At 36.3% G+C, this 288,358-nt stretch overlaps 6 protein-coding genes, 6 long non-coding RNA genes, 1 other non-coding gene and 3 pseudogenes across 15 annotated transcripts; 11 read left to right on the top strand and 5 right to left on the bottom strand.

Annotated features, from left to right (window-relative positions):
* The first annotated feature begins 29,267 nt into the window (after positions 1-29,267).
* LOC121242633 lies at positions 29,268-37,175 on the top strand (annotated as a pseudogene).
* Positions 37,176-78,154: 40,979 nt separating this feature from the next.
* LOC121242636 (PR5-like receptor kinase) lies at positions 78,155-163,277 on the top strand. 2 transcript variants are annotated; one of them, XM_041140550.1, is made up of 3 exons: positions 78,155-78,325; positions 161,554-161,598; positions 161,984-163,277. In XM_041140550.1, the coding sequence occupies exons 2-3, from the start codon at positions 161,580-161,582 to the stop codon at positions 163,114-163,116; spliced, it is 1,152 nt and encodes a 383-aa protein (XP_040996484.1). In that variant the 5' UTR covers positions 78,155-78,325; positions 161,554-161,579; the 3' UTR covers positions 163,117-163,277. The 2 variants fall into 2 exon arrangements, with proteins under 2 accessions (XP_040996484.1, XP_040996485.1); XM_041140551.1 differs by lacking the exon at positions 161,554-161,598 and adding an exon at positions 80,162-80,215.
* Positions 89,020-90,328, top strand: LOC121242637 (annotated as a pseudogene).
* On the top strand, positions 93,604-95,828 carry LOC121242639. The gene is made up of 2 exons (XR_005935933.1): positions 93,604-93,711; positions 95,491-95,828. It is a non-coding gene; the product is annotated as an uncharacterized LOC121242639 (long non-coding RNA).
* On the bottom strand, positions 98,414-99,567 carry LOC121242640. Its single transcript, XR_005935934.1, has 5 exons — positions 99,505-99,567; positions 99,161-99,250; positions 98,994-99,083; positions 98,752-98,920; positions 98,414-98,619 (listed from the first exon to the last, which is right to left on the bottom strand). It is a non-coding gene; the product is annotated as an uncharacterized LOC121242640 (long non-coding RNA).
* LOC121242631 (LEAF RUST 10 DISEASE-RESISTANCE LOCUS RECEPTOR-LIKE PROTEIN KINASE-like 2.1) lies at positions 122,380-128,628 on the top strand. The gene is made up of 3 exons (XM_041140546.1): positions 122,380-123,367; positions 126,940-126,978; positions 127,362-128,628. The coding sequence occupies exons 1-3, from the start codon at positions 122,554-122,556 to the stop codon at positions 128,489-128,491; spliced, it is 1,983 nt and encodes a 660-aa protein (XP_040996480.1). The 5' UTR covers positions 122,380-122,553; the 3' UTR covers positions 128,492-128,628.
* On the top strand, positions 135,744-136,843 carry LOC121242638 (annotated as a pseudogene).
* LOC121242641 lies at positions 144,238-159,545 on the bottom strand. The gene is made up of 3 exons (XR_005935935.1): positions 159,475-159,545; positions 158,576-158,664; positions 144,238-144,250 (listed from the first exon to the last, which is right to left on the bottom strand). It is a non-coding gene; the product is annotated as an uncharacterized LOC121242641 (long non-coding RNA).
* Positions 163,278-170,263: 6,986 nt separating the features above from the next.
* Positions 170,264-175,900, top strand: LOC121242635. Its single transcript, XM_041140548.1, has 6 exons — positions 170,264-171,146; positions 171,416-171,630; positions 173,980-174,271; positions 174,353-174,438; positions 174,520-174,611; positions 175,075-175,900. Exons 1-6 carry the CDS (start codon positions 170,877-170,879, stop codon positions 175,311-175,313), a joined length of 1,194 nt encoding a protein of 397 aa, XP_040996482.1. The 5' UTR covers positions 170,264-170,876; the 3' UTR covers positions 175,314-175,900.
* A 2,052-nt stretch (positions 175,901-177,952) lies between these two features.
* Positions 177,953-185,574, top strand: LOC121242630 (kinesin-like protein NACK1). Of its 2 annotated transcripts, none has more exons than XM_041140544.1 (15): positions 177,953-178,230; positions 179,393-179,792; positions 179,905-179,994; positions 180,061-180,161; positions 180,801-180,917; positions 181,025-181,106; positions 181,203-181,270; positions 181,350-181,409; positions 181,501-181,625; positions 182,773-182,971; positions 183,067-183,177; positions 183,269-183,361; positions 183,485-184,441; positions 184,573-184,895; positions 185,052-185,574. In XM_041140544.1, the coding sequence occupies exons 2-15, from the start codon at positions 179,555-179,557 to the stop codon at positions 185,377-185,379; spliced, it is 2,892 nt and encodes a 963-aa protein (XP_040996478.1). In that variant the 5' UTR covers positions 177,953-178,230; positions 179,393-179,554; the 3' UTR covers positions 185,380-185,574. The 2 variants fall into 2 exon arrangements, with proteins under 2 accessions (XP_040996478.1, XP_040996479.1); XM_041140545.1 differs by having other exon boundaries at positions 177,953-178,295.
* A 9,880-nt stretch (positions 185,575-195,454) lies between these two features.
* Positions 195,455-205,678, bottom strand: LOC121242634 (L-Ala-D/L-amino acid epimerase-like). The gene is made up of 7 exons (XM_041140547.1): positions 204,310-205,678; positions 197,961-198,071; positions 197,554-197,770; positions 197,046-197,379; positions 196,641-196,702; positions 196,438-196,510; positions 195,455-195,620 (listed from the first exon to the last, which is right to left on the bottom strand). Coding segments are annotated over exons 1-7 (1,395 nt in total). The 5' UTR covers positions 204,907-205,678; the 3' UTR covers positions 195,455-195,619.
* Positions 205,679-208,100: 2,422 nt separating this feature from the next.
* LOC121242629 lies at positions 208,101-208,678 on the top strand. Its single transcript, XR_005935932.1, has 2 exons — positions 208,101-208,149; positions 208,527-208,678. It is a non-coding gene; the product is annotated as an uncharacterized LOC121242629 (long non-coding RNA).
* A 7,072-nt stretch (positions 208,679-215,750) lies between these two features.
* Positions 215,751-217,466, top strand: LOC121242628 (reticulon-like protein B9). Its single transcript, XM_041140543.1, has 5 exons — positions 215,751-215,870; positions 216,340-216,529; positions 216,712-216,859; positions 216,964-217,033; positions 217,119-217,466. Exons 1-5 carry the CDS (start codon positions 215,798-215,800, stop codon positions 217,283-217,285), a joined length of 648 nt encoding a protein of 215 aa, XP_040996477.1. The 5' UTR covers positions 215,751-215,797; the 3' UTR covers positions 217,286-217,466.
* A 4,923-nt stretch (positions 217,467-222,389) lies between these two features.
* On the top strand, positions 222,390-222,470 carry TRNAL-CAG. The gene has a single exon. It is a non-coding gene; the product is annotated as a tRNA-Leu (tRNA).
* Positions 222,471-236,638: 14,168 nt separating this feature from the next.
* On the bottom strand, positions 236,639-245,053 carry LOC121242627. Its single transcript, XR_005935931.1, has 2 exons — positions 244,839-245,053; positions 236,639-236,921 (listed from the first exon to the last, which is right to left on the bottom strand). It is a non-coding gene; the product is annotated as an uncharacterized LOC121242627 (long non-coding RNA).
* Positions 245,054-272,369: 27,316 nt separating this feature from the next.
* LOC121242626 lies at positions 272,370-274,829 on the bottom strand. Its single transcript, XR_005935930.1, has 2 exons — positions 274,756-274,829; positions 272,370-272,690 (listed from the first exon to the last, which is right to left on the bottom strand). It is a non-coding gene; the product is annotated as an uncharacterized LOC121242626 (long non-coding RNA).
* Positions 274,830-288,358: the final 13,529 nt, after the last annotated feature.

Raw genomic sequence — 288,358 nt, 5'->3', positions numbered from 1 at the left:
CGGGCTGAACGTTTCCAAGAAGGGTTGCGCCCTCAAATCCGCAGGCAGGTCGCATGCTTGGAAATCCAGAACTTTCAGAGGTTGGTCAATGTGGCCTCAATTGCTGAGCGAGAGCGAGGTGCTGTGGTAGATTCCCCTCCGGGTAAGAAGCGACTGAACGTTGATGGTGAAGGGAGCAGCTCCGGGTCGCCACAGAAGTTTGTGCAAAGGATCGGGGCCAGAGCGCAGGCAGCTTCCGGTATACGTATTGGGGGCCGAGCTCCAGTTTGTGGTAGATGTAATAGAGCCCACGAGGGCGAGTGTCGTCAGGGTTGGAACCAGTGCTTTGAGTGTGGTCAGACAGGACACTTTGCTCGTGAGTGCCCTAATTGGACCCAAGGAAATCAGGGTGGTCATCGCGGTGGTAGGACTAATCAGAGGCAACTAGTTCAGGCTCGGGTGTATGCAGTGACTCCTGGTAGTGCTGGCGACGAGATTCCAGGGACTCAGGACGCTGGAGTTACGGCAGGTATGGGTCTAATCTTACCTTTCGTAATGGATGCCATGTGTGGTTTATTCTTGGGTTTTGGAAAGTTATGCAAGTTGTATCCATGTCCGTTGGGTGTTGGAGGTTGTGTGATTTTCTTAAGAGTGTTCTGGTCGTATTTGGTATCCTGCTTTAGAGTGATGATTGGCCCTACAAATTTCGAGGACGAAATTTTATTTTAAGGGGGGAGGATGTAACGCCCCGTATTTCAGTGTATTTTTACTGAAGGATTATTTTTGATTGTTCAAAAATTTATCCTCTTATTTTAAAATTGGTTGGATTTTTAGTAAGTTTATTTCTATGATTTTATTTGGTGAAAATTAATTTTATGTGCTTTCTAAATATTTATTTATTGTTATGCATTTAAATTGCTTTTAATATTTAAATTAATTACTGTGGGATTTAATTATTTCAATTTGACTTTACCATTACGTTTAAATTATTTTATTTAACTTGTGGTTTTAAAATCGTCTCCGTTGGATCTTTTTTGTGACCCAAGTTATGAGGATTGGACCTCATTTCTTTTCCCTCCTTTTTTCTTTCCTTCCTTTTTCTTTTCTTCTTTTCTTTTTTTTCCTTATTTCCTCTCCTCTCCCGCGCGACCTCTCTCTCTCCTCTCCTTCGCCCGTTTCCTTCGTCTCCTCCCAGCGCCGCCGTCGCGCCGCCGTGCGCGACACCGCCCAGCCGACCAGCTCCCCTCCCTCCGGCGACCTCACCTCCCAAACCTCAGCCCCTACCTCGCCGCCGGTAGCCCACACGCCCCCACGAAGCCGCGGGCCACCTTCACGCCAGCGCCGCCGTGAGCCGGCGGTGGCCCTCACCGCCCAGCCCATTAGCTTCCCCAGCCGCCGGCGACCTCACCCCACCAATCTCACCTCCATCCGTGCCGCCGTTAACCACCAGTAGCTCTTCGAAGCCGCGGCACTCCTTCCGCCGTAGCGCCGCCGTCGCACCACCATTGGCCACCATCTTCCTACCACTTCATCCCCGACCTCTTGGCACCCCATTGGACCCAACCCCACCTCCGATCCGTCACCGGTGAAGCTCCACCAACTACATTTCCGATTTGGGCATTTTGGTCTTCTACCGCCCATTCCGCCGCCACCCACGGCAAACCACCACCACCATTGACTTCACCGACCTCCCTAGGCCCTACCCTATCAATCTTGGGTCTTCGTTTGTCCTCGTTGAAAAGTTGGTAAATGTGACCCACGGCCACAGTGTATTTTACACTGTGGTGTTGCTCAGAAATCACCACTTGCAACTTCGAGATCCTCCGGAAATTATTATATTGCACTGTAAGTATTTTCCTTAAAGAACTTTCGTGATTTAAATATATTTTTGCACTAACGCATATTATCTGTGAATTGGGTTGTTTTGCCGGACTGAGTCCGAGGAGTTTCGGGGGTCGGATGGATTGTGGACGGAGTTGTGTTTGTTTGCATTGTGGTTGTTGGTTGTTGGTTATGACTTGTTCACGTACATCGCATATTGCATGCATGATCATGTTTATAAAGAAAACTGGGTTTTCGCATGATTGCATACATGTTCATGTATTTATTGGATTTGGATTTTCATGTGAGTAAAAGGAAAAGAGACTGTAGGGATGGTGGTAAGCAGGGATGGTGGTTGTGTCCCGCCTGTGATTCCCGCCTACAGTGCTCTGTTAAGTATTTATTGTGTGTAAAGGAACTGTAGGGATGGTGGTAAGCAGGGATGGTGGTAGAGTCCCGCCTGTGATTCCCGCCTACGGTGCACGCGTTAGGGATGGTGGTAAGCAGGGATGGTGGTTGTGTCCCGCCTGTGATTCCCGCCTACGGTGCACGCGGTAGGGATGGTGGTAAGCAGGGACGGTGGTAGAGTCCCGCCTGCGATTCCCGCCTACAGTGTCCGATAACTGGATTGTTTGTGTGAATCATTTTATGGGAAAATGTGTTACGGATATTTTGGGCCAAAATGGGATTTTTGGCGTGTGTTGGAAATAATCATTTTTCTGGGAAAAAATGGTATTTTATGGTTAACTGTATTTTGCTATATTGTTGGTTGCATTAATGTATTTTTATCCCGAGAGTTGTTTGGTTTATACTTACCTGTGGTACCATTTTATGGTATCGCAGATTTTGATGCAGATGATGATGTCGAGCCTTAGCTTGGCTCCGTTGGAGGAGTGATCTGGGATTGCTCCTGTTTAGTGAGTTATGTGTTTTTATCAGTTTATGTATTCACCTTTTGTATTATATTTGGGATGACTGTATAATTTTTTTAAAGATAAATTGTTTTAAATATTTGTATTTAAATTCTGGTACTTAGTTGACTATCCGCTGCGTTATTATATTTGTACACTGTTGCATGTACACACACTGGCACTTCGTTGGGATGTGTGACCGTGTTGTCACCATCCTGGCGTCTCGATCCCTGTGTATTTATATAAGGGGGATTGGGGGCGCCACATTTTTTGTCATAATTTTTCTTGTACAAGCTCCATATTATCCTAACAATATTAATCGATGAAAACAAATAAAGAAATTTGTGATATCTCATATGATATAGATAAGAGTGGGTGGTGTATGGGATCCCACATTGCTTGGGAATGAAAAGTTCTTGCTCTTTATAAGGTTCTAATGTGGCTTTAATTGTATCATTGACTAGTCCTTTTGGAGTATAGGCTATGTAGTTTGGGCCTTTCATTGGGACATTACAAATGGTATCAGAGCCTATCTCAACCAGAAATGTGGGACTTGAGTCATGCCACCTACAATGGACAGGCTCGACGAGGACGTCGGGAATTTAAGGGAGGTAGATTGTGATACCCCATATGATATAGATAAGGATGGATAGTGTATGGGTTCTCACATTGCTTGGGAATGAAAAGTTCTTACTCTTTATAAGGTTCTAATGGGACTCCAATTATATTATTGACTAGTCCTTTTGAAGCATAGGCCATGTGGTTTGGGCCTTCCATTGGAGCGTTACAAAATTTGTCTTGCTTTGTTTGCTCAATCTCATTACTAATAATTAGGATGGATGGGGTAATAAGCATTAACAAAACTGTTTTGTAAAACACCCCTGTCCATGTTTCTCCCATTAATTGCATTTAATTTGTTCCATTATTAAGCTTTATTTAAGGGAAGTTAATTCTCAGAATTTATAGATGACTTTTGTTTTCATACTCTAATTGTTTATTTATTTAGTGTCTTCCTTATTTAATTCTCCTCATTCACTCAAATATCTAATTCTTGATTTTCTAATTACAACAATCTTCCTTATTTACTTCTCCACATTAACTCCATTAATATTCAAATCTAACTTTGATTTATAAGAAAAAGGTTATGGATCTTAATTAACTTTTTTATTCAAATAACTTCTTATATATATTAACTTCTTATATCTCTCTCTATATATAAAGAGCCTATGAAACGGAATTTCTTTGTTTTAACAGAATTTTCTTGTTTTAATGGAATATCTTGATTTTCATCAACTTTCCCTCTGTTTGTAATAATTACAGAACACAGGGATACAATTGTATTTTCACAATTTTCCTATACATTCCGTTTGTGGCTACTTTTGTGGTTTCTGTTGATTTGTATTCCATTATTAATATCTTTAAATCTGCTAATAAAACAAATTTATTATAATAATAAATCATGGATGCAATTTCCAATTTGAAAATACATTATAATAGGAAAATAGATTTCTATCGGTTTGTCTTTTCGTATTCATTATAATAGGAAAACATTATAATAATTTACAATTTGAAAAAACACAGCAACTGAATTTAAATAAGAATTTCCCATTATCGTCCATGTCCCATGTATTGAATTTGTCAATCCATGCATTGAAATGGCTGTAAACAGGAAAAATATTTTAGAAATTAGATAACATATTATTTGTATGTAGTATTAAATTTGTGGAGGCAGATTTTAATCACATGTAATTTATAATCACATGAGGCAGCCGAATGGCCAGGTAGTGCAGTAGTCAGGTTCAATGTTTGAACACCAAGAGACATATTTCATAGGAAGGCTAGAGGCATTGAACTGTGTTTAAGAAAATCATTCTATTACTTTCAATGCATTGGTGCTAAGGTTTGAAAAGTGACTTCATTTTTTCTTTTGCCTTCTTTTTCAAATAATCCTTCCATTACAAGCAGTGCAGTGGTGCTACGTTTTCAAGGAAGATTGGAAAGTGAGTATAACTACATCTTCTGTGTTTATAGTATAAGCTTATCTATGCATGACATATTTTTGTTCATATTTCTAAGAAATGAAGAAACTGATACCATAAAATCTAGAAATCCATAAAACTTATTAAAAAACCTATCAAAAAACTCAATTCTGAAAACTCAGTGAATATGAAAAGGTGAATTCAGAAAACTCAATCCTTATAAACTCAATTCTATCTTCTCTCAAATTAGGTGTGTGGAAGCAGTGCAGTGGTCCTAAGTTTGTAAGGAACATCGAAAAGGCCAGTGTAACTACATTTTGTGTGTTTATAGTATATATATATATATATATATATATATATATATATATATATAGCTTATCTATCTGACATTTCAAATCTTTGTTCGAAATATGGGTCCTACATTGGCCATATGATTTCAGTGGGATTAGAACGTATGATAATTAGATGCATAAAATCCTACGTGAGCAAGAAATGCTATAAATGTTGATTATTACTAAATACATTTCAACTCCTCACTAACCAATGTTGGTAGATTAGGTGATCAAAGTACGTAGGACCATTTAGGAATAAGTATAAAAACAGAGGGAAAAAAAGGTTAGAAATTACCTGGAGAAGGTGACCATTCTATAGTGATCAAAGCCTTTGCTACCATCCTACAAAATACATTCAAGGCAGAATGCTTCCAGCACAAATTCACTTATTAGTAAAGAAACAAATTAGCAGTGATTTATGAACTCTCACTTGAAAATACACCAGAACCTCCATGATACTTTTAACTTTAAACAATAGATGATACGACAAAATAGTGCATCCTAACAAACAAAAAAAGATCCAAACACAAGGCAGAATGCTTCCAGCACAAATTCAACAGCTTTTTGTCTTACTCCCAGGCTATAACATATTCAACTTCAACAACCACATATGATATTTTTATTTTTAAAGAAACAAATTAGCAATGATTTATGAACTTTCACTTAAAAATAGACCAGAACATCCATGATACTTTTATCTTTAAACAATAGATGATACGACAAAATAGTGCGTCCTAACAAACAAAAAAAGATCCAACTTATCAGAACTGTGACACCCAGACTCCCACGTATAAAAAAAAATACGAGAATCGTGACGTCATGATGATGACAACACAGGTCACGCATCCCAACGATAGTGCCAAGTGTGTGCAATATGCAAAAATGCACAGTAAAAATCGTAGCGGATAATATAAATAAATCAACTAAGTACCAGAATATTAAATACAAATATTTATAACAAATTATCCGTTAAAAGTTATACAGTCACCCCAAATATATTACAAAGGCAATGTATAAATAATTGATAAAGCGAATCTCGAGAAGCAGGAGTAATCCCAGATCACTCCGCCAACGGAGCCAAGCTTAAGGCTCGTCATCCACATCTGCATCAAAAGCTGCGATACCATAAAATGGTACCACAGGTAAGTATAAACCAAACAACTCTCGGGATAAAAACATATTAATGTAACCAACATGCATTCATATGACAAAATACACTTAACCATAAAATACCATTTTTCCCAGAAAAATGATTATTTCCAACATACGCTAAAGTCCTATTTTGACCAAAAAATATAGTCCGTCATTTTCCCAGAAAATGATTCACACAAAATAAACCATTTATCCGACACTGTAGGCGGGAATCGCAGGCAGGACTCTACCACCGTCCCTTCTTACCACCATCCTTACCGTGTGCACCGTAGGCGGGAATCACAGGCGGGACTCTACCACCATCTCTGCTTACCACCATCCCTACAGTTCATTTCTATACAATGAATATTTATCACACACAATGAATACTTATCAGAGTACTGTAGGCAGGAATCACAGGCAGGACTATACCACCATCTCTGCTTACCACCATCCCTACCGCGTGCACCGTATACAGGAATCATAGGCGGGACTCTACCACCATCCCTGCTTACCACCATCCCTACAATCTCTTTTCCTTTTTCTCAAACCAGTCAATCCAGTCATTCCAAACACACTCAGAATCATTTCACATGAAAATTCAATTTTCAAACAAACACATGAAAACCCTATTTTCAATAAATACATGAACATGAATGTATGTACACGAAAATCCAGTTTCATTTACAAACATAATCATGCGTGCAATATGCCATGTACATGAACAACGCCATAACAATAACCAACAATGCAAACCAAACACACAACAACTCCGTCCACAATCCATCTGACCCCCGAACTCCTCGGACTCAGTCCGGCGTAACCAACTAGTTCACAGATAAAATGAGTTAGTTTAAAAATACATTTAAATCATGAAAGTTCTTTAGGAAAATACTTACAGTGCTATATAATAATTTCTGAAGGATCACGGAGCTGCAGCGGCGCGATATGGGCTGGGATTGACAGGGAATGGTCGCCGGCCGGTGGGGAAGTGAACGGAAGGGGCGGTGTGGGCCACGGCGGTGCGGCGGCGGTGGGCTGGGTGAGGCGACACGGACGCACGGGGAAGAGGAGAGAAGACATCGCGCGGGAAGGAGAAAAGCAGAGGAAGAAAAGAAAGAAAGAGGAAAGAAAAAGAGAAAGAGAAAAAGAAAAGTGGGGAAAAGAAATGAGGTCCAATCCTCACATCTTAGGTCACAAAAATGATCCAACGAAAAAGATTTTAAAACAGCAAGTTAATTAAAATAATTTAAACGTAATGATAAAATGAAAATAAAATAATTAAATCCAACAATCAATTAATTTAAAATAAAGAACAATTTAAATGCATCACAATAATAAATATTAAGAAAACATAACAAATTAATTTTCACAATTAAAAGATCATAAAAATAAACCCACTAAAAATCCAACAAATTTAAAATAAGAGAATACATTTTTTAATAAATAAAATAAAATCCTTCAATTAAAAATATATTAAAATGCGGGGTGTTACAAGAACAAACATCAATATTAAATTTCATGGTACCTATAATTGAAAATACCTTTTTGACAAATAGCAACAAATTATATGCATTCTACCAATAAAAAAGATCCAACTTTTCAAATAAACTTAAGAAGAAGAAGATCCAAGTAAAAATGTTTTGTATATCTTTTGTTCAGCATTCAGTTGCACCCTTTTGAACCAGCACACCAAAAGTAAGTTACAGTTATTTTATAGTGGAAGAAAAGTAAATTACACCAAAAGTTATAATCAAAGATAAAAGTAGCATTTCTGAGGCAGCTAGGTTTTAGGTTAGTAAGATCAAATAAGTATATGAAAGTAGAAAAAAGAATGTAGAACACCCTCTACACTTGCAATCACCTTACACGTGGTGATTCAACTTCTATTCCCTGTGTAGAACACCTTCTACACACACAAGGGTTATACACACCCTTTCACTGATACAAGAACTAATAGTGGGTAGGTTATCAGAAAAGACTCCTCAATGAGTGGAATAAAAGCAATACAACGGAAACTATATATCTATCAAAATGAACAAGGGTTAAGGCTCAATGCTTAGAGAAGAGAGAGTGAAAGTTTTGAATGAATATTAAAAAATTTGCAATGATGTGCATATGCTCTTGTTGTTGTTGTAATTTGAAGATCTCAAATGAGCTTATAGGCATATGAGACTTCATTTTCAAATTTAAAAAGATTCACATGTCAAAAACAATATTATTCACTTTTCAAAATATTCAAATCAAAGTTTTGTTTTTCGTAATTTTCAAAGACAATATCATTCACTTTTTAAAATATTCAAATCAAAGTTTTACTTTTCCTAATTGTCAAAGACAACATCATTCACTTTTCAAAATATTCAAATCTTTTAATCATGTCATGCACATGTGGAAAATGCAATTTGATGCTTTATGATAAAAGATTAATTTTCAGATTTAATCCAATTTCGAATTTTATCAAGAGATATACAAAATTACTCTACTAGCTTCATTTGCGAGCTTGTTCCCTTTCTTGCTCATGCTTGGTTCATTGATGTGCTTGACTTTATTGTGTAGACAACTTGAGCTTGAGATTCCTTTATGCTTGAATTCATTTGTTATCATCAAAATCCATATGTAGATATGTAATTATATGAGGTTTCAAACCTTGAGTTCAACAATCTCCCCCTTTTTTATGATGACATATACTTAGTAGAACTCTGAAACATGTAATACTTAAGCTCCTCCTGAGAATGTGCATTAGTTTTTCAAGTAATAGATAAACATAATTCAAAGCATATATAACAAGGTTAACAAATAAATCATTGGCAAGAACATGTTAATGTTCTAGTCTAAAACTTCTCCCCCTTTTGACATCATTAAAAAGGAACTGCAGTAAGTAATGCCAATGGACTGATGAAAATGGTGCGTTTGTAGAAATTTTGGATTGGTGAATAAATGGAGCCACTCGGGTCCCGACAAGTGCAGCAAAACCTGGAGCCGCTGGGTCCTGACAAGTGCCATAAAGCACGTAGCCGCCTGGGTCCTTGACGTGCTGCAAAACCCGGAGCCATCTGGGTCTCTGACACGAGCTACAAGGCCTCGAGCCCCACCTGGGTCCCACCTGGATTAACTCTAACACCTTTTGCAGAGATTTGAATGCTCTGGGTTTCAATAAAAAGACCATTTTCACCCTTCAACTTGTAATGCCCCGATCCCGAAGGTCCGGAAAGTTAGTAATTAATATCTAATATCAGCTTAAATAACACAATTATAAAATCCAGAAACTCCATAAAATATTAATTATTACTCAACCCAAAAATATATGTTCCTTCGTAGGGACAACAAAGAAGTTCTCAATAACAAAAATTGAAAACTCTCCAAAGACGCGAAAATATTCTTAATTCATCAAATCAAAATAACCGAAAATAATTTACTTTACTAACTACGACTCTCAAATAAGCACTTGTACCCTTAGGCATTTATTCTACTACGATCATCACATCTTGCTAAAACTTTCTACTCTCGTTCTCCAGCTGAACCATCAAAATTATCTGAAAAATATATGGAGATAAGGAGTGAGTTATCAACAACTCAGTAAGTAGATGACATATACTAGTGTGTAAACATGAACATTTACAGAGTTCAGAATGCAGAATAAACTATTATTTTTGAAATGTAGCGTTAGAGCATGTTATCAAAAATATCAGAGCGAAAGTTTGAAAATATTCATAATCAAAATCTCTTTGGCATAGCATAAACTGAAACATCACATCTTATCTTATCATATCAGAACAAATACCATGTTTAACTCCCGCGGTAGGGTTGTGCAAACCTCGGTAGCTAACCAAACAGAAACAAAATGTGAATCTTCCCCTTATTCATTCTCGGAGCCCCGAGTATACACATAGGAAAGACCAAGCAGAAAACCACTATGTTTCTAAAGTAGGTGCACCAGAAACAAAAAAGTTGGTACCAACCCGAATAGAGGCCACAGTTTTACACCCGTGGTAAGGTCAAAACGGAACAGAAACAGAATGTTATGCCAGAGGTTTTCATAAATCATATCAGAGCATATCAAAGTACATAAAATCTTCAGAACAGAACAAAATCATATCACAAAACATAACTTATGCACAGAATTTTATATTCGCTCTCTTTTTCAAAGTTCATAAACAGAATGTAAAAAATAAGCTCATGTCTACTCTAGTCATGACAAAAAATACTTTCTTCTTAAACAGAATCTCATGAGAAATGCAGAACAAATAACTGATGTAGTTCAAATTTATTTTCTTAACCAAATATATATATTTTTCCAAAAATCAACTTCAGTTCATTTTATTTTAATGCAAAATCTAGCATAGGAATCTCGTTTACCTGAACTTCTTAGCTTTTTCAGGATTTTCCTCAAAAATATCGAACAATATTAATCGTCACCTATAAAATAATCATGTAATTCTCGTAAATTTCCAATTAATCTTATATTTAAATATTTAATCCTAAACTTTTAAAATAACCTATTTAATTCCTCAAAACCTCAAATTTCATAACCTTAAATTATGAATCTTCAATATTGATTTAATAACTTTGACTAAAACACTTAAAAGTTCGACCTATTTATTATTGAAAACAAACTATAAAGTTTAATACTAGATAATATAATTGTCCCAAAATATTTTAAAATAAACTATAACTATTTTTAAATAGACTAAAAAATATCTAAAGTGTAAAAACAACATTACACTAATATTGTTTACTGTTAAAATAAATCTTTAATTAATAACATGTTAAAATACTTAAGTGATTGTCTGTAATCATAATTATATAAGAGTGTACTAATACATAATAAAAGTTTAAAAGCACATTAATATAATATGTAGTAAAGGGTATTAATGTAATTTTGTTCAATTCTTTGAAAACCAACAAAACCTACGTAAAACAAATAACTTGCATGGCAGGGCTTACTCAAGAATAAATCATGCGGCAGCGTGCGATGTAGCGAGGGGCTAGGCAAACAGTGGTGATCTCAGCGGAGCATTGAGAGAGCGAGAGCAACATGGTGAGGGAGACAGATAGAGAGGTAGAGATGGAAAAGAGAGAACAGAAACTTACCTTTAATGGAGGAGCTGTGTATGGTGCGGAGAAGAAGGTGGTTGTCCCGACAGCGTCGTACGTGCGGGAAGGAGTTGTGCAAAGAGCTGGGAGATGGACAGTGGCAACGTTGGCGGCTGGGCGGTAAAGCCGCAACTCACGGTGGCCGAAACGAAGTGCTCTATTTTGATGAGCGAAAACAAGGGTCTTCGGTTCTCTATACAGGTGACTACCGATCTTGCGTGGGGTAGGCACAGAGGTGAAGGGCAGAGGTTTAAACGACTGATGGTTGAGTGGGTCACAGTGGCTTATAGAGGTGTAGACTAGGTTCGTCAGGAAGGCAGCTGCGATGGCCTCACGCATCATGCAACGCGGTGCACGTTACGCTGAGTAGGAAAGCAGAAGCTTCCTGTTTAGGGGTTGTTTCTTTGGTGGAAATGAGTGTGAAGTAGGAGAGATAGGCCGCGACTTGTTGGGGAAAGAAAAGTGTAAGCGGCAACCCTAGTTTATCAAATTGATGAACTGCTAAACGTGAGTATATATATGTATATCTATTACACAACTGTTGCCGTGAATGTTGCGGCGTTCGTGCCATGGAGAAACAGACGAGTAAAACGCACTAGATAAAGCTGAGCACGACGAGAAAACTAAGGGGCCTTGCGATGAACTGTGAAGTTGCCATGTGGATAAATAGATGTTTGAAACAAAACAAAAACAAAATGAGGAGAATATAGAGGCGTAGGTGCATGAGATGATAAGTGCATAAATATATATCAAAGGGCGTTATGAAAAGCCTAGAGAAATGAGGGAGATATGCGTGCGGTTGGAAATAGAGTCGTGCGTGTGCATGGAGTGGATAAAAATACACTAGAGACATGTAAAGGTGGGGAGAGTTTTCTTTTCTTTTCTTTTCTTTTTTTTTTTAAAAAAAAGAAAACTAAATTTCGATTGGGTCTCTTGTTTAATAAAAAAACGGGCGCTGGCCATACGATGATAGGGTAGAGTTCGTTTAAAAAAAATAATAATTATAGAGACAAGTTCATTGGAAAAAAATTTGATAACTGATAAAACTAAAATGGGCCGATAAAATAGTATTTGAAGAACAAAAAATTCAACTGGGCTTTTCATATAATTAACTCAAAAATATAAAAAACAAGCTTGGCGCTAGGCCTGAGTGTTACACGACTACTCACATAACAAATTCTCACATTGCCTATTGACCTAGTTTTAGTTTATTCAGAACAATAACATGGTCGAGCAACATTCTTCCAATAATGTTCCAGATTTGAATAAGGAACCATTTAAGCCTCAACCACTAATTTTCTCTCCTGAGGCCGTCAACGCCATGATAGTAGTAGAGATGCATTTTTCAAGCAGGACCGATACTGAGGTTGTTGCAAGATAAAGAATGCCCAGTGCTCAATATGCTGCCACTATTACGACCATGTCTCGGAAGTTACTAGCAAGGGTGAGTGAGGTTAATCGGCTTAATAATCAAATATCTGAGTTGCATCAAAGGTTTGCTAATAAAAGTAGAAAGAATATAAGATTAAAACAAGAAAACAATGAGTTGAAGAAATTAGTGGACCGGTATGCTCATTACTTGCAACCACGAATAGAGGAGCTGGAACGAGAGAGAGTACAAATATAAAGTCAACATCAGCAATTAACAGTAGAGGTTCAACGTTTACGAGAAAAATAGGGACAGTCTGCAGTTAGTCTTGTTGGCTTAGCTAAATAAAATATGCATCCAGCATATCTTGTAATCTTGACTAAGTTTTAAAGAACTGATAGTTTGTCTTGTTCTCATTTTCATCTCTATAAAATCAATTTTGAGTTTCATCTAATACGCATCAAGTCTTCTTTACTCTCTGTATAAAATCAATTTTGAGTTTCATCTATTTCCCTCTTTTTTAATGGCTCAGCAATCTTCTTTCAACAATCCCCATGTTTACTACATAGTGTATACTGCACCCCAGCCACTAGTTATTTCTGCATCTACCATAGGTGTCATGATGCAGCATAAGAGTGATCTAACTAACAAGTAAGATGAAGAAGCCATTTATGAACTTATGAGTCGACGTACTCGATACTCATCGTCCATTGTCGTATTTTCTCAATGGTTGCAGTCCAGAACTCATGAGGTTGAAAAGCTTAAAAGAAGATTTGTGTACTTTAACGACTTGTTCACGAGTCTAACAAAAAAATAGGAGACTTGAGGTAGGAGAATTAGGATTTAAAATCTTTGCTTACCTTTTCATTTCGACTGCCTAATCCTTTAGATAAGGATGGTATCTTGATATATGAAGAGTAAGAGTGCTTGAAAAATGAGACTAAAAGTCTCATGTTTTTGTAAGTCATTTGAGATAATAAAAAATATATAATAAATATTCATGGCATGCATCATTCCTATTTCTCTTCTAATCATGCATAATCTATCTTCTAGCAGAGATTTTATGAAAATGCCTACCAACTACTCGTGTGTGCTTGTGAATTCTAGTACAATATTGCCCTTCTGCACATGGTATCGAAGAAAATGATATCCAATCTCAATATGCTTAGTTCTAATATATTGTATTGGGTTCTTTGAAAGATTTATAGCACTTGTATTATCACATTTTATTGGAATGTGATTGCACGAGTTTAAAATCCTCAAGTTATTGCTTCATGTAAAGAACTTGACCACAACAACTACCTGCAACAACATATTTTGCCTCAGCAGTAGATAATGCAACAGAATTTCACGTTTTACTAAACCATGAAATAAGTGCATGATCTATGAAATGACATGTTCCACTAGTGTTTTCGTGAGGTCTCTAAATTTTTATGTGTTTTAATTATTTATTATTTATTTAGTTGTGTTATTTTATAAATGTTATCTTAATTTATGTTTTCAAATTGGGCCTTTGTTTTTGTAGTGTTTTATTTTTGGGCTGTGTGTGTGTGTGTTTTAAATGACCCAGCCCGTGTGTTTTAAAAAGGGCCCAGCCCTTGCGTTTTAAAATGAACCCAGCCTCTTAAGTGGTAAACGACGCCGTTTTGGAGTGAACCCTTAGGGTTCCATCGCATTCCTCTTGACGCCGCACAGTTCCTTCTTCCTCATTCTTCTTCTTTTCCTCTTTTTTCTTCTACCTTCTTCTTCTTCCTTTGAATTTCTTCTTGTTCCAACTATTGTCGTGAGTCACCACCTCCTTCCTCCCACCTTCTTCCGTGAGCAACTCTGTGTCAACCGGCAGTGGGCTCTAAATTGCACTATCAGCCGTTGTGCCACACGTCCGTGCCACATCCCTTCTCTCCTCCACGGCTTGCACTACCGATTTTCTCTTCTTCTACCTATAAGACACAGCCACCTACTACCACCATGCTCAGCCTATAAATAGGCTGAGTTTCTCCAGTTAATTTTCATCTCAAAATCTGTTGTTTTCTCTCTCTTAAACTCAAAATCTTAGTTCCCAAATTTTGGTAGTTGTTGTCCCGAAAGTTTTTGCCTTTCTGCCGTGTGCGTCGTCGTAAACCACCGCACACAGTGTTTTTCCCCTTGGCTGTTTGACCATCCCCGAGAGCCACTCAGTTATCACAACCCATGAAATAGCCCAACTCATGAGTTAGGACCACTTTTTGGTACTGCTCCGCCGTGAGCTCCGCTGTGTGCCGCCACTTTGGCAACACCCCTGCTCGCTTGATCTTCTAGAAATTTTTCCATCTTTGAGTACGTAATTTTCCAACGCAACCCGTGAGTTTTAAAATAGCATTATTATAATTGAAATTTATTTACAGACTGTTGATTTGAGTTGGGCCTTGGGCCGTTGGAGTGTTGGGATTAAATTGCAGTTGATGTTGGTGTTGGGCCTTGAGCCGTTGAAGTGTTGGGATTAAATTACAGTTGATGTTGGTGTTGGGCATTAGGCTAGATTGGAGGATGTGATTACGCGTATAGTTGATTGTGAAACTGTATATTTGTAATTATTGAGATTTTATGTAAATGAGTTATTTACTATGTCATCTAATATTTGTTGTCATGCATATTTACCGTCTTTAATAAATTATGCTATGAAGTCACGTTGTCTGTTTGGAACTGAGACTGTTGGTATTAATTATGTTGATGCATGTGTATCACAACCCCAAGCCGAGATAGGGCATTATTTCGGTGGACCTCCTCTGGTCACTCAGAATTGTAACAGACTAAACTGACGTCCCCTGAGTTGTTGCAGGGCGACGATGGGAATGGACGAGATGGTAACGCTCTTGTACCGATTCTGTGGCCTTTTGCTAGCGGGGTTAGAGGATGCTTGGCCATGTACGCGCCGAACGCGAAACTGGGCATCGCTCGTTACAAAGTCTCATGCACGGACATTACCCGTGGCGTGATGATGAGAGTCAGGGTGTGCGGGCGGTCTATAGGGGAGACCGTGGTGCATGCATAATAAAATAATGGTTATGACTGGGCCAAATGAGATTTTTGGCGTGAATGATTGAAAGTTTATTTTTGGGAAAAAGGAATGTGGTTTTGTTTCCTTCATATTTGACCATATGTGGAGCTGTGATTGTATTAATGTGTTTTAAATTTCTTGGATGTTTTGTTTTGGTTAATTACTTGCTGAGATGTCATAATCTCATTGTAGTGTATTACCCTATGGTTCTGTCTTATGGTACTATAGATTCTGACGCAGAGCCCGAGTATGAATCTGAGGGACTCGCTCCACCAGAGGCTTGACTTGCTGATATTTTGTTCAGTGTTATGGGATTTGTTTCCCTTACGTTATTTGTTTTCTTTAAATTATCTGTCGGATGACTGTATAATTCTTGTGAAGATATTTTACTGCTTTTGAACATTCTGGTTTTTAATAAAGAATGACATTTTCATTTCTCTGCTGCGAGCATTATATTGTACACTTATTGTATGTTGTACACACTCTTAGCACTGGTCGTTGGGGTGTGTGATCCATGTGGTCATCATCCCGGTATCACGAACTCCACTATAATAACACGTGGGGGTCGAGGGTGCCACAATTTTTTCGATCAACTTTACAACCAGCATAATCTGCATCTGAGTAACTAATTAGATTAGAAGAAGTACACTTAGGATATCATAACCCTAGGTCAATTGTACCAACAAAATATCTAAGAATGCGCTTAAATGCAGTCAAGTGAGATTCTTTTGCAGATGATTGAAAACTTGCACATAAGCATAATACCTAGTCCACTGGCTATCAACTATAATAGACTATCAATAATACGTCGATATACCTTTGAGTCAACTAGCTTACTAGTTTCATCCTTGTCAAGTTTGGTAGATGGGTTCATTGATGTTCCAATTTCCTTCGTAACTTCCACCCCAAACTTTTTGAGTAATTATTTGATATATTTTGATTGATTGATGAATGTTTCACTTTTTGCTTACTGATTTGCAATACGAGAAAGAAGTTAAGTTCTCACATCATGCTCATTTCGAATTCTTCCTGCATACTCTTAGCAAAATCACGACACATATTTTCATTAGTAGCACCAAATAATATATCAGCCACATAAATCTGAATCAAATGAATATCAACTTTTTCATGTTTGATGAAAAGAGTTGTATCGATTTTTCTTCTTAAAAAATCTTTTTCAATCAAGAAACCACTAAATCTCTCATACCCAGCTCTATGGGCTTGTTTGAGTCCATATAGTGCTTTTGTGAGCTTGAAAACATGATTTGAAGAAATATGATTTTCAAAACCTGGAGGTTGCTCAACATATACTTCTTCATTTATAAAACCCTTGAAAACAACACTTTTAACATCCATTTGAAAAAGTTTGAAATGTTTATAACAAGCATAAGCAAGTAGCATTCGAATAGCTCCTAATCTTGCGACCGGTGCATATGTCTCATCATAATCGATTCCTTCTTCTTGATTCAAACCTTGGGCTACAAGTCTAGCCTTGTTTCCAATGATGACTCTAGACTCATCTTTATTGTTTCTAAAAATCCATTTTGTTCCAATAACAATATGATTTTTGGATCTAGGGACAAGTGTCCAAACATCATTTCTTTCAAATTGATTTAGCTCTTCATGCAAAGCTAGAATCCAAGATTCATCAAGAAATACTTCATCAATATTTTTGGATTCAATTTGAGATAGAAAAGCAGTATGATTGCAAATATTTATAAGAGATGATCGAGTAGTTACACCTCGTGAAGGTTCTCATAGAATTTGTTCCATTGGATGATCTTTCATAAGTTTTCACTGTTTAGTTGCATCTTGCATCAAGTTTTGATGATCTTTCCTGATGTCTCCATGTTGGACTTCCTCTATTGTGTTCTCTTTGTTGAGATTGAGACTATCTATTTTATTTATACCTTCTCTTTCGTCATCAACAGATTTCTTGAAGAGTAGAAAATTAGATTCATCAAACACTACATGCATAGATTCTTATACAATCAAAGTCTTTTTATTCAAAACTCTATAAGCTTTACTATTAGTAGAATACCAGAGAAAGATGCATTCATCAGATTTTGCATCAAATTTGGCTAAATTATTCCTGTCATTCAAAATGAAGCATTTGCATCTAAATACATGAAAGTAACCAATGTTGGGCTTTTTCTCATTCCAAAGCTCATAGAGGGTTTTATCTAACTTAGACCTTAATATAACTCTATTTATGACATAACAAGCAGCACTTACCGCTTTGATCCAAAAATAACTAGGCAAGTTGTTCTCATTAAGCATTGTTCTTGCCATCTCTTGAAGAGATATGTTCTTCCTCTCTACTAACCCATTTTGTTGAGGAGTTCGAGGAGTGGATAAATTATGCATAAAATCATTTTCATCACAAAAGCTTCAATATCTTTATTAATAAACTCTTTCCACCTATCACTTCGGGTACTTGAAATAGTATAGCCATTTTCATTTTGAATTCTCTTGCATATCTTGGTAAAGGCATTATGTGCCTCATCTTTATGAGCAAGAAAGATGACCCAAGTATGCCTAGAGAAATCATCAACAATAATAAATGCATAATAATTTCCTCCTGGACTTGCAACTCTATTTGGTCCAAAAAGATCCATGTGTATCAGTTGCAATGGTTTAGTACTGGAAATATGTTTATTGGTTTTAAAAGAAGTTTTTATTTATTTACCAAACTGGTATGCATCACAAATTTTGTCTTTAAGAAAATTTTTCTTTGGTAAACCTCTCACAATATCATTTTTTGAAAGTTTGGAAATAAGTTCCACATTGGTATGACCTAGTCTTCTTGGTCATGGCCAATTAGTTTCATTTTGAGCTGAAAGACAAATAGCTCTTGTGAGGCAATTTCTTCAAATTTAATAGTATATACATTATTGCTTCTAAGAGCAATAAAACATACATTGCAATCATGATCATTCAAAATAATGCATTTCTCCCTTTTGAAAGTAATTGTAAATCCTTTATCACATAATTGACTTATGCTCAAAAAATTATGCTTTAGACCTTCAACAAGTAGAATATTTTCAATTATGAGGGATGACTCATTATCAATTTTACCTATCCCAGGATCTTTCCTTTTGAGTTATCTCCAAATGTCACGTGTCCTTCTTCTTTAGATATAAGATCAATGAACTTAGACTTGTCTCCAGTCATGTGTCTTGAACATCTACTATCTAAAAATTATTATTTTTTGCTTATGGAGGACTTCATGCATACCTACCAAAATAATTAAAATGATTTTTCTTGGTACCCAAGTTCTTTGGGTCCTTCATTTATTAGTATTACAAGAAACAAGATTTTTAGGTATCCATATGGCCCTAATATTCATTGTATGTTTTCTTCTAATGGGACAAGCATGATAATTATGACTATTTCGATTACAAAAATTGCAAATAGCATGTGACATATACAACTAACTTGAGTGATTGTAATAATATATTTCTTTGAAAACTTTTCTTTTATGAAAAGAATTTTGAATATTGGATTTTGATTTAGAATGATTACTAAAGAAGTTTTTACAATGTTTGTATTTTGTTTTGGCATATATCCCAAGCTTGCCTTGTCAAAAACACATATTTGACTACCAAGAAGTTTTTCAAAATTTATTTTTCCGTTCGTAAAGTTTTCAACAATCTTTTCTAAATCAGTCACTTTTTTCTTCAACTCATGATTTTTATCTTTCAAAATGATGTTTTCTTTTCTTAAAACATCAATTTCGTTTGTTAAAGAAAAAATTTTCTTTTTCAAAGTAGTATAATTTCTCAAGTTCCTCATATACCTTTTCCAAGACATTTTGCAATTCTTCGTATGAAATATTTTCTATATTGTCAAGATTTGTCATCTTAAGGTCATCTTTAGTCATAAGACAAAGATTTGCAGATTCTTCATTATTTGCTTTGTTGTTTGAGCTGCTTGAATCATCATCTCATGTAACTTTCATTGCTTTCTTCCCTTTGTTTTGATCATTCTTTAGCAGAGGACAATCCGCCTTGATATGTCCTAACTTATTGCATTTGTAACATGTTAAAGAATCATATTTACCTGTATCTTTCTTTGAAAACTTTTTGAAGGATTTCCTTGAATGAGCTTTATTTCTCTTTAAGATTCTTTTAAATCTTCGTGTTATCATCGCAATTTTTCATCTTGATCATCACTTTCACTTTCATGAGGAATAGCTTTAAGTGCCAAGCTCTTCTTTGGCTTCCCTTTTTCTCCTCCTCTTTTCAATGTGCACTCATGGGTAGTAACTGACCCGATGAGATCATTTCCTTTTAAGTTTTTTTAGGTCTCTAGTTTCAAGAATCGCCATCACATTTGATTCCCAGCGTTTTGACAGAGAGTTGAGAACTTTTCTTATTATCTCCACTTTGGAATAGACTTTGCCGAGATCTGTTAAGCTGTTTATGATGTTAGTGAAACGAGTGTACATACTAGAAATAGATTCATCATCACTCATTTTAAACATTTCATAATCATAAGTAAGAATATAAATTTTCAATTCCTTGACTTGCGAAATTCCTTCATACGTAACTTTCAAGTTATCACAAATTTCCTTTGTCGTTTTGCAAGTCACTATTGTATTAAACTCATTCTCATTGAGAGAATTGTACAGGAGATTCATAGCCATTGAATTCAATGTTGTAATTCTATGGTCTTCACGATTGAACTCTTCTTCTTCCTTTTTGACCTTTACTCCATCAACAACTATTGTTGGGATATAAGGTCCATTTATAACGTATCTCCAAATTCTTTACCTTGAGATTGAAGGAAAATTTTCGTTCTAACTTTTCAGAACGTGTAATCTTCTCCACAAGATAGTGGAGGCCGACTGCTAGTTGGTCTTCACCAAATGTAGCTGCAATGTTAGCCATAAGATCTTAACACAAAAGATAGTTAATCTTGTAAAAGCAACCCTTGCTCTGATACCACTTATTGCCCATATGACTAACACAAGGGGGTGAATTGGGTTGTATCTAAAAAATTCACAATTATAAATCAAATACACAATATAAAATATGAACAAAATACAAAGTAGTAATAAATATAAAGAGTATGTTTAAGAGAAAACAAACTCAGTATTTTAACGAGATTCAACTCCACTGTCTACGTCCTCACCTTGATCTACCCTTTGAGAATTCCCAAATTCACTATTCAACCTCCTTCAGGTGAAAATAGAAACCTATTACACCTTTGAGCAGTACTGCTACAAATAATTCATGTAGAACACCCTTTACACTTGTAAACACCTACACATGGTGATTCAACATGTATTTTCTGTGTAGAACACCTTCTACACGCACAAGGGTTATACACACCCTTTTACTGATACAAGAACTGATAATGGGTAGGTTAACAGAAAACACTCCTCAATGAGTGGAATAAAAACAATACAATGCAAACTATATCTCTAAAAATGAACAAAGGTTAAGGCTCAATGCATAGTGAAGAGAGAGTGAAAGCTCTGAATAAATGTTGAAAAACTTGCAATGATGTGCATATGCTCTTGTTGTTGTTGTAACTTAAAGATCTCAAATGAGCTATTTATAGGCATATGAGACTTCATTTTCAAATTTAAAAAGATTCACATGTCAAAAACAACATCATTCACTTTTCAAAATATTCATATCAAAGTTTTGTTTTTCATAATTGTCAATAACATCATTCACTTTTCAAAATATTCAAATCTTTTTATCAGGTCATACACATGTGAAAGATGACAAATCAATCATCTTTCAAAAATTCAAATTTCAAACTTTTAATTTTTAAATATGCCATGCACATGTAGAAAATGCAATTTGATGCTTTATAATAAAAGATTAATTTTGAGCCTTAATCCAATTTTGAATATTATCAAGAGATGTACAAAATTACTATAAGAGTTTCATTTGTGAGCTTGTTCCCTTTCTTGCTCATGCTTGGTTCATTGATGTGCTTGGCTTCATTATGTAGACAACTTGATTCAGATTTCTTTATACTTGAATTCATTTCTTATCATTAAAATCTATATGTAGATATGTAATTATATGAGGCTTTAAACCTTGGGTTCAACAATTTGATTCATGCATTGGATTATGCATCTCCAAATATTTGCATATCTATAAGGGCGGGTGGGCATTTTTTTACCTAGTGATTAAAAAAGTGTTCCGAAAGACATTTTTTTTTACTTAGTGATTAAAAAAGTGTTTTTAAATGATATTGTGAATTTTTTTATTTTTTTAAAAATATTTATGATGATTAAAAAAATATATGAAAAAAAGAAAAGAAAAAGAAAAAAATAAAATAGACTATTTGGTAACCTAATTTGGGCCACGTTTTTTGTGGCTCTAGCAAAACTCTTTTCTTATTTATCCTCTTCTCTCTTTCTCGATCAACCAAATTTTCTGTTTTCTTTTTGTGGTCCAAAATTGGCTACATTATTTAGCTTAAGTTCTACCTAAAAGACTGGGTATCAAACTAGTGGGTGTATAATAGTCTAACATAAATAAATAAATAAATAAGAAATAAATTTATATCATATTTAGTTTCTTTACAAGTTATATATATATATATATATATTCCTTTCTTTTTTTTTCTCCCCCTCACTCTTCTTGTTTTAACAAATAATAATGAAAAATATAGGAAGAAAACTAGAATCAAAAGTCACAAAAAAAAAAAAGAGAGAGAGAGAGAGAGAGAGAAAAAGAAGAAATGAGACCTATCATACATAATAAAAAATTTTTTTCTCATCAGTCACTATTCAATACCTCACATACTATGAAAAACACCCCATACCCTATAATAAAAAAAGTTGTATGTGTGGAGCGAATAGTGGCTGATGCATAACATTTCTCTACATAATAAAGCCAAAAAAAAAAAAAACAAATATTTTTGAAAAGCAAAATGATTTTTTTAGAGTATATGGAACATTTTATATTGGAGGGAGTTGAGATGAATTTTCTTAACATATTAAAACCACTTCTAAATAAATAAAATTTAGTTTTATGTATGTGGGAACTCAAGTAGTTTCAATAATTAAAATTTAAGAAAGGATTTTTAGAAATGATACCACATTTTTAGCAGTGTAAATATACACAAGGCTTTCATAATTAATTCGATTTCTATGCATGAGTGCAATAATAGTAACAAAGATCACACATTTATAAATTTTTACTATAAACCAGCAATATTACCACTGATTGAAATAAAGAGCTATCTATAAAAAATTTTACTCTTTTGACAGTATGCTTGCAAGTATGTGCCAAGAGGAGTCATCTATTAAATAAGGGTTTTGCTATATATCAACCACTATTCACCCACACAACTGACATGTTTTTTTTCTTTTTTTCATGGAGTGTGAGGTGTGGGGTAGTGAATAGAGACTGATGAGAAGAATTATTTATTAAATAAAATAAAGAGAAGGGGAAAGAAAACCACATATGCAACCAACCAACATAATTAATTGCATCAGCAATATTGATGGGCTTGAATGCAACTAATCATGTTGACTATGTTATATCAAGTTGAAGATGCATTAAAATATGTAAAACCATATACAAACAATACCAAGAGGACCATAATTCAAGCTTATGTACGTTTTGACATCTCCATTCAAGGTTAAGTTTTTGCGATTGAAAAAAGGTTAGGAAAATTATAATATGCACCCTCAAATTTCTAGTTTTGCACTTCTCATCTTAAACTCAACACGTTACACCTAAATTTTTTAAAAAAATCACAATATTAATTCTGGATCGTCTCATTCAAGATGGATAAAAAATGGATGACATGATACAACCTTAACAATTGTATATTAGTAGAAGATTGTATTGTCAGTTTTTTATAGTTTGAAGATGCAACGTGTCAATTTTAATAGTTTAGGGTACAAAGTGCAAAAACTCTAATAATTGAGCGTTGCAAAATAATTTTCCAAAAGAAGTTTCAAAATAATTCAACTTTCACAAATTGTAAAATAATAATAATATTAAAAAAGAATATTATAATAATATTTTTTTCAACTTTTATTTAAAATATCTCATTTCATCTCACTATCCAAACCTCACCAAAGAATAATTCATTTTTTATGTTTATGAGATTATGTAGTAATTATTTTTAGTTGATAATAAGATTAGAAAATTAATTTAATTTGTAAGTTTAGCATTCCAATTTTCCATTCTTTATTTTTTGAGAAGTCCAATTTTCCATTGTGGTATCCTATAATCAAATGACTCAAAAGTACAATATCCCAAGAGAAAGGGAAAATACTTTAGTATACGTATGCCTTTCTTTAGGACACTGGTCTGCTCTTCGGTTGAAACCTTCTTTGTTTCTCTGTCTCTCCCTATAGTTTGTGCTTTCCTTCACGCCTTGAGCCTTATTTCTTTGCTCACCCAAAACCCATTTCGGTCTCATTCAATCGACAGTGGTTCTTATCTTCGTTTTGAATCTTTCTCATCTAACTTTTGCTACTTTATCTTGAATACAAGTTTCTGATATTTCTGGGTTTCTTTGATCTGATCAATTGAAACGCCTATCTGATCCAGTCCGGGATTTCTCAAGCTGTTATTGGGTTTTCTCTTCGATGTTTAGATACTTTCAAATCGAAAGTAAACCCCTGGAAAATTAAGCGATTTAGACTAATATTAAATTTCCAGACAGATCATGATACTTTGACAAAGCTAAAGCCTCTAGACAACTTAGCCCTGTGATAGTATATTTGTGATCAGTTGGGTTTTTCATTCTTTTTTTGATAAAAAAAAAAAAAAAAAGGCGTGCAGAAAGCAGAAGATCTTAGAATCTTATTCTTTTTACATTTTTATCATATTTCCTCACCTCTTCTCAGCAACCAAACAGTGGAAATGATGGGAACTGGGATGCATTTTGGGCTTTTGTGTAGTGAGAACTGGTTCTCCGTCGCATCGAAAGGCATAAAAAATCAGAATCAGCAAAAACAATCGGAGAGGAAAAATGGGTGATGAGACCGAGAGGATGGATTCATCTCCGATGAGCAAAGACCGTCCAAATTCATTGACGAAGCCTTCGAAGCTTCCTCTAAAGCCTGCTAGTAACCTTGATAGGTTCTTGGAGTCCACCACGCCTTTGGTCGGTCCCGGCCTAGTATTTCTCCAAGGTTGATCTCTTATCTTGTCTTTCTTCTTGATTCATTGCAATTATGTTTGGTTTCTGAGTGACTGTAGGAGAAAGTATCGGGCATCATAAATTTGAATATTTCGCTTAGTAGTATTCAGTATTTATAAAGAGTGTACTGTATAAGAGGTGATTTTTTCAATTAATTTTCCTCCTATGTTTTCTCAACTTTGCATAGACTTTTACATAGCTATGATGCTCATTTTGTGGGCTTTGATAAAAAAAAAAAAAAAAAAATGTTCTGATTTTTGTTTTCTTGTTGATGACAATGAGGGGTTTGAGGACTTGTGATGTTGAGTTTCAACCATACTTCATGTTGAATGATCTTTGAGAAACATTTAAGGAATGGAGTGCATACGGGGTGGGAGTGCCTTTTGTACTTAATGAGGGTGATTCTGTTGTTCAATATTATGTTCCATATTTATCTGGTATACAATTGTATGGCGAGCCTGCTACAAGGTCAAATGCTAAGCCAAGTTAGTGCTATTTCCTAGTTGGATTTGTATTTATGTTGTTTATTTGAATTTTTCTGTCAACATTTTCAACTTGAGAATCTGAAGTGTGGGTATATATATATATATACACTAGCAGTTGGGCAATGTGCGAGGCACATTTGCCCGGTTGAATAGAAAACAAGTTGTTTTGTAAAATATAAACATGTTTTATGTTATAAAAAAGAAAAAAAAATAATCATAAGCAAAATAAGTGGTATATGGAGAATCTTTTATGAACTCAGTTTCTGTACCTATGTGGTATATGGAGAATCATAAGCAAAACAAGTAAAAAGAGATGCGGAAAATCTATGTGATGATGACAATACTTTACTGCATAAATCGAAGCAATCCAACCGAAGAAAATAAATACAAGAAGTGGTAAAATGAAATTTAAAATTAGTGAAACCAAAGCATGGTGTTGGTCAGAGAATAGAAAATTCTAAATTAATTTTATTGGAGTGCAAAAGAATATGTTTCAATAGAGAAAAACACATTATAGCTAGGAAACGAAAAAGAACCCAATCGTAAAATTCTGAATCAATTCCTCCAAAGTAGCAGTTTATATGTAAAGCCACAAAAACTCTTACGGAAATTGTAAAAATAAATGTTACAGTAATATGAGTAATATGAAAATTAAAAGATTTTAGATATTCTAGTAATAGTTTTCTTAGCAAAATATATGATTTGTATAATTCAACCATACTACTCAATGACTTAGGGAGTACTAAAAAAATACATAGTCTTTTATTTCTTTATGGTTCTCACATTTTTTCATCATTAAAGTAAGTCTCTTCTATTTTGAAAACTCCAAAAATATTATAATGGTAGAAAATCATTTTATTTAAATGATTTTAATTAATTTAGAGTATTATAAAATTTAAATTATATTAAAAATTCTAATTATTTATATGATTTTAATTTTGTTTGACACTTTTTGAGCCGCTTATGCCCCTGTATGACTTGCTATAATTACAGTTGTGCTCTCTTGTGTTCTGCTTTCCAGTTTTTTTCACAGCATTTCCCCGCACTTTATCAAATCTTTTTTCACAGCATTTTCATAACAATTGAGGAGGGGTCACTATTGGACAGGCGACCCTAACTCTTCTTTAAAAAAAAAAAAAAATCTTCCTGTGTGTTAATAATAAGGTCGATGGTGACCTTATTATTAGTTTAAATAATATTTTACCTTAATTTTTTTCAGTATTTTTAATTAAGTTAATGTTTACGCATTTTTAAATTAATATTTTAATTTTCTTCCGTTAGTTCGTTTTGAAGACTCGAAGGGACTAGGTTAAATACCTAGACCCTCATCCTTCTCCCTCACTTTTCCCTTCCCTTTTTCTCTCCTCCCTCAGCTCATGCGTACACAGTACGCTACCCCTCTCCAAGCCGATTCTTCCTCTGTCCAGCCTGACGCCTCCGTGGCCGGTGAGCCTCACCGCCCTTTCCACCGGCACCACCTCACTCCGGCGAGTCCCCCCACACCGGTCTCCCTCTCTCATGCTTCTCTTCCTCTCTCTGGGCTGTGCACAGCCCGAATGGGCTTGATGTTGTTGTGCCGCCGTGCGCCATCCTTCGGCGACACCACCTCCACGGTAGCCTCCCCTCCCACTGGCCATCCCCTCCAGCAAGCTCAGCCTCCATCTCCCTGCCGTTTGCCCCCACGAAGTCCACCTCCTTCACGCAAGGGTTCTCCCACTTCCACCTCCGTGCGTCGCCACCCACGATGTCCAACCACTGTCATGAGCCTCCTTTGGCCACCATCAACCTACCCCAACCACCCATGGTCCCGATCTACCCCTCATGCATGCCCATTCTCTCTCACGGACTCTCCCTCCTTTCCAAGCTCCAGCCGAAGACCCTGATTTGTGATTTGTGTGAAACCTGTGTGTTGATATAGTGATTTGTGTGGTGATTTTTTGATTTTGTGGTATTTTTGTGGTGATTTTATTGTGATTTTGTCGTGGTTTTGCTCTGAGGAGGGACGCGGATGCATAGAGGGACGTGTATAAGGGGATATGTTACTGTTCATGTTACTGTTCACGTTTATAGCGGCTTTTAAGTATAAGGAGATATTATCGTAGCTTGATTAAGGGAACATTTGGATAATCAACTCATCTTAACTTACCATTACAATTTTTTCAAATTTCAATACAAAATATAATAAACAATTCAATTTTTTCAAATCTCAAAATAATAATAATATTAAAAAATAATATTTTTATATCAACTCAACTTAATTCAACTCAGTTCAACGTCCAAAATGCAGATAGTGATATTTTGTTCGGAGCTCAGGTAGTGATGATTCTTTGAAAGAGAGAGTTTTTATGGTTGACGTGCACAATGGGTTAGAAAGTTGACCTCATGTGTGTCTATATATATATATATATATATTTGTAGCTTGATTAAGATAGTGATATTTTATTCCAAGCTCAGGGTAGTGATTCTTTGAAAAAGAGAGGTTTTAAGCTTGACGTGCACAATGGGTTAGAAAGTTAACATGCATGACTCATTTTGAACAAGTCATGGCTATGAAGAGAAATTTCCAAGGAATTTAATTATATTGAAGTTGACATTGGGGAAACAAATGAATGAAACAATTCATGAGAGAAGTCTATTTAATATACAAATCAGAGTAATGTAAAGTTTGAGAAAAGCGGACTAACTCACTAACCAATTACTAACTAATTTATATAATGCTAACTTAGATTCAAAATTTATAGCTTTACACTTGAACATATACCTGTAATTAATAGTCCTCCTCAAGATGAATATAGATATTATGAACATTCATGATGGACAACAAAGACTGAAAAATAGTAGAAACATGTCGAATCTGAAGAGCACCAATTTGTATCTTTACCATGTGCTTATAACTTCTTTATCTTCTTTACATATGAGGTAAAAATAGTGAACAATTGAGATTAAATGCATGAATTGCATATTTATTGAAATTATTTAGATTCATAATATAATTTTATTAAAATTAGTCAATGAATTTTTATTCATATAGTTTTAATGGAAAAGTTCAGGATAAAAACTGCTTTAACTGCTCTAGAAGTTATAATAATCCGGGTAAAAGTAAGATTAGGGACAAATTAAAGCCCCTTCACAATTTTTATCGCTAATGTTTGTCCCATCACAAATTAAGAATAAAGTTATTTGAAATTAGTATTGATACAATTATAAAGAAATAAATTTTTAAAAATTAATATAATAATTTCATATAATATATTAGAAATATTTTAATTGATAATAATAATAATATTTTAATTTAATATATCACATTAAATAATAAATTTAATTTTTATAAAATCTTTTATATTTCTAAAATATTTTTATTGATTTGTCGCATTAGGAATATAAGTACGTTTGATGAGACGTTTGACTTATTTTGTCAGCACGCGTTTTGCTTACAGCGTTTTCCATTCATCGATCAATGACATGTTGCATCCACACTTACATGATTAACGTACCCTCATCATCATCATCTCACCTCTCACCCCACTCGCTTTCCTTACAAACATGGAGGTCCCATATTTCTCTACATCTCTACTTTCCATCCTCTTCATGATCTCCTCCTTCATCATCTTAACAGTACTAATTACACCATCTTACTGCATCGACGATGATCCCTCCTTCGTGGAGTGCGGTCGTCCCTACGACGATGGTACATTCCGTTCCCTTACTGGGGAGGTGGTCGGCCGGACTATTGCGGGAATAGGGATAAGGGGTATGAGTTGGAGTGCTTCAATAATGAATACCCTGTTTTGCAATTTGAAGAGCTAGAGTTCCAGGTACTGAATTTCAACCAGTCCACAAACAGAATGACCATTGCAAGAAATGACCTCTTGCGAAATCTTTGTCCTGAATAAAAGCCGACTACTGGTTTGAATTACACCTTGTATGATTATACTTCAACCATTCAGAGCCTAACTTTATTCTATGGCTGCCCTCAAGTCGTACTGACCACCACACTGGTCGGCAAAAGATTTCAATGCAGCCCAGAAGTTTGGAATAATGGTTATTTCGTAGGCGACTCTTTGCCGCCCGGTATGAATCTATCTGAACTTAACAAATCATGTGATGCTACTATGAAAGTTCTCATTTTCAAAACGACTGCTTTCAATGATGACCTTGCGGATGAGGCAGAACTGTCACTGGTGGAAGCTCTGAAGGAAGGGTTTGAGGTGGAATACGATAAATCGTTGCTGGTTGCCTGTGATGGATGCCAGAGCTCAGGTGGGAGATGCGGCTCTAATAGCACCTCCCAGTTTGTCTGCTATTTCCGTGACGGAGTGCAATTTCTTAATTGTGATCCAAACAACTCAGACGGTATGCACATTTTTTTTCTCTGCTCTTTCTCCCCTCTCAATTGGATATGAGTTTCGCTGTGGAAATTACAATTTTTAAAAAGTTAAAACAACAATATTTTTAAATATAACTAATGTAAATTAAGATTTCTACATCGACCTGTGTGCTAATGAGTGTAATCAAAATTGTTTAGACTTGTGAATAGATTTTTTTCGTTGGATAAGCTGAAGCCTCCATTCTTCTTGTTTTTCCCTAGCTAGATTAATCAATTCATGTGGTATTGTTCTTCTTCTTTAATTACGTATATGACACATAATGGCATAGTTAAACAAAATAAAAATACTCTAACCATAAAATAATTACACAAAATAATCTCACAAATTGATATGGTTTGATATGGCTCGTCAAATTATAAAATTACTTTTATTGTAAAGTAAATCTAACGAATCAGATGAAATCGCATCAGTGCATATACCATACGTTAAGTGTCTTTCCTTTTCCATGTTTAATTGGAATAGACTTATATAAGAATAGAACAGTAGTGAGAACATTGACAGCAACAATTTGAATCACCCATTGGAGCTGAATCAGAGAACTGCAGATATCTATACTTCTGATCTGTTTAATTATTAGCTTCAATCCTTTCAACCAGATTCGGGTTGTGATGAATTAGTGTTCTAGGTAGAACTTCATGTAGCAACTAGCTAGTGATATTGCAGTAACACTCAAAACTCAACAGTAGAACTTCATGTGTAATTCTTAAAAATTAGTTGCCATAGAAAAACAAAAAGGCTCTTCGAGATTTTGCAAGAATTATTCAACAAGCTGTTACAGCTTGCACGCTGCATTATTCAACAAAAACGCTCTCAAATCCATAGTGATTGTAATTAATTTGTCTCTCTCTTTACAAGTGAATACTAGTGATTCTATCTTGTAGGGTCATGCTTAAGTAATATTATAGGAAAAAAAAAAGATATATTTTGTGATTTATGATTAAGATTATCTACAAGACCATGAAAATATTTTTCCCAATGGACAGTGCATGGGTTATGATCATGATAAAAAAATTTGATGCTCTGAAGGCCGGCACCCGGCCTGTTAAAACATGAAGAGAAACTCGAAATGCATAGGCAGTGTAGAGAAAAAACTCATTCTCATTGATTTGGTTTTAATTACACATAATCTACTGATTCATTACAAAATCTGGAAGAAAAAAATCTAAAAACTAACTTTAAATCTTCTATACAATCACAAGAAATAATCTGTAACTTTTATGGGCAGCATGGTTTAGACAGTGCTTTATATCAAGTTCTTGACACTTCATGTGTGTAGTCATGCTTTTCACAAATCTTTTCAGACTCAAAGCTTTCTTCCTTTTTGCTGCTGCCTTCTGCTTCTTGTGTGCTGCCGTATGTTTTATTTGCTTTTGCTGCTGCATGTATTTCTTGAGTGTTGCAGTGTACTTCATGTTTGCTTTTGCTACTGCATGTGTTGCTTTGTGTGTTGTAGCTTTGATGCTTAGTGTCCTCATTTCCTTCTTGCTTGCAATCCTTCTCATTACATTTTATTTTGTGAGACGGCCCACAGATCATGCTTAATTTAATATATATATATATATATATATATATCTCACAGCTAGCTGCTAGCCTTATGATCTGGTCAACATTCAAAGGGAGGAAATGGCTAGGAATATTAATCAGCCGTTCACACCCTTGTTTAAGAATTTATATAATATCCCAGCTTTGAGTCAATATACGAATACTTTTTATAATGTTTTTTTGTCATCTTACCAATTATTAGCCCTCGTGATGTCATTCCAAGACGTTTGGTCTAGAGTATACTTTGGAGATCGCCTTATGTCTGTGTGTGTATAAAATACAAGAAAACTGCTTATTTGTCAAAAATGATTATTTCCTACCAAAATGAGTCTGTTTTTGTCGCAAATAATCCGTCACAAATGATTGTTTTTCTTGTAGTATATGATGTTTCATGCCGGTAAAGACAATATTTCTAAGATGATTGTATTTAGCCTAAAATCATTCTTGAAGAAGCTTTGAGAGTGGGTGTAACATCATGTGTGTGTGTATGTGGGCAACCAATAATAAATTATAGTTATACCTGGAAAATTATTATAAGGTGCACGGATGATGTAGTATTCTCATCTTATTACAGCATGCCGTATAATTAATATATAGCGTCCTCTTTTTTCATGCAATCAATACTGAAGACAAAAGACTAGATATCTGTCTGGATTTTCTCAAAGTAGTCTTCATTTGATGATGATCACGCATATTTATTGCTGCTCACATAAGTATTTTGGGAGAAATTGTGGCGCCCCCAATCCCCCTTATATAAATACACAGGGATCAAGACGCCAGGATGGTGACAACACGGTCACACATCCCAACGAAGTGCCAGTGTGTGTACATGCAACAGTGTACAAATAAAATAACGCAGCGAATAGTCAACTAAGTACCAGAACTTATTTACAATCAAACATCAATAAAAATTTAAATAGCAGTTATACAGTCATCCATAAAATAATTTTACAATAGTTTTGAAATAAACAAACGAGTGATCCCAGATCACTCCTCAGGCGGAGCCGTCTCCTCAGGCTCGCCCTCCTCCTCCTCATCTGCATCAAAATCTGCGTTACTACAAAATGGTATCGCAGGTAAGTATGACCTCAAATAACAACGTAATATAAAATGTATTAAATGCAACTAACATGCATGCACATGATGAAATATGCATTTTTCCACAAAACATCATTTTCCCCGAAAATGATAATTTTCCAACACACGCCAAAATCCCATTTGGCCCAAAATATCTGTAAAACATTTTCCCAGAAAATGATTTACCCAAAATCCAACTCGCACTATTTTCCCAGAAAATAGTGCATTAATTCCAAATGCACCATGCATTATTTCCATATGCACCATAGCCTCCCCTATGGACCATCCGCACGTCCTGGCTTCGTAGCGGTGCTCAGTTCCGCGCCCAGCGCATACATGGCCAAGCACCCACACTACGCAACGAGCGATGCCCAGTTCCGCGCCCAGCGCGTACGTGGCCAGACATCCTCTAGTCCCCGCCAGCAGAAGGACCACGGAGTTGGCACGAGACCATCTCGTCCGATCCCATTGTCGCCCGGCGACAATCCAGGGGACGTTACTCAGTATATTCCGCTCTCGAGTAACCAGAGGAGCTCCACCGAGTTAATACCCCATCTCGGCTTGGGGTCGTGATACACACGCACCAAAAATATTATCACATAAAATCATAGCTTTTCAAATCACATGAACATGAATGCAATACACGAAAACCCAGTTTTCTTTTACAAACATGATCATGCATGAAATAATGAAATGCACATGTACCAACACAATGTCCAAACCAACAATTACCAATCCAATCAAATCCAACCAAACAACTCCAATCACAAATCCATCCGACCCCCGAACTCCTCGGACTCAGTCCGGCATGCCAAAAATACAGTGAAATGGGTTAGTGCAAAAATACATTTAAATTACGAAAGTTCTTTGGAGAAATACTTACAGTGCAATATAATAATTTCCGGAGGATCACGAAGCTGCAAGTGGTGATGTCTGAGCAACACCACAGTGTAAAATACACTGTGGCCGTGGGTCACAGATACCCACTTTTCAACGAGGACAAACGAAGACCCAAAAATGGTAGGGTAGGGCCTAGGGAGGTCGGTGAAGCTAGTGGTGGTGGTGGTTTGCCGTGGGTGGCGGTGCAAGGGGTGGTTTTAGGCCAAAATGCACAAATCGGAAATGGGCTTGGTGGGGCTTCACCGGTGACAGATCGGAGGTGGGGTTGGGTCCAATGGGTTGCTAAGAGGTCGAGAATGAAGTGGTAGGAAGATGGTGGCCAATGGCGGTGCGACGGCGGCGCAACGGCGGAAAGAGTGCCGCGGCTTCGAAGGGCTACTGGTGGTTAACGGCGACACGGATGGAGGTGAGGTTGGTGGGGTGAGGTCGCCGGCGGCTGGGGAAGCTAGCGGGCTGGGCGGTGAAGGCCACCGCCGGCTCACGGCGGCGCTGGCGTGAAGGTGGCCCGCGGCTTCGTGAAGTGCGTGTGGGCTACCGGCGGCAAGGTAGGGGCTGAGATTTGGGGAGTGAGGTCGCCGGAGGGAGGGGAAGCTGGTCGGCCGGGCGGTGTCGCGCACGGCGGCGGGCTGGGCGGTGAGGAAGAACGGACGGAGAGAGAGAGAGAGGGAGAGGGAGAGTCGCGCACCGGGGAGGAAGCCAGGGAGAAGAAAAAGAAAAAGAAAAAAAAGAAAAGAAGAAAAGAAAAAGAAAAGGAAAAGAAAAATAGAGTGAAAAGAAATGAGGTCCAATCCTCATAACTTGGGTCACAAAAATGATCCAACGGAAACGATTTCAAAACCTCAAGTTAAAAAAAAATTTAAACGTAATGGTAAAGTCAAATTGAAATAATTAAATCCCACAGTAATTAATTTAAATATTAAAAGCAATTTAGATGCATAACAATAAATAAATATTTGGAAAGCACATAAAAATAATTTTCACCAAATTAAAATCATAGAAATAAACTTACTAAAAATCCAACCAATTTAAAATAAAATAAGAGAATAAATTTTAATTACATAAAAATAATTCCTTCAGTAAAAATACACTAAAATACGGGGTGTTACAGAAATTTGGTGGCTTTGAGTCATATGCCATATAAGTCCCACGCATATTTATTGCTGCTCACATAAGTATTTTGGGTATATATGGTAGGGCTTACTACTTGATCTCAAACTTTATTTATTTCCCCTTCAAGCATATACACAGATGACCGGCCACTATAAGGAAAACGAGCATTTGTGACAATAATGAGTATTTGTGACAAAAACAAACTCATTTTAATAGAAAATAGTCATTTTTGCGAGAAATAAACAATTTTCTTGTAGTGCGGATACTTAAGTTCCCCATGCATAGCTAGCTATGGGCAAGAATCTACGGTAAAGTTCATGCATGTTAGACGAAAATTTGGCTTCTTAATTGGTGTGATCTAGTTCGTCTATAAATGAGTCTAACTATTCATGGAAATGAAAATGGAAATTCATAACATTGTAATTAATGGAAATAGTCCTCGATCAACTCCGACTCTATATACAAAAGCTAGACCACCACGCTTAATTATCAATGATCGTCTTAGGACGTACAAAACTGTAAAAACCTAGCTTATAGTTTGGTTTGAACATCAACATTGATGATAATTTAATTGGTTTCTAACCAAAAAAAAAAAGAGATGGCAGGGTTGCCTATTCATTAATTATTAGGAGGTGATACTTCCTATTAGCTTTCACTAAAATAGGCAAGAAGAAATAATTACTAATTGTTTGTTGTATCACTATATGCGCGTTGAGTTCTATCAAGAATTAATGCATGTTACTGCTTATTAATTGCATGTTATTGTTGTTGAAATTACAGAGCTCATCAATGTGAGATATACATGAGATAATCTATTGATTTCTTTGTATTCCATGTAATATCATGTATTGCACACTTAATAAACTGCATGCTTCTACATATTTCTATGATCCATGCATGCAACAATCCACGTACAAATAAAAAATTATTGCTATGACTACTATCTTGGAAATTTGTGTCAAGTATATTGTTTGATTTCAAAGAATGCCAATTTGGATTTGTTATGTTTTCTCAGCTTAAATGGTTTAAACTTTCGAATAAAATGGCATATTCTCTTTTGCAGCTTTTTATGCAGGTCGGAAGGACAGCAGATCGAAAGTGATGATAATAGCATTTGGTAAGATACCTCTTCACCCTAGTTTCTTTTCGAGATCAATAAACAATAGAAACTCAAACTAGTCCATTTGGAATATTTGGTGTCTTCATCATGTCTCTTCAGTGCATATATATAAGCTATTTATAAGTACTGATCTCCTTTCTTAACCCTTCCCCATGCATGGTACTGTGGCTAATGAACATGACCTCTTTAAAGTATTATTTCAATAGATATCTAATTATAAGGTTCCTCTATTGGAAAATTTCTAAAACTAGCAATGACCCCCGTTCAAACTAATTCTGTGTTGCATCATTTCTTTTTTCCTACCTATTTCATGTTCCAAGGAGGCTTTATGTTCGCCCGCTAGTCAAAATTAAAGTTAACTCTCAATTCAGCTTAAATAATAGCTAATACCAACACATCAGTATTATAATCTCCTCCAAGTTTAGTTTGGTGTCACCACAGAAAAAAAAAATGCAATTTTGATTAACTCTTGTTTATGCACTACATAACTTCTTAATCTTTATTCGTTCTTTACAGCTAGTAGTTTATCTGTGATAATTGGAGCTCTGATAATTGGCCTCTGCTTCAAGAGAAAATTGAGATCCATTAAGATTATTCAGTTTTTTAAAAAGGAGAGTCTAACGCATCAGAGTGTCGAAACATTTCTAAGGAACAATGGACCTTTTTCAGTAAGAAGATACAGTTACTCAGATATCAAGAAAATGACAAACTTCTTCAAAGATAAATTAGGCCAAGGAGGATATGGTTGCGTCTATAAGGGAAAGTTACAAGATAGTTCTTATGTAGTAGTGAAAGTTTTGAAAGAATCAAAAGGCGATGCAGAGGAATTCATTAATGAGGTTACAAGCATTAGTAGGACCTCCCATGTCAACATTGTTACTCTTAGAGGCTTTTGCTTCGAGACCTCTAAAAGAGCTCTCATCTACGAGTTTATGCCTAATGGATCTCTTGAGAAGTTCATATACAAAAAAGCTCCACAAAAAATTGATCATCAATTGGGATGTGAAACATTATATATGATTGTAGTTGGCATAGCTCGAGGATTAGAATACTTACATAGAGGTTGTAACACAAGAATCTTGCATTTTGACATTAAGCCTCAACATTCTTCTGGATGCGAACTTCTGTCCACAGATTTCTGATTTTGGCCTTTCAAAAATATGCCCATGAGAAAATAGTATCATATCAATGTTGGGTGCAAGAGGGACTGTGGGATATATAGCTCCGGAAGTATTTTGTAGAATTTTTGGAGGGGTCTCTCATAAATCTGATGTTTATAGCTACGAAGTGATGGTTTTAGAAATGGTTGGGGGTACAAATAATATATATGTTGAGACTAATCATACCAGTGAAACATACTTTCCACATTGGATATATAGGCACCTTGAGCTAGATAAAGAACTATGGATGCAAAGCCTCATAAATGAAGAGGATGAACAAAATGTAAAGAGGATGATAATAGTGGGTTTGTGGTGCATACAGACCAACCCATCAAATCGGCCAACAATGAGTAGAGTTGTGGATATGCTGGAAGGAAGCCTCAGCTCTTTACAAATCCCACCGAAGCCTTTTTTGTCTTCCCCATCATGATCTCTAGGTGATTCTTTAACTGAAGTGGTTCTCCACTCTGATTCTATGATACCCTAAAAACCATCTTTTCCTTAGAAAAGGAAATCTTAATCTTTGGTAGTAACCGAGTATTTGTGTGATTTATATCATGTTTTAGCTTGTGATCAAAAGACCTTAATTACCATGGAAGACAACTATATTTGATTTGCATCAAATATGCAGTAATATCTAGTGAATGGCTCCCATCACAAATTTATAAATTATAATTCTTTGAGTCTCTTAGTAAACTGTAATCATATCCTTATGTTTAAGAAATTCCCTACATAATCTTATAGGCTATTCAAATAACCATAAAAGCACCATGAATTGATGGGAAGACTACATGTTAGTTTTGAAGAAAAGATGATAATAGTTTACTATAGTATTTCAAGAATGTATAGGCACAGTGTAAGGGTACCATTTGTTGTGTAAGTGAAAAAATATACTACGAAAACAGAAGCTTTTGTGAAGAATAATACTAAGGATCGAGATTACACACAATTTCTAATAGGAATAATTCTTCTCATGAGCCACTATTCACTACTCTATACCCCACATCCTATGAAAAAAAAACTGTCAGGTGTGGGGGTGAATAGTGACAGATGTATAACAAAATCCTTTCTAATGGTGTTTATGGTTGCAGCTGACTTAGACTATACAATCAATTTCCTAGTCAATTAAAAGTGCACTGTTCTAATTCTCAATACTCAGCTGATAGTTTTGTCAAATTCCATTAGCATTACCATCTCACTACTATTCACAATACATCTCATCTCAACTCAACTCACTATCCAAATCAGACCTTAAAATTAAAAATAATAATTCTTTTGCAAAAAAATTGTAAGGCCTAAGTATTTTATGAATTTTACTTCAATTCCATTACAATATTCATCTTTTGCCTCCAAACAAAAGAATAGAAATGCGGAATGTTGATTCTGCAAACTAAACAAAAAAGACTTTACAAAATAGATAGGTATGCAATGTTGAGAAACTTTACACATAAACTATATTAAAAAATGATGGGTACTTTAGCTTTTTTCAAGTTATAATGGATCTCACTATAAATGGTGTGTTAACACACCGGTTCACGTGTAGCAAAACTCTTATCTTAATGATCTTTCATAAGTTTGGACAAGGTTTTCTTTTAAAACTTTCATTTGAATTATTGGATTTAAAACAAGTGAGAGATTGCATTTATGGAACATTAAAATATACTTAGCGGTATGTTTATATCTCTCATTCTAACATTTAAAATTTGAATATAAATTTAGGGATGGTGATTTGTAAAGGGTAAAGGTTTAATAATACCACATTGGTATCCAAATAAGGAAAGAGAATTATCATTTACAATCTCAAGTGAAAGTATGGAGTGCTACATCCTATGCAGGCGGGTACCCAACCATCCCGCCCCCTATCTTTGCCTAGACAGGGTGGCTAAATCCCCCCTCACACCCTATCCCTACCCACATTCTTGACAATTTGCATCCATTTGCTGGGTAGAAGGATTGACGCTACCCTCGTCCAGCCACCCCGCCCACCGACAAATTATTATAAAAGAATGATCGCACAAAATCACAACAAAAACAAATATATAAAAAAAATTACACAAAACAAACAACTATAGCTCAAAATCAACAAAATAACCAAGAAATCTCATATATACTCAAATTTATAAGTTTGTATGGCAACGATGTAATCACATAAAAAAATGGTACTAAGAAATCTTAAATCCATGGCAGCGTGCCAACCGACCAAGATGTGGTCATACAATTTGTATCGTCGTAGGCTGTGGCTTGGCTGTGGGCATGGAGATTATATAGAGGAAGAGGAGGACTGAAAGAATCAAAGAAGAAGAAGAGGAGAAAGATGCCAGTGAGCCGAAGGAAAATTAGAGAACAACATAAGAGAAGAGTCAGGTGTAAATCGGTCAGTTCGGTTCGGTTATTTTGTTTTATCTTTTTTTTTTTATAAATAAATAAACAAATTATTTAAATTACTAAAATTAAAATTATTCGAATTATTAATGTGAATTATGTAACTAACTCATTAAAACAAATATTTAACTATAATTATATTTATGATATTGTTAGTTACTACTAACTTAGACTTTACTCTTTAATTTGCATAATTATTAATAATATCATACATTTTATATATGGTTAATAAATATCAAATAATTTTATTGTACATAGATTATTCATGCTTCTTTTTTTTTCTTTTTTTTTTTTTTTTAAGAAGAGTCAAAACCACATGTCCATGAGTGGCCTTGTCTCAATTTTACTAATAAAACCCTCACTTATGGCGGAAGAATACCTTAGAAACAACCTTACAACTTAAAAAACAACAACATCACCCTACAATACAAATCCCCTCACCTAAGAGAAAGAACACTCAAAATTGAAAAACTAGGTCCGAACACTTCTTATATATGAACATCCTAACTTCTCCAGTCTAATAATATCTTTAATCTCCACCGGTAGATTTGAAACTGAAAACCATACTCCATTACAACCTATGGCACCACATCGAGCTAACCCATCTACCGCAGCATTAATCTCTCTATATACATGATTTATAAAAAAACTAAGTCCACCAAGTAAATGCAAAATTTCATCCCAATAATCCTCTAGGTACCACAACCCACATTTCTTATCCTGTAACCATTTTATTACTAGCATAGAATCCATTTCAATTTCCACATCCCGCAAACCCAACTCCTGCACCTGACGTAAGCCATATAATAAACCCAACACTTCTGCCGCATTATTAGTATTCTGATTTGTAAATTTTGCAAAACCACAAACAAACTCCCCTTTATCATTCCGAACTATACCACCCACACCAGAAGGACCCGGATTCCCAAACGAACTTCCATCTACATTTAGTTTAAACCACCCAGTTCTTGGCCTTAACCACCTAACTTGTTTCATAGCCAACGGAGAAAACTGTGTACACGGCAGCTGCAGGTTTTTCATAATTTCTTCATCACGCCTTGATATTCCTTTTGATGCCTTCAACCTGATTACAATCCAAGACAGCCAATGCAATATTGAACACCACACTGAATTTACAGACTCCAACTTTCCTTCCATCCGTGCCTTGCAACGCCTCCACCATAGCCTCCACGTAATCATCGAAGGAATAATATCCAACAGCTGACCCTTTTGTGTAGACCCACTAGCAATTCGGTGCCAACTATCTACCTGTGCTCTCCAATTGATCCCAACCATATTTCTCATGCCAAGACGAATAGCACACAAGCTCCAAATCTTCTCTGCAAATTCCCCTGTTGCAAGAACATGACTCATATCCTCATACGCCCCGTGTACACAACAATCACATCTTGAAACAATTTGAATGCCCACTTTACGGATCCTATCATCCACAGCCAAACATGCATGCATAGCTTTCCACATAGTGACTGATATCTTCTTAGGAATAGTCGAATGCCACACCCATTTAGCCCATGGAATTTCCAAAGATCTTACCCGAATACACTGCCAAGCACTACCAGTAGAAAACTCCCCACTTGGATTTTGAAGCCATATCAACTTATCTCTACCCTGCTTTAGACATCCCAGTTGTTCAATTAATTCTTCAGCTTTTTCTATCCCCACTAATTGTGAAAATCACTCCCCATTCTATCCATTCTCTGTTTTACAATCTTCAATAATAACTCCGGCCTCCCACTGATCTCTTGTTGTGTAGAAATTGGACCATTTTCAGACCAATTATCCCTCCAAAATGATACGTTTCCTTCCCTCACCTTCCATCTTGAATATTCCAGCACCTTAGTCAAAGCCTATATAATACTTTTCCAGAACTTCGATCCTTTATTCATAGACACCAGAGTTATATGCTTTGTACCAACGTATTTGTGTCTAAAAAATGATGCCCATAACGATGTTCCTTGAATCAAATTCTAGGCCAACTTCATTTGTAAAGAGCTCTGTACTTTCTGCAGATTATGTATACACAGTCCTCCCTCCAACACTGGACTACAAATACTACTCCATGCCTTCCATTTCTTTTTTTCCTTCCCATCCTTTAAACCCCAAAAAAAGGTGCTCATAAGGTTCTGGATTTTATTCACCACAGATTTGGGAACTTTTATCACCGCAAGACAATGAATAGGAAGACTCTGTATGACATGTTTTAATAATAAAAGACGAGCACCATTCGACAATAAACGACTTTTCCATCCATCTAACTGATTTCTGATCTTATTTATAATAACTTCAAAATGAGCACTAAGTAACCTACCAGAAACGATTGGAACTCCTAAATAGTTGAACGGAAAAACCCCCTTCGAAAACCCCATCATCCTTAATAGCATCCGACGCCTTCCTTCCGAAAATTGTTTGGAAAAGAAAATCAAAGATTCCCTATTATTAACAACTTGACCCGCCCATTCCTCATAGACTTTCAGAATATTCATAATCGCACGTATTGACGCTTTTCCCCCATTAGAAAATAAAACAATATCATCCGCATATAAAAGATGTGAAATAATAGGCGTACCTCGAGGCTGAGAGAACGGCTTGATCTTTCCCAAATCCACTTCTTTCTTTATCAATAGAGTAAAAATCTCTTCAACTATTGTAAACAAATATGGCGACAACGGATCCCCTTGCCTCAACCCTCTTCCACTTTTAAAAAACCCCTTAGGAATCCCATTCATCACCACCGAGAACCAAGGGGTAGAAATACATTGTCGAAGCAGAGCACAAACTATCTCTGAAAATCCAAAAGCCCGTAAAATATGCATAAAAAATTCCTAGTTAATACTATCATAAGCCTTGGCCATATCGATTTTTAACATAACATTTCCACCATGACAAGGTTTATTTATACTATGGACCATTTTTTGCGTTAAACTAATATTCTCAAAAATGCTCCGACCTGGAATAAAAACCCCTTATTCAGGAGAGACAATTTTTTTTAACAAAGGGGAAAGCCGATTTACCAATATCTTTGAACAAACCTTGTAAAATAACGAACATAGACTGATCGGCCGAAATTTATAAAAACTTTAAGGATTTTCCACTTTCGGAATTAATACCAAAAAAGTGGCCGTATAAAAACGAGGAAGATCCACACCATTAAAAAATTCAACTACTGCCTCAACCACCTCTCTACCAATAATATGCCAACAAGTGCGATAAAATCCCGACCCAAAACCATCCAGTCCCGGACTACTATCACTCGGAATAGACAGGAAAGCATCATACACTTCATTCAAACTTGGTACGCGACGTAACTCTTCATTATCTTTCGGTAAAATAACTTCTTGAGCCAGCCCCTCCAAAGAAGGCAACGAACGACTCGTCCTTGCTGCTAGAAAATTCTGGAAATGAGAAATAGCACCATCATGAATATCCGCTGGCGATGAAAGAAGAGATCCATTCTGCATTTTCATTTCATGAACAAACAGAGTTTTTCAACTTCGCATAGCATGGAAAAATCCTGACGAAGCTTCCCCCGATTTAACCCAAGTTAACTTCGATTGAGAAGCAATCCTCTGTTCTTCATGATCCATCCACGTGGAAAGCTTAACCTGTGAAGCAACCAAATCTAATTCAACATGTTCCGAATACCCTGCCTGTAGATCCCGTTCTAGCCCCTCAATACGATTTTGAAGATTTTCAATATGTATTTCCGTTAGGCCAAAAACATTTTTATTCCATTCCCTCAATGCTACCTTAACACGCTTCAACATAATCATAAGTTTTAGTAGTGCAGATCCTGCAAACACCTCCCCACCCCACGGTTTATCCACACAATCCAAAAGTAAAGGATGGGTAGTCCACATCTGCTGAAATTTAGAAGAAGGGAATCCATACTTCACAACCGGCCTCTCCATCGAAATCAACAAAGGAGAATGATCAGATGAAGTCTTATTTAAATATTTTACTTGAACATTCTGAAATACATCCATAGCAGAAACATTCATCAGACCTCTATCTAATTTCACCCAAGATCTGCTAAGCCCTGAATGACCATTATACCAAGAGTATTGGACCAAATGATTGAATCTCCACCAATCCACAACCCTCAATACAATTATTAAAATCATCCATCGCAATCACCGATCTTGGCCTACCCCCACGTCTCTCATTATCATTCCGAATGATATTAAAATCACCAATCACCATCCATGAACCCTGCTGAGTGCTGAAAGATAATAAACTTTCCCATAATTTCCTTCGCTCTTGATAGTAACATCTCGCATACACAAATGTTAAATAAAGCTCTTTCATGCTTTCCTTTACCACTATCGAAATGTACTGATCTCCCATGCTCACCAAGGTTAATTCAGTATCCTCGGACCAAAACATCCATAGCTTACCCCTAACCCCAATATTCGAACAACATTCTACAAACTTCAGTTTATCCTTCCAGATTGCCATCCGAGCATGATCCACCATTGGCTCTGCAATGACAAAAATTTTGGGATGAAATTTAGAAACTAACTGTTTTAAATGCCGCCTAGACGTACCAACACCACAGACATTCCAAAAAAGATAAGAAGTATTCATAATTAACTCTAGAGGGCTTATTTTTAACCCTTGTTGAGCAACGTACTTTGACTTCTTTAATACTACTATCCGTCTCCTTCCTCATATCAGAATCCAAAAACACCAATTTCTCCTTAGCCAAATGTTCTAATTTGTCTCCTGCCTCTGTATCTGACCCAACGTTTCTGGCCAAATCATCATTTATTTCTGTATTCCTGTCCATCTTAGAAACCCCCTCCTTTCCCTACACCTCCTCAATCGGATCACCACCATTTAGTGTATTTTGCATATCCCTAGGACCCCCCTCAACGTCACTTAGAAGCCCATCTGCAGCACAAGCATCATTCATTATGACTGATCAATCACCAAAGAAGAAACCGCCAATAAATTACTTGAATCATTTTCATCCATTTCTTCTACTGCTCTACCAACCTCCACAATCCTACTAGGACTTAGACACAAATCCCCATTTCCGACTGGTAAATCAATTTCCAAACCACCACCACTCCGCTCAACCGTTCCCTCCTTTTCTACCGCATTTCCAAGAAGAAGAAGAGGTACCACCTCTGTATCCTGTGACACTATTTCTTCCACCAACACCTCATTATCAACCATTTTACCTTTTCCTTTAGACGAAGCCTCCGTCTCTAGCAACACAAACCCATCATCCTCTCCCTCCTTAAACATTTGATCGGACTGATCAACCTTTGCATCCTCTCCATTCTGTAAATACAAAACAGTACCAACCTCTACATTCTTTTCAGACTTATCTACCTTTTCATTACCTCCATCCTCCTTCTCCTTTGCGACCCATACTCTACTCGATTTAATGTGCTTCCAATTCTTGAGCTCTTTTCCCTCCTTTAACTTAGATTTACAAGTCTTTAAATTATGACCTCACACTTTACAGCAAGAATAATAAGTCGATAATGTATCATACTCCACCTCCTGTAAAATACTTGTTGGGTGTCTCGGCGTCCCAATCCAAATGGAAGAAATTGGATCTTGATCAATCTTCATAAGCACACAGACCCTCGCACCATCAGTTCTGGTCGCACACCATGTTGCATTATCTCTTCGAACAAAGACGCCAATAGGCGCCACTATGTTACGTAAATATGCTTCTTGATATAAATTTGGGGGGAGACCAGGTAGCATAATCCAAACTGGCACCATGGCTGGTTCCTCCTCTTCTTTAAAGTCCGTTGACCATTGAAAGGTCCTGTAAGCAGCCCCTTCAATATCACAACTCTCCCTTGAAAGAGCCTTCAGGAAATCATCTTCATTCGAGAATCTCACAAACACATTTCGTGGCTTTCGCATCACAGAAACCACTGGTTGTGCAGCAAGACCACATCTGTTATGAATAAATACTCTAATACGATCCAGAGAAGGCCTTTGCCACAGAAACTTCAGCACCAAAGAAAATCTAAACGGTATCGCAGAACGATCCAATTCTTCCTTCGTAAATTGTACAAAAATATCTCCATCCACATACTTAGGCTGCCAAAACGGAATACTCACCTCAAGAATGGCCTGAGGGTTATGTCTCAGCAAGTCTACATACAAACGTTGCCTGATTTGTGACGCTGGCTGGGGTTGGGTACCCCCTGCAGAAGCCATACACGTTACGTCAAGCCCCTCCCTAGGCAGGGAGATTACTTTCCGTAAAGTTTATTTCTTGGAGCATTCTTTAGATTATTCATGCTTGCTTGCAACTTAGGTATTTAAAAAGAATTACCTAATTACTTTAATTAAGTGTAAATAGTAGAGTATGTATTAATGTACGATGTATTAACTATTTACATATAATGACATAAATCATCATATGATTTATGATTTATTATTAATTGATAGCAAATATTATTTAATATTTTATATGGTCAATGATAATAAATTAGATAAAAATTACATCATTAACTTATATAATTACCCGAGACAGAATCGTATTTATTCGATTCACAATTTTTGGGATTGAGATCAACTGGTATAGTATTCAGTTCAGTCCAACATTTTTTATCCGGACCGAATTCTATACACCCCTAAAAAGGAGAGGTGGGCGTCTAGAAAGTGAGAGTAGAGATTAAAAAAAAAAGAAGATTTTTACTTTATATAATTTTTATCTTAAAAAAATAAAACATATATATATTAATATAAGGGCGAGTGGGCACCCCCACCCTCTGTGAACTTATTTGTTAGTCACCCTCCCGCACCTGCACATGCGGCTGGTGGGCGGGCAAGCTGGGTTGCAGGGGCCCACTACCCAACCCTAATTTATAACTAATTGATCAATGAGTGTATACAACATAAACCATAAACATATTTTTCTCCATGATAGACTTTGTCTTCTTCGAACACATTTGCTTTGAATGGATGGCATATAAAGCTACTTAAAAACATTATATTAATGAAACTTAGGACAAGAAGTGGCAGTGCTCTATATTAATCATCATTGGGTTTTGGTTTTTAGTAAAACTCAGCCCAGTCCAACTCAATCAAAATATTGGCAACTCTTCTTTGAGTAAAGCTATTGATTCAAGAGAGGAAATGAAAGAAAGGGAAAAGAACAAATACCTATATATGGCCCTCACCCTTTTGTCTCTTGCAAAAGAGAGCCCAAGTTAAGGAGGAACCCTATATACTCTAACAACCTAATAGATATAGTTAAGTTTTGAGTCATGTCATGCATGGAGTAATATTCCTTAAAATGCCTTTGGAATATGTTGCTTGGGATGGTGCTCTCTCTCTCTCTCTCTCTCTATGTATATATATATTGTCCTTTAGAAGTAGTGATGATGTAACCTAGCAAGTCCATCCAACCAAACCCCATGTTTTGGTCTTTATTCCAACTTCACTCTTCAAACATACACTATCAAATTAACGTCCTCTCCCCCTTTATTTTATTCTTTATCTTCTTCGCTCTTTCTCGATCAACTAAATATTCTATTTTCTTTTTGCGGTCCAAAATTGGCTACATTATTTAGCTTATGTTCTACCTAAAGACTGGGTATCAAACTCGTGGGTGTATAATAGTCTAACATAAATAAATAAATAAGAAATAAATTTATATCATATATAGTTTTTTTACAAGTTATATATATATATATATATATTCCTTTCTTCTTCTTTTTTCTCCCTCTTCTCCCCCTCACTCATCTTGTTTTAACAAATAGTAATGAAAAATATAGGAAATATACAAAGATCACACATTTATAAATTTTTACTATAAACCAGCATTACCACTAAGTGAAATAAAGAGCCATCTATAAAAGATTTTACTCTTCTGGCATTATGCTTGCAAGTATGTGCCAAAATGAGTCATCTATTAAATATGGGTTTTGCTATGCATTAGCTACTATTTACCCTCACACCCAACACCTGATAACTTTTTTTTTCCATAGGATACAGGATAATGAATAGTGGTTGATGAGAAAAATTATTCATTAAATAAAATAAAGAGAAGAGAAAAGAAAACCACATGTGCAACCAACCAACATATATAATTAATTGCATCAGCAATATTCATGGGCTTGAATGCAACTAATCATGTTGACTATGTTTTTTGATAAAACGGTTCATAACCCTTCATTAAGAGAGGACTTATAAAGTTGACTTGAAAAACAAGTCAATTACAATCGTTAGTAGCTTCCTAGTACACTTTGCTTGACATGGTGTAGTCCAGACAGTAAATATCTAAATACCTAGGTCTTAGTGAAATACCACATCTATCCAAAACAGAGGTTACAAAGCCCCATACTCCGACTAAGCAGGGTAGGGTTCACCAACCCCTGTCTACACGGAGGGGGGACCACTACTCCATTTGGACCAAAGTCCGAAGGCACTATTTTTTTTTTTTTTTGGATTTTTATTTTCCTAGAAACAACATTACACAAAAGAAATTACAAAGATCAAACACTGCATAAAACTGGCAAAGCAGTGCACAGAGGCTGCTGTGGCGCATGCAGTACATGCGCCACTCTTGAAAGAGAACCGACAGTAATCCCGGACTCATAGACTCTAGAAACGCCGCACGTGGTGTTGGCAGAGGGCTCCCCGGTAGTGCATGAAAGTCACGTGCTGAACGATGCTGGAACATCGACCCGCTCGTGCGGGCTACTCGCCGCTCTGTTCGGTGCCGCATTCGGTGGTCATGAAGATCGGCAGCTGGGCAACACCATGGCGGGGCGCGTGCTAGCCTGTGGGCGGCGGGAAGACCGAGATCTGCACTTCTCCCTTATTTTGCCTGAAAACATACAAAACAAAACACAACACAAAATAGAAGGGAGGGAGGAAGGAGGAGGGAGGGAGGGGAAGGGAGCCGAAGCTCCCACCCCTTCTAGCCGTATCTATGGAGAAGGTTTTAGAGAGAAGGGAGAGAGTTTGAGAGGGAGAGGCGTCGTTTGAGAGGGAGAGTCGGGAGAAATTTATTAGGTCTTCTATTTACTAAGTTGTTTCATGTTGACTATGTTATATCAAGTTGAAGATGCATTAAAATATGTGAAACCATATACAAACAATACCAATAGGACCATGATTCAAGCTTATATTTTGACATGATCTCCGTTCAAGGTTAATTTTTTTCCATTGAAAAAAGGTAAGGAAAATTATAATATGCACCCTCAAATTTTGAGTTTTGCACTTCGCATCTTAAACTCGACACGTTACACTTAAATTATTAAAAAAAAATGGCACTATTAATTCTCGATTGTCTCCTTCAAGATGGATGAAAAATGAATGACATGATACAACCTTAACAATTGTATATTAATAGAAGTTTGTATTGTCATTTTTTGTTAGTTTTAGGTGCAACGTGTCAATTTAATAGTTTAGGGTACAAAGTACAAAAACTCTAATAATTGAGCGATGCAACATAATTTTCCAAAAGAAGTTTTAAAGTGATGATCAAAACACTTTGATTCGGTCTTATTTGATCAATATCATTTTCTTAACTATGCAATACAAAATGTTACAGTCTGATTATGGCATTGAAAAATGAATAATCTGATAAATCAAATTGCTCAAAGGCTTAAAAAGAGACCTTTCCCAGCGTTTTTACATTTGTTGAAAAAAATAACGTTGCAATAAGTTCTTTTTTCCATTAGATTCGAAGTCGTCGTTGAATAATAGCGCGGAGACATGAACATAGCGTGAGTGAACAGTTATCTGTTGTAGTTGCGATGACATCTATATTTATTACGGTGAAATATTTAGGCGCAATGGTCTGAGATCTATACCATCGACCATTTTCTTCGCATTTAAGGATTTATTACAGAAATTTTTTAAAAAAAACGCTGCAATAAATCTTTAACATGATTTTATTTTTCCCTCGCGGTTTCCCGTACTGCTCATTCTCCCTTTGCTTCCCACCATCCTCCTCCTCCCTATGTTTTTTTCGTTTCGATGTTCCCTTCCCAAATCGAAGACGACTCCTACCAAGCAGAACCCTGATGGTTTGCACCCCGAATCATAAGGTAGGCATAAGAAAATCTCGACCCGTATGTCCTTCCTTCCACCTTTAATATGTAAAAACTTCTTAGGGTTTATGGGTTTATTTCTCAAACTTGCTGCTTTTATCTTAATTACACTCTATTTGGAACAACTATCCTTCAAATATTGTGAGAATCCATACTTGGAGGAAGGAACCCACCATTTGCAAACAACTCGATTTGGAAGAGGAGCTATAAAGTCGTATAGGACAGTTAATTAGATCTTGCATTAAGGTAATTTTTCCTCGAAATTCAACATTGAATATTGATGCCCTGTATATTGCCGATACTCACTGTGCATCCACGAATTGTTTCCTGCATGGAGTTAATTATCAAACTATAACGTCATTAGAGTTCACCCTTTGTGAAATTCTTGTGATGTAATGATTCAAGCCTGGGTTTGTAGAGTTGGGTTGCTGTAGAGTTGGGTTTGTCTTCTGCAGATCACAAATAGCAGGTCTAACAAAGCGACCTAGTCTTAATTAGAGGGAAAACAAATAATTGAGATATTCACACGACCCTGGCCCTCCACTTTCACAAATTATTAACACTATTAAGAAAAACTAATATAAATGATTTATCATAAAATGTATTTCTATGTGCATATATAACCAATTTTCTTCACAGAATATATATAAAAGTTTTATAGTCAATGGAGATTGTGAAGCTATATGTAACACCCCGTATTTTTTTAGTATATTTTTTTTCTAATTGAATGATTATTTGTTATTAATTTAAAAATTTATTCTCTTTTTTTAAAATTGTTGGTTTTTTTTGTGGGTTTATTTTTATGATTTTAATTTTGTGAAATTTATTTTTGAAGTGCTTTCTTTAAAATAATTATTGTTATGTGTTTAAATTTCTTCTCGAATTAAATTAACTTCTTGTTGGGTTTAATTATTTATTTTCATTTTAATTACTGCGTTTGAATTATTTTATTTCACTTGCTGTTTTAAAACCGTTTCTGTTGAATCATTTTTTTTTGTGACCCAAGTTGTAAATTTTGGACCTCATTTCTTTTCCCTCTAGTTTTTTTTTTTCTTTTCCTTTTCTTTTTCTTTTCTTCTTTTTTTTTTCTTTTTTTTTTTCTTTCTCCCCTGGGTTCCCTTCCCGCGCAGACGTCTCTCTCTCTCTCTCTCTCTCTCTCTCTCTCGCCGTGCAACCGTCCCTCACCCAGCCCACCGCCGTCGCGCCGCCGTGCGCGACACCGCCCACCCCATCGTGCTCCCCACCGGCCGGCGACCTCACCCCTTCAATTTCAGCCCTCCTCGCGCCGCCGTTAGCCCCCACGCACCACACCAAGCCGCAGCACTCCTTGCGCCGCTGCGCCGCCGTCGCGCCACCTCTGGCCACCATCTTCTCACCACATCATCATCGACCTCTTGCCAACCCATTGGACCCAACCCCACCTCCGATCCGTCACCGGTGAAGCACATTCATCAACATTTCCGATTTGGGTATTTTGGCCTTCTACCGCCTTTTGCGCCGCCACCCACGACCAACCACCACCACCATTAGCTTCACCGACATCCCTAAGCCCTACCCTATCAATCTCGGGTCTTCGTTTGCACCCGTTCAAAAGTGGGTTTTTGAGACCCACGGCCACAGTGCATTTGGCACTGTTTTGTTGCTGCGTTGCCGCTTCTAGCACCTCCGTGATCTTTCAAAAATTATATTATAGCATTGTAAGTATTTTTCTCGAAGAACTTTTGAGATTTAAATGTATTTTTGCGCTAATTTATATTTACTGTGAATTTGTTGTTTGTGCCGGACTGAGTCCGAGGAGTAAAGGGGTCGGTTGGATTGGATGATGGAGTTGTTTGTGTGATTGGTTTATGCTATGAAATTTGTTCGCTGTTTCGGATTTAAATATTGGTGTTTTGAATTTGACGTTGGTCATGGTGGATATTGGTGATTTTTTTAGGAAGTGGTGATATATTTTGGGATTATGAGGGTTTTAAGTTTTGAGAAATTAAGATAGATTATTTTAGAAGCTTAGGCTTAAATATGGAAATCCGTGATTGATTGAAAACTTACGGAAATTGTGTGATTATTTTTATAGGTGACGATTTATAGTCGACTCGACATTTTTGAGGAAATTTCTGAAAAGCTAAGTTGCCCAGGTAAGCGGGGTTCATATACTAGTTTTGCATAAAATAAAAAAAAGGAGGTTGACTTTGAGAATAAATGTGTTTATTTTCTTTTGAAAGAGATGACCTGAAAACAACCTCAGATGTTTATTCTGCATATGCATAAATTCTATATAAGAGAAAGTGTTTTTCTGTCATGACTGGTGTAGACATGAGCTAGTTTTGTGCACTTTATTTCTGAACTATGTAAAAGAACGAATAAGGAATTCTAAAAGTTTTGTTATAAACAAATGAGAATGTTTTGTTTATGTTTATCTCGAACATGTGAAATGATCTGAAGCTTTTCAGTGTTTTGTTTTGATGTGATGTGTCATCTGAAAACATTGGCATGAAGTTCTGATTCTGTATATGATTGTAATCGGATTTTCGATGAAATCCGTTCTGTTTCTGTTAAGGCCCAGCCACGGGTATAATGGTGGTTTATAACCCTACCACGGGGGTGAAACATGGTATACGGCCCAGCCACGGGTATAATGGTGGTTTATAACCCTACCACGGGGGTGAAACATGGAAAATGGCCCAGCCACGGGTATAATAGTGGTTTATAACCCTACCACGGGGGTTAAACATGGTATTGTCCCGATGTGATATTAAACGATGATAAGATTATAATGTTTCAGTTTAGAAATGCCAACGGATTCTCTTTTTGGAATAAGTATATTTTTTTCTGAAAAATTTCGCTCTAATGTTTTTGTACAAGTTTTGTTTCCGCATTCTGAAAGTAAATGTTTTGTTCGGCTTATCGAATGTTATAAATGCTCATGTTTACATGCTAGTATATGCTCTCTGCTTGCTGAGTTGTCGATAACTCACCCCGTTAATCTTCATAATATTTCAGATGACATCGATGGCTCAGCTGAAGATCAGTATTAGAATCTATGGAGAAGATTAGCATTGATTTTGTTGTTGGGTATCTCATAATATTAGTGTTGGTGTTGGAGGTTAATTATCTTTCTTAAGTTTGCTTCAATGGATTTAGACGGTCTATGGAAACTATGTTAATGTTTTTATTATTTCTAGTTGTTATTTGAGACATAAAGAAGAGTTGATTTTATTTGGGTTATTGGATTGAATATTGGATAAATGAGTTTATTTGATTTATTTAATTGAAGTATTTACGTTCGATTTGAGGTTTGAAAAATAGATATATTCTTGAATTTGGAAGTACTCTAGCCTTGTTAGAGCTGATTATCAGGTTTTATGAGTTAACTCTCCGGACCCTCGGGGTCGGGGCGTTACACTATATGTTCAGGGAAGTACTAGGGATCAAACAAGAAACTTACTAGCTTAAATCAATTTATATTTTGGCAAACTGTGTGAAGGGTATAGATGATCTAATCATACTTTTCTAACTACCTACTAGCATTTTAATATTAAATTTATCGTTAGATGTCAATCCATCTAGAATAACAAGACATCACTCAAGTTTAGTTTACGATAGTCTATGTAGGCTTAATATCGCTGTAAATATTCTTAAAAAAGAAAAGAAAATTTAGCCATAACAAGATTATACAAAAGTGCAACTCATAAATGGAGGTGCCTTAATGTGGTAATATCTATTAACTAACATATCTAGGTTATCCAAGTCATGTCCCCTTGTTGTTTCCTATATATATATAACGATCGGTTATAATTATCCGCTTAACTTTCATGTATTATTGTTTATTCGAATTAATATAGTCATGTACGTACACATGATGTAGGGTAGGGACAAGAGCACAAGTGGATATAATCAAAGACTTTTTTGTCTAATTGCCAAAGTTTTACATGGAAAACAGTGTAAAAGAAGTGCTTGACAATTTCTTTTGGTGTATTAATATACCGAATGAACAATTTGTTATTCTCAACCACGCAAACGACAGTGATCGTGCATGTGTCTGTATCTAAGAAAATAGCAGTCCAAGTTTCGAAGAAGACTGATATTTGACCAATTAATGACACAAGATTGTGGCAAGGTGACACATCATTTTACTAAACTGATTGACTTTATACTTGCTTTAATTTCATAGGTTTTGGGTGCTTTTTTATTTGATTCAGCTCTTGAAAATTAATATACCTCCAGTGAATCATTCATGTCATCTCGAAGTTGTACATCAAAGGTATTGATGTCTCTACAACCGAACATAAATTTTAAGGCAATATGATAAAACAACCCAGAACAATTCACATGAATCAACACTACTCAAAAATTAAAATATAATATGCCACTCATCACCTCTGTACTTTTTTCTGTTTTAAGCACAAAATCCCCATCCGATTAAAATATGGTCCCCCTGCCATTATGTCTATTTTTGAGCTCAATAGTTACTTATTGAGTGGGGCAACCACAGAACTGCCTCAATCGGATAGTCCTACATTGGACTATTCGATTGAGTATGTTTTCCTAAATAGGTCAGCGATGGCATCTTCCCTTCAATTTCCTATCCATCTTCTACCAGTTTCAATAATTAGACGCACCGTTTGAGTATGTTTTCCTAAAACTAACAGAGCAAAAAGTTCCCAAAACTAAACTTGTTACGTCCTCCCCCTTATTGCCAAACTTGCCATTCCCGATTCGAAAGAAATCTAGTTGGGTTTTCCTATCCTAATCTGGACGCCAATTTCCAAGCATTCAATCCAGAACAGATCCTCAATCGACCTCACGTTGACTCAATTTGTGGTGATCTAATTTGTGGGTATTTTCTCTCCAGCACACACACACACCATAGCTTCAAATCGGACCTCTGGATGAGTAATGAACACTGTGTAAATGTTCCAACTTATGAAAACTGATATATCTCCACAAAATTCTGTTTTTCTCATAGTGGCATCAACGTAGCATTGCTGATTTAAAGTTTTTTGGCTTTGTAAATTTTGCGGCGAATCGAATGAGATAAAGTCCATATCATGGCTGCTATAGTCTTTTAATCAGCCAAATAAACTTCTAAAAGGCCATACTTGTTTAAAAATGTTAAACAAAAGCATTTTGCTACCATGGTTAATGTGTTCTTTAGATAAGTATGTTCCTAATAATACCCATTGCAGCCAATTGGACAGTATCATGGCAATAAATTATACTATCTCAGCATTAGTACAAAATACAACACACGCATTGGACATTGAGTTGTATAAGCATAATATAGATTACCCTTCAGTTGACTCATAGTTTACTAGTCCATCATATATAATCCAAATTGGTCTCTACTTGGCCCTATGAACTTGAACCATCTGTTGTCCCGTGGACTAGCTATCGTCAACCACAAGTGTATATGTACTCCATGTCTTTGTTGTTTGCTTTGGAAAAAACTCTAAATACTTATGCCATATTGTGAAGAAAGACACATCCACTCATTGCACGCACAACAGTATTGAAAATATTTACCCCCCTCAAACTGGTGTATATTGTCAATCTAGGTACGATAGGAGGAACCCCATTAAGATCCTTTATTCGTGCAGTTGCATTGTCATTCTTTCTTTTAAATGGTATAATAAATTTGTTTTCTTTCTCCCTAATTATTCTATGTACAATAGAATAATCTTTCTGACCTTGTTATCCAATTGCCTTCCTCCTTAGAAAAAGTTTAAAGGGGTTTGCATACTATCACTTTCAATTGTAGGCGACATGATGCTCTTACTCAAAATATGCTCTTGTGCACTCCAATCTTTCTGTATTCGATTTCAGTTCAACTGCAACATATGAACTGAAATTTTGACTATTTTTAGTAAATTGATCTAGTATTTTGCTGCATCAATTTACTATTGGCTAGTTGATTCTACTAGGGTTCATCTTATATTTCCAATTGTTAGGGCGATCACAGTATTAAAATCAGTGCTTCATTGCCTTGTCTGAACTATAGTCTTGATTGACATTTTGTCAATTGCGTAACACCCCGCATTTTATTGTATTTTTACTAAAGGATTATTTTTATTTATTTAAAAATTTATTCTCGTATTTTAAAATTGGTTGGATTTTTAATGAGTTTATTTCTATGATTTTAATTTGGTGAAAATTGTTTTTATGTGCTTTCTTAATATTTATTTATTGTTATGCATTTAAATTGCTTTTAATATTTATTTAATTACTGTGGGATTTAATTATTTCAATTTGACTTTACCATTACGTTTAAATTATTTTATTTAACTTATGGTTTTAAAATCATTTCCGTTGGATCATTTTTGTTACCCAAGTTATGAGGATTGGACCTCATTTCTTTTCCCTCTATTTTTTTCTTTCCTCTCCTTTTCTTTTCTCCTTCTTTTCTTTTCCTTATTTCTCCTTCGGTTTCCTTCCCGCGCGCGAGGCCCCGCCCCCCTCCCTCTCTCTTCCATCCGTTCCTCCTTCACCACCCAGCGCCGCCGTGCGTCGGCGGTGGTCGACACCGCCCAGCCTGCTAGCTTCCCCAACCACCGGCGACGCTACCCCTCCGATCTCAACTCCATTCGCACTGCCGTTAGCCACCACGAGCCCACTGAAGCCGCGGCATTCTTTCCGCCGCTGCGCCGCCGTCGCACCACCATTGGCCACTATCTTCACACCACTTCATCCTCGACCTCTTGGCAACCCATTGGACCCAACCCCACCTCCGATCCGTCACCGGTGAAGCTCCACCATCTACATTTCTGATTTGGGTATTTTGGTCTTCTACAACCCATTGCGCCGCCACCCACGGCCAACCTTTACTACCACTAGCTTCACCGACCTCCTTAGGCCCTACTCTATCATTTTTGGGTCTTCGTTTGTCCCCGTTTGAAAGTGGGTATTTGTGACCCACGGCCACAGTGTATTTTGCATTGTTACGTTGCTCAGACGTCATTTCTTGCAGCTTCGTGATCCATCGGAAATTGTTATATAGCGCTTAAGTATTTCTCCAAAGAACTTCGTGATTTAAATGTATTTTTGTACTAACACATTTCACTGTATTTGAACTGTAGATTGGTTTTGCCGGACTGAGTCCGAGGAGTACGGGGGTCGGATGGATTGGTGATTGAAGTTGTTTGGTTGGATTTGATTGGATTGGTAATTGTTGGTTTGAATATTGTGTTGGTTCATGTACATTGCATTTGGCACGCATGATCATGTTTGTAAAGGAAAACAGGGTTTTCATGTATTGCATTCATGTTCATGTGTTTATGAAAACTGGGTTTTCATGTGAGTATGGAATTTGGGTGCGTGTGTATCACGACCCCAAGCCGAGATGGGGCATTATCTCGGTGGAGCTCCTCTGGTTACTTGGGAGCGGAATATACTGAGTAACGTCCCCTGAATTGTCGCCGGGCGACAATGGGATCGGACGAGAGATTCGTGCCGACTCCGTGGTCCTTCTACTGGCGGGCACTAGAGGATGTTTGGCCACGTACGCGCTGGGCGCGGAACTGGGCATCGCTCGTTGCGTAGTGTGGGTGCTTGGCCATGTACGCGTCGGGCGCAGAACTGAGCACCGCTACGAAGCCAGGACATGCGGATGGTCCATAGGGAAGGCCATGGTGCATATGGAATTAATGCATGGTGCATATGGAATTAATGCACTATTTTCTGGGAAAATAGTGCGAGTTGGATTTTTGGGTAAATCATTTTCTGGAAAAATGTTTTACGGATATTTTGGGCCAAAATGGGATTTTGGCGTGTGTTGAAATAATTATTTTTCGGGAAAAATAATGTGTTGAGTAAAATGCATATTTTTCATGTGCATGCATGTTAGTTGCATTTAATGCATTTTATATTACGTTGTTATTTGGGGTCATACTTACCTGCGATACCATTTTGCGGTAACGCAGATTTTGATGCAGATGAGGAGGAGGAGGGCGAGCCTGAAGAGACGGCTTCGCCCGAGGAGTGATCTGGGATCACTCGTTTGTTTATTTGAAAACTATTGTAATATATTTTTATGGATGACTGTATAACTGCTATTCAAATTTTTACTGATGTTGATTGTAAATAAATTCTGGTACTTAGTTGACTATCAGCTGCATTATTTTATTTATACACTGTTGCATGTACACACACTGGCACTTCGTTGGGATGTGTGACCGTGTTGTCACTATCCTGGCGTCTCGATCCCTGTGTATTTATATAAGGGGGATTGGGGGCGCCACAAGTGGTATCAGAGCAGTTCGGCTCTGGGTAAAACCACACGTCCCTTAGGATAGTACCAGAAAATTATTTTTATTATTTTAAAATAATAAAATTTTTGTTTAAGTGGTGTAAGTTAAGTTATTTATTTTATATTATGAGTTTATTGCTATTTTATTTTATGTTAATTGATGTTATTTGATTTATTTTATTTTATTGCTTTAATTAGTGTTTACCTTTGGTTGAGTATGGTTTTATTGGCTTTATTTATTTTATTGTATAATAATTTTGTTGTTTGTTTATTTTATTGTATGTCATTTTAATTTAATTGTTTTATTTTATGGCGGATTATTTTATTGTTTTATTTATTTTATTGTGAACTACTTCATTGGTTTTATGCATTTTGTCGTATGTTATTTTGTTTATAGAATTTTATTTTATTTTGTTTTGTTCGAAATTGAAAGGTAGGTTAAGGGTTGTGCTTTGACAGGAAGAGAGTATGACTGAGAAGGCCATTGTTAGGCTTGAATACTTGGTGTAGTAGGCCTGAACTCTTGGTGATTGGTTTGTTTTAATATCGAGGCTCGAACATCATGGTCAGGGTGAACTCTTTGGATTAGGTACTCAAGTTGCTGCTATGGAGGGGAATAGTTTTTAATTGCTTAGAATAATTGAGGTTTTAGGTTTTGTAGAATTTATGTAGTGAGTCTAAGGGTAGGAGGTTGTAAGTTCAACGAATGTCAATGTTAGATTTATGAGAAGTTCTTCTAAGGTTTGTGGCCCCATAGTTTTTAGGAAATAAGTTAATGGGATTTAAGCTGGTAGGTTCAACAAGCAATTAAGGGATTACTTAGATTAGAAGTTTTTGATCTTGCCGACCTCGATAAGCAATTTGATAACATTTGGGGTTTTAGAATTTACAAGTTTTATAAGGCGAATGTTTTAGATTTAAGATCATCGATCTTGAGGATTTCAGGAAATGATTTATATCTGGGTTAAGGTTTTAGAATTGCAGAGTTGAAGGGCTGAATTAAAATAGGATTGATGAGAGTTGAGTTACTAATATGAGAATATTTTTTCAGGCGAGAATTTTCTTAAAGATGGAAGGTAATGATCTAGTTTGTTTATTTTCTGAGGATTGAAGATGTTGATCTAATTTGGTTAAATAATTATTTTTTAGCTTGGTGTTACAGTGACAGGTTAATGATTTAATCCATATCAATTTTAAGGATAATAGATGGTGCGGATATAGCAAATGATTCTTATTGATTTCGGGGATATAGGTCTAGTGATGGAAATGGTTATGATGATCACCTGCACGTTTGGAGGATTATTGGTTTTGGCTAAGGGTGTGTGAGATTGATGTATAGTAGTGGTGAGTGGTTATGGATTTCGGAAAGTATAGGTCCTAGTCTCATTTGGTTTGGAAGAAGTGGTTTTGGTTGGTGTGGAAGAGGAGTCGACACAATAGTAGTAATTCAAGAGACCTTGGCTAGGAGTTTTTGGTGAGTTGATCGAAGTGTGCAATTGAAGTGGGTTACTCAATGAATCATGGTTGGGAATAGTTATTGTGATTATCTTCAGGAATTTAAATTTTGAGGTTATACTTTCTTTGGAGATTGAGCATCCAGTTGGTTGAATTAAGGACATTGTTATTTAACTTGAAGAGAGATTGATGGGTCGTCATATTTGGTGTATGATAAGATCTTGGAAGTTGAAGTTTAGGCATTAGCGATGAATAATATGATCAAGTATGTGAGTTAATCAAGTATTAGAATCCTTGGGTGATTTGCAATGGCTTTTGGTGGATTGAAGATTTGAGCAGTATGGCTTGCATTGAGGTTTAAATAGTGAAATGCTATTGAAGGAACTAGTCGTGTTAATGCTAGCTTATAGGAGTAGAAATAGGTGGGCGAGTTACCAAGATGGTTTTGATAATGTTTTGGTGTACTCAATGGTGGTTCGTAGTGAGTTTAGTCTTCGCTAGATTAGATGTTGTTCATAATGTAGGTGATGAGCTTTTGGGTTTAGGTTGTCAGGTGGAAGTTTATAGGCGCTCTTATTGGTTGGTTGGGTTGGAATTGAGTCTTTTAAGGTATGTTCCTTATTGTAGATGAGATGAATGTATTTTGGGTTGAAGTTGCTTATTTTCAATTTGAGATGTTGAGGTTGTTTGATATTGGTTTTCTGTCAATGATCATGGGTGTATTTTTATGGAATTTGATTTTGATCAAGGCAGCTGGAGTTAATTGAGGAATTTGAGTTATAACTCGTGGTTTTGGGAGAAAGTATTTTTCTACCAAATTGTGATAAGAGTTTTGGTTAGTAGGAATGGAGCCACCTTGTACTCGATGGTGTTAGTTTCATGAGAACGTAAGTTTTATGCATGTGGCGAATATCAGAGTGCGCAGCAGAAGCGTGGTATTTTTGTTGTAGTCAGGAGTTCAAATTGTGCTGATTTGAAGAATTAATGGTGACTTGAATTTTGAGAAGATACTTGTGATTGGAGATTAATCATTTGGTTGTGCAAAAATCTGTTATTGATGGTTAACATTGGAAGTGGCTATTAGGTTTCCAATAGTAGAATTCAATGAAGGTTTAGAAGTTGGAGCATAGGAGTTGATTGCAGTTGGCACATATTATTGTAAGGGCTTTTGATCATCGGAATTATTTGGATGTGGTATTAAGGTTCTCGAGGAAATGAGATTTTGGATAGTATAGTCACCCTGGGAATACTGGTTGTGATGTGCCACTGGGAGACTAATACGAGTATATTGGATATCGTCATGTTTATTGAGAAATGTGCCACGTGCTGTCAAGTTAAGGCTGAGCATCAAAAGACCTACTGGTAGACTTCAACCTCTCCCTATTCCAGAGTGGAAGTGGGATGATATTTCTATGAATTTTGTTGTGGGTTTGCCGAGGACTCCTAGTGGGAAGAACTCAATTTGGGCGATTGTTGATTGGTTGATCAAGAGTGCTCATTTCTTGCCCATTAATAATACTGACTCTTTGGGTAAGTTGACTCGATTATATGGCAAGGAGACAATGCGTTTGCATGGAGTACCCAAGAGTATCGTGTTGGATCGGGACCCGCGGTTTACGTCCCATTTTTGGGAGAGTTTGCAGGCAGCCTTAGGCACTAAGTTAAAGTTTAGTACTACGTATCACCCACAAACAGACGGTTAATCAGAGCATACTATTCAAGCTCTTGAGGTTATGTTGCGGTCTTGTGTCATAGAAATTCATGGAAGTTGGGAGAATCATCTGCTGCTATTTGAGTTTGCTTATAATGACAATTTTCATTCCTCCATTCGGATGGCCCCATATGAAGCTGGGTATGGAAGGAAGTGTAGATCGACTTTATGTTGGGATGAAAGTTGGCGAGAGCATACTGTTTGGGCTTGAGATAATTCAAGAAATGAAGGGTCAAGTTCAGTTTATAAGGACTAAAATGGCGGAAGCGCAAAGTCGCCAGAAGAGTTATGCAGCTACAACAAGAAGAGACTTATCCTTTGAAGTAGGTGATTGGGTATATCTTAAAGTCTCTCCTATGAAAGGCGTTAAGCGCTTTGGTAAGAAAGGAAAGCTTAGTCCAAGATATGTTGGCCATTTTCAGATCGTAGAGAAGGTTGGGTTTATTGCTTATAGAGTGGCCTTGCCGGACTATTTTGGTGGTATGTTCATAGTCTGCTCTTAGTTGAATCTTATTCTTGTCTTAGTCTTAATGTTGACCTTGCCAATTTCGAGGACGAAATTTTATTTAAGGGGGGAAGGATGTAACACCCCGCATTTTAGTGTATTTTTACTAAAGGATTATTTTTATTTATTTAAAAATTTATTCTCGTATTTTAAAATTGGTTGGATTTTTAATGAGTTTATTTCTATGATTTTAATTTGGTGAAAATTATTTTTATATGCTTTCTTAATATTTATTTATTGTTATGCATTTAAATTGCTTTTAATATTTATTTAATTACTGTGGGATTTAATTATTTCAATTTGAATTTACCATTACGTTTAAATTATTTTATTTAACTTATGGTTTTAAAATCGTTTCCGTTGGATCATTTTTGTTACCCAAGTTATGAGGATTGGACCTCATTTCTTTTCCCTCTATTTTTTTCTTTCCTCTCCTTTTCTTTTCTCCTTCTTTTCTTTTCCTTATTTCTCCTTCGGTTTCCTTCCCGCGCGCGAGGCCCGGCCCCCCTCCCTCTCTCTTCCGTCCGTTCCTCCTTCACCACCCAGCGCCGCCGTGCGTCGGCGGTGGTCGACACCGCCCAGCCCGCTAGCTTCCCCAACCACCGGCGACGCTACCCCTCCGATCTCAACTCCATTCGCGCTGCCGTTAGCCACCACGAGCCCACTGAAGCCACAGCATTCTTTCCGCCGCTGCGCCGCCGTCGCACCACCATTGGCCTCCATCTTCACACCACTTCATCATCGACCTCTTGGCAACCCATTGGACCCAACCCCACCTCCGATCCGTCACCGGTGAAGCTCCACCATCTACATTTCCGATTTGGGTATTTTGGTCTTCTACCGCCCATTGCGCCGCCACCCACAGCCAACCTTCACTACCACTAGCTTCACCGACCTCCTTAGGCCCTACTCTATCATTTTTGGGTCTTCGTTTGTCCCCGTTTGAAAGTGGGTATTTGTGACCCACGGCCACAGTGTATTTTGCACTGTTACGTTGCTCAGACGTTATTTCTTGCAGCTTCGTGAACCATCGGAAATTGCTATATAGCGCTGTAAGTATTTCTCCAAAGAACTTCGTGATTTAAATGTATTTTTCCACTAACACATTTCACTGTATTTGAACTGTTGATTGGTTTTGCCGGACTGAGTCCGAAGAGTACGGGGGTCGGATGGATTGGTGATTGGAGTTGTTTGGTTGGATTTGATTGGATTGGTAATTGTTGGTTTGAATATTGTGTTGGTTCATGTACATTGCATTTGGCACGCATGATCATGTTTGTAAAGGAAAACTGGGTTTTCGTGTATTGCATTGATGTTCATGTGATTATGAAAACTGGGTTTTCATGTGAGTATGGAATTTGGGTGCGTGTGTATCACGACCCCAAGCCGTGATGGGGCATTACCTCGATGGAGCTCCTCTGGTTACTCCGAAGCGGAATATACTGAGTAACGTCCCCTGGATTGTCACCGGGCGACAATGGGATCGGACGAGAGATTCGTGCCGACTCCGTGGTCCTTCTGCTGGCGGGGACTAGAGGATGTCTGGCCACGTACGCGCTGGGCCCGGAACTTGGCATCGCTCGTTGCGTAGTGTGGGTGCTTGGCCATGTACGCGCCGGGCACGGAACTGAGCACCGCTACGAAGCCAGGACGTGCGGATGGTCCATAGGGGAGGCCATGGTGCATATGGAATTAATGCGTGGTGCATATGGAATTAATGCACTATTTTCTGAGAAAATAGTGCGAGTTGGATTTTTGGGTAAATCATTTTCTGGGAAAATGTTTTACGGATATTTTGGGCCAAAATAGGATTTTGGCGTGTGTTGAAATATTTATTTTCGGGAAAAATAATGTGTTGAGTAAAATGCATATTTTTCATGTGCATGCATGTTAGTTGCATTTAATGCATTTTATATTACGTTGTTATTTGGGGTCATACTTACCTGCGATACCATTTTGCGATAACGCAGATTTTGATGCAGATGAGGAGGAGGAGGGCGAGCCTGAGGAGAAGGCTCCGCCCGAGGAGTGATCTGGGATCACTCGTTTGTTTATTTGAAAACTATTGTAATATATTTTTATGGACGACTGTATAACTGCTATTCAAATTTTTATTGATGTTGATTGTAAAAAAATTATGGTACTTAGTTGACTATCCGCTGCGTTATTTTATTTATACACTGTTGCATGTACACACACTGGCACTTCTTTGGGATGTGTGACCGTGTTGTCACCATCTTGGCGTCTCGATCCCTGTGTATTTATATAAGGGGGATTGGGGGCGCTACAAATTGTCCACGGACACCAACAACATGCCAACACCGGTCCGGCAATGCTTTCCACTCACTCATTATACATCCTTCTGCAACTAACTTCGACCATTATGTTCTGTCTATTGCATGGCCTCCGTTCTCATCTTTGCACATTCCCCTCTATTTAAGTGCAAATTTTCCAAGTAACTAATTATGTTGTGTAACCCTTTTTTAGAGGGACAAAAGTTGGATGAACTTGCCTCATAGATTTCAAGACCCTGTATATGCCCAAGGGGTTAACCAATTCCTCACACTAGCACGAAGCCATGCTATGGGAAGAGTTCGAATCCGGTGTCCTTGTCGATTATGCTGTAATAATCTATGGTTGCCTTTCAAAGAGGTGGAGACTTACTTGTTCATAAAAGGCTTCAATCCTACTTACACCCAATGGATATTTCATGGGGAGGAGGAAACTCACCCAGTGAATGACATCGATTCTAATCTAGATCTTAGTTATGAAGACGAATACATCAATGACATGGACCATATGTTAGATGACATATGGGCAGGAACATTCCATAATGTCCCTCAACATAGCCAAGATGACACTATTCCGATGCCTTCAACCCCCTCGATACCTGAAACTTCATGTTTACCTTCTTTTGAACAGCTACTAGAGGATGCTCAACGTCCACTGTTTACCAGGTGTACAAAATTCAGCAAACTCTCCTTTGTTGTCAAGCTACTACACATGAAATCCCTTGGTGGTTGGTTAATTAAGTCATTTGATATGTTGCTTAACTTGTTGCGGGCTGCCTTTCCTAATGCGGCTTTGCCACCGTCATATAAAGAGGCATGGTAATTGGAGCGAGGGTTAGGGTTCAAGTACCACAAAATTCATGCATGCCCAAACGACTGTATATTATTCTGGAAGGAAAATGCTGATAAGACTAACTGCCCTGACTGTAATGCTTCAAGATGGATGTCAAATACAAATGGGAGACGAGTTATACCTCAAAAGGTGTTGCGTCATTTCCCGTTGGTGCCAAGACTTCAACGGTTATATATGCCTGCAAAGATATCCGCTAATATGCGATGGCACAAAGACCAACAACCCACAACTGATACTATTATGAGGCATCCTGCGGACTCTGAGTGTTGGAAGACTTTTGATCAAGACCATAGTTGGTTTGCTAGTGATGGTCGCAATGTTAGGCTTGGCCTGGCAAGTGACAGTTTCAATCCCTTCAACAATTTGGCAAAACCTTATAGCATTTGGCCAGTGATCCTCCTGCCGTATAACTTGCCTCCATGGTTATACATGAAAGACCAATTCTTCATGACATCCCTAATTATTCTTGGTCCTAAATCACCAGGGAATGACATTGATGTTTACTTGCAGCCGTTGGTTGATGAATTGCTGGAACTTTGGGAGCATGGGGTGCCTACATATGATGCCTCCACTAAGAAAACATTCAGGTTGCATGTTGTCTTGATCTGGACAATCAATGATTTTCCTGCCTATGGTAATCTCTCTGGCCAGTCAACTAAAGGAAAATTGGCGTGTCCAACTTGTAATGCCGGTACAGAGTCATGCTGGTTGAAGTTTGGCCGTAAACAGTGTTATATGGGACACCGGCAATGGTTACTGCCAAACCACATTTGGCGAACCAGAAAAGCCTTGTTCAATGGTAAAGTCGATCACCGCATTTCACCAAGGGTGTTATCTGGATCAGATATTGTAAGTCAACTACAGATGCTTGGGGATGTACAATTTGGTAAATCTTGTAGGAAGATAAAACGCACTGCGGAGGAGTTGAACTGGACGAAAAATAGCATATTCTTCAAGTTACCTTATTGGCCAACCCTTTTGATAAGGCATAATTTAGATGTTATGCATATTGAAAAGAACATTTTTGATAACATCTTCGGTACTTTAATGAACATTCCTAGCAAAACCAAAGATGACATCAATGCACGGCGTGACCTAGAGATTTTGGGTATGCGTAAGGAATTACATTTGAGGTGTGAAGGTGAACAGTTAGGATGCCACATGCAATGTACACATTACACGGAGAAGAACGGAATAAATTTTGTGAATGGCTGACCGAGGTTAAGTTCCCCTATGGGTTTGCTTCCAATATTGCCCGTTGTGTTTCCGTACGTGATTGCAAAATAACAAGGTTAAAAAGTCATGATTGCCATGTTTTTATGCAACGATTACTACCTATCACAGTTGGGGGGTTCTTACGTACTGACCTTGCCTTGGCTTTGACAGAACTCAGTAGTTTTTTCAAAGAGTTGTGTGCACGAACACTTGATATAAATTGTCTAGCCCAGCTTCAAAGTGATATCGTCATCTTTCTATGTAAGTTGGAGATGATATTCCCTCCATCATTTTTTGATGTCATGATCCATTTAGCTGTTCATTTACATTGTGAGGCGATACTTGGGGGTCGATGGATGTACCCATTTGAGAGATATCTTGGCAAATTCAAGCGGTATGTCAAGAATAAAGCACGCCCAGAAGGTTCAATAGCAGAAGCATATATTCACATTGAATGCTTGACGTTTTGGTCAATGTACCTTGAAGATGTTGAGACAAAGTTCAATCAAGTGGATCGCAACAATGATGGCGGAGAAGATGACACCATAGATGTATTCTTGGTTTTCAATCAACATGTTCGTCCCTTGGGTATAGCATCCAATGTCAAATTAGATGACAAACTCTTTATCTTAGAACAATGGTACGTGCTTAACAACTGTGCAGAGATTGAACCCTACATAGAGTATGCTATGCATCTCTGATATATCAGTTACATTTACTTATAAACTCCCATTCGGGTTGTCCCTATCATGTGTTATGTTCTTGTTGTTTTTACATACATGGCTTCGGCTTTTGTGTTTTGTGTGCAGCAAGCACTACGAGAAATGTAAGTTGCATACACCAAATTCATTTGATCGCACGCACAAAAATGAGTTTCCAACTTAGTTCAAGAAACGTTAAGTGCATAATCTCAATCTACTTAGAAAGTTCCCCCTACTAATGGCGAGCACCCTAACACCCTAAGGCCCTAACCATATTCTTACGCTATTTCAAGACCAATGTACAATCAACCCACTTGATGTGTCAGCAGATTTATATGCATTAGCCTGCGGTCCTAACCATTGGGTTGGAGCATATTCTGCTTGCATTATAAATGGGAAAAGGTTCCATATGACGCAGCGTGAACCGTGGCGACGAACACAAAATTCAAGTGTGGTTGTAACGAGTGAAAATTTGACTAATAATCTAGACTTCTATGGTGTTTTGAATGAAATCCTTGAGTTACGATATATGGGAAGGCATCACATGTACTTGTTCAGTTGTGATTGGTTTGACATCAGTGATCAAAGAGGAGTTCGAGTGGATGTCCATATGACTAGTGTCAACATGGCAAGGACTTGGTATAAGGATGAGCCATTTGTGTTGGCATGCCAAGCTTCCCAATGTTTTTATGTAAAAGATTTACGGTTGAAAGGTAATTGGTATGTTGTTCAAATGTTCACAAATAGGAATGTGTACGATATCCCACCAAGGCCGAGGGCATTAGATGACATTGAGGGCAAATCAAGTGACGATGATGCCTATCAAGAAGATGGGCCATCATATGAGTATGCTCAATTACATTGTGATGATGATCCAGTCACAACTCCATTAAGTAGGACTTATATAGAACCTATAAGTATTGATGCACCAGAAGGTGTACATACGGGCCGTCACGGTGAGAATACCACAGATTTCATCAACGATGAGGTGGTTCCTTCAGGTTTAGAAGATGGTTATGGCGATGCAAAATATTCAGATGAGGAAGATTTCTCCACAGATGAAGATTTAGTGTTGGAATAGACCACCTACTGTGAATGGATAAAAGGTAAACACAAGCATCCATTTCCTGTAGTCTACTATGGCCATTACTGTCAAATTATATAGATTTACCAATTAAGCTCTAAATGCTTTATTTAGTTGTGATAGGCTCTAAATATCTTCATTTTTATCTCGACCCACATCAATTTTTTCTTGGCTGGGGTGTAATGCTGATATTCTTGTGCGGGGCACTTTAAGTGGTGCTTGGGGTCTCAAGAGTAGTAAGTTGTCTTAGTTGGACTTCATTTATATGCATTAGATTATTTTCCTGGATATTTTGAGTTGCTTCTAGCCCCAAAAATCCTAATGCATTATTCTCTAACCATGTGATGGATGTGTGCTATTACTGCAAGCTCAAAAAAGGTTTGCATTGTAGACAAGACAGCATGCTGTTGTAGCTAAAAGGCAGCTGGTCGAAGTTGACAATAAGTAGAGAAATAGTGCATGTGTTGTACAATAGTATACTAATCATCTACAATTTCTGAGCTGCATCTGAAGACTAACCATATAGCTTAACGAGAATGTTTATTTTGTTTAGGCATGCATGACTAACTGCTGATTGTTAGTCATATATGAATTGTGTAGAGACCTTTAGTAATGTGGACAAGGTAGCACGTTGGACAAGATGGTTGTCAACAGCCATCCTGATCATGGTTGTTTGGTGCATCAAAGTTGGAAAAAAAGGCTACCCAGAGGGAGAAAAGATGCATTCCAATCGAATTAGTGCATGCAAGCTCAAGCTTTAACTTCCAAGATCCTATCATACACCTTACATGACGATCCATTAATCTCTCTTTAAGTTAAATAATAATGTTCTTAATTCAACCAACTGGACGCTCAATCTCTGAAGGGAAGTACAACCTCAAAATTTAAATTCCTAGGTAACCTCAAGTCACAATTAATTCCTGAAGATAATCACAATAACTATTGTCAACCATGATTCCATTGAATAACCTGCTTCGACTGCACACTCCAATCGACTCACTAAAAAAAATCCAAATCAAAATCTCTTGAATTTAATACTATTGTATTTATTCATCTTCAACACCTACCCAAGACACTTCTTCCAAGCCAAAAATGAGACAAGGACCCATGTACTCTCCAAAATGCATACACACTCGCCACTACTACGCATCGATCTCATGCACCCTTAGCCAGAACCAATAATCCTCCAAACGTGCAAGTGATCCGTCACTACCATTTCCATCATCTGGACCTATATCCTCGAAATCAACAAGAATCATTTCCTATGTCCGCACCATCTATTATCCTTAAAATTGATATGGATTAAATCCTCAACCTGTCACTAACCTCGAGCTAAAAATAATCATTTTCTGAACTAGATCAACATCTTCAATCCCCAGAACATACACAAACTAGATCATTACCTTCCATCTCCAAAGAAGTTCTCTCCTGAAAAATTCTCATATCAGTAACTCAACTCTCATCAATCTCATTTTAATGGTTACCAACTAATCAATTGCTAGAATAGACCAAGCTAGCGTACCAAGTCTACAAAACTAAGAACTCAAATCCTATTATAATTCAACCCTTCAACTCTGCAATTCTAAAATCATAAACCAGATAAGAATCATTCCCTGAAATCCTCAAGATCGATGACCTTAAATCTAAACATTCACCTTATAAAGCTTGAAAATCCTCTAGTCCCAAATGTTAACAAGCTACTTATCAAAGTCGGCAAAATCGAAAACTTCTAATCTAAGTAATCCTTCAAATGCTTGTTGAACCTATCACCTTAAATCCAATAAACTTATTTCCTAAAAACTATAGAGCCACAAACCTTAGATAAACTTCTCATAAATCTAACATTGAAGCTTGTTGAACTTACAACCTCCGATTCTAAAGCCCCCTGTTATATCTCCATAAAATCTAAAACCTCAATTATCCTATTCCCCAAAGAGATCACCCAGACCATGCCGTTCCCTTCAAGTCTCAATATTAAAAACAAATCAATCGCCAAGAGTTCAGGCCTACTACACTAAATGTAGAAGCCTAACAATAACATTCTCGATCGCATCATCTTCCTGACATAGCGTAACCTTAACCTCACTTTCAACTCAAGCAAATTAAAATACAACTATAGCAAAATAAATTAAAATACGACAATACAACAAAAATAAAATAGAATAAAACCAACAATAAAATATCATAAGACAAAATGAAGAAAACAATGAAGTAGTACACAATAAAATAATAGAGACAAATAAACTAGCCTACCATAAAATAACATAGTTAAACAAAATAGAGATAAAATAAAATAAATAAAGAAACAAAGTAACACAATAAAATAAAATAAATAAAGCAATTAAAATAATATACTTTAAATTAAATAATTTAACTTACAACTTTAAAATAAAATTTCTGGTACATTACCTAAGTGACATGTGGGTTTACCCAGAGCCAAACTGCTCTGATACCACTTGTGACGCCCCGATTCCCACGTACAAAAAAAACACGGGAATCGTGACGTCAGGATGATGACAACACGGTCACGCATCCCAATGATAGTGCCAAGTGTGTGTACATGCAAAAGTGTACAATAAACAACGCAACAGATAATATAAATAAGTCTACTAAGTACCAGAATTTTTAAACACAAATATTCAAAACAAATCATACTTAAAAAGTTATACAGTCATCCCAAAATATATTAAAAGACAAATACATAAATAACTGATAAAAATAAATATCGATAAACAGGAGCAATCCCAGATCACTCCGCCAACGGAGCCAAGCTTAAGGCTCGTCATCCTCATCTGCATCAAAATCTGCGATACCATAAAATGGTACCACAGGTAAGTATAAACCAAACAACTCTCGGGATAAAAACATATTAATGCAACCAACATGTATTCATATGACAAAATACACTTAGCCATAAAATACTATTTTTTACTGAAAAATGATTATTTCGAACATACGCCAAAATCTCATTTTGGCCTAAAAATATAGTCTTTCATTTTCCCAAAAAATGATTCACACAAAACAAATCATTTATCAGACACTGTAGGCAGGAATCGCAGGCGGGACTCTACCACCATCCCTGCTTACCACTATCCCTACAGTTCCTTTCCACACAATGAATACTTATCAGAGCACTGTAAGCGGGAATCACAGGCGGGACAATACCACCATCCCTGCTTATCACCATCCCAACCGCGTGCACCGTAGGCGAGAATCACAGGCGGGACACAACCACCATCCTTATCGCGTGCACCGTAATCGGGAATCGCAGGCAGGATTCTACCACCATCCCTACAGTCTCTTTTCCTTTTTCTCAAACCAGTCAATCCAGTCGTTTCAAACACACTCAGAATCATTTCACATGAAAATCTAATTTTCCAACAAACACATGAAAATCCAGTTTTCAATAAACACATGAACATGAATGTATGTACACGAAAATCCAGTTTCATTTACAAACATGATCATGCGTGCAATATGCCATGTACATGAACAACGCCATAACAATAACCAACAATGCAAACCAAACACACAACAACTCTGTCCACAATCCATCCGACCCCCGAACTCCTCGGACTCAGTCCGGCATAACCAACCAGTTCACAGATAAAATGAGCTAGTGCAAAAATACATTTAAATCACGAAAGTTCTTTGGAAAAATACTTACAGTGCTATATTATAATTTCCGAAGGATTATAGAGCTGCAAGAAGTGGCAACACAGCCGCAGAACAGTACAAAATGCACTGTGGCCGGGGGTCTCAAATACCCATTTTTCAACGGAGACAATCCAAGACTCGAAATTAATAGGGTAGGGCTTAGAGAGGTCGGTGAAACCAGTGGTGGTGGTGGTTTGCCATGGGTGGCGGCGCAAATGGTGGTTTTAGGCCAAAGGTGTCCAAATCAGAAATGGAGATAGATAGGCTTCACCGATGACGGATCGGAGCTGGGGTTGGGTCCATTAGGTTGCTATGAGATCAAGGATGAAGTGGTGAAGAGATGGTGGCTGGAGGTGGCGCGACGGCGGCGATGGAGCTCAAGATGCGCCGCGGCCTGGAGGGGCTCGTGGGGGCAAACGACGGCGAGATAGGGGCAGAGATTTACGGGGAAGGGTCCCCGGCCGATGGGGGAGAGGTTGGGCTAGGCGGTGTCGCGCATGGCGGCGCGATGGCGGTGGGTTGGGTGAGGAAGACGCGGACGCACGGCGAAGGGAGAAGGAAAGGAACGTCGCGAGCGGGAGAGAGCTGGGGGAAAAAGAAAAGGAAAAAAAAAAAGAAAGAGGAAAGAGGAAAGAAAAAGAAAAGACGAAAAAGAAAAGTGGGGAAAAGAAATGAGGTACAATCCTCACATCTTGGGTCACAGAAAATGATCCTACGAAAATGATTTCAAAACAACAAGTTAAATAAAATAATTTAAACGTAATGATAAAATGAAAATCAAATAATTAAATCCAACAATCAGTTAATTTAAAAAGAAGAACAATTTAATGCATAACAATAAATAATATTAGGAAAACATATCAAATTTAATTTTCACAATTTAAAGATCATAAAATAAACCATTTAAAATATCTGATAAATTTTAAAACAAGAGAATAAATTTTTGAATTAATAAAAATAATCATTCAGTAAAAATACACTAAAATACAGGATGTTACATTCTCCCCCCTTAAAAAAAATTTCGTCCTCGAAATTTATAAGGCCATAAATCACGCTAAAACAGGATACGGGATACAACCAGAACACGCTTGAGACAACATACCATCACCAACGCCCAAAAGCGTAAGTAATGCTCTCTCAAGTCTACTCCCATAGGCAACATACCCCCAGTGGCACATCACGCCCAATATTCCTATGGTGGCTATGTTATTCAAAATCTCCTTTCCCCAAGAACCTTAATACAACATCTAATAAATTCCAATGATTAATAGCTCCATACAATAATCCATGCTAACCTCGATCAACTCATATGCTACAACTTCTAAACCTCCATTGAATTCTACATTTGGTAACCTAATGGCCACTTCCAAGGTCAACCATCAATAACAAATTTTGCACAACCAAATGATTAATCTCCACTACAAGTATCATCTAAAAAAAATTCAAGTCACCACTACTTCATCAAGATCAGCACAAAATCCGAACTCCTAACTACAACCACAAATATCACGCTTCTGGTACGCACTCTGATAATTCGCCACATGCACAAAATTTATGTCCTCATAAAACTAACATCATTGAGTATAAGGTGGCTCTATACCTACTAACCAGAAAACTCTTACCACATTTTGGTAGAAAATATTCTCTTTCCCCAAACCAGGAGTTATCACTCATAGTCCTCAATTAACTCCCGCTATCTTGATCAAAATCAATATTCCGCAAAATACATCCACTATCACAGATAGAAAACCAATATCAATCAACTTCAACATCCCAAATTGCAAACAAGTAACATCACCCCAAAGTACATCTGTCTCATCTACGATAAGGAACATATCTGAAAAGGCTCGATTCCAACCCGACCAACCAAAAAGAGCACCTATAAACTTCTACCCAATAATCTAGAGCCAAAAGCTCATCACCGACATTTAGAATAACATCTAATCTAGCGGTGACTAAACTCATTACGAACCATCATTGACTTCACCAAAATATTATCAAAACCTCCTTGATAACTCGCCCACCTAATTCTACTCCTATAAGCTAGTTAACACAACTAGTTCCTTCAATAGCACATCATTATTAAGTCACATCAATTAATGAATTTATTTTTATAAAATCTCTTTATAATCAAAACATTTCTCAAATATTTTTATTGATTTGTTGTGTTTGGAAGATAATCAAAGCATTCCTCATTCCTTACCTTAAATGCATGGCCAGTATTTCATGCACATCCAAAATTCTCTTCCACCTCCACAGTTCCACAATTGTTTCTTTGTAAGTTACGTTAATGAGATATATATATATATATATATATATATATATATATATATATTTGTAATAAAAAGAAGATAGATTTAAAATATTCATTTCCTTCACTATTAAATTAAAGATTATCTGAAATAATCTCGATCGATCACCTATTAATTCTCCCTCCAAACAAAGTTATGGTCAACTTTGTTAATTCATGTTTCTTTCGTTTTCCGGTCATTGATCGAGAATATGCTGTAATTCAGGCCAGCTCAATGGTAAGGCCATTTAGGCCATTGCCTAAGCCCCCACTCTATGTAAAACTCCCAAAAATAAAAATAAAAATTAACCATTAAATTAAATAAAATCTTAAATAATTTTTATAGTTTTCAATGTGTGCAAGGCCTCATAATACTAAATTTAATATTTAATACAATGAATTTTATTTTTAGATAAGTAATGCAATAAATTATTTGTATTTTAAATAATTTTTTTAAGATTTTGCTAAATTAAGGCACAAAATCTACCCTCATTTTAAGTTGTAAATATAAATTTACAAAAACTATATTTAATGATTTTAAATAAAATCTCATTTTATTGGAAAGTTTAAATATATTCCATATAATAATTTATATTTTATTATATTATAATTATAAATTACTTATTTAAATCTCGCCTTTGCCTCAATTTGTTTTGAACCACACTCGCTGTATGCATCTACAGTAACATTATTAACGTACCGGCCTCATCATCATCGTCTATATCTCGATAAACAGGAGCAATTCCAGATCACTCCGCCAACGGAGCCATGCTTAAGGCTCGTCATCCTCATCTGCATCAAAATCTGCGATACCATAAAATGGTACCACAGGTAAGTATAAACCAAACAACTCTCGGAATAAAAACATATTAATGCAACCAACATATATTCATATGACAAAATACACTTAGCCATAAAATACCATTTTTTCCTGAAAAATGATAATTTCCAACACATGCCAAAATCCCATTTGGCCTAAAAATATAGTCCGTCATTTTTCCAGAAAATGATTCACACAAAACAAACCATTTATCGGACACTGTAGGCGGGAATTGCAGGTGGGACTCTACCACTATCCCTGCTTACCACCATCCCTACAGTTCCTTTCCACACAATGAATACTTATCACATACAATGAATACTTATAAGAGCACTGTAGGCGAGAATCACAGGCGGGACTATACCACCATCTCTGCTTACCACCATCCCTACCGTGTGCATCGTAGGCGGGAATCACAGGAGGGACACAACCACCAGCCCTGCTTACCACCATCCCTATTGCGTGCACTGTAGGCGGGAATCGCAGGCGGGACTCTACCACCATCCCTGCTTACCACCATCCCTACAGTCTCTTTTCCTTTTTCTCAAACCAGTCAACCCAGTCATTTCAAACACACTCAGAATCATTTCACATTAAAAGCTAATTTTCAAACAAACACATGAAAATCCAGTTTTCAATAAACACATGAACGTGAATGTATGTACACGAAAACCCAGTTTCATTTACAAACATGATCATGCGTGCAATATGCCATGTACATGAACAACGCCATGACAATAACCAACAATGCAAACCAAACACACAACAACTCTGTCCACAATCCATCCGACCCTCGAACTCCTCGGACACAGTCCGGCATAATCAACCAGTTCACAGATAAAATGAGTTAGTGCAAAAATACATTTAAATCACGAAAGTTCTTTTGAAAAATACTTACAGTGCTATATTATAATTTTCAAATGATCAAAGAGCTGCAAGAAGTGGCAACACAGCCGCAGAACAGTACAAAATGCACTGTGGCTGTGGGTCTCAAATACCCATTTTTCAACGAAGACAATCCAAGACTCGAAATTGATAGGGTAGGGCTTAGAGAGGTCGGTAAAGCCAGGGGTGGTGGTGGTTTGCCGTGGGTGGCGGCGCAAATGGTGGTTTTAGGTCAAATGTGTCCAAATCGGAAATGGAGATAGATAGGCTTCACCGGTGACGGATCGGAGCTGGGGTTGGGTCCATTAGGTTGCTATGAGGTCGAGGATGAAGTGGTGAAGAGATGGTGGCTGGAGGTGGCGCGACGGCGGCGCGACGGCGGCGCTGGAGCTCAAGATGCGCCGCGGCTAGAGGGGCTCGTGGGGGCAAACGACGGCAAGATAGGGGCAGAGATTTACGGGGAAGGGTTGTCGGCCGGTGGGGGAGAGGTTGGGCTAGGCGGTGTCGCGCACGGCGGCGCGATGGCAGTGGGTTGGGTGAGGAAGACGCGGACGCACGGGGAAGGGAGAAGGAAAGGAACGTCGCGCGCGGGAGAGAGCTGGGAGAAAAAGAAAAAGAAGAAAAAAAGAAAGAGGAAAGAGGAAAGAAAAAGAAAAGAGGAAAAAGAAAAGTAGGGAAAAGAAATGAGGTCCAATCCTCACATCTTAGGTTACAGAAAATGATCCAACGAAAAAGATTTCAAAACAACAAATTAAATAAAATAATTTAAACGTAATGATAAAATGAAAATAAAATAATTAAATCCAACAATCAATTAATTTAAAAAGAAGAACAATTTAATGCATAACAATAAATAATATTAAGAAAACATATCAAATTTAATTTCCACAACTTAAAGATCATAAAATAAACTATTTAAAATATCCGATGAATTTTAAAATAAGAGAATAAATTTTTGAATTAATCAAAATAATCATTCAATAAAAATACACTAAAATACGGGGTGTTACATTCTCCCCCCCTTAAAAAAAATTTCGTCCTCGAAATTTGTAAGGCCATACATCACGCTAAAACAGGATACGGGATACAACCAGAACACGCTTGAGACAACATACCATCACCAACGCCCAAAAGCGTAAGTAATGCTCTCTCAAGTCTACTCCCATAGGCAATTCCATCATACTCACATTAGTCCCCCAGTGGCACAACACGCCCAATATTCCTATGGTGGCTATGTTATCCAAAATCTCCTTTCCCCAAGAACCTTAATACAACATCCAATAAATTCCAATGATTAATAGCTCCATACAATAATCCATGCTAACCTCGATCAACTCATATGTTAAAACTTCTAAACCTCCATTGAATTCTACATTTGGTAACCTAATGGCCACTTCCAAGGTCAACCATCAATAACAAATTTTGCACAACCAAATGATTAATCTCCACTACAAGCATCATCTAAAAAAAATTCAAGTCGCCACTAATTCAACAAGATCAGCACAAAATCCGAACTCCTAACTACAACTACAAATATCACGCTTCTGCTACTCTGATAATTCGCCACATGCACAAAATTTATGTCCTCATAAAACTAACATCATCGAGTACAAGATGGCTCCATACCTACTAACCAGAAAACTCTTACCACCTTTTGGTAGAAAATATTCTCTTTCCCCAAACCAGGAGTTATCACTCATATTCCTCAATTAACTCCTGCTGTCTTGATCAAAATCAATATTCTGTAAAATACATCCACTATCACAGATAGAAAACCAATATCAATCAACCTCAACATCCCAAATTGCAAACAAGTAACATCACCCCAAAATACATCTGTCTCATCTACGATAAGGAACATATCTTAAAAGGCTCGATTCCAACCCGACCAGCCAAAAAGAGCACTTATAAACTTCTACCAAATAATCTAAGCCCAAAAGCTCATCACCGACATTCAGAATAACATCTAATCTAGCGGTGACTAAACTCATTACGAACCATCATTGACTTCACCGAAACATTATCAAAACCTCCTTGATAACTTGCCCACCTATTTCTACTCCCATAAGCTAGTATTAACACAACTAGTTCCTTCAATAGCACATCACTTTTAAGTCACATCAGTTAATGAATTTATTTTTATAAAATCTCTTTATAATCAAAACATTTCTCAAATATTTTTATTGATTTGTTGTATTTGGAAGATAATCAAAGCATTCCTCATTCCTTATCTTAAATGCATGGCCACTATTTCATGCACATCCAAAATTCTCTTCCATCTCCACAGTTCCACAATTGTTTCTTTGTAAGTTACGTTAATGAGATATATATATATATATATATATATATTTGTAATAAAAAGAAGATAGATTTAAAATATTCATTTCCTTCACTATTAAATTAAAGATTATCTGAAATAATCTCGATCGATCACCTATTAATTCTCCCTCCAAACAAAATTATGGTCAACTTGTGTTAATTCATGTTTCTTTCGTTTTCCGGTCATTGATCGAGAATATGCTGTAATTATTTGTATTTTAAATAATTTTATTTTTAGATAAGTAATGCAATAAATTATTTGTATTTTAAATAATTTTTTGTAAGATTTTGCTAAATTAAGGCACAAAATCTACCCTCATTTTAAGTTGTAAATATAAATTTACAAAAACTATATTTAATGATTTTAAATAAAATCTCATTTTATTGGAAAGTTTAAATATATTCCATATAATAATTTATATTTTATTATATTATAATTATAAATTACTTATTTAAATCTCGCCTTTGCGTCAATTTGTTTTGAACCACACTCGCTGTATGCATCTACAGTAACATTATTAACGTACCGGCCTCATCATCATCGTCTGTATCTCTCACCTCACCCGCTTTCCTTACAAACATGGACGCCCCTGCATATTTCTCTACATCTCTACTTTCCATCCTCCTCATCTCCTTCTTCATCATCTTAACAGTACTAACTACACCATCTTACTGCATCGACGATGATTCCTCCTTCGTGGAGTGCGGGTACTGAATTTGAAGAGCTAAAGTTCCGGGTACTGAATTTCAACCAGAGTACAAACAATATGACCATTGCAAGAATGGACCTCTTGGAAAATCTTTGTCCTGAGAAAAAGCTGACTTCCGCTTTGAATTACACCTTGTATGATTATACTTCAACCATTCAGAACCTAACTTTATTCTATGGCTGCCCTCCAGCCATACTGTCCATTTCGGCCGGCAAAATATTTGAATGCAGCCCAGGAGTTTTGAATAATGGTTATTTCGTAGGCTACTCTTCGTCCAGTATCAATCTATCTATATTTAATGAATTATGTGATGCTACTATGAAAGTTCCCATTTTCAAAACGACTGCTTTCAATGAAGTCCCTCATGTGGGTGGAGCAGCAGTACCGTTACTGATGAAAGTTCTGAAGGAACGGTTTGAGGTGGAATACGATCGATCGTTGCTGGTTGACTGTGGTGGGTGTGAGCACTCAGGTGGGAGATGCGGCTCTAATAGCCGCCCCTCCCAGTTTGTCTGCTATTGCCGTGACAGAGTTCAATTTCTTAATTGTGGTCCAAACCGAAACGACTCAAAATCAGTCGGTAAGCACATTTGTTTCTCTGCTCTCTCTCCTCCCCTTTCAATTGGATATGAGTTTTGCTGTGGAAATTAGGTATAGGGCACACGATATACGTAAATAATGGCATATATATTTAAAGTGTATATACCATTCATTAAGAATAGAATGGTATATGAGAACGCTGCAGCAACCAATTGAATCAACCATCAAAGAAGCATCAGAGAACTGCAAAATTCTAATTAGTCAGCCCTTCTATATGCAGATCAAAGGAAATTATATATATCATGATTTGTGCAAAGCTAGAACTTCATGTGGCAACTAGTGATATTGTAGTACCACTCAAAACTCAATTAATCATCGCTATATAGAAAACATTAAAAACGATGAAATTAAATAAGGTAAAGAGTAGATCAGTTAGGATTCAAACTTAGGACCTGATCATCTGCTCTGATCATAACATGTGAATATATCACCATTTGTTCTAAAAGTTTAAGCTGATAGTAAGTGGTAAATTTTTTTATTTAATTTATATTTTGATAATGAAATTTGAAGCTCTAATGGGCACACCACATGCAAATCATGCTTTAATATCTCACAGCCAGCTTTATCTGGTCAACATTCAAAGGAAGGAAATGGCTAGGAGTATTCAGCCCACACCCTCGTTTACGTCGAACACATTCCAGCTTTGAGTCAATATAAGACTACTACTTTGAATGTTTTTTTGTGATCTTACCAATTAGTCCTCATGATCGATCGATATCATGCGATGAAAAGCAACCCATGGTTCGTAAGTATGAGATCAGTCATGATAAATGATTAACAAGTAGTAAAATTTCTTTCCATTAAAGATCAGAGAAGATTTCGTAGCAAATTATTAGAAAATCGAAGGTGAAGGCCGTTTATTTATTTATTAATGAGAAGGATGAAGAAATCAGGTTCTATTGGCAGATCATGACCATTTTGAAAATAGATTTGGTACTCAATTTTTAAAAGAGGATTGCTACATCTACAAAGAAATTATATAAAAACAATCTTAAAAACTGACGTGGCTTCATCTGATCCATTAAATCTACTTTATAATAAAAATAATTTTATAATCTAACGAGTCAAATCAAGTCATATCAGTTTGTGGGATTGTTTTTGTATAATCACATTGTGGCTAGAGTATTTCCCTTTTTAAAATGCAGATTTAATTTTCAAATTGGCATATTGGTATCAAGTTATGCTAGCTGCTAATTAATTAACTGATCAAACACAGAAAATTTTAACAAGTTCTTGGAAGACAGTTCTCTTTTTTCCTCAACCAAAGTCATCCAGTCTTTATCATTTCAGCATCACTCATATCTGTCTGGGACGGAATTGCAAATAACATTGTGAGAGGGGCAATTATATAAATATAAATATATATATATATATAACATATGCATGTTTGCAGCTTATGCCTCATGCATTTGTTTGATAAGTAAGGATCTTAATTAGGAAATTCATAATGTGCCGTATTAATGAGTAGCATACTTTAAGGACTATTCTCAACATTCGATCGCATGCCATGTTATATAATAGATCAGTAATGTTATACATCACACTTTCATATCACCTCATGATGAGCAATGTCACCTTATGATTTCACCCTTAATTAGTAATGATCTGAATTTGAAGAGCTTTAGCTCATGCTGTTTTTTTTTTTCCTTTTTTTATTAAAAAATAAAAACTTATTGCTATGAAATCTATATATATTTGAAATTTGTGTTCTTGTTCAATATTGTTCGATTTCAAAGAATGTCAATTTGGATTTGTTAGGTTTTCTCAGCTTAAATGGTTTAAACTTTCGAATAAAATGGCATATTCTCCTTTGCAGCTTTTTATGCAGGTCGAAAGGACAGAAGATCCAAAGTGATGACAATAGCATTTGGTAAGATACCTCTTCACCCTAGTTTCTTTTCGAGATCAATATGCAATACTTGTTTGGACTGCTTACAAAACTCAAACAAGTCCATTAGGAGTTGGTGTTTTGTTTCTTTAGTGCATATATAAGCTTTATAAATTCCTTTCTTCACCATTCCCAAGGTCTGGCTAATGAACACCCCTTAAAATTTATTTCAATATTACAGATATAAGGCTCCTCTATTGGAAAATTCTTGAAACTAGCGCAATGACAGTTCATACTTTTGCTTTCCATCGTTTTTGTTTTTAACCTATTTCATGTTCCAAGGAGGCTTTCTGTTTGTGTGGCGCCCCCAATCCCCCTTACATAAATACACAGGGATCGAGACGCCAGGATGGTGACAACACGGTCACACATCCCAACGAAGTGCCAGTGTGTGTACATGCAACAGTGTACAAATAAAATAACGCAGCGGATAGTCAACTAAGTACCAGAATTTATTTACAATCAAACATCAGTAAAAATTTAAATAGCAGTTATACAGTCATCCATAAAAATATATTACAATAGTTTTCAAATAAACAAACGAGTGATCCCAGATCACTCCTCGGGCGGAGCCGTCTCCTCAGGCTCGCCCTCCTCCTCCTCATCTGCATCAAAATCTGCGTTACCACAAAATATTATCGCAGGTAAGTATGACCCCAAATAACAACGTAATATAAAATACATTAAATGCAACTAACATGCATGCACATGATGAAATATGCATTTTTCCACAAGACATCATTTTCTCCGAAAATGATAATTTTTCAACACATGCCAAAATCCCATTTTGGCCCAAAATATCTGTAAAATATTTTCCCAAAAAATAATTTACCAAGAAATCCAACTCGCACTATTTTCCCAGAAAATAGTGCATTAATTCCAAATGCACCATGGCCTCCCCTATGGACCATCCGCACGTCCTGGCTTCGTAGCGGTGCTCAGGTCCTCGCCCAGCGCGTACATGGCCAAGCACCCACACTACGCAACGAGCGATGCCCAGTTCCGCGCCCAGCGCGTACCTTGCCAGACATCCTCTAGTCCTCGCCAGCAGAAGGACCACGGAGTCAGCACGAGACCATCTCGTCCGATCCCATTGTCGCCCGGCGACAATCCAGGGGACGTTACTCAGTATATTCCGCTCCCGAGTAACCAGAGGAGCTCCACCGAGTTAATACCCCATCTCGGCTTGGGGTCGTGATACACACGCATCCAAAATCCATTCTCACATGAAAACCCAGTTTTCAAAAACACATGAACATGAATGCAATACACGAAAACCTAGTTTTCTTTACAAACATGATCATGCATGAAATAATGATATGAACATGCACCAACACTGATCCAACATCCATCCAGAACCAATCCCAACAAATCTAATCAAAACAACTCATCAACAACCAAACCAAATAAACCAAACCAACCAAACAACTCCAATCACAAATCCATCCGACCCCTGAACTCCTTGGACTCAGTCCGGCATGCCAAAAATACAGTGAAATGGGTTAGTACAAAAATACATTTAAATTACGAAAGTTCTTTGGAGAAATAGTTACAATGCTATAAAGCAATTTCCGAAGGATCACGAAGCTGCAAGAAGTGGAAAAATAGCTACAGAACAGTGTAAAATACACTGTGGCCGTGGGTCACAGATACCCACTTTTCAACGAAGACAAACGAAGAACCAAAAATGACAGGGTAGGGCCTAGGGAGGTCGGTGAAGCTAGTGATGGTAGAGGTTGGCCGTGGGTGGCGGCGCAATGGGCGGTAGAAGACCAAAATACCCAAATCGAAAATGTAGATGGTGGAGCTTCACCGGTGGCGGATCGGAGCTGGGGTTGGGTCCAATGGGTAGCCAAGAGGTCGAGGATGAAGTGGTGTGAAGATGGTGGCCGGAGGTGGCGCGACGGCGGCGCAGTGGTGCATGGAACGCCTCGGCTTCAATGGGTTCGTGGTGGTTAACGGCGGCGATGGAGGTGCTGGAAATGGAGGGGGGTGATCGCCGGCGGCAGGGGGAGCGGAGGAGCCGGGCGGTGTCGACCACCGCCGGTGCATGGCGGCGAGCTGGGGGAGAGATGAATGCACGGCGAGAGAGAGAGAGAGAGAGAGAGAGAGAGTGTGTGTCGAGCGCAGGAAGGCCAAGAGTGGAAGAAAAAAAAGAAAAAGAAAAGAAAGAAAAAAGGAAAAAATAAAAAGGAGTAAAGAAAAAGGAGTAAAGAAAAAAGAGGAAAGGAAAAAAAAATGTAGGGAAGAAATGAGGTCCAATCCTCATAACTTAGGTCACAAAAATGATCCAATGGAAACGATTTCAAAATCACAAGTTAAATAAAATAATTTAAACGTAATGGTAAAGTGAAATTAAAATAATTAAATCTCACAGTAATTAATTAAATATGAAAAGAAATTTAAATGCATAACAATAAATAAAAATTAAGAAAGCACATAAAAATAATTTTCAACAAATTAAAATCATAAAAATAAACTCACTAAAAATCCAACCAATTTTAAAATAAGAGAATAAATTTTGAATCCATAAAAATAATTCCTTCAGTAAAAATACACTAAAATACGGGGTGTTAAATTCTCCCCCCCTTAAATAAAATTTCGTCGTCGAAATTGGCAAGGTCAACATTAAGACTAAGACAGGAATAAGATTCAACTAAGAGCAGACTAAGAACATACCACCAAAATAGTCCGGCAAGGCCACTCTATAAGCAACAAACCCAACCTTCTCTACGATCTGAAAAAAGGCCAACATATCTTGGGCTAAGTTTTCCTTTCTTATTAAAGCGTTTAACGCCTTTCATAGGAGAGACTTTAAGATAAACCCAATCACCTACTTCAAAGGATAAGTCTCTTCTTCTTGTATCTGCGTAACTTTTCTGGCGACTTTGGGCTTCAGCCATCTTCTTCCTGATAACTGAACTTGTTCCTTCATTTCTTGAATTATCTCAGGCCCAAGCAATTTGTTCTCACCAACTTCATCCCAACATAAAGGCGATCTGCACTTCCGTCCATATAAAGCTTCATACGGGGCCATCTGAATGGAGGAATGAAAACTGTTATTATAAGAGAACTCAATAAGCGGTAAGTGATTCTCCCAACTTCCTTGAAATTCCATGACACAAGACCGCAACATATCCTCCAGAGTCTGAATAGTACGCTCTGATTGGCCGTCCGTTTGAGGGTGATATGCAGTACTAAACTTCAACTTAGTGCCTAAAGCTGCCTGCAAGCTCTTCCAAAATGGGAGGTGAACCGCGGGTCTCGATCTGACACAATACTCTTGGGTACTCCATGCAAACGTATTGTCTCCTTGCCATATAATCGAGTCAACTTACCCAAAGAGTCAGTATTATTAATGGGCAAGAAATGAGCACTCTTTATCAACCAATCAACAATCGCCCAAATTGAGTTCTTCCCACTAGGAGTCCTCGGCAACCCTACCACAAAATCCATAGAAATATCATCCCACTTCTACTCTGGAATAGGGAGAGGTTGAAGTCTACCTTGATGCTCAACCTTAACTAGACGGCACGTGGTACATTTCTCAATGAACATGGCATTATCCAACATACTCATTTTAGTCCCCCAATGACACATCACGACCAGTATTCCTAGAGTGATTGCTATCCAAAAATCTCATTTCCTCGAGAACCTTAATACAACATCCAATAAATTTCAATGATCAATAGATCCATACAATAATATGTGCCAACCTCAATCAACTCCTATGCTCCAACTTCTAAACCTTCATTGAATTCTACTTTTGGTAACCTAATAGTCACTTCCAAAGTTAACCATCAATAACAAATTGCACAACCAAATGATTAATCCCCAATTACAAGTATCTTGTCAAAATTCAAGTCACCATTAATTCTTCAAATCAGCACAATCTGAACTCCTGACTACAACAAAAATACCACGCTTTTGCTGTGCACTCTGATATTCACCACATGCATAAAACTTATGTCCCATGAAACTAACACCATCGAGTACAAGGTGGCTCCATTCCTACTAACCAAAACTCTTATCACAATTTGGTAGAAAAAATACTCTCTCCCAAAACCACGAGTTATAACTCAAATTCCTCGATTAACTCCAGCTGCCTTAATCAAAATCAAATTCCATAAAATACACCCATGATCATTGACAGAAAATCAATATCAAACAACCTCAACATCTCAAATTGAAAATAAGCAACTTCAACCCAAAATACATTCATTTCCTCTAAGATAAGAAACATACTTTAAAAGACTCAATTCCAACCTAGCGAATCAAAAGAGTGCCTAGAGACTTCTACCTAACAACCTAAACCCGAAAGCTCACCATCTACATTCTAAACAACATCTAATCTAACGGTGACTAAACTCACAACGAACCACCATTGACTTCACCAAAACATTAACAAAACCTCCTTGGTAACTCGCCCAGCTACTTCTACTCCTATAAGCTAGTATTAGCACGACTAGCTCATTCAATAACACATCACTATTAAACCTCAAGGCAAGCCCTACTGCTCAAATCATCAATCCACCAAAAGCTAATGCAAATCACCCAAGGATTCTAATACTTGATTAACTCACATACTTGATCATATTATTCATCACTAATGTCTAAACTTCAACTTCCAAGATATTATCATACACCAAATATGACGACCCATCAATCTCTCTTCAAGTTAAATAACAATGTCCTTAATTCAACCAACTGGATGCTCAATCTCCAAAGAAAGTATAACCTCAAAATTTAAATTTCTAGGTAATCTCAAGTCACAATTAATTCCTGAAGATAATCACAATAACTATTCCCAACCATGATTCATTGAGTAACCCACTTCAATTGCACACTTCGATCAACTCACCAAAAACTCCAAGCCAAGGTCTCTTGAATTACTACTATTGTGTCGACTCCTCTTCCACACCAACCAAAACCACTTCTTCCAAACCAAATGAGACTAGGACCTATACTCTCCGAAATCCATAACCATTCACCACTACTACACATCAATCTTACGCTCCCTTAGCCAAAACCAATAATCCTCCAAACGTGCAGGTGATCATCATAACCATATCCATCATTAGACCTACATCCTCGAAATCAATAAGAATCATTTCCTATATCCGTACCATCTATTATCCTTAAAATTGATATAAATTAAATCCTCAACTTGACACTGTAACCTCAAGCTAAAAACAATCATTAACCGAACTAGATCAACATCTTCCATCTCCAAAGAAATTCTCCCCTAAAAAATTCTCATATCAGTAACTCAACTCTCATCAGTCCTATTTTAATTCAGCCCTTCAACTCTGCAATTCTGAAACCTTAACCCAGATATAAATCATTTCCTGAAATCCTCAAGATCGATGATCTTAACTCTAAAACATTCGCCTTATAAAACTTGTAAATTCTAAAACCCCAAATGTTATCAAATTGTTTATCGAGGTCGACAAGATCAAAAACTTTTAATCTAAGTAATCCCTTAATTGCTTGTTGAACCTACTACCTTGAAGCCCATAAACTTATTTCCTAAAAACTATGGGGCCACAAACCTTAGATGAACTTCTCATAAATCTAACATTGACATTCGTTGAACTTACAACCTCCTACCCATAGACTCACTACATAAATTCTACAAAACCTAAAACCTCAATTATCCTAAGCAATTAAAAACTATTCCCCTCCTTAGCAGCAACTTGAGTACCTAATCCAAAGAGTTTACCCAGACCCTGATATTCGAGCCTTGATATTAAAACAACCAATCACCAAGAGTTCAGGCCTACTATACCAATGTTTAAGCCTAACAATGGCCTTCTCAGTCGTACCATCTTCCTGTCATAACATAACCCTTAACCCGCCTTTCAATTTCGAACAAAACACAATAAAATAAAATTCCATAAATAAAATAACATACGACAAAATGCATAAAACCAATCAAGTAGTTCACAATAAAATAAATAAAACAATAAAATAATCCGCCATAAAATAAAACAATTAAATTAAAATGACATACACTAAAATAAATAAACAACAAAATTATTATACAATAAAATAAATAAACAACAAAATTATTATACAATAAAATAAATAAAGCCAATAAAACCATACTCAACCAAAGGTAAACACTAACTAAAGCAATAAAATAAAATAAATCAAACAACATCAATTAAAATAAAATAAAATAGCAATAAACTCATAATATAAAATAAATAACTTAACTTACACCACTTAAACAAAAATTTTATTATTTTAAAATAATAATAAAAATAATTTTCTGGTAAATCCTAAGGGACATGTGGTTTTACCCAGAGCGAACTACTCTGATACCACCTGTGGCGCCCCCAATCCCCCTTACATAAATACACAGAGATTGAGACGCCAGGATGGTGACAACACGGTCACACATCCCAACGAAGTGCCAGTGTGTGTACATGCAACAGTGTACAAATAAAATAACGCAGCGGATAGTCAACTAAGTACCAGAATTTATTTACAATCAAACATCAGTAAAAATTTAAATAGCAGTTATACAGTCATCCATAAAAATATATTACAATAGTTTTCAAATAAACAAACGAGTGATCCCAGATCACTCCTCCGGCAGAGCCGTCTCCTCAGGCTCGCCCTCCTCCTCCTCATCTGCATCAAAATCTGCGTTACCACAAAATGGTATCGCAGGTAAGTATGACCCCAAATAACAACGTAATATAAAATGCATTAAATGCAACTAACATGCATGCACATGATGAAATATGCATTTTTCCACAAGACATCATTTTCCCCGAAAATGAAAATTTTCCAACATACGCCAAAATCCCATTTTGGCCCAAAATATCCGTAAAACATTTTTCCAGAAAATGATTTACCGAGAAATCCAACTCGCACAATTTTCCCCGAAAATAGTGCATTAATTCCAAATGCACCATGCATTAATTCCATATGCACCATGGCCTCCCCTATGGACCATCCGCACGTCCTGGCTTTGTAGAGGTGCTCAGTTTCACGCCCAGCGCGTACATGGCCAAGCACCCACACTACACAACGAGCGATGCCCAGTTCCGCGCCCAGTGCGTACGTGGCCAGACATCCTCTAGTCCCCGCCAGCAGAAGGACCACGGAGTCGGCACGAGACCATCTATTCCGATCCCATTGTCGCCCGGCGACAATCCAGGGGACGTTACTCAGTATATTCCGCTCCCGAGTAACCAGAGGAGCTCCACCGAGTTAATACCCCATCTCGGCTTGGGGTCGTGATACACACGCATCCAAAATCCATTCTCACATGAAAACCCAGTTTTCAAAAACACATGAACATGAATGCAATACACGAAAACCTAATTTTCTTTACAAACATGATCATGCATGAAATAATGATATGAACATGCACCAACACTGATCCAACATCCATCCAGAACCAATCCCAACAAATCCAATCAAAACAACTCATCAACAACCAAACCAAATAAACCAAACCAACCAAACAACTCCAATCATAAATCCATCCGACCCCCGAACTCCTCGGACTCAGTCCGGCATGCCAAAAATACAGTGAAATGGGTTAGTGCAAAAATACATTTAAATTACGAAAGTTCTTTGGAGAAATACTTACAATGCTATAAAGCAATTTCCGAAGGATCACGAAGCTGCAAGAAGTGGAAAAACAGCTACAGAACAGTGTAAAATACACTGTGGCCGTGGGTCACAGATACCCACTTTTCAACGGAGACAAACGAAGACCCAAAAATGACAGGGTAGGGTCTAGGGAGGTCGGTGAAGCTAGTGATGGTGGAGGTTGGCCGTAGGTGGCGGCGTAATGGGCGGTAGAAGACCAAAATACCCAAATCAGAAATGTAGATGGTGGAGCTTCACCGGTGGCGGATCGGAGCTGGGGTTGGGTCCAATGGGTTGCCAAGAAGTCGAGGATGAAGTAGTGTGAAGATGGTGGCCGGAGGTGGCGCGGTGGCAGCGCAGTGGTGCATGGAATGCCGTGGCTTCAATGGGTTCGTGGTGGTTAACGGCGGCGATGGAGGAGCTGGAAATGGAGGGGGGTGATCGCCGGCGGCAGGGGGAGCGGAGGAGCCGGGCGGTGTCGACCACCGCCGGCGCATGGCGGCGGGCTGGGGGAGAGATGAATGCACGACGAGAGAGAGAGAGAGAGAGTGTGTCGAGCGCGGGAAGGCTAGGAGTGGAAGAAAAAAAAGAAAAAGAAAAGAAAGAAAAAAGGAAAAAAGAAAAAGGAGAAAAGAAAAAAGAGAAAAGGAAAAAAAATGTAGGGAAGAAATGAGGTCCAATTCTCATAACTTGGGTCACAAAAATGATCTAATGGAAACGATTTCAAAATCACAAGTTAAATAAAATAATTTAAACGTAATGGTAAAGTGAAATTAAAATAATTAAATCTCACAGTAATTAACTAAATATGAAAAGAAATTTAAATGCATAACAATAAATAAATATTAAGAAAGCACATAAAAATAATTTTCACCAAATTAAAATCATAAAAATAAACTCACTAAAAAGCCAACCAATTTTAAAATAGGAGAATAAATTTTGAATCCATAAAAATAATTCTTTCAGTAAAAATACACTAAAATTCGGGGTGTTACAGTTTGCCTGTTATTAACAAGTTAACTCCTAATTCTGGTTAAGATAGCCATTGCCAAGACATCAGTATAATTTGCTCCTTCAGTGTTAGTTTGGTGTCACCACAAAAATAATTTGCAATTTTGATTAACTTTTCTTTATGCACTACACAACTTCATAATCTTTATTCTTTGTTTACAACCAGTTTATCTACTGTAATTGGAGTTCTGATAATTGGCCTTTGCTTCAAGAGAAAATTGAGATCCATAAAGACTATTCAGTTTTTTAATAAGGAAAGTCTAACGCATCAGAGTGTCGAGACCTTTCTAAGGAACGATGGACCTTTTTCAATAAGAAGATAAAGTTACTCAGATATCAAGAAAATGACCAACTTCTTCAAAGATAATTTAGGCCAAGGATGCTATGGTTGTGTCTATAAGGGAAAGTTACAAGATGGTTCTTTTGTAGCAGTGAAAGTTTTGAAAGAATCAAAAGGCGATGGAGAGGAATTCATTAACGAGGTTACAAGCATTAGTAGGACCTCCCATGTCAACATTGTTACTCTTAGAGCATTTTGCTTCGAGAGTTCTAAAAGAGCTCCCATCTACAAGTTTATGCCTAATGGATCTCTCGAGAAGTTCATATACAAAAAAGCTCCACAAAAAAACTGATCATCAATTGGGATGGGAAACATTATATATGATTGCAGTTAGCATAGCTCGAGGATTAGAGTACTTGCATAGAGGTTGTAGCACAAGAATCTTGCATTTTGACATTAAGCCTCACAACATTCTTCTAGATGCAAACTTCTGTCCAAAGATTTCTGATTTTGGCCTTTCAAAAATATGCCCAAGAGAAAATAGTATTATATCAATGTTGGGTACTGCAAGAGAGACTGTGGGATATATAGCTCTAGAAGTATTTTGTAGAAGTTTTGGATGGGTCTCTCATAAATCTGATGTTTATAGCTACGGAATGATGGTTTTAGAAATGGTTGGGGGTACAAATAATATAGATGCTGAGTCTGATCATACCAGTGAAACATACTTTCCACATTGGATATACTGGCACCTTGAGCTAGATAAAGAACTATGGATGCATGGTATCATAAATGAAGAGGATGAACAAAATGTAAAGAAGATGATAATGGTGGGTTTGTGGTGCATACAAACCGACCCACCAAATCGGCCAACAATGAGTAGAGTTGTGGATATATTGGAAGGAAGCCCCAACTCTTTGCAAATCCCACCAAAGCCTTTTTTGTCTTCTCCGTCAATATCTCCAGGTGATTCTTTGACTGAAGTGGTTCTCCACTCTGATTCTATGATACCCTAAAAACCATCTTTTCCTTAGAAAATAAAATCTTAATCCTTGGTAGTAACTGAGTATTTGTGTGACTTATATAATGTTTTAGCTTGTCAAAAGATCTTACCATGGAAGACATGAACTATATTTGATTGCCTCAAATATGTAGTAATATCTAGTGAATGGCTCATCACAAATTTATAATTCTTTGAGTCTCTTAGTAAGTTGTAATCATGTCCTTATGTAAAAAGAAATTCCCTACATAATCTAATTATAGGCAGTTCAAATAACCATAAAAGCACCATAAATTGATGGGAAGACTACATGTTAGTTTCGAAGAGTAGATGATAATAGTTTACTATAGTGTTTCAAGAATGTATAGGCACAATGTAAGGGCACTATCTATTGTGTTAAGTGAAAAAAGAATAATACCAAGGTTCGAGATTACACACAATTTCTAATGGGAATAATTATTCTCATAAGTGACTATTCACTACTCCACACCCAACACCCTATGAAAAAAAAAAGCATGTCAGGTGTGGTGTCTGAGGATGAATAGTGTTTGATACATAGCAAAACCCAATTCTCAATACTGACCTGATAGGCATATTGTCAAATGGATAGTTTTGTTAAGTTCCATTGGCATTACCATCTCACTACTTTTCACAATGTATCTTATCTCAACTCACTATCCAAACCAAGCCTTAAAATTAAAAGTAATAATTCTTTTGCAAATAAATTGTAGGGCCTAAATATTTTATGAATTTTACTTCAATTCCATTGCAATATTCATCTTTTGCCTCCAAAATAGATAGATAGGTATGCAATGTTGAGAAAAGTAGTTGATATTGCCATATGGCCCATATCCTATCTCAATGCAGGTTCACTAATGGGCTCGGGCAAAATCCTAAAAACGTTGCTTGTTGTAGATGGTCCTCACCTCTCCAAATTATGGAAGTACAATATTGTCTTAATGAAAATCTATTCATAAGCTTTGTTTCTTGCACACTCAGTATATTGCTGATATAGAAACTTTACACATAAACTATATTAAAAAATGATTGGTGTTTTGGATTTTTTTAAATTATAATAGATCTCACTATAAATTGTGTGTTAACACACCGACTTACGTTTTAAAACTCTTATCTTATTGATCTTTCGTAAGTTTGGACAAGATTTTCTTTAAATCTTTCATTTGAATTCTAGGGTTTAAAACAAATGAGAGATTGCATTTATGGAACATTAAATGTTGCTCAGCGGTATATTTATATCTCTCATTCTAAAATTCAAAACTTGAATATAAATTTAGGGATGGTGATTTGTGAATGGTAAAGGTTTAATAATACCACATTGGTATCCAAATAAGAAAAGAGAAGTATCATTTTGCAATCCCAAGCGAAAGTATGGAGTGCCACATCCTATAAAGGCGAGTAGCCAACCATCCCCCCTATCCTTGCCTGGACAGGGTGGATAAATCGACCCTACCCTATCCCTGCCCACATTCTTAATAGTTTGCATCCATTTGCTAATCGGAAGGATTGACCCTACCCCCATCCAACCACCCCGCCCACCAACAAATTATTATAAAATAAGATCGCACAAAATCACAAATATATATTTATATATATAATTGCACAAAACAAACAACTATAGCTCAAAATCAACAAAATAACCAAGAAATCTCATATATACTCAAATTTATAAATTTGTGTGGCAATGATGTAACCAAATAAAAAAAAAATGTACCAAGAAATCTTACCATTGCGGCATGCCAATTATTGTGGTCTAGGTCATAGAGACTCACGACCAAGCTATGGTCGTATGATTCGTATTGTCATAGATCATGACTTGGCCGTGGGCATGGAGATTATATAGAGCAAGAGGAGGACTGAAAGAAGAAGAGGAAGAGAAGAAGAAGAGGAGAGAGATGCTAGTGAGGGGAAGGAAAATAAGAGAATAAGCCTCATTTGTTTTTGAATATGAGATGAGATGAGATGAGATGAGTTGAGATAAAAGTTGAAGGTTGAATAAAATATTATTAGAATATATTTTTTTAATATTATTTTTATTTTAGGATTTGAAAAAGTTGAATTATTTATTTTATTTTATATGGAAATTTGAGAAAGTTGTAATGATCAAATTAGATGAGATGAGATGAGTTGAGAAGTTTCGTGAAACCAAACGAGGTCGATAAGAGAAGAGTAGGGGTGTAAATCGATCAGGTTTGGTCTATCCGTTCGGTTCGGTCTAGTTATTTTGTTTCATTTTTTTTATAAATAAATTAATAAAGAAATTATTTAAATTACTAAAATTAAAATTAAGTGAATTATTAATGTGGCTTATGTAACTAAGTCATTAAAAAAAATATTTAACTATAATTATATTTATGATGTAGATAGTTACTACTTACTAACTTAGACTTTACTCTTTAGTATTTATAATTATTAATAATACTATACATTTTATATATGGTTAATGAATATCGAATAATGTCATTGTACATAAATTATTCATGCTTGCTTGCAACTTAGATATTTAAAACAAAATTATCTTATTACTTTAACTAAATGTAAATAGTAGAGTGTTTATGAATATATAATGTATTAACTATTTAAATATAATAACATAAATTATTACATGATTTATGATTTATTATTAATTAATAGCATATATTATTTAATATTTTATGTAGTCAATGATAATAAATTAGATAAAATTAATTACATCATTAACTTATATAATTACCTGGCACTGGACCGAATGTCTTCAGTCCAAAATTTTTGGGACAAAGACCGACTGGTACAGTATTCAGTTTGGTCTAGTCCAGACAAAAATTTTCGATCTAGTTTGTTTTGCCGATCCGGACCATATTTTGTACACCCCTAGAGAAGAGAGGTTGACATCTAGAAAGTGAGAGTAGAGATTAAAAAAAAAGGGGGAGGGGGGGGGGGGGTTCTTGCTTTATATAGTTTTGATCTTAAAAAAATAAAACATGTATAAGGGAGGGTGGGCACCCCATCCATCCGAAAAAGTCTATGCGTAGGCCGGTTTGCTTTACCTACACCACACACATGACGTGGCGAACCCGGTCTGGTCGCCACGTCACGGTTTTTCACTTTCCTCTCAGACGGGGTTCGCACGCACATCCTCCCCGTCTCCATCAGTTCCCTCTGTCGTAACCCACCTTCAGATCACTTCATCGCCTTCTCCGTCTCACTCACACAAATCATTTTCTTCCTCACGCAAATCAGATCCCTAACAAAAATTCCCCTCTGTCTGTCGCCCTCACTCTCATCTCTCACCCTCCAGGCCGCACTTCCTCTCCGCCCTTTCCTCACTTCCGTAGCCCTCTTACCCTCACTTCTCTCCCCCTGCCAAATCCCTCTCCCCTGTCGATACAATCCCCCAAGAAAAATCCTAATAGATATCAGAAATTTCCCTCGAAATCCACTTCACAATAAAGCCCTAACACTGGTCACCTAACGCTGCTGTGTGGAAACGCTGATTCCGTATCACACTGCCACTGCTTCCGCATTGCTCAACTCCATGCTCTCTGCCTCTCTTCGCAGCACCAAGTTGGAGTCCTGAAGGTAATTTCAGTTTTTCTTCTTTTTTTTATTTTTTTTATTTTTTACATTCCAATGAATTGGACTTGATAATTCAATATAAATTTGCACTTTGCTTTGATAATTTGTTCCGAAGAAGTTCCAAGATATGCCTGGAGTTTGCTTCCTACCCCCTCCCCCCTCCCCCCCCCCCCCCCCCCCAAAAAAAAAAAAAAAACATGTACCTTACCCTTTGTTGACATTATCATAGATAAGAACAGTTAACTTGGAACCTAATTCTGTTAACTCGTCACATATGTGTTTGCTGATTGGCATGGAATACGTCTACTGTGCCATTTTAGATGTTTGTGTTTGTAAACGTGTGGGAGTGAGAGATTGGCACAATGTACTGATGCATGAAGCTGATTAGGGGAAGGAATTGTATGCAGCCAAAGATCTTTTACTAGTTATAAATGTTGGGTTTGAACTTTGAAATCAATGTCTTTCTATAGCGCGTGCTTGTGTGTGTGTGAGAGAGAGAGAGAGGGAGAGAGAGAGAGAGAGAGGATGTTGAGACCTCAAAGTTTTGTCAGAGATAATTCCAGTTCATCGTAGATGTCCTTTTTGGCTCTAGTTATAAGATGTATATAATGCTTGCCTTGGAAACTTATTGAATTAATGATGTTTACAATATATTTTGATTATTTGCCTGCATGCAAAATAATCATGACCGATAGAACAGTCTTGTAAGAGAGAATCGAGCTTTTTGATTAAAAAAAAATGCATACCCATCTCATAAATTTGGGCTTAAAGTTAATCAAAAGTGACTTACTTTTGGTGGACACATGTCGTTGCCTCAACGGCCCAACATGCCAATATTTCAATAGGATAGGTGTCTACAAATGATAATTTCTCTGATATGAATCTATTTAATGACGTGTGTATTGCATGCACCACAAAGAAGGCATGGAGTCATTGTTGTGGGTGTTTCCACTAGGGCCCCTTCTTAAGATTTCTGCTCACCTTCTTCAAAGAAGAGAGTTGTCATGTGGTCAAGGGCTTCACATACCTAATAACTTTGGTTTGACTCAGAGGCCAAATTCTTGAGCAGAAACAGTTTTAGACTGTCCTGAAATTGTTAGTTTTATTTTCGAAAAGCAAAATTAACTGAGCTCCACATGGATCTGTTCGACCCAATCTATAAATCTCCATCTACATCCTCTGCAAACCAGAAAGAAAATACTTAGCAGAAACAGTAGGGAAATACAAAGCCTTTGTCTAATGGTTTGAATGTTAAAATCGACTAACGCATGCACACGCACCTTTTTTTTTATCAGTTAATGAGATTTTTATTAATCAGAAGAATAGGTAAAGAGCTCAGGTACACGGGACATATACAAGAGCATCGCCTATGTGTGATGTTCTAGTGACACATGCACACACTTGGTTTTGAGAGAATTTCCAGCTTCACAGGGTATGTGTGCCTCGATTATGTACAATTATAGATGAGTATGGATCAATTTTCAAGTTGTTCTTGTGTTGAGATAGTGTATTGATTTCATTAATGTGGATTGCTGTGCGACTCGTATGGCATATTTCATAAAATCCTTTTATTAATAAATGTTGATAAATATGAGCACCGCCACACTCCATTCAGAAACAAGGAAGAAACGACACTATAGAACATACTTTTTTTCTAATTATCTTGAGATCTCCATTATTTAGAACGGTAAGCCAACTTATTATTATTATTCTTTAAATAATTGGCAGTTGTCATTAACAGTTGTCACATTTTAATATTTGAAATTCTTGCATTGTATGCAGGGAGAATCAAGTTGTCAATTCTTCATATGGGCCGATATACTTTAGCTGATAGAGGAGAAATTTATAACAAGAGAGAATGCACTCCGAAATAGAGAGGATGATTTATTGTTGCGTGAGTATGATGTGTCAAGAAAAGAAGATAAACTAATACAAAGAGAGAACGATTTGAACATCCAAGAGGAGGAAGTTCGAAGGCAGGTCGTAGAGAATAGATGTGGTCGTATATTATTGTGTCTGTATTGGGTTTGTTATATTGTAATAGTTTTTGGTTTGTTCGGATGATAGATGTATCGACTGTTATTGTAATTGCAGAATTCTCTATGAATATTTTGTAATTATGGAACGACTTGCGTATGGTAATGGACGTCAAGTTTTTTGTACTTGTGAGAATGGTACTGTACATTTAAGTGGCTACCAAAATCTGTCCAGTGGAAAAAATCTGTCTAGTTTTAATGGAAAAAAAAATATTTGTCCAGTTTCATAACCTAAGCAAGGGAAAAAAAAGACCCTTCCAGTGTTAATAGGCATCACAAATCTGTCCAGATTCTCATAAAGTAGAACAAATATGTCCGAAAAACATTCTTTACAAAACCCATAGACATTCTTTACAAAATCCATAGATATTCTTTACAAAATGTACTTTATAAATCCATTGACCATATTTACAAATCACCACAAAACCCAACATATTTCATCACAACACCCAAAATAAACATAACTACAACGTCACAACCACATTCTCATCACAATATTTCATCACAACAAGTTCTGATTCAACAAATTATTAAGGCACAGCCGTGACCTCCTCATATCCCAATGGTGTTGGTTGTGTGACAGTATTATATTGTGTTTCAACAAGAATATCATCAACATTAGAACCAAGTTGATCCACTTTAGCACTAGGTTGAGCTTCCGATACTTCACCATGTTGTGATTCATCATCAAATATTTTTCTACAAATCTAAATTTCAAACAGAAAAAAGTACACATCTATTAGAATGGATAATGCATGCAGTCCAATAAATATATAATTAATAGTTTGAAAAATTTACTACCTGTTTCTTTCTTCTTTTGGTCGCAACCTTCTCCACAGGTGGAACCTTTCTTTTCGATGGAGGTCTCCATTTCCCTTGGACAACGTGTGGGCTTAATATTTTCTTATTGTTGTCCGCGACCATGTTTTCTCTGACCTTGGTCGAACCAGATTCAAGTGGTAATTTTTTAAAGTTATTCTCAAATTCATCCAAATGGCACATGAATGCAATGACATGGTTATCACGCTTGGATACACGAGTTGCTAATTTTAGACATCGTTTCACGACAAGCTCATACCTTCGCTCATCTGCATTTTCTGCATATCATCGTAGCTACTTTTGACCAGTGTGTATCTCCTCTTCAAGTCCTTCTGCCATCGATCTAAGACGTACTTCTCTGGTACACTGTGAATCTTCTTCATTTGACAAACTTTCAATGCATGCTTACAAAGGATCCCCCTCATCTCAAATAATGCACACGTGCATTTCAGTTCACATTCCTCCTCGTTATAATAAACTGAGTACATGACGATTTTGACATGGTCATCCTCAATAGTAATTTCATCCAAAACATCGAATGTGGAAATGCAACCTTCTTTGTTGAGAAATAGACAATTACAACACATCATCCCCAACAACTCTTTCTGGACCTCTTTATATTTTGCGTTTGTATACAACGCTTGAAACTGCTTCTCAATGTGGAACGGAGATACACATGTGAGGGTTTGGTTGCAGGACATGAAATCAGCTGTAGTCTCAACCTCCACCTTCTTCCTCAAAGCATTGTCAAATTGATCTACGAAATTTTTCAGTGTCGTACCAGAATGTACAAATCCATCGAAGAAAGCATTCATCCTTTCAGACCATTGTGTAGTGCTCATGCCCGCCCAAAATACATCCTTCAAGTAAGCTGGTACCCAGAACGACCTCTCATTATACAACCCTTGCAGCCATGCATTATCACCAAGGTTATACTTCTGAATTAGTTGCCCCATTTTCTCCTCAAATTATGCACATGTCTGTGAATCATATAGGGAACTAAGAATAGAAGTCTTCAACCCGTTATTGAATTGAGAGTGGGATCCCAATTTCTCAGGAAGTTTCCGTAGTATATGCCATAAACAATATCTATAGTGAGTGTCTGGGAATACCAATGCAATAGCAGACTTCATTGCTCGGTCTTGGTTTATTATTATCACTTTTGGAGCTCGACCATCCATGCACTGCAACCATGTGCGAAACAACCATACAAAAGTAGCTGTGTCCTCACTTGAAATAAAGCCAGCTCCTAACAATATAGACTGCCCATGATGGTTGACCCCAAAAAATGGAGCAAAAGGCATACCATATCTATTTGTTAGGTATGTCGTATCGAATGTGATAACATTTTCGAAATACTCATACGCTGCTTGACTTCGTGCGTTAGCCTAGAACACATTTCTGATTCTCAAGTCTTCATCCACATCCACAACAAAAACAAAGCCATCATTGACCAACCTCATCCTCTTAAAGTAGTCAGTAAGTGCATCACCACCTCCTTTACCCAACCTTAACTGTCTGGCTTTCTCAATAAAATTTTGACAGTCTTTTTCTTGGAAATCAAGATTTTCAAAACCCCCTGCATCAACAACAAGTGCTCCGAAATTTTTATTTATTCGAATACCTGCTCTGTCATTTAAATCTAGCATCCTTTGACTGTATTCATCCAAACATTTATGCAATCTAAAAAACCTAGACTTCTATGGGCTGACGGTGCTATGATTATGGGCAATTTCAACAGTGGTCACCACCTATACATCCTTCACCAAATGAGCATCAGTTTTAGTTGTTGGTCTTGGCCTGGAAATATTACTGTGGCTAGGATGATATTTGCTGCCCCGCGTACACCCAATTGTCAGATACTTGGCACTCCCATTTGCCTCTCTCTTTGTCCTTTGTGTTATAACACAAAAACCTTGTTGCTTGGCATATCGCTTGTAATAGGCCATAACCTTTTTATCAGTGGCAAACTCCATACCAGGTTTTGGCTCCTCAACTCCTTCATCATTCGATATTTCATTAGTCCCCTCGGCCCCAATCCCCTTGGCCTCTCCCTCTTTACACACGTTTGATGAATTTTCTGAAAATGAAAATGTATGATTTGGATTAGCATTTATATTATATATATATATATATATATATATATATATATACTGAATGTTTACTCAAACTTGTTAAAATGTAATACCGTTACTCATATGACAGCTTTGATCAGTCATGTGTGATGTACTTTCCAAAATTTTTTCACTTTCAGATGTAAATGGCACAATTGATCATTCACTTGCTAGTTGGGTGGTCATTCCAGATCTTCTCAACACCTTCGGACTACTCGACGAAGGGTATGACATTGATGGAGGCTGTAATTACAGTGTTAGAACGGCTCAAATACACGTAATAAAAAAATATGACAGTTGTAAGAAAGGAATTTACCAGGATAATATTTTCAACCCGACCCGACTCCTCCGCATTACTCGACGAAGGGTTGAGCATCGTTGGTCCAAAATGTGGAATTGATGGGGGCTGTAATTTGATACGGTGCTAGAATGGGCCAAATGCATGAAAAAAAAAAGGTATTTTGAAAGTTCGAAAGAATTTACGAGGATAATATTTTGAACTCGTCCCAACTCCTCCACATTACTCGACGGAGGATAGAGCATCGTTGGTCCAAAATGTGGCATTGATGGGGGCTATAATTTGATACGATGTTAGAAAGGGTCAAATGCATGAAAGAAAAAAAAATAGGTATTTTGAAAGTTCGAAAAGAATTTATGAGAATAATATTTTGAACTCGTCCCAACTCCTCTGCATTACTCAACGGAGGATAGAGCATCGTTGGTCCAAAATGTGGCATTGATGAGTACTGTAATTTGATACGGTGTTAGAACGGGCCAAATGCATGAAAGAAAAAAATATATATGACAGCCGTTAGAAAGGAATTTACCGGGATAATATTTTGAACTCGGCTTGACTCCTCCGCATTACTCGACGAAAGGTTGAGCATTGTCAGTCCAAACGGTGGCATTGATGGGGGCTATAATTCGATACGGTGTTAGAACGGGCCAAATGCATGAAAGAAGAAAAAAAGTATTTTAAAAGTTTGAAAGGAATTTACGAGGATAATATTTTGAACTCATCCCGACTCCTCCACATTACTCGACGAAGGATAGAGTATCGGTTGTCCAAAATGTGGCATTGATGGGGCTGTAATTAGGTATGAGGTTAGAACGACTCAAATGCACATCCTCAATTTTTTTTTAAAAAGCTTATAAGGAAATCTACCTGGCTACCTCATGCGTATGTATATATAAATGGCGAGTAGTACGAATTTCCTGGACCACAATATTTCTATAATACACAAATAAAAATATATTAACTAATTAGAAATATCAAACACATGGACATTTCTAAATGACCAATGTGTATCATACATGTGCCTCTGGGATCGATGTAGAAGGCCTAGGTGGCCTTTCATCTCTCTCTTTATCCATCACGCTATTTCTACTGAGTCATAATGAAGTTTTAGAAACACAGATAACAGAAAATATTAAAACTGATTATCTCACCTCTAAATATCGTTAGACTAGAATAAATCTATCAAAGTTCAGGTAGAATAACATAAGCTCAGATTAGGGTTCTTCAAATTAAACAAAAATAAATAAAAAATCAATTAAAAAACATGCAGGGGACATAAAAAAAGTTCAAACTTGGACCAAAACCATCTCAATAATCAGTTCAGAGCTACCAAAATCCCCACCCAATCCTTCTATAGCTACCAAAATTCACAGCCAAACTGCTCTCTACATTTAGGAAAAGAAAGGGAAGCTATCATTTACAATCACAACCATTATTGCTACAGCAAGAGGATACCATCCATCCATTCATTAATCTGGAACCAGCCACAACCCACAAAACACAAACATGGTGGGCTCCTTTCAAAGTTCAAATCCAAGGTTGATTGTTAGGAGGGAAAAAAGAAAGTCCATCCATCATGTAATTAGACCCCAAGATCTAAATTATTTTCACTCCATCTCGACGGATAGTGGGAGCCACTCAACAAGCACCACCAGGTGGATCTTGATGGTTTGTTTTTTGTTGCACTTACTTTACCTGAAAAATCAAAATAGAATCAAAATAGAGTATTTTACACTTTTGGGTAACCTTAAAATCATCTAAAAAGTGTTCAGATTTCACATATTAGCTATACAAGTGTTCAAATTTTCACATATAATCATTGCTAATTTAATGGCAAGGAGGAAAGTAAGTAAGATGCCGGTTTTTTGAGCGGCAAATAAAGCTACCAAAATCCCCACCCAATCCTTCTATAGCTACCAAAAAATTTACATTACTTTGGACAGGAAAATCCAAACAAAGAGGATAGACAAATACAATAACAACTCAGTCATTACTTCTATGCAAACAAACACAAACACTTGGAAGAAATGTCTTGTAAAATAACTCCAAAAATAACTAAACAACATGTATAGTGAGAGAGAGAAATATCGCCTCCGATCGAGATGGTGGCAGACAATTGGAGTTTGTTTCGCCGGTCGGTGTGGGTGGCGGCACAACACTGTGACGGGACGAACGAGACGAGTTGGCCGAAGGAGGGCAGAGTAGCAAGCAATGCGGGAGAGGGCGACGCGGAGAGAGGAAGAATTCGAATTGGCTTGCAGAGGAAGACAACAAACAGTAAAACGTTTGTTTTACTTGAACAAGGAAAAAAAAAGGCCACGTCACCCCATGTGTGGTGTTGGAGAAGTGAAGGCAGATGTATAGCTTTACTCTAATTTATAACTCATTGATCAATGAGGGTATACAACATAAACCATAAATATTGGCAACTCTTCTTTGAGTAAAGCTATTGATTCAAGACAGGAGATGAAAGAAAGGGAAAAGAACAAATACCTATAGCGCTCACTCTGTTGTGTCTTGCAAAAGAGAGCCTTAAGTTAAGACAGTTAAGTAATTTTGAGTGTGATCATGGAGTTATATTCCTTAAAATGCCTTTGGAATATTCTGCTTGTGGATGGTGCTTATGATGGATCCACCTCTCTCTCTCTCTCTCTCTCTCTCTCTGTGTGTGTATGTATATATATATATATATATATATATATATATATATATTGTTTTAGAAGTAGTGATGATGTAACCAAGTCCACATCCAACCAAACCCCATGTTTTGGTCTTTATTCCAACTTCACTCTTCAAGTTAACGTCCTCTCTTTCTTTTCTTCTTTATCTTCTTCTCTCTTTCTCGATCAACCAAATATTCTGTTTTCTTTTTGTGGTCCAAAATTGGCTACATTATTTAGCATAAGTTCTACCTAGAGACTGAGTATCAAATTCGTGGGTGTATAATAGTCTAACAAAAATAAATAAATAAATAAGAAATAAATTTATATCATATATAGTTTCTTTACAAGTTATATATATATATATATAAATATATATATATATATTCCTTTCTTTTTTTTTTTTCTCCCCCTTCTCCCCCTCACTCTTCTTGTTTAAACAAATAATATAATGAAAAATATAGGAAGATCAAAACTAGAACCAAAAGTCACACAAAAAGAGAAAAAGAAAAAATAAAGGAAGAGAGAAATAAAGAAGAAATGAGACCTATCATACCTAATAAAGCCAAAAACAAAAAAAAACAAAATTTTAGAAAAATGATTTTGTTGGAGTATATGGAAACATTTTATATGGGGGGGAGTTGAGATGAATTTTCTTAACATATTAAAATCTCTTCTAAATAAATAAAATTTAGTTTTATGTATGTGGGAACTCAAATTGTTTCAATAATTAAAATTTAAGAAAGGATTTTTATAAAGAGTGATGCTAGGCTGCCACCTAGCAATGACCGTTGGCAGCCGCCTAAGCAAAACTCTTCAGTTTTGTTTCACATTTTTTAACATTTTTAAAAAATAAAAAAATATCAATACACTAATAATCACTTTCTTACTCAGTAAGTAAGAAAGAAATTGAATACATGAGCGATCAAAATAAAGAAATAAAATGAGAGGATAGACTAGCATTATTCTTTTATAAATGATTCCACATTTTTAGCAGTGTAAATATACAAAAGGCTCTCATAATTAATTCCATTTCTATTCATGGGTGCAGTAACAAAGATCACACATTTATAATTTTTTACTATAAACCAGCATTACCCCTGAGTGAAATAAAGAGCCATCTAGAAAAAAAATTTTACTCTTTTGGCATTATGCTTGAAAGTATGTGCCAAAATGAGTCATCTATTAAATAAAATAAAGAGAAGAGAAAAGAAAAGAAAACACATGCGCAATCAACCAACATAATGAATTGCATCAGCAATATTGATGGGCTTGAATGCAACTAATCATGTTGACTATGTTATATCAAGTTGAAGATGCATTATCATTGAAGAAGACTCTAAGGTAACCATTCATGCCATCACCCATTCCTCTCCAATCCAAGACTGGACCATTAGCCCCATCACTAGTGATATCAAATATCACTTGACTTCATTTAAAGATTGGACTGTAAGGAAAATTATAGATCTCAAAATCGATGCGGGTATAATCTGGCGCATTGGGCAGCGACAACGCATGTCTTTGGAAATATCCCCTTATTAATATTTCCCAGCCTTTTTGCAATTTCATAGTGGAAAAGATCCACCCCCATTGTCTGTATAATTATTTTTTATAAAAGAAAAAGAAGTTGAAGATACATTAAAATATGTAAAACCATATACAAACAATACCAAGAGGACGACCATAATTCAAGCTCATGTTTTGACATCTCCATTCAAGGTTAGGAAAATTATAATATGCACCCTCAAATTCTGACTTTTGCACTTCATCTTAAACTCGACATGTTACTACTAAATTATTAAACAAATTTGCACTATTAATTCTCATTCGTTTCATTCAAGATGGACGATGAAAAATGGATGACATGATATGACGTTAACAATTGTATATTAATAGAAGATTGTATTGTCAATTTTAATAGTTTAGGATACAAAGTGCAAAAACTCTAATAATTGAGCGTTGTAAAATTATTTTCCAAAATAAGTTTTAAAGTTATTTGATCAATATCATTTTTCTAACTATGCAATACAAAATGTTGCCGTCGGATTATGGCATTGAAAAATGAATAATATAAATTAGGGTTAATTTAATTCAATTGTTTTAGTACAATAATTATCATGAGGATTGTTGACCTAAATCACACAATTATTGAAATCATTAGTTCCTTAACATAATGGTTCATATCAAAGAGTTATTATAAGAAAAACGCTTATTCGTAATTAGATATTTACGATGAAGTGACTATTTATTGTGAAAATGAGTCATTTTCATTGTAAATACCTATCTATGGATAAACATGTTTCTTATTAAAAAAATACTTTTTTTTTCATTTTAATTTAATAACATTGTATCACAATCAACAATAATAAAAGTATGGCAAAAATTATTTCCTTAATAATCGTAAATGTGATAAAATCATATAAAAGTTGCAACTCCATATTTTTTTCATATCAAATGGTCAAGTTGATGTGAGTATAAGAGCAACACAACTAACTCAATCACAATGCCAGGCTCATCTCATTGGAAAAAGCTGTTTTGCTGCCTCAAGGTTACTGTTCTAGGTGATCGCTTGAGAATTTTATTTTTAATTTTAATTTTATTTTTATTTAGTGATTAAAAAAATAATTTTAAGTGTATTGATGTATTTTTTTATTTTTTTTTAAAATATGTAAACATATTAAAAAAATATAAATAAATAAAAAATTTGCAAAACACACCATCGGTAACAATGAGCGGTGCTCCATCGCCTTTTCTCAGTACATCTCTCCTTCTCTAATTTTACTGTCCTTTCACATGCTACATTCTTTGTCCATCGCCATTTGTCATTACCATGCACATGAATTAACAACCAACCAATCACCAGCTTCCTTTCTGTCCTCTCTGTCATTTCCAATTATTTTATTTATGTGAAGAACTGTTGTCTATACAAAATAACATTTAAAAATTTTAAAGAGACTTTGTGAAAATGTGTATTGAATTAATATTTGTGAAATTGAAGTGCATTATTGATCGGGATAATGTTATATATATAAACCATTTCTCCTCCTAGTTAAAATATTTATCTTATATCTCACCAAAGTAAATTCAGAAACTGGCATGATTTCATATGATATGTTATATCTACTTTATAATAAACGTAACTTTACAATCTAATGTATCACATCAAATTACGTCAGTTTGTAGGTTTACTTTTATGTAATCCCTTTATGACTAAGTCATTTATCTTATATAAATATTAAAAATATAGAAAATTAAGAACCAAGTTTATATTTTACAAATTTATTGATTCTCTTCCCTTAAAAAAAAAAAAAAAGCTTTATTATTTTAAGAGAAAATATAAACTAAAATGGAGAATATCCTACATCTATTATAAACAACTGGCATGAGTGAGCTCTCTCAAATGTAATTAGGTGTGATCATAACATCACTTCTACTACATGTGATCACATCAAAACTCCCCAATTAATTAAGTTTGCTTAAACAAGAATGCTATCTGAATTGATGAGCCCTATGAAGTCCTCTGTGTTGCATTTATTGTTACAAAAAGAAAATAAAAAAATCTTAAAGATTTGTCAATAGTTTGGGTTATTATTAATTATTTTTGAAGTATGGTTGAGTTTGTATTTTTATCTTATTAAAAGACTTCATATCCGTACAATCTTTTATACAATTATTATTTTTTAATTATGTAATAATATCTTATCATAGTTTAATAGTAAGGTTGCGTTTGGTTCCTTGAAGTTCAGTTCAGAATTAGATCTCTTCTAACATCCAAACACCCAACTTTTAAACCACTAAACCCATCTCAACTCAAAACCTCTTTACACGTGAGACACAACATTTTTCAACCAAACACTTTTTTACACATGAAACCCACAACATTTTTCAATTTTTCATAAATACATCTAAACTCATCTTAACATCCAAACATATCTAAACTCATCTTAGGTGGAGTTCCAGAACTCACTCCATCAATTCAACTTAACTCAGGTCAACATCCAAACGCAACCTAATTCGTTTTTTATGTTTATGAGATTATATAGTAATTATTTTTAGTTGATAATAAGATTACAAGATTAATTTAATTTGTAAGTTTAGCATTCCCATTTTCCATTCTGATATCCTACAATCAAATTAATCAATGGTATTAAACAAAATAATGAAGTACAATATCCCAAAAGAAAGGGAAAATACTTTAGTATACGTATGCCTTTATTTATGACATTGGTATGCTCTCCGGTTGAAACCCTCTTTGTTTCTCTGTTTGACTCTGTAGTCTGTGCTTTCCTTCACGCCTTGAGCCTTATTTCTTCCCTCACCCAAAACCCATTTGGGTCTCATTCAATCCACAGTGGTTCCTATCTTCGCTTTGAATCGTTCTCATCCAAATTTCGCTACTTTATCTTGAATACAAGTTTATGAGATTTCTGGGTTTCTCTGACCTGATAAATTGAAACACCTATATGATCCACTCTGGGATTTCTCAAGCTGTTATTGAGTTTTCTCTTCGGTGTTCTGGAAAATTAAGCGATTTAGACTAATATTAAATTGAAATAATCTTCACAGCAGCCATTATTTGGCTGCATCCATTGCACGCATGACGTGTAGACTGGACCGGAACACACTGAACTGGTTTGCTCCGTTCTCTCAGCCTTCATTCCCTCATTCAACCATTTTTCCCCAAAGCCCCCCCAACCCCAAAAGCCCCCTCGACCCTAAGCCCTACGCTCGAACCTCAGAGCCATTGAAGCCAACACAGCCACCGACCTCAGCCCTCCCTACCATGACCCCACCACGACACCATTTCTCCCCAAAGCCCCCTTAGCCACCGACCCCAAGCGAATCTTAGAGCCCCCTCGATCCCAAGCCCTCAAAGCCTAATCCCGAACCTCAGAGCCAACGAGCTGTCGGGAGCATCTCAATCCACCCCACCAAGAGCCCACCACAACCTCATCCTCGGTTCCCTAGCCCTTGGTGCCATTTTAGTCCGTCGGGAGCATCTTAGTCCACCAATGAGCACTCGGTCCCATCTCTGTCCACCAACGAAGCCCTCCCACCATGACCAAGCCCTACCCACCACGACCTCAGCCCTCCCGAGGAGATCAATCCCCAAGCCCTTGGTCCCATCTCAATCCACCGAAGCCGCCCTAAGTCCACCAACGAAGGTTTAGCATACATTTTTTTTCCCTCTGTTTACTCCATACCAGTATCATCACTTAGTCGATTTTCATCACTTAGTAGATTTAGCATACAGGTTTTCAAGTATAAATTTAATATGCAGTTAAAAATTGGAACAACTTTGAGCTTAGTATAAATTTTCTAAGTAAATAGAATGTCTTTATCATCACTTAGTAGATTTTCAAGTATAAATTTAATCTGCACTTAAAAATTGGTTGAATATTTAGCCTATATTTCTTCTAGGACAGTTGCCTTTAGGATTTCAGACTCAACGATTTAGTAGAACCATTATTTATATGCATTTTGTGATGATGTGGAACCTCACCAAGGAGCAGGACCTGTAGAAGCATTATTTAAGTGCATTAAAGGTAACTAGAAAAGAATTAGAAAAATCTATATATGAATCAAAACCAACACCGTTCATTTAAGTGCATTATTTAAGTGCATTGAAGGTAGCTTTGAACCTATTGAAAATCACATCTATCTACTTTCTAGAAATCAGAACTCATTACTTATTAAAGAAAAATAAGAATTCATTGACAACAAATAAATTATGCTAGAGATCATGATTCTTATTTGTTTTCTTCTCAGCTAATCTATACTATTTGTTCTTTCTATACATTATTTTTTTATTAAATTCCTAGTGGTTTCTATATATCGTTGTAGGGTCCAATAATTTAGTAGTGTGGGCTTAGATCTTATATATACATACAATGATATGTTGTGATGATAGCATACGGGCAATCACCAAAAAAAAAAACTAATTGACATGAAAACTAGATATATCTAACTTTCCATGCTTTTTTTTATTGGCACTGAGAGCTTCAGACTAATTTTAACCTTCATCCCTTGAAATCCAGACACCAAAAGCATAACTACTTTTTCATGTGATTGTATTTATTAAAAATGTGTTCCATTAAAAATTTGTCTCTGAGTTTATCTTCGGTTCTTTAGAATCACGCATGGTATCATCTCAATCATTATCTTTAGTTAATGATTTTGTCGGTGAGTCACCAACTTGTTGGTGTGGTTTGAAAACACCACTAAAGACGTCCCACACTAAGAAAAATCCTGGAAATAGATTTTTTGCCTGCCCAAACTATAATATGGTAAAGCAACTTTGATATTTGTCATATTTGCATATCAATTTGTTGATCAGAGGGGTGTATTTTATCATGTTAATTGGGGGAGTGCGCACTGTGTGCAGGGAGATGTGAGGTGTGAATTCTTCGTATAGGTGGATATACTTCATCTGCTAGAGAAGAATTTTCCTGTAAGAGAGAATAAGGCTTCGAAGACGTGGGATGATGTACTACAGTGCGAGTATGTTGTTCAGAAAAGAGAAGATAAAATGAGAGAGATGGCGAAGAATCTGAAAAAGGAAAAGCGAAAATTGTTGTGTTTGTATTGGGTTCTCACATTTGTAATAGTGTTTGCTTGGTTGGGATGAATTCTATGTAAAAAGCACGTTGTATGGATTAGATGGGTAGCTCATGAATGGAAACAGCTTGTTAACATCATGTTTTGATGAAAATCATGTAATGGAGGAAGCTAAATCAACCTATGTAAGGTCTCCTTGTAAAAATATGTACGAAGTAATTTGTATGGGTAGCTTCTGCGCAGTTTCATAAATGGAAACAACTATCTTTCCGTTGTTGGAATATTGTCTCTTAGATTAAAAATATGCTTATAGTAAAGTGGGTAGTTACCAAACATTAAAACATTTGATTAATTAAGTGTGTTTGGATCGCAGGATTTATGGTTGGCCACTGTGGTTGGTGATATTGTGTTTTATTTCCAGGATGTCATGGCATTTGAATGACTCTAATAGATATGGTGATATGGTGTTAGGGCCACGATTCAGCATATGTTACATGATTTTAAAAAGGAAAAATCATAAAGATGTACCCTGGGAAAGAAAACCTCCATTAGAATTGGATGATTGATGCAAACTGCTCAATGTGCTCATGGTTGGTGTGGACAAGCGAAAACAGAGCATTATGAGCATTTATCTATATTACAAAAACTCAATAAGAACTTCTCCACTGTGAACAACGAAAGCTGGTGATTCAAATAGGGAGTACATGCTATACCACAAATTCAAAAACCTTTTCTTTCTTTCCTAAGTTTGTCTCATTCCTCCACCCTAATATACAATTAAGTTATAACCACAACTGATTTAAAAAAAAAAAAAGAGCTACAACCATTAATAGAACATGTCTCTCTTCTACTTGGAAAAGAGAGAGCAATCCCACCCTCCAAAATTTTAGAGAAACAAAAAGAGTTTCAGGAAGCTCAAGCAATTGATGCACTTGTGTGAAACGCAACAAGGGAGGCATAAGACTCATCCCGGATATTAATCAAAGTCTCATGCTTTCCTTTCTCCACAATAACTCCATTCTTAACCACTGCAATTAAATCTGCATTCTTGATTGTGGACAAGCGATGTGCTACCACAACTGTAGTCCGGTTAACCATGACTTTGTCTAATGCATCTTGGACCACTCTTTCAGACTCAGCATCTAGTGCACTGGTAGCCTCATCTAGCAGTAATATCTTTGGACTTTTGATTGTAACACGTGCAATGGCTACGCATTGCTTCTGCCTACTAGACAATTTCAGTCCTCGTTCTCCTACTATAGTATCATAACCCTACATTTTGCATCATGAAGATCAAATGTTTTAAGTGCTGAGTATTTGCAAATGCACCTTTGAGAAAAGAGTGATGCAAGTTCACAGAATAATTGGTTAGTTGGTTTCTCTATCTTTGTGGCTAATAAATCTCTTACTGCAATGCAATCTAGGCGATTGAGATCGCAAGAGTCTTGTCTTCTTAGGGCTCACAGTTATGTGGTTATGCACATTTTCAACAGTGGTGAAAATCCACTTATCATTCTTGCTCAACGTCGCATTTACTCTCGCTTTACAATTTGTTCTAGTTGTTGGTCGTGGCTTCAAGATATTATTGTTCTTTGGTTGGTACTTTCCACCACGGGCACAACCAATAGTCACGTACACAAGCCTCCCCTCATCATCTCTCGTAGTCCTTTGTGTCCGTACACCAAAACCCTCTTGCTTCGCATACTGCTTATAGTAGGCTATAAGATCTTTCACACTGTCAAATTCCATGCCAGATCTTGGTGCTTCAACTCATATCTCATCATCCTGGACAACAGTGGTACCCTTTAAATCTTCATTTATGTTGAAGACCATTTCTAAAAATTGAAACATATGGATGGATTAGCATCAAAACAATATTACAATCATTATAATCAAGGCAAACAAAACTGTAATACCATCAGCGTCTTGAAAACTTTCATCAGTCATCTGTGATGTACTTCTAAGATTTTGTTTAAATTCTGCAGCAGTTGGCACAGTTGATGCCGAGAGCGCTTTTTGCCTCAAGTCATCTGGATTACTCGGCGGAGGGTAAGACATATAAGGTGGCATCTACTCAAACAGGCACGTTGTTAGGAAAAATTAAATGACTCTAAAGAAATTAACATGTTAATTTCTAGAATTTAAAAATTCAAATAAATATACCTCAAATGAATCAGAAAATGGGCTAAAGTCTACCGGAGTACTCGACAAACTGTAGGGCATATTTACATCAAAAGGATGCATTCCATCTTCCTCTTCCCCCATCACACTAAGGCTAAGAATGTCTTCTGATAATTTATATCCAGTCTTCCATGATGGCAAAAGAAGAAAAATGAAGATTAAACTCTCATACATAATGCAAAATCTGAAAATATAAGCACTTTCTACAGAAATGAAATACAGACGTACAATTATTGTTTGAATAGAAAAAATAAAAATAAATAACTCTCAGTGAGAAGAAACAGATCTCTCCAAATCACGGAATCCATCAAATCATGTAGCAAGTATTTACTCAGTCTATTTTCATGTCTTTTTACTTATCAAGAACAAAAAAATTGAGTTAAGATATATTCTAATCTCAGTGGTCGGAATAGTGTTTTCATGAAACTATTGCAACACATTTATTGGACACATTTATTTTTTAATTTTTTTTATGAATATTGAAAACACAATTACTTTGACAGCATCCTATCTATGCTATAGCCATATTTTGAGACTTATTATTTAAGAAGTTAGAAGTTTGTTTTGTTCTCATAGTCTTTTCACTATTGAATTCATCTACCAATTAAAACTTTTATTTTCCATTGCACTTCGATCTTGACAATGAGTATTAGGTTACAAACTTCAATCTATAGTAGCACTGTTTTTTTGAATCCTCATATATGGTAGTTGCTCATTCCTTGCCCCATATATAAATAATTATTTAGTATAAACCCTATAAGGCAAAGCGTATCCAAGAAGCTGTCTGGGGTAAAAACATCAAAAGTGATTTATTAAACATAAATGATAGAAGTATTTATACAAGGAAGAGAAAGACCATTTTAACCTTGCTAATGACTAATTACTAAAATGCGCTAAAGAAAGAACTATATAACATAAAATACATTGTAAAAATATAACTGTACTCGTGTAGATTAAATAATATAAAACTTATTTAATAAATTTACAACTTAATATCCCCTTAAAGATGGAGAGTAAATAGAACAAACTTCCATCTTGGAAATCAAAAACTGAAACTGCTGAGAACCCAATGGCTTGGTTAAGACATCAGCAAGCTGATGTTGAGATGCAAGATGAAAAGTTTTGATGATTCCAGGTTGGAGCTTGTCTCGAATAAAATGGCAGTCGAGCTCGATGTGCTTTGTTCTTTCATGAAAAAGGGGGTTGGCAGCGATGTGAATTGCAGCTTGACTGTCACAAAAAAGATGAGCACTGTGAGAATGGGGAATATGAAGGTCAGATAAAACAGTTAGAAGCCAAACTATTTCACAAGTGGTGGATGTCATGGCCCTATATTCAGCCTCGACAGAAGAGTGAGAAACAGGCTGTTACTTCTTAGTCTTCCAAGAAATCAGAGAGTCACCAAGGAAAACACAAAAATCAGTAGTTGATCTTCTGCTATCGGGACAAGAAGCCCAGTCTGAATCTACAAAAGCTTTAAGAGTTAGAGAAGTATGAGCTGGAAAAAAAAAGGCCAAGACTAGGAGCACTTTTTGCATATTGTAAAATCCTGTGAGCTGCAGTCAGATGAGGCAATCTAGGACGATCCATAAACTGACTAAGCCTTTGAACAGAGTAAGATAAATCTGGTCTTGTGAGAGTAAGGTAAAGAAGTCTACCAATCAGTCTGCGAAATACTGTAGGGTCAGGCAACAAGGCACCAGTATCTTTACTGAGTTTTAAATTTTGCTCCATAGAGAAAGAAACTGGTTTACAAGCTAAAAAACCAGCATCTTGTAAAATTTCAAGAGCATACTTTCGCTGACACAGTGAAATTCCACGAGATGATCTGGCCACCTCTAAGCCTAGAAAATACTTGAGGGGCCCAAGATCCTTCAGCTTGAATTTTTCATCAAGTAAATATTTCAAAGAACTCACAGATATCATATCATTACTTGCAATCAAAATGTCGTCCACATATACCAAAAGAGCAATAAAAGAGGGACCATCAGATTTGGTAAACAGTGAATAGTCAGATCTGGATTGCACAAAACCCAACTCAAAAAGAGTGGTAGAGAATTTAGAGAACCATTGCCGAGATGCCTGTTTGAGGACATAAAGGGACTTATTCAGTTTGCACACTTGGGACCCCCCTTTAGTATGGAATCTAGGGGATAATTTCATATATACTTCTTGGAAAAGATCAACATGTAAAAAGGCATTATTGACATCAAGTTGAATAAGATGCCAATTTTTTACAGCAGCAACAGCCAGCAATGTTCTAACAGTGGTCATTTTGGCAACAAGAGAGAAGGTTTCAGAATAATCTAAACCTTCTTTTTGTGTATAACCTTTAGTAACCAGCCTTTATAACGTTCCACAGAACCATCAGCTCGATATTTTATTTTATACACCCATTTACAACCAATAGGTTGTTTATTCGAGATATAGGGACAACATTCCAAGTATTATTTTGTTCGAGAGCAGCAATCTCAGCAGTCATGGCATCTCTCCAATGAGAGTGCTTGACTGCTTGATGGTAGAACTCGGGTTCAATGTCAGCAGAAATAGCAAAAGCAAAAGACTTATGAGCAGGGGACAGGTGATCATAAGAAATAAAATTAGAAATATCATATTTGATAGATGAGGGTGTGTGACCTGGTAGAGGAGCTGATTGAGAGTGGGCAGTGGAGAAATTATAGTAATAATTCTGCAAGTAACCAGGAGCACCTCGAATTCGAGTGGATCTTCTTGGGGATAAAGGTTGGGAGGGTGTAGTTAAAAAATCATTTGGGAGAGAAGCTTCAGTAGGTAAAGTATTAACAGTAGGGGAAGAAACTTCATTAGGTGAAGTATTCACAGTAGGGGAAGAGACTTCATTAGGAGTAGTTGAAAGGTCATTAAGCAGGTCAACAATGGATGATGGAGTAGAAATAGGGAGAGTAGGAGAGAAAGAGGGGGAAGGCAGGTTGTTATTAGAAGACTTGAAAGGAAAAATAGTCTCATAAAAAATGACATGGCGAGAAATAAAAGATTGATTTGTTGTTAAATCATACAATTTGTAACCCTTGGTCCCAAAAGGATAACCAAGGAAAACACAGAGCCTAGCTCTCAGGTCAAATTTTGTTCTTGCCCTTTGTAAAGTAGATGCAAAACATAAGCAACCAAAAATTCTTAAATGATCATAAGAGGGAGAGATGTGAAACAAAACTTCAATAGGAGATTTATTGTTAGTAATGGGAGAAGGTAATCTATTAATTAAATAAGTAGCTGTTAAAACAGCATCACCCTAAAATTTGAGAGGTAAATGAGATTGAAACAATAATGCCCGAGCAACATTAAGGATATGTTGATGTTTTCTTTCCACAACAAAGTTTTGTTGTGGAGTTTCTACACAACTATGGTGATGGAGAACACCTTTAGAAAGGAGATAGGGAGACATAAAAAATTCAGTACCATGATCAGTGCGAATTTTTTTTATCTTAGTACCAAACTGAGTTTTAATCATTTTGAAAAAAGTTTGTATGAGAAAAGGAACTTCAGATTTGTGCTTGAAAAGATAAACCCAAGTAGCCCTGGTACAATCATCAACAATGGTTAAGAAGAATTTATAGCCTTCAACAGTTGGGACTGAAAAAGGTCCCCAAACATCACAATGTATAAGGTCAAAAGGTAAATGAGAAAGATTATTAGAGTGTGGAAAAGGTAACTTTCTCTGTTTAGCTAATGGGCAAACAACACATGGGTCATGAGACATAGTCAAATTTGGCACCAATTTATGCAAAAAAAGACATTCTTGAAGCAGATGGATGTCTCAATCGACTATGCCAGAGGTAAAACAATGAGTGTTTAGAAGAAGTAAAACATGCATATGGTAGTAAAGTAGAAGTCTCATTACATTGATTATTTGAAAAAATTAAAGGTAATTGGGGGAGAAAGGAGTCCCTGGTTGTTGTAAAAAATAAAGGCCTCTTTGTTGCTTTCCCACTCCAATCAGCCTCGAGGTGATCAAGTCCTGAAGGAGGCAAAAGTTAGAAGAGAAAAAACAAGAAATGTGAGATTGTGTGAGTTTACTAACTGAAATTAATTGAAATTTAAAAGTTGGCACACAAAGGACATCTTTAAGGGTAAGATGTTCGGTAATATTAATAGTGCCAATATGTGTAACATTAACATTTTGTCCATTAGGTAGTGTGACCAAAGTATTTTGAACAGGAAGAAAAGATGTATACAGATTAGTAGAGGGGACCATATGGTCTGTGGCCCCTGTATCAATTATCCAATGAGAGTTATCAACAGTACAAGAAGCATTATTAGAAAAATGAAAAGCATAATGTGCAGAGGAAACAATACCAGATAAGGAGTGAGAAGAAGCTACGGTGTTGACCACATGGTTGGAATCATCAGACTTAGGTTGAGGATTGGAAGCTATCATAGACAGTAACTGCTTATATTGTGCTTCCGTTAAGGAGAATGGAGAGGCTGCGGAAGTGTTGTCATTGAGAGCAACAGTGTTGGCCGTGATTGGCTGCCGTGGCTTTTGCTTGTAGCCTGGAGGAAAACCATGCAGTTTATAGCATCTATCAATTACATGACCAGTTATGCCACAATATTTGCATACTGGCCTATCTTTTTTTGGAAAAGATTTCGTAGATCTTAAAGAATCAGAGTTAGCAACAAAAGCATGAGCATCATAAGGGAAGGAGGAACAGAGATTTCTCTTTGTTGCTGGAAAAGATTTTGTAGATCTTAAAGAATCAGAATTAGCAACAAAAGCATGAGCATCAGTAAGGGAAGGAGGAACAGAGATTTCTCTCTGTTGCTCTTCCTAAAGAACAAGTGAAAAAACTTTGTTGGGAGACGGTAAAGGCTCCATTAACAAGATCTGAGCCCTAACCGAAGAAAAAGAATCATTAAGTCCCATAAGGAACTGCAAGATGCGTTCCTGTTGAACATAAGAGTTCAAAAGAGAGACAGCACCACAAGAATACAATGGAAACGGCTTGTAATTAACTAATTCGTCCCAAAGTGCCTTCAATCGAGTAAAATACGCACTAACAGTAAGCTGTCCTTGAGATAACGATGAAATGGATTTCTGGATCTGAAAGATTCGACGTCCATTTTTTTTTAGAGAACCGTTCCTTTAGATCGTCCAAATCTCAAAGGCAGTGGTAACATACAATACACTAGCGGCGATTTCAGGGGAAACAGAGTTAAGCACCACGAAATCACCATATTATTACATCGCAACCATAAAGGACAAAGAGAGGCAGTGGTAACGGGTTTGGTAATCGTACCGTCGACGAACCCTAACTTGTTTTTGGCAGAGAGAGCCATGGTCATCGAGCGAGACCAGGTATGATAGTTGTCGCCAAGGAGGAGTTGTGTGACTAGGACGACCCTAAGGTTATCGTTGGGGTGAGGGAAAAAAGAACTCGCAGCATCAGGGGATGAAGAAGGAAGGGGCGGAGGGGGGGGGTGGATCCATCGGCATCATACAAGGAGAGAAAAAATATCAAAAGACTTCTGATACCATATCAAGAACAAAGAAACCCTAGAAGGCAAAGCGTATCCAAGAAGCCGTCTGGGGTAAAAACATCAAAAGTGATTTATTAAACATAAATGATAGAAGTATTTATACAAGGAAGAGAAAGACCATTTTAACCCTGCAAATGACTAATTAGTAAAATGCCCTAAAGAAAGAACTATATAACATAAATTACAATGTAAAAATATAACTCTACACGTGTGGATTAAATAATATACAACTTATTTAATAAATTTACAACTTAATATTTAGTTATCAGAAGATTAGGTACAGAATAGAATTAAGTATTTGGTAGTAAATAATGTTAAAGGTATAACCTCGATAATGATGTCTTTGGTTAGATCTTCCAATATATTTTTTGAGTTTGATGGTATTATAGTTATAAAGAAGGCCGGAGCTTTCTAAAGTATTCCAGCAACTGTTTATTAAAAAAACGAAAAACAAAAAGTACTGATGTAACTGTTATCTTCTTTTGGTGAGTAAATCAATAAATAATGAATCATTGAAGTCCTTTCTCCCAACATGCTTATGGTTCTACTAACATCTGGAGTTTTATTAGGTTCTGTATGTTACAAATGGCTTCCTGGAAAAGAACACATGAGACCTGCTCCACCCCGATTCCATCCAACTCCTCTCATCATGCGCTTGTCAACCATTACAGTTTTTTGCCTCCAAAGTGCTTGACCAATCCCAGAAATCAGCAAACCTTTTGGCCCAAATAGCATTGGCATCCCCAAATCAAAGTGTTTGTACAAAGTTTAAGGTAAGTATGTCTGTTGCATTTTTTTCCAAATAGGAGCCAAAGAGATGTAGCTGAAAAGTAGAGGATTTTCTGGTCCTCTTAAGATGTAGCTCAAATTTGTTTTACAAAATTCAAAGAATCTCTTGGATTATTGTAGGGTCAACTATTCAAACTAATGCACAAAATGGAGAACACCACACGTCACTTCATTCGCTGCATAAAGCCAAATAGCAAGCAGCTTCCAGGAATATATGAAAAGGTCCTTGTCTTACAACAACTCATGCGTTGTGGAGTTTTGGAAGTTGTTAGGATTTCAAAATTGGGATATCCTACTAGAATGACACATCAAGAGTTTGCAGGAAGGTAGAGGGTGTAACTTCCATTAGTAAATGGTTGTTTTATTCTTTTTAAAGATGGTTTAATTCTTCTCGTGTACCATTATATATGCAGGTATGACTTAGTAGCATTCAGTATTTATAAAGAGTGTATTGTATAAGAGGTGCTTTTTTCAATTAATTTTCCTCCTATGTTTTCTCAACTCTGCATAGACTTTTACATAGCTGTGATGCTCATTTTGTGGGGTTTGATAAAATATATATATATATATATATATATATATTCTGATTTTTGTTTTCCTGTAGACAACAATGAGGGGGTTGAGGATTTGTGCTGTTGAGTTTCAACCATACTTCATGTTGAGTGATCTTTGGGAAACATTTAAGGAACAGAGTGTATACGGGGTGGGAGTGCCTTTTGTACTTAATGGGGGTGATTCTATTGTTCAATATTATGTTCCATATTTATCTGGCATACAATTGTATGGCGAGCCTGCTACAAGGTCAAATGCTAAGCCAAGGTAGTGCTATTTCCTAGTTGGATATGTGTATTTCTGTTGTTTATTTGAATTTTTCCGTTGACATTTTTAACTTGAGAATCAATTTCATCAATCTTCTTTATGAAAGTTCAATTGTTTGGCTTATATGAAAATCGGAATGTCTTTGTTGGTTATTTTTGCTTTGTTTAATTGAAAGATGTGCTATCCATGGATGCCAATAGCTCTATCTTGTTCAAGGAAGCTGATTATGGGTGCTTCTATATAAACAAGGATGTTGATTATGGGTGCTTCTATATGATAGCATTGGAAAAACTCATTGTTTGACAAACTTGACTTTTTCTTGCTGGTTACATGGTCTGTTTTCAAGAATGTTGAATGCCCATACTGACTGAAAACATCACAGGATATTCAAAGGATGAAAAAGAATTCTCCTTACAACTTACAAACCTTCCCCAAATCAATGTGACTGTCATAAATCAGGTGAGATTTATAAATTTGAGGTTCTTTTAGATTGAATTGCTAGGTTATGTAGAATACGGATGATTTGCAAGATTTGAGTGCTTATATATACTGGTAGAAAATTTCGTGGTCCATAGTATCTGAAATGTAACCAAGCCATAATGAATAAATAAATTAGGCGAAGGGATTGTTTAATAAGGACCTCTTGTCTACAAACTCCTTTTGTTTTTGGGCTTATGTCACAAACACCAAAAGGAAAAGTTTGCTCGGAAGTTATTTCGGTTAAAAGGAAGCAAAACTAGTCAAAAGTGAAAGATGTTTATTAGGATACAATGAGATTTGAAAGTTAGGTAATATTTTTTGACCACTAGGAAACGGGGGAGGGAAGGAATTGGTCGAGACACTTCTTGGATAGGCTGTCGAACTATTATGACCAAACGCGAAGTATTTATCAACGAGTTTGATGAGCTTACGTGGGAGCAGACGAGCCTCAGAAATGTCTTGTTACTAGGGGCTGGACCAACATCTACACACTGAGGGGGAGGATATACCCCTCCCTGGTTCGAAAGTTTTACATGAAAATGTGTTCCATGCCTGAGGATGCATCCTCTCACACCATGACTGTACGCAGTATTCAGTTCGAGATTTCAACAGATGTCATCACTTGGGATTCGTCGCATATCTAAGACATCAACTACAGTAGATCCTCGGGCTGAGGACGCAGTAGTAAGCACATCAGCATCATCTACTGGCCCACTAGAGTCTATGGCCAGAGATGTAGATCGATCAGGGGGTGAGGGTGCTAATCTGCTTGAGGGTGTCGACTGCAATGAAGATTTCTAGATCCTCATTGGGAGAGATCGCACGCAATTTGATAAGAAGAACACGTTCTCTTAGACGTTGCTGCTACCATTCTTCCGCATCTTGCATCTTATAGTTGCAACAAACGTGGATCATGTGGCACATAAGGCCACATTTAGTCGAACTCGCGTACAATTCCTTATACGAGTGACACGCGAAGAGCCCATTGACTTGCCACTGCAGATTTTTGAAATGATCCGTTACAAGGTGAGCATCATCTTCACAGACAACCTCTCCTATGGAGTAATCATTACCTAGCTATTACTGGACTGGAGAGTGCCATCCCAGGCAGAGGAGTGGTTGATTGAGCAGATGAGCCCCCACGACACGACCTCACATCATCAAAGAATTGGACAAGGAAGGGAGCGTGCTCGGCGTGAGCTTTAGCCTATCCCAAATCTTGTTCCTTTGACCTAATCTAGGCCTGGTGTTGCTCCCCATAGTGAAAGTACTAGTCAGCAGCTGATGGGTACATTTGTAGGGATGCACGACTTGCTTGGGTTGATGCGATAGTCTCATATATTACTGCGCACATCGACCGATAGATTGCACATGTGCAGTATAGTGTCACCGAGGTTGGCCATCATTTAAATATCCTAAACGAAAAGATCAACACATTGACTAAGGAGTTTCATACATTTGTAAATAACACTTTCTGAGTTTTTTAAACTTTTATCATATTTTGTATTTATATTTTAATATATTCCTTTTTTTATACTTTTGTAATTGACAATATTATTTAATATATTTAGTGTTTTTGTTTTTGAATTCTCAATCTTTTTAACTTGAATTTAGATTTTTCAATTTAAAACAGTTCGCGTTCAAACATTAATGACTATCATTCGAACTTTTAAGCGAATAACTAGCACATTTGCACATAAGTGGGCTTAACGTTCGAACGTAGATCAACTATTCGGACGTGTAACATTTTATACGTTCGAATGTAATCATTCCAGTACGACATCATCTGGCTTACGTTCAAACGAAACAATATTATCTTTCGAATGTAAAATCATTTCTCGTCTACTTTAAATATATATATATATATATATTATTGTAGCTTGATTAAGATAGTGGTATTTTTTTCCAAGCTCAGGTAGTGATTCTTTGAAAGAGAGAGGCTTTAAGCTAGCTTGACGTGCACAATGGGTTAGAAAGTTAACATGCATGACTCGTATTGAACAAGTCATAGCTATGACGAGAAATTTCCAAGGAATTTAATATTGAAATTAACATTAATGGTGAAACAAATGAAAGAAAGATGAAACAATTGAGAGAAGTCTATTGAAAGTTTTGTATTCGACTTGAAGTGATTAATATACAAAGCAGAGTAATGTAAAGTTTGAGAAAAGCGGACTACCTCACTAACCAATTATAATTTTACACGTGAACATATATATGTCTCTCATCTCAACATGTTGGAGTGGAACTAAGCCTACTATGTAGTATATACTCTTGAGAATTACGTAGAATTCAAGGCTTGGAAATTTTGGAAACCCTCGATCCCCCAACTCTTTTGGTTTAGAATGTATTAATAGGTTTTACATAATTTCTACCAAGAAATCGTGTGAGTTTTATGCTTTAAAAAAATTATATAATGTAGAAGGCAGTGTACTCCACTGCAGATTTCCTATTAATTGCCCCATTATTTGTTCATGTACACCATTTGTTTTTATATTAATTGCAGATTTTCATTTTATGGATATTTCTTTTGTGGAGCGAATGTAGAAGGCATAAATCTAAATTTGCGGCGATAACCCTGTTCCAGACAGCTGCATCGATCTTTGCCCCTCAATATACAAGTCATCGCAAATCATCAACGATCGATATCTCGAAGTTGCGGATGAACACCACCCAAGCAAGCATATTTTTGATATTTGTTTAGACATGTATCACTTGGATTGTGGATGCAAGTGATATGTTTGTTCATGATTAAAGTTGTAAGAGACATTAGCTGCTCCCATTTGTAAGACATTATTGCCTTCCATTAATGCACCATATGCCAGTTTATAGTAACCTTAAAGGGTATGATGTATTGATGATGTATTGGATGAGAACTTGAATTTATATATATTAATGTACAACATTTTATGCTTACAAGTATTGGATTAAAGTACTATTTGGTAATGTTGTGAATCAGTTGGAGCAGGGAATTAGGTACCCACTACAAATTTTGCATTCTGTACGTATACTGCATATTTTAGGTTCAAAATCTCTTTTGCGGCGATTTATAATTCGCCGCAAAAAGATTTAATCTAATAAAAAAAGTTGTTTTGCGGCGAACAAGAGTGGACGTCAAAGCAATCTAACAATCAAAACGATTTTTTGCGGCGATTATTATTTCGTTGCAAAAAGAAATATTCCTCATCTGCGGCGAACTTAGTTGGACGCCAAAAACAAAGTCATATGACGAGGTTATTTGCGGCGACTAAAAGTCGATGCTAATAAGCTTTAGCAACGAAATATAGTCGCCGCAAAGAAGTTTGTTATTTGCGGTGAAAGAAGTCGATGCTAATAAGTTTTAGCAGCAAAACATAGTCGCCGCAAATAAGTTTGGGCTACTATTAGCAGCGATTTTAAAAACGCTGCAACAAAAATATGCGCTATTTACGGCGATTATTTGGGTATTCGCAACAATCTAAAGTGCTGCAAATACTTTTTCGCAGCGATAGAAGAGTGAAATTCAATCATTATTTGCGGCGAAATTAAGTATATTTGCGGGGGGAAAAATCGCTGCTAATAAAAATTTTTGGCGACGCATTTTTCATTTCGCTGACAAATTTTTAAAAAGGCGCAACAACTGCGACGGACTGCCGACGCAGCGTAAATCGCTGGAAATAAGTATTGGCAGCGATTTTATGCATATTAGCAGCGAATTTAGGCGCCGGGAAAGGCACTGTTTCTTGTAGTGCCCCCTCAAGATGAATAGCAGATATTATGAACATTCAGACAACAAAGAATGAAAAAAAGTAGATCCAAGAGGTTTTGTAAGCAAATCTGAAGAATACCAGTTTGTATCTTTACCATGTGCTTATAACTTACTTCTTTATCTTCTTTGCATACGAGGTAAAAAAAAAAGTGGACAATTGAGATTAAATACATGAATTACATGTTTATTAAAATTATTTAGATTCATAATATTATTTTATTAAAACCACAAAGAGATTTTATAATAATAAACTCATAAACAAACGTATAGTACTTTTATGTGATATATTAGAACTATTTTACAATAATAATAACTTCACAATTAAATGTATAGCATCAAGTCACATCAGTTAATAAATTTATTTTTGTAAAATCTCTTTATATTCAAAACATTTCTCAAATATTTTTATTGATTTGTTGTATTTGGAAGATAATCAAAGCATTCCTCATTCCTTATCTTAAATGCATGGCCAATATTTCTTGCACATTCCAAATTCTCTTCCATCTCCACAGTTCCACAACCGTTTCTTTGTAAGTTAATACGTTAATGATATTTTTTTCCTTTTTCTTTTTTTGTAATAAAAAGAAGATATATAGATTTAAAATATTCATTTCCTTCATTATTAAATTAAATATTATCTGAAACAATCTCGATCGATCACCTACTTCTCCCTCCAAACAAAATTATGGTCAACTTGTGTTAATTGTTTCTTAATTCGTTTTCCAGTCATTGATCGACAATACGATGCATGCATCCACACTAACATGATTAACGTACCCTCATCATCAGCGTCTCATCTCTCACCTCACCCGCTTTCCTTACAAACATGGACGCCCCATATTTCTCTGCATCTCTATTTTCCATCCACCTCATCTCCTTCTTCATCATCTTAACAGTACTAACCACACCATCTTACTGCATCGACGATGATCCCTTCGTGGAGTGCGGTCGTCCCTACGGCTGTGGAAGCTTCAGAAACATCTCGTTCCCTTACTGGGGAGGTGGTCGGCCGGACTATTGCGGGCATAGGGATAAGGGGTACAAGTTGGAGTGCGTCAATAATGAATACCTTGTTTTGCGATTTGAAGAGCTAAAGTTCCGGGTACTGAATTTCAACCAGAGTACAAACAATATGACCATTGCAAGAATGGACCTCTTGGAAAATCTTTGTCCTGAAAAAAAGCTGACTACCGCTTTGAATTACACCTTGTATGATTATACTTCAACCATTCAGAACCTAACTTTATTCTATGGCTGCCCTCCAGCCGTCCATATACCGGCTAGCAATAGTTTCAAATGCAGCCCAGGAGATTCGAATATTAATGCTTATTTCGTAGACGACCTTTTGCCGCCCGGTATCAATCTATCTGAATTTAACCAATCGTGTAAAGCTACTATGAAAGTTCCCATTTTCAAAACGACTGCTTTCAATGAAGTCCCTCATGTGGGTGGAGCAGCACCGTTACTGGAGGAAGCTCTTAATGAAGGGTTTGAGGTGGAATACCCTCAATCGTTGCTGGTTGCCTGTAGGGGGTGTGAGCACTCAGGTGGGAGATGCGGCTCTAATAGCACCTCCCAGTTTGTCTGCTATTGCCGTGACGGAATGCAATTTCTTAATTGTGGTCCAAACAACTCAGACGGTATGCACATTTTTTTCTCTGCTCTCTCTCCCCTTTCAATTGGATATGAGTTTTGCTGTGGAAATTAGGTATAGGACACATGATATACAGAAATAATATTGGCATATATATTTAAAGTGCATATACCATTCGTTAAGAATAGAATGGTATATGAGAACGTTCACAGCAACCAATTGAATCAACCATTGGAGAAGCATCAGAGAACTGCAAAAATCTAATTAGTCAGCCCTGCTTCTATATATATACTTCTGATCTTCTTTTCTATTTAATTATTAGCTCCAATCCTTTCAAGCATATTCGGATTGTACGTAATGAATTGGTTCTAGGCCGTAGCTATATATATATATATATATATATGCAGATCAAAGGAAATTACATATATCATGATTTGTGCAAAGCTAGAACTTGATCATGTAGCAACTAGTGATATTGTAGTACCACTCATAACTCAATTAATTAATCATCCCTATATAGAAAACATTAAAAACCATGAAATTAAATGCGGTAAAGAGTTGATCAGTTAGGATTCAAACTTAATTAGAACCAGATCATCTGCTCTGATCATAACATGTGAATATAGCACCACTTATTCCAAAAGTTTAAGCTAATAATAATAGATAAATTTTGTTATTTAATTAATATTTTAACGATGATAATGAAATTTGAAGCTCTAAAGGGCACACCACAAATCATGCTTTAATATCTGATCTCACAGCTAGCCTTATCTGGTCAACATTCAAAGGGAGGAAATTACTAGGAATATTCAGCCCACACCCCTCGTTTACGAACACATTCCAGCTTTGAGTCAATATAAGACTACTACGTTGAATGTTTTTTTGTGATCTTACTAATTAGTCCATATCATGTGATCTTACTAATTAGATGTAATCAGAAAATAAAAGTACTTTTGATCTGAATGATGTGTTATTGACAAAGACATTTAAAAGATAATGGTCACTACAAGAAAAACGGATTTTTGTGATCAATTTATTACAATTAAAAGATTTTTTACAACTAATTTTAGTTATAAATAGTCATTTCACTGATCGTAAATAAGTAGTTTTCTTGTAATGGATTGAGAAGAGTAACGCTGCGTTTGGATGTTGAGTTGAGTTGAGTTGAATATTTTATGAATAGTTGTGGATTGAGATGGTTGAGTGAGTTTTGTGGAGTCCACTTAAGATGAGTTTAAAAGTGTTTAAATGTTAATATAAGTTTAGATATATTTATAGAAACTTGTAAAATAAATGGATCTGATCATTAAATTTAATTGTTCATCTCACATACCAAAAATAAACAGCTGACATCAAATCCTATAAAGGGCAAAAATAATTTCTCCAAGCTGCACTTGCAGCCATCCACCTCAAGTCAAGTAAGGGCAAAATAGACAAAACATGACCTTTTTTTTTCCTAGCCTTCGGTTTGCAGGATGCCACTGCAGAATCTCTACCACAAATCAGAACCAGTTACATCAATGTACAGTATAGACCCACTGAACTTATTTACAAATCTACGATGCAGCTCAAGTTGGTGTTTAGATAGTAAAAGATTCTTAAAAATGAACTGCACTAAACTCAATTAAAAAGATTCTATATTAAATGGTAAAGTAGCATTGCTCCTTACTATTGGGTGAAAAGCAATGCTTAGGAAGTTGGTAAAGGAATAAATCTTTTTACTGTTGCTTGAACCTTTATTTTTTCTTTAACCAAAACAAAACAAAATTGTAAGGCTATTTCCTTCTTCCTCTGTTTTCCTTTACTCCTTGCTTCCTTCCACCCCAAATGACCTCCAAAACCTCTTCATGTCCTCAAAACCTTTTCATATATGCATATTTTTCATCATCTTCTTCACTTTAGCCAAACACACACTTCCCCTAGACAACAAATTTCAAGCCTGCATGCCTCGAACTTGTGGCAATGGTCTAAATATAAGCTACCCGTTTTGGATACCTCATGAGCTAAAATCTTTCTATGGCCTCCCCAGCTTGGAGGTCATCTGTAGAGAAAGAAACTCGTTTTTCTCAATTTCCAATGTCGAGTATATCATTAAGGATATCTTTTACGCCAACTATTCATTGCTCATCGCCTATGCTGCTGCCTATAAGGACACATGCCCTACTCCTTTGCACAATATCAGCATCCATCGAACTCATGAATTGGATCTTAGTTCGAATAATATTGATTTCTCCATCTTCTACAACTGCACATCATTGCCTGATTACCCTATAAATGAAATAGAGTGTGCTAGCAATAGTTCCCATCTGTATTCTTTCGCCGTTTTCCACAAGGAAGCACTGGAGCCAAACTATTCTTCAGGATCATGCTAGTCTTTGGTTGATGTGCTTGTAGATGTGCAGAGTGGAGTCAACTTCACAAGCTTATTGGAAATGAGTCAAACTGAGATTATGAAGATGGGTTTTTTGTTGAATTGGAGTGGACATAATTGCAGCAGTTGTCAGATAAGTGGTGGACGGTGTGGATTCGAAAATGATGAGTTTGTTTGTTTTTGCCAAGGCGGGCCTCATCTCAAAACATGCAATGATGGTAATTCTGTAGGATGATTCATCATCATTGTTGAGTAGTTTCTTCAAAATCTTCTTTCCTTCTCTTCAATTATCTCTTTTAGCTTTTTGATAGTAAAAGGTTCATCAGCTAGCATAGTGGGTGAGAAGATCTTGGAGCTTTCAAATTTCAATTTTAACTTTTCCTCAGTAAATTAGACATGGATGGTTTCTTGGAGTATTTTCTTTGGGAGTAGAAAATGACATAATCTGAACTCTTGAATGACTGATCGGTCTGGCTTTACATTCATTGCAAAGTCTGTTTCTTTATTTTCTTGAAGTCCTTAGTTTTCAGTCTAATCTACATTCAGTCACATAAAGCTAGGGACTAAAAGTTCAAATATTGCAAATTTATTAGGTTCTGATAGAATTTTCATATTCAAGGGATGCTCTTCCTCCTTTGTATTAAAAATGTTCTGTCCTCTGCTCCAAGACATGGATGAAATCCTAGAAATTTCCAAGCATCTGGCAGACATAATCTTTGATTTCCAGATTGTTGGTGAGCAAGAATCATGATGTTGCACACTGGTACTAAATTACTCTAAGAAAACAGAGCCCACTTAAGGGGATGGTTGCAGATTGGCTATGTCTAAGGTTAAAATAAAATCAATTAAAAACGTCAGTTTAGGTCTCTGATACCATGAGATCCTGTTTCATTTCCTCCTTTACACTATAAGTTTATATAATCTTCCTGTTTCTTGAAGGTCCACTGTAATAAATCTTTGCTACCTTTCTTATACTTGATGCCACTGTACTAAATCCTTTATCCTTACAATTCATTTTCCTTATTGCATTATGCTTCTTTTCTTCCCTGTTGGTTTGATTGCAGCACATCTTACATTTATAAAAACTTCCATATTATGCAGTCAATTAGGATTAAAAAAAGAAATTATGGGTTGGTTTTGGATATAGTAATTGAGATGAGTTTTCCATAGTATTTTTTTTTTTTTTTTTTATGGCACATGTATTCTGATACTTCATTGATTGATTCCATATTTCTTTACAGTGACAGCTAGACGGAAACCGAACTGGCGGATGAAGATTGGCATAGGTAATATATCTATTTTCATCCTTTTTCTTCTCTCTTCGGGGTTTGTCACAAACATTTCTCCAATTTGATCATCACTTTGAACCTGTTAGCACTTTATTGGAAAATTTCTAAAACTAGCAATGACCCCCATTCAAACTAATTTTGTGTTGCATCGTTTCTTTTTTTCTACCTATTTCATGTTCCAAGGAGGCTTTATGTTTGCCCACTAGTCAAAATTAAAGTTAACTCTCAATTCAGCTTAAATAGCTAATGCCAACACACCAGTATTATAATTTCCTCCAATTTTAGTTTGGTATCACCACTGAAAAAAAAATTACAATTTTGATTAACTCTTGTTTATGCACTACATAACTTCATAATCTTTATTCATTCGTACTTTACAGTTGGTTTATCTGCGGTAATTGGAGTTCTGATAATTGGCCTCTGCTTCAAGAGAAAAATGAGATCCATTAAGATTATTCAATTTTTTAATAAGGAAAGTCTAACGCATCAGAGTGTCGAGACATTTCTAAGGAACAATGGACCCTTTTCAGTAAGAAGATACAGTTACTCAGATATCAAGAAAATGACCAACTTCTTCAAGGATAAATTAGGCCAAGGAGGCTTTGGTTGCGTCTATAAGGGAAAGTTACAAGATGGTTCTTTTGTAGCAGTGAAAGTTTTGAAAGAATCAAAAGGCGATGGAGAGGAATTCATTAACGAGGTTACAAGCATTAGTAGGACCTCCCATGTCAACATTGTTACTCTTAGAGGCTTTTGCTTCGAGAGTTCTAAAAGAGCTCTCGTCTACGAGTTTATGCCTAATGGATCTCTCGAGAAGTTCATATACAAAAAAGCTCCACAAAAAATTGATCATCAATTAGGATGGGAAACATTATATATGATTGCAGTTGGCATAGCTCGAGGATTAGAGTATTTACATAGAGGTTGTAACACAAGAATCTTGCATTTTGACATTAAGCCTCACAACATTCTTCTGGATGTGAACTTCTGTCCAAAGATTTCTGATTTTGGCCTTTCAAAAATATGCCCAAGAGAAAATAGTATCATATCAATGTTGGGTGCAAGAGGGACTGTGGGATATATAGCTCCGGAAGTATTTTGTAGAAATTTTGGAGGGGTCTCTCATAAATCTGATGTTTATAGCTACGGAATGATGGTTTTAGAAATGGTTGGGGGTACAAATAATATAGATGCTGAGACTGATCATACCAGTGAAACATACTTTCCACATTGGATATACAGGAACCTTGAGCTAGATAAAGAACTATGGATGCAAGGCATCATAAATGAAGAGGATGAACAAAATGTAAAGAAGATGATACTGGTGGGTTTGTGGTGCATACAGACCAACCCATCAAATTGGCCAACAATGAGTAGAGTTGTGGATATGCTGGAAGGAAGCCTCAACTCTTTGCAAATCCCACCGAAGCCTTTTTTGTCTTCCCCATCACGATCTCTAGATAATTCTTTAACTGAAGTGGTTCTCCACTTTGATTCTATGATACCCTAAAAACCATCTTTTCCTTAGAAGAGGAAATCTTAATCCTTGGTAGTAACCGAGTATTTGTGTGATTTATATCATGTTTTAGCTTGTGATCAAAAGACCTTAATTACCATGGAAGACAACTATATTTGATTTGCCTCAAATATGCAGTAATATCTAGTGAATGGCTCCCATCACAAATTTATAAATTATAATTCTTTGAGTCTCTTAGGATAGGCATGTTGTCAAATGGATAGTTTATTGAAATTATTTAGATTTGTAATTTAATATATCGTATCAAATTATATAAATTGATAAATTTATCTTTATAAAAACCCTTGTAATCAAAACATTTCTGAAATATTTTTATTGCATTCGGAAGATAACGTTTGATGAGACGTTTGAGTTATTTTGTCAGCACGCGTTTTGCTTACCTCGTTTTCCATTCATCGATCAACGCGCGACATGTTGCGTCCACACTAACATGATTAACGTACCCTCATCATCATCATCTCATCTCTCACCCCACTCGTTTCCATACAAACATGGACGCCCCATATTTCTCTACATCTTTACTTTCCATCATCTTCATCTCCTTCTTCATCGTCTTAACAGTACTAATTACACCATCTTAATGCATCGACGATGATCCCTCCTTCGTGGAGTGCGGTCGTCCCTACGACTGTGGAAGCTTCAACATCTCGTTCCCTTACTGGGGAGGTGGTCGGCCGGACTATTGCGGGCATAGGGATAAGGGGTACAAGTTGGAGTGCGTCAATAATGAATCTCTTGTTTTGCAATTTGAAGTGCTAGAGTTCCAGGTACTGAATTTCAACCAGAGTACAAACAATATGACCATTGCAAGAACGGACCTCTTGGAAAATCTTTGCCCTGAAAAAAAAGCTGACTACCGCTCTGAATTACACCTTGTATGATTATACTTCAGCCATTCAGAACCTAACTTTATTCTATGGCTGCCCTCCAGCCGTACTCCCCATAGTACCGGCCGGCAATATATTTGAATGCATCCCAAGAGTTTGGAATAATGGTTATTTCGTAGGTGGCTTTTTGCCGCCCGGTATCAATCTATCTGAACTTGACAAATCATGTGATGCTGCTATGAAAGTTCCCATTTTCAAAACGACTGCTTTCAATGAAGTCCCTGTGGGTGAAGCAGCATTGTTACTGGAGGAAGCTCTGAATGAAGGGTTTGAGGTGGAATACCCTCAATTGTTGCTGGTTGCCTGTAGTGGGAGATGCGGCTCTAATAGCACCTCCCAGTTTGTGTGCTATTGCCGTGACGGAATGCAATTTCTTAGTTGTGGTCTAAACAACTCAGACGGTATGCACATTTTTTTCTCTGCTCTCTCTCCCCTTTCAATTGGATATGAGTTTTGCTGTGGAAATTAGGTATTGGACACATGATATACAGAAATAATATTGGCATATATATTTAAAGTGCATATACCATTCGTTAAGAATAGAATGGTATATGAGAAAGTTCACAGCAACCAACTGAATCAACCATTGGAGAAGCATCAGAGAACTGCAAAAATCTAATTAGTCAGCCCTGCTTCTATATATATACTTCTGATCTTCTTTTCTATTTAATTATTAGCTCCGATCCTTTCAAGCATATTCGGATTGAAGGTAATGAATTGGTTCTAGGCCGTAGCTATATATATATATATATATATATATGCAGATCAAAGGAAATTACACATATCATGATTTGTGCAAAGCTAGAACTTGATCATGTAGCAACTAGTGATATTGTAGTACCACTCGAAACTCAATTAATTAATCATCCCTATATAGAAAACATTAAAAACCATGAAATTAAATGGGGTAAAGAGTAGATCAGTTAGGATTCAAACTTATGACCTAATAATCTGCTCTGATCATAATATGTGAATATATCATCACTTGTTTCAAAAGTTTAAGCTAATAATAATAGATAAATTTTGTTATTTAATTTATATTTTAATGATGATAATGAAACTTGAAGCTCTAAAGGCCGGCACACCAATAATCATGCTTTAATATCTGATCTCACAGCTAGCCTTATCTGGTCAACATTCAAAGGGAGGAAATGACTAGGAATATTCAGCCCACACCCCTCGTTTACGAACACATTCCAGCTTTGAGTCAATATAAGACTACTACTTTGAATGTTTTTTTGTGATCTTACTAATTAGTCCATGGTAGTGGTATGCTTACTATTCTATTACAACATATCTACAATTTAAGTATATTTAAAGTTTTTTTTATTTTTTTATCATTTTATTTTTAGTATTTTTTAATATCTTTAATCACTAAGAAAAAATTAAAAAAATATAAAACTTTACTAATAATCACTTCATTAATCATTAAGTAAAATTAAAAATTAAAAAAAAATAAATATAAAAAGAGTAACAGGTGAGCAGTAGTAGAGTAGTAACCTATCATTATTCTTAGTCCATATCATGCGATGAAAAGCACCCCATGGTTCGTAAGCATGAGTCATCCAAGAGCGCCGTCTAGCGTTGATAGTTGGGCGTGCCCGCTAGCACAAATCTCTTATTTATTTATTTATTTATTTTTTATATTTTTTAACATATTTAATTATTTTTAAAAAATAAAAAATATACTAATACATTAAAAATTACTTTCTTAATTATTAAGTTAAAAAAATTAAAAAATAAAGTGAGAAGACAAATTCAAACCACATACTAACATTTCTCAAACGTATATCAGAGTCATTTCCATCATACGCAGACCGACCATTCCCCTGCACGTTTCCAACATCTAGATCGTCATTTTCTTTGGCTCGTTTACTTTGAGGGCACGCGGAAGGAAGCAAGAGATAAGAGTTCTCTTTTCAGGCCTCCACTTTTTGTTTAACCAACCAGAGCTTTTAACCATAGTCATCCACTCTGGGGTTGTCACGGCCCATGTATTCACATATTTTCTTTATCACCCTCCAATGCTTGTTTGACATGTATGCACCTTTTGTCTCATTCATTTGTTTGGTAGGTAGAGGTCGTTTACTGTAGGAAATTTTCAATACGTCTCAACCATGCATTTGTGGCCTACTTTCAGGACCATTTTTCACATTAGTGTGTTAGATTATTCTTCATCTTTTCCATACGTCATGGATACAAATTTGTGGAATCATGATGGTGTCACCGTTACTTTTGATGACAGTGTCTTTCTTACATTTGTAATCAGAAATAAAAATACTTTTGGTCTGAATGATGTGTTATTGACCAAGACATTTAAAAGATAATGGTTGAGAAGAGTAATGATGTGCTTGAATGTTGAGTTGAATTTTTTATGAATAGTCGTAAGTTGAGATGGTTGAGTGGGTTTTGTAAAGTTTACTTAAGATGAGTTTAAAATTATTTAAATGTTAAAATAAGTTTAGATATATTTATAAAAAGTTGTAAAATAAATAAGTCCCATCATTAAATTTAACTGTTCACCTCACATATAAAAAATAAACTGCTGACGTCAAATCCTATAAAGAGAAAAACAATTTCTCCAAGCTGCACTTGCAGCCATCCACCTCAAGTTAAGTAAGGGCAAAATGGACAAAACATGACCTTTTTTTCTCCCAACCTTCGGTTTGCAGGGTGCCACTGCATAATCTCTACCACAAATTAGAACCAGTTACATCAATGTACAGTATAGACCCACTAAGTAGGGGTGGGCAACGGGGGCCCGCCCCCCAGCCCCGCATGGGCGGGCAGGCTATCCCGCACCGCCCATGCGAGGGCGAGGGGCAGATTGACCCCAGCGGGGCCCCGCCTTAGCCCCCCCCCCCTCCGCACTCCTTCCCTTTTTAATGTAAAAATTCTTAATTTTTAATATTTATATAAGTAATTTATATAAATATATTATATATAGATATATACAATTTGTTAAAAACTTAAATTTAATTTCAAGTTAATGGATTGTCTTGGCCTCCTAGGCCAACCATTATATAGGAGGCCAAGGCAATCCAAAATATAACTCTAATGAGTTTATATGTTTTTTAATGTATAAATTTCAATTTATACTTTAAATTATACTATAATTTGGGTCTAAAGAAATATTTTTAGACTAAAAAAAATTTTTAGACAATGAGTTGGGCGGGGGGTGGGGCGGGGTGCGGTTTCAACCCCCCCCCCCGATAGCGGGGCTGGGGGCGGGGTATGAAACCCCTCCACCCGCATGGTGAGGAGCGGGGGGCGGGGAGGGGGTGCCCCCGCCCCGCACCATGCGGGTAGCACCCGTACCACTAAGCTCAAGTTGGTATTGGATAGTAAAATATTCTTAAAAATCAACTGCACTAAACTCAATTAAAAAGATTCTATATTAAATAATAAAGTAGCATTGCACCTTATTATTTAATATAGAGCATTGGGTGAAAAGCAATACTTAGGAAGTTGGTAAAGGAATAAATCTTTTTACTGTTGCTTGAACCTTTATTTTTTCTTTCCCCACCATTTCAAACTCCAATCATAAACCAAAACAAAACAAAATTGTAAGGCTATTTCCTTCTTCCTTTGTTTTCCTTTACTCCTTGCTTCCTTCCACCCCAAATGGACCTCCAAAACCTCTTCATGTCCTCAAAACCTTTTCATATATGCATATTTTTCATCTTCTTCACTTTAGCCAAACACACACTTTCCCTACACAACAAATTTCAAGCCTGCATGCCTCGAACTTGTGGCAATGGTCTAAATATAAGCTACCCGTTTTGGATACCTCATGAGCAAGAATCTTTCTGTGGACTCCCCAGCTTTGAGGTCATCTGTAGAGAAAGAAACTCGTTTTTCTCAATTTCCAATGTCGAGTATATCATTAAGGATATCTTTTACTCAAAACTATTCATTGCTCGTCGCCAATGCTGCTGCCTAGAAAGAAACTCGTTTTCTCAACTCCACAAGCTTATTGGAAATGAATCATACTGAGATTACGAAAATGGGTTTTTTGTTGAATTGGAGTGGACATAATTTCAGCAGTTGTCAGATAAGTGGTGGACGGTGTGGATTCGATAATGATAAGTTTGTTTGTTTTTGCCAAGGCGGGCCTCGTCTCAAAACATGCAATGATGGTAATTCTGTAGGAAGATTCATCATCATTATTGAGCAGTGTCTTCAAAATTTTATTTCCTTCTCTTCTAGGCATAGAGGGTGAGTTTAATTCTCTCTTTTAGCTTTTTGATAGTAAAAGGTTCATCAGCTAGCATAGAGGGTGAGAAGATCTTGCAGCTTTCAAATTTCAATTTTAACTTTAGCTCAGTAAATTAGACATGGATGGTTTCTTGGAGTATTTTCTTTGGGAGTAGAAAATGACATAATCTGAACTCTTGAATGACTGATTGGTCTTGCTTTACATTCATTCTGCAAAGTCTGTTTCTTTATTTTCTTGATGTCCTTAGTTTTCAGTCTAATCTACATTCGGTCGTATAAAGCTAGGGACTAAAAGTTCAAATATTGCAAATTTATTAGGTTCTGATAGAATTTTCATATTCAAGTGATGCTCTTCATCCTTTGTATTAAAAATATTCTGTCCTCTGCTCCAAGACATGGACAAAATCTTAGAAATTCCCAAGCATCTGGCAGACATAATCTTTGATTTCCAGATTGCTGGTGAGCAAGAATCATGATGTTGAACACTAGGCACTAAATTACTCTTAAGAAAACAGAGCCCACTAAAGGGGATGTATGGTTGCGGATTGGCTATTTCTCACAGCTAGCTAGCCTTATCTGGTCAGCATTCAAAGGGAGGAAATGGCTAGGAATATTAATCAGCCCACACCCTCGTTTAAGAATGTATATCCCAGCCTTGAGACAATATACGACTACTATTTATTAATTCCCAGCATGAATAGCGTCCTCTTTTTTCACGCAATCAATAATAGAGACAAAAGACTAGATATTTGTCTGGATTTTCTGAAAGTAGTCTTCATTTGATGATCTACTGCTTGGGAGAAATTTGGTGGCTTTGAGTCATGTTTCGCATAGAATCATGTAGGAATGGGATCCTTATATATATAGCGTTTCAAGCTTGGTTAAGCTAGTGGGAACATTGGTCCAGAAGATTTTAAATAAAAAGTGTTTGGGATATGGGTTATGATTGCCACTCGTCTGGGAATGTGGCAAGGATTTCAGGAAAATGGTTCTCCATTCATGGTTGGATACACCTCGATTCATCATCTCTTTGATGCAGTTTGGATTGCCAGTTTCATTAATGGCGTCCTTCGTACGTATAGTGATCTTCCCAAATTCCAAATCTATGAGGCTTATAATCATGATCATTACGTTGGTGACCATCTCCAAAGTGCTAGTTGATGAGTTCTATCATGAATTGCATGTGACTGCTTATTACTTGCTTGTTATTGTTGTTGAAATTACAGAGCTCATCAATGTGAGATATACATGAGATAATATATTGATTGCTTTGTATTCCATGTAATATGTATTGCACACTTAATAAACTGCATGCTTCTATATATTTCTATTCCATGCAACAATCTTGGAAATTTGTGTGAAGTATATTGTTCGATTTCAAAGACTGTCAATTTGGATTTGTTAGGTTTTCTCTTAAATGGTTTAAACTTTCGAATAAAAATGGCATTTTCTTTTTTGTTGTTTTTTATGCAGGTCAGAAGGACAGCTGATTGAAAGTGATGATAATAGCATTTGGTAAGATACCTCTTCAGCCTAGTTTCTTTTCGAGATCAATAAACAATAGACACTCATGAAACTAGTTCATTTGGAATATTTGGTGTCTTCATCATGTGTCTTCAGTGCATATATATATTTGCTATATATAAGTACTGATCTCCTTTCTTAACCCTTCCCCATGCATGGTATTGTGGCTAATGAACATGACCTCTTTAAAGTATTATCTCAATAGATATCTAATTATAAGGTTCCTCTTTTGGAAAATTTCTAAAACTAGCAATGACCCCCGTTCAAACTAATTCTGTGTTGCATCGTTTCTTTTTTCCTACCTATTTCATGTTCCAAGGAGGCTTTATGTTTGGCCACTAGTCAAAATTAAAGTTAACTCTCAATTCAGCTTAATTAATAGCTAATGCCAACACATCAGTATTATAATTTCCTCCAATTTTAGTTTGGTGTCACCATAGAAAAAAAAATGCAATTATGATAATTGGCCTCTGCTTCGAGAGAAAACTGACATCCATTAAGATATTCAGTTTTTTAATAAGGAGAGTCTAACGCATCAGAGTGTCGAGACATTTCTAAGGAACGATGAACCTTTTTCAGTAAGAAGATACAGTTACTCAGATATCAAGAAAATGACCAAATTTTTCAAAGATAAATTAGGCCAAGGAAGCTATGGTTGCGTCTATAAGGGAAAGTTACAAGATGGTTCTTTTGTAGCAGTGAAAATTTTGAAAGAATCAAAAGGCGATGGAGAGGAATTCATTAACGAGGTTACAAGCATTAGTAGGACCTCCCATGTCAACATTGTTACTCTTAGAGGCTTTTGCTTCGAGAGCTCTAAAAGAGCCCTCATCTATGAGCTTATGCCTAATGGATCCCTCGAGAAGTTCATATACAAAAAAGCTCCACAAAAAATTGATCATCAATTAGAATGGGAAACATTATATACAATTGCAGTTGGCATAGCTCGAGGATTAGAGTAATTACATAGAGGTTGTAACATAAGAATCTTGCATTTTGACATTAAGCCTCACAACATTCTTCTGAATGCGAACTTCTATCCAAAGATTTCTGATTTTGGCCTTTCAAAAATATGCCCAAGAGAAAATAGTATCATATCAATGTTGGGTGCAAGAGGGACTGTGGGATATATAGCTCCGGAAGTATTTCGTAGAAATTTTGGAGGGGTCTCTCATAAATCTGATGTTTATAGCTACGGAATGATGGTTTTAGAAATGGTTGGGGGTACAAATAATATAGATGCTGAGACTGATCATACCAGTGAAACATACTTTCCACATTGGATATACAGGCACCTTGAGCTAGATAAAGAACTATGGATGCAAGGCATCATAAATGAAGAGGATGAACAAAATGTAAAGAAAATGATACTGGTGGGTTTGTGGTGCATACAGACCAACCCATCAAATCGGCCAACAATGAGTAGAGTTGTGGATATGCTGGAAGGAAGCCTCAACTCTTTGCAAATCCCACCGAAGCCTTTTTTGTCTTCCCCATCACTATCTCTAGATGATTCTTTAACTGAAGTGGTTCTCCACTCTGATTCTATGATACCCTAAAAACCATCTTTTCCTTAGAAAAGGAAATCTTAATCCTTGGTAGTAACCGAGTATTTATGTGATTTATATCATGTTTTAGCTTGTGATTAAAAGACCTTAATTACCATGGAAGACAACTATATTTGATTTGCCTCAAATATGCAGTAATATCTAGTGAATGGCTCCCATCACAAATTTATAAATTATAATTCTTTGAGTCTCTTAGGATAGGCATGTTGTCAAATGGATAGTTTTGTCAAATTCCATTGGCATTACCATCTCACTACTATTTACAATTCATCTCATCTCAACTCACTATCCAAATTAGGTCTTAAAATTAAAAATAATAATTTTTTTGCAAATAAATTGTAGGGCCTAAATAGTTTATGAATTTTACTTCAATTCCATTACAATATTCATCTTTTGCCTCCAAACAAAAGAATAGAAATGCGGAATGCTGATTTTGCAAACTAAACAAAAAAGACTACAAAATAGATAGGTATGCAATATTGAGAATAGTCGTTGATATTGCCATATGGCCCATATCCTACCTCAATGCAGGTTCACCAAATAAGTTGCTTGTTGTAGATCGATGGTCCTCACCTCTCCAAATCATAGAAGTACAATTTTTTCTTAATTATCTTATGAGAAAATCTATTCATAAGCTTTGTTTCTTGCACACTCAATATGTTGCTGATGTAGAAACTTTGCACATAAACTATATTAAAAAATGATTGGTGCTTTAGTTTTTTTAAAGTTATAATTGATCTCACTATAAATTGTGTGTTAACACACAAGCTTACGTGTAGCAAAACTCTTGTCTTATTGATCCTTCGTAAGTTTGAACAAGGTTTTCTTTTAAAACTTTCATTTGAATTATAGGGTTTAAAACAAGTGAGAGATTGCATTTATGGAACATTAAAAGATGCTCAGCGGTATGTTTATATCTCTCATTCTAAAATTTAAAATTTGAATATATATTTAGGGACGGTGATTTGTAAAGGGTAAAGGTTTAATAATACCACATTGGTATCCAAATAAGGAACGAGAAGTATCATTTACAATCCCAAGCAAAAGTATGAAGTGCTACATCCTATACAGGCGGGTAGCCAACCATCCTGCCCCCTATCCTTACCTGGACAGGGTGGCTAAATACCCACTCACACCCTATCCCTACCCACGTTATAGTTTGCATCCATTTGCTGGGCAAAAGGATTGACCCTACCCCCATCCAGCCACCCTTCCCACCAATAGATTATTATAATAATAATAAAAAAAGATCACACATTTATAAATTTTTACTATAAACCAGCATTACCATTGAGTGAAATAAAGAGCCATCTATAGAAAAATTTTACTCTTTTGGCATTATGCTTGAATGTATGTGCCAAAATGAGTCATCTATTAAATAAAATAAAGAGAAGAGAAAAGATAACCATGTGCAACAAAACAACCTAAGGCCTGGCTTAGTTACACAAATGAAACCATTTAATTTATATCATTTTATATAATTATTACAACTTTATCAAATTTGTACATAAAATATAATAAACAATTCAATTTTTTTAAATCTTAAAATATAAATAATATTAAAAATAATATTCTAACAATATTTTATTCAACTTTCAATTCTCATCTCATGTTTTCATAATCTCATCTTATCTGATCTAATCATTACAACTTTTTCAAATTCATACACAAAATAAAATAAACAATTCAACTTTTTTAAATTTCAAAACAATAATAATATTAAAAAAATTTATTCTAATAATATTTTATTTAATTTTAAACTTTTATCTCTATTCGTATCATCTCATCTATGAAAACAAACGAGGCTATTAGGTTTGGATAATAAAACCATCTCAACCCATCTAATCTCATCATTACAATTTTCACAAATTTTCACGTAAAATAAAATAAACAATTTAACTTTTTTAAATCCTAAAATAATAATAATATTAAAAAGAATATTCTAACAATATTTTATTCAACTTTAAACTTTTATCTAAAAAATCTCATCTCATCTGATTATCCAAACCTTACCTTAAGTAATTCGTTTTTTATGTTTATGAGATTATGTAGTAATTATTTTTAGTTGATAATAAGATTAGAAAATTAATTTAATTTGTAAGTTTAGCATTCCAATTTTCCATTTTTTTTTTTTAGAAGTCCAACTTTCCATTGCGATGTCCTATAATCAAATTAATCAATGGCGTTAAATAAAATAATGAAGTACAATATCCCAAAAGAAAGGGAAAACTTTAGTATACGTATGCCTTTCTTTACGACACTAGTCTGCTCTCCGGTTGAAACCTTCTTTGTTTCTATCTCTCTCTGTAGTCTGTGCTTTCCTTCATGCCTTGAGCCTTTATTTCTTCTTTCACCCAAAACCCATTTGGTTGTCATTCAATCCACAGTGGTTCTTATCTTCGCTTTGAATCGTTCTCATCTAAATTTCACTACTTTATCTTGTATACAAGTTTATGAGATTTCTGGGTTTCTCTGAGTTGATTACTTGAAACGCCTATCTGATCTTGTCTAGGATTTCTCTAGCTGTTATTGGGTTTTCTCTTCGGTGTTTAGATACTTTAAAACCGAAAGGAAACCCCTGGAAAATTAAGCAATTTAAACTAATATTAAATTTCCTGACAGATGATACTTTGACCAAGCAAACGCCTCCAAACAACCAAGCCCTGTGATAGTATATTTGTGATCAGTTGGGTTTTTCATTCTCTTTCTGACAAAAAAAAAAGGGCGTGCAGAAAGCAGAAGATCTTAGAATCTTATTCATTTTACATTTTTATTGTATTTCCTCACTCTTCTCAGCAACCAAACGATAGAAATGATGGGAACTGGGTTGCGCTTTGGGCCTTTGCGCAATGAGAACCGGTTCTACATCCCATCAAAAGGCAGAAAACATCAGAATCTGCCAAAAAAAAAAAAAAAAAAGAACTCGGGGAGGAGAAAAGGGTGATGAGACTGAGAGGCTGGATTCATCTCAAACGAGAGCAAAGACCCTTCAAATTCATTGACAAAGCCTTTGGAGCTTCCTCTAAAACCTGCTAGTAACCTTGATAGGTTTTTGGAGTCCACCACGCCTTTGGTCCCGACCCAGTATTTCTCCAAGGTTGATCTCTTATCTTGTCTTTCTTCTTGATTCGTTGCAATTATGTTTGGTTTCTGAGTGACTGTAGGAGAAAGTATCGGGCATCATAATGAGGGTGATTCTGTTGTACAATATTATGTTCCATATTTATCTGGCATACAATTGTATGGCAAGCCTGCTACAAGGTCAAATGCTAAGCCAAGGTAGTGCTATTTCATAGTTGGATGTGTATTTCTGTTGTTTATTTGAAATTTTTCATCCGCATTTTCAAGTTGAGAATTAGTTTCATCAATCTTCTTTATGAAAGTTCAATTGTTTGGCTTATATGAAAATTGGAGCGTCTTTGTTGGTTATTTTTGCTTTGTTTAATTGAAAGATATGCTATCCATGGTTGCCAATAGCTCTATCTTGTTCAAGGAAGCTGATTATGGGTGCTTCTATGAGAACAAGGAAGCTGGTTATGAGTGCTTCTATACGAACAAGGAAGCTCTACCTCAGAAACGTCTTTGTTACTAGGGGCTGGACCAACATCTGCACACTGAGGGGGAGGATATACATCTTCATGGTTTGAGAGTTTTACATGAAAATGTGCTACATGCCTATGTATACATCCTCTCACACCATGACTGTAGGCAGTGTTCCGTTCGAGATTTCGGTAGATGTCATCACTGAGCTACTTGGGATTCATTGCATATTTGACACACCAACTACAATAGATGCTCAGGCTGAGGACGCAGCAGTAGGCACATCAGCATCCTCTACTGTCCCACTCGAGTCTATAGCTAGAGATGTAGATCAATCAAAGGGTGAGGGTGGTGATCAGCTTGAGGGTGACGACTGTGATGAGATTTTCTACATCCTCACTGGGAGAGACCGCACACAGTTCGATAAGAAGAACACGTTCTCCCAGATTTTGCTGCTACCATTCTTCTGCATCTTGCATCTTATAGTTGCAACAAACGTGGATCATGTGGCACATAGGGCCACCTTTAGTCAGACTCGCGTGCAATTCCTTATACGAGTCACACGTGGAGAGCCCATTGACTTGCCATTGTGATTTTTTTGATGATCTGTTACGAGACGAGCATCATCTCCACAGACAACCTCCCATATGGAGTCATCATTACTCAGATATTACTGGACTAGAGAGTGTCACCCCAGGCGGAAGAGTGGTTGACTGAGCAGATGAGCTCTCTCAACATGACCTCACACCATCGGAGAATTGGACAAGGAAGGGGTCGTGCTCGATGTGAGCTTCAGCCTATCCCAAATCTTGTTCCTCTGACCTAGTCTAGGTCCGGTGTTGCTCCTCATAGTGGGCGTACTAGTTAGGAGCTGATGGGTACATGTGCAGGGGATGCGCACCCTACTTGGCTCAATGCACAACCTGCTTGAGTTGATGCGATGGTCTCAGATATTACTGCGTACATCGACTGACAAATCACGCATGTACAGCGGAGTGTCACCGAGGTTGGCCATCATTTAGATATCCTAAATGAAAAAGTCAACACATTGACTAAGGAGTTTCATACATTTGTAAATAACATTTTCTGTGTTTTAAACTTTTATCATATTTTGTATTTATATTTTAAAATATTTCTTTTCGTATACTTTATGTAATTAACAATATTATTTAATATATCTAACGTTTTTGTATTTGAATTTTCAATCTTTTTTAATTTGGAATTCGATTTTTCATTTTAAAAGAGTTCACATTCAAATGTTAATGACTATCGTCCGAACGTTTAAGCGAATAACTAGCAAATATAATCATTCCAACACGACATCGTCTGGCTTACGTTTGAACTAAACAATATTATCGTTCGAATGTAAGACCATTTCTCGTCTACCTTTAGTGACTTAGAGTGCTGGAAAGTTTGTGGCGGCAGTTTCTATGGGGTCTCGAGGTGGTGGGGCTCTCGGTGTGGTGGTTGTAGTGGTTGGCAAAAGGAGAGGTAGATGCTCTATTTCGTGAAGTTAAAACAGAGGCCTCTTGGTGATGGCCAGCGATGGCTCCACGTGGGCTCACGATTGGGCTACGATCGTGAGGTTTTTCGGCGTGCTTGGCTCCCGGTGATGGTGGCCAAACTTGGTGCAACTGTTGCACGTGGTTGCAGAACTTCACGAAAGGCGGCTCAACTGAATAGCTTGTTGCTTCACTGCGATCTCGAAGGGGGTGGCTAGTGGTTTGGTGGAACAACTGGGGTTCACAATAGGGAAAATGAAGTGCTCAGTTTTGAAGAGGCAGCAGCGACAAAGTGCTATGGTAGTTTTCTACATGCTGGGATGAAGATTTGCATATTTACACATATAGTTGAATAGGAAACCCTATATAAAATGAGAGGGAGAGACATGCATGTGTGGTGAAAGTGGTGAAGGCAGCCCTAGTTTGTAAAACTGATGCACAACTACTTATCGAATATATATCCATTATATGAACAGTTGCCGTAAAAGTTGTAGAAAAAGTGACGTGTATGGACTATGGAGTGGAAATGGACGTAATGGAAACCATGCGAGTAGAGGAGTCTGGCACTAGATCTTATGAGTTTGGGCATTTTGACCCAATTCAAAAATTTGGGCTCACATCTAGTAGTGAATAAAGAATAATAAATGGACTTTTTTCCTAAGTTTTGAGCCTCGACGCAACCTCTAAAACAACCCAACTTGTCCAAAAATTTTCTCAGCCCATAAAAAGATTCTTTACGTAATTATCAAACCCAATGAAAACAAAATCATATTCCACGAAATAGAAAATCTTAGGCCCGTAGACTCTTCCAAACAAATTTACTCGAATCCCAAATGGGTTTTTTTTTCATACATACAAACCCAAGAAAAATTTTAGAAAGTGGACTTTGAATTTATATTTTATGGAGAATGTGGGGTTTTTAATTGTGTTATTGGAGATGACTTTAGGTAACAGGAGTTAACTCTCTGGACCTATGGGACCGAGACATTACAGAGATACTGTATTTTGCTTCTTAGATTTGCAGGAGGTGAGGGACTCACTAGGAAAGATGCAATATCTAGAAACTAATCTTCTCGTGTCATGACAACTATCCCAATCTGAATCGGCAAAGGCCTTGAGATCTATTGGAGATGAAGCTAAAAAGAAAAGGACCTTACCCTAGTGCCATTTTGATATACTTCAAAATTCTAAGAGTTGCTTGCATATGTGGAACTCGAAGGGAGTCAAGAAATTGACCAAGATGACATATTGAGTGTGAAACCCCGCCCGTTAGCTATCCCAAACCCTTAGGAAAAAGCCTAGCCCTAATACGCAAAATGGAGTCATTTTTTCAAAACTCTAATACCCACCCCCTTTCATTCTTTCTTCCTTCTTTTCTTCTCCTTCTCTCTCCCCTTTCTGCTCTCATAAGCTCTACACGCTACTCATGCACACCAACCGCTCACCCACCACATTTCGAAGCCTGCTCAGCCCTACGCTGCCACATTTGACGCCGCTTGTGGGGCTTAGCCCACAGTAAGGCCCAAAACCTTAGGAAAACCCCAGTCCATCCCCCAAAACGATGTTGTTTTGGCCTTGGGATGTCAAACCCTAATACCCCTTCTCCTTCTTTTCTTCTCTCTCCCTCTCTCTCTTCCTCCCCATGTTGTCCCTCTCCCTCTCATGTTTCTCCTGGTGCGCAGAACTCCCTGATAGCTCTCTCTCTCTCTCTCTGTCTCTCTGTCTCTCTCTCTCTCTCTCTAGCTCATCTCTTTCGCTTTCCTTCTTACTATGATGCCACCACTTCTCTCTATCTATCATTCTCTCATTCTATTCCTTTCCCCCTCTTTGCACTTGCAAGTTAGGATATCCAACCCCTCCACATGCTGCCACCATGCTCCACCACACCGTTGGTGTGTGCCGCTAAGGCCCAATTCCAACGCCACGTCACCACTACCATCATCACCTATATGCATGGGGTAAGTGTTAACCACCTCTGTGTCTTTGCTAAGATTTATATTTCTGTTGGATGCAACAAGCCACCGCTACCACCGCACACCATCGACGAGTAAGCTCATCTGCCTCCAGGTCCCTAATTTCTCTCGACCTTTCTCTCTTTCTTGTTTTCTCACCCTCGTACACTTTTATCTCTCCTCTTATGTCCCTTCTTTTTGTCACCATCTTGGTTGACGTCAATGTCTTTTGCTATCCAACACGCCATCCGACCAAGACCATCGATAAGCTCCACCGATCTCCTCCCTCTTGGTCTCGAAATTAAAACCTGTTTAGGGTTCGTTATCTCTAACCATAGCTGCACTCGTCTCTTTTCTGATCTGACCCGTCATCACCCCGTTGTGCCAGTTCAATGTTGACAACAGTTAGTACTCCTTCTTTGTCTCTCTATTCACTCACCCTTTGTCTCCCTCTCAAACCCACACTCGATGTGCCAACTCTAAACCCAGGTCATCGTGCCCCTCTCTATCCAGGCTACTATAATGAGCCCCCCCTCTCTTTCTCTCTCTTTCTCTATGACACCACTGACACCAACCAAGAGACTATGCGCCTCCAACTGACGGGGACTACCGCACAAACCTGACAGTGTGAAGCTCAGGACACCGACAACCCTACAGAAATTCTCCATTGTGCACAGAACTAAGTGGAGCTCATCTGGTCCCTCGGGAGAGCATAAAACTGGGTGGCATCCCTTAGGTTGTTGCTGGGCAACAATGGGCTTGGGCGATACGGTAATGCTATCAGGTTGATGATGTTGCCTCTCTGTTGGTAGAGGCTAGAGGATGCTTGGCTACGAACTGAGCATCCCTTGTTATGAAATCACACGGACGATTGTTACCTGTGTTGTGACAAAGAGAGCTAGAGTATGCAGATGGTCCATAGGGCAGACCATGGTGCATACCTTAATAAATTGTATATTTTCAAAATAAAATGTGATCTTTGGATGCGTAATGTCTTGTGTGAAAGACTTGGTGCATACTTGAGTTTGGTAAATTACTAAATATCAAATATCATAAATCAACTTGGTACAGTACTAGAGTTAGGCTTTTAATCTTTGTATGGTAGGCTTCAAATTTGTGTTGTAAGAGTTGGATCATTAGTAAAACTTTCTTGAATTTTTAGTATAATAGGCTTGGATTTTTAGTATTTTAGGCTTGAACAACTATCAATTAGGCTCGAACTTGAGATATCGAAGCTTGAAGGGAGACAAAGTGGTCTAGCCATCTTGATCACAGCACAAAGATAGAAGTTAGGAACTGAGAAAAGTAATAGCTTTGGATCACCCCACCCCACGTGGTTTAAAGTTTTGGATTTTGCAGAATTTATGAAATGTGTTTTATGAAATCTAAATTTGCAGGTTCAACAGACTTTATGGAATAATTTTATGAGTTAATTCAATCCGAAGTTTTAGATTTTGCAAACTTTAAGGAATGATTTGATAACATTTGAGGTTTTAGGGTTGCCAACTTTAAGAAATGATTTCTTACAAGAGTTGAGGCTTCAAGTTTTTGCAAACTTAGTATGCCAGTTTGATCTAATCTAAGTTATAGATTTGGAGACTTTAAGAAGTGGATTCTTCTATGAAATTTAAAGGTATCAATTATGTAGACACTAATAAAAGATTGTATCTTATATTAAGTTATAGAATGTGCGTAGTCTTAAAAATGATTATTGTTGAATTTGAGATTATACAATTGACAGATTTTAGGAAGTGATTCTTATCAAATTTAAGGTTATGGATGGTGCAAACTTTACGAAATGATTTTTGTTGATTCTAAGGATATAAGCCTTGTAGATTGATGGAAATGATATTTTTATGTAATGGTATAGAATGTGATCATGTTAGGTCGAGAGTAGGATTGGGTGGACTAGTGGTAATTGATATTGAGTTTAATTACCACTAGAGTAAATGCTAGTTGGAATTGAGGTGATGAGCTTTTAAGTATATGTTGTTGGGTGGAAATTTATAGGTGATCTTTATTGGCTGGTCGGATTGGTTTCAAACCTTTCCTGCATTGCTCATTTTAGATGGGATGGGTGGACCTTGATTAGATAGGTACATCTTGGATGAAGTCTAGGTGTGGGGATACCATCACCTTAGAGTTGATGCTTAGTATATATGTGGGCATGCGTAGGAGTTGATGAAATAATTTTGTGAATGCTTTAAGTACTGTTACCCATGGGATTCGCTCTAAGTGTTATCGACCATGAGCCTTCTCAATTACTCAGGCCTCCTTACACTTATACTTGTTACATCCTCGAAAAAAAATCCTTCAATGAATTCTTTGCACAATGGTCCTTTTGGCATGACTTAGCTTATTTTTAAGTCTTGTCCATTTCTTTTTCTTTTTTTTAATAAAGTTTCTAAGTTGTCATTGTTGAAATTATTTTAGAAATTGAAAAAAAACTACCATTTTTTAAACGAAAGCAATGCCACAAAACGATGGACGAGTGTGCTTCAAATGCTGTCCAAACTCAAAGTGACGTGTGGACCATATGTGCCGCCCATCGTTGAAGCTCAAAATACTACATACACTGCTCCATCTAATTCCTCAATTTTGCTAGGTACAAGCGATTTCTTATACCGATTATGCACGAAAGATGACATGGCAGGAATATTTTTTTATAAAAAAAAAAAAGAGAGAAAAATATGGAAGAGAAAAGAAAGAACATCGACATGCCATTTTCATTCAATATCTCCACTACAGATTAGCTAAGGAAAAGAAGAACCAATCGGTCTTTTGGAATAACTCCACGCTCCTCCCCCACTAAAAGCACATATAGCATATACCCACTATCATTGTCATTGGCTCCATTCCAAGCCACTCTCCCCAAGTCCCAACCCCTCTCTCTCTCTCTCTCTCTCTCTCTCTCTCTCTCTCTCTCTCTCTCTCTCTCTCTCTCTCTCTGTGATTGTCTCTTTGCGACTAAAACTGTGTGATTTTTTTTATGAAAGAAAAAATATCTGCTCGGGTTTTGCTAACATCACAAAATGAAACCTTATATTTGTTCGATATAGATTGCCTTCAGTAGTCTTTTGCTAACATCAATTCCTTGCAAATCCCACCGAAGCCTTTTTTGTCTTCTCCATCACAATCTCTAGGTGATTCTTTGACTGAAGTGGTTCTTCACTCTGATTCTATGACACTACAACAGAATGTGTGTTTTGTGACAGAGGAAACTGTCACAAAAAAATGGCAAACCATCACTAAACATATTTGGTGACGGTTTGAAACCGTCACCTAAAGTGCGTCACAGAAAACATTTGGGGACGGTTTACTGTTCAACCGTCACAAAAAATATTTTTAGTGACTGTTGGAAGTGTTCCGTTCGGTACAAAGTTCGAACGTTCCTTTTTTTGTGACGGTTATGAACTGTCATAGAAAATCACGTTCGGACATAAAATCAAAAGTTCGGACGTTATACCCGACCGATTGGCGTTCGAATGAGAGAAGTTGACATTCGTTGGATATCGTTCAAACGTATCATATTTACGTTCGAATGTTAATGCGTCCGAAAGTTAATTACAATAAACATTCGAATATTTGTTCGAACGTAAACGTAAATGTTCAAACGTAGAGCGTTTAATGTTCGGACGTTATTTCGACTGTAAACGAAGGAGCGTCCGAATGCAAGTTCTTTGTTTGAACGTTAGTCGCTTTACCGTTCGAACGGTTTGTTCATTTTAGCGTGAGTACGTTCGAACGTATAGTTTAACGTTCGAACGATTCAATTGTATTTACGTTCGAACGTTTGTTACAGTGTGAACCAACGTTCGAACGATTTTTATTTACATTCGAACGTACAGATCAGAAATACTAATTTCATAAAATTTAAAAACATAATACCAATTGTATCATATTACATACCCAATTAACAAGTAACAATGTCTTATAAAAGCACAAAATAAGATATCAAAACTAGTCAGAAATATTGATAAAATTTATTTCTTCTTTTTCCCTCGCCCACGGGGATTCTGTTGCAACGACATAACACGCTCCATTTGCACCATCATCTCCTGTTACACTTGCTCTTGCACTTCACTGCGTATTCTTTCCTCCTGGTCTCTCTGTTGGTCCTGCAAACGCGTCTCTAAATGAGACTGTCGTTCTAAGAGAGACTCTAACTCTTGCTGTCTTGACCTCATATACTCATTCTCACGCCGTGCAGCTTCTAAATCTACCGTAAGATTATTAATTTGTGAAGCCGATGAGGTTGAGGAGGATGAACATTTATGCTTGATAGATCGTCCCAAACCTCTTGCCATACTAGACTGTGGCCCGAGCACTTGCGTGAATATGTCTATGTCACTAGGAGAGGATTCCTCAGAAGCCAACTGCATCTCCAACATTTTGCTCTGCAATTTAAAAGGTAATAATCATAAATAATTAGTGACGTATTAAAAGAAATAGAAATAAGAAATAAACTATTAAAATGTTATATAAATAATTTATTTAACAAAATTAACACTACTTACATAATTATCTGCAGCGACAGGATCCATCCACTCACTATGCTCATTAGTGTGAGCTGCAGCATAGACATGAATGGGGGAAAAGTTTTCAGGATCATCACGTTTCTAACAAAGCGACAATATTAGCAATTTTAAAAAGATAATGTTAGTACTTATCAGAAAGAATATCAGGAAAATAAATTAATTCTATAATTTTTTAATTACCATTTTTTCATCAAGACGGTGGAATGACCTTGAACCGGCACGATGGTGGACAGTCAGAGTGGATCTATTCTGTGCATTTGTAGAACTCAAGTGCTACAAAATATATTAAAAATGTTAATTGTAATATGTATACATATAATATATAAAATGAATATGAATGTAAATAATTAAAAGATATAAATGTAAAATACCTGATAATCTGGAGATGCGAAAAGATCACAACACTTTCTCTAATCATCTAACTTCATCTGCTGAAAAGGAGACTGCGCAGCCTCTTCCAACGTCTCAAACTTCTTGAAGTGGTCATGACATCGTCCTTTGTGACGTCGGAATAGTGTAGCCATCAACTCATTCACGGTTCTCAAATCCTCGCTAAGGCCAAAGTCAAGGTCGAATTCATTCTAACAAGAGAATCAGGTCAAAAATATAATATATTAATCTAGGTGAAAAAAATGTACTGAAAAGTAAACTCACCAGCACACGACTTCGAATGTGCTCCTTAATCTCATTCGGAACATCTCGCCATGAGCGCACATAAAATGGAACATAAGCTCGAACTACTGTGCCAATATAGGAGGAAAGCGCTGCTGCACTATCATCCACTCCTCCAGTGAAATTATCAGGAATTGTGATCTTCAGTTTACCGTGCCTTCTATTTTTTTCAAGAGAGATTCCACGTGTATAGCCACGACCGCGACGTGCAGATGCATCAACTACATGATAATAAATATACTATAATTATAATTATATAGTTATTGAGAAAAAAGTATTAACTATATATATAATTATCAACGACAATATTTCCTTACTAGTAGGTGTCGACTGGCTATTGTTCTCTTCTGTGTTAGCTTGATCTTCAGAACGGATTCCTCGAGTGGGGAGTCCTCAATGGATTCAGGACTTGGACTTGGCGGAGGCACATTTCTTCGTTGTCGTTTTGGCGACATTCTTTAAAATAATTAATTATATCAAAGAAAATTAATTAGAAGAAATTATGAAAATTCAAGATATTTTATAGTCACCTATATGAATAAAATATTTAGTACTTTTATTCTTCAGATGAATTTTCCATGCTTGTTTTAGAATCTCCATCAATAACATCTTCATCATCATCATGCACCTCTTCTTCATCATCTTTATCCACCTCCTGCCCGGATTCTGATTCGTCTTCATCTTCTGACTCGTCTTCTTCTTCTTCCTCCTCACTGACTTGAATTGAATGATCATTTAATAGAATGATCATTTAAATGTACACTGATTCCCAAACGGGTCTAAGGGTGTTTATGCAATGTCACACACATCTAGCAAAAAATCATACAACAATATCTCCATGTTGTTTAAATTAACAATGTCACCTTCAAGTAGTGTTATATTGTTAAACTAAAGAGGGATGGAAGATTATGTGACCCTACGTTTCGTGTCTTGTACACAACGAGGGAGAATGATCTTGAAGAAATGTTTAAATTTTAGTCTAATTACTTAACCGTCACAAACTGTCCGACCTTGACAACTCTCAAGGCCGAAGAGAATGTGACAGTCAAGCAATTAGACTAAAATTTAGAGATTATAATTGTTATATATAATTTTAAAGGTTATTATATAATTTTAATTATTATCATTCCACAATTATAATCTTAATTGTTATACTTAATTGAGTGAGTTATTTACTTATATAGACAATAAGTATATAATTTTTATATAAGAATCTATTTGATCCTTATTTTCTTTCTCTTTAGTTTATAATAAATAAGTATATTTACATATTCAAACTCTACTTATTTAGTAGGTTCAAGACTTTTTTATTGAAGAGTATTTTAAAGTTATATTATAATTTTAATTATTATCATTCTTAAAATATAATTTTAATTGTTATACTTAAATTGTAAAAGAAGTATAATATAATTTTAAATATTATAATTCTTAAAGAGTTACTTTTATTTGTTATTACTTAATTTCAAATATTATTATAAATATTTAATTATCATACTTAAATTTCAATGGTTATACAATAATTTTAATTATTATAATTCTTAAAGAGTTACTTTTATTTGTTATTACTTAATTTGAAATATTATTATCACAATTTTTCAAATCCATATCACAACATATTCACAATAACTCACAAACTATTTACAAACTATACAAATAATAATCACAATATTTCAATTGTAAGCATAAAATAACATGCCACATGTATTAACAAAGCTTAAGGACAATATATTTGTAACAATGTAAACATATTCAAACGTCATTCACAAATAATAATTTAAATATTTAAAGTCCATATCACAATATATTCACAATAACTCACAATATATTCACAAAATAACATGCCACATGTATTAACATATTTCTAAACTTGAGTAAGCAATAAACATGTATTAACAAAGCCTAATGACAATATATTTCTAATAATAAACACAATATTTCAAATTCATATCACAACATATTTACAATAACTCACAAACTATACAAACAATAATCACAATATTTCAAGAGTAAGCATACAATCACAACAACATATTGATAAAGTTTAGAAATATACCTAGCACTCACAATATCCTCTTACAAATCAAATCTTCCAACTTTCCAAAACAAGCAATCCTTCAAAAAAATACAACACTAACTTATTAGAAATATTCTATAACAAAAACACATTCTATAAATATCATAAAATTCAAATAAAGACAAGAAATAAAAATTTTTTCTTACCAAAACTCAACTCTCTCTCTCTCTAACTCAACTCTCTCTCACTCTAACCCTCTCTCTCTCTCTCTCTCTCTCTCTCCTGCAGGACCCTCTCTCTCTGTTGCGCGCACGGGAGAAGAAGAAATGATCTGCTTCCTCCCGTGCGCGTACTGATTAAGTTCTAAAATTATTAGTTTAAACGTTTGAACGTTTAAGTTGTACGTCCAAACGTTATATTCTAAAATTATTCCCGCCCAGAACGTTCGGACGTTTACAGTACACGTTCGAACGTACCCTTCTTATGATATAACATAAAATCTAGCGGGAAAGTTCCCGCACTTTCCTCATATATGTTCGAATGTATCACAATTTTTCGTTCGAACGTTCGTAAATTTACAGATGAACGTTCAAACATTTAACTTAAACATCCGAACGTAGATTTCATCAAAGTGTTACCATATTTGAGCGGGAAATGTCCCGCACTAATTTAACTAACGTTCGAACGTTAACAGATTTGGTGTTCGGATGTACATAATTTTCTGATGATTTTCATCAAATAACGTTCGAACGTATAGTATAAACGTCTGAACGTCTGAATAATCACACAGATACCTTAATCGAGCGGGAAATTTCCCGCCTCTTAGTTTAACGTTCGAACGTTAACTTGAAACGTTAACTTGTATAGTATGATAGCATAATACTTTAAATGAGAACATAAATGTATATAATATATAAATTATACCATATATATAAATCAATAATATATATTAAATTGTTACTTATTAAATTCTTTATTATATACTAACTTATATTATAATATATATATTATATTTTATATATCTATAACTATATACTACATTGTATAGTATGATAACTTAATACTTTAAATGAGAACATAAATGTATATAATATATAAACTATACCATATATATAAATCAATAATATATATTAAATTGTTACTTATTAATTCATCAATAAACACTATAAACTCATAAACTATTCACAAAATTCACAAACAATAATCACAATTATTTCAAGAGTAAGCATAAAATCACAACAACATATATAAACATATTGCTAAACTTTAGAAATATAACAAGCACTCTCAAAAAAACCAATAATCTAATTGTCAATAATATTATATAACATCCTAATATATAACATAAACATTTATAATATAATATATTATAGATAAAATTTTGGAAATTAAATTGAAAAACGTTCGAACGTAATAATAAGTACGTTCGAACGTTCTGTGTATATAAGGCCAAAACAGAACGTCGAAATGACATTTTCAAAACGTATCCATCGTCTACTCCGTTGCACGCCGCCACGCCTCCGTCACCGCTGCCGTCAACTCCGCCACAATCGTCACTAAAAGTTAGGCATTCATCTTTTATTCAAATAACATGTATTTTATTGAGACTTGGATTGAGATTTGGATTGAGTTTTGTTTAAAACCGGATAAGTGGTTACCGGATTTTCAACTTCATTTTCCGGCCACCACGGCCAGTCATTGGCCGAATAGTCACCGTAGAAATGTTTCTTGAAGTGTATACTTCATTTCCACGGTGACATTTTGGCATTTAGAACCATGTAGAGAAATTTTTGAGATTTCAATAATGGCTGAGTCGACTCAGCCATTCTGCGTCGAAACGTTCGAACGTTTCACCAAGACATTCGAACGTATGACGTTTAAATTACAGAGCTGTTACGGCTTCCATGTTCGAACGTTAATTGTCTTACATTCGGACGTCATATTCATCAATTTTCGATCTAAACGTTTAATGTCTACGTCAGGACGTATTACTTTTTAAATATTATTAAACGACATACGTTCGAACGTGAATATTTTACTTTCGCACGTAAATCACATATGGTCGGACTTTTAATTATAACATCCGAACGTAGTGATTTTCTACATTATTCATGCTTCGACTTTCGGACGTTCATATTTATGCTCACACGTAAAACAAATACATTCAAACAAATACGTTTGAATGTATTTGTTTTAACGTCTGAACGTACATTAGCCAATATTTATTTACTGCTTATGTTCGAACGTATATTTTTACATTCGAACGTAAATTTATTTACATTATTTTACGTGCGAACGTATAAATAAACGTCCGAACGTTTTATCTTTAACGTTCGAACGTTAAAGATAAAACGTTCGAACGTTACTGCAAAGCAGCTTAAAATTAATACAAAAAAATACATTATTGTAAATAATTTTTTTTTTCCTTTTCTATTTTCAGGATATGGCTCTTCCACTGCATACTAGGAAACGAGGGAGGGAAGGATCCAAGTTGGACACTGCCCGTATCGGAGCTTGTACTGTTATGGTAAAGCGAGAGGTCTTAATTAATGAGTTCGACGAACTCTGTTGGCAGCAGACGAACCTGAGAGATGTTTTCCTCAGTAGAGGCTGGGGAAATATCTGCACATTGAGGGGGAAGGTATACCCCTCAATGGTTCAAGAATTCTATATGGGGATGTGTTACATGCCTCAGGATGCATCCTCTCACACCGTGACTGGACGCGGTGTTTCCATTGAGGTATCAGCAGATGTCATCGGCGAGTACCTCGGGATTCATCGAGGAGTTGAGACATTTGCACACTCGACACCCCGTGAGGATGTAGGCACTTTTACATCATCTACTGGCCACCCATTTGAGCCAGCATCAGCCAGAGATGCAGGCCAGTCAGAGGCTAAGGATACTGGCGTCGAGGCTCGGGATGATGACCGAGACGAGGATTTCTACATCCTCACCGGGAGGGACCCCATGCAGATCGAGCGGAAGAACGCCTTCAACCAGAACCATCTGATGCATTTCTTCCGCATGTTGCACCTTGTTGTTGCAACAAATGTCGATCCTGTGGCTCATAAAACCACATTTAGTCGACTTCGGGCACAATTTTTTATACGAGTGGCACGTGGAGATCCTATAGATTTGGCACTGCACATCTTTGAGAGGATTCGTTACGAGGCGAGCATCGTCTCCACTGATAATCTTCCATATGGTGTCCTAATCAGCCGACTATTACTTGCACGGGGAGTGCCGACCCAGCCAGAGGAGCGGGTCAAAGATTAGATAAGCCCCCTCGACATGACCACGCATCGACGTAGCATTGGACAGGCGAGGGGACGTCAGCCACCCCCTGTAGAGGATCTAGTTCCTCCGACGCAGCCTGAGCCAGGTCATGTCGGGAGTAATAGTCAGCATACGCCGAGTACATCTGCAGGAGATGTGCAGCCTGCTTGGGTTGATGCGGTCATCTCACAGCTGATTGCGCATATCGATCATAAGATCGATCGATCGCTCGAGGCTATATCGGCGTCTGTTGCCGAACTCACCCATCGTGTAACTATCCTCAACGACAAGGTTGATACCTTGACTGAGGAGGTACAAAGTTCGACTTTTGCGGATAACGTTATCATCTGACTGTTGTTTACTACATTCTATCAAATTTTGTATTTTATTTTTAATATTTGTAACGAAAAATATTATTGAATATTTCTATCGTTTTTTAATTTCAATTTTTAATCTTCTTTGATGTTATATTTTCCAACTTTAATACTAAATCACTGCATTTCAAATATATATAAATCAATAATATATATTTATATATTACAAAGTGTGTATATATAAATATATACAATTTAATTTTTTAGACTTGTTCACAAATTATGCACAATAAAAACCACATAATTTTTAAATTAAAGTCATTTAATTTAAATTTAGAATGAACGTTCGAATGTTATTACTTAACGTTTGAACATTGGTGCAAACATTTTACGTTCGAACGTAAAATTAATAACATTCGAACGATTGCGCCAAAACATTTTACGTTCAAACGTAAACAGACATAACGTTCAAACGTATATGTGACGTTCGAACACATATTTCCCATACGTTGGAACGTAAAAAAATCTCATTCTATCTTTAGTGACGGTTTTCAGAAACTGTCACAAAAAATGCCTTTTAGTGACGGTCTAGGGATTGTCACAATTTCCTAACCGTCACTAAAAAGTAATTGTATTGTAGTGTATCTTTACCATGTGCTTGTAACTTATTTCCTTATCTTCTCTGCATATGAGGTAATTAGGGACAAATTAAAGCCCCATCACAATTTTTATCACTAATTTTGGTCCCATCACAAATTATATTAATTAATACATTTATTTTTATAAAATTTTCTTCGTAATCAAAACATTTCTCAAATAATTTTATTAATTTGTAACGTTTGATGAGACGTTTGAGTCATTTTGTCAGCACGCGTTTTGCTAACTGCGTTTTCCATTCATTGGTCAACATGTTGTGTCCACACTAACATGATTAACGTACCGGCCTCATCATCATCGTCTGTATCTCTCACCTCACCCGCTTTCCTTACAAACATGGACTCCCCATATTTCTCTACATCTCTAGTTTCCATCCTCCTCATCTCTTTCTTCATCATCTTAACTGTACTAATTACACCATCTTACTGCATCGACGATGATCCCTCCTTCGTGGAGTGCGGTCGTCCCTACGACTGTGGAAGCTTCAGAAACATTCCGTTCCCTTACTGGGGAGATGATCGGCCGGACTATTGCGGGCATAAGGGGTACGAGTTGGAGTGCTTCAATAATGAATACCCTATTATGCAATTTGAAGAGCTAAAGTTCCGGGTACTGAATTTCAGCCAGTTTACAAACAGAATGACTATTGCAAGAATGGACCTCTGGTATAATCTTTGTCCAGTAAAAAAGCTGACTACCGGTTTGAATTATACCTTGTACGACTACTCCTCAACCGTTAGGAACATAACTTTGTTCTATGACTGCTCTAGTCCAGTTGCCATCCCGCCCGGTCGTAGTTTTAGATGCACGCCAGGAACTTGGACTAATGCTTATTTCGGAGACCAATCTTTGATGCCCAGTATCAGTGAAACTTCTGTCAAAGTTCCCGTTTCCAACACGAGTGCTTTCAATGAAGACTCTTTGGATGGAGAAACGTTACTGATGAAAGCAATAAAGGAAGGGTTTGAGGTGGAATACGATCAATCGTTGCTGGTTGCCTGTAATGGATGTCAGAGCTAAGGTGGGAGATGCGGCTCTAATAGCACCTCCCCGTTTGTCTGCTATTGCCGTGACGGAGTGCAATTTCTTGCATGTTCAATTGACTCAGACCGTATGCACTCTTCTCTCTCTTTGCTAGCCAGGTTAATTTGGTTCTTTCTTCTTTGCTATAGGCCAGTACATATACATATTATATAATGGCATCTATATTGAAAGTGCATATATATATCATTCGTTAAGGGTCTTTCGTTTTCCGTTTACATGTTCAATTCGAATAGACATATAAGAATAGAACAGCAGTGACAACATTGACAGCAACAAATTGAATCACCCATTGGAGAAGCATCAGATCGAGAACTGCAGAAATCTAATTAGTCAGCCCTTCTATACTTCTGATCTTTTCTGTTTAATTATTAGCTCCGATCATTTCATCCAGATTCGGGTTGTACGTAATCATGACTTAGCGTTCTAGGCAGCTATATATGCAGATCACAGGAAATTATATGATTTCTGCAAAGCTAGAACTTCATGTAGCAACTGGTGATATTGCAGTAACACTCAAAACTCAATTAATCATCCCTCTATATATAAATCAAAACTATTAAATTAATTACTCTAATTAGTTAATATTTCCCAATACAAAGGAACGCCAGCTAGCAGCTATTGTCAGGCAGACACCGAAATTCTTAAAAAGTTGCCATTGAAAAACAAAAAAGCTCTTCGAGATTTTGCAAGAATTATTCAACAAGCTGTTACAGCTTGCACGCTGCATTATTAACAAAAACGCTCTCAAATCCATAGCTCTCAAATCCATAGTGATTGTCTCTCTCTTTACATTTGAATAGTGGTTCTATGTGTTGAAGTCCATGCTCCACAGCACATGGGTTATTCGGTGCACAAGGGTTTTGGTGGAATATGCTTTCGGTGGCATGGAAAGCCATTCCATCTACTGCCGCACCTTCCCACTTTCTCTGTACAGTGCACAAACCTCTCCTATAAATAGGAGACGCCTTCTGAAGAGAAAACACATCAACAACGAAGTAGTCTTCTACGTGTGTGTGAGGAAATAGAGAGAAGAGCCATTTGAGAGATAGAGATGTTGTTTTTACTTATAAAACAAAAAAGATGTTTTGTTAAGTGTTTGTAATTTTGTACAAATATATTGAAATCAGTTATTTCCGCTTCAGTAGACGCGGTAGATAAATTACCGAACCACTTAAATATTGTCTCTATCTTGTGTGTGAGTGTGTTTTTGGATGGTTCTGACACAACATTATGTTGTTTTAAAAATAAAAAAGAAGCCATTGTCCTTGTAGGGTCATGCTTAAGTAATATTATAGAAAAAAAAAAAAAAAAAAAGGAGAGATATATATTATGTGATTTATGATTAAGATTATCTTCAACACCATAAAATATTTTTCCCAATGGACGGGGTCATGATCATTATATAATTTGATGCTCCGAAGGGCACCCCACAGATCATCATGCTGTAATATATATCTCACAGCTAGCCTTATCTGGTCAACATTCAAAGGCCGGAGAAAATGGCTAGGAATATTAATCAGCCCACACCCTCGTTTAAGAATGAATATCCCAGCTTTGAGTCAATATACGACTACTTTTTATAATGTTTTTTTGTGATCTTACCAATTAATATTAGCCCTCGTGATATCATTCCAAGACGTTTGGTGTGTATGTGTGTATATGTATATACTACAAGAAAACTACTTATTTATGATTAGTTATTTTCAGTTAAAATTATTATTTTCTGTCAAAACGAGTTTATTTTTATCGTAAATAGTCATTATTATAGTAAATAATCTATCAAAAATACTTATAATTTTTCTTGTAGTATATGAGAAATATTGTCTTTAGCCTAAAATCATTCCAAAAGAAGCTTTGAGAGTGGGTGTAACGTTTGGGGGGGGGTGTTTTGATTATTGGTAGAAAATGATAGCTATACCAGGAAAATTATTATAAGGTACTCTAGGATCACGGGACGATATAGTATTCTCATCTTATTACAAGATGCCATACAATTAAAATTGCTTATGGAAGATCTATTTTAATTGACATACAATCCTATGATAGGATCGATGAGAGCATTATAATTACTCAATTATACTGTAACGCCCTAATGGAAGGCCCAAACTATATGGCCTATACTCCAAAAGGATTAGTCAATGATACAATTAGAGCCCTATTGGAACCTTATAAAGAGCAAGAACTTCTCATTCCCAAGCAATGTGGGATCTCATACACCACCTACCCTTATCCATATTTTACAGGGTATCACAATCTACTCCCTTTAAATTCTCGACGTCCTCGTCTGGCCTATCCAGTGTAGGTGGCACAGCTCAAGTCCCACATTTCTGGTTGGGATAGTCTCTGATACCATTTGTAACGCCCCAATGGAAGACCCAAATCACATAGCTTATACTCCAAAAGGACTAGTCAATGATACAATTGGAGCCCCATTAGAACCTTATAAAGAGCAAGAACTTCTTCTTCTCAAGTAATGTGGAATCTCATACACCACATACCCTTATTCATGTCTTATTGGGTATCACAATTTGTAACGCTCCAACGGAAGGCCCAAATCACATAGCCTATACTAAAAAAGGACTAGTCAATGATATAATTAGAGCCTCATTAGAACCTTATAAAGAGCAATAACTTCTCATTCTCAAACAATGTGAGATCTCATACACCACCTACCCTTATCCATATCTTATGGGGTATTACAATCTACCCCCCTTAAATTCCCGACGTCCTCGTCGAACCTATCCATTACAGGTGACACGGCTCAAGTCCCACATTTCTGGTTGAGATAGTCTCTGATACAATTTGTAACACCCCAATAGAAAGCCCAAACCACATGACCTATACTCCAAAAGGACTAGTCAATGATACAATTAGAGTCCCATTAGAACCTTATAAAGAGCAATAACTTCTCATTCCCAAGCAATGTGGGATCTCATACACCACCTACCATTATTCATATCTTATGGGGTATCACAATTTATAAAGAGCAAGAACTTCTCATTCCCAAGCAATGTGGAATCTCATACACCACCTACTCTTATCATATCTTATGGGGTATCACAATCTACCCTCCTTAAATTCCCGACGTCCTCGTCGGACCTATCCATTGTAGGTGGCACGGCTCAAGTCCCACATTTCTGGTTGGGATAGTCTCTGATATAATTTGTAACGCCCCAATAGAAAACCCAAACCACATAGCCTATTCTCCAAGAGGACTAGTCAATGATACAATTAGAGCCCCATTGAAACCTTATAAAGAGCAAGAACTTCTCATTTCCAAGTAATGTGGGATCCCATACACTACCTACCTTTATCCATATCTTATGGGGTATCACATATACCATAGGGCCCATATACTTTGGTGGGATCCATGAATTGATAATTTAAGGTGGGGGCGAGTCATTTTTCATCAAGGATGGCATATGTGTTTGTAATGCATGCATAGTCATGATGATTTATGGAAATTAGAGACTACCGATTGAGATATACCTCTAGCTTCTTGGTGAGTTGTTATATATATATATGAATATGGTGGAAATTTATTGTTGAAGAGATTACCAATATCTTGGTTAAATGTTGGAGATTTGATAACTATTCATCGATCGCTGAGTACTTTTGGCCAATATCTTGGTTAAATGTTGGAGATTTGATAACTATTCATCGATCGCTGAGTACTTTTGGTGACTCTAATTGGTTTTTGCTTCCATAAGGTTGGTTTGGAGTTTTCCTTAGAGTTGAGATTTGTCAAGTTTATTAATTCCCAGCATGAATAGCGTCCTCTTTTTTCATGCAATCAATGGTACTATAGACAAAAGACTAGATATTTGTCTGAATTTTCTCAAAGTAGTCTTCGTTTGATCGACTGCTTGGGAGAAATTTGGTGGCTTTGAGTCATGTTTTGAGTAGTATATATATATAGCGTTTCAAGCTTGGTTAAGCCAGTGGGAACATTGGTCCAGAAGATTTTAAATAAAAAGGGCTTGGGATATATATGAGTTATGATTGCCACTCGCCTGAGAATGTGGCTACAGGGGGATATATAAATGGTATGTTGGTGGATTTCAGGAAAATGGACTGCTCTCCATTCATGGTTGGATACACCTCGATTTATCATCTCTTTGATGCAGTTTGGATTGTCGGTTTCAGTACACTACAAAAAAATTACTTATTTGTAGCTAGTTATTTCCTGCGAAAATAACTATTTCTTGTTAAAATAAGTCTATTTTTGTCATAAATAGTCATTCTTGTCACAAATAATCAATCACAAATGTTTGTTTTTCTTGTAGTGTATTAATAGCGTCCAGCTTCATGGAGGTTGAGTCTTCCCAAATTCCAAATCTACGAGGCTTATAATCATGATTAAATTGGTGACCATCTCCAAAGTGCTAGTTTAAGATGATAGGCATTTAGAGAAAAAATCATCTCAAGTTTGTGCACGAAATTGAGAGTGTCAAGTGAAAAAGAAATATACATATGAAGTTATAAGTCTCACAATATTTATTGTTACTCACATAAGTATTTTGGGTAGCAGTAAATAAGCAATATATATGGTAGGGCTTGCTACTTTATCTCAAACTTTATTTATTTCCCCTTCACTCATATATATAGATGGCCGGGTACTTAAGTTCCCCATGCATAGCTATTCATGGAAATAAAAATGGAAATTCATAACATTATAATTAATGGAAATAGTCCTTGATCAACTCCGACACTGTGCTTTGACTCTGTATACAAAAGCTAGACCGCCACACTTAATTATCAATGATCGTCCTAAGACGTACAAAACTGTATAAACCTAGCTAATAGTTTGGTTTGAACATCAACGTTGATGATAATTTAATTGGTTTCTAACCAAAAAAAAGAGATGGCAGGGTTGCCTATTAGGAGGTGATACTTCCTATTAGCTTCCACTAAAATAGGCAAGAAGAAATAATTACTAATTGTTTGTTGTATCACTATATGCGCGCTGAGTTCTATCAAGAATTAATGCATGTGACTACTTATTAATTGCATGTTATTGTTGTTGAAATTACAGAGCTCATCAATGTGAGATTTACATCAGATAGTATATTGATTTCTTTGTATTCCATGTAATATGTATTGCACACTTAATAAACAGCATGCTTCTATATATTTCTATTCCGTACAAACAAAAACTTATTGCTATGAAAACTATCTTGGAAATTTGTGTTATGGTCTTGCTGTTTGTTAAGTATATTGTTCGATATCAAATAACCATGTCAATTTGGATTTGTTAGGTTTTCTCAGCTTAAATGGTTTAAACTTTTGAATAAAATGGCATATTCTTTTTTGCTGTTTTTTATGCAGGTCGGAAGGACAGCAGATCAAAAGTCATGATGATAATAGCATTTGGTAAGATACCTCTTCACCCTAGTTTCTTTCCAAAATCAATAAACAATAGAAACTCAAACTAGTCCATTCGCAATATTTGGTGTCTTCATCATGTGTCTTCAGTGCATATATATATATATATATATATATATATATATAGCTAATTCTGTGTTACATCGTTTCTTTTTCCTACCTATTTCATGTTCCAAGGAGGCTTTTATGTTTGCCCGCTAGTCAAAATTAAAGTTAACTCTCAATTCAGCTTAAATAGCTAGTGCCAACACTTCAGTATTGTAATTTCCTCCAATTTTAGTTTGGTATCACCACAAAAAAAAAAAAAAAGCAATTTTGATTGACTCTTGTTTATGCACTACATAACTTCATAATCTTTATTCGTTCTTTGCAGCTAGTAGTTTATCTGCGATAATTGGAGTTCTGATAATTGGCCTATGCTTCAAGAAAAAATTGAGATCCATTAAGATTATTCAGTTTTTTAATAAGGAGAGTCTAATGCATCAGAGTGTCGAGACATTTCTAAGGAACAATGGACCTTTTTCAATAAGAAGATACAGTTACTCAGATATCAAGAAAATGACCAACTTCTTCAAAGATAAATTAGGCCAAGGAGGGTATGGTTGCATCTATAAGGGAAAGTTACAAGATGGTTCTTTTGTAGCAGTGAAAGTTTTGAAAGAATCAAAAGGCGACGGAGAGGAATTCATTAACAAGGTTACAAGCATTAGTAGGACCTCCCATGTCAACATTGTTACTCTTAGAGGCTTTTGCTTCGAGAGCTCTAAAAGAGCTCTCATCTACGAGTTTATGCCTAATGGATCTCTCGAGAAGTTCATATACAAAAAAGCTTCACAAAAAATTGACCATCAATTGGGATGGGAAAAATTATATATGATTGCAGTTGGCATAGCTCGAGGATTAGAGTACTTACATAGAGGTTGTAACACAAGAATCTTGCATTTTGACATTAAGCCTCACAACATTCTTCTGGATGCAAACTTATGTCCAAAGATCTCTGATTTTGGCCTTTCAAAAATATGCCCAAGAGAAAATAGTATCATATCAATGTTGGGTGCAAGAGGGACTGTGGGATATATAGCTTCGGAAGTATTTTGTAGAATTTTTGGAGGGGTCTCTCATAAATCTGATGTTTATAGCTACCGAATGATGGTTTTAGAAATGGTTGGGGGTACAAATAATATAGATGTTGAGATTGATCATACCAGTGAAACATACTTTCCACATTGGATATACAGGCACCTTGAGCTAGATAAAGAACTATGGATGCAAGGCATCATAAATGAAGAGGATGAACAAAATGTAAAGAAGATGATAATAGTGGGTTTGTGGTGCATACAGACCAACCCATCAAATCGGCCAACAATGAGTAGAGTTGTGGATATGCTGGAAGGAAGCCTCAACTCTTTGCAAATCCCACCGAAGCCTTTTTTGTTTTCCTCGTCACGATCTTTAGGTGATTCTTTAACTGAAGTGGTTCTCCACTCTGATTCTATGATACCCTAAAAACCATATTTTCCTCAGAAAAGGAAATCTTAATCCTTGATAGTAACCGAGTATTTGTGTGACTTATATCATGTTTTAGCTTGTGATCAAAAGACCTTAATTACCATGGAAGACAACTATATTTGATTTGCCTCAAATATGCAGTAATATCTACTGAATGGCTCCCATCACAAATTTATAAATTATAATTCTTTGAGTCTCTTAGTAAATTGTGATCATATCCTTACGTAAAAGAAATTCCCTACACAATCTTATAGGCTGTTCAAATAACCGTAAAAACACCATAAATTAATGGGAAGAATACATGTTAGTTTTGATGAATAGATGACAATAGTTTACTATAGTGTTTCAAGAATGTATAGGCACAGTGTAAGGGTACTATCTGTTGTGTAAGTGAAAAAATATACTATTGAAATAGAGGCTTCTGTGAAGAATAATACTAAGGATCAAGATTAAACACAATTAATTCTAGTGGTGTTTATGGCTGCCGTGGCTTAGACTATACAATCAATTAATTTCCTAGTCAATTAAAAGTGCACTGTTCTAATTCTCAATACTCACCTGATAGGCATATGGTCAAATGGATAGGTATACTGACCTCGATTTACCATCGCTTTGATGTTTGGATTGCCGGTTTCATTAATAATGCCGTCCTTCGTACAGGGGTCTTCTCAAATTCCAAATCTATGAGGCTTATAATCATGATTAAGTTGGTGACCATCTCCAAAGTGCTAGTTGAAGATGATAGGCATTTAGAGAAAAAATTATCTCAAGTGTGTGCTCGAAATTGAGAGTCTCAAGTGAAAAAGAAATAGGCATATCAAGTAAGTCTCACAATATTTGGGACCAAGACTAATTGGTACGGTATTCGATTCGATCCGGTTGGTTTTTTCAGTCTAGACCGAATTCTGTACACCGCCCCTAGAGAAGTGAGAGTAGAGATAAAAAAAAAAAAAAAAAAAAAAAAAAAAAAAAAAAAAAAAAAAATTAGGATTTTTACTTTATATAGTTTTTATCTTAAAAAAATAAAACATATATATAAATTAAATTAATATAAGAGCAGTTGGGCACCCCACCGATCCACCCCCTCCCGCTGTGAACTTATTTATTTGATCAACAAGCTGGGTAAATGAGTGTATACAACATAAACCATCTTCGAACACATCAGCCCAGTACAACTCAATCAAAACATTGGCAACTCTTCTTTGAGTAAAGCTATTGATTCAAGGGAGGAAATGAAAGAAAGGGAAAAGAACAAATACCTATATATGGCCCTCACTCTTTTGTCTCTTGCAAAAGAGAGCCCAAGTTAAGAAGACTGAACCTTATATACTCCAACAACCTAATAGATACAGTTAATTTTTGAGTCATGTCATGCATGGAGTAATATTCCTTAAAATGCCTTTGGAATATGCTGCTTGTGGATGGTGCTCTCTCTCTCTCTCTCTCTCTCTCTCTATATATATATATATATATATATTGTCCTTTAGAAGTAGTGATGATGTAACCTAGCAAGTCCATCCAACCAAACCCCATGTTTTGGTCTTTATTCCAACTTCACTCTTCAAACATACACCATCAAGTTTATTTTCTTCTTTATCTTCTTCTCTCTTTCTCGATCAACCAAATATTCTGTTTTCTTTTTGTGGTCCAAAATTGGCTACATTATTTAGCTTAACTTCTACCTAAACACTGGGCATCAAACTCGTGGGTGTATATTCTAACATAAATAAATAAATAAATAAGAAATAAATTTATATCATATATAGTTTTTTTTTACAAGTTATATATATTCCTTTCTTCTTTTTTTTTCTCCTCCTCACTCTTCTTGTTTTAACAAATAATAATTAAAAATATAGGAAGAAAACTAGAATCACAAGTCACCAAAAAAATAAAAAATAAAAATAAAAAGAGAGAGAGAGAGAAATAAAGAAGAAATGAGACCTATCATACATAGAGGAATTCTACTCATTAGCCACATGTGCAACCAACCAACATAATTATTCATTAAATAAAATAAAGAGAAGAGAAAAGAAAACCACATGTGCAACCAACCAACATATATAATTAATTGCATCAGCAATCTTGATGGGCTTGAATGCAACTAATCATGTTGACTATGTTATATCAAGTTGAAGATGCATTCAAATATGTAAAACCATATACAAACAATACCAAGAGGACCATAATTCAAGCTTATGTTTTGGCATCATCTCCTTTCAAGTTTAAGTTTTTGCCATTGAAAAAAGGTTAGGAAAATTATAATATGAACCCTCAAATTCTGACTTTTGCACTTCGCATCTTAAACTCGACACGTTACACCTAAATTGTTAAAAAAAATGGCACTATTAATTCTCAATCGTCTCATTCAAGATAGATAAAAAATGGATGACATGATACAACCTTAATAATTGTATATTAATAGAAGATTGTATTGTCATTTTTTTTTAGTTCGTAGATGCAATATGTCAATTTTAATAGTTTAGGGTACAAAGTGCAAAAACTCTAATAATTGAGCGTTGCAAAATAATTTTCCAAAAGAAGTTTTAAAGTGATGATCAAAACACTTTGATTCGGTCTTATTTGATCAATATCATTTTTTTAACTATGCAATACAAAATGTTACGGTCCGATTATGGCATTGAAAAATGAATAATCTAATAAATTTGATTGCTCAAAGGCTAAAAAGCATATATATAATGTGAATTACTATTTTGGTCCTCCAACTTTATTCATCGGATGTCAACAAGCATCTCAAATAATTATGATCATAATACCATAAGGTCAAATTAAGATTAAAAAAAATTAAATGCATCTCACAATAATTAATTGGGTTAATTGTCACAGGGATTATTGACCTAAATCATACGATTATTGAAATCATAAGTTCCTTGACATGATGGTATATCATGATATCAAAGAGTTATTATGAGAAAGACGTTTATTCGTGATCAGATATTTACGATGAAAGTAACTATTTATTGTGAGAATAAGTCATTTTCGTTATAAATATCTATCCCACGAATAAACATTTTTCTTATTAAAAGAAATTCATTTTAATTCAATAACATCGTATCACAATCAACAATAATAAAAGTATGACAAAAATTATTTCCTTAATTATAAAAAATGTGATAAAATCATTTATAAGTTGCAACTCCATATTTTTTTTCATATCAAATGGTCAAGTTGATGTGGGGATAAGAGCACACAACTAACTCATCTTGATGTGGCAGCCCCCAATCACAATGCCAAGCTTATCTCATTTGTCAGTTACCACGCACCTGATTTCATTAATGCCTCTAAGTTTTATTATCTATGGTTTTTCATTTTATTTTAGTACATAGTATTCTCCTTTATCCTAACTTAATTACTCTCAGTCACACTAGGTGAATGGCACATTTTAAGCGAATGTCATTTAAGTCGTGACTAATAAATATTATATATAAGTTCAAAGTATATCAGTTTCATGCAGTCTTTTTAAAAAAATTTAAGATCCACCACCAAAAAAATGACGAATAAGTTGCTCTTTCATAATAAAGCCCATTATTTTTAAAAAGTATTGCGGGACTTGGACGTCTTATATATGTACAGATAATTTTTCTGAAGTAATTGATATTAGAAGCTATTTGGAATGTGAATCCGACTAAAATTCTCTCCCTCCTCTCTCTAAAACTCTCTCTCTTCTTTCTAAACTCTTTAATGAACCGAATCCGGCTAGAGGGGGTGGGAGTTTCGGCTCCTCCCCCCTCCCTTCACCTCTATTGTTGCTTCCAGTGGTGTGTTTCTTTGTTTTTGTTTTATGTTTTCTCAGGCCGAATAAGATAGAATCGTCGATCTGGAACTTTTCGACGACCAACAGGCTACACGCGCCCCACCATGGTATTCACCATCTACCGATTTGCAAGACCAATATCAAACGCGGCACCAAATGAAGTGGTGCATAGCCCGCACGCGCAGGTTGAAGGTTGGCACTTGGCTCACGCACCACAGTGAGAGCTTTTTGTCGACGCCACGTGCGGCATTTTTTGGGCCTGCGACTCCAAGACTTTCCAAATCTATTGTCAGTCTACCTCCTAGAGTGGCGTGTGTCCTGCATGCGCCATTACAACCCCTTCTCCTGTGTTTTTTTAGTCCAACTTTTATTTTGTTTGCAAATCTAGTTTCTCTGATTCTTCTGTGTAATTTGCAGTTCTGTTGTTTGTTTTTTAGGTAAAAGTAATAAGGAATAAGCTATTGGACTTAATGCCCATAGCAGTAAATTCTCGTTCCTCCTTTGGGAGAAATCAGAAAGATAGTAATCCTCATCTTGGAAAGGATGAAGATAGTAGTTCTCTTATTTTGGAAGATGGGACGTTTAGTTATATTTTACATAGCGCTCATCTCTGTTAGGAGAAAGTTTTTTTAAGTTAAGACAATACCCATCACAAAGAAATTTGTGTGTAAGGGTATCCTAGAACATATGCGTTAGTTTGGCTTGTAGTCTAGATTTTTTTTTATATTGATAAGTCATAATTATAACTTCGGTTCATTAAATAAAATGAAATCTATTTTCATAAAAATTAAAAAAAAATAGAAAAAGAAAAAGCTATTTGGAATGTGACACATTACTGTATGTGATTGGTCAGAAAAAAAAAAAATTAAATCAAGAATAACTTGGCTTGTTAAAATATTGTCTTTTAGTTGGGGGAGTGGGGAAATGGAATAGTTCAAATAGAGCCATAAATCAGGATGAGTAGATTACTAATAAAATTGACACTATGCTACTTTTAGCTAAAGTCGTAGCCAATTTGACATTTTTATAGGTGGGAGAGTTAACAAAACAACCTGAGAGCTGGTTTAGTTGTACAAATCAAATTATTTCATTTTATTTTATTTTATATAATTATTATAATTTTATTAAATTTTTATATAAAATATAATAAATATTTTAATATTTTAAATTTTAAAATAAAAATAATATTAAAAATAATATTATAATAATATTTTATTTAACTGTCAATTCTCATCTTAACCTTTTTTTTTTTTAGATAAAACGTTCCAAAAAATTAGAAAAAAATATCCGATAGTTCGACAAATGAATGAAGTGGTATTCGTATCCTATCGTGAGTGTCATGTTATTATAATTATTTAATTTTTAATAACGTATCATCTTCAATAAGTTAAAAATAATTAATTAAGATCTCATTTATTTTCATAATTATTCTCATCTCAGCATTACATCTTTTTCAAAATTTCTAGATAAAATAAAATAAATAATTCAAAATTTTTAAATCTCAAGATAAAAATAATATTTAAAAAATATTTTATAATAATATTTTATTTAATTTTTAATTTTTATATTAATTCATTTTATTTTATCTAATCTCTAAAAACAAAAGAGTTGAGATTGGGGATGGATTGTAATGAAATCTGCTATAACTTCTTTTTATATAAATATATTTTATAATTCGAAAAGATATAAACATAATACTAAAATCCGAACACAATTAGCTGGCCAGATATGTTTGGACTGTTTGGAATAAGAGTGGTTTAAACTGTGCTTTATGCACGTGTCTTACCTACTCGTGCCTTGCACGTGTCAGAAAATTCCATGTTGTAAGTCTACTCCACAACAACCAACCAATCACCAGCTTCCTTTCTGTCACCTCTGTTATTCCCATTTATTTTATTTATGTGAAGGTAAGATATTACAATTGTCTATAAAAAATAAATTTTAAAAATTTTGAGAGAGACTTTGTGAAATTGTGTATTGAATTAATATTTGTGAAATTTAAGTGTATTATTGATTTAGGTAATGTTATATACAATCTTTAAATTTACAGTTCTCGCATATTCTATTTTACATAAAATATAATTATTTTTTAAATATTTTTAATATATATATATATATTTTTTTTCACATAAAGCAAGGAATTTTGTTATGCTTTCGTTCTGAAGTATTCCTTGTTCTTACTAGAGAGGCATTATATGAATATTGATTTCATATATTAACCATTTTTCTTCGTGGTTAAGATATTTATCTTATATCTTATAAGAGTAAATTCATAAATTGATATGATTTTATATAATATGTTATATCTATTTTATAATAAACATAATTTTATAACATAACGTACCACATTAAATTACGTCAGTTTCTAAGTTTATTTTTATAAAACCTCTCTATGACTAAGTTATTTATCTTATATAAATGTTTTATGTAAATCTAGAAAATTAAGAACCAAGTTTATATTTTACAAATTTATTGATTTTCTTCCCTAAAAAGAAGAAAGCTTTATTATTGAAGAAAAAATATAAATTAAAATGGAGAATATCCTACATCTATTATAAACAACTGGCATGAGTGAGAGCTCTCAAATGTGATTAGGTGTGATCATAACATCACTCCTACTACATGTGATCACATCAAAACTCCACAATTAATTAAGTTTGCTTAAACAAGAATGCTATCTGAATTGATGAGCCCTATGAAGTCCTTTGTGCTGCATTTTGGGTTATTATTAATTATTTTTTATGTATGGTTGAGGTTATATTTTTATCTTATTAAAAGATTTCATAGCCGTACAATCTCTTTCACAATTATTATAAGCCTTATTTGTTTTCACAATATATCTTATCTTATCTTATCTAATCATTACAACATTTTTTAAATTCATATACAAAATAAAATAAACAATTTAACTTTTTCAAATTTCAAAACAATAATAATTTTAAAAAAATATATATTCTAATAATATTTTATTCAATTTTCAACTTTTATTTCAATTCATTTCATCTCATTTGCAAAAACAAATGAGACTGCTAGATTTAGATAATAAAACCATCTCAACCTATCTCATCTCATCTCATCATTATAATTTTCACAAATTCTCAACAACATTTTTTTTAACTTTTATTTAAAAAATCTCATCTCATCTCATCTCATCTCATCTCATTGTCCAAACCTAGAATAATGAATAATTCATTTTTTATGTTTATGAGATTATGTAGTAATTATTTTTAGGTGATAATAAGATTAGAAAATTAATTTAATTTGTAGGTTTAGCATTCCAATTTTCCATTCGTTATTTTTTGAGAAGTCCAATTTTCCATTGTGATATCCTATAATCACATTCATCAATGGTTAAATAGAATAATGAAGTGCAATATCCCAAAAGAAAGGGAAAATACTTTAGTATACGTATGCCTTTCTTTAGGACACTGGTCTGCTCTCCGGTTGAAACCTTCTTTGTTTCTCTGTCTCTCCCTGTAGTCCGTGCTTTCCTTCACGCCTTGAGCCTTATTTCTCCGCTCACCCAAAACCCATTTCGGTCTCATTCAATCCACAGTGGTTCTTATCTTCGCTTTGAATTGTTCTCATCTAAATTTCGCTACTTTATCTTGAATACAAGTTTCTGAGATTTCTGGGTTTCTCTGATCTGATCAGTTGAAACGCCTATCTGATCCAGTCCGGGATTTCTCAAGCTGTTATTGGGTTTTCTCTTCGGTGTTTGGATACTTTCAAACCAAAAGGAAACCCCTGCAAAATTAAGCGATTTAGACTGATATTAAATTTCCTGACAGATGATACTTCGACAAAGCTAAAAACACCAGACAACTAAGCCCTGTGATAGTATATTTGTGATCAGTTGGGTTTTTCATTCTCTTTCTGATAAAAAAAAAAAAAGGGCGTGCAGAAAGCAGAAGATCTTAGAATCTTATTCTTTTTACATTTTTATCATATTTCCTCACCTCTTCTCAGCAACAAAACGGTGGAAATGATGGGAACTGGGATGCGCTTTGGGCCTCTGCGCGGTGAGAACCGGTTCTACGTCCCATCGAAAGGCAGAAAAAATCAGAATCAGCAAAAACAAGCTCGGAGAGGAAAAAAGGGTGATGAGACCGAGAGGCTGGATTCATCTCCAACGAGCAAAGACCCTCCAAATTCATTGACAAAGCCGTTGGAGCTTCCTCTAAAGCCTGCTAGTAACCTTGATAGGTTCTTGGAGTCCACCACGCCTTTGGTCCCGGCCCAGTATTTCTCCAAGGTTGATCTCTTATCTTGTCTTTCTTCTTGATTCGTTGCAATTATGTTTGGTTTCTGAGTGACTGTAGGAGAAAGTATCGGGCATCATAAATTTGAATATTTGGCTTAGTAGTATTCAGTATTTATAAAGAGTGTACTGTATAAGAGGTGATTTTTTCAACTAATTTTCCTCCTATGTTTTCTCAACTTTGCATAGACTTTTACATAGCTGTGATGCTCATTTTGTGGGGTTTGATAAAAAAAAAAATTCTGATTTTTGTTTTCTTGTAGACGACAATGAGGGGTTTGAGGACTTGTGATGTTGAGTTTCAACCATACTTCATGTTGAATGATCTTTGGGAAACATTTAAGGAACGGAGTGCATACGGGGTGGGAGTGCCTTTTGTACTTAATGAGGGTGATTCTGTTGTTCAATATTATGTTCCATATTTATCTGGCATACAATTGTATGGCGAGCCTGCTACAAGGTCAAATGCTAAGCCAAGGTAGTGCTATTTCCTAGTTGGATATGTGCATTTCTGTTGTTTATTTGAATTTTTCCGTCGACATTTTCAACTTGAGAATCAGTTTCATCAATCTTCTTTATGAAAGTTCAATTGTTTGGCTTATATGAAAATTGGAACGTCTTTGTTGGTTGTTTTTGCTTTGTTTAATTAAAGATGTGCTATCCATGGATGCCAATAGCTCTATCATGTTCAGGGAAGCTGATTATGGGTGCTTCTATACGAACAAGGATGTTGATTATGGGTGCTTCTATTTGATAGGGGCAGGGGAAAAACTCATTGTCTGACAAACTTGACTGTCTGTACCCCCAATTTGGCCTTGACCATTACCATCGTTTGTGTCAAATTTTTTACTTACTTTTATATGGTGTGCTTTTGTAATAAAAGTTAATGATGCAGTAAGTTGATATAAGATGTCATTGTCAATATAGCATTAGAAGGTCTCTAAGTGTGGCAAACGAATTTTTCTTGCTGGTTACATGGTTTGGTTTCAAGAATGTTGAATGCCCATACTAACTGAAAACATCACAGGATATTCAAAGGGTGTAAAAGAATTCTCCTTACAACTTACAAACCTTCCCCAAATCAATGTGACTGTCATGAATCAGGTGAGATTTATAAATTTGAGGTTTTTTTAGAGTGAATTGCTAGGTTATGTAGAATACGGACGATTTGCAAGATTTGAGTGCTTATATATACTGGTAGAAATTTTTGTGGTCCATAGTATCTGAAATCTAACCAAGCCATAAGGAATTAATGAATTAGGCGAAGGGATAGTTTAATAAGCACCTCTTGTCTACAAACTCCTTTTGTTTTTGGGCTTATGTCCACAAACACCAGAAGGAAAAGATTGCTCGGAAGTTGTTTCAGTTCAGAGGAAGCAAAACTAGTCAAATTGGAAAGCTGTTTATTAGGATACAATGAGATTCGAAAGAAAGGTAATCAAAAAGTGCTCGAGTGTGAAGAAATTGTAATCAAAAGATGAAGCCTTGTGTATATATCGTTTTACCTTATAAGAAAAAGATAAGTCATTATGTATGTTTTAGTGTCTTGTGAAACACCCACTTGCAGGAATATGTTAATTTAGTATACATTGATCAGAGTACATTGTCAATATCTCTTTGCCTGTAGCATTGTTCAAAACTAGAAATTAAAAATCAGAAGCCCAACAAACTTGCCAATGTTTCGTGTTGGATTTGTTACTTTGATTTGCATTATTTTCTCTTGTAATTAGCATGGTATGTTGTTCTTTTGAAGTTTATACACCGATAAATGGAGAAACTTAAGAACTGCAATTTACTTTTTTTTAATTGGTAAAAATAGTGCTGCATTATTAATACAACATATGCTCGAAGCAATTGGTTCTTTTGAATAAAATATTTGTCACAATGGAGGTGAGACTGTGAGAGGTTTTTTTTTTTTTTTTTTTTTTTTTTTTTTTTTTTTTTTTTTTCCAGTGAATCTGAATTCAACCAAGGCCAATTAGCGGAAAAAGAAATGAGAACTAGGGTTGTTATTCTTGATTTGCTTGCTTCTTTCAGATCAATTGTAGAAAAGCACTTTCTTATACTGCACTGATGGGTACTAGAACTTAGTTTATTAATGTGTATCCATAAGTCTCTCTTGACATTCTTAATGTAGAAATTGGTTATGTTGAATTCCGTACCATGCATTTTTAATCCTCTCTTGACATTATTGTTTAATTGACTCTTAGTTATCTAATGAGTTCTATACTACAAAGAAATTATTAGGACTTAGAAAATTGCTCAATTTTGTCTTTTGTTTTTTGTTTTTTTGGTCAAGGATTATTGGATATGCCAGGCCAACAGTAAACCAAAATTACTCTTTGTTCATGATTGATTGAACAGCCAATATGTATGTAGTCTTCAAATACTGAATGGTATTGTTATCGATTTCAATTTTGCTTGTGCGGATACTTCTTTTGATAATATTCTTCCATTTGCCCCTGATCCACACAATGTATTCTAATTCATTAGTAAAGTAGTTTCACTTTTACTGTTGATTCTTCAATAATTTATGAGTTTATATTTTCCTTGTGCAGAAATAAACAAATGAAAAATTTTATAGGTTTATAACTTTATACTCTATTTTCCTAAAAGTTTTTTACCTTCTTGTTGTTGTAATCCCCCGGTTACCTTTTCCTATTCCTGCTCTGTTTATGTTCAACAATCACGAGTGCTTCATTTCTAATCTCATTCCAAGTTTCTTGTAATGTCCTATCTAGTTTTTGTTTGATTCTTAGTGTAATAGATTTAATTGTAGGGTACATTTTTTGCCTTCTAACCAAATTGGACTTCATAATTTAATTAGGCAAGCTGGTGAAGAGAGTGACTATGACTACTATAGAGATTCAAGCAGTGATGGAAGCAGTGACCATGAAAGTGATAAAGGCATAAAATTTACAAGAGAGCAGTTGGTTCATAACCATCTAAGAGGTGAGGTCCCAATTAGACTGGCTAGGCTGTCTATAACAAATGATCACACTGCAAGACAACAAGGCTTTTCTAGTGATGATTTTGAAGCAGGGAATTCTCAAGGTCGGCTGCTCTTTGAGTTTCTTGAGCAGGATCTCCCTTATTGCCGTGAACCATTAGCTGACAAGGTTAGTTATTTTGTTGATTGTGATTGCTTCTGTAAGTTTATGGTCTGAGCTCTGCATCTTAGTTGTTGCATTATTGTGCAGATATTAGATCTTGCATGCCGGTATCCTGGATTGAGGACCTTAAGAAGTTGTGATTTACTGCCAGCCAGTTGGATGTCAGTGGCATGGTAAAATTTAAATGTAATCTATACTTTTATGTTGCTTTGTATCATTCCAGGATTCATTTGGTCTGATGATGGTTTTTATAGGTATCCTATATACCGAATACCCACCGGTCCTACATTGAAAGATTTGGATGCTTGCTTTTTAACATACCATACCCTTTCTGCACCCACGACAGGTAATCTTAGCCTTTAAATAACAAGCATTGTGGTACTATTGCGGTTTCTTTTCTTTTTTTTTTTTTTTTTTTTTTGGCTGTGACAACATTTTAATTGTTAGTTTTCTGCTTGAATGGGCCTTTAAACGAAGCTTAGGTTACTGACAGCATGTAATCCCTTTGAACCCCAACGTATAAGCAAAGTGTTGTCCTTATGGATACGAGCATGTGAATTGGGTATCTATATGACGATATCCTTCTTCTTCTTCTCCTGCTCCTCCTCCTCCCTCCCTCCTCTTCTCTCTCGTGCAATATATTTGCATAAAGCCAAAGTATTCCATATCAAATATGGCAATTAATGTTTAATATAATTCTGCCGGTATTTAACTAGTTCAAATGCCTGATGTTGTATGAGATGCTTTAACTTTCAGACAAAGACATCCGTTTAACTCTTTAAGGAGGGACCTCTTTCTATTTTTTCCAGGTAGTGAAAGCACCCAGGCCTCGATAATTTATCCTAGTGATATCGACGATGTCTCCAAGATTTCCATGCGTGCTTTTGGGATGGCATCCTATAAGTTAAAAGGATGCATGTGGGCACAACATGGGGCTAGTGAGTCTCAACTGGCGAATTCCCTCATGCAGGCTGCAGACAGCTGGCTAAGACTGCTTCAGGTCAATCACCCAGATTTCAAGTTCTTTGCTTCACATGGCATGCACTAGGAGGGATGAAGAAATCAAGCAATGGCATGTGCAGCTAGATTATTTGAACTTCCTGGCCACAAATCATAGGGCTTTTAAGTTCCCTGTTGAATGCGTGGTCAAGCTGGGTTAAAAGTTTACCTGATGGAGTTTATTTGATGTGGAATTCCCACTACCTGCAAAAAAGACAAAAAAAAAAAAAAAAAGTAGATCATCACAAGCAAAACCCTATTTAAAAAAAGAAGAGAAAAAGACAATACAATACAAAAGGATGAAAAAAGTGAAAAGATCAATGGCATACGTCGAAGAAGTGGGGAAAAGAGACAAACAGAGAAGATGGAGATGATTCATGGCGGCCGAGCTAAATATGTTGTTATGCTCCTAGAATCTGATAGCCTGCATAATAAGGTCCTATCAATTCGTTTGTCTGATACACCTATAATTTTATGTCTCCATGAGAGAACAAACAGGTGGTTACAAGTTTCAGTGTGATTTTGGTTGATGTATAAAATGGTTCAGTTTGGCAATCCGGATCCATTTGATAAGCTTATATGTTATTCTGATATGTAGTGAGGTGATGAAGGATGAAGCAGTTGATGTTTAAATTACTTGGCTGTTTCAATTTATTTTACGTTTCTGTTTTGAGATGGTAGTGATTAGTTTGGATGAAGCTTTTTGTGGCTACCTGAGGTGACTTGAGCTAGTATTACAAAGAAAGGAGACCTTCCATCTGGTTAGAGAAGTGGTGATGAGACCAAGTTAGACTGTAACATACAAGGCCATTGTTGATCAAGTCAGGTTGGGGGCCTTGACAGAGAGCCTACATGGTGCAGAAGCACCGAACACCACAAAGACTGGTCGTGGATGGAGCAGTTCTATGAGAAGGTTCGCTCACTTCCTTCAAAAAAAATGGAATCTATCGTTAAAAAATAATTTTTTGATGCAAATCTTAGATATATCCACTTTTTTCAAAGATTTGCACACACTAATATTACAAATATAATTTCTCTATATCACTCACTAAATTGATATGGATAGCCCGTGTCTCAAATGATATTGGCTTCGTTTGTTTTTGCAGATGAAATGAGATGAGTTGAGATAAATATTGAAAATTGAATAAAATATTGTTAAAATATTTTTTTAATATTATTTTTGTTTTGAGATTTGAAAAAGTTGAATTGTTTATTTTATTTTGGTGAAAATTTGAAAAATTTATAATGATTAGATGAGATGTGATGAGTTTAGAAATGATATTTACAATCATAGAGTATGCAAATGTCGTGTATTTCTTTTAAAAAAAAGTGAGTAAAAATATGAAATTTATATAAAAAAATAATTTTTTAATGGTAGACATTACTATTTCTCAAAATTAATACGTGACACTCGCACAATCTATAATTATATCTAACGTTACTTTGGCAAGACGTTTTAATTCTCTCAAACACATTTTGTACCCAACAGCTAGCATGCACAATTACATATCCACCTCCCCAAAAACTCAACTATCACTTCTCTATTTTAACTACCTACTATTTCAAAACAACATCCATCCCACTTTTAAAAATCTATTTTTTTTCCCCAAGACAACAATAAATAATAATAAATACATTTTCAAATGATAATTAAAAATGTAACAGTAATGAAAAAAATATAAATAACGGTAGGAAAAAATTTAAAATAGCTTAAATTTTGAAGGTTACGCTTAAAAAATGATAAATAACTTTTGATTTGAAATGGCAGCAAGAAAAAAAACGTTTTTTTTTTTTTTTTTTTTTTTTCTTGAAAAGAAAAGAAACAAGGATGATTAAACATTAGCATCTCGAATTTAAGGAGCATGATGCAATAAGCTTTTAACCACTTTTCTTGGTAGTTTGGGTAGTAAAGTATTATCAGAATATTTTGAGAATACGCCATTATTATTTATTATTTTATTATTATTTTTTATTTATTTTTTACTACTATTTAATATTTTATTATTATTATTTACAAAATATCTGAGATCATCTCGTTACAAAACGCAACCTTATCTAACATTTCTTTTGATAATATTCCATATGAGTCACAACTCACTAACAATTAGATATTAAAATATCTACTTTTCTCATGTGTTTTAAGCTGCTAATTTCGTAGTGTTTTTTTTTATTTAAAATAGAAAAATAATAATTTCCCTTATTCTGATTACTCTTAAGAATAATCATTATTATAATGATATATGCACAATCCTTTTTATAACTATTTATACAATCATATTTTAAAATGAGAATATTTATATAAAATGACATTATTTTACAAAAATATTTATTAAAAATATAATTACATAAAGAGTTATAAAAATGATTGTGTATCTATCATTTTCTATTCTTTCACTTTACACTGGCTTGCAAAATTTTTATTACGTTATATATATATATATATATATATATATTTTATATTAACAATCTACCATAAATCATTTAAATTAACAAAAAAAGAAAAAAGAAAAAGTAAAAGATAACCGTTGGAGCTTGCAAGCCGGGGACCGTTTTATAGTCGGCGATTAAGTCACGAAATCGGCGAGGGAGATATTTATTGGAACGAGAAAAATAAATAAATAAATAAATAAAACGGAGAAAGAAGAACTAGCCGTTGGGGGCCCCAAATTCAAATACATTGATTGGCCAGGGAGACAGAGTTGCTCTTTGTTCAAGCCCTAGAAAAAACTCATCATCATCATTCATCTGTCATTTCGGAGTGAAGCTCACACACTCTCTCTCTCTAACGCTCTTCTCTCTTTCCCTCTCTAGAACTTTCCCAATCTGTCTCTCTCTGTCTGTATTAAATTTCTTTCAGAAACGTAGTTCTGCTGTTCGTGTTCGTAAGTTTTGCTGATTGCTTCATTTGGTTCCTTCTGCTCGGATCTGAGTGCTCCCTCGACAAATTCTCGCGTTTTGGGACTTCCGTGAGTGTTCTCTTTTTATTTGTTTATCCTAGCATTCGATGCTGAAAACGCAGTGGATGTTTTAGGTGATTAAAGTTCCCTTTTTTTGTGCTAGTTTTGAGGTTGAGTTCGATGCCGATAATGATAAAGTGAATGAACTTTGGTTTTTGATTGAGTTTCCTTTTATGATTTAAGGAGAACTCTTTGATCTTTGTTTGTAAATGGAAACTTTCTGATATTTTTGGTTATCTAAGAGTCGTCAACTTCGAACACTTAATATTTTGGAAGTTTTTATTTGAAATTATGAAGTATTAGTCTGCAGATATGAAACAAATGTGGAGATTAAATCTCACCTGAAGTTGAAAATGAGAAGAAATTTGTTGAAAGCGGTCAATTTCTTTATTCATGTAGTTTTCCTCAAACTGAGGAATAGATGAAATAATTACAAATTTCCAATCTGATAAGTTTATTTGAATTTCTATGACTCAGAAGATCTAAAAATTTTGTGGCGTTCTGAAGATTGTATATACTTTTTATTTTTATTTTATTTTTAACTGAAGCAATTTCATTAAACATCAAGATTTACAAGAGTACAATTACATAGACATTTCAAGAATAGCGTATTGTTTTACAAATCCTGGAATTGAATGCCACCAAATCCTAGTATCCTCCAACTTCGTACAAAATCTAGCCAATGTGTGTACTACAGAATTTGCTTCTCGAGGAATATGACGGAATTCCACATCTTGAAATCCTGTACACAAGTGCCTAATAAAATGGACTGTTATATATTAGTTTCAGTAACTTTCAAGTTTTAATGAAAATTCTTACTTTATTTTGAAGTTTCAGTCCTAAATTTCAAAGTTGAAAATTTGCACCGTTTCTTTGTTTTTCTTTATTTTTTCATTTCTATGTCACTCTAATTTTTCTAATATAGTTGAAGTGTTCTGGGAAACAATTAAGAGACGTTTAAACCAGAGGGAAAATGCATATAAGCATAATCTAGCTTTCCCTTTTCATCCGTTTTTGCATTGGTTGGTTTTTTCCTTTGCACGTTTCAATACACCTTTTAGAGGTTTTGTGATGAGTTTCATTTGATAAAGAATCTTCATTAATCTGATTGTTTAAGTAATTATCTGATTACTTCTGTCGTCATAGTCTAACCCAAGGTTGATTTTGACAGAGAAGTCTTGTATCTGGCAGCTGCTGCATCCTGTTTAACGTCACGTCCCCAGAGAGTTTGATTCTACAGCCTCTTGTGTGAGAGGCCTAGTTTCACACTTCTGCTTGGTGTTCTTCGTAGTTCAACTTTTGTGCAGTAGAGCAAAGGGGTTAAAACATAATAATGACAGTCAGAACACCAGGAACACCAGCTTCAAAGATAGATAGGACACCAGCATCAACTCCAGGAGGGCCAAGAACTAGGGAAGAAAAAATTGTAGTTACAGTACGGTTAAGGCCGTTAAGCAAAAGGGAGCTCTTAGCCAAAGACCAAGTGGCATGGGAGTGCATCGATGATCATACAATTGTGCACAAAGCCCCACCTCAGGATCGATCAGCTCAACCAGCCCCATTCAGTTTTGGTATTTAATGACATCTCCATCTGCGCTCCAATATTTGTTAAGTTAAATCTTGTCATCATTTTCTTCTTCTTCTTCTTCTTTTTCCAAAAATTCTTGGCTGTTCTTATTGCAGATAAAGTTTTTGGTCATGCGAGTCTAACTGAAACAGTATATGAGGAAGGAGTAAAGAATGTTGCATTGTCTGCTTTGATGGGCATCAATGGTAGGGAAAACTTGACTGACTCTTTAGTTTTTTTTCCCGAAAATAACCATTCTATCTATATTGCAGCAACCATATTTGCATATGGACAAACTAGCAGTGGTAAGACATACACAATGAGAGGAATAACAGAGAAAGCTGTTAATGATATCTACAGGCATATAATGAATGTAAGCTTTATCGGAACCTTCTAAAATTTTTGTTTCCTAACTGTCAGCTGTTGTTTGAGTTCCATACAATGGCGGAATGTAGAACTCTTCTTTTTTTGGGGGCGGGGGAGGAGGCCTCAAACAAGAGACTTTTTTTTTTTTGGCATGAAGCCAACATAGATTATAGTGTGACACCATGATAATTGCATTGTATTTTTTAAAATAAAAGTCTTATTGAAGAATTTTAAACCGAATTCATAATAAAAAAAACTATAAAGAAAGAAAAAAAAAATTAAGTGTATCCATGAAGAATTACCAATTTCCTCATTATTTTATTCAACATTGATTTCTATAAATTCCTTCAAAATTGAGCTTTCTGGCCTAATTTTTTTTTTATTTGTATGACTACCTTCTTAATTTATTGTTTCTAAAATTTAATCAGGGCCATATACAGGTCTATATGTACATTAAGCAAAGATAGGAAGAAATATAAGCATCAATGACAAATTTATTCAGCCTTTAGGTGACCATGGCATCCTCCCCCCTCCGTAATGGCTCTCTCGTCCACTGACTCTCTTGTTCATGAAGTTACACAGCAAGTAAATATAAGCATTGAGAAGAGAGTATGGCTTTGAAATTAATTTTGTGGCATGATTGCAGACCCCCGAGAGAGATTTCACAATAAAAATTTCTGGACTTGAAATATATAATGAAAATGTAAGAGACCTGCTAAATTCAGAATCTGGTCGCAATCTGAAGCTGTTGGATGATCCAGAGGTATTGTATCTGTGAATTTTTTCTGTTGTTAGGAACCAAGTACTTTGACTTTTGAGAGATCTTCTCTCCCCTCATCAGCTGTAATTTTTTTCAATCCCTGCATACAGAAAGGTACTATGGTTGAGAAGTTGGTAGAGGAAATAGCAACTGATGATCAACACTTGAGACAATTGATCAGTATTTGTGAGGGTAAAATCATATAACCTTGAGCGCGGTTTGGTTTAGCTTCCTTGTCATTGGTTATGTCTTGGCTGGAATCAAAAGTGTTTTTCTTTGATTTTGTAGCTCAAAGGCAAGTTGGTGAAACTGCACTTAATGATAACAGCTCTCGGTCACACCAGATAATAAGGCTGGTAAGTCTTGTGTATCTTGATTTCTTCAATACTATTACGAATTTTCTTCTAACAAATTGCTCATTGGAAATCCATACAGACAATTCAAAGTAGTCTCCGTGAAAATTCTGATTGTGTGAGGTCTTTTGTTGCAAGCTTGGTAAATATGAAACATTCTTACGTTTTTTTCTCCTGAATTAAATTGTCAATGGTCGCTTCTGATATAAATCATCAATATCTGTAATCTGCAGAATTTTGTTGATCTGGCTGGGAGTGAAAGAGCTTCACAGACACAGGCAGATGGTGCTAGGCTCAGGGAAGGATGCCATATTAACCTTAGCTTGATGACACTTACCACAGTAATCAGAAAGCTCAGGTCAGAATCTAAAATAGCATATATCTCTATATGGAGAGTATATATTTCAAAGGTTTCTTTCATTTCCAAACTATGTACTATTTTCTTATTTATTTGATATTTTATGACTGCTTTCCTTCTAATGCAATTTCACATGTCGCTATTGGGTTCTATAAAAGAAACATAGATCTTCCTGCCATGTAAAATGTAGAAATGGTACTTGAAATTTTGACTCTAGCAACATGTTTCTTGATTTAGCTGAATCCATAGTTTTGATGTTTTGTTGGAAGCTTAAGAATAGTGTAGATTTCTAGAAAATAGGATCAGGTGCAGAAGATCAGCAGAACAAATATAAATCAGCAGCACAAGTTAGACCTAAGGGCATGTTTGGACACTTGGAGTATTTCCGAATTTTGGGAATAGTAGTGAAATGGTCTGAGTGAAGATGTTTTATTGGCTTTTGGGAAAGGAGAGAGAAAAAATTGAATAAAAATATTGTAAAGTTAAAAATTTGTTTGAAAATAATTTTTTAATTTTATTTTTGTTTTGAAGTTTGTAAAAGTTTTATTGATTTTTGGGTTTTGTTTTGAAGTTTGTAAAAATTGTATTAATTTTTGTGTTTGAATAATGATTAAGTAATGATTAGATGAAAAGGTTTAACAGTTGTTCAAAAATTTGTTTGAAAATAATTTTTTAATATTATTTTTGTTTTGAAGTTTGTAAAAGTTTTATTGATTTTTGGGTTTTGTTTTGAAGTTGGTAAAAATTGTATTAATTTTTTGTGTTTGAGTAATGATTAAGTAATGATTAGATAAAAAAATCGAACAATTGGAAATTTAAAATTGAAAAGTGTTTTGTGATTGAGTGATGTTTGAGAACAAAATTACGAGAACTCATAAAATTATGAGAATTTTGAGAATTCTCAGCCCTTAGTATCAAATCTGTTAAGCCCTGACTTCTCGGCCTCCCACTGCAATTGTTACTCCCTCTGTAGTTGGATAAATCAAGGGTGGGCAAAGGAGTTCGTTGTAGTATGCTAAAAGAGTTAGTTTAGAATCTTGACCTTCTAAATAAGTGTAGTTTAAATAATTGTTAAGTACCATGTAGGTTTATTAGCTTTTGATTATACTGATATTTAATAATTCTGTACACAATCTTGTAAATGCAGCGTTGGTAAAAGAACTGGTCATATACCCTATAGAGATTCAAAGCTCACTCGCATATTGCAGCACTCACTTGGTGGAAATGCACGCACTGCCATCATATGTACTTTGAGTCCAGCGCTGACTCATGTTGAACAATCTCGAAACACACTCTTCTTTGCCACACGGGCGAAGGAAGTGACAAATAATGCACAAGTAAACATGGTAATGTTGCTTAGTTCTGACTCTGTTAAGTTGCATAAACAATGGATTAATAAAACACAAACAGTGACCCTTGTTTCCTTGTAACGTTTTATCAGGTTGTTTCAGACAAGCAGCTAGTGAAACATTTACAGAAGGAAGTAGCGAGGCTGGAAGCAGAACTGCGCACTCCTGATCCATCAAAAGAAAGAGATTTCAAAATTCAGCAGGTAAATACAATACGTCTCTAAATTGACCTTTAATTGATGGAGGGGGAGTAGAATCCGCAATATTTATGTCATGTTCTTTGATTATGTCTAGATGGAGATGGAAATTGAAGATTTGAAACGCCAAAGAGATCTTGCACAATCTCAGGTGGATGAATTACGCAAGAAACTTCAGGAGGACCAGCAGGTCTCTCACTTTCTCTCCTACATGCACTCACAAACACATGAGATACCTAATTTATTTAACCTTTCTCACATAAAGAATATAAAAGGAGTTCTTTCAACTTACCCTTACATTTATCCTGTTCAGAGTTCAAATCCGTTTGAATCACCCCGTCCATCAGTGAAGAAGTGTCTCTCCTATACTGGTGCACTATCACCAAAAGTTGAAGGCAAGGACATAGGCTGTGGTGATAAAGTAAGAAGTATGATGTTAAGGCAGTCAATGAGGCAATCATCAACTGCTCCATTCACACTTATGCATGAAATACGCAAACTAGAACATCTCCAGGAGCAGCTTGGAGAAGAAGCAAATCGTGCACTGGAAGTACTACAAAAGGAAGTGGCTTGTCATAGACAGGGTAACCAGGATGCAGCAGAAACAATTGCCAAGCTGCAAGCAGAAATAAGGGAAATGTGTGCTGTGCGTTCCGCACCAAAAGAAGTTGAAGTCGGAGGCTTAGTTGCTCCTAATAAGAGTGTCAGTGCTAATCTGAAGGAAGAAATCACGAGACTTCATTCGCAGGGCAGCAGCATTGCCAACCTTGAGGAGCAGCTTGAAAGTGTTCAGAAGTCTATAGACAAATTGGTAATGTCACTTCCAAGCAAGTATCAGCAGTATAACAGTGAATCATCACCCAAGACTAAGAAGGAATCAAAAAAGAAGAAGTTACTTCCTTTGGGTTCAAGTAATGTTGCCAACCGAAAAAATTTTATAAGATATCCTTGCTCCCCTTTATCTACTCCTGAGCAAGTTTTGGATTCTGATATTGAAAATAGAGCTCCTGAGCATGATGATAATGTATCCATTGAGACTCTGACAGAGTCTGAAAAGGGGACACCGACGAAGAGTGAAGAAGGAGGAGATGCCTCATCTAAGGAAAACAACTCAGGCTATAGGCGTTCTAGTTCAGTTAACATGAAGAAAATGCAGAAGATGTTCCAAAATGCAGCAGAAGAGAATGTAAGAAGCATAAGAGCATATGTAACTGAACTGAAAGAACGTGTGGCCAAACTTCAATACCAAAAACAGCTACTTGTTTGCCAGGTATATAATATCTACTTATTGTAGTAATTTCTTCCTATTTAGTCCCATTCATTCGGAAGTTCATGTAACTCACACATTGTCACTTCAGCCTTCCCATCATTTTATATATACATTTGTTATATGGCCTCTAGGTGCTGGAGCTTGAAGCAAATGAAGCGGCTGGGTACAACGTAGAGGATGAAGAAAACATATTTGAGCCAGTGGTGCCGCAGGTTTCATGGCAAGTAACTTTTAGGGAACAAAGGCAGCAGATAATTGAGTTGTGGGATGTGTGCCATGTGTCCATTATTCATCGGACACAGTTTTATTTGCTATTCAAGGGGGACCCAGCTGATCAAATTTACATGGAAGTGGAGCTTAGGCGCTTGACATGGTTGCAGCAGCACCTAGCAGAACTCGGGAAAGCGAGCCCAGCTCACATAGGAGACGATCCTCCAATTTCTCTGTCATCATGGTCTTGTCTTCTTGTCTCTGTCTATCTCTCTCTCTCTTTCTCTCAGACAGCTTATTGAAATTAAAAAAATTAATCATCACTTTTGGTTTTTCAAGGTTGGGTTGGTCCAAGTGACTGAAAAATTGGATTCCATTCCATGTCTTGTTCTATGTGCAGTATTAAAGCATTGAAGCGTGAAAGGGAGTTCCTGGCAAAGAGGTTGACTTCGCGTTTGACATTTGATGAGAGAGATGCATTGTACATTAAATGGGATGTCCCACTGGATGGGAAGCATAGGAGGATACAATTCCTAAACAAGCTTTGGACAGATCCCCATGATGCTGAGCATGTACAGGAGAGTGCTGAAATAGTGGCAAAGCTTGTAGGCTTCTGTGAAGGTGGCAACATTTCAAAGGAGATGTTTGCGCTTAATTTTGTGCATCCATCTGATAAGAGGTCATGGCTTATGGGCTGGGATCAAATCTCAAACCTTCTTCATTTGTGAGAAATTAAATTTTGTTTGCAAGTAACTTTAGATTCTTCATCTCTCTTGTAAATGAATTTTGGAGCTTTCCTCCAAAATGTCTAGTTATTTCTCTTTATCTGACTGATTTTCCATGCTGAGCGACATATTTTTTTAAATGTTCATATACGAGTAAAAGAATAAATTCCTAAGGCTTCCATGTGTTGAACTTTTCAATATAGAGAATTTTTCTAGCTAGTACAATCCCACAACCAAAATTTAGGCACTAGTACACACTCAAAACTGTACTTTGCGGCATGTCATTTTTACGGAATATCGTTTCCAACCGGCAGACTGATGTGCGAAAAATAACACAAGATGCATGTTAGTATCTTGTTCATGGCTTGCCTTTCGTCAGCGAAGGCTTATTAATTCCATTTTTGAGGAATGCAGTTAAAACGTCTGGGATGGAATATCAAAAGCTGTAATCATTTGTATTCTGCTGTCATATATTCCCCCATAAATTCTTTTGGACTTGCAGACCGATGTATTCTGCTTTCATCGTCGTCCTTTGAGGGTCAAAATCATGATGTCTGAATATTGGAGTTAAAAACATTCTCTCTATACTTGTTTAGCTAAGAAAATTATCTTTTGCATAGCATGAAATGTCCCTCTCCTAAATGTGTTTGTTGTGAAGATATCATGGACCCTTTTCAATTTCAGATTTTTTATTTATACGTTTAACTCGAGGCTTGATTGCATATTTTCTTGCACTTTATCTATAGTGGGAAATGCTCCTGCATTGCATAATGCTGCTCTGTGTGCCTATATGTGTGTGTGTATGTGTGTGTGTGTGTGTGAGAGAGAGAGAGAGAGAGAGAGAGAGAGAGAGAGGGTGAGTAAAGGCTTAAGGACAAGTAGCTTAGATTCACCATTGATGTTGATAATGCATAAATTAGTGGCCTTGAAACAACTATATCTAAAGGATATATAAACCAAGCAAACAGGACTCACTGTGGGAACATGAGCGCATGACCCGACATTATTCCACCACAACCAGTACTGCTTCTAATAGCATATGACATATAGGACAGACCACACCAAGTACTTTAAAACATAAATTTAAACTCTCTACTAATCTCCACCCTTCACATAATGCACCAAAGAAGCATGATGCATATTAGGATGGAGTAGTGGTACTTCCTTGAGAATGTTTTTAACCAATCTAGCACTTGGGGAAGGGAGTTCCACAAGTGCTTGCAACTTTCCTTGCATTTGGGGAGTCTACAAACTTTTTGAGGTTAGGGTTCTTGACATACTGGCAAAGGCAGGGTTTCTGTTCCTTGATCTTACTGCAGCACAGAGAAGATGGCGGACTTGAAGTTGTCATTGCACTCACACAAGGGCTTAGCTGTGTTGGGTTGCATGTTGCTGCCATAGTTACTTCTGCTTCAGCCAGGAGCAGCACCACCAGCAGAGTGCACACTGCTGCAATGTTTGATGCCTTCATTTTCACTCACTTGAGGATAGCTTAAGATATGTATGTGTGTGTGTGAGAAAGAGAGAGAGAGAGAGATTGGAAAGGTGCTGGGGCTTGTGTTGCCATTGGCTGGGGTTCCATCTCAATTTATAGAGGAGAGATGGGTAAAAAGAAACTTGGAAATGAATAGCAAACGTGAAAGGATTTCACACCATGCAGTTACCTCTGATCTGAGATCTGAAATAGTTACCAACAAAATTGTACTTGCAAATTACAATAAAAAAGAAAAGAGGGAGTGCTAGTGTTGGGGCCTGCTACTTTAAAGTTGATTCATTATATAAAGAAGGAAATCATTTCACTCCAAAGATCTGGCATGCGAAACAACTGTTTGATCCAATGATTACAGCCGAGTTTAATCATTTCTTAGAGGGCAGCAGCTGTCCTCATGATTCTATTCTTGGATTTCTGACTGCCAAACTGAGTTTTTGAGGCCATTGATTCACAAAAAGCCTGTAACATTTTATTGACACAACTATATAGAATGGGAATGAGTGTAATACCTACACAGTAGCAGAAAATTTCAAACTTTATCCCTTTGGAAACTATATTTTTATTTTTTAGCCTATTAATTGAATAATTATAAGAACTATTAATTGGAAGAGAGAGGGAGGGGTATTCAAAATAGAAATACTTTAGCCATAAAAGAATTATATAAAAATAATCATATAAATTGATGTGATTTAATGTAATTTGTAAGATTGTAGAATTACTTTATTGTAAAATAGATTTAACAGATTACATGAAACCACGTTAATTTATATAATTATTTTTATATAATCTCTTTATGGATATAGCCGTTCTCATTCAAAATAACACTAAAGTGAATCAGCCAAATAACACATTAAGTCAATTAGGAAGATTTCTTTGTCAGAAGCTTTTGTAATAAAAAGAAACAAAAAAGTCAGTATATATGCTTTATCAAGTAGCATGATCTATCATCTTTCGGTGGAGCTCAAAGTATAATGCCATATCAGTTTGCTTGTTCATATGGGATATATACTCTAAAATGTCAGCTTGGAATCTTAGCATATATAGAGCAAATGATGCATATCCTACCAAGAGGCAAACTGCCATTGAGTTAGTCTATTTGCAGTCCTGAGTAAGGGACTCTGTGCAGTTCTATTGATAAATGAAAATAAAAAAAAAAAAAATTTTAAAAATGATATTATTGTAATTTTAATTTTTTTTAAATATAACTGGATGAGTTTACATGAGCAGATCCCATTTAGAGACTGTATGTAGACTAACTCGACTGCCATTATTATAAGAAAATGAAGCATATATTTCATATATATATCCAGATTCCAAGCCAGCTCTAGTAACATGCATAAATACGTCTCCCCTACTCATATTTTTTCAGTTATCTTCAAAAACCAATACCACACGTACGGCTAGCTCTGTTAGCTGCTTTCTTCATTTTATTTTTCTTTTCTTATTCTTGTGAATAACCACTTCATAAAATTAGGCAGTATCAGGTTTTAAGAGGACTAGACCTCTCCCCACTTAGCAACATGAAAGTGTGGTGTCCCCCCACCCGTTAATGCATGCATGCGACAGTGGTGTCTTTCGGTGATACTGATGTCAGTAATTGATCAAGCATTTATTAGTAGTGGTTAATCTTATTGTGGAGCCACATGCATGCATGCTCTCATCATTGTTTGACCTACACTATGAGTCTTATGTAATCATGATTGATTTAAATCACTAACAATTTAAGTTTCAACATTTCATTAGTGCAAACAATCTTTTGAAGTCACACTATCTAATAAAAAGCCAACGATTTAACAAGTTTCGTATAGAAAAACTTTCGAATTATTATGCTAATTTAGACGAGTTCCCGACATATAAAAAAAAAAAAAAAAAAAAAAAAAAAAAACTCACTAACCATCATCAGCTTAGTTCTCATGTTATGAGTAATGCCATTCTATATTGTACCAGCTCGACCTTCTGTAGTAATGGATTGAACATGTAAAAGATGGACTGCTGCTACCGGTGGAATAACAAGTACTTATGCTGCATATGTACACTGCACATGATGTACCCGGCTGAGTATTGCCTTCGCAATAAAACTTCTTTCGCCGGAAAGACAAAAAGAAAAAGAAAGGTACGTGCATGCAGATAGTACTTTGCTTTAGAAAAGTTCTCACATTTTAAACATTTCACTCCAGTCGTTCGTGGTTCAGGCTGATCAAAATTGTGCCTGGATGATTGGAATATGGAACTAAAGCGCGCAACTCGTTCTTGAAACACTAAACATACCGGTGATGATAGAGCCTATCACGTCAACTAGCATAAAAAGGCACGATAAATTCGTCGTTTTAATCATCGTCCTTCAACGATAAAAAATGTGACTATCAAATGTTTGACATGTTAACGTAACAAAGAGTATTTTAATCAATTAATATCACATCACGAAATAATTCGAGACGATACAATATGTTGGATTACTTTGTTTTTTTATAAATGTAATTCGTCTCGGCCTAATAACGAATAAGTGAGGTGTGTATAGTAGAATTATATTTATGCATAACTTCATATTATGGGTTTTCTCTAGAGACCCTTTGGCTGCATTCCTAACACTCCTTGACTCCATTTTTAACTAGAATTGACAGGACCAATGAACACTCTTACATTAAGCCTCGTTTGTTTTTATAGATGAGATGAGATGAGATGATTTAAAATTAAAGTTAAAAGTTAAATAAAAGATTGTTAAAGTATATTTTTTTAATATTATTTTTGTTTTGAGATTTGAAAAAATTAAATTATTTATTTTATTTTGTGTAAAGATTTGAACAATTGTAATAATTAAATGAGATAAGATGAGATGAGTTGAGATGAGTTGTGAAAATAAATGAAATTAACAGATCACTTGTGTATGCCACAACTAGGTTTGGAAATAGCCATAATTATATAAGTGACTCCTTCAATTTGATACGTGTCGTGTAAAATTTTTCTATGCTACTTAAGATATACATGCTTACAGATCTAGTTCTAATAAATTAGAAATGTGTTTTGGCTGAGAGCCAAAAGAACACTAACCATTTAGTAGTACTGATTTTCTTGTCAATTTGCAATGGTATGTGAGTACGTACTGATCATATTCATACATAAGTTGTGCAAGCTCGATAAAGGAAATAATCAATTGGACCCACGATCGAGACTCAAATTTCATTCTTAGTCAAAAGCTAAGAAAGTGGCAAGATGACTTTGTTAATTTAGAGTGAAACTTGTTGGGATGGACATGCGAGAGGAAGTGGTAGATAGCTAGTTTTGTAAGCATTTGCCATTTTGCCTTTGTATGTAGGCAGGCGACTGTAGTACGTTAGGTGAGCTTTCATTGTACTTGACATTTGCAACAATTATCTCTACTTTTTTCTTGGGATTACATAAAGGGATATCTCCAGGGATTTTAATACATACAAAATCAAAATCCAGTACCTCTAATAATTAATGACAAATGATCTCAATCTCATTGGATTCATCCAGTCTTAATGATGTGCACAATGTTTAATGAAGCTAGTCTAGGGAGTCTAGAATTCTAAGTATCCGCTTGGTAGGGCGGATTCGGGGAGATGAGAGACGAAGGAAAGAGACCGAGGAGAGTGAAATATTAGATTTTTAGTTAAAAATAAATTTAAGTTTGATGTTGTACGATATATTATAAATTTCTTTTACTTTTAAAGTAGATTTAGGTCTAGGTTGGATATAAATATTTTTAAAATATTTTATTATTATTTATTATTATTATTATTTATTATTTATTTATTACTTTTCTTACTACTATTCACAGAACACTTAAGAATATCTTACTTTTTCGTTATTTTTTTTATTATTTTTTTATTTTTTTATTAAATAATGTCATCAAGATAAGTCAGTATGTAAATTTATTTTTGTGAGATATCTTTATATATAAATCTAGCAGCTTTAAAAAAGAAATAAAAGAAATTTTGATAACTTAACATACAATACTTTTCATTTCATTTCCCTTCTTACATTTTTTCTTTGATCCTTCTTTTGTTTTCTCTCGTATTTAATGTTCATCTCTTTCAACAAGCTAGTGATTGCTCATGTGCATATCATTTGCAGTAGCTTTTGCAAGATGTATATACTAAAAGTATACATTTTCATTATCATAGCATTCTCAAGAGCTGAGAATCCCATTCACTTTCGTAATCTATTTTTTACTTTTACATTGTTGTTTGGTGCAAATTATTTATATTGAAATGGATAAAAAAAAAATACGAATCAGGATGAAATAACATCATTTGAGCGTGGAAATGGATAATTATTATTGGAATTTCTTGGTGCAAGTGTGGTCCACTCAGTCAAAATTAGAGTGCTTCACATCATTACGTGGGCCCTTGAAATCATGGGACTCAAAACTTTTAATCTTCATGCTTATTTGACTGGAAATCTTGTTTCTATCATTAATAACTCAGGTCAGATTTTGTCCTTGCTAGCAGTGAGTGGTAACACACTGAAAAGCTCACTGTAAAAGATCCTGCAATCACACTTTCACTGTCATAACCACCCACCATTAGCCTCTCCCGTTGAGAATGCCACCAAAAGTTCCTTCATAGTTCACCAAGAACAGTAAGATTTGTAGTAACAATAATAGTAATCTGCATGCTACCATCCAATCTGATAGATTTAGATGCTTAATTTACTGTGATTTGAAGTTCTGCAGTCTCTTCTGCAACAGACACGACATGGGCTGTGCTAGCTTGTCCTATATTCAATCAAACTGGATCCAATAAAGTGTATTCATGATCTTGAAGGGTCAAGCATGTGTAATAATAGAACTAATTATAGTGTGCTGGATAAATTTAAGGTACAGAATTATCATTTAGGCATGCCTATGCAGAAACTTTTTGCAGAGAATGGTGTCTCAGGGAGTAAAGAGAAGCCACTTAACCATTAGTTTTAAGAAGCTGTGTACTGAAAGAAATAGATTCACAGCACATTTATTAACCTTTTATTTCTAGTCCAGGAATACATGACCCTTCTAAGTAATAAATTTTAAACATTTTGGTGTGACGGTGGCTATGCTTGTGGTGTACATCCATGGTTGCACAGTAAATAGAACATATGAGACAAATACAAAAGACACAAATTTAACATGGTTCAACACTACGTCCGACGTCCACGAGTCTTGAGGAGATGAAATCAATATGAATAAGTTTTGTACAAGCTCTATTCCTTTCTAAGCTCTTTGTTATAGTTGTTTCAATGAGAGGCTATAGTGTTAATCCAGATTGTATTCTTGCTGTAAGGGGGGTAAAACACTAGGGCCCAAAGGCCAGACCTAGCCCACCTAGATTAGAAGCTAGGGGACAAGAGGGGGGACAAGAAGAGTCCGGAGTCATGGGGGTGTGGGGCTGTCAGGGGTAATGTGAGTGCAAGGCGGTCAAAAGGAAATGTGGTGCATGGGACTATCAGGGGTGCGGACAGACACGCGAAATGGGCTTGGCCTTATCTCTATAGGGGTGCACGTGGGAAAAGCAATTAAATAAATAGGAGGGTCTAGACGACTTCCAGGGGATCTTCTTCTTCTTCGATTCTTCTTCTTTCTCTTCGACTTTTCCTTCAACCTTGGAACAGGGAGCTCTAGCAAAGGTTTCTCACCAATAAATTTATATTCAGGATCACCATTGTACAGAGAGATATGAGAGGCCATGAGAGGCTGTAAACAAGAATATTATAATAGATTTCTCCTTTCCAAATGCCTGTGGACGTAGGCATTATGTCGAGTCACGTAAACCCATGTGTTCATTTTCTCTTATTTTTTTCTACACATTTCACCGTAGTGGATGTATACATCGACACCATATAGCCACACCGGATCACTGCTGGGGGGCTCCTAAGAACACCGATCAAGGCCCAAGTCGTCCTAGTGGGCCGGAAATAACACTTTCCCCCCTTTCGGCTTGTTGTGCGATTTTTAAAACATCAACACTTGCCTTGACGCTGATGCTCGTTAACTTTTTGACAAGATCCTCATCACCAATGTACACAATTTTGGTCACTTGAAAACAAAAGGAGAATCATCACCACCCAAAAGAAAAAGTCTTGCCAATTGAGGAATGTTGAAAGTTTTCTAAGAGAACTACTCTTCCGCCAAATAATATTCCATACAAAAAAGCTATTTGCACCTGGGAACGTACACGGCTAACCATGTGTAAAAATAAAACGGTGTATTTCATTTAAATTCAGTTTCCTCTCATCATCTTCTTTACATCTTCTTCACATTTTCTTCTCACGGAACACAACACTTCGGCTTTGGAAGCAAGCTTCCCCACAGAAGACCACGAAGACGAAACATGAACTCAGAAATAACTCCCAACTCTCAATCTTGTGCCACCTTGATGAGATCAATATTTCATTGAGAGGAACCACGAGAGAAGACCAAGAGATCAGCTACTGAAACATCTTTTGCACTTACAAGCACAAAAATGTTAGGAAATGTTTCTTTGAGGTTTTGTTGACTGCACTATTTGTCATGCCAAAACTTGAATTGAGAACCATTACCTACCTTAATACTTGCATGGCTTAGGAAAGGCTCTTATCATTTTCTAATGTGTTTCCACAAGCATACCCAATATGGTCTACAGATCTCATTTGAGCACCATCATCCCTAAGGCTCCCCAACTTCGAACTCCCCAAACTTTGAAACTATTATTGACTTCCAAAGGGGCCCCATTTTCAAAAGAGCTCAATTGAACTTCATCAAATCATGGATCCTCAATCCACCCCTCGATATTGGTGTGCAAACAATTGACTAGTACACCAAATGAAATTTGAACTCGTGCCCCATCCCACTCCATAAGTAATCCCATAAAATGATGTGGTTTCATGTGACCCATTAGATCTGCTTTACGATAAAAGTAACTTTACAGTCTAACATATCACATCAACCTACGTCATTATGTGAGTTTACTTTTGTAGCTAAAATATTTCTCTTTACATAAATATACTCAATTTAAAACATAGTTGTATAAATAGTAATAAAAAGCATTATACATGTATCATTCATCTCTAGTTTAAGATGGGTTCCTCATTCTCAACATATGCCACAACTTTTCTTAAAGATGATCAGTAAAATCTCTTATGGGTGCCCATATTAACACAAGCCAAGAATTTAGCTTATATTATATCAAGTTGTACGGTATTCTTAAATTATTTTAAAGACTACAGTAGGGTTGGAGCTTTAGCTCCTTCCTCCCTCCTCCCTTCCTCCCTCGTCCCTTTTCTATCTAGTTTTTCTTTTATTTTTCTAGTTTTTTTTTTTTTTAATTTTTTGTTCACAATAAGGTGAAATGCAGATTGTTGTTCTCCGGAGCCAAGCGACCACCACACTCTACCGCAAGATTCCCAAGGCGCCGATCCTTCAAATGGATGAAGAATCTCGTCGAAAAGAGTGGCGCGTGAACCACACGTGCGGCCTAAAGTGCGTGCATGACATCCACACGCAACCACAAGGAAAGCCCTATCGCTGCCATGCGCAGCTTTTCTGGGACCAAGGCCATCGGTTTTTTTCAGACCTGACGTTCTCTCGTACTTTCAGGGTGGCGTGTGTCACGGCCACCACAGTTTCGGTGTTTGCATATTTTATTTCCTCTAAGGTTGAAAATGCAGATATACAGCTTTCCAAACTGTAATTCACTATTTGCTAATGTATCTTTTACATTTTCTATTGTTTCCTTTGTTCTAGGTTAAAATTAAAAAAAAAAAAAAAAACACACATAGTTTCCTGGGTTTTTGTCTATAGAGTGTCCTCTGCTCCGTCTTAGACAGAGTGTGGGATTCTTTAATTTTGTCTTAGGATAGAGTGTGAGATTTGTTAAATCTATCTTAGGACAGAGTGCTGTCTCTTAGACTGTTTGTCTGTAAAGAGTTATAGCAATAGACTAGACCATGTCAGTCACAAAAAATTTTGTGTATTGGGGAGCCTTAAAAGCAATAGTTGGCTTGTATTCTGTATGTCTCAGGTCAAAAAATTGTAATGTCCTGTTATGAATGAATGGATTTTGTTCTACCTTACAAAAAAAACAAAAAAAGTCGCATTATCACATTATTTAGTTGTAAAAAATGTTGTATGAAAATATGAATATCGTTATTCTTTAATAAAATCATATATAGATATCGAAAGAGTGCAAAATATTATAATCATTTAACACAGAAAATATATTCTTTTGAATTAATAGAAGCAAAACCCCTTTTATTCGAAATTATATATGCTATAGATACTTATGAGTTGTCTTGGCTTAAAATTTTTGAGCTGACTAAGTAATGCTCTTGCAATTGCCCCTTGGGTTTTTTGACCGCTCATGTATTTTAATCTTTTTTTAATGGTTAAGAAAGAAACTACTAATTAATTTATGTATTGTTTTAAAAATATTTAATGATGTTTAAAATATATTTGAAATAAAAAAAAAAATGCAATTGCATTAGAGAGCGCACCCAGGAGTATATGCTGTGAGTAGCATGAGCCTTTCATATGATTGTGAATAGTAGTAACCAAACCCTGGGTATATGCTGTGAATACCCAAACCCTAGGTATTCTCAGAAAATCTATACAACTCTGTTTTACAAAATACCATCAGTTTAAAACAAAATTATAAAACAATTATATAAAAGAATTGTGCATTTATCATTACTCCATTATTATCTGTTGACCAGTCAGTGTCTTACAGATTATGCTGATCAGTTCCAGACTAAAGATGGAAGAAGCCATTTTCTGTATCTGCACATAAGTCGGTATTGTTAGCATAGACAAACTGAAAATAATAACCTTATATATATATATATATATATATATATATATATTAATGAATTACATATGAAAAAAAAAATCAATCATATCTCAGTTGTAAGTATATACTATACAGCATAGAACATCCATGATAGCAAATTTTCAGCCAATGTTTTAAAATTCTCTTTTAAATTTTGGAATCAGATCTTTCATCATTATTGAATTTGGTCCTCTCTTTTCCTTTTCCACCATCTAATACCAGCAGTTCTCTTTTAATTTCTACCCTCAGAAGTCAGATGATTCAGGAAAATTTCATCCATGGTTCAGTGTTGTGATTTTTCACAGTTATGGAGGAGTATGATTACTGCAATAGCATTGTTTTACTGTTTGTAATCTTTATACGGTAAAAGAATCTAGTTGATAAAGAAATTCATGATCTCAAAGATGGGGATATGAATTCTGACAAATAATGAATTGAGCAGATGCTTGAACCAAATGGCAATGCTAGGAATTTCAAGAGCAAAAGGTTCAAGGAATTCTTCTCCAGGAATGCTAGGATTGGCCTAGTCTAATAATAACCATTAGAGAAATACTTTAGTTATAAAAAGATTACACAAAAGTAAATCGAAAAAATTACATGACTTGATATAATATATCAGATTGTTAAGTTATTTTTATCGTAAATTAGATATAACGGATCGCATGAAACTACGTCAGTTATTGAGTTTACTTTTATGTAATTTCTTTGTATCCATAGCACTTAAAAAAAAAAAAAAAAAAACTCTTAAATGGTTTAACGATGACATACCAAGCAATATTGTCCCAATGAAGAAAACCACCGTGGCCTCTTGCATTTGTGAACCTGTATACTGCACCAGAGACTAGCCAAAAAATTGGTTGAAAGTCAATAAAATAGCCAAATTTTACAATCATATATAATTTTAAATTTCCAGGAGAAAAAATAGGAAACAAAAGGTAGACATTATAAGGTTTGAGACAGGCTGAGATCACCTTCATAACCCTCATGAACTGGATCTTCTGATAGTAAAAGTGGTGTATCTAGGTCAATGAACCTGTTACAGCAGATTTAATTACTACTGAGACCTCAATACACCAATCCAAATGGAAACTAAAGTACATGTAAATTATCATTTGTGACTATTGTTATTTTGAAAATAAAGAAATGATATTTGCAGTCTTAGGATACTCAAGTCCCGCACACTCATTTTGAAAAAAAATGAGTAAATCTAACATTCACATAAAAAATGATCCTTGAAAAAGTGAGTATATCTGGGACCCACAAAAAAAAAATCATGGGTCTCAGAATTATCTATTTTCTTCAAAGGGAGTCGCGGAACTTGCACACTGTAGGATTGTATCTAATATTACTCTTGAAAAAATATATGTGATACCTACTTGAAACATCCCATGCCAGCAGCAAGATGGCCAGCAAAGCCCATGGCAAGTCGAGTCTCAACCATACCACCAATCATCATATGTAATCCAGATGCCCTTGCCACCTCAATAATCTCAAGGGCTCCCACAACCCCAACTTTAGCAAGCTTAATGTTAATGACATCTGCAAGTTTTTCTTGGACTATTCTCTTGACATCATCTAAACTCCGACAGCTTTCATCAGCTGCAGTAGATACCCCATATTTGTCCTCTGCAATTTGAGTAACATGACCGAGACCTTCCCAATCATTTCTATGGACAGGTTGTTCGAATAGGGCAGGAGTGACCCCCATTTCTGCAGGAAAAGTAATAGTCCTAATTTTCACTCACCAATGGAGCAGAAATGTTGAATTTATATATATAAGAAAAAGAAGAAAATATGCTCTATATTTGCCTCAACCCCACATGCACATGCTAGTATACAGAACAATAACTGCATGTCTTTTGAAAGTTTCACACAAATATATACCATGTAATTGGTCAAGAACTTCAATTGCTTCCTTTGCTTTGTATCCCTCATTAGCATCCAAGATAAACAAGCATTCAGGATGTGCCCCACGAATGGCCTGAAGAACTTCTATATCTGCTTTCAGATTCTTTCCTACCTTAAGCTTCAAAGTCTTGAACCCTTGCTTGCAATACTTGGCAGCCAATTCAGCAGCTTCAGCTGGAGAAACAATTGGAATCTGCAATTACATAAATCTATTAATTACAGCAGCAGTAATGGACCCAAAAGTCCAACTGGATGGTTTCTCCCAGAAAACGAGTATGCAACAATGCAAGAGAGAATAAAACAATATCCCTTGCAGAGACAATTAAGCAAAATAGTAGATTATCTTTTTCATTAACAGAATCACCAAGAGATGGTAACGGAACTGTTATGTCAGTTGTTGTGGTATTTGAAACTCCCCCAAATAGTCTCCACAAGGGTACGCCTATGCTGGTTGCAACAGCATCTATAACTGCCATTTCCACTCCTGCCCTAACCTTCAATTGCAAGAAGAAGAGACTTGATGAGATATTAAAATACTTTGAAGTTGCAAAACTTCGCAGGGAAACCATAAGCATAGAAATCGTACAAGAAACGCACTTGAAAACACATAATTTTGTCTATTCACTATTATTAATCTTCAATGTAACCGTGCATAAAGCTTCAACATAAGTAAAGATGAATATGACTCTTCCTATCCGTTTAAGCTTTTAGGACAAGTGATGATTTCACTTAATATTAACTTGAATCTGCATCTTCCTATCAACTAAACTTTTGGAAAAAATGATGATTTTACAGTATCAATAAGAGTAATTTATGAATGTATAGTGCCTACAACTACCACCATCTGCAGCTCAATTCCCATATGATATGGGAATAAACCCAGAATGTATAATGAAATCCATGAAACTGCATATTGTATCACTTCAGCTATTTTTATAAGGGTCAAATCAGCAGCCTATAATTTAGTCTCGAGACAAGGCCGAAAATCAAGCTAAGATATAAAGCCAAGAAGAGATAGGACAAGTTGACTCAGACTCCTAAAAGGAAGTGGACACTGACTCCTAAGAGAAAAGACACACAAACTCCTAAGAGGAAAGGGATGCAGACACCTAAAAGGAAAGAGATTCAAATTTCTAACAGGAAAAAACTTCACAAGGCAAGTTGGACCTCTATATATATGAGGGGATTCCCCACAAATCACATGAACTCTCTATAGACTCTCCACAAACTCTCTACACAGAAACTCCTTATGCCCAAGCCCCACCACACATAGCGACTCCAAATAATCTTCCCTAAATTCTCTTATTGTATTGTGAGATATTTGAGCCATGAGAGATTGTAAAAGCACCTATTATAGTGGATTTCACCTACAAACAACCCGTGGACGTAAGTATTATGCCGAACCACGTAAATCTTTGTGTCTATCTTTATTTACTTTTATTCGCTTATTTATTATTTATCATATGGATGAATGCGAAGAGCACCATATCGAAGCCAGAACTACCGTCGTGGGCAGGGGATGACTCTTTCCTCTCTTTTGGTCTGTTGTGCAATTTTTGGCATTCACAGTTGGTACCGTCTGTGGGATCGACTAATCTTCTGCACCGTAATTGGGAAAAGTATGAATCGTCTGCCATTGAGCTCGTCTCCGAATTAATAGATAAGATTCCTCTCAACTTCTCATACATAATTATTTTTCATTATTATTTTGGATAACATTGTTACAATAAGAAAATTTTGAGATACATGGCGTGCACTGTGCACGTGAGGGGAAGATGCATGCACGTAAGGCACCCACTGTGCATGCCATGCACAGTAGGGGTCGCAAGGCATGTAGTCGTGCACCCAGTGACTCACGTTGGCAGGCGTGAGAGCCCACCCCCCTTTCCTCTACCTAGTACAAGTCAGAGCCGGCTACCTCGCCATATGTTTATACTGGGATGGAAATACCTTTTGCTGGCCCTTCGCCATAGCACTGCACTGTACACGTTGTGCACCATGCGAGCACGTTGCGGTGCAACCTTGAAGTCTAGCCACCAGGTTTCTCACCGGCATCTTCTGTCATCAGTGGAGTAGTTCCCAACGACAACAGTGCCACCCGCCATCGATCCTCACTGTTGTAGCGCACAGTGCATGTCGTGCGCTTTACGAACACTAGGAGCACATTGCCGAGCACCCCGAGGGAAACAACTTGACCACAAGGCAGCCTGCCCGCTTCTTCTATCGCCGGCATGGCGGTTCCCGACCACGGTGACGCCCCTCACCATCAACTCTTGCCACCATCACTGAAAGGAGCTTTCTGATGCCAACACCACAATGTGCTTGCCAGCCTAGCCAACTGTGAGCTTGTGGAGCCACCCATGACCATGCCATGCACCTCCCCACCTTTTCCGTAGCCGTCACAGAGTTCCTTGCCGTCTCCTCATCGCCCAGCGTCACAGTGTTCCTCGTCGTTCCCACATCGCCAAGCACGATTCTGTATGAGCTCCCATGGCGACCGTGAGCCGAGGAGGTCAATGTGAGTCGTCATCTAGCTCGCCGGCTTCTTTCATTGCCGGCGTGATGGTTGCCGACCAGGATGTCATTCCTCTCCACCATCGCTGTTCAATGAGCCATGCAAGTTGCAACAATTCGTGATGATGTGCAACTGCAACATCTTCTCCCTAGCACATCCACAACCACGTTTTAGAAGAAACCACCATGATCGTGCTGCCATGAAACTGCCACAACCCTCTGCCTAGCTCCATCGAAAGAACATCGTGAGAGGTCCTCAAGTGCCCATGTTGCTGTCCAGTTGAGCACCCACAGTTGCATTATATGAGTTGCCCCACCGCATTGCCCAGAACAGGTTAGTCGTCCAGTGAGTTTGCTCGCCACGGGGTTTGCCAGTGTGTTTTCTCGCCATAACGGTCTTCTTCGCCGCAATGACTTCTATATATGGTTTGCTCGCCACACTTTGTTCCATTGGATTTTGCTCGCCACCCTTCACTCTGGTTGGATTTGGTCACCCATAATAATTTACTCGCCACAGTAGGCCAGTTCCTCGCCTGTTGCTCACCACCAAGGGTGTCCCTCGCCTTTTGCTCACCACCTAGGGTGTCCCTCGCCATACACAGTATTTTCCATGCCATACCCATGAATTTTCCATCAACAATTTTTCCATGCAAAAATTATCCAGAAGTAAATGACCTTAGTCAGAGAGGAATCAAAAGCAGCAACCAAATTACTCTGGTTTGCCTCTTTCAAACTTGATTTTTTATTTTTACTAACGAATTTGATTTTTGGAAGATTTTCACCGCAAAACTCCTTGAGGTTCCACGAGAAATCTAGTGGTTGTGCACCCCAAGAATATACTTTGCTAGAAATAACCATCACGGCGCGGAACACTGCCTACAAAGCCCCTATCGGGCATTATTTTATCTTCATCAAAATAGACCGTTTGGTATCGCAGGCATCCCAGACCTTCATCAATGCTAAAATCGCCTGTGTCTCACCAGCCTTCACGACACTCTAGTGGCCCAGGTTTACAAATCTTAAATTTGTAATTTGTATCATGCTAACCTATTTGATTTTGGCGAATACCTCTCAGGGCAGTCAAACTCAACCTCCCTCCACAACTTACAGTTAGCCACCAATGTCAAGTCTAACTCGCGGTGCAAATCAACAGGCGTGGAGGTCACAAGACCTCATGACCTCTACAGTTAGCGACAAAAGGTTGAGTACACACTCGCGGTGCAATCAAAAAAGGCGCAGAGGTCAGAAGACCCCGTGACCCTCTCAACAATCAGCCACCAAAAGACGAGTACTCACTCGTGGTGCACCCAATAAGTTAGCCACCAAAGGTCGAGTACACACTCGTGGTTCAAATCAACGAGCGTGGAGGTCACAAAACCCCACGACCCCTACAATTAGCCACCAAAGGCCGAGTACACACCCACGGTGCAAACAAAAAGGGCGTGGAGGTCAGAAGACCCCGCAACCCTTTCAACAGTTAGCCACCAAAGGTCGAGCATATGCTCACGGTGCAATCCCAAAGGGCGCAGAGGTCAGGAGACCCTGCGACCCTCTTAACAGTTAGCCACCAGTGTCGAGTCTAACTCATGGTGCAAATCAACAGGCAGGAAAGGTCAGGGACTACCCGACCTCTACAGTTAGCCACCAATGTTGAGTCAATACTTGTGGTGCAACCAACAGGCAGGAAAGGTCAAGGATTGCTCGACCTCCGAGGCGGGTAACAGGTAGGCAACTCTCTGAACTGCCCTACCTCTCTGACAAGGACAACAATACAAGCACAACGTCTTCTCCAACAAACATTGAGTGTTTATGCTTGAGCTACAATGACCTTGAGCAGGTTACCTTCGAGAACGAGCTACCAAGCTTTACAACTACCTCGAGCGGGTGTCCTTTGGGAACGAGTCGACGGGCTCAGCAACCGCCTAAGATAGATCCAGGGGGTCGACAGGCTCCCTGACCAGTTAAGCACGGGTTACTACCAACAAACACCAACAACAAAACCAGAATACCAACAAAAATTTACACCGACGGGCAGAAAATCCACCACTACCAACAAAAGCAAAAACGATCACAAAAATACACACAAATCACCAGTCATGGAAATATGCACTCTTTGTCGACAATAAACGATCTCTCACGGCAAACATCTACACAAATAAATAAACTCAAAATCAAGCTCCGTGCTCATGCCTAATGCGGTTGAGTGCATCTCCCGCCAAAGTAGAGCTCCACGCTCACACCTAATACAGTCGAGTACACCTCCCGCCTATCTCTCCAAGCTGAGCTCATCACCGCATAGCACAAAACAAATAGAAAACCAGGAAACAAATAGAAAATTGGGGACCAGATAGGAAACCAAGGATCAATTTTTAATTTATTATGAAAATTATTGACTTGAAGATTCTCAAGGCCTTCTTGTCCAGCAATTCGCCCTTAAGAATATCGGACATCTGTAGGGGTAAAATCAGCAGCCTATAATTTAGTCTCGAGATAAGGCCAAAAATCAAGCTAAGAGATAAAACCAAGAAGAGATGAGATAAGTGGATTCAGACTCCTAAAAGGAAGTGCATAGAGACCCCTAAGAGGAAAAACACAGACTCCTAAGAGGAAAGACACACAGACTCCTGAAAGAAAGTGGACAAAGACTCCTAAGAGGAAAGACACGCAGAGTCCTAAGAGGAAAGATACGCAGACTCCTAAGAGGAAAGTGATGCAAACACCTAAAAGGAAATAGACTCAAACTTCTAGCAGGGAAAAGATTTCACAAGGTAAGTTGGACCTCTATATATATGAGGGGATTCCCCCACAAATCACATGAACTCTCCATAGACTCTCCACAAGCTCTCTACACAAAAGCTCCCTACGCCCAAGCTCCACCACACATAGCGATTCCAAAGAATCTTTCATAAATTCCCCTATTGTATTGTGAGATATGTGAGCCATAAGAGATTGTAAAAGCAGCAATTATAGTGAATTTTGCCCCTAAACAACCTATGGACATAGGCATTACGCCGAATCACGTAAATCCTTGTGTCTCTCTTTATTTATTTTTATTCACTTATTTATTATTTATCATATGGATGAACGCGAAGAACACCGTATCGAAGCTGGAATTACAGTCGTGGGCCGAAGATGACTCTTTCCTCCATTCCAGTCTGTCTTGCAATTTTTGACATTAACAGTTTCAATCAGCAGAATGGATGATTGGCATATAGAAGGTACGCATCAAGGAACCATTTGGTTACCAAGAATAAAATTAAAAAAAGAAGGGAAACTAGATTTCAAAGTTCTTGCTTTCATTTCTTTTGGATTCCTGAAATAAAAAAAGTCAACTAGACTAAGCAAGGTTCTTGTATTAGACCCTTGCAGGTTTCCTTCCATTTTGTTTGCTAAAAAAAAATAAAAAATAAAACAAGTGAAAGCTAAGTTTCAAAGTTCTTGTTTTCCTGAAGCCAACTTGACCAAATAAAATTGTTGTATTAGACCCAACAAATTGTGTCTGTCAAGCCTTCTTCAATAGACAATTTGCCTTTAAGGCGGCCTCTTTCAAGGTCTTGAGTACAGAAAATATGGAAGTTCTCTTTCTTCTTTATTTTCTATTTGGAAAATACTTTAACCACAAAAGATTACATAAAAACAATCTCTAGTGCATGTTTGGCAATCAAGGTGTTTCCAAAATTTTTCAACATTTCTCACCTTCTTTCGTAACTTTATTTCTAAACATTACTCAAACATAAAACTTTTCTATTTCAAATTTTCAACCTTTCATCTCTATTCAAACACATTTTTAACTTTAACTATCAACTTTCACAATCTCTAATAATACAATTATTTTAAAAAGTATTTTTGTCCAAATTTTTCTCTACCATTCCTAAAATCTAATCTCAAACAAATTTAAAAAATTCTCATATATTTCTAAAATTTTATCATCCGAACATTCCAAAATCCATAGTTTTAACTTTTAGTTAATTTTTACTTGGTCAAAAAAAAAAAAAAAAAAAACACACACACAAAATTATTATCCAAATAAAATCAATCAAGCATCAATAAATTCATCTCTACGGATCCATAAAACCCCAAAAAATATGCTCTAACAAGTACACAGTTTCATCAACAAATGCAATTACCAACTCAAACCACAAGAAAATCAAAACCTGCAGAAATGCTAAAGTTTTTTTTTTCTTTTTAGAAAGACTATAAAACTTCAATCTTACTCACAGACGCATGCTCATATCCAGAAAGAATCCCACCAATCTCCGCCAACACAGAGCCCATGGTCATCGCCGGACTCCGCTTTAGAAATTCACAAGCCTCCTTCGCCTTTGACATGGCCATGCTCTGATCCTCTGCAGTCACAAAAGGCAAAATCGGAGCCTCACCCCAGCCGGCACACCCATTTCTCAGCTCTATTCTAATTGCCACATTCTCAACCCTCTCCAGCCTGGACGACGCAATCGTGAATGGCGCAATCAAAGGAACATTCAGTAACCTATTCTCGGCTCTGTGCACATCAACTGTGAATGTATCCATCAAATTCTTGAATCCGAAGCTTGTCGTTGTCGCCGCAGGCGTTATCGCCGCCATTTTCTTGGTGGGATTAGATGATACCTGGGAAGCAGGACGAGTTTTCTGTGGGTTTTTGTTGGGATGCAGGGATGAACAGAGGATGGGAGGGAGGACCGGTAAAAACAGAGAGTGCCCAGTTGAGAGCATCGTCTCTGTCGGATTTAGGTGGAGAATCGGGGAGATGGGACTGGAGAGCTTCTTTTCGAAGTTTGTGATTGGGGGGTAGAAAGAGATGTGAAGAACAGCCATTGTTGTCGGCTTTGTAATTAAATAAGCGCAGGAACAACGTGGTTGGATGAATTTTTTAATGCAGAAGACAATAATTTAACGTACTCTCAGTCTGTTGTTTGTTGATGTGTTTCTCGTACTTCGCTTTCCACTCCCTACCGGGACCACTTCCATTTCTTGCCATGCTGATAATGGGATGCACCAACTTCATGTTCTGCTCCAAATATTTAGATAAATTCTTTAAGGATGATGCATGAGATCAAGAGAGCCTCCATTGCAAAACTTGATGATTCATGAAGCTTATACAATATCACAAATCAACTTGAGGCCAAAGAAATGAGAAAAATATTTGAGAAATTCATGAGGTTTTAAGGCCCCCACTTCCAGTAAAACCTCATGAATTTGGAAAGGGATTCTGAAATCCAAAGATATCATCAGAGTGTCCATCATATCATGATGATCCCTAATTTTTCAAGTATCAGAACCTAATATCATGACATTGGTCCGAAAATAAGGAAAACTTATATTGCAGTGCTGTTTATACAAATGGGTTACAGAGTTATATACAATTACAGCAAAGAGAAAGTCCCATAATTGGTGGGACTACAGGTGTGAAGGAGAAATTGCAGCTATTCTACTGAGGGAAATGAGTAACTGCAGTAAGAGGATTTTCCTTGGATGGTGCTCTGTCTTGGACGGCAGCTATAGTACTTCCTTTCGAAGAAAGATCAAAGAAGAAGCTTGCCTTGTACATGTCTGCATGATTAGAATCCTTCCCTGCCTTGTTTGTCTGCGTGATCATTTTCGGAAACATGGTCTGCAGCTGTACTAGTACCGTTAAAACTTAAAACGAGAGATGATTTGTAGTCCTGTCTTGCCTGCATGACACCTTATATATTTTAATTTTTTTAATTTTTTTCTTTATTTAATAATTAAAGAAATCATTATTAATATATTAATTTTTTTTTATATTTTTTAAAAATATTTTAAAATGATAAAAAAATCTGAACAAAAAAATAAAAAAATATTTTTACCCTATCGGTCATCTTGAGCGGTGCACTCTGTACGATATAATAGCACCACTCCTAAAAAAATGAAAAAATTTAGAAAAATGTTAGAGTGATTGACATTTGAGATAATTTTTTTTTAATTAATGATTAAGAAAATATTTTTTGAGTAAAGTTGTGATTTATTTTTTTTAAAAAAAAAATTAAGAATATAAAAAAAATGAATGAAAAAAAATCTTTTCGAAACCGATCTCGTGCTACATCCTGATGTACTGCTCAAAAATTTAAGATGCAAAAAAACAAAATCTACTTTTTATAGGTATGACCTGCAAACTTAATAACTAAATTTATTCTATTATCAATCTTTTACGTAGATCAAATCATTCACATCATTTAAACAGTAAGATTTAATTTATAAAATTTAAATTTTAAAATTTATCTTTTAAATTAAATCATATTACGTAAGTAGTATGTGGTGTAGAGATTTTAGAATAATATTACTCTTATATATCTAGCATTAGAGTACTAATATTCGATTAGTTATCCCAAAAGTCAAAATTTAGCTAATATTTCACTTTTTAGTTTTAGGCTAATCATTGAAAACTTGAACTCTAAATTGGATTATTCATTACACTCTCTATAATAATAAAACATTATTATTTTTCATTTTTCACTTTCATTTATTTTTTATTGAGTAATGCTACATCTACAAATCAATTATATAAAATAATCTCGCATATTGACGTTGGTTCATTTGATTTGTTAGATCTATATTTTACAATAAAAGTAACTTTATAATCTGACGAACTATATCAAGCCATATCAGTTTATGAGATTACTTTTATATAAATTCTTTGTAGTTAGAGTATTTTCCTTTTCACAATCTAATAATCTATACATGATATGACTTGTGAAAAATAATAAAAAATACATATGATTTTGATACTGTTCAAGTCATATGTGACTTGTGCAATATATTTACTGTAACTCATAGGTGGATGACTTTAGTTTGACTAATCCAATGTAGACCAAATATTGATGATATTAGTTAAATTTATTAGCCAAATGCTAGTGCTCTCCTATCAAAATGACTTCAAGGTAAAAGAGAGATTGGAGTTAAATAACGAGACCATTCCATGGACTAACAATCGTAGCCCTCAAATATGGGGGCGTAAAATCATAAAGAAGGAAAAGTGAAATCTATCATTCTTTAATTTTACATTAAATTATAAAAAATCTTTTGAAGCTAAAGGAGGAGATCTCTAGAGATTGATTGTAACACTCCGTATTTTAATGTATTTTAATGAATGAATTATTTTTATTGATTCAAAATTTATTCTCTTGTTTTAAAATTATTGGATTTTTAATTAGGCTATTTTTATGTCTTTTAGTTTATGAAAGTTATTTTTTTTAAAGTACTTTCTTTAAATTAATTATTGTTATACGTTTAAATTTCTTCTCAAATTAAATTAACTTATTGTTGGGTTTAATTATTTATTTTCAATTTAATCACTGCGTTTGAATTATTTTATTTCACTTGCAGTTTTAAAATCGTTTCTGTTGGATCATTTTTATGACCCAAGATGTGAGGATTGAACCTCATTTCTTTCCCTACATTTTCTCATTTCTTTTTCTTCCTTTTTCTTTTCTTCTTTTCTTTTCTTTCTTTTCTTCTTCCTCTCCTGGTTCCTTCCTGCGCACGCACGCCAGCCTTCTCTCTCCCTCCGTCCGATTCTTCTTCCCCTCCCAGTGCCGCCGTGAGCCGACGGTGACCGACACCGCCCGGCCCACCGTCTTCCCCAACCGCCGACGAAGCCACCCCTCCATTTCCAGCCCCAGCCGCGCCGCCGTTAGCCACCACGAGCCCATTGAAGCGGCGGCACCTCTTGTGTCGTTGCGCCGCCGTCACACCACCATTGGCCACCATTTCTTCACCACTTCATCCTCGACCTCCAAGTAATCCATTGGATCCAACCCCACCTTCGATCCATCACCGGTGAAGCACATCCAACTCGATTTCCGTTTCGAATATTTTTGGCCTTAAGCCACCCTTTGCGCCGCCACCCACGGCCAACCATCATCACCTCTAGCTTCACCGACATCCCTAGGCCCTACCCTATCAATCTCAGGTCTTCATTTGCACCCGTTGAAAAGTGGGTATCTGTGACCCACGGCCATAGTGTATTTTACACTGTTCTGCAGTTGTTTTTCCACTTCTTGCGCCTCCGTGATCTTCCAAAAATTATTATATAGCACTGTAAGTATTTTCCAAAGAATTCTCGTGAATTTAATGTATTTTTACACTAGCACATTACACTGTATTTAATTGCTGATTGGTTTTGCCGGACTGAGTCCGAGGAGTAACGGGGTTGATTGGATTGGGTGATGGAGTTGTTAGTATGATTGGTTTAGACTATGAGATTTGTTGGCTGTTCGGGTTTAAATATTGGTGTTTTGTGTATGACGTGGGTTGTGGTGGATATTGGTGATTTTAGAAAGTAATGATGTATTTTGGGATTATGAAGATTTTAAGTTTTGAGAAATTTAAAATAGGTTATTTAAGAAGCTTATGCTTAAATATCGAAATATGTGATCTATTGGAAACTTACAGAAATTACGTGATTATTTTTATAGGTGATGATTTATAGTCGACTCGACATTTTTTAAGGAAATTTTTGGAAAAGTTAAGTCGTCTAGATAAGCGGGGTTCCTATGCTAGATTTACATAAAAAGAAATGAACAGAGGTTGGTTTGTAAAAATGTGCATGTTGTTTTAAAAAGAAAAAGTGAAAAACAATCTTAGTATATGTTTTGCATTCCCTCATGAGATACGTATGAAAGAGAAAAGAAATGTTTTTGACATGAAATGTGTAGACATGAGCAATATTTGACATGTTTCTGAAATATGCAAAAGAGCGAATATGATATCATTGAAATTTTTATGCATGTGATATGAAATGATTTGGATCTGTTTTTGATCAAATAGAAATGATATGAATATGTTTTGCACGTGTTTTGATATGATATGGATATGATAAAACTTTGGCATACTTATCTATTCTGAATATAGTTCTGATATGATGATACTGTTCACGTGATATGGTTGGTACCACCATGATATGATATGAGTGCACCCACTTTGGAAACAAAGTGGTATTTTTACGTGTTCTTTCCTGTGTGCACACTCGGGGTTCCGAGATTGAAAAATGGAAAGTTCACCACATGATACTGCCTGGTTTGGCCACCGGGTATAGCACAACCCTACCACGAGGGTTAAACATGGTATATGATATGATATGATAAGATGAAAATGTTCAGTTATGTTATGCCAAAGTGTTTTTGAATATGAAATGGATTCTTAAATATGAATTGTTGATTTTGAGTATGAAAAGATTGAAATGTCGCTCTGATTTTCTGATAACATGTTTTTATGAGATCTGCATATAAAAATAAAATATTTTTGTTTCTACATACTGAACTTTCTGAAAAGGCTCATGTTTATATACTAGTATATATTCTCTGCTTACTGAGTTGTTGATAACTCACCCCTTATCTCCACTATCTTTTTCAGATGATTTGAATGTTTCAGTTGAGGATCAAGGATATGGAGCAAGGGTGAGAAGAGTTAGAATGATGGTTTAAGCATAGAAGATTTATATGGGTATTGAAAGTTTTCATTCAGTAAGCTTGTTGGGTTCTGATGTTGTGATTTGTTAGGAGATTGATGTTTATATTAAGACTTTGTATTGTCTTAGAATAGTTATTCTGGAGTAAGTGATGTAAATATATGAGTATATTGTGCAATAGAGAAAAATTAGAGTATGTACTATGTGGAAGAAAAATGATTTTTAAGTGACATGAGTTAACTCTCCGGATGTAACACCCCGTATTTTAGTGTATTTTTATTGAAGTATTATTTTTATTTTATTCAAAAATTATTCTCTTGTTTTTAAATTATTGGATTTTAATTGGATTATTTTTAGGATTTTTAATTGGTGAAAATTAATTTTTATGTGCTTTCCTAATATTTATTTATTGTTGTGTATTTAAATTGTTTTTCATATTTAATTAATTACTGTGGGATTTAATTATTTCAATTTGACTTTACAATTACGTTTAAATTATTTTATTTAACTTGAGGTTTTGAAATCATTTCCGTTGGATCATTTTTGTGACTCAAGTTATGAGGATTGGACCTCATTTCTTTTCCCTCCATTTTTCTTTCCTCTCATTTTCTTTTATTTCTTTTCTTTTTCCTCCTTATTTCCCGTTCGCTCCCGCGCGAAGCCTAGCCCGCTCTCCCTCTCTCCCGTGCGTCCGTCGCCCATACCCAACCCGCCGCCGTGACCATCACCGCCCACCCCATTTGGTTCCCCAGCCGCCGGCGACCTTACCCCACCAACCTCACTTCCATTCGCGCCGCCGTTAACCACCAGTAGCCCTTCAAAGCCGCGGCGTCACTTTCGTTCCAGCGCCACCGTCGCACCACCATTGGCCACCACCTTCACACCACTTCATCCTCGACCTCTTAGCAACCCATGGGACCCAACCCCAGCTCCGATCCGCCACCGGTGAAGCTCCACCATCTATATTTCCGATTTGCGTATTTTGGTCTTCTACCGCCCATTGCACCGCCACCCACGGCAAACCACCACCACCACTAGCTTCACCGACCTCCTTAGGCCCTACTCTATCAAATTTGAGTATTCGTTTGTCACTGCTGAAAAGTGGGTATCTGTGACCCACGGCCACAGTGTATTTTACACTGTTCGACAGCTATTTTTCCACTTCGAGCGCACCCGTGATCCTCGGAAAATTATTATATAGCATTGTAATTATTTCTCCGAAGAACTTTCGTAATTTAAATGTATTTTTGCACTAACCCATTTTACTGTATTTTTGGCATGCCGGACTGAGTCCGAGCAGTTCGGGGGTCGGATGGATTTGTGATTGGAGTTGTTTGGTTGGTTTGGTTTATTTGGTTTGGTTGTTGATGAGTTGTTTTGATTGGATTTGTGGGGATTGGTTCTGGATGGATGTTGGATCAGTGTTGGTGCATGTTCATATCATTATTTCATGCATGATCATGTTTGTAAAGAAAACTGGGTTTTCGTGCATTGCATTCATGCTCATGTGTGATTTGAAAGGCTGTGATTTTATGTGATATTATTTTTGGGTGCGTGTGTATCACGACCCCAAGCCGAGATGGGGCATTAACTCGGTGGAGCTCCTCTGATTACTCGGGAGCGGAATATACTGAGTAACATTCCCTGGATTGTCGCCGGGCGACAATGGGATCGGACGAGATGGTCTCGTGCCGACTCCGTGGTCCTTCTGCTGGCGGGGACTAGAGGATGTCTGGCCACGTACGCGTTGGGCGCGGAACTGAGCATCGCTCGTTGCGTAGTGTGGGTGCTTGGCCATGTACGCGCCGGGCGCGGAACTGAGCACCGCTACGAAGCCAGGACGTGCGGATGGTCCATAGGGGAGGCCATGGTGCATATGGAATTAATGCACTATTTTCTAGGAAAATAGTGCGAGTTGGTTTTCTGGGTAAATCATTTTCTGGGAAAATGTTTTATGGATATTTTGGCCCAAAATGAGATTTTGGCATGTGTTGAAATAATTATTTTCGGGAAAAATAATGTGTTGTGTAAAATGCATATTTTTCATGTGCACGCATGTTAGTTGCATTTAATGCATTTTATATTACGTTGTTATTTTGTGTCATACTTACCTGCGATACCATTTTGTGGTAACGCAGATTTTGATGCAGATGAGGAGGAGGAGGGCGAGCCCGAGGAGATGGCTCCGCCTGAGGAGTGATCTGGGATCACTCGTTTGTTTATTTGAAAAACTATTGTAATATATTTTTATGGATGACTGTATAACTGCTATTCAAATTTTTACTGTTGTTTGATTGTAAATAAATTCTGGTACTTAGTTGACTATCCGCTACGTTATTTTATTTGTACACTGTTGCATGTACACACACTGGCACTTCGTTGGGATGTGTGACCGTGTTGTCACCATCCTGGTGTCTCAATCCCTGTGTATTTATATAAGGGGGATTGGGGCGCCACACCGGACCCTTGGGGACGGGGCGTTACACTGATAATTAAAGGAAGTTAGTCATCGTTGTGGTAGTGTGTCCCCCTTCTCGAATGTGATCGGTAGGGTTATCACATTAGGGGTTGTACTGCATCTCCGGAGAATCCCTTCAATGGTGTGGGCGATGGTCGCGGTCTATTAGGATCGATGCCCAACCTAGTGAACGCATCTCAAAAGAGAATATCTGTTGAGCTCCCATTGTTGATCAAAATCTTCATGGTAGTGTAATTGGTGACTAATAACATTACCACCAATGCATCATCATATGGATATAAGAACTTTTGGCAATCTTCTTCCCCATAGGAGATGCTCTCCGAGCTCTTACACCTTGGTTGATTGGGTAGTTTGTCATGATACTTCCTCATATCTCACCATGCGAGTGTGCACTTTTCTGTTAGATTCAGAGGTTCCTCCTCTAGCGAACCCTTATGCTATTGTGTAGATTTCTCCCAAAGGCACCTCGTTGTGATTTGGGTTCTAGCGAGGAGCATCTCGATCATCTTCCCTTGTTGATTGCCATATTTTTGGGCCCCTGCTTTATCGGGCATTTCAATCTTGCTCCGTTCTCTACCCAGGCACTTGTTTCATGGGCTTCGAACGTCCCGTGACAGTCGTTCCAACTCGCTGCTTCCCCACAACTCTTTGACTATTCTTTTCATTGTGCAACAATCCTCCATTTAGTGACTGTCTAACTAATGGTGGGTACAAAAACAACGTCCTCTCCTCACCTGGTCACCTTTTCCTTGGTCCGATGAACCTCCTTTTAATTACATATTCAGAATGTTCTGAATGAATCTTGGATAACGTTTGAGTGGGGGCGCTCACCTTTCTCGCCTTTTGTCATACTCGCTTCACCCAGTTTACTCTGAGGTTCTTCGTTCGCTCGATCTTTGAGGGTCCTTACCTTTTTCCTTCATCTCCGCTTTCCGTGGTGCAATTAGAGCTTGTAGTGTGTATTCGACATTGACAAAGTCGTTGGCCTTGTCCATAAATTCTCTCAATGTTGACGGAGATCTCCATGCTAACTTCGCGTGAATGGGTTTTGGGACCAAACACCCCCAGAAGGGCTGCCAACATAATTTTCTCCTGTTGATCATTAGTGGTTAATCGCTCTTTGTTGAATGGGGTGAGGTATGCCTTCAGGCTCCCTTCTTCTTTCTGCTTAATGGTCAAGAGGTATGCTGTGGGTTGTCTTCACCACCTACTGGCTATGAATTGTGTCAGGAATTGCTTGGCCAATTCTTCGAAACTATCAATATATCGATCCTAGTCGTAATGCTCTGAACCAACCTCTCGCCTTGCTTTTCAATGTCAATGGGAAAGCTCGACATGCTATCTCTCTGGAGAATCCGTGAAGGTCATGTGTACTTTAAAATTCTCTAGGTGGTCTACTGGATCTCGTGACCTGTTGTACAACTCTATCTGCGGGACTTTAAATTTACGTGAGAGCGGCACGACCATTACCTCCATCTCTTCATATGCGGTTGAGCAGTTGATTGACCGATGATGACCTCCTATCTTCTTGGCCATCTCTTTATATTTATCAACAAGATTGCGCAACTCGTCATGCAGCTTTTTCTTTTCTGCCTCCTCGGTATTCATTCCACTTGCAATGTGTGCCTCTCCCTCTGGTTGTTTATTGTGGTTTGGCGTGGCGCTCTCGCTATAGTTTTGGTCCTTTGTCTCAGTAGGGGTGAGCACCGACTTAGTCGGAGTCCGATTCCCCTAAATCTAACTCTGACTCCGACTCCAACTTTGTCGAAGTTGAAATCCGAACTCTGATTCTGAATCTGACTTTTGTAGGCTTCAATCTGACTCCGACTCCCACTTGTCGGAGTCAGAGTCGAATTTGAGCTTTTAGTTTTGGGTTTTTTTTAGCTTCATATTTAGCCCATTAAAAAAAATAAAAGTTGTTGGGTTTCAAATTTCAAAATTTCCAAAACATTTAAAACTAAAACTAAATCATTCACTGCTAATTTACTTCTATACTAATATCTAACTTATTTTTATACTAGACTTATATTATAGCGTCTAATTACATATTATCATACAATAATATTACATATTATTTTTAGTGTCTAATTACATGTTATTATACATTAGTATTACAATTTATTATACTAATGTCTAACTTATTTCTAGCTTAATTATATACTAGACTTTATAGTGTCTAATTATATATTATTATACTTTAGTAAATTAGTACATGTGTTATAATTTATTATACTAGACTTATTTAAATACTAGTGTCTAATTTATTTCTATACTTGATTATGTATGGTAGTAATACTATGATGTTTACATATATTAAACTATCATTAGTCTATTTATATTATAATATTAATATATTATTTTATAATAATTAGCTCATACTAGTATATTATTGAATTTAACTATATAACTATACTAGAATATATGATAAATATATAGACAAATATATATTTTTATAACATATGTACAATATCGGAGTTGGAAAGCAAGGTAGGAGTGGATTAGATCGGAGTTGGAGTTGGTCCAGCGACACCTCCAACTCCGACTTTGACTGAAAAATTAAAAAAAAATTCCGACTCTGACTCCGATTTGTCAGAGTTGGATTCAGAGTTGGATTTTTAGATTTTTGCTCAGGTCTACGTCTCACACTCTCATTTTCTTGCTGGAGAGCCTCCATTGCCATAATCGTCTTCCTCAACTGTTCTTCCATCTCTAAAAGTCGTGCTTCCATATTTCTGGAAGAGGTTTCCTGGTCACAGGTTGTGTGGGAGCGTGTTGTAGCAATCATGTGAAATCCACATTCAGATGTCTCTTGGAATTATGCACAAATCCCACATATGAAGCCATTGTTTTGGATGTATTTCACAGCCAACTGATCTCAACTACTAACCTGTGATAAGAAAAGATGGTGGCCCAATGTGCCTGATGCACCTCCAATGCCTAAGTTAGAAATATATGCGTATTGTCTTGCAATGAGAGATCAGAAAGTTACCTTGGACTGCTAATGTTAGCGCTTTATATAGATGTTGATTATTGCTAATAAAGATAGTTTAGTTATTTCCCTAAATCTCTGGGACTCGATTATCAAATTCTCAGAATTTACTTTTAAGGAGGAAATGATTAACATATGGAGGGCAAATATCTAGCTATTTCCTTAGGAGTAGATATCTTTGGTTGACGACGGTTACCATATTAATTAATCCTATTAGGCGGTGCGATCTCATGGTAGCAAGCGCATTGTACGCCTACGGTCTTTTAAACTCATTGGGCCTCCCATATGGGCCTTACTCAGTTGGGCTCGTCTGTTGAAGGTAGAAGAGCCTCTCCATACAGTATTATCAAGTGTCACACTTGTAGTAACAAGATAAATGCTACAGACATAAATAAATCTTATAAAAGTATACTTACAAACTGACATACTTCATAAGAAACATTAAATCTAGTTAATTTACAATTTAACATACCATGCATGTGAGGCCATGTTAATTTATTAATTATTCTTATGAGATATTTTTATAGTTAAAGCATTTCTCTAATTACAATTTGGAATAGATTGCTTGTACAGGTTATGAAACGCTTGGTTAACTAATCAGTGAATTAATTTAGAACGTACGTAAAAGATGTGGCGGGCATGCAAAGTAATTCCCCGAGAGCGAAGTCCCAAGCCATTCCTTGCTTTATGGCAGCTTTACTTTAGTATCAAGCTTAGAACCCCTCCCTAGGTTCCATATATATATATATGGTAGCTTAAATGGAGAAAATATTAGCAGCGGTGCTTACACACTAACTTTATGTGAAAAACCATGGCACAGGTACGACATTCAAATCTTTTTCTAGGTGGAAGGTCTGTACATGAAGCGCTCGGAGGAGGAAAAGGTGCTGTCTCAATATATATCCATTCTAGTTCCATGAAAAAACCTCTGAAAAATTGCAGCATTTTTCTTTCACTGATCATATTAATGCATTTCTTGTGGAGAAAAACATAAAAAAACACAATCTATATGTTCATCTGCTTGACAAATGTTGATTAATGCATAATAATTAAAATAATACATGGAAGCAGTCAAAGCTCGACGACAATGGATCGATGAGATTATGAAACATATATAATAGTATCAGAATTTCATTGCTGTTCCATTTTAGTTTGTGTTTACGAGTTAAGAACATAATCTTCGATCATATTTAAGAATGTACAAAAGAATATGAAGGTGAAAAGCTTAATTTCCAGTCTATCAAAGTTGAAATATCAGCTTCCAACTCATGATTTGTGTTTGGAAATTATGAGTGCAATAATGGGCCATCGATCAAAGACCCTCATAATTAAATTAGAACATTCAATTTGCAGTGGCAGATGTGTTGTTGTGGAGCAACGAATCTTCTAGAACTGTATCAGCTGCACTTTTGATTGGGATGACAGTCTTATGGTTTCTTTTCGAAGTTGCTGAGTACAACCTGGTTACTTTCCTCTGTCACATCATCATCACCACCATGCTCGTTTTCTTCATATGGACCTCCATTCAAGATAATTTCAACTGGTACGTACGGACTTCTTAATTTCTTGCTGATTTCATACATACACTGATCTGTCATATTCAAGTCATCTTGCAAGAGAGAGAGAGAGAGAGAGAGAGAGAGAGAGAGAGATGTATGATGAATAGCCTTTCTCTATCCCATGCATCTTTCTCAAGTATATATTCAACTCATTAAATTTCTTCAGGAAGATTCCCCCCAACATCCATGATCCTATGCTGCGGTCGTACTCTGAATTCAGAGAAGTAGCTTCCACCTTGCTCACAGTGTTGAACGAGTTTTTGCCAAAGCTCCTGAACATTGCATATGAAAGAGATCTACGACGTTTCCTTTCGGTACAAAGATTAAACACAGCAGTACTTCTCCTTTAATTCACTGCTATATATCTAGTACTACACTAAAATATATTTAAGGTCGTCTCCCTTTACTGGTCTTTCAGGCAATTCTTTCTCTTTATATATTATCAGTCGTTGGGTCATATTTCAGCTTTCTGAATCTCATTTATTTTGGTAAGAACTTTGTCTCCTTTAATTCCCCTATTGTCAAGTTGGTGACCTTCTAATTCTTGGCTGCATATCGTCATTTCATTTGCAGGCTTTCTTTGCATGGAAACACTGCCATTGCTGTACGATAAATTTCGGTACCAAGTAGATAATTTTGTTGAAGAAGCTATGGAAAACATGAAAGGAAAATACAATGCGTTCGACTCGAAGTTCCTGAACAAGATTCCCAGAGGCCATGTAAAAGAAAAGGAAAAATGATTATAACATGAGCAGCTGGCAGAAGTCATCATATATATATATATATATTCTTATGGAGATGGAATATGTAAGACAGTAGTTAATTATGGACAAGGAAGATGAAACCAAAAGAAAGGAATATCCCATTACTTGTATATATATAATTCAATAAGAAAGGATGAAGATATATATATACCCTCAAGACCTTTAACACTGTTAGCTATATTCCCTTTTATGAGCTTGAAATTTTTGTGATTAGGCACGGATATGTCTCATTACAGCCAGGTTGAACGTGGAGCAGGCATGGAGATCGTGAAAAGATCTAATTTTCCTCTCAAATTAAAAGATCATGATCAGAGAGAATCATTAGCAAATCCATGGAGATTGTTCACTTTATATATGAAAGCTTCATAGAATTACAATGGGACTCGGACATGAAAAGGGCTGGTTTGGATAGTGAGATGAAATGGGATAGGTGATTTTAGATGAGTTGTTGAATAAAATATTGTTAAAATATTATTTTTTAATATTATTATTATTTTGGGATTTGAAAAGGTTGAATTGTTTATTATATTTTGTGTGAAAATTTTAAAAAATTGTAATAATGAGATGAGATGAAACCACATTTGAATCCAAACAGGGTAGGCCTCATTTGGTTACGCAGTTCAGATAAAATGAGATAATATGTTTTATTGAAAGTTGAATAAAATATTGTTAGAATATAATTTTTTAGTATTATTTTTGTTTTGAAATTTGAAAAAGTTGAATTGTTTATTATATTTTCTGTGGGAATGATGAGATAAAATAAGATGAGATGAGATATTTTGTATATCCAAACCGAGCAGTCTTGAATGAAGTGGAATCATGCATGGCATGCAATTTCAACAGTACTACACAAGATAGGGCAATCAAGTAGCACGCACCCATAAAATTAATATTCGGGCATTGAAAAATCTGCTCAAGTTCGGTGTAAAATCTTGAGCCTGTTTTGTTCAGATTTTGTGCAGGCCAGGAGACTCTTAGGCCACAGAAGCGACCATCAACGAATACACATAAAACTAGCAGCACATGATAACATACACAAATGTCGATCACCATGAGCATATGCAGCTAAAGACCATGGATGCAGCTGATCATGTGGTGCTCCAATAATAATTCAATAGCATAATAGTCCTTTCCTTGTACTTGGGAATCACAGACTTGGTCAATCATCAACTGTTCCACTAAGATTGTGTGCAGCATGCGCGCGCGGAATATCAGTTCAAAAGCACCAACAGTACTCCAACAACTAATGAAGAATTTCATTTTTTTTTTTTTTTCAACTATGCTCTTGGCGATCTTGGGTGAACTGAACCCTAGGCTATTAAAGACTTAACCATTGATTTAAAAGTTTTAAGACTGTTAGATACTAATTTGATTAAACTTACATTCTACCATACTTCTGAATTCAACATCCACGACGGCTCACTCTATCGATACTGACTTGTTGGTAGCTGTTTCCCTTTTAACGGATTCACTCATCTATTAGTAGTCAATGACTTAACACTATATATGCCCATACAAGTACTAAGACATTTTAATTCAACTTATAGATCATCCCCTCCGTGACTTGATCAACTTGTGAAGTGGTCTCTACTTTGATACCAATTTTTAAAGACCCAACCATTGATCTAAAAGTCATAGAACTTTTGGATAATAGCTTGCAAAATTAATAATGAATTGAATTTTACATATATTTAAGGTCTTATAATCATCACGGATGATGCATAAAAAGATATTGCAGTACTAGTCCTGAATGCGATCGACAAATTTTATTTTGTTTTATGTAAGAAAAGTGCATACATGCATGAAGTCTAACTTGACCAATTCCTTATTCGTTTCAACAAACTTGCAGCCGGACCTAATAATGTTACTTTATTGCTATTATTGTTCTCTTTGTCGGAAAGAAGCTGCAGGCTTCAAGAGAACTCCACTTTGCCAATATCTATATATATATATATATATATATATTAAATCCCAGCTGACATATGGAACAGTACTACTATTCTAGAGATTCTAATATCGGACCAGTTCCAGCCTCCCCCAGGCCGGATGAAGATCTAGATCGATCATGGAAAGTCTTGAATTATTGTCGTTGTAAAACACGAGGGTCATTTTGATATAATTGCTAAGTGCTGAGTCGATCAGTATATAGCTAGACTGACCTATAACGTCAAAGACCACCACCACCACCACCATATTCATGATTTCATGAACGGCTGCTGATCATCATGAATGGATTTAAAAGACAATTTCTATGTAATAATAGAGGTTTCCACCCACACATGCATATATCTATTTTATGACAAGAAAGAGTGGGATATAAAAATGGGTATATATTAATTCCCAGAGGCCATTATAGTTTATTTAGTGGCAATATTGACCTACTGTTCTTCATGTCAAAATTCGTGGTTTTGCCTGCCAATTCTGGTGCAAGAAATTCAAGAGAATCACAGAAAGTACGTACTCTTGATCAGCATAAAAGTTATAAATAGAAGGAAGATATATAGGGAGGAGTCGTCGAAAGATGGGAATTAAAGAGATTTGGAATTTAAACTTGTACGTATAAGTACTCATGATATTCATCCAATAGGTACTATATTAATGTTGTACGTACGTACACATGATAAAGATAAGCTTCAACCACTAGCTAGAAGAAGAGAATTAAAAACAACCACCCTAATCTTTAATTTCTTCATGACATATTATCAAAGCTTTTAGACTTGTATATTTTAGACTCGTAACTAGCATTACTCGATCTGTAGCATTACTAGTCATCTCGAGCTTTGTACGTAATATAAAAACCCTCTAATTCTTTTCTATGCATGACAGATACCAGAAGTACGTCATAAACCGTACCCTATATATGCTTACAACACTAGTGATCCAATACATTACATTTTTGGAACGAAATAAACTCCACCTACTAAAAGACAAAAATACAAAAATATCTACAGATTGTATATTAAAGTTTTTATATTTTTCTTTTTCTAAATAAGAATTTGGAGAGAGAGAGAGAGAGAGAGAGAGAGAGAGAGAGATCAGAGGATTCCACTTAATTGTTAATGGAGGATGGGTAATGGCTTGAGCTTGTAGCTTATATAAGAAGCCTAGCTAAGTGGTGAAGGATGCTCACTTCCTTAAAAGCAAACCCATTAACCCCAGACCAGAGATCAAGGAGGTGAAGAAGTAGATGGTGAGGGAACTAAGAGAGGTTATCAACTTCTTGGATGGAGGCCGTGTACTTGCTGATAATAGTAATAACACTTTCGGTGCTGTCCTAGTTTTCTGGGCAGCTTTGGTAATTAGTCTTTCTCTAATCTCTATCATAATCTTTAATTGTGCTGATGGTGTTTCGAAGGAAAAAGCTTCTGCATCTGATACCCAGTACTATTATGGAGGTGGTTGTGCTACCGAATGCGGTGCAGCCTGTGGTGGATGAGTTTCTTAAATATTTCTACCATTATTCTCACACAACGGCCTCCCCGAAAGATCAAAGAGAGAAAAAGCCATAGGATGCCAATTACTGATCTATTTAACTGCTATATATTATATATACATATATATAGTCTCTGTAATAGTTGTTCTGATTGCACAAAGCTTGTAATTTCACATGGACATGCATGCTGTTTCAAGCCTTCAACGTCCATGCACTCACTGTTGTTACTCTTGTTCTTCTCTATACTTCTTGTAGCCAAGAGCACAACAGCTTGCCTTCTGCATAATTTGTGATCTAGAACATATGTGCAATTACCTATTTTTCAGTTCCAAAAGGCCGAGGTTGTGAAAAAGAATGCTTTAATGTCTAAATGAAAAAATAGAGATGATTGCACTATACAAATGTAACAATAGCAATGGTAGAGATTGTAAGCTAGTAGAAGCTCCATCAAGTACACAGAAGGATGTCTTTTCCTAATGCAACACCTTTGCACTAATAGAGATGTATTAAATATGGGAAATGATAGTTACAGTTATGAGTGTGTGAACGTCGTGCAATCACTTTAAAAAAAATGAATAAATATGGACCCACATAAAAATAAAATTAGTTTTTTAATTGTAGACTATACTCTTTTTTCAAAACGACTGCACGATATTTGTAAATTCTACAACTGTATGCTGTATTTAGCATTCATTACTCATTAAATATAACTATTTTCTATCCATTCCGGCATCTCTTTTGAAGACAATTGTCAATTATTAATGGGGATTAATTAAATATAAACATGCATGTTTCATCATTTCATGCCCCAAAATGGTTTTCAGAACTTGCTAAGCACATTTTGCTGCTGTGCCTGAGAAAAAAAAAAAAAAAAGCATTAAAATCCATCCAATAGTACCATTCTGTTGTGACTGTATCTGATGCAAAATTCCTGACTTCATGGGTTCAGTTGGGGCTGACGCTTCACACCCACCAAATTCTATATATAATGGTGGGTGGGTGCCAATATTCAACTCGCACTTCAATTAACTAATCATAGTTTTTGTGGTTTAATATAAATTTCTCAAATTTTAAAATAAAAATAATATTTAAATATTTTTTTAATTGTATAATATTTTTATATAATTTTTTCTCTCTCTCATTTCTCAAAACTCAATAAAGCATCTTAACTCAAACTATATTAATACTCACTACAAGAAAAACAAATATTTGTAACGGATTATTTGTGATAAAATAGATTCATTTTGACAGAAAATAATCATTTTTATTAAAAATAACTGATCATAAATAAGTAATTATTTTATAGTGACTATTTACAGAATTCTTAAACATTCTAATTTACAACATGAATTGGACCCCAATATATATATATATATATATATATATATATATATATATATATATTAAATGAAATGCTGTAAAGGTTGGATTTTGTCCTCAAGTTAATGGTGGCCCATACCTGCTTTATACTAGCTAGTCATTTTTCAAGTCAACCCAAATCCAACCACGATGAGCTATAGATTTTAAATTCTTGGGACTATGGTACTTTTAACGGAAAAAATATCAATTTTTTTTCCTTTCTTTTTAAAAATTTCTGGGATTAAAAATTTTAGATGAATATTAAAATATGAGGCGAGAGGTACACAAGTCAAGATGGCCGAGTTGGTCTAAGGCGCCAGTTTCAGGTACTGGTCCGAAAGGGCATGGGTTCGAATCCCATTCTTGACAACCATTTTTATTCTTTCCGCTCCTCAGTTTTTTCTTGCAACGTCAATCTCGACTGTTCTGAACATTTACCAGTATTGTTTACCTTCCAATTTCAATCTTTCAAGCAGTAGAAGAGAACTTTATTTATTTTTTCCTCAGCAAATAGAAAGGATTCATTAAGAAAATAAAGGAGTCTTACAAAGTAATACAATTACGACAATTAACAAGGAATAAAGTAGGTCTTTTCCATTATGAAAATCCAGCATACATTGAGGCACTTTTTTAAGGGGATGCTTCCGAACAAGTCGTTCAAGGCTGGCCACTGCACAATAGAATGTGCGCATCGATTGAAATCGATGTATTTTGATTGCTTTCAATTTGTCGAAATTCTGAAGCATCATCCTTGTATCTCTGATTGTGGCTTCTATTGTTTAGTCTGGAGTTTGTTGAGGTTGTAGAAGAGAACTTTAAGAAGCACTAATTTAACTTACAAGAAAAAATTAAAAAATAAAATAGTAACAAATCCCAGATGATTATGAGCAGGCAGGGATCGCCCATTTTTCGATACAAAAAAACCAGCATCAATATATATACAATGAGATATCAGGCAGCATATGTAATATCAGAAAATTGAAAGAAGAAAAAAGTTGCTGGATTTAATTTCCTGGAGAACTTTGGAGGAATCATATATAATGTGGGCACATTCTTCCCTCCCAGAATCTCTATTCTAACGTCCCTTTAGCTGTCTGTGTCATGAGTCTCTCTTCTTTGGATCGATTATCCAAAGTGTTAGAGCATGCAGATGTCTGCGTATTTCTTGATTGGGTATCAGAATCAATGTCAGAAAATGAAGAATATCCTCCAAAATCCATCGTCTTTGAGCCACAACAAGCCCATTGCTTTGGAATATGCTTCACAGCATGCCATACTATTTTGCATGGGAGTTTGATGCAACCCCACAAAACGGCTAGAGGGCAGCAATAACACAGTAAGCAGGCACTGCAGATACACTCTATGGTTTTATCTCGCGATTTATAATGATCTGTAGAAGAAGAAGAAGAAGAACGTGAAGAGGACTTGGAAGCCCTCCTCCTGGTGACCATGATGTCTTGTGTTCTTATCGAAGTATAATCGTCCCTTTGCTTTATCCCTAAGGAAGAATTTGCTTTCCATTCTGCTGAGGGCACGATTGTACGTGTGGTTTATGCTATACACGAGGTCATTAATGAGTCAAGTTCCAAGAAAGCCAAAGCTTTTCACGGAAAACAAACTTCCTAAGAAAGCTCTCTCTCTCTCAAAGCTTTAACAAAACATCGCTGGACCCTCATGACAGATAACATTTTGGATAAACATAGTAATACTATGATCATCGGTTACCTTAAAGTTTTCAACCTTATATATGTGCTGATCTAACCCCTTTTTGTTAATATAAAAACAAAAACAATCAAACACATATGTTCGGGACGTGTTCCACACATCTCCAACCACACGTGTGGCCTTCAATAAAGAAGATGGCGGCACGGTGTGCCTAGAGGACCTCCGATGCCTAAGTTAGGAAAGCGATAATGAACTGTCTCTATCAATCCCCGTTATGCATTACCTTTGGGTGTTATTTATAAACACATTAATTCGGTGATGAGTATTAGGAACAAACTAATAGCCAAGCTAATCCTTGTAATTTCAAATGATCCAATAAGATAACCTTCCTAGTAACGGTGAAGGCATTATCTCCTTATCACCTTATCTCTCATGTGCCTGTTGGTTAAATATTGGGCCTTGCAGCCTTACTGGATTATTGGAATTGATTTGTTAACCCTCAGGCTTAGGCTTTCTATTACAAAGGCTTACTTCTTTTGGGGCACAAATAACCGTTTTAGTTACCTCGCTAATTTCTTTTGTGCCAACACGTGGGAAATTTATTGATTTGTTTTCTCCTTACCTTGCTGTTTGGGAGCACGTGGAGAATTCCTAGGATGATTCTCCCCAATTCTCCCTCTTACCCTGCTGGATGTTTTCAATTGGTCAAATCGATAATGATTTTCTTATCATCGGGAACCCTTCCACAATTGGCCCAAATAAGGAAGTCTCGTCTCTCAGCCTTAGAGGCTAGGAATTCCCAATCTCAACTAGAAATAAGGAAAAATTTCTTTTGCTATTGTTTGGCATTAGAATGATGACTCTCAAATTGCGCCGAACGCTGAGAATGAAGGCAAAGCTGCAGATGGTTACCTGGCAAGCGTTTAACAGAATAGAGAAAGACAAGAACTCACGAGCGGTTAAGTCAAGATACTCCAACTGAAGAGGTTCAAGAACCATACGGAACACTATGCAAGAACATAGAAGCACCCACCAAGCATGTGAATGAAGTTGTGCAGGAGCTAATCCCAACAGGTTGAGAACATCGCGCACAAGGCGACAACAAGGGAGGCATAAACTATGCGTCAGGGCACAAACGGGCAAGGCGACTCTCCCGACAAAACCCTCATTGTCAATAGCACCCTCATAAGGGAGATCAAGGACCACAAAATCCGGAATGCAATGGGAAACCCTCAGTCTCATTAAATCCCTAGCGTTGAGGGAGGAACGCCAGTTGAAGCCTTTGAAGAAAGGAATGGTTTTTCCAGCAGATGACATTAGCAGGGAGGAGGAAGAAACCCTAGGTGGGGTTTGGGAAGGAACTCGATTGGGAGTGTGACGAGAACAGCATTGAGCCATGGCAGCGAGTCTTGAAAGGGAAAAGATTAGAGATAGAGAAAGGTTACTAGAGAAAGTGAGTCTAGTGAAAATGGGGGGAAAAGGAAGAGATGGATGCAAGGAAGGAAATGGAAGGTAATGATGAGATATTTCTTGCAAAGAAGAAGGGACGTTGGGTAAAAAAGGATGGTAATGATGAATCATTTCTTGGGAATACAAAAGGGTGATAGTGCCGTCAACGCAAGACTTCAAAACACTGGAGTAAAGAATACAGGAACAGTTAAAAGTAACGTGGGCCACACGATAGGAAACTTACAAAATATGTCGATATAATCCTCAACTAGGCCCAAGATAATGAGGAGGCCCAGTGGAGTGAGGCTCTCTTGGCCTCCGTCAATATTAATTGAGCCATGGCAGCGAGTCTTGAAAGGGAAAATATTAGAGATAGAGAGAGGTCGCTGGAAAGAAAGTTGGAGAAAGTGAGTCTATTCAAATGGCCTCTTACTACGTTTTGTATAGGAGAAAGTGTAGAGCACCTCTTTGTTGGGATGAATTTGAAGAAGGTAAACTCATTGGACTAAAGCTACTTCAAAAATGAAAGATCAACTCAAAATTTTACGGGACAAAATAATGACAACTTAGAGTCGCAAAAGAGCTATGTTCATACAAGGAGAAGAGACTTAACCTTTGAACAGAGTGATTAAGTGTATATCAAGGTGTCACCTATGAAGAGCATGAAGAGGTTTGGAAATAAGAAAAAATTGAGTTTAAGATATATTTGGCCCTACCAGATAATGGAAATGATAGGCCCAATAGCATGTAGAGTTGCATTGCCAGCAGAATATGAGGAGATACATGACGTGTTTCACACCTCCTCATTAAGAAGAGTTTCGAGAACCAAAAACCACAAATAGTTAGTTCAAATGAGATTTAGATATAATCAAATCTTATGTATGAGGAAAAAAGTTGTAACATCCCTAGAATGCTGAGCATCTAAAGAAGTTTTATCCCTAATATTATAGATGTACTTAATAAAGTATGATCAATAAAAGTGGTTATTTTCTTAATTCGTGTGTATAATCTCTGTGAAAGATGTGTAGAGGTTAAAATACCCCACGACCCCCTTTAAACCATTAAAGTCGAGTCCAAAAACTCGTGGTGGAATGGGCTTAGAGGTCAAAAGATCCCACGACCCCACTTAAACCACCAAAGCCAAGACTAAAGGCTCATGGTGGAATGTGCTTGGAGGTCAAAAGGCCTTACGACCCCCCTTAAACCACCAAAGTCTAGTCCAAAGACTCGCGGTGGAATGGGCAGGAGGTCAAAAGACCCCACAATCCCCTTAAATAGCCAAAGTCGAGTCCAAAAACTCATGATGGAATGGAAGTAGAGTTCGAAAGACCCCACAATCCCTCTTAAACCACCAAAGTTGAGTCTAAAGGCTTGCAGTGGAATCGGCGTGGAGGTTAAAAGACCTCACGACCCCCCTAAACCACCAAAGTTGAGTCCAAAGACTTACGTTAGAATGGACGAGAGGTCAAAAGACCTCATGACCCCTATTAAACTACCAAAGTTGAGTCTAAAGACTCACAGCGGAATCGGCGTGGAGGACAAAAGACCCATCGATCCCTCTTAAATCACCAAAGTCGAGTCCAAATAATCGGGGTGGAATGGGTATAAAGGTCAAAAGACCTCACGACCATCAATTACTTCCCAAAAACGCGAAAATAAGGCTAAAAAAGAACCAAAGCAACAAATGGAAAAGCATAACCAAACCCCAAACAAATGATCATCTATCACAGGAAAGCTAGTTTGTCCAATACATTGTCCAAATATACCAAAATAAAATAGATAGACAAAAAAAACAAGTTTCTTATGAGGGGGAGCCGTAGGAGACCTCGATGGTGAGGGCACGAGCAAGAAGGCGTCAGACATGGTATGGCGGCCTAAAGCATCCCCGAACTAGCACGAAATCTCGTCAGGTTTGAAGGATACAAGATCCAGCCGCCTCAAGTCTGTCCGAGGGTTCACCAGCAGATGCAATTGTAAACAAGCCACACCAGCCCTATATCCATAATCAAAGGCCCGATCGCAGACGGCCCTAGTTGCCATGAACTGTGGAGACAGGCGAACCAATTCACTTCTCGAAAAAGCCGAACTTTGATTCCAAATCTAACAACCACTTCCCCTGCTCTTTCACTTTCACACCAAGTGCAACAAAGAGTTGTTTACTTTATCCTAGTTGGCATCCACCTGCTCTCTGTCCTTTTTGTAGGCAGTATGCCTGTTGTGCAACTCCTCATAGGATCCCCTCGCCTTCGAAAGCTCAAGGCCAAGTTGCCTGTGGGCTTCCTCTGACAAGAACAATGCCTAGGAGAGCTCTAAGCATCATTGCTTGGAGCTAGCCAACCCTTGTTGAGAAGACTTTAACTCTTTGCTCACACAGGACAACTGGGTGTGGGCTGAGTCCCGCTCAGACTCCACCAATTGCAATGCAAAGTTATTACGAGCATTGGTGGACTTGGCATGAATTAGCTTGCTACGGAGCTCAAATTCCTCGTCACGAAGAACCTCGAGGTCATTCTCTAGAGTAGATATACCCATATGACTGCTCAATGATGGATTCCCCCTAGCCTTTTCGGCCTCAGGCTGAGCAAATTCCTTCTTAGCCCAAAAAGCAAACATGTGCGTGGCACGCACCTCTATCTCTAGCTTAGCACGATCAACCACAATCCAAGTAGCCAGGTCGTCCACGCCCTACAAAACACAAGGACACAGTAAGGAAGAGGGTATCCACACAAAAGACAACGGAAACAAACAAGCAGCATCATATCGAGGACAAGTAGCTCCTTAATCGGTGGATCATCTCCATGAATACTTCACCCCGAGAAGGGGGTGGCGGATAAGAAGGCCCTTCATGCCCCCTCCCTACTGCCCGTGGCCTGTCAACATGGGGCCTTCCCAAGAATTGTACTAGGGGCAAAGAGAAGGCAAGTGGAACTTCCCCTTTGGGGACTGAGACGCCCTTCTATATTGGGATAATAGAAACAATGCTGGTGGAAGGGTTAGGCCCCCCATCCACTCCGTCCCCTATGGGGGAGGGTTCCACATCACCCCCAAAAGAAAAGGAAGACAGAAGGAATGGAAATGAACTTGGGACAGTCTTGATCTTTGTGGTGTGCATGACCACGGTCCACCACAGTTGGTGCCGCCATGTTACTCTGGGCGTCACCTTAAAAAAATGGGGCAATCTCAAGAGCTATAGCCCAGTGACACCCAAAGAGAAGGCATCAAATATGTCCACCCCGCCCTGGCCACTGCTTGGCAGTGAGCTCGAATAAGGGATGGTGGGAAACTTGAAAGAGGGGTTCCACCCAAATCCAATTCCTTGGAAGGAAGATCGAAATGGAACGTTGTGACTAGGTCAGCTAGTGCTTGACCCATAAGCCCATCAAGATCACTAAGTCCTAGAGATGCATGCGACGACCTGCGAGTGGGGGAAACAATGGGCGAGAAATGGCCAGCAGCCAAATCAACACCAGAATCCACAACAGGACCTGGCTCAACAACATTTTGAGGAGGAGAAGTGATGGGCGCCTTGCCCTCAGTTGGGTGGGGACTTTTCTTAGGGGTTTTAGAAGGTGGGAAGGCAGGTCGTTTCTTGAAGGAAGGTGCCACGACCTTCAATTTGCAACCCTTGATGTGAGAACAATCAAGCACGACAAGGAAACAATCAATATTGGCTAAGGTCAAGAGAGCCTTGCTCCACTGGGCCTCCTCATTATCTTGGGCCTAGTTGAGGATTATATTGACAGATTTTGAAAGTTCCCGATCATGTGGCCCACGTTACTTTTAATTGTTCCCGTGTTCTTTACTCTCATGTTTTGAAGTCGAGCATTGACAGTGCTATCACCCTTTTGTATTCCCAAGAAATGATTCATCATTACCTTCCTTTTCAACCTGAGGTCCCTTCTTCTTTGCGAGAAATCTCACATCATTACCTTCCATTTCCTTCCTTGCATCCATCTCTTCCTTTTCCCCCTATTTTCACTAGTCGCCTAATAGCCATTGTTATAGGCGAATTTTATGAGTGATATATGGTTCTCGCAAGTGCCCTTGAAGTCCAACACACAAGCCCTTAACATATCCTTCAGTGTTTGGATGGTTCACTCCAAGTCCATCCATCTGGAGGTGATAAGCACAACTGAATCTTAGCTTAGTGCCCATTGCTACTTGTAGAATTTTTCAGAAATGGGGAGTAAACCTTGGATCCCAATCCGATACTTTGGTCCTAGGAATGTCATGTAGTCTGACTATTTTCTTAACATATAATTGAGTTCATTGGTCTACTATCACCCATACTGCGTTCTTTTCGCTTGGGGTCCTTGGTAACTTGACTATAAAGTCCATGGTTATGTCATCCCATTTCCATTTTGGAATAAGTAGGGATTGTAACCTTCCAGCGGGTCTTTGGTGCTCGACTTTTACCTGCCTGCACGTGGAGCATCTTTCAATGAAGTGGATGATGTCCTGCTTTATTCATTCCCACCAGAAAGTCTTTTCAAATCCCAGTACAAAGATGAATGAGTTTCAACGAGTATCCTTTTTGAGTTTGTAGGCATCACCCTTTGACCCTTACATAGTAAAGTTGCATACTTGCCAATAACTTTGGGTCTTATCTCTGTTGTTCCTTTAATTTTTCATAGTCTGTTGCCTTTATCTCCTGCATAGAGTTGAGGACTTCTCCTTGTTGTGAGCTTTCTACTAGTAATCTACTCATTCCATTGAGGAGAGAGTCCACATCCGAAGACCCACTTGCTTCCTCCACCCGGGACTTTCAACTTAAGGCATCAGCGACCAAATTAACTTTCCCCGGATGGTACTTGATCTCACAATGATAGTCGCTTATGGTCACTAGCCATCACATTTGTCTCATATTAATCTTAGATGTTTCAAACTCTTGTGGTTCATATATACCGTGCATTCGAAGTGTCCATTCCTTGTCCTAAAGGCAGTCTTTGACATGTCACTCTCCCTAGTCTTCAACTAGTGATACCTAGACCTAAGATCAATTTTAAAAAATATTGAGGCTCCTGTAAGTGATCGAAAAAGTCATCTCTTTTAGGCAAGAGAAACATATTCTTTATGGTTACCTTGTTAAGCTCTCAGTAGTCGATACTCATTCTAAAGGTTCTGTCTTTCTTCTTCATGAAAAGTATCGGCACTCCCCAAGGTGATGAGCTAGGTCTAATAAATCTCTTTGCCAATAGTTCTTGCACTTGGAATTTTTTACTCCTTTAGCTCTGATGAGGCTATCCTATAAGGTGCTTTGTGCATTGGGGTTGTCTCTAGCTCCAGTTCGATCGAGAACTTGACTTTCCTAGAAATTTCTTGTTATAAAACTTAGATTTCAATATTGGAGTTAATGTGGAGAAGTAAATAAGGAAGATGGTTATTTGAAAATCTAGAGTTGGATCTTTGAGTTAAATAAAGTAGACAACGAATAAATAAACAATTAAGAGAGAAATTCTTAGAATTAATGTCCCACGACATTAACTTCCCTTCAATAAAGTATAATGAAGCAAATTAAATGCAATTAATGACAAAAAGATGGAGAAACATGTACAAAGGTGTTTTACATTAATGCTTATTACCCCCATCAATGCTTATTACTAATGAGATCTTGAAATATAGGAAAAACTTTCTATTTTTCGTTTTCATCCATTTCACTTACTATTATGATAATATTGACCTTTTACAAGAACAATTATGACCAAAAAAAAAAAAAAAATCCTTCTAAATAGTATTTATGCGATATATTAATGTCCATTCTTAGTAAAAACTTTACTAATTGTAGAATGTTGACATGATCTCTATATACTATATTTGAAAATAAAAAATCATTTACATGGTAAAGGCTTGTAATGATAAATCACCATATCCTTGATCTCTTTTGTTATATTGTAAAAGTCAAGAAATTCTTCCTTGAGATCTCTTTTGTTAGTCCGATGGCTGGCTATTCTTTCTTGAGCTCTCTTTTGTTAGTCTATTGTTTAGCCAACCCGTAGTCAGTTATGTTCAAAATTTCGCTAGAGTAACTTATAATTGAGTAGACAATTGCGACGAACGTGCGGTATAGTAAAAATTGTTTGGAAAAAGTATTTGCAGCGATTTTATAGGTTATTCCCGGGGATTTTTGGCGCCAAGCTGGAAAGGCTCTGTTTCTTGTAGTGGGATTCGGACTTCTTACAGTAGCCAAGCCTCTTCAAATAAAATAGGAAAAGCGTAGTAGATAAAAAAACAACTGACTTCAAAGAATTTCGAACGTATAATCCTTTGTTTTTGCATATGTTTATAAGAAATTCTATTTTACATATATACACCTTATAAATTGCATTAATGCAGCCGAAGCCCATATGCATGGTGATTCTAAAAATTATCAATAGGGATCATTCAAACGATTATGTTTAGGAAGGGGATCATTCAAACGACAACTTTGGAGGAAATTGAATCATGTGGATCCTAATCCCCCCTTCTGCCTTGGCTGTCTATACTGTTATTCTTGCCTTTGGTTCATTCAAAGTCTTCGATCGAGCATGCACGTCTACACGTTTCTTGAGAGAGTATCGGAATCAATGCCCAAAAATCAAGAACTTCATGCAAAATCCCTTGTCTCTGAGCCACAACAAGCTCAGTAGTACTTTGGAATATGCTTCACATCATGCCATACCATCTCACAATATTGGAGTTTCACGCAACCATACAAAAGGGCGTGAGCACCGTCACAGATATTATATATGCATAAAAAGTGAATATCAATTCTAATCACAAGTGAAAGAAAATCATAAAATTTACTATAAAAAAATCAATGAAGCCGCTAGATACATAGTTAAAGATTGCATTCAAGTGTTGTGCAAGTGAAGAAGAAAAACCCTATGGAGTGTGAGATAGCTGGAGCTTACCCACAAAATTAAACAAATTTTTCAAGAAACACAAGATCGAAGTAAAAGATAAATAAATGAAGGAAAATAAAGATTTAGTTGTTATCTTTGACTCGGATCATTGATCGCCTATAAATCCAATTATAAGAGTTGTTAAAACTCTCATAACTCTATATCATCTATTGACATGGAACTCTAATTGATAAAGAGAAAAACCAATCTATTTGCTACTCTATATAGATATATATTTGTGGAATACATCACTTTAATCGAATCAATGGATTACCAGAAAACTATAAAGAGAATCCATTCTCCATATAACATTTTTGATAATCCATTGTTCGACTAAAGTTTATCTCCATTCGCTTAATTCATGTTGTTTGTATGACCTTTGAGAGTTTGTGTGCCACATATATATATATATATATATATATATATATATATATATAGCCTCTATCAAGGACCCCTCATGTTAAATTATGTCATAAATGATATTTTAAGTTGTATTAATTGTATAATATCCATATTAATGAATCCTAATTAATGTGTTATTAAATGTGTGTGTATATATATATTATACCCATAAAGCGTATTGGATTTTTTAAGCATAGTTTCAAGCCTATGGAGTTTATATGTTCTTATAAGAGTTGCAATTACAATAACATTAAAAATAGGCAAGGATCCGAGTCAAATAGAGTATCTAAAATCTTTCTTTTCCTCCTTTATTTATTCATCCAATCTATTTAGCCTTGTGTTTTATTATGAGAAATTTGTTTTTTTGTTCTCCGAGTAAGCTTCATCAATCTCAAACCCTATAGGATGTATTTCTTCACCAGCAAAACATTTAAATAATGTTTTTAACTATTTGGCCGCATCCAAAATTTGGTACTGCTAGATTTGTCTCCAACTCTAACTCTGAGTCCAAGCCGACTTTGGCTTGGTTCTATACACTTGGTCATGTTGGAGTGGAGTTCGACTTAGAAATCGAAATTTGTCAAAACAAAAAAAAAAAGGGTAAACATGATTTGGTAAATCCAATCCATAAGTCATTTAACTCAAATAAAAAAATTCAATAAAAAAAGGAAATGAATAATTACAAAACGAAACTCCTGATTAATATAATCAAATGCAATTTGTGATGAGACTAAGTGGAAGATCAGATACCTTGACCATAGTTTGGATCCAAACAAAGCGTAACGATGAAAAGGACAAAGGAGTGCGGGCAGGATAATGCAGTCATCAGATGAATGACATCGATGAGAGCCCACACCGATGCAATTTTGGAGATCCCCACTCTAGTTTCACAATGATTTTTAGGGCGAATCTACTCTTCGTAGAATCAACCATAGATATCTTCTTTTTTGGTATATTTGCATCAAGCTTAGGTGCTATTCGCTTTCATAGAATTTGAGAGAGAGAGAGAGAGAGAGAGGGAGAGGGAGAGAGATAGAGATTTGATAATCGACAATTATAAATTAGAGATATAGAGGCCGGTATGGTGCAATATGTGTTAGGGTTCATAAGAAACGACACTATTTATAGTTGAATCATAAGAGGGGGTGGGGAAATAAAGCTTAAAATGTGGATGGCAGTTGTTATTGAGTTTACTCTAATAATAAATGTGGTCATCAAGTCATGAATAAGTTTGAGTTTGTTCGAATAATAAATGAGCCATAAACATAATATGTAACTTACTCGTATAAAATTGTAAGGCAATGTATGTCTCACATGAGCATTTAATTAATATTGTGTTTATCAGTACTCTAGATATGTACATTATCATATAATTCGATTAAAAACAAAATCTCAACTAAGAAAGATTAAAATTAAATATCGAAATCAATGGTGGATAATTAAACGAAGAAGACAATAAATAAATAAACAAATAGGGAAAAGTAGAGAAAAATATAGTATTAAGGAGAAGATTATTCTTTATTCTAAGAGTACTACAATCACCATACAAAATTCAAGCTGTCTCCCTAATTTATGTAATTGTTTGGAGTCGTGTGGATTATGTTAGGACAGGTTTGAATACATTATAGTTTCGTGAGTGTGGATTAGAAATATATACATATATATATATATATATTGTAACACCCCGTATTTTAGTGTATTTTTACTGAATGATTATTTTTTATTGTTCAAAAATTTATCCTCTTATTTTAAAATTGGTTGGATTTTTAGTAAGTTTATTTCTATGATTTTAATTTGGTGAAAATTATTTTTATGTGCTTTCCAAATATTTATTTATTGTTATGCATTTAAATTACTTTTAATATTTAAATTAATTACTGTGGGATTTAATTATTTCAATTTGACTTTACCATTACGTTTAAATTATTTTATTTAACTTGTGGTTTTAAAATCATCTCCGTTGGATCATTTTTGTGACCCAAGTTATGAGGATTGGACCTCATTTCTTTTCCCTCAATTTTTCTTCCTCTCCTTTTCTTTTCTTTTCTTTCTTTTCTTTTTTCTTTTCTTCCTTATTTCTCCCCTCCCCCGTGCGCGCAACTCCCTCTCCCTCCCTCTCTCTCCGTCCGTTCTTCCTCTCCCCCAGCCCGCCGCCGTCGCGCTGCCGTGCGCGACACTGCCCAGCCGACCAGCTCCCCCTCCCTCCAGCGACCTCACCCCCCAAATCCCAGCCCCTACCTCGCCGCCGGTAGCCCGCACGCAGCCCACGAAGCCGCGGGCCACTTTCACGCCAGCGCCGCCGTGAGCCGGCGGTGGCCTTCACCGCCCAGCCCGCTAGCTTCCCCAGCCGTCGGCGACCTCACCCCACCAATATCACCTCCGTTCGTGCCGCCGTTAACCCCCACGAAGCCCAGGTAAGGATGTTTTTATTATTTTTTAACAGAAAACCTTGTCCAAATTTACGAAAGATCAATAAGATAAGAGTTTTGCTACACGTAAGCTGGTGTGTTAACACACCATTTAGAGTGAGATCCATTATAACTTAAAAAAAAAACTAAAGCACCCATCATTTTTTAATATAGTTTATGTGTAAAGTTTCTACATCTATAATATATTGAGTGTGCAAGAAACAAACTAAGCTTATGAATAGATTTTCATTAAGACAATATTCTACTTCTATAAGTTGGAGAGGTGAGGACCATCTACAACAAGCAACTTTTTCAGGATTTTGCCCGAGCCTATTAGTGAACCTGCATTGAGATGGGATATGGGCCATATGGCAATATCAACTACTTTTCTCAACATTGCATACCTATCTATTTTGTAAAGTCTGTTTTGTTTAGTTTGCAGAATCAGAATTCCGCATTTCTATTCTCTTGTTTGGAGGCAAAAGATGAATATTGTAATGGAATTGAAGTAAAATTCATAAAATACTTGGGCCCTACAATTTTTTTGCAAAAGAATTATTATTTTTAATTTTAATGTTTGATTTGGATAGTGAGTTGAGATGAGATGCATTGCGAATAATAGTGAGATGGTAATGCTAATGGATTTGACAAAACTATCCATTGGACAATATGCCTATCCTAAGAGACTCAAAAGAATTATAATTTATAAATTTATGATGGGAGCCATTCACTGGATATTACTGCATATTTGAGGCAAATCAAATATAGTTGTCTTCCATGGTAATTAAGGTCTTTTGACAAGCTAAAACATGATATTATAAGTCACACAAATTATACTCGGTTCCTACCAAGAATTTAGATTTATTTTTTTAAGGAAAATATGGTTTTTCGGGTATCATAGAATCAGAGTGGAGAACCACTTCAGTCAAAGAATCACATAGAGATCGTGACGGGGAAGACAAAAAAGGCTTCGGTGGGATTTGCAAAGAGTTGAGGCTTCCTTCCAGCATATCCACAACTCTACTCATTGTTGGCCGATTTGATGGGTTGGTCTGTATGCACCACAAACCCACTATTATCATCTTCTTTACATTTTGTTCATCCTCTTCATTTATGATACCTTGCATCCATAGTTCTTTATCTAGCTCAAGGTGCCTGTATATCCAATGTGGAAAGTATGTTTCACTGGTATGATCAGTCTCATCATCTATTCTATTTGTACCCCCAACCATTTCTAAAACCATCATTCCATAGCTATAAACATCATATTTATGAGAGTCCCCTCCAAAAATTCTACAAAATACTTCCGGAGCTATATATCCCACAGTCCCTCTTGCACCCAACATTGATATGATACTATTTTCTCTTGGGCATATTTTTGAAAGGCCAAAATCAGAAATCTTTGGACAGAAGTTCGAATCCAGAAGAATGTTGTGAGGCTTAATGTCAAAATGCAAGATTGTTGTGTTACAACCTCTATGTAAGTACTCTAATCCTCAAGCTATGCCAACTACAATCATATATAATGTTTCCCATCCCAATTGATGATCAATTTTTTGTGGAGTTTTTTTGTATATGAACTCGAGAGATCCATTAGGCATAAACTCATAGATGAGAGCTCTTTTAGAACTGTCGAAGCAAAAGCCTCTAAGAGTAACAATGTTGACATGGGAGGTCCTACTAATGCTTGTAACCTCGTTAATGAATTCCTCCATTGCCTTTTGATTCTTTCAAAACTTTCACTGCTACAAAAGAGCCATCTTGTAACTTTCCCTTATAGACGCAACCATAGCCTCTTTGGCCTAATTTATCTTTGAAGAAGTTGGTCATTTTCTTGATATTTGAGTAAGTATATCTTCTTATTGAAAGATGTCCATTATTCCTTAGAAAGGTCTCGACACTCTGATGCATTAGACTTTCCTTATTAGAAAACTGAATAATCTTAATGGATCTCAATTTTCTCATGAAGCAGAGGCCAATTATCAGAACTCCAATTACCGTAGATAAACTACTAGCTGTAAAGAATGAAAAAAGATTATGAAGTCATGTAGTGCATAAACAAGAGTTAATAAAAAATGCATTTTTTTTTTTCTGCGGTGACACCAAACTAAAATTGGAGGGAATTATAATTCTAATGTGTTGGCATTAGCTATTAAGTAAGCTGAATTGAGAGTTAACTTCAATTTTGACTAGCGGGCAAACATAAAGCGTCCTTGGAACATGAAATAGGTAGGAAAAAAGAAACGATGCAATAGAGGAACCTTATAATTAGATATCTATTGAAATAATACTTTAAAGAGGTCATGTTCATTAGCCACAATACCATGCATGGGCAAGGGTTAAGAAAGGAGATCAGTTCTTATATATAGCTTATATATATGCACTGAAGACACATGATGAAGACACCAAATATTCCAAATGGACTAGTTTCATGAGTTTCTATTGTTTATTGATCTCGAAAAGAAACTACGGTGAAGAGGTATCTTACCAAATGTTGTTATCATCATGACTAGTTTCAATCTGCTATCCTTCCTACCTGCATAAGAAACAGCAAAAAAGAATATGCCATTTTATTCGAAAGTTTAAACCAGTTAAGCGAAAACCTAACAAATCCAAATTGACATTCTTTGAAATCGAACAATATACTTGACAAACAACAAGATCATAACACAAATTTCCAAGATAGTTTTCATAGCAATAAGTTTTTGTTTGTGCGGAATAGAAATATATAGAATCATGCAGTTTATTAATTGTGCAATACATATTACATGGAATACAAAGAAATTAATAAACTATCTCATGTATATCTCACATTGATGAGCTTTGTAATTTCAACAACAATAACATGCAATTAATAAGCAGTCACATGCATTAATTATTGATAGAACTCAGCATATAGTGATACAACAAACAATTAGTAATTATTTCTTCTTGCCTATTTTAGTGGAAGCTAATAGGAAGTATCACCTCCTAATAATTAATGAATAGGCAATCCTGCCATCTCCTTTTTTTTGGTTAGAAACCAATTAAATTATCATCAACGTTGATGTTCAAACCAAACTATTAGCTAGGTTGTTACAGTTTTGTACGTCTTAGGACGATCATTGATAATTAAGTGCGGCGGTGTAGCTTTTGTATACAAAGTCAGAATATAGAGTTGGAGTTGAGCGAGGACTATTTCCATTAATTATAATGTTATGAATTTCCATTTTTATTTCCATGAATAGTTAGACTCATTTATAGACGAACTAGATCACACCAATTAAGAAGCCAAATTTTGGTCTAACATGCATGAACTTTACCGTAGATTCTTGCCCATAGCTAGCTATGCATGGGGAACTTAAGTACCCACACTACAAGAAATTTTTTTATTTCTGGCCAGCTATTTCTTGCAAAAATGATTATTTTATGTTAAAATGAGTCTATTTTAATCACAAATACTCATTATTGTCACAAATAATCCGTTACAAATACTCGTTTCCTTGTAGTGGGCTGGTCATCTGTATATATGCGTGAAGGGGAAATAAATAAAGTTTGGATCAAGTAGTAAGCCCTACCATATATACCCAAAATACTTATGTGAGCAGCAATAAATGTTGTGAGACTTACAGTTTGATATGTCTATTTCTTTTCCACTTGAGACTCTCAATTTCGGGCAAAAACTTGAGATGATTTTTTTTCTCTAAATGCCTATCATCTTCAACTAGCACTTTGGAGATAGTCACCAATAGGGCTGTAACCTGATCAACTCCAACCGGGTTTGGACCCGATCCGATCCGACCCGACCCGACCCGCCACTGTTCACGCGCCAAACCGACCCGACTCGCACTTGTACTATACTGGTCGGGTCGGGTTTCATTTTTCTTTTTTTATATATATATTATTATCCTACCCTGCTGCTGGTGCTACTTGCTTTATGAACTATATGAACGTTGGTATCCTAATTATGGAAATAAGTAAGAGAAACATTCTGAAATTTCAATAAAGACACATGGCAAATATTAAGCCATGAAACAACCTAACTATCAGTCAGATTATTGCATGCAAAACAGATCAGTAAGATCTCAAAAATATAAAGATGAACTTATAAAACTATCTATTAAAAAAATGTCTAAATTAGACCTTCCTTAGAACTAATAAAAAAAATGTACAAAAGTCATCTATTACAAAAACTATCTAAATTACAAAAATATGAACATCAACTAATAAAAGACTGAGGAGCATCCAACGAACAAATTACAGTAGCTTCCCATCTCTTCCTCTATATTTGCCATTATGAAAAAGTCTAACACCAAATCAATAATAGCACATCAAATAATTCAAGGCAACACAAAGTGGTTTAGTTTCTATAACAAATGAGTGAAAATGAAAAGCATACCATCATGTAGACCATAAGCCTTGAGTTACTCCTCATCAACGTAAGTAAAACTTGATTTTGGATCCAATTCTAAAAAAACACACCATAATTATTAAATGATTAAAAATAAACATTATGAAAAAGTTTAATAAATATGTAAATAAGAAATAAGTTTATTACCCAATTCCGCCTCAAAGCTTTCAATATTATCCAAGGAGGCACGAAGATCAATGGGTATTGGATCCCTCAACCAATTTTGTGAACAAACGAGTGCCTCGACTGTTCTTGGAGATAGTGAACTACGAAATGGGTCAAGCACCCGACCCCCTGTACTAAAGGCTGACTCGGAAGAAACAGTAGAAACGGGAATGGCCATTACATCCCATGCAACTCTTGCCAAAATAGGATACTTTACTTCATTGATCTTCCACCAATCTAAAATATCAAAATTTGGAGCTCGTGCCTCACAACCATGTTCCAAGTACTGATCGATCTCCGATTTGTTCATTAAATTAGATTCAATTATTTCTTGCTCATACTCAACCCAAAAACTCTGTTGAGAATCAGAATCATTCATACTAGGATCAACTGAGGAAGGGGGCTCAGAATAGGAAACTCCACTTGAACTCCCATACACAACACTATATTCTCCATAAATTTCAATCATCAATTGCTTCATTTTTGCAATCATTTCTTCGACTAAATTGCCACTATATATTTTTTTGAACCAAAAATGCAAAAGACTAAATTTGCATCTTGGATCAAGAACAACAACAATAAATATCATCAAGTTAGTCTTCTCGATTAATCCCCAATATTTATCATACTTAATCTTCATATTCACTGCCATACATTTCAACACTGCATCATTACTTTGACACATTTTTGACAAATGTGATTGAATGCCACAAAGCTCTTGAAAATATGCATTAGATGTGACATACAAAGAGCCAGAAAGTCTCACAGTAGCATCATAAAAAATCTTTAAAAACTTTATCAATACTCTAACTCTCTCCCAATCACTAGAGTTTGGAGGGCTCAAGTTCACACTACGACAATAACGAAAAAAAGAATCATCATCCTTCTCCAATCGTAAAAATGGTTTTTTAAATGTTTCCGCAACTTCTAGCATTAGATAAGTCGAATTCCATCTTGTGGAAACATCAAGGCATACCAATTTTGTACAACCAATTTTCTCCTTCTTTATACACTTTTTGAATTTATCCATTCTTGCGAGAGATGATCTAACATACCTAACCGCATTGTGCACCCTTATGATTGAATCATCACAATCTTTTAGCCCATCATTCACAATGAGGTTCATAATATGGGCACAATACCTGATGTGAATATACTTCCCTTCCAACAAATGACCTCCTATGAACTTCCTCAAATACTCAATAGCAACATCGTTTGAGGAAGCATTGTCAACTGTAACAGTAAAGATCTTTTCAATACCCCAATCTTGTAGACATGAATCTACATACTTTCCAATAGTTTCTCCTTTGTGATTAGGGATCATGCAAAAGTTTTGAATTCTTTTGTGTAGTTTCCCTTCACAGTCAATAAAGTGTGCAGTAAGACACATATAATTTAAGTTTTGAATCGACGTCCATGTGTCAGTGGTTAAACTAACCCGCCCAACCGTCTTAAATATTTTCCTTAACTTCTCCTTCTCCATTTTGAATAGTTTAATACAGTCTCTCGTTGCAGTAGTTCGAGATGGCACTTGGAGCCTTGGTTCAAGTGATCTACATACTTTCCTAAATCCTTGGGCTTCTGCTATCCTAAATGGAAGCTCATCACAAATTATCATATCAGCAATTGTCATTCGTACATTTTCTGAATCAAACTTATGTACATTTGCCGAGTTATTGACATCACTATCTCCAATTCCCTCAAGAGACCCCTCACGACTCATAGCCTGTTGATCCGTAAGTCTGATTCTATAAGGATGATGCTTACAAATACCAAGATGTTGTAGCATACTTGATGTACCATGTCTTTTGGGATGACAAGAGTAAATCTTGTGACAATAATTACACTTCATTTTTGGTTCATTTAAAGGGCATCCATCTATTTTAGTGAAATGGTCCCACACTGCTGAGGGGTCCTTATTTGCCCTCCTTTTACGAGGAGGGACTGGGAGACTTGTGTCACTAGACAAGTTAATATTTCAAGCCATTTGTGATTGGTTTTCTAAAGAAGTAGCAGCCTCATTATCTCTTAAATTTGTATGAGTGTCACTTTCGAAGCAATCCATATATGAGCTGACATATAATATAACATATAAAAATCAAAATATTAGGAAATTAACTGAAAATTTATCAGAAAAAAATATCATTTTCTAATGATCTAAAAACCTCTCCTTCCCTCACTCACTCAGCCATTAACATATGGGGACGAAGTGCTTTTCAACTATGGATATATAGATATTGGAAATTTGGAACTGAACCCACAAATGCACAAGCACGTGTACTTCTTCTAGCTACTAAGTTCTTAGTCTGGTATATTTAAGCTGGGCTTCTAAAACCATTGTATTTATTTTTATAATTATCAATCAGTTTAGGGAAAAGATGATAATAACTTCAATCTTGTGTTTTGTTTTTCATTAGTGGATGAGCCATGTTAAGGAAAGTACCTGTATAATTAAACAAATTACTTACAATAAAATGGTTTTGCTGATCGATGGACTTGCAGGATGTAAATACAAACAATCCAAACATGTGCACTGCTCCGATAATGGATGATTGTGAGAATGGTATGCAAGATAACTTGTCCTGGGCAACTGTTTATGAAGCAAAAGCGGGTGTTGAACTTTGTGGAAGTGGAAAGGTTGATGCAGCTTCAGTGCACATATTAGGAGATGATCCTAAGTTTATACGGCATATATAAACTTGTTTTTCATCTGAAAAGTAGTTACTTATCCTAGCTCACTCAAAAAACAGTACTAGCTTTTAATTTATTTTATTGTAGAGTTTATGCAAAGAAAAATTTTATTATCAAGTCGATAAAACATTCTGTCAAACACTTTTCATGCAGTTATGAATATTGTGTTAGCTCTATGAAATGCATTCTGTCAGTTATGAATACCCTTTTCAAACAGCTCTATGAAATGCAGTTTTAATTTGCAGAGAAAGAGAACTTCCTAGCTAGATGCTAGGAAGTTCTAACCCATACTCAACCCATATAAACCTCTGACTAAATTGCTTCTAGTTACTAAACCTCATAGTTACTAAACCTCTGACTAAATTGCTCATACTCAACCCATATAATATAAAGTATCAACCTGTTTTCGAGTTACTAACCCAACAATTCTTTCCCAAACACTTTCAGCAAATCACAATGTTAGGACTATTTTCCAGCTTTTTTTTCAGTTGTTAATTATCCACTAATGACTAACCAAATCTCCACTAATGACTAAAACTCTACTAATGACTAACCAAATCTCTGTCATCTACATTAATTATCCAATTTATTTTTCAAATCTCTAATTATCGAAGCTCTGACCAGAGTAATTACAGGGATCTTCAGACTATATTTGCAGTAGCCAAAGACCCCGGAACCACCATATGAACCCTACAAAATATCCCTTCAAACGATTACCAACAATACCATTGTTTTTTCTTTTTTTCACGAATATACCCAAATCAAGATAATAAGGCAAATCACATTTCGGGGTAACAATTTTCTGATTGGGATCAAACATGTAGATTCCCAGCCCAAGGGAGTGTTTGATTGGCAGAGACAGAGTGTAAATCTGTTTCCCTTGCTTACACACGCACGCACGCACACACAGAGCACCAAACAAAGCTCGAAGTTAGAACAAGACAGAGAGAGAAGGAGAACGCACCCATCTGCGATGACATCTGTGATCAGCGACTGCGACAGCTATGGCAAACGGCGACAGGGATGAGGGTTCCCGAAGTTGAGAGACGAGAGTGTTTTCGTTTTTTTCGTGAATTGAATCGGTTTCGACTGGTTGATTTTATTATAACTCGATATCAAACTAATGACCCGATGAACCCGTCTTTCACGGGTTGTAGAGGTCGGTTCTTTCGGACGGGTCGGGCTTACGGCCCATTATGCACAGCCCTAGTCACCAATTTAATCATGATTGTAAGCCTCATATACTTGGAATTTACGAAGACCCCTATTATACAAAGGACGCCATCAATGAAACCGGCAATATTCCAAACATCATCAAAGAGAACCATGAATGGAGAACCATTTTCCTCAAATCCCTGCCACATTCTCAGACAAGTGGCAATCATAACTCATATCCCAAACACTTTATATTTAAAATCTTCGGGACCATTAATGTTCCCACTAGCTTAACTAAGCTTGAAACACTATATATATATATATATACACATACATATATAGGATCCCATGCCTACATACTATGCGAAACATATGACTCAAAGCCACCAAATTTCTCCCAAGCAGTTGATCATCATCAAATGAAGACTACTTTGAGAAAATCCAGACAGATATCTAGTCTTTTGTCTTTAGTATTGATTGCATGAAAAAAGAGGATGCTATATTGTTTTGTCATATATAAAGTTTCCCATCCCAATTGATGATCAATTGTTTGTGGAGCTTTTTTGTATATGAACTTCTCGAGAGATCCATTAGGCATAAACTCGTAGATGAGAGCTCTTTTAGAGGTCTCGAAGCAAAAGCCTCTAAGAGTAACAATGTTGACATGGGAGGTCCTACTAATGCTTGTAACCTCATTAATGAATTCCTCTGCATCGCCTTTTGATTCTTTCAAAACTTTCACTGCTACAAAAGAACCATCTCGTAACTTTCCCTTATAGACGCAACCATATCCTCCTTGGCCTAATTTATCTTTGAAGAAGTTCGTCATTTTCTTGATATCTGAGTAACTGTATCTTCTTACTGAAAAAGGTCCATTGTTCCTTAGAAATGTTTCGACACTCTGATGCGTTAGACTCTCCTTATTAAAAAACTGAATAATCTTAATGGATCTCAATTTTCTCTTGATGCAGAGACCAATTATCAGAGCTCTAATTATTGCAGATAAACTACTAGCTGTAAAGAACGAATAAAGATTAAGAAGTTATGTAGTGCATAAACAAGAGTTAATCAAAATTGCATTTTTTTTCTGTGGTGACACCAAACTAAACTTGGAGGAGATTATAATACTGATGTGTTGGCATTAGCTATTAATTAAGCTGAATTGAGAGTTAACTTTAATTTTGACTAGCTGGCAAACATAAAGCCTCCTTGGAACATGAAATAGGTAGGAAAAAAGAAACGATGCAACACAGAATTAGTTTGAATGGGGGTCATTGCTAGTTTTAGAAATTTTCCAATAGAGGAACCTTATAATTAGATATCTATTGAAATAACACTTTAAAGAGGTCATGTTCATTAGCCACAGTACCATGCGTGGGGAAGGGTTAAGAAAGGAGATCAGTACTTATATATAGCTTATATATATGCACTAAAGACACATGATGAAGACACCAAATGTTCCGAATGGACTAGTTTGAGTTTCTATTGTTTATTGATCTCGAAAAGAAACTAGGGTGAAGAGGTATCTTACCAAATGCTATTATCATCACTTTCGATCTGCTGTCCTTCTGACCTACATAAAAAGCTACAAAAGAGAATATGCCATTTTATTCGAAAGTTTAAACCATTTAAGCTGAGAAAACCTAACAAATCCAAATTGACATTCTTTGATATCAAACAATATACTTAACACAAATTTCCAAGATAGTTTTCATAGTAATAAGTTTTTATTTGTGCGTGTATTGTTGCATGGAATAGAAATATGTAGAAGCATGTAGTTTATTAAGTGTGCAATACATATTACATGGAATACAAAGAAATCAATAGATTATCTCATGTATATCTCACATTGATGAGCTCTGTAATTTCAACAACAATTAATTCTTGATAGAACTCAGCGCGCATATAGTGATACAACAAACAATTAGTAATTATTTCTTCTTGCCTAATTTAGTGAAAGCTAATAGGAAGTATCACCTCTTAATAATTAATGAATAGGCAACCTTGTCATCTCCTTTTTTTTGGCTAGAAACCAATTAAATTATCACCAATGTAGATGTTCAAACCAAACTATTAGCTAGGTTTTTACAGTTTTGTACGTCCTAAGACGACCATTGATAATTAAGCGGGGTGGTCTAGCATTTGTATACAGAGTTAGAATACAGAGTTGGAGTTGATCGAGGACTATTTCCAATAATTATAATGTTATGAATTTCCATTTTTATTTCCGTGAATAGTTAGACTCATTTATAGACGAACGAGATCACACCAATTAAGAAGCCAAATTTTGGTCTAACATGCATGAACATTACCGTAGATTCTTGCCCATAGCTAGCTATGCATGGGGAACTTAAGTACCTGCACTACAAGAAAATTGTTTATTTCTCGCGAAAATGACTATTTTCTATTAAAATGAGTTTGTTTTTGTCACAAATACTCATTATTGTCACAAATGTTCGTTTTCCTTGTAGTGGCGCCAGTCATCTGTGTATATGCTTGAAGGGGAAATAAATAAAGTTTGAGATCAAGTAGTAAGCCCTACCATATATACCCAAAATACTTATGTGAGCAGCAATAAATATGCGTGAGACTTATATGGCATGACTCAAAGCCACCAAATTTCTCCCAAGCAGTTGATCATCATCAAACGAAGACTACTTTGAGAAAATCCAGACAGATATCTAGTCTTTTGTCTTCAGTATTGATTGCATGAAAAAAGAGGATGCTATATATTAATTATATGGCATGTTGTAATAAAATGAGAATACTACATCATCCGTGCACCTTATAATAATTTTCCAGGTATAACTATAATTTATTTTTGGCTGCCCACACACACACACACACATGATGTTACACCCAATCTCAAAGCTTCTTCTGGAATGATTTTAGTCTAAATACAATCATCTTAGAAATATTGTCTTTACCGGCATGAAACATCATATACTATAAGAAAAACAAGTATTTGTGAAGGATTATTTGCGACAAAAATAGACTCATTTTGGTAAGAAATAATCATTTTTGACAAATAAGCAGTTTTCTTGTATTTTATATACACACACACATAAGGCGATCTCCAAAGTATACTCTAGACCAAACGTCATGGAATGACATCATGAGGGCTAATAATTGGTAAGATCACAAAAAAACATTATAAAAAGTATTCGTATATTGATTCAAAGTTGGGATATTATATAAATTCTTAAAGGAGGGTGTGGCCGGCTGATTAATATTCCTAGCCAATTCCTCCCTTTGAATGTTGACCAGATCATAAGGCTAGCAGCTAGCTGTGAGATATATATTTATATATATATATATATATATTAAATTAAGCATGATCTGTGGGCCGTCTCACAAAATAAAATGTAATGATAAGGATTGCAAGCAAGAAGGAAATGAGGACACTAAGCATCAAAGCTACAACACACAAAGCAACACATGCAGTAGCAAAAGCAAACATGAAGTACACTGCAACACTCAAGAAATACATGCAGCAGCAAAAGCAAATAAAACATACGGCAGCACACAAGAAGCAGAAGGCAGCAGCAAAAAGGAAGAAAGCCTTGGGTCTGAAAAGATTTGTGAAAAGCATGACTACACACATGAAGTGTCAAGAACTTGATTTAAAGCACTGTCTAAACCATGCTGCCCCTAAAAGTTACAGATTATTTCTTGTGATTGTATAGAAGATTTAAAGTTAGTTTTTAGAGCTTTTTCTTCCAGCTTTTGTAATGAATCAGTAGATTATGTGTAATTAAAATCAGATCAATGAGAATGAGTTTTTTCTCTACACTGCCTATGTATTTCGAGTTTCTCTTCATGTTTTAACAAGCCGGGTGCCAGCCTTCAGAGCATCAAATTTTTTTATCATGATCATGACCCATGCACTGTCCATTGGGAAAAATATTTCTATGGTGTTGTAGATAATCTTAATCATAAATCACAAAATATATCTTTTTTTTTTCCTATAATATTACTTAAGCATGACCCTACAAGATAGAATCACTAGTATTCACTTGTAAGGAGAGAGACAAATTAATTACAATCACTATGGATTTGAGAGCGATTTTGTTGAATAATGCAGTGTGCAAGCTGTAACAGCTTGTTGAATAATTCTTGCAAAATCTCGAAGAGCCTTTTTGTTTTTCTATGGCAACTAATTTTAAGAATTACACATGAGGTTCTACTGTTGAGTTTTGAGGGTTACTGCAATATCACTACAAGCTGGTTGCTACATGAAGTTCTACCTAGAACACTAATTCATCACAACCCGAATCTGGTTGAAAGGATCGAAGCTAATAATTAAACAGACCAGAAGTATAGATTTCTGCAGTTCTCTGATTCAGCTCCAATGGGTGATTCAAATTGTTGCTGTCAATGTTCTCACTACTGCTCTATTCTTATATATGTCTATTTGAATTAAACATGGAAAAGGAAAGACCCTTAATGAATGGTATATGCACTGATGCGATTTTATCTGATTCGTTAGATTTACTTTATAATAAAAGTAATTTTACAATTTGAAGAGCCATATCAAACCATGTCAGTTTGTGAGATTATTTTGTGTAATTATTTTATGGTTAGAGTATTTTTATTTTGTTTAACTATGCCATTATGTGTCGTATACGTAATTAAAGAAGTTTTATCTTTTGACATTTAGCTTTTATTAATAGATAAAACGTGTAACGCCCCGGTCCCACAAGAGTCGGAGAGTTACTTCTTGTCACTAACACTCACAATTCAACAATATAATTATAGACTCCAAATTCTCAATATCATAAATAAATTTCAATTCAAACTAATTTCCTCAATATAACCAATTTTCCAAAATTCCAAGTCATCATAACACAATAAAATTTCTTAATAAAAATTGCCAATACTCATTGAAAACTTTCTATACTTAATCCACTACTCTTAAATCATCTCACCCAAAGCTTCAAAATTTTGATCCTCAACTGAAACATCCAAAATCATCTGAAAAATGTTATGAAGATTAAGGGGGTGAGTTATCAACAACTCAACAAGTAGAGAGCATATACTAGTATGTAAACATGAGCATTTATAAAGTTTGGTATGCAAAACAAAAAAATTTGCTTTCAGAATGCATAAACAACATATTTACTTTCGAAACGCATAAACAAAACTTGGTACAAAACATCAAAGCAAATTTTCAGAAAAACAAACATGTTCCCGGAAAGAAAATCCTTTGGCATATCCAAAATGAAACATTATATTCATATCCTCTCATAGCATCACATCGGGACAAATACCATGTTTAACCCCATGGTAGGGTTATAAACCACAATTATACCCGTGGCTGGGCCGTATACCATGTTTCACCCCCGTGGTAGGGTTATAAACCACCATTATACCTGTGACTGGGCCATATTCCATGTTTCACCCCCGTGGTAGGATTATAAACCACCATTATACCCGTGGTTGGGCCGTATACCATATTTCACCCCGTGGTAGGGTTATAAACTTCCATTATACTCGTGGCTGGGCCATAACAGAAACATAACGGAATATCACCGGAACCAGATCACATTCAGATACAGAATCAGAACTTCATGCCAAGGTTTTTAGATGACACGTCATATCAAAAAAAAATACTGAATAGCTCCAGATCATTTTACATGTTCGAAATAAACAGAATAAAAACATCTTCATTTGTTCATAGCAAAAAGTTTTAGATTTTCATATTCGCTCTTTTTACATAGTTCAGAAATAGAATGCACAAAAATTGGCTCATGTCTACACCAGTCATGACAGAAAATATTTTCTCTTATATAGAATTTATGCATATGCAGAACAAACATCTGAGGTCATTTTCAGATTTATTTTCAAAAATAAACATGTATATTTTCAAAGTCAACCTCTTTTCATTTCTTTTATGCAAAACTAGTATATGAACCCCGCTTACGTGGACTTTTTAACTTTTCTGAATCTTTCCACAATCGTGTCGAAAGAATACCGATCGTTACCTATACAGAATACTAAACGTTACTAAACTTCTAAAAAATGACTACTGAAACTCTCCATCTACTTAAATTCATACTACGGAAATAGCTTTTGATAACTATCTAGTTATCAAGAATCTAATAAATATATTATCACTAAAAACAATTAATAATAATAATCTTAACTTATAATAAAATAATTTTATCAAATATGGCAAAACAACTTAAATTCTTTCTAAAAATTAACTTAATGATATTTAAACTCATATCTCTATAAACTATTATTAAAACGATAATTTAATACATCCAACATATAATCTAGTAGGAAATCATAAATTTCTTAAGCAATAATAATTCATAAAATATTCAAATTCAAATAATATAAACAATAAAACACTCATTTAGTAAAATATACTTAAATCGATTTTAAACCATTTAGAATAAAAATAAAATCTTATTATTTACTGATGAAAATAGTTATAACAATTATTACTATATAACAAAAATTCTAGATCTTTAAATATTATCTATATGAAATTATAATTTCACACTAAACATGACCCACATGAAACATCTCAAATAAATCAAACTCAATATCAAAATAGACATCAAATGGCAAGAATGCATACTGACTTATAAACTAGATGTAGTAATATAAATATATTAAAACAATTTCTTTACAAATGCTATACGATAAAGTATTAAAGTGATTTATTTATACTATTGAAAAAATCATAGGTAGGGACCAAAAACTAAAACCGAAACTACTTATGAAAATGCGAACGAAATACTTGAGAAATACAAAACCGTGCAATAAAGTCTGGGCTCACCGAGAGAAAAGACCAGGGGTGATGAGCAGTGGCTGGCTAGGTCGACGGTGTAAGGTGCGGTCGGCACTGAGAAAGAGAGAGATAGATGGAACATCCCGAGAGAAAGAGGGAGAGGGAGTTACGGACCGTGCAACTGGGGCTGCAGTGCTTCGTGATCTGTGGTGGCTCCACTAGCGGGTGCACGGCTGGGCTATGGCGCACGGATGGCAAGTGACTGGGCAGCTTGCATGGAGGCAAAGTTAGAAGGAAGGCATGCTTTGTTTTTTGGTAAGTGGAAACAGAGGCCTCTTAGCCTACGATGGTGGCTTGGGTTTCATGGTGAAGGGTGGCGGCAAGGTGGAGCTCTCGTTGTGAAATGGTGGCTGGAACCTAGGGAACGTGGGAGGCTTGCATGGTAGTGGTGTGTACGAGGCAGTGGTTGGGTGGTACGAGTTCGTGGGGTGGTTTTTGTTTGAGGACACAGATAAGCTGGGCCGTGCGGCCTGTCCCATCATGTTGCAGCTAGGCACGACTGGTGGCTTCCAACGATGGTCCAGTGAGGTGTTGGGAGGCGGCTGGTTGGCAGGAGGCTAGGCTTCAGTGCTTGGTGGTTCGTGGTAGTGGTGTTGTGGCATACTCGTTAGGTTGGCAAAAGAGGTAGGAGCATGCAGCTCACAGTGGTGTTAACCGTGGTGGTTAATGGTCTGTAGGGGTGTCTCACAGTACCAGCGTAGTGGTTTTGGGGATGAGAGGGTGAGCAATGGCTCGCTGGTCCATCTATGAAAGCCACAGGTTGGCATGATGGTGGCCATGCAGGATGGTTGGCGATTTCGCAGCAATGAGTGATGGCCTCGAGCTACGGAGACTGAGTGATGGACGGAAATGAAATAAAGAATAGAACTCAAAAAAGGAAAGGAAGTTCAAAATGCCTAGACGTGGAAATAATGGAGATTTGGGTGGAGGAATTTTCGAGAGTGGAAAAACTAAAAGTGAAAAACTGACGGAAGGATAAAATGCATGCATAAAGATGAAGCTCAACTCAAACGACGTCATGGCTACGTGAAAAATAGGGAAGAAAAATTGGGGAAGTTTATCAGGGCCAGGGGAGGTAGGAGGGAAACGAAAGGGAAGGAAAAAAAAAATCCAAAGGCCAGGGTGTCACAAAACGTCCCAAAACAATTAGAAAAAATTATCCGATAGTTTGACGCCGTATTCGTAACCTATCGTGATTGTCCTGTTATTATAACTATTTAATTTTAAATAACGTGTCATCTTCAATAAGTTAAAAATAATTACTTAGAGATTCAGGATGGATTGAAATGAAATCTTCTCTAACTTTTTTTTTATATATATAAATATATTTTATAATTCGAAAAGATATAAACGTAATACTAAAATCCGATCACAATTAGAACACTCTTGTTGGATTATGCCAATGCAAACTTAATGAGAGTGTCTGGTTAATAATAGGGGTGATACCCGCATGGTGCAGGGCGAGGGTACCCTCCCCCTCACCCCGCCCAGCACCATGCGGGGGTTGGAGTTTTTACCCTGCCCCCCACCAAGGCCAACACACCGTGTTTAAAAAAAAAAAATTTGGTCTAAAAATATTTTTTTAGACCAAAATTATAAGATAATTTAAATAATAAATTAAAATTTATAAATATAAAAAGAACTTAAACTCATTAGAGTTAGATTTTGAATTCTTTTGGCCTCCTAGGCCAATCTTTATATAGGAGGCCAAGGCAATACAATAATCATCCTTAAGCAATTCGAAGTAGTTTATGTTAATTAAAGCAGGTACTTTTGATACCACTGCTTTCGCATATGGATCAAAAGTAGTAGAAACCATAGACGCAAAGGTCGTCGGTTGCGCAATTTTACCAAGGGTGTAAAACTATTGCCAATATCCAGCACTGTGGAAGGAGCAATGGGCACAGGGATGGATCCAGACTCATTCTTGATGAGTTTTATACTGGGAATTGGTGGCGGGGGGGTTTCATCTCTGTTTTTCTTTGCCTTTCTTCTTGCTCACGCTCATGGTTGGGTGTCTGCAAGAACTCTCTGGTAAGAAAATCAGGGATAGAATTATTAGTGCTTTTGATATATTCAATGTCAAAGTAAAAAACACTTAAAATACCTTGCCATCGTGCAAAAATATGTTTTGATGCAATGTTTTCAACATCTTTTTCTAAAACAAATTTAGCACTGATGCAATCAATTCAAAATAAAAACTTCTTGTTAAACAAATTAGATTGAAATTTAGAAATACATAGTACTATAGATAAGATTTCTTTTTTAATAGTACTATATTTTTCTTGTGCAGGATTCCAGGTTCTAGAATGGAATGGAACAATTTGTTCGGATGAACCTGGTGAAACAGAATGTTTTAGAATGCCACCATAACCAATATTAGAGGCATCTGTTTCAACGATTTTGAAAGAATGAGAAGTGTGGATACCAAGGCACGGAAGAGTCTGGACAAGTGCTTTGATTTTTCTCACTATGTTTGTATGGATTTCTGTCCAATGAGGAGGATTGGAAAGGAGTCGTTTGAACAAGGGACAACATTGTTTCCTCATATCCTTGTAGAAATCGGCAACATAATTGAGAGATCCTAAGAACCTCTGCAAGTATTTTTTGTCAAGAATGACATCAGGGAATTTGTCGGCAAAATCAATAGCTCTTTGGATGCGCCTGATTTTCCCTTCAGAAATATCATAACCAAGGAATCTGATCTTGATTTGGAACAGTTTGATCCTTGTTGCAGAAACAACAAGACCGTTGAGTCTAATGATGTCTAGAAATGATTTCAAATGTTTCCAGTGTTCATCAATAGATTTAGAGAAAACAAGAACATCATCTATGTAGACGATGGTAAAAGCAGTGAATGAATTGAAAACATCATTCATGATATGTTGAAACTCACTTGGGGCATTTTTGAGACCGAATGACGTTACATTCCATTCGTAATGACCAAAGGGGGTAACAAAGGCTGTCTTGTACCGGTCTGACTCGGCTATCTGGATTTGCCAAAAACCAGATTTTAGGTCAAATTTGGAGAAGACAACAGCATCACTCAACCTATGAATTAAGTTATTTTTGTTGGGAATAGAGTATCTAATCCACTGCAAGATTTTGTTCAAAGGTTTGTAATTAATAATTAGACGAGAGGTACCTTTCTCTAGTTCAGCATTTTTTCGAACATAAAAGGCTGGACACAACCAAGGGGACGTACTGTCTTTAATTATGCCCTTATCCTTAAGATCTGCAATTTCTTTTTTGCAGAACTCTAAAGTTTGACTATTCATCTGAATGGGTTCGGTTTTAGTGAAAATAGCACTTTCATCAAAGTTTTTTCAATAGGGAAGAGTGGTAAGTTCGCAAACCCCTGAGATGCGACTGTCGGTATTTTCCTAGGGCAGAATGAGTTGGATAAATAGATCCAATTCAACAATTAGTTCCAGGTTGGTTATGCCACTTGACATAGTTAATGAAGAAGACTGTGCCTTTGAGGCAGCAGAGTCGTCAGTGCTGGGATCATGGAAGATTCCAAAACTTGATGTCAACATGATTTATAAAACCACTTGGTTTGAAAAATCTATGCACACACAATTTTGTGTTAGAATTGTTGAACAATCTTATGCTATTTCCAAAACTCAAGAAAAATGTCATCTTTTCCCAAAAGAACAGATGGCTAAGTTTTTGAATGATGGATTTAAATATATTCATATTGGATCTGTCCAAATTGCTGCCAAACCTTTAACTAGGAAAGGCATCGATGCATCTGTTTTATTTTGTTCAAGAGATGCCAGATTCAATAATTTTGAAACAAGTATTCTCGAAATGATCCAATCCTCTTTGACAGATGGACCAGCCCATTTTAATTGTTATCCTGATTTAACTCTTTCTTTAGGTGATAAACATATTTCAAAGTGTTTAACTTTAAATATTTTAACATCTGGGTATGATATGATTGAGGGGAGTAGACCCCTTGCTTTAATTTATCGGATTTATTATCGTCTTTTAAAAACGAATTTAAATCCAAAAGCCATTGCAAAACCCATCCAGGGAAACACTCTTCTGATCCAGAGTTCCACCCCAGATGTGGATGTTTCAATTCCCAAAATGATTTTTTGGAACGATATAACTCTTCCCAAAGAATAGACTTTGGAAGAAGAAGTTCGTCCAATTCCCAGAAATCCTGTTGAAAGTTACCCCAATAACATTCGACAGTATTTAGACGGGACTGTTAAAATTAGTTTTGATCAGACTAGATCTCCAGGGCTAAGAAGAAATTCTTTTGTTGGATCTAGATCTTCTTTTGCAGGGTCAGAAATTCCAGTTCGAAGAGACCAAAATCTCAAACAATTCCTGGAAGATTCTGTTCAAACAGCTCAACCTGCTAATCCTATCTTAAAAATGAAAGGACTTTATAAGTCTTCTCAAGTTACTTCTAAAGATCCTCTAAAAATCAGCCTATTCATAACGAGGTTGATAAAGAAGAAGATAATTTGTCCTTATCACCTACTGCTTCTAACATGGTTGCTCCTATAGCACCACAGGTTCATCATAGTTTAACTGTGTTGAGCAAACCATTTGTGTTTGATCTTGTTTATCTTTTTGAAGAATACAAACTTTCAAAAAACAGTGCTCGGCAAAAAGCTTATCATACAAAATATTCTGAAAAAGAAAAACAACGTGTCAAACGAAAATGGAAAGAAGAAATGAATAAGCAACAACAGCATATTCTTTTCTTTGATTTTGTTGAAAATATTTATGTTTCAAACAACACTTTAAATGTTGTTAAAACTGATTTTGTAAAGGAAGAAGGTAAGATGGTAGTACAGTCTAGCCATCCACCTTTGGATACTGTTATCATCACCCATAAAGGGGTTGAGATTTCTGCCTCACCTTTCAAAATCTCGGAAACTGTTTCCAGGGATCCAGAGAAGGACAAGGTTCTCAAAGAAACAAAAAAGTTTATTTCTCAAAATAACTTTGTGAATCTTGCTCTTCATACGATCGGACAACAGTTAGATCAGATTGAAGAAAAGGTTGAAAAATCTGATCATATTCCTTTGGTTTTATCTATAGATCAGCCAAAGAAAAAGATTGAAAAACCTTTGATTATCTTACCTGAAAGTCGTGCTAAAATTGATTTTAAAAATCCCCAAGCAAAGACTTTACATAAGATTGATCAAATGCTTAATGATCTGAAAAAAGAACAGCCTTCTACTAGTGCTTTGTCTAACAAAGAAATAGAAGAAGAAGTTCTTGTTGAAACTACAGATGAGTCTTCTGACGAACACTACTCTGAAGAAAATGATCTTGATTTACTAGAAAAGAATTTTCAAGATATTGTTTTAAAACCTGAAATTGCCATATTCTCTTCAAAAGGACCCAAACCAATGAGTCTGACGAACAACTGGTATTCCAGGCCTACTCCTCCTGATTTACAGTTTGAAGAAAAAGTTTTTCAAAACCAATCTTCTTACTCTGCTAACAAAGTTCACGAATAAAATATTGATGGTTTCTCTGACCAAGAGATCATGAATACCATAAGTAAAATGTCACTTGTTGCAAATGCCTATGTCAATAACAATATTAGGCAATCTGATATTATTATGATTTTAACACATGGGTTTTTCGGTATTTTAAGAAACTGGTGGGATAAAAACCTAACTAGAGATGCAAAGGAAACCATTCAGAACGCTGTCAAGTGTAATGATGAAGGGTTACCTATTTTTGATGAAACCATTGGATCTGCCCAGTCTAATGGAGTTAATATTTTGATATATGCTATTTTAAAACATTTTATTAGAACGCCATCTAATATAACTAATCGCATCAGTGACCAGTTAAATAATCTTAGATGTCACTAGATGTCTGATTATAGATGGTATCAAGATGTTTTTATTTCAAAAGTTATGCTTCGTGATGATTCCCAGAAGCCTTACAGAAAGGAAAAATTTATTGATGGCTTGCCTCGCTTATTCGCTTACAAGGTGAAGGATGAACTTACTATTGCTGGGTCTCTCAATTACGATGCATACACCTATGGTGACATATGCGCAGTAATCAATAAACTTGGTATTAGTATGTGTAATGATCAAATAATGCTTAGAGAAAAATTGAAAAATAGTAAGAAGGCCAAATACGAAATGTGATCATTTTGTGAACAATTTGAACTTCCTTCTATAGCTCCCTCCAAAAGGAAGCACAAGTTTTCTAAACCTCATGGTGGTATCAGGAGAAACCCCGTGATGAATTTTATAAGAAAACTTATAAAAAACCATTTTCTAAGCCATTTTCCAAGAAAAAGAAACCTAAAGAATTTTCTTAAGGAAAATGTTTTATCTGTGGCAATCCAAGACACTTTGCTGATAAATGTCTTCAGAAAGCCAAAAAAGATAAAAAAAATTAAAGAAAAAGCTTAATCAACTGAATATTTATCACAATGATAGAGAAAAACTATTTCAACTCCTAGAAATAGCTTCGTCCTCATCATCTGATATCCTTGATTTCAATTCTAGTCATTCAGAGTATCACTCAGAAACTGGATCTCCTGATCCTACTGGTCCTAAGCTAGGTTGCAATTGTAATGGTGTTTGTTCCAAAGATAAGACAGTCCATGTCTTAACTAAATCCGAAGAATAAGAGAATCTTTTGCTAACCTTGATTTCTCAAATTACAAATCCTGAACTTAAAGAAGAATATCTTCTTAAACTCAAGAAGACGATGGTTCATCAGGAACCAGAACCTTCTAAGCAAAGGATTAGTTTTCAAGAAACCTTGGAGAGATTTCAAAAGAAAAAACCCAAGGAAATTTCCACAAATAATTTACAACATGAAATAAATATTGTTAAAAAAGAAATCGTTGAACTCAGATCTGAGGTGAACAACCTTAAGTCTAAATATGAGATTTTAAAACAAGAATTTTTAGTGTTTAAAATTGATAAACAACTTGATCAAGACATTCCTTCTGACAATGAGTAAACAAATGATTCTGGTTCCAGCCAGGATGAGTTAGCTGCTGACAATCAGATATGTTTGATCCATCATACCATTCCTCCAAAATGGTTTTCCAGGGTCACCATTGTGGTTGCCCATGATTTTCAATTTTCTGTTCTTGCTATGATTGATTCTGGATTAAACCTGAATTGCATTCAGGAAGGACTCATTCCTAGCAAATATTATGAAAAATCATCTGAGAAATTAATTTCTGCAAATGGATCCCAGATGAAAATTACTTATGAGATTAACAAGGCTCATGTTTGCCAAAATGGTGTTTGTTTTAAAATCCCTTCTATTTTAGTCAGAAACATGTCTGACAAAGTGATTTTAGGAATCCTATTTATTTCTACTTTATATCATTTTTTGACTGAGAAAGATGGTATTACTACCGATCATTTTGGTCGAAGGTCAAATTCAAATTTGCATCTAGAAAAGAGATTGATCAAGATAAATGTTTGAAATCTTTGCTTTCTGCTAAAGAAAAGCACCTGAATTGCCTCCAACAGGAAATCAGACACAAAAAGATTTCTAAACAGTTATCTTCGCCAATTCTGATTTCAAAAATTGATGATTTTAACAAACGTCTTGTTTTTTTATGTTTGTTCTGATTTACCAAATACTTTTTAGCATAGGAAGAAACACATCGTTTCTCTTCCCTATGTAAAAAACTTTGATGAAAGTACTATTTCCACTCAAGTCAGACCCATTCAGATGAATAGTCAAACTTTAGAGTTCTGCAAAAAAGAAATTGTAGATCTTAAGGATAAGGGCATAATTAGAGACAGTACATCCCCTTGGTCGTGTCCAGCCTTTTATGTCCGAAAAAATGCTGAACTAGAGGGAGGTACCCCTCGACTAGTTATTAATTACAAACCTTTGAACAAAGTCTTGCAGTGGATTAGGTACCCTATTCCCAACAAAAATGACTTAATTCATAGGTTGAGTGATGCTGTTGTCTTCTCCAAATTTGACCTAAAATCTGGTTTTTGGCAAATCTAGATAGCCGAATCAGACCGGTACAAGACAGCCTTTGTTACCCCCTTTGGTCATTACGAATGGAACGTAATGCCATTCAGTCTAAAAAATGCCCCAAATGAGTTTCAACATATCATGAATGATGTTTTCAATTCATTCACTGCTTTTACCATCGTCTACATAGATGATATTCTTTTTTTTTCTAAATCTATTGATGAACACTGGAAACATTTGAAATCATTTCTAGACATCATTAGACTCAACGTTCTTATAGTTTCTGCAACAAAGATCAAACTGTTCCAAACCAAAATCAGATTCCCTGGTTATGATATTTCTAAAGGGAAAATCAGGCCCATCCAAAGAGCCATTGATTTTGCCGACAAATTCCCTGATGTCATTCTTGACAAAAATCAATTGCAGAGGTTCTTAGGATCTCTCAATTATGTTGCCGATTTCTACAAGGATATGAAGAAACAATGTCGTCCCTTGTTCAAACAACTCCTTTCCAATCCTCCTCCTTGGACAGAAATCCATACAAACATAGTGAGGAAAATCAAAGCACATGTCAAGACTCTTCCGTGCCTTGGTATCCCCACTTCTGATTCTTTTAAAATCGTTGAATCAGATGCCTCTAACATTGCTTATGGTGGCATTCTAAAATATTCTGTTTCACCAGGTTCATCCGAACAAATTTTTCGATTCCATTCTGGAACCTGGAATCCTGCACAAGAAAAATATAGTGCTATTAAAAAAGAAATCTTATCTATAGTACTATGTATTTCTAAATTTTAATCTGATTTGTTAAATAAGAATTTTTTATTTCGAATTGATTGCATGAGTGTTAAATTTGTTTTAGAAAAAGATGTTGAAAACATTGCATCAAAACATATTTTTGCACGATGGCAAGGTATTTTAAGTGTTTTTGATTTTGACATTGAATATATCAAAGGCACTTATAATTCTATCCCTGATTTTCTTACCAGAGAGTTCTTGCAGAAACCCAACCATGAGCTTGATGTTGGCAATAGGTTTACACCCCTAGGTAAAATTGGGCAACCGGCGAGCTTTGCGTCTACGGTTTCTACCACTTTTGATCCATATGCTAAAGCAGTAGCATCAAAAGTACTTGCTTTAATTACTCCCTAGTTTTTCCTCCCAAAAGGAAAATCTGATTACATGAAGAAGCCATTCATAACCCATCTGTTTCATATAGAACCCAATCGTTTTAATTTAATAGATCCGTTCAAAATAGCATCTTCCTACTTCCCCCTAATTTTCACTGGATACCTGAAGATTCATCAAAAAATCTCCAGTATTATTCCAGTATCTTGATTCTCACGAACTCTCTTGTCATAAAACCTATTTATGATAAGAATGATTCCACAAAATTGATTTATCATTGTGCTTACATTCTCCTAGTCATCACAGAGGGCGAATGGGGTTAAAACCCATGGATTCTCAAAAGATTCCCAGACTCTGCACTGAGTTATAATTACTTTGATTATATAACCCCTTGGAGACGCTTCATGTTTTTTCAGGTACCTGATATGAGCCATTCATGGTTCATCAATTTTGATACAAGACTCAAACGAACTTTTCCTTATTGGTTTCTCCAATGGTGGGATCAATTTGGCTTAATTTCAGACAATCTTCCTGAGCAGCTCGCCAGAGCTTTTACATTCTATCAACAAGTTGCTGGAACCAAACTGAACCGGCATTCACAGATGTTTCCTTATGAGCTTCATTTTTGCAAGAACTACAAGCTACCGTGGATCTTCAAATGGACTTATGAGAAAAATGCTAATATAATTAACCGAGCTTACTTCACAAAATGGTGGGATAGGTTTAGATATACTGATAAAGTGATCAACCAGATGATTAAATATTTCTCTCAAGTCGCCCCTGATTTGTAAGACAACAAGGAATTCCCAGCACTCAAATTTGGTTTACTTATTCCTGAATATCCCTTGATGATTTAGGCTCCTAATTCACTAAGTACTTCAGCAAGAGGAAAAGCCACCAGCTCATCATCAAAGAAATCTTCTAATTCTGCCAAAAATAATATTCTCAACAGACTTGATAAAAAAGATTTAATTAAATTATTTGAGCAACAACTGTATAAGTCCCTGAGTAACAATTCTGAAGACGATGAGAATTCAGAAGCATTGTCAGAGGCTTCGTACAGTAACATATTTGGTCATGACTCCGAAGGCATTCCAAAGTTGGAAGATGATTGACTACTACTTGAGTTCAAAGAAGACTGGCTAAAGTCTACTTTGAGATAACTGTCGCCTAGTGTTAGAAATAGCTGCCTAACAAAAACAGTTGGAAGACATTAAGACAATCGAATACTATTTTTTCATCTTGTGCCCAAAGCAGCCGCCCCAAACAGTTGGAAAGACACAATTATGACACCCTGAGCCCCGTGCTTAAACAGATCCTACTGTTCACTCACGAATTGATTTACTGTTTAACTTTAATAATTGTAAACAGGAACTCCTTATGTTATAAAAGGAGAACCTTACCTCTGAGCTAAGGCATAACTCAAACTCGATTTCATACCTGAGAGAAAGATGATCCTCTCTCCCTCTTTAATCTTGAGTCTCCTTATTTACCCTGATTTCCGTAAGTGCAATTCTACACTACCTTGTGGCTGTAATTACTTTAAACTTGTTTATTTAATAATACTTATATGTTTATTACAATTATCTTCGCATATTCATACATGCATATGGCTGGTTTAACCGCCTTCTATTTTGTGCTTGCATAATTTAATTATTGTGAAATTTACTCTGATTCTTCCATTCCCCTCCATTCTCTTCTTCTTCAGTCATCTCAGGGGTCTGCGAACTTTTGATGTAAGCACAGTTCCAATTTCTACTCAGGTAGAACTCGTCCTACGAAATGGTCTTATGAAGAAGATACCCCCCGGCAGATTGTCCGCTATTCTTGCAAAACCCATCACGGGTCTGCGAATACCAAGATACTGTGCCTTCGCAAACCCAGTATCTTGGTTATGATACTTCTGAAGAGAAAATCAGGCCCATCCAAAGAGCCATTAATTTTGTCGACAAATTCCCTGATGTCATTTTTGACAAAAAATAATTGCAGAGGTTCTTAGGATTTCTCAATTATGTTGCCGATTTCTACAAGGATATGAGGAAACAATGCCGTCCCTTGTTCAAACGACTCCATTCCAATCCTCATCCTTGGACAGCAATCCATACAAACATAGTGAGGAAAATTAAAGCACATGTCAAGACTCTTCCGTGCCTTGGTATCCCCACTTCTGATTCTTTTAAAATCGTTAAAACAGATGCCTCTAGCATTGGTTATTGTGGCATTCTGAAACAATCTGTTTCACCAAGCTCATCCGAACAAATTGTTCAATTCCATTCTGGAACCTGGAATCCAGCACAAGAAAAATATACTACTATTAAAAAAGATATCTTATCTATATTACTATGTATTTCTAAATTTCAATCTAATTTGTTAAACAATAAATTTTTAGTTCGAATTGATTGCATGAGTGCTAAATTTGTTTTAGAAAAAGATGTTGAAAACATTGCATCAAAATATATTTTTGCACGATAGCAAAGTATTTGAAGTGTTTTTGATTTTGACATTGAATATATCAAAGGCACTAATAATTCTATCCCTGATTTTCTTGCCAGAGAGTTCTTGCAAACACCCAACCATGAGCATGAGCAAGAAGAAAGGCAAAGAAAAATAAAGAGTAAACCCCCCACCACCAATTCCCAGTATAAAACTCATCAAGAATGAGTCTGGATCCATCCTTGTGCCCAGTGCTCCATCCACAGCGCTGGATATTGCCAATAGATTTACACCCCTTGGTAAAATTGTACAATCGGCGAGCTTTAAGTCTACGATTTCTACCATTTTTTATCCATATGCGAAAGCAGTGGCATCGAAAGTACCTAATTTAATTACTCCCCAGTTTTTCCTCCCAAAAAGAAAATCTAATTACATGAAGAAGCCATTCATAACCCATCCGTTTCATATAGAACCCAATCGTTCTAATTTAACAGATCCGTTCAAAATAGCCTCTTCCTACTTCCCCCTTAATTTTCACTGGATACTTGAAGATTCATAAAAAAATCTCCAGTATTATTCCAGTATCTTAATTCTCACCGACTCTACTTTGGTTGGTGAGGATATTATCATTGGCAGACTTGGAAGATTTCTTTAAGGATGAGCTGGTGGCTATTCCTCTTGCTAAAGCAGTTGGTGAATTAGGAGTCTGAATCATCAAGGGATATTCAGGAATAGGTGAACCAGATTTGATTGTTGGAAATTCCTTCTTGTCTTAAAAATCAGGGGCGACTTGAGGGAAATCTTTAATCATCTAGTTGATCACTTTATCAGTATATCCGACCCCCAAGGAGAGGGTCGAGTGTGCGTGCTGGGATAGTCCCACATCGGCTAGTAGTGATCCTGCTAGTGGCTTTATATTGAGATAGGCACCCTCTCTTGCACAAATGCTTTTGTAGGAAGAGTTCTACCTTAATTGGTATCAGAGCCAAAACCGATATCACCGGAGGGTAGTCAAGGCTGCTCCTGGCAAGGGTCCTTAGGTTTGGTAGGCATGTGGGGCCGCTGCTAGGGACCCCTGAGGGGAGTGTCAAGTGTGCGTGCTGGGATAGTCCCACATCGGCTACTAATGATCTTGCTAGTGGCTTTATATTGAGAGAGGCACCCTCTCTTGCACAAGCGCTTTTGTAGGAGCAAACAAGTCGAAGCCTGACTGAAGAAGAAGAGAAGGAAGGGGAATGGAAGAATCAGAGTAAATTGCACAATAATTAAATTATGCAAGCACAAAATAGAAGGCGGTTAAACCAGGCATATGCATGTATGAATATGCAAAGATAATTGTAATAAACATATAAGTTTTATTAAATAAACAAGCTTAAAGTAATTACAAGCACAAGGTAGTCGAGATTTGCACTTACAGAAATCAGGGTACATAAGGAGACTCAAGATTACAGAGGGAGAGAGGATCAGTTTTCTCTCAGGTATGAAATCTAGTTTGAGTTCTGCCTTAACTCAGAGGTAAGGTTCTCCTTTTATAACATAAGGAGTTCCTGTTTACAATTATTAAAGTTAAACAGTAAATCAATCTGTGAGTGAACAGTAGGAACTGTTTAAGAACGGGGCTCAGGGTGTCATAATTGTGTCTTTCCAGCTGTCTGGGGCTGCTGCTTTTGGAACAAGATGACAAAATAGTATTTAGTCGTCTGAATGTCTTCTAGCTGTTTTTGTTAGGCAGCTATTTCTGACACTAGGCGACAGTTATCTCAAAGTAGACTTTGGTCAGTCTTCTTTGAACTCAAGTAGTAGTCAATCATCTTCCAGCTTTGGAATGCCTTCAGAGTCATGATCAAATATGTTACTGTACGAAGCCTCTGAAAATGCTTCTGAATTCTCATCATCTTCAGAATTGTTACTCAGGGACTTAGACAGTTGTTGCTCAAATAATTTAATTAAATCTTTTTTATCATGTCTGTTGAGGATATTATCTTTGGCAGACTTAGAAGATTTCTTTGAGGATGAGCTGGTGGCTTTTCCTCTTGCTGAAGCAGTTGGTGAATTAGGAGCATGAATCATCAAATGATATTCAGGAATAGGTGAACCAGATTTGATTGCTGGGAATTCCTCCTTGTCTTGCAAATCAGGGGTGACTTGAGGGAAATCTTTAATCATCTGGTTGATCACTTTATCAGTATATCCGAACCTATCCCACCATTTTGTGAAGTAAGCTTGGTCAATTATATTAGTATTTTTCTCATAAGTCCATTTGAAGATCCACGGTAGCTTGTAGTTCTTGCAAAAATGGAGCTCATAAGGAAACACCTGTGAATGCCGGTTCAGTTTGGTACCAGCACCTTGTTGATAGAATGTAAAAGCTCTAGCGAGCTGCTCAGGAAGATTGTCTGGAATTAAGACAAATTGGTCCCACTATTGGAGAAACCAATAAGGAAAAGTTCCTTTGAATCTTGTATCAAAATTGATGAACCATGAATGACTCATATCAGGTTCCTGAAAAAACATGAAGCGTCTCCAGGAGGATATATAATCAAAGTAATTATAACTCAGTGCAGAGTCTGGGAATCTTTTGAGAGTCCATGGGTTTGTACCCCATTCGGCCTTTGTGATGACTCGGAGAATGTAAGCACTGTGATAAATCAATTTTGTGGAATCATTCTTATCATAAATGGGTTTTAAGACAAGAGAGTTGGTGAGAATCAAGATACTGGAATAATATTGGAGATTTTTTGATGAATCTTCAGGTATCTAGTGAAATTAGGGGGGAAGTAGGAAGAGGCTATTTTGAATGGATCTGTTAAATTAGAACGATTAGGTTCTATATGAAACAGATGGGTTATGAATGCTTCTTCATGTAATCAGATTTTCCTTTTAGGAGGAAAACTGGGGAGTAATTAAAGCAGGTACTTTTGATGCCACTGCTTTCGCATATGGATCAAAAGTGGTAGAAACCGTAGACACAAAGGTCGCCGTACCAAGGGGTGTAAACCTATTGCCAATATCCAGCGCTGTGGAAGGAGCACTGGGCACAGGGATGGATCCAGACTCAATCTTGATGAGTTTTATACTGGGAATTGGTGGTGGGGGTTTACTCTCTGTTTTTTTTTTTTTTTTTTTGCCTTTTTTCTTGCTCACGCTCATGGTTGGGTGTCTGCAAGAACTCTCTGGTAAGAAAATCAGGGATAGAATTATTAGTGCTTTTGACATATTCGATGTCAAAATCAAAAACACTTAAAATACCTTGCCATCGTGCAAAAATATATTTTGATGCAATGTTTTTAACATCTTTTTCTAAAACAAATTTAGCACTCATGCAATCAATTCGAAGTAAAAACTTCTTGTTTAACAAATCAGATTGAAATTTAGAAATACATAGTACTATAGATAAGATTTCTTTTTTATTAGTACTATATTTTTCTTGTGCAGGATTCCAAGTTCCAGAATGGAATCGAACAATTTGTTCTGATGAACCTGGTGAAACAGATTGTTTTAGAATGCCACCATAACCAATGTTAGAGGCATCTGTTTCAACGATTTTAAAAGAATCAGAAGTGGGGATAACAAGACACGGAAGAGTCTTGACGCGTAGTGATCCTGCTAGTGGCTTTATATCGAGAGGAGGGTCAAATGTGCGTGCCGGGATAGTCCCACATCGGCTAGTAGTGATCCTGCTAGTGGCTTTATATCGAGAGAGGCACCCTCTCTTGCACAAACACTTTTGTAGGACGAGTTCTACCTTAATTGGTATCAGAGCCAAAACCGATATCGCTGGGGGGTAGTCAGGGCCGCTCCTGGCAAGGGTCCCTAAGTTTGGTAGGCGTGTGGGGCCGCTGCTAGGGACCCTCAAGGCGAGGGTTGAGTGTGCGTGCCGGGATAGTCCCACATCGGCTAGTAGTGATCCTGCTAGTGGCTTTATATTGAGAGAGGCACCCTCTCTTGCACAAGCGCTTTTGTAGGACGAGTTCTACCTTAATTGGTATCAGAGCCAAAATCGATATCGCTGGGGGGTAGTCAGGGCCGCTCCTGGCAAGGGTCCCTAGGTTTGGTAGGCGTGTGGGGCCGCTGCTAGGGACCCCCGAGGGGAGGGTCGAGTGTGCGTGCCGGGATAGTCCCACATCGGCTAGTAGTGATCCTGCTAGTGGATTTATACTGAGAGAGGCACCCTCTCTTGCACAAACGCTTTTGTAGGACAAGTTCTACCTTAATTGAGTATTCCAGGCCTACTCCTCCTGATTTACAGTTTGAAGAAAAAGTTTGTCAAAACCAATCTTCTTACTCTGCTAACAAAGTTTACGAGTGGAATATTGATGATTTCTCTGAACAAGAGATCATGAATACTATGAGTAAAATATCACTTGTTGCAAATGCTTATGTCAATAACAATATTAGACAATCTGATATTGTTAAGATTTTAACACAAGGGTTTTCCGGTGTTTTAAGAAACTGGTGGGATAAATACCTAACCAGAGATGCAAAGGAAACCATTTAGAATGCTGTCAAGTGTAATGATAAAGGGTTAGCTATTTTTTATGAAACCATTGGATCTGCCCAGTCTGATAGAGTTAATAAATTATATATAAAGGTTGGCCTAGGAGAACAAGGCAATCAAATGACTTGAATATAATTTTAAGTCTTTAATAAATTATATATATATATATCTATATACAATATATTTATTTATATATAAATAAATAAAATATATATATATATAAGAAGCGGGGGCGGGGCGGGGCAACGGGGCCCTACTGCCCACTCCTAATTAATAGAGCCTGAAATGTGTTGCATTAGATTATGCAAATATAAAATAGGATGACTTTTTGCTACAATAAGTTAGTGTTATGTGTCAAATTTAATAGTTACTGTAGCATGACCAAAAAGAATAAAAAAATATTTTCTTTCTTACTTCCAACCATGATTTGATTGCAGCATTTTTTGAAGATTATAATATTATTACTAATTAACATATAATCGGTAAAATGGTAAAATATAATAAAAATATAATATTTTTTAAAAAATAAATTAATATTATTTTATTATTATATAAAGAATTTATAGATAATTTAATGTGAAGATTAGATATGAATGAAATATATAAAGATAAATTATGTCTTCTTAGTTTTTTGTAAAAGGAACAATTTCATTCATCTCAATTACATAGGAGGTATTTCATTACAGTTGGGAATAACAACCATTTCGGAAGTTTCCACCGTGAATTCTAAAGCTTTCTTTGCAAGACAGTGGGCTAATTCATTTCCATTTCTTTTAACAAAGTTAAATTGCCAATGTACTACTTGAGCTAATAACATTCTGGTATCATCAAGCACCAGTCCCACGCTGTCCCATCTCTCTTTGTGCAGATTTATTGCTTGAACAACCTGAAGAGAGTCTCCTTCAAAGATCACGGATTCCGAGTTCATTTCGGATGCCAATTTGACAGCTTGAAAGGCTCCTATTGCCTCAGCCAGTAATGGTATCACACAACCAGCCTTAGCCTCCTTTTTAGAAGCTATAATTCTACCTTCATGATCTCTTGCTACCAAGCTTATTCCCAGTTTATCTTGATCTTCCCACAGTGCAGCATCCCAGTTTACCTTGATTATTCCCGTAGGAGGTGGACTCCATATCACAGCTTGAATAGGATTCCTTCTAGTTGTTGAGTTAGAGCCAAGCTGAGCAGCCTTATATTCTTCCAGCTGTTGAGCCGCATTCTGGGATATTAGGTTAGGATGCAAGAAGGACCCTTCAAATACACTTTTATTTCCTCCTCTGCCAAATTCCCCTTGCAGTCATAGCTAAAAGTTCCATTGTTTCTGTTTCACATTGGGCATTTAGCTGTTCAAAAATCTCCTTGAAGTTTACTGCCCTCAACGTACTTTTTTGCAGCACAATGGGGCCCTTGGCACCACACATCCAATGCTGATTCACAGTTCCACAGCATATGAGCAACTGTTTCATCTTCTCTGTAGCATATTGGGCATAATGGAGAGTCCACTATCTTCTTTTTAAAAAGGTTATTTTTTGTCGGTAGAGTTTCTAAGCATGCTCTCCACACAAAAATCTTAACAGCATTTGGAATCTTGTACTTCCAGCAGCAAGTCCACTCTTTAAAGTTTTGGTATCCTCGAGAAGATTGATCCCTTTGTTCTGCTATTAGTTCCTTCTGAAGGTGATATGCACTTTTCACTGTAAAGCCTCCATCCTTTGTGCCTAACCACATTAGCTTGTCTTTTGCACCTGTAGAACTCACGGGAATTCTTTGGATTATGGCAGCATTTAAAGGACCTAGCATGCTAAATATCTTCTCTCTATCCCATTGCTTCGTGTTTTCATTAATAAGATTAGCAACTTTCGCTTCTTCATCTATAGTCTGCCCTTGACAATGAATCATGAAAGAGGAAGGTTTAGGAAGCCACCTATCCTTCCAGATTTTTGTCTCCTTACCATCTCCAATTCTCCAAATAGATCCTTTAATTATGAGGTTTTTAGCAGCCAAAAGACTTCTCCATATGAGAGATGGTCTTGCACCCATCTTGGCCTGGCAGAAATTAGAGCTACTAAAATATTTGGTCTTAAGAACTTGTTAAGCCAACGAGTCAGGGTATTGAATTACCCTCCAGCCTTGCTTAGCCAACAATGCTAAGTTGAAGCTCTCAAACTCTCTAAAACCTATTCCACCAGCTTCTTTAGCCTTTCCCATAAGATTCCAAGAAACTCAATGCAACGTTTTCTCCCTATCCTGTTGGCCCCACCAGAATTGGTGCATCACTTTATTAATTTCCTTTAACAAGGACTTTGGCAGCTTAAAAACACCCATGCAGTAGGTTGGAAGAGCTTGTATCACTGCTTTGAGGAGGATCTCCTTCCCTGCTTGAGAGAGGAATTTCGACTTCCAGTTACTCACCTTGCTTCTCATTCTATCAAGAATGCTTTTAAAGGCATCATGTTTTGATCTCCCCACTAAAGCAGGTAAGCCTAGATACTTATCATAGCATGAAGTAGCTCTTGTACCAGCAATGCTCAAGATGAAATCTCTAGCTTCTTTTTGGGAATTAGCACTAAAATAAATAGTAGTTTTACCTTTGTTTAGCTGCTGACCCGAGGCCCTCTCATAAAGACTAAGCAAATCGTGGATGGTGACCCACTCCTCTGCCTTTGAATTAGGTGGCCATTATGGATATGTTTTGGACTGTTTGGAATGGAAGTTGTTTAAACTTTAAACTGTGCTTTATGCAATTGTCCCACCTACTCGTGCCTTGCACGTGTCAGAAAATACCATGTTGTAAATCTACTCCACAACCAACCTCTCTGTCATTCCCAATTATTTTATTTATGTGAAGAACTGTTGTCTATACAAAATAACATTTAAAAATCTTAAAGAGACTTTGTGAAAATGTGTATTGAATTAATATTTGTGAAATTGAAGTGCATTAATGATCGGGATAATGTTATATATATAAACCATTTCTCCTCCTAGTTAAAATTTTATCTTACATCTCACAAAAGTAAATTCATAAACTGACATGATTTCTTATTATATGTTATATCTACTTTATAATAAACGTAACTTTAAAATCTAATGTACCACTTCAAATTACATTAGTTTGTAGGTTTACTTTTATGTAATCTCTTTATGGCTAAGTCATTTACCTTATATAAATGTTAAAAATATAGAAAATTAAAAACGAAGTTTATATTTACAAATTTATTGATTCTCTTCCCTAAAAAAAAAAAACAAAAGCTTTATTATGGAAAGAGAAAATATAAACTAAAATGGAGAATATCCTACATCTATTATAAACAACTGGCATGAGTAGTTCTCTCAAATGTAATTAGGTGTGATCATAACATCACTCCTACTACATGTGATTACATCAAAACTCCACAGTTAATTAAGTTTGCTTAAATAACAATGCTGTCTGAATTGATGAGCCCTATGAAGTCCTTTGTGTTGCATTTATCGTTAACAAAAGGAAAATAAAAAAAATCTTAAAGATTTGTCAATAGTTTGGGTTAAGTTTGTATTTTTATCTTATTAAAAGATTTCATATCCACACAATCTCTTATACAATTATTATTTTTTAATTATGTAACAATATCTTATGATAGCTTAATAGTAAGGTATCGTTTGGTTCCATGAAGTTCAGTTTAGAATTAGATTTCTTCTAACATCCAAATACCCAACTCTTAAATCAATAAACCCATCTCAACTCAAAACCTCTTTACACATGAGGCACACAACATTTTTCAACCCAACACTTTTTTAACATGAAACCTACAACATTTTTGAATTTTTCATAAATACATCTAAACTCATCTTACCCAGTTTGTATTCGCAAGTCATCTCAACTCATTTCAACTCATCTCAACTCATCTCACTACTATTCATTATTATTCATCAACTTTAACTCACAAATCTCACTACTATTCACAACTCATCTCACTACTATTCACAACTCATCTCAACTCATCTCAACTCATCTTCGAATCCAAACGATACCTTAATATCCAAACATATCTAAACTCATCTTAGGTGGAGTTTCAGAACTCACTCCATCACCACAACTCACTACTATTCATAAAGAACTCAATTCAACTTAACTCAATTCAACATCTAAACACAACCTAATTCATTTTTTATGTTTATGAGATTATATAGTAATTATTTTTAGTTGATAATAAGATTACAAGATTAATTTAATTTGTAAGTTTAGCATTCCAATTTTTCATTCTGATATCCTTCAATCAAATTAATCAATGGTATTAAACAAAATAATGAAGCACAATATCCTAAAAGAAAAGGAAAATACTTTAGTATACGTATGCCATTTTTTATGACACTGGTCTACTCTCCGGTTGAAACCTTCTTTGTTTCTTTGTCTGTCTCTGTAGTCTGTGCTTTCCTTCACGCCTTGAGCCTTATTTCTTCCCTCGCCCAAAACCCATTTGGGTCTCATTCAATCCACAGTGGTTCCTATCTTCGCTTTGAATCGTTCTCATCTAAATTTCGCTACTTTATCTTGAATACAAGTTTATGAGATTTCTAGGTTTCTCTGATCTAATCAATTGAAAAGCCTATATGATCCACTCCGGGATTTCTCAAGCTGTTATTCGGTTTTCTCTTTGGTGTTTTGGAAAATTAAACGATTTAGACTAATATTAAATTGAAATAATCTTCACAGCAGCCACTATTTGGCTGCATCCATTGCACACATGACGTGTAAACCAAACCGGAACACACTGAATCAGTTTGTTTCATTCTCTCTGCCCCCATTCCCTCATTCAACCATTTCGCCCCAAAGCCCCCCCTGCCGACCACAAGAGCCCCCTCAACCCCAAGCCCTACACCTGAACCTCAGAGCCATCGAAGCCAACACAGCCACCGACCTCAGCCCTCCCCACCACGACCATTTCGCCCCAAAGCCCCCTTAGCCACCGACCCCAAGCGAATCTTAGAGCCCCCTCGATCCTAAGCCCTCAAAGCCCTAAGCCCGAACCTCAGAGCCATCGAAGCCAACACAGACACCAACGAGCCGTCGGGAGCATCTCAATCCACCCCACCACAACCTCATCCTCGGTTCCCTAGCCCTCGATGCCATTTTAGTCCTTCGAGAGCATCTTAGTCCACCAACGAGCACTCGATCCCATCTCTGTCTACCAACGAAGCCCTTCCCACCACGACCCAGCCTAACCCACTACGATCTCAACCCTCCTGAGGAGATCAATCTCCAAGCCCTCGGTCCCATCTCAGTCCACCGAAGTAGCCCTCAGTCCACCAACGAAGGTTTAGCATACATTTTTTTCCCTCTGTTTACTCCATACCTGTATCATCACTTAGTCAATTTTCATCACTTAGTAGATTTAGCATACAGGTTTTCAAGTATAAATTTAATCTGCAGTTAAAAATTGGAACAGCTTTGAGTGTAGTATAAATTTTCTAAATAAATAGAATAATGTCTTTATCATCACTTAATAGATTTTCAAGTATAAATTTAATTTGCACTTAAAAATTGGTTGAATATTTAGCCTATATTTATTCTGGGACAGTTGCCCTTAGAATTTAAGATTCAACGATTTAGTAGAACCATTATTTATATGCATTTTGTGATGATGTGGAACCTCACCAAGGAGCAGGACCTGTAGAAGCATTATTTAAGTGCATTGAAGGTAACTAGAAAAGAATTAGAAAAATCTATATATGAATAAGAACCTACACTATTTGTTTAAGTGCATTATTTAAGTGCATTGAAGGTAGCTTCAAACCTATTGAAAATCACATCTGTCTACTTTTTAGATATCATAACTCATTACTTATTAAAGAAAAATAAGAATTCATTAACAACAAATAAATTATGCTTGAGATCATCATTCTTATTTTTTTTTCATCTCAGCTAATATGTATTATTTATTCTTTCTATACCTTGTTTTTTTATTAAATTCCTAGTGGTTTCTATATATCGTTGTAGGGTCCAATAATTTAGTAGTGTGGGCTTAGATCTTATATATACATACAATGATATGCTGTGATGATAGCATACGGGCTTGTAATGTCACAACCCCGCCCCATTCCTAGGACGAGATCGCGACAATTTACCTGTTCTTTCCTTGACATTATTAGCACTATATTATTATGCATTTTTTTTTCTACAAGGGTAATAAGGGATATATGTGAGTATGTCATTCATGTACTCTGCATCCCTTGTTTAGAAGAAAACACCTAATAGACGATATGCTCAATACTTTAATTAAAGGACTCTCAGAGTCCATAATTCATTCATCAAACATAACTAGTTTTAATTAAAAGGGGACTCAGTCCCTACAACACATACCAAAAACGTGTTAACCATCATATATGGGGTTACCATCACCCCACCATAGTATTTACATCATGCTCAAAGGCATATTGTCTTAAAGTCAAGCCAACAAAACGTCCCAACATGAGACCCATCATAAAAACATAAAAACATAACCCTTATCATCAAAACCGAACTGATAGGGAACTCTAAGCATTAGCCCCTCCCTCCTCAGCAGTGCCTAGCTCCACAGCCTCATCATTCATACCTGGACGTCTAAAACATAAACACAAAATGAGTATAATACTCAGTAAACAGTACACCATGCCGTTAACTTATTAATCACATAATATTTTCTTTTAAAAACATGCATACATAGAACATTTGCTGATTCTTGACAATGTTTTTATGTGTAACAGTTTAAAGAATGATTATACTTTCATGCATAACTGTACTTTCATGCATAACTATACTTTCATGCATAAATATTCCTAAGAAATGACTTTCCTTTACGTTTCACTTTCTTTGGCCAATACACACTATTAAGGCCCGTGTGTTGGGGTTAGCGGTCTTTTGGATCTAGATTCCGCCCGCGGCCACAGGTTGGGAATCCTTTTCATGGGGGCAGCACTGGGTGCACTACTAGCTCTACTTAGGCATTGCAATCTGCCCATTCCTTTAGTACCCTTTCATTCATATGGCTATTATGTATGTTCATGCTTTCATTTCTTTTCTTTCCTTTCTTTTTCAGTCAAACATTTTCATTATCTTCTCTTAGTCCAAATGCATATGCTTTTCTTTGAAAAGAGTGTTTCATGGCATGCTACATATAGGTACGGTGTAGTTATTTAAGAGAGCATGCATAAAATCTCATGATACCTTACCTTACATACACATAATTGTAATCAATAGGGTACTTAACAGGGGCTACCAAGAAAGGCTTATACATAATATATATACCTTTATTCTTTCATAAGAGAACATGTGTAAAGAGAGAGATATTCTTTCATAAGAGAGCTTGGTGTGTAAGGAGCATAGTCATAGCTACTTACCTCAATGCTTTACTAGAAGATTCCTTGAATCTTGAAAATAAACTCCTATTCAATGAAATGGGATAAACATATTAATATTCATTTCACCTTAAGTTTACTATCTGACACCCTACGCGTTCACTTAAACTTCCAAGTTGGAATTAAAGAGTTTCCCTTAACCCCTTTTTAGATACATACATGGCACTAATTCAACCCTTAGTATTCTCATTCCAATATTTAAGAACACATGAAAGCATGAAGCTTGCTTGCTATCCTTCTTTAAAGGCTATCATTTTCTATACAAGGGATAGGTAGGGATCATGAGTTAAAATGTATAGGATGGTAGGGATTTATTTAAGCATGGTAGGGAACAAGGAGGCACCACCCAAATCTGGAAATTTTATCAAAAGGGTACTTTGACAGCTTTGTAACATCATGTGGAAAGTAAATCTAACAAAAGGCCAATGCCCACAAGAGGGTTGGTTTTTTGTCACTTGTTCTTTAAGGGTTTTTCATACTAAAGTTTATCTTTGGTTAAACAAAAAGGAGTGAAGTTGAGCAAGAGTAAAGTGGTCTGGTTTAGGCTTCCAAAACAGAACATAAATTTCAGAATTTTGCAAATGTATGGGCAGCTAACAATTCTAGTATTTTCATGGTTCAAACATCCTTCACTTAACCAAAATCCTATATATACAATTACACAATATAAGAATTGTAGAAGGCTTAAGAAAGTCTCATGTATTTTCTGAAAACATAGCATAATTAAAAGAGTACAACACTTGGCAACTTAAGACTCTTATAGTAAGCTTACTAGTTTAATCTAGAAATTCTTAGTGGCTTACTTAGGCCATAAACATGAGGAAGAAGTGTTTAAAAATTATAAACCTTAACTTCATTAATTTAACAAATAAAAGTATAATTAAAGAAATGGCTTAGCTCAAGAAAACATAAGAAAATGACTACAAGATTTGCCTTGCAAACACACGGCTGGGACACTCCAAAACAGGGCATACACACACGGTTTCTTCATGTACACATATACACAATAGATAAAATAGTCATCACTTGTGACAAACAAGCATAAACCAGAAAATATTGCCATCTCAATGATAAGAGACCCAGTAAATCATCTCAAGACACTCGGTTTCTGACAAGAAAAAAAAGGCCTTCGGTTACTACCCACTAGAGTAGCTAATAGAGGAAACAAATGAGAAATAACCCAGAAACTACCGCACAACAATCGGTTCACACAGAATTTTGAAAAACCCCAATTCACAAGAAATCTCGTGAAAGGTATAATACTTGTTTGGGTCCCCTTTGAAGCCATGGGAGTACACACCACGAGAAGAGGAAGAGGAAATCCGAAGGATTTAGGGCTGGAACACAGCAGAAAAATTTCTTAAAAACAAACCCTAGGTTAAACCCATAAATCTAAGATCCCAACTAGAGATTAGAGCCATAGAACTCACTTACAAGGTCGATTTTCCTTGAAGGTTTACGGTGGAAGATCTTAGGTTTACGAAATGAGAAAGATCGGCTTTGAGGAAAGGAGAAGTCGCGCGGCTGGGGGGGAAACCGATGGGTTCTTCGTTTGAGGGAAGAAACACTTGAGGAATTCTTTTCTCTTTTGTTTGCTTTAGAGCCGACATACAAGAGAAGGAAGTAAAAGTCCAATGGCTTGTTGAGGAAGCCGGCGTGTAGGAGAAGGAAATGAGATTTAATTTGGCTTGCTTGGGAAGCTACGGTTAAGGGAAAGAAAAGCGAATTGAGTTTAAATCAAACTTGTCCTATAAGCTAGAAAATGAAAGGTGGAGATCAAAAAGAGTTTGGACCATTTCTTGAGGTCATAAAAATTAAAGGGTTTAAAAGAAATATTGCAAGGTCATAAAAATCACACCCTTGAATTATTTAATAACCCACATAAAATAAAAATACACCCATCTTAAAATAAATTAATAAAATAATAAAAGTCTTTATTTCAAAATATTTAACTTAAAATATTAATAGATGATGTAAGGACCTACATAGTAAGATTCGGGTATTACATGTAATCACCCAAAAAAAAAAACTAATTGACATGAAAACTAGATATATCCAACTTTCCATGCTTTTTTTTATTGGCACTGAGAGCTTCAGACTAATTTTAACCTTCATCCCTTGGAATCCAGACACCAAAAGCATAACTACTTTTTCATGTGATTGTATTAATTAAAGATGTGTTCCATTAAAAATTTGTCTCTAAATTTGTCTTTGGTTTTTCAGAATCACACATCGCATCATCCCAATTATCATCTTTAGTTAATGATTTTTCGGTGAGTCACCAACTTGTTGGTGTGGTTTGAAAACACCAATAAAGACGTCCCATACTAAGAATAATCCTGGAAGGGGATTTTTGCATGTCCAAACTATAATACGGTAAAGCAACTTTGATATTTGTCATAGTTGCATATCAATTTGTTGATTAGTGGATTGTATTTGATCATATTAATTGGGGGAGTGCGCACTATGTGTAGGGAGATGCAAGGTGTGAATTCTTCATATGGGTGGATATACTTCATCTGCAAGCGGAGAATTTTTGGGTAAGAGAGAATAAGGCTTCGAAGACATGGGATGATGTACAACAGGGCGAGTATGATGTTCAGAAAAGAGAAGATAAATTGAGAGAGATGACGAAGAATCTGAGAAAGCAAAAGCAAAAATTATTGTGTTTGTAATGGGTCCTCACATTTGTAATCGTGTTTGCTTGGTTCGGATGAATTCTTTGTAAAAGACACGTTGTATGGGTTACATGGGTAGCTCATGAATGGAAGCAGCTTGTTAACATTATGTTTTGATGAAAACCATGTAATGAAGGAAGCTAAATCAGCCTATGTAAGGTCTCCTTGTAAAAATATGCACGAAGTCATTTGTATGGGTAGCTTCTACGCAGTTTCATGAATGGAAACAACTATCTTTCCGTTGTTGGGATTTTGTCTCTTAGATTAAAAATATGCTTATAGTAAAGTTGGTAGTTACCAAACATTAAAACATTTGAGCTATATATCTGTATTAATTAAGTGTGTTTGGATCACAGGATTTATGGTTGGCCACTATGGTTGGTGATATTGTGTTTTATTTCCAGGATGTCATGGCATTTGAAAGACAGTAATAGATATGGTGTTAGGGCCATGATTCAGCGTATGTTACATGATTTAAAAAAGGAAAAATCATAAAGATGTACCTTGAGAAAGAAAACCTCCATTAGAATTGGATGATTGATGCAGACTGCTCAATGTGCTCATGGTTAGTGTGGACGAGCGAAAACAGAGCACTATGAGCATTTATGTATATTGCAAAAACTCAATAAGAACTTCTCCCCTGTGAACAACGAAAGCTGGTGATTCAACTAGGGAGTACACATTATACCACGAATTCGAAAACCTTTTCATTCTTTCCTAAGTTTTTCTCATTCCTCCACCTGAATATACAATCAAGTTATAACCACAACTGATTAAAAAAAAAGAAAAAAAAAGTTACAACCATTAATAAAACATGTCTCTCTTCTCCTTGGAAAAGAGAGGGCAGTCCCACCCTCCAAAATTTTAAAGAAACGAAAAGAGTTTTAGGAAGCTCAAGCAATTGCAGCACTTGTGTGAAGCGCAACAAGGGAAGCATAAGACTCATGCAGGATATTAATCAAAGTCTCATGCTTTCCTTTCTCCACAATAACTCCATTCTTAACCACTACAATTAAATCTGCATTCTTGATTGTGGACAAGTGATGTGCTACCACAACTGTAGTCCGGTTAACCATGATTTTGTCTAATGCATCTAGGACCACTCTCTCAGACTCAGCATCTAGTGCACTGGTAGCCTCATCTAGTAGTAATATCTTTGGACTTTTGATTATAGCACGTGCAATGGCTACACATTGCTTCTGCCCACCAGACAATTACAGTCCTCGTTCTCCTACTATAGTATCATAACCCTGCATTTTGCATCATGAAGATCAAATATTTTTAAGTGCTGAGTATTTGCAAATGCACGTTTGAGAAAAGAGTGATGCAAGTTCACAGAATAATTGGTTAGTTTGTTTCTTTATCTTTGTAGTCTAGGCGATTGAGATCGCAAGAGTCTTGTTTTCTTAGGACTCACAATTATGTGGTTGTGCACATTTTCAACAGTGAGGAAAATCCACTTATCATTCTTGCTCAACATCGCTTTTACTCTTGCTTTACAATTTGTTCTAGTTGTTGGTCTTGGCTTCAAGATATTATTGTTCTTTGGTGGGTACTTTCCACCACGGGCACAACCAACGGTTACATACACAAGCCTCCCCTCATCATCTCTCCTAGTCCTCTATGTCCGTACATCAAAATCCTCTTGCTTAGCATACTGCTTATAGTAGGCTGTAAGATCTTTCACACTATCAAATTTCATGCCAAATCTTGGTGCTTCAACTCGTATCTCATCATCCTAGACAACAGTGGTACCCTCTAAATCTTCATTTATGTCGAAGACCATTTCTAAAAATGGAAACATATAGATGAATTAGCATCAAAGCAATATTACAATCATTATAATCAAGGCAAACAAAACTGTAATACCATCAGTGTCATGAAAACTTTCATTAGTCATCTGTGATGTACTTCCAAGATTTTGTTCAAATTCTACAGTGGTTGGCACAGTTGACGCCGAGGGCACTTCTTGCCTTAAGTCATTTGGATTACTCGGCGGAGGGTAAGACGTATAAGGTAGCATCTACTCAAACAAGCACGTTGTTAGGAAAAATTGGATGACTCTAAAGAAATTAACATGTTAATTTCTAGAATTTAAAAATTCAAATAAATATACCTCAAATGAATCAGAAAAATGGGCTAAAGTCTACCGGAGTACTCGGCAAACTGTAGGGCATATTTACATCAAAAGGATGCATTCCATCTCCCTCTTCCGCCATCACACTAAGCTAAGAATGTCTTCTGATAATTTATATCTAGTCTTCCATGATGGCAAAAGAAGAAAATGAAGATTAAACTCTCATACGTAATGCAGAATCTGAAAATATAAGCACTTTCTACAAAAATGAAATACAAACGTACAATTATTGTTTGAACAGAAAAAATAAAAACAAATAACTCTCAGTGAGCAGAAATAGATCTCTTCAAATCATAGAATCCATCGAATCATGTAGCAAGTATTTAGTCAGTCTATTTTCATGTCTTTTTACTTATCAAGAAAAAAATAATTGAGTTGAGATATATTCTAATCTTAGTGCTCGGAATAGTTTGTAATAGTGTTTTTATGAAACTATTGCAACACACTTATTGGACACATTTATTTTTTAATTTTTTTTTTATGAATTTTGACAGCATCCTATCTATGCTATAGCCATATTTTGAGACTTATTATTTAATAAGTTAGAAGTTTGCTTTGTTCTCATAGTCTTTTCACTATTGAATTCATCTGCCAATTAAAATTTTTATTTTCCATTGCACTTCGATCTTGACAATGAGTATTAGGTTACAAACTTCAATCTATAGTAGCACTAATTTTTTGAATCCTCATATATGGTAGTTGCTCATTCCTTGCCCCAGATATAAATAATTATTTAGTTATCAGAAGATTAGGTACAGCATAGAGTTAAGTATTTGGTAGTAAATAATGTTAAAGGAATAACCTCGATAATGATGTCTTTGGTAAGATCTTCCCATATATTCTTTGAGTTTGATGGTATTATAGTTATAAAGAAGGCCAAGCTTTCTAAAATATTCCAGCAACTACTTATTAAAAAACAAAAAACAAAAAGTATTGATGTAACTGTTATTTTCTTTTGGTGAGTAAATAAAAAAAATAATGAATCATTGAAGTCCTTTCTCCCAACATTATTATGGTTCTACTAACATCTAGAGTTTTATTAGGTTGTGTATGTTACAAATGGCTTCCTGGAAAAGAACAGAGACCTGCTCCACCCCAATTCCATCCAACTCCTCTCATCATGCGCTTGTCAACCATTACAGTTTTTTGCCTCCAAAGTGCTTGACCAATCCCAGAAATCAACAAACCATTTGGCCCAAATAGCATTGGCATTCCCCAAATCAAAGTGTTTGTACAAAGTTTAAGGTAAGTATGTCTGTTGCCTTTTTTTCCAAATAGGAGCCAAAGAGATGTAGCTGAAAAGTAGAGGATCTTCTGGTCCTCTTAAGATGTAGCTGAAATTTGTTTTACAAAATTCAAAGAATCTCTCGGATTATTGTAGGGTCAACTATTCAAACTAGTGCACAAAATGGAGAGCACCACACCTCAACACCACACCTCACTTTATTCGCGGCATAAAGCCAAATAGCTAGCAGCTTCCTGGAATATATGAAGAGGACCTTGTCTTACAACAGCTCATGTGTTGTGGAGTTTTGGAAGTTGTTAGGATTTCAAAATTGGGATATCTTACTAGAATGACACATCAAGAGTTTGTAGGAAGGTAGAGGGTGTAACTTCCCATATGTAAATGGTTGTTTTATTCTTTTTAAAGATGGTTTAATTCTTCTCGTGTACCATTATATATTCAGGCATGGATTCCTACTTGAAATCTAATGTTGTGCCATTAGTAAACAATGTTTGCTTACATCATCCAAGGAAAACAAACATGGAGAGATAGGAAATGTTTCTGAAAATAAAAACATAAAAAAAAAAATGATGTCCATTAAGTTACCAGAAAATGTGCCTTAACAAGGGCAATGCGCACGCACAAGAGCAATTACGGACCCTAATTTTCTGGAAATTTCTCCATGCCCTATGCCATAATACCCATCTCAGAAAACACAAAAATCACATATTGATGTACACATGAAGAACATAGCATGTGTGGACTCGGTCCCATCGCAGGTTTGGTCCTTTCAATTAGCTCGTGGGGAGCAGTGGTGAGTTGGCCCTAATAGAGAGATGACGTCGCGAGGTGGCACTGGCGAGAGGAAGCTAATGGACGCGGGTTCATGGCGAGGAATGAGGGTTTACGGGATTCAAATCTTGTTTGCTCTGTTCGACGAGCTTGTGGGAGAGTGGAAGCGCTAGGCAGACAGAGGAGAGCCATTCGGTGGCACTGATGATAGAGACGGCATCACCGGGAGGTGCTAGGTTGAGGAAGCAAACGCGGGTTGCGATGGAGCAGGGTGTTTCGCAGCTTGAATTCGAATGAGGATGAAAATATCTACCAATTTTCAATTGAATCAAAACATGCGTTTTGATTTTTAAAAAAAAAAAAAAAAAATCCAAAAGCAGCCACCTAGTGTGTGCAATGTGTGCACCGCTACAATAGATGCTCTATAGAAGAACTCGTATTTCCTCACTCTTCTCAGCAACCAAACGGTGGAAATAATGGGAACTGGGTTGCGCTTTGGGCCTTTGCGTGGTGAGAACCGGTTCTATGTCCCATCGAAAGGCAAAAAAAATCAGAATCAGCAAAAACAAGCTCGGAGAAGAAAAAAGGGTGATGAGACTGAGAGGCTGGATTCATCTCTGACAAGCAAAGACCCTCCAAATTCATTGACAAAGCCTTTGGAACTTCCTCTAAAGCATACTAGTAACCTTGATAGGTTCTTGGAGTCCACCATGCCTTTGGTCCCGGCCCAATATTTCTCCCAAGGTTGATCTCTTATCTTATCTTTCTTCTTAATTCGTTGCAATTATGTTTGGTTTCTGAGTAATTGTAGGAGAAAGTATCGGGCATCATAAATTTGAATATTGGGCTTAGTAGTATTCAATATTTATAAAGAGTATATTGTATAAAAGGTGATTTTTTCAATTAATTTTCCTCCTATGTTTTCTCAACTTTGCATAAACTTTTACATAACTGTGATGCTCATTTTGTGGGGTTTGATAAAAAAAAATTCTGATTTTTGTTTTCCTGTAGATGACAATGAGGGGGTTGAACACTTGTGAAGTTGAGTTTCAACTATACTTCATGTTGAATGATCTTTGGGAAACATTTAAGGAGCGGAGTGCATACGGGGTGGTAGTGCCTTTTGTACGTAATGAGGGTGATTCTGTTGTTCAATATTATGTTCCATATTTATCTGGCATACAATTGTATGGCTAGCCTGCTACAAGGTCAAATGCTAAGCCAATGTAGTGCTATTTCCTAGTTGGATATGTGTATTTCTGTTGTTTATTTGAATTTTTCTGTCGACATTTTCAACATGAGAATCAGTTTTATCAATCTTCTTTATGACAGTTGAATCGTTTGGCTTATATGAAAATTGGAACATCTTTGTTGGTTATTTTTGCATTGTTTAATTGAAAGATGTGCTCTCCTTGGATGCCAATAGCTCTATCTTGTTCAAGGAAGCTAATTATGGGTGCTTCTATACGAACAATGATGTTGATTATGGGTGCTTTTATATGATAGGCGCAGGGAAAAACTCGTTGTCTGACAAACTGACTGTCCCTATACCCCCAATTTGGCCTTGACCATTACCATCGTTTGTGTCAAATTCTTTACTTACTTTTATATGGTGTGTTTTTGTAATAAAAGTTAATGATGCAGTAAGCTAATATATGATGTCACTGTCAATATAGCATTAGAATGTCTCTATGTGTAGCAAATTAATTTTTCTTGCTAGTTACATGGTCTGGTTTCAAGAATGTTGAACGCCCATACTAACTAAAAACATCACAGGATATTCAAAGGATGTAAAAGAATTCTCCTTACAACTTACAAACCTTCCCCAAATCAATGTGACTGTCATGAATTAGGTGAGATTTATAAATTTGAGGTTCTTTTAGACTGAATTGCTAGGTTATGTAGAATACGGACGGTTTGCAAGATTTGAGTGCTTATATATGCTGGTAGAAAATTTCGTGGTCCATAGTATCTGAAATCTAACTAAGACATAATGAATAAATAAATTAGGCAAAGGGATAGTTTAATAAGGACCTATTGTCTACAAACTCTTTTCGTTTTGGGGCTTATGTCCACAAACACTAAAAGGAAAAGTTTGCTTGGAAGTTGTTTCAGTTCAGAGGAAGCAAAACAAGTCAAATTGGAAAGTTGTTTTTTGAACACTAGGAAACGGGACAGGGGAGGGAAGGAATTGGTCAAGAAATTTCTTGGATAGGCTATCAAACTATTCTGGCCGAATGTGAAGTATTTATCAACAAGTTCGATGAGCTTACGTGGGAGCAGACGGGCCTCAGACACGTCTTTGTTACTAGGGGCTGGACCAACATTTGCACACTGAGGGGAGGGTATACCACTCCATGGTTCATGAGTTTTACATGAAAATGTGCTCCATGCCAGAAGATGCATCCTTTCAACAGATGTCATCACTTGGGATTCGTCACATATTTGAGACATCAACTACAATAGATCCTTAGGCTCAGGACGCAGCAGTAGGCACATGAGCATCATCTATTGGGCCACTTGAGTCTATGGCCAGAGATGTAGATCGATCAGAGGGGTGATTAGGTTGAGGGTGTCAACTGCAATCAGGATTTCTAGATCCACAGTGGGAGAGACTGCATGTAGTTCGATTAGAAGAACACGTTCTCCTAGCCGTTACTACTACTATTCTTCCTCATCTTGCATCTTATAATTGCAATAAATGTGGATCATGTGGCACATAAGGCCACATTTAGTCGGACTCGCATACAATTCCTTATTAGAGTCACATGCAGAGAGCCCATTGACTTGCCACTACGGATTTTTGAGATGATCCGATACGAGGTGAGCATCATCTCCATAGACAACCTCTCATATGGAGTGATCATTACTCAGCCATTACTGGACTAGAGAGTGCCACCCCAAGCAGAGAAGTGGTTGACAGAGCAGATGAGCCCCCTCGACATGACCTCACACCATTGGAGAATTGGACAAGGAAGGGGGGCGTGCTCGACGTGACCTTTAGCCTATCCCAGATCTTGTTCCTTTGACCCAGTTTGGGCTCGGCGTTGCTCCCTATAGTGGGAGTACTAGTTTGCAGCTGATGGGTACAATTGCAGGGGATACGCGCCCTACTTGGCTCGATGCACGACCTGTTTGGGTTGATGCGATGGTCTCAGATATTACTGTGCACATCGGCCAACAGATCACGCATGTACAATAGAGTGTCACCGAGGTTGGCCATCGTTTAAAAATCCTAAACGAAAAGGTCAACACATTGACTAAGGAGTTTCATATATTTGTAAATAACATTTTGAGTTTTTTGAACTTTTATCATATTTTGTATTTATATTTTAATATATTTCTTTTTCTATATTTTATGTAATTAACAATATTACTTAATATATCTAGTGTTTTTGTATTTGAATTCTCAATCTTTTTAATTTAAAATTCGATTTTTCATTTTAAAACAGTTCATATTCAAACATTAATGACTATCGTTCAAACGTTTAAGCGAATAACTAGCACGTTTGCACGTAAGTGGGTTTAACGTTCGAACGTACATCAATTGTTTGAATGTAACATTTTATATGTTCGAATGTAATCATTCTAACACAACATCGTCTAGCTTACATTCGAACGAAACAATATTATCGTTCGAACGTAAAACTATTTTTCGTCTACCTTTAATGATGATTTTCGCAAAAAATAATTTTTATGAGGATTTCAGGACTATCACGAATTCAAACTGTCATAAAAACTTAATTGTGTTGTAGTATCTTCACGCTCTCCACCCATATTAATTTTGGTAGACAAATGTCTGCAATAATTATTTAACCTAATAAAGACAAAATAAATGAAATAAAAAAATGTACCAACAAAAAAGTAATATATTTGGTAGACAGATATTGTTTGACGTTATATATATATATATATTATTGTAGCTTGATTAAGATAGTGGTATTTTATTCCAAGCTCAGGTAGTGATTCTTTGAAAGAGAGAGGTTTTAAGCTAGCTTGACGTGCACAATGGGTTAGAAAGTTAACATGTATATAAATATATATATATATATATATATTATTGTAGCTTGATTAAGATAGTGGTATTTTTTTTCCAAGCTCAGGTAGTGATTCTTTGAAAGAGAGAGGCTTTAAGCTAGCTTGACGTGCACAATGGGTTAGAAAGTTAACATGCATGACTCATTTCGAACAAGTCATAGCTATGACGAGAAATTTCCAAGGAATTTAATATTAAAATTAACATTAATGGTGAAACAAATGAAAGAAAGATGAAACAATTGAGAGAAGTCTATTGAAAGTCTTGTATTCAACTTGAAGTGATTAATATACAAAGCAGAGTAATGTAGAGTCTAAGATTGAAAATTTAAGATTTTACACTTGGAACATATATCTGTAATCAAAACATTCCTCATTCCTTATCTTAAATGCATGGCCAATATTTATCTCCACAGTTGCACAATTGTTTCTTTGTAATTAGTTACCTTAATGATATTTTTTTCTTTTTCTTTTTTTTTGTAATAAAAAGAAGATAGATTTAAAATATCCATTTCCTTCATTATTAAATTAAATATTTTATGAAACAAAATTATGGTCAACTTGTGCTAATTGTTTCTGTCCTTTCCCAGTCATTGATCGACAATATGCTGCATGCATTCACACTAACATGATTAACATACCCTCATCATCATCATCATCGTCTCATCTCTCACCTCACCCACTTTCCTTACAAACATGGACGCCCCTGCATATTTCTCTGCATCTCTATTTTCCATCCTCCTCATCTCCTTCTTCATCATCTTAACAGTACTAACTACACCATCTTACTGCATCGACGATGATCCCTTCGTGGAGTGCGGTCGTCCCTACGGCTGTGGAAGCTTCAGAAACATCTCGTTCCCTTACTGGGAAGGTGGTCGGCCGGACTATTGCGGGCATAGGGATAAGGGGTACAAGTTGGAGTGCGTCAATAATGAATACCTTGTTTTGCAATTTGACGAGCTAAAGTTCCGGGTACTGAATTTCAACCAGAACCAGAACTCCACAAACAGAATGACCATTGCAAGAATGGACCTCTTGAGAAATCTCTGTCCTGAAAAAAAGCTGACTACCTCTTTGATTAACACCTTGTATGATTATACTTCAACCATTCAGAACCTAACTTTATTCTATGGCTGCCCTCCAGCCGTACTCCCCATACTGGCCGGCAATATATTTGAATGCAGCCCAGGAGTTTGGAATAATGGTTATTTCGTAGGCGACTTTTTGCCGTCCGGTATCAATCTATCTGAACTTAACAAATCATGTGACGCTGCTATGAAAGTTCCCATTTTCAAAACGACTGCTTTCAATGAAGTCCCTTGGGGTAGAGCAGCACCGTTACTGGAGGAAGCTTTCAGGCAAGGGTTTGAGGTGGAATACGATCAATCGTTGCTGGTTGCCTGTACTGGGTGTGAGCACTCGGGTGGGAGATGCGGCTCTAATAGCACCTCCCAGTTTGTCTGCTATTGCCGTGACGGAGTGCAATATCTTAATTGTGGTCCGACGGTATGCACTCCTCTCTCTCTCTTTTTGCTAGCTGGGTTAGTTTGGTTCTTGATCTGCTTAATTAGGTATATATATTTAAAGTCCATATACCAATCTTTAAGAATAGAATGGTAGATGAGAACGTTGACAGCAACCAATTGAATCAACTTTTATATCATGTGAATTTGATATTTATTGGAGAAGCATCAGAGAATTTGCAAAAATCTAATTAGTCATCCCTTCTATATATATACTTCTAATCATCTTTTCTATTTAATTATTAGCTACGATCCTTTCAACCAGATTCGGATTGTACGTAATGAATTAGTTCTAGGTAGCGATATATATATATATATATATATAATATATATATCATGATTTGTGCAAAGCTAGAACTTGATCATGTAGCAACTAGTGATATTGTAGTACCACTCAAAACTCAATTAATTAATCATCCCTATATAGAAAACATTAAAAACTATGAAATTAAATGGGGTAAAGAGTAGATCAATGAGGATTCAAACTTAGGACCTGATCATCTGCTCTAATCGTAACATGTGAATATATCACCACTTGTTCTAAAAGTTTAAGCTAATAGTAATAGGTAAATTTTGTTATTTAATTTATATTTTAAAGATGATAATGAAATTTGAAGCTCTAAAGGGCACACCACAAATCATGCTTTAATATCTGATCTCATAGCTAGCCTTATCTGGTCAACATTCAAAGGGAGGAAATGGCTAGGAATATGCAGCCCACACCCTCGTTTAAGAACAGTACATTCCAGCTAGCTTTGAGTCGATATAAGACTACTTTGAATGTTTTTTTGTGATCTTACCAATATTTAGTCCGCCTCATCATGATATGCGATGAAAAGCACCCCATGCATGGTTCGTAAGCATGAGATCAGTCATGATAAATGATTAATTACAAGTACTAAAATTTCTTTCCATTAAAGATCAGAGAAGATTTCGTAGTAAATTATTAGAAAATCGAAGGTGAAGGCCGTTTATTTATTTTTTAATGAGAAGGATGAAGAAATCAGGTTCTATTGGCAGATCATGACCATTTTGAAAATAGATTTGGTACTCAATTTTTAAAATGCAGATTTAATTTTCAAATTAGCATATATATTGGTATCAAGTTATGCTAGCTGTTAATTAATTAACTAAAACACGACAGACAGTTTTAACAAGTTCTTGGAAGACAGTTCACTTTTTTACTCAACCAAAGTCATCCAGCCTTTATTATTTGAGCATCACTCATATCTGTCCGGGACGGAATTGCAAATAACATGGTGAGAGGGGCCTATCAAGTTATGCTAGCTGTTAATTAATTAAGTACTGAAATACAGACAATTTTAACAAGTTCTTGGGATCCACCATTAAAAGGTGGATTTTTTTTTATACTAGATTTATCCCTTCATTTAAAAGGAGTGCGTGAATTATATACATCCGAAGATTGCACAAATCATTTTCTTATAATTAAATCAAAAGTGTAGACTATGATTTAATTTAAAATTTGCTAACTAATTATTCTCAATTAATACTCGCTAGCACAAATATCTCTTTTATTTTTTCTTTCTTTTTCTTTTCATATTTTTTAACATATTTAAATATTTTCTAAAAATAAAAAATACACCAATACATTAAAAGTCATTTTCTTAATCATTAAGTAAAAAAAATTAAAAAATAAAATAAAATACATGAGCTGTCAAAATAAAAAGATAAATTCAAGCAGCATTCTCTCAAACTTTATATCAGAGTCATTTCCATCATATGCAAACTGACCAATTCCTTGTACATTTTTAACATGATATGAACTTGTGAGAATGAAATTCCTTAAACCAAATCCATATTGGTACCCATCACAACATCTAGACCATCATTTTCTCTGGCTCGTTTTCTTTGGGGGCATGCAGAAGGAAGCAAGAGATAGAGTTCTCTTTTCCAGCCCTCCACTTTCTGTTTAACCAACCAGAGCTTTTAACTATAGTCATCCACTCTGGGGTTGTCATGGCTCCATGTATTCACATATTTTCTTTATCACCCTCCAATATTTGTTTGACATGTGTGCACCTATTGTCTCGTTCATTTGTTTGGTAGGTAGAGGTCATTTACTGTAGGAAATTTTCAAGACGTCTCAACCATGCATTGTCGCCTACTTTAAGGACCATTTTTCACATTAGGGTGTTAGATTATTCTTCATTTTTTCCATGCATCATGCATACAACTATATGGAATCATGATGGTGTCCCCATTGCTTTTGATGACGGTGTCTTTCTTACTTTTGTAATCAGAAAATAAAAATACTTTTGGTCTGAATGATGTATTATTGACCAAGGCATTCAAAAGATAATGGTTGAAAAGGATAAGGTTGTATTTAGATACTGAATTGAGTTGAGTTGAGTTGAGTTAAGTTTTTTATGAATAGTAATGAGTTAAGATGGTTGAGTGAGTTTTGTGAGATCCACTTAAAATAAATTTAGATGTTTTTAGATGTCAAAATAAG

The sequence above is a fragment of the Juglans microcarpa x Juglans regia genome, chromosome 8D (assembly GCF_004785595.1).
Source record: "Juglans microcarpa x Juglans regia isolate MS1-56 chromosome 8D, Jm3101_v1.0, whole genome shotgun sequence".
Taxonomy (NCBI): domain Eukaryota; kingdom Viridiplantae; phylum Streptophyta; class Magnoliopsida; order Fagales; family Juglandaceae; genus Juglans; species Juglans microcarpa x Juglans regia.
This window is presented reverse-complemented; position numbering and strand designations above follow the sequence as displayed.

What these genes read in the sequence shown, in the direction of transcription:
- LOC121242635 (XM_041140548.1), top strand. Translation starts at nt 170,877, where the DNA reads ATGATGGGAACTGGGATGCGCTTTGGGCCTCTGCGCGGTGAGAACCGG. An exon ending in AGGTCAAATGCTAAGCCAAG is followed by an intron (nt 171,631 to 173,979) that starts GTAGTGCTATTT and finishes TAATTTAATTAG; the next exon opens with GCAAGCTGGTGAAGAGAGTG. An exon ending in GTGAACCATTAGCTGACAAG is followed by an intron (nt 174,272 to 174,352) that starts GTTAGTTATTTT and finishes ATTATTGTGCAG; the next exon opens with ATATTAGATCTTGCATGCCG.
- LOC121242630 (XM_041140544.1), top strand. Translation starts at nt 179,555, where the DNA reads ATGACAGTCAGAACACCAGGAACACCAGCTTCAAAGATAGATAGGACA. An exon ending in GGTCTTTTGTTGCAAGCTTG is followed by an intron (nt 181,410 to 181,500) that starts GTAAATATGAAA and finishes TGTAATCTGCAG; the next exon opens with AATTTTGTTGATCTGGCTGG. An exon ending in ATAATGCACAAGTAAACATG is followed by an intron (nt 182,972 to 183,066) that starts GTAATGTTGCTT and finishes ACGTTTTATCAG; the next exon opens with GTTGTTTCAGACAAGCAGCT.
- LOC121242628 (XM_041140543.1), top strand. Translation starts at nt 215,798, where the DNA reads ATGGCACAGGTACGACATTCAAATCTTTTTCTAGGTGGAAGGTCTGTA. An exon ending in ATCTACGACGTTTCCTTTCG is followed by an intron (nt 216,860 to 216,963) that starts GTACAAAGATTA and finishes CTGGTCTTTCAG; the next exon opens with GCAATTCTTTCTCTTTATAT. An exon ending in TCTGAATCTCATTTATTTTG is followed by an intron (nt 217,034 to 217,118) that starts GTAAGAACTTTG and finishes TTTCATTTGCAG; the next exon opens with GCTTTCTTTGCATGGAAACA.
- LOC121242631 (XM_041140546.1), top strand. Translation starts at nt 122,554, where the DNA reads ATGGACGCCCCATATTTCTCTGCATCTCTATTTTCCATCCACCTCATC. An exon ending in TGGTCCAAACAACTCAGACG is followed by an intron (nt 123,368 to 126,939) that starts GTATGCACATTT and finishes TTACAGTGACAG; the next exon opens with CTAGACGGAAACCGAACTGG. An exon ending in GCGGATGAAGATTGGCATAG is followed by an intron (nt 126,979 to 127,361) that starts GTAATATATCTA and finishes CGTACTTTACAG; the next exon opens with TTGGTTTATCTGCGGTAATT.
- LOC121242634 (XM_041140547.1), bottom strand. Translation starts at nt 204,906, where the DNA reads ATGGCTGTTCTTCACATCTCTTTCTACCCCCCAATCACAAACTTCGAA. An exon ending in CCACAACAACTGACATAACA is followed by an intron (nt 197,771 to 197,960) that starts GTTCCGTTACCA and finishes ATGTAATTGCAG; the next exon opens with ATTCCAATTGTTTCTCCAGC. An exon ending in AGTTCATGAGGGTTATGAAG is followed by an intron (nt 196,511 to 196,640) that starts GTGATCTCAGCC and finishes TTTTTTGGCTAG; the next exon opens with TCTCTGGTGCAGTATACAGG.